The sequence below is a fragment of the Zootoca vivipara genome, chromosome 1 (genome assembly GCF_965207765.1).
Source record: "Zootoca vivipara chromosome 1, rZooViv2.hap1.1, whole genome shotgun sequence".
In the NCBI taxonomy this organism is placed as follows: Eukaryota; Metazoa; Chordata; class Lepidosauria; order Squamata; family Lacertidae; genus Zootoca; species Zootoca vivipara.
Genome location: NC_142582.1, coordinates 69,296,383 through 69,584,740, shown reverse-complemented (window position 1 = coordinate 69,584,740; position 288,358 = coordinate 69,296,383). Strand labels below are relative to the sequence as shown.

At 42.4% G+C, this 288,358-nt stretch overlaps 4 protein-coding genes across 32 annotated transcripts; 2 read left to right on the top strand and 2 right to left on the bottom strand.

The window, feature by feature from the left end:
• The first annotated feature begins 77,184 nt into the window (after positions 1 to 77,184).
• OLFML1 (olfactomedin like 1) lies at positions 77,185 to 89,519 on the top strand. Its single transcript, XM_035118409.3, has 3 exons — positions 77,185 to 77,557; positions 81,537 to 81,828; positions 86,940 to 89,519. The coding sequence occupies exons 1-3, from the start codon at positions 77,432 to 77,434 to the stop codon at positions 87,716 to 87,718; spliced, it is 1,197 nt and encodes a 398-aa protein (XP_034974300.1). The 5' UTR covers positions 77,185 to 77,431; the 3' UTR covers positions 87,719 to 89,519.
• An 11,809-nt stretch (positions 89,520 to 101,328) lies between these two features.
• Positions 101,329 to 223,698, top strand: PPFIBP2 (PPFIB scaffold protein 2). Of its 25 annotated transcripts, XM_088667814.1 has the most exons (30): positions 101,336 to 101,474; positions 124,972 to 125,069; positions 133,537 to 133,751; positions 156,837 to 156,929; positions 162,810 to 162,923; positions 169,365 to 169,496; positions 170,322 to 170,504; positions 173,671 to 173,763; positions 174,149 to 174,257; positions 183,312 to 183,344; positions 187,887 to 187,948; positions 191,359 to 191,434; positions 196,476 to 196,582; positions 196,676 to 196,743; positions 196,936 to 197,004; positions 197,751 to 197,811; positions 198,971 to 199,012; positions 199,878 to 200,028; positions 202,674 to 202,706; positions 203,879 to 204,017; positions 204,180 to 204,308; positions 205,659 to 205,809; positions 206,609 to 206,720; positions 207,173 to 207,261; positions 208,274 to 208,396; positions 209,667 to 209,792; positions 218,343 to 218,531; positions 220,247 to 220,426; positions 222,617 to 222,682; positions 223,490 to 223,698. In XM_088667814.1, the coding sequence occupies exons 2-30, from the start codon at positions 125,006 to 125,008 to the stop codon at positions 223,556 to 223,558; spliced, it is 3,078 nt and encodes a 1,025-aa protein (XP_088523940.1). In that variant the 5' UTR covers positions 101,336 to 101,474; positions 124,972 to 125,005; the 3' UTR covers positions 223,559 to 223,698. The 25 variants fall into 25 exon arrangements, with proteins under 25 accessions (XP_088523862.1, XP_088523940.1, XP_060131450.1 ...); XM_088667730.1 differs by lacking the exons at positions 170,322 to 170,504; positions 202,674 to 202,706; positions 222,617 to 222,682; positions 223,490 to 223,698 and adding an exon at positions 119,011 to 119,099 and having other exon boundaries at positions 101,363 to 101,474; positions 220,247 to 221,047; XM_060275459.2 differs by lacking the exons at positions 101,336 to 101,474; positions 170,322 to 170,504; positions 202,674 to 202,706; positions 222,617 to 222,682; positions 223,490 to 223,698 and adding exons at positions 118,328 to 118,446; positions 119,011 to 119,099 and having other exon boundaries at positions 220,247 to 221,047.
• Positions 223,699 to 226,490: 2,792 nt separating this feature from the next.
• Positions 226,491 to 239,151, bottom strand: CYB5R2 (cytochrome b5 reductase 2). Of its 2 annotated transcripts, XM_035118549.3 has the most exons (9): positions 238,838 to 239,151; positions 236,253 to 236,399; positions 233,392 to 233,464; positions 232,900 to 233,006; positions 230,834 to 230,963; positions 229,536 to 229,619; positions 228,378 to 228,463; positions 227,958 to 228,057; positions 226,491 to 227,127 (listed from the first exon to the last, which is right to left on the bottom strand). In XM_035118549.3, the coding sequence occupies exons 1-9, from the start codon at positions 238,850 to 238,852 to the stop codon at positions 226,955 to 226,957; spliced, it is 915 nt and encodes a 304-aa protein (XP_034974440.3). In that variant the 5' UTR covers positions 238,853 to 239,151; the 3' UTR covers positions 226,491 to 226,954. The 2 variants fall into 2 exon arrangements, with proteins under 2 accessions (XP_034974440.3, XP_034974451.3); XM_035118560.3 differs by lacking the exon at positions 236,253 to 236,399 and having other exon boundaries at positions 238,838 to 238,993.
• A 2,265-nt stretch (positions 239,152 to 241,416) lies between these two features.
• Positions 241,417 to 270,978, bottom strand: OVCH2 (ovochymase 2). Of its 4 annotated transcripts, none has more exons than XM_088667815.1 (22): positions 270,840 to 270,978; positions 267,911 to 268,018; positions 265,971 to 266,077; positions 263,890 to 263,981; positions 263,417 to 263,589; positions 260,160 to 260,255; positions 259,340 to 259,491; positions 258,229 to 258,424; positions 257,487 to 257,510; positions 256,711 to 256,801; positions 256,478 to 256,611; positions 255,059 to 255,199; positions 254,414 to 254,544; positions 252,475 to 252,568; positions 250,979 to 251,110; positions 250,806 to 250,886; positions 248,210 to 248,396; positions 246,387 to 246,459; positions 245,120 to 245,315; positions 244,718 to 244,869; positions 243,504 to 243,669; positions 241,417 to 241,639 (listed from the first exon to the last, which is right to left on the bottom strand). In XM_088667815.1, exons 2-22 carry the CDS (start codon positions 267,999 to 268,001, stop codon positions 241,620 to 241,622), a joined length of 2,529 nt encoding a protein of 842 aa, XP_088523941.1. In that variant the 5' UTR covers positions 268,002 to 268,018; positions 270,840 to 270,978; the 3' UTR covers positions 241,417 to 241,619. The 4 variants fall into 4 exon arrangements, with proteins under 4 accessions (XP_088523941.1, XP_088523944.1, XP_034974476.2 ...); XM_088667818.1 differs by lacking the exon at positions 270,840 to 270,978 and adding an exon at positions 268,936 to 269,071; XM_088667820.1 differs by having other exon boundaries at positions 241,477 to 241,639; positions 243,525 to 243,669.
• Between the last annotated feature and the right edge of the window lie 17,380 nt (positions 270,979 to 288,358).

Below are 288,358 nucleotides of genomic sequence, written 5' to 3'. Positions count from 1 at the left end.
TTTGAGGCGGCAGGAGAAGAGGGTGGGTGTTTTCCCCTCTGGATTCCTGTGTCGCAGTGATAGTAAGGCAGAGTGGGACACGGGTCGTCACATTTTTGGTGGCAGCGTCGTGATCGAAATTCAAAGCTCACGCGCCTAGTTTGGTTTGAGTCTGTCAGGATTTTCCTGTGAGGAAAATGACTCACGTAAGAAAACCCAGAGAGGCAAAAGGAGATGAAAGAACGGAAGGGGCTGAGGGAAGCCCAGGTTCTGAGGTAGAACTGATGAAACTACGAATTGAGATGGCCCGAATTGAAGCTGAAAGTGAGAGGGGAAAAGCTAGAATTGAAAGTGAGAGAGAAAAAGCTAGGATTGAAGCTGAAAGTGAGAGGGAAAAAGCTAGAATTGAAGCTGAGAGGGAAAAGATGGCATCTGAGGAGAGAATGCAGTCAGAGAGGATAAGGGCACAATTAGAACAGGACAGAATGAGGCTTGAAGAGATACGTTTGCGATCAGAATTAACTCAGAGTCCAGTTAATAATGATAGTATCGCAATTAATTTAAAAAGGTTCCCCAAATTTGGAAAAGACGATAATGTCGAATCGTTTCTATTTACCTTCGAACGCGTTTGTGTGGAATTTCAAATACCTGAGGAGAACTGGATGCTTTATTTAAGACCTCAAATTTGTGGGATACTAAGTGAAATTTATGCTGACCTGAGGGAAGAAGAGCTGTCAAGTTACCAAGTATTTAAGCAAAGGGTCAGGGTTCGATGTGGACTCACGGCTGAACAAAGCAGAAAGGCTTTTCGTGAGGCAAAAAAGGAACATAAAGAGACTTATGCCCAACTAGCTAGCCGCTTAGATAAATTACTTGACAGATGGATTCAAGGGAGTGGAGTGAAGGACTTTGATGAGTTAAAACAATTAATTTGTTTAGAACAATTTTTTAAGCAAATCCCTAGCAATTTACGTTGGTTCTTGAGGGATAAAAAACTGAAAACTGTGGCACAGGTTGCCGAGGTCTTAGACGAACTACAAGGTGATTTCAATGAAATAGCATTCCCAAAACACTCACAGAAGGGTAATCCATGGAGAAACAGAGAAATTAAAGACAGGCAAGAAAATTTTCCTGTCAGGGAATCAGTTTCTGACAAGACAGGGTCTAAGAAAATCACTTGTTTTTTCTGTAATCGTGAGGGCCATGTACGTGCCAGGTGCCCCCTGCTGGTTAAGTCGCAAACTACACCTACTGCAGCTAAACAAGTAAAACTGGTAATGCAGTCACAGGAAAATAGCTCGCCTCAGACAGAAGGCTCAGAGAAATCAGACAGTCCAGCTGAGACTACTTCTAAGGTCTTACAGGTCTGGAGGGCTGAGCAGGAGTGCAACCAAGATTACATGGAGCCAATTGAATTAAATGGTCAGTCTTGTTTAGGTTTGAGGGACACAGGAGCAGAAGTCTCACTTGTCAAATCACAATTTGTTCCAAAGGAGCAGTACCTCAAGGGTCAGTCCTATAGTTTAAAAGGCATATGGGGCCCACATTTTGAAGTACCATTAGCTGAAGTTGATATTACCTACAAAGGATTTTGTGGCAAATGGAGAGTAGGAATCCTAAATGAATTGGAGGTACCCTTTCTAATAGGGAATGACCTAGCTAGTCAGAAGCATCGTATTCAAGTGATAACTAGGTCACAGTCTCAAGTCACTGAGAGTAATCCTCCTGCAGTTATAGAGTCACCCATAGAGCCTGGTGAGGACGAAGGGCTGATTAGCGTGCCAGTGGTCCAGGAGCACGGTGCCCAATTCTTGAGTGATCAAAAAGAGGATGAAACTATAAAAGAGCTGTGGGGTAAAGCACAAAGTCCTACTGCAGAAGTAACTGTGGAAAACCCCTGCTTATTTACCACCATTGAGGGAAGACTGTATAGAATTTCTAGGAGGAGGAAAACTGCTGCTGTTTGGGAAAGGAAGAAACAGTTAGTGTTGCCAAGAGCTTACCGGTTGCAAGTGCTACAAATGGCGCACGACGCACCCTCAGCAGCGCATCTAGGCATTAGAAAGACTAGTGATAGAATCCAAGCAAGATTTTACTGGCCTGGGATGGGCAAAGACATCAAAGAGTATTGCAAGTCCTGTGTGATCTGCCAAAAAGCAGGCAAAAGAGCGGACAAAACGCGAGGCTTGTTACAGTCTATTCCCGTAATTACTGAGCCCTTTTCCAGAGTAGGAGTGGACATCCTCGGGCCTATCTCCAGAGTTACAAAAAGGGGGAATAAGTTTATTTTATGCCTCGTGGATTATGCTACGCGCTATCCAGAAGCAATACCTCTGAAGGACATTGACTCAAAGACTGTAGCAAAAGCCCTCATGTCGGTGTTCTTAAGGCTTGGATTCCCCAAAGAAATTATAACAGATTTAGGGACATCCTTCACGTCCAAGACCATGGAAGAGCTTTTAACTCTTTGTGGGATTAAGCATGTTAAAACTATGGCTTATCATCCACAGTCGAATGGCTTGACGGAGAAATTTAATTCGACCCTGAGCCGGATGCTAAAAACCTATTCCATCAATCATCCTAACGACTGGGATGAGAGGCTGCAACACTTCCTATTCGGTTATCGCGAAGTGCCGCAGGAGAGCACAGGGTTCAGTCCTTTTGAACTCCTATTTGGACGACAGCCACGAGGACCCCTAGACTTGATGAAAGCAGCGTGGTCAGGGGAGGAGCAGATCGACAGCCCTGATGTTGTGACGTATCTACAGGAGCTACAGAGCGACCTTCAAGAGCTACGGGAGCAAGCTGCTCACAACTTGCAGCAGGCACAGCGTCGACAGAAGCAGTGGTATGATGCACACGCAAGAGACAGATCTTTCCAGCCCGGTGACAGTGTGCTCGTGTTAAGAACAAGACGTCGAAAGAAGTTGGAGATGTCGTGGGACGGTCCCTTCAAAGTGGTCGAGAGGATATCAGCGGTGAACTATTTGGTAGAGTTAGATGGGGAAGGGAACCGATGTAAAAATTTTCATGTAAACTTACTTAAGCCTTATTTTGACAGAAATAAGTTGGTGTTGCAAGTAAAGGGGAAGGTGACACAAGGAATTCATTTAACTGGGTGGGGAGAGCTAAGTAAGGGCACAACTCTAGCAGAGGTGTCATTCGATGAAAGTCTGACCCCAGAGCAAAAGGAGCAGTTAAAATTAGTCCTTGCTCAGTTTGCTCAGATCTTCTCAAACATCCCAGGGAGGACCAGCCTAGCAACTCATAAAATAGATACGGGGGAAGCAAGACCCATAGCTACCCCTCCTTACAGAGTGACGGGGGAGCACGCCGACTTGGTCTCTTCAGAGATCAGGGAGATGCTTGCACTGGGATTGATTGAGCCCTCTTACAGCCCCTGGTCATCGCCCCTGCTCTTGGTCAGGAAGCCAGACAATACCTTTCGTCCCTGTGTAGACTTCAGAAAGTTGAACCAGGTGACCGTGCCGGACGTTTACCCCATGCCACGGGTGGACGACTTGGTTGAGACCATAGGAAAAGCGAATTATATATCTACACTGGACTTAACAAAAGGGTACTGGCAAGTGGAAATGGATCCCTTAGATAAGCCCAAAACCGCTTTCATCACTAGAGATGGGTTGTTTGAATTTAAAGTGTTGCCTTTTGGGTTAAAGAACGCGGCAGCCACGTTCCAGCGACTCATCGATAGGATGCTAAGGGGTCTGAAAACGTTCGCCCTTGCGTACATTGACGACATAGCGGTATTTAGCCCATCGTGGAGAGATCACTTACAACACCTAAGTGTGGTCTTCCAGAGGATAAAAGCGGCAGGTTTAACAGTAAAAGCGGCTAAGTGCCAGATGGGGAAAAGACAGGTTAAATACTTAGGCCATGTTCTCGGAGGGGGAGTGATCAGGCCAGATACTAACAAAGTGGAAGCCATCAGAAGCTGGCCGGCTCCCAAAACTAAGAAGCAGGTGCGTGCCTTTATAGGAGCTATAGGTTATTATAGGCGTTTTATCCCCCAGTTCAGCACTCACGCGGCTGTGTTGAGTGACTGCACGAAGAAAAGCCGCCCGGACAAGATTATCTGGACCACACAGTGTCAACAAGCTTTTGAACTTTTAAAGGCTGCTCTGATGACAGAGCCCATTTTAAAAGCACCTGATTTCTTTTGCCCTTTTAATTTAATGACGGACGCTTCAGGTGTTGGTTTAGGTGCAGTGCTGGCACAGGAGGGAGTAGGAGGTTTTTTACACCCAGTGTTATATATCAGCCGGAAGCTATTAGAGAGGGAAAAGCACCTCTCTACCATAGAACTCGAATGCCTAGCGATTTTGTGGTCCGTAGGTAAACTGAAGCCTTACCTGTGGGGCCGAAAGTTTACCCTATATACCGATCACTCACCGCTGAAATGGCTAAACCAAATGAAGGGTAACAACAGCAAGTTAATCAGGTGGAGCATGCAGTTACAGGATTACACATTTGATGTTAAGCACATAAGTGGGAAGGAAAACATCATAGCGGACGCCTTATCCAGGTATTTTTGAGAGGTATAGGATGGTGCAAATTATTATATGAAATGGTGGGAACCCTAGCAAAACATTTGTGCTAAGGCGTTATAATCTGACACATGCCAAACATGATTTATCTGTGTACAAGTTTATGAGATGTTAATTTAGTTCACTTTGTAATATGAATGTTATAAAATGCATTGAAGTATTTTTAACCCCAAGCCCATTGCTTTGGCATTGCTCTAGTTAATTAAGAGCAAGCCGACGCAATGTCTTTGTGGTGGGGGTAGATATGTGACAAATTGAAGCACTTTTAAAATGTTTATTTCTGCCCGGCTGGCAAAGAGTTAACCCACCTCCAGCCTGACTGACATAGAACTCTGATGGGGGCGGGACTGTGCCCGGTTTGAAAGGAGGGAGTGTCGGTTTTGGTCAGTTAGGAGGGAGAGGGAGGAAGGTGTGGGGTGGTGTTATGAGGTGGCTTGTATAAAGACAGTTAAGAGGCTATGAAAACTTAAAGTTAAATGTTTGACTGAGTTTATTTTGTACAACTGGAACAAAGCTAATTAATAAATGACACGTTAAAGAATCACTTATGTTTTTAACACAATAAAACTTCATCTCTGTTTTTGCCAACAAGAGGTCCGTTTGTATTTTTCCAGCGAGGTACCAGGACTCACAGCCGTGGTGACTCAAGAGAGGGCCAAACTCACCTCAGGCAGGGAGGTGGTGGTTTGTGTACTGAAGTTACACGGAGGAGGCTTAGAAGGGTAACCTGAGGTGCCAAGAAGTTGCCAGAGTGCCTAGGGCAAACTTCTACAGTGGGGGAATCCAACTGAGGGAGACCCTTTACAGGAGGCAAGAGGTTATTCCTGGGGGACAGCCTAGAGTTTCTTAAGGTACCAGGCCACGTAGGCTGGAAGGCTCTCCTTACTTAGAAACCCATTAGGAAAAGGGGTTTATTTTTGAGGCGGCAGGAGAAGAGGGTGGGTGTTTTCCCCTCTGGATTCCTGTGTCGCAGTGATAGTAAGGCAGAGTGGGACACGGGTCGTCACACCCCACTTCCTCTGCTGTTCCTCAGAAGAGCATAGCCTCCAACATTTCCCCATTGAAAAAAGGGGTGTCCTATTCCACAGTAATGATAATATTTTTATTCTTTATACCTCACCCACCTGACTGGGTTGCCCCAGCCACTCTCGGTGGCTTCCAACATATATAAAAGCATAGTTAAAACATTTAACAATGTCCCTATACAGGGCTGCCTTCAGACGTCTTCTAATGGTTACTTAGCTCCCTGGCTCGGGATTCTCATAATTCCATACCCTCCGATGAAAATAGGGAGGTCCTAAGGGATGCGTGTGGCGCTGTGGGTTAAATCACAGAGCCTAGGGCTTGCCGATCAGAAGGTCGGCGGTTCGAATCCCCGCGACGGGGTGAGGTCCTGTTGCTTGGTCCCTGCTCCTGCCAACCTAGCAGTTCAAAAGCACATCAAAGTGCAAGTACATAAATAGGTACCACTACAGCGGAAAGGTAAACAGCGTTTCCATGTGCTGCTTTGATGCGCCAGAAGCGGCTTTGTCATGCTGGCAACATGACCTGGAAGCTGTACGTCGGCTCCCTCGGCCAATAACACGAGATGAGTGCTGCAACCCCAGAGTTGGTCATGACTGGACCTACTGGTCAGGGGTCTCTTTACCTTTAAGGAAAAGTGGGACATTCTGGGATCAAATCAGAAACCAGGACGGCTTCTGTAAATATGGACACTTGAGTTGCCTGTGCTGTTTCTTCCACCAGAGGAGAGAAGTTTTTCTGATCCCACTTAATATCTTGACCAGAGGACCTCCGCTGCTTCTGACATCTGGACTTAAGGATTGAGCCATACTCTTCTGCAGATTCTCTTTGACTTGTTGACAAATTTCCATTCTAGAATTATCAAAAACCAGCTGTGCTACATTATCTCTTTCTCCAGAGTCTTTTTCTCTTCTGCCAGACCGAACATGTAATGCAGCACTGAGGCCACACTATCTCCTCCCTGATCAGAGTCAAGGGGAAGAAAACAATCAGAAAGAGAAAATGTTATGATAATTGGTCATTAATTTTTGCTGATGCTCACATTTTGCTGTGAATATCTTTGGCAATTTGGAGGATATGTTCAGTTATTGTGCTTTTGAATAGACGAGGTCAAGAAAGGATGAGGGAGTTCACCGCAGAGTGGTGCCCAGGAGTTGATTAGATATGAGCATTGGCAAACCACTGAGGAAGAATCGCCTCAGTACTATCAAGTTTGAAATCTGTGAGAGTGGGAATTCGGTAGAAAGTCCACCAGCCACATTTAATTTCAGGGGGGAAAGAACTTCTCAATAAGGAGACATTAAAAAGGAAACTGTAATTAGAAAGAAAGTTGAACATTGTATTGACTTTATTAGTCAAATTTCTCTAGGAGGAGGAGAAATTCTCCAACAGATCATGGAAATAAGACCAGCCATTAGCAGTGGCAGTGGCACCGTTTTTGGTCTTTAGCCACTGCTACTTGTGGCAGCTTGACCACAATGTTAAACCATCACTGTACCAAAGCCAGGGGTAAAGCATATTATTTTATTATTCATTATAAACCCACGATAGTTAAATTGCAACCTCATGTTCAGAGGCAAGAGACTTCTGAGTAACAACTGCTGGGAGATACAATGAGGGTGTCAGCCTGTTGCCTTCATGCCTTGCTTTCAGGTTCCCTAGCAGCATTTGCCTGGTCATTTTTTGAAACAGGAAAAATGCTGGATTAAATGGATCCTTTGGCCTGATCCAACAGGGTGTTCTTCTCTATTTCTTCCAGGACATTCTATACAAGATCTCAAAGTAGCTGTTTTATTACAGAAAAATTTCAGAAACAGACTGGAAAGAGAAGTTGCTGAATTGCGACTCATTACCAAGCTTAAGATCATGGAGAGACCTGGTCTGAATAAAGACATTGGATTCTTATCTCATTATACATGATAAAGCTTTCTTATGCCATTTCACCCCTTGCTTTTTCCTGCAAGACCAATTGCAGTCGTTAACAGTCATTAACAGTTGTCAACAGGCTTACCACTACTACCGGTATCAACCAATCACCCATTCCCACCACCCTTCTGAGTAATACCCCTCCCCACCCTCTGACTATACATAAGGGTCTGATTACTTCTGTTTCAGTGTATCTGAAGAAGTGTGCATGCACACGAAAGCTCATACCTATGACAAACTTAGTTGGTCTCTAAGGTGCTACTGGAAGGAATTTTTTTATTTTGTTTTTTCAGCTTTTTTGTGTGGTGTTCTGCATGTGTTTATATAAATAACATTAATATAAGACGCTTTGTTCTGGATCAGACCAATGCCAATCTGGTCCAGCGTTCCATTTCCAATAGTGTGGCCAGCCAGGTGTTTCTGAAATCTAATATGTCAGCCAGGGTGATGATGTTTAAAAGGTTTCCTTACCCTTTCGACCGACTCTTGTCAGTCATCCTTTCCACCAACTGTGTTTGGGGGGAGGGTATATGAGAAAGTAACTTGCTGTTCAAATTTGGCCTGCCTTAACTCACTAACTCTGCTCTCCTGCCTCTTTGCTCCCTTCCCCCAATCATAAATTTGGCAAATGTTGTCTTTCAGCAGTAAACTTAAGCACATTTAAACTTTACTCTGTGCTTTGTCAGGGACGCAGTGGGTTAAACCACAGAGCATAGGGCTTGCTGATCAGAAGGTTGGCGGTTCGAATCCCTGTGACAGGGTGAGCTCCCGTTGCACGGTCCCAGCTCCTGCCCACCTAGCAGTTCGAAAGCACATCAAAGTGCAAGTAGATAAATAGGTACCGCTACAGCGGGAAGGTAAACGGCGTTTCCGTGTGCTGCTCTGGTTCACCAGAAGCGGCTTTGTCATGCTGGCCACATGACCTGGAAGCTGTACGCTGGCTCCCTCGGCCAATAATACGAGATGAGTGCGCAACCCCAGTCGGTCACGACTGGACCTAATGGTCAGGGGTCCTTTACCTTTACCTGTGCTTTGTTTGTTCAAACACTTTCCAAAATATTTCCCCCTTTGGTTTTTCACTTGTTTTTAATTAGCTTTATTAGGGCCAAAACTATTTACTGTGGTGGGCCGCTGTGGAGGGACACAGACAACTCAAGGATTAATGAATTCAAGAAAACTCTTTGTATTAGTAACAGAGGCTTATAATAGAGATTAGTTGTTGTGTCACAGTTTTGACTGTACAAAATATTTCTGTTGAAAAATGTGATGTTTGGCTTTTTCACACTATTGCTATTCACAGCAAATCACCAGCTTTTCTGATCTGTTGAAGGCAATACAAGGGTGTCACTGACACCAGCCTCAAATTATTCTACTTCAGGCTTCTGACCTGATTTGCACAACTTATCTCCAGCATTGTCTTCTTGGACATATTTTATCTTACAGCGCTATCCTCTCCATGTCTTCTCAGACCTGTTTTGCTCAGTGGGCCTTACTCTCAGTTAAGTGGGTACAGCATCCTTAACCATGTTTTTCAAGCTTTCGGGAAATCTGCAATTCGGTAGGGCTACTTTTGCTGCAGTAGACCACCAGAGGCTTCCATCATATTGTCAAGAGTAGCCTTCCCTAATCTGGTGCTGCCCAGGTATTTTGGACTGCAACGCCCATCAACCAGCATAGCCAATGATCTGGGATGATGGGAGTTGTAGTTGGACATCCAGTTTCAAATTCATCTTCCAAGGTGGAGTGACTAGTGTTGCTCTGTTAAGCTGGTGAAGGTTTACTGTACCCTGGAAAGCATTTACTGTGCCGTGGGTTACTTGGCAGCTATAATGCCCTCCATCAGAAGTCGCCTTATTATTATTATTATTATTATTATTATTATTATTATTATTATTATTCCCCTCCCACCTGGCTGGGTTTCCCCAGCCACTCTGGGTGGCTCTCCACAGAATATTAAAAACACGATAGAACATCAAACGTTAAGAAGTTCCCTAAACAGGGTTGCCTTCAGATGTCTTCTAAAAGTCAGATACAGTCACACTGAAGGGAGAGGTTTGCCAATTGTGTTATTGAGCTAAATTTGATCCTATCATTTGCATTGCCTGCATTGTATAATTCTGAGTGTATGGCTTAGCCTCCCCCCCCCAATATTCTGTGGATGCTCTCCTTCTTAAAATGCTTTCCTCTTTGCCTCTCTGTGTGCCCAAGTGTAATGTAACAGTGAGACAGCTTGCTATCAAGGCTGAATAAGCTGGCCTTGTCTGGAACACAGAGAAAGGCTTATCAGCGGATGAGCTTGACGCTGGAAGTTGCTAGCTTGACGCATAAACTAGTCTTATTGAAGGCTTTGTTGAGTCAGCATGTGTTTACAAGAAGAACCGGACACAGGAAGATCCATATATGTACTTGTAACTTATGACCCCCCTTGCGTGCGCATTTATTTACAGAGGAGGGGAGCCCAAGAAGTGTACAAGAATCTTTGCAAATTTGTGTTTCTTTACTCTTGTCGTGGAGCTGATCACCAAGAGTCTCTTAAATTTAAGAATTAAATTCTTTCTCTGAATTCAACCCTCGGTGTCGTTGTTGACTTTCTCTGTCCCTGCCTGGGCGCAACTTAAGGACCCTTATCAGCTAATAAGGCTACAATACCTCATGTTGCATCCGCTGTGGGTTGCGCTTTTTCATGATACGAACACAGCGGACCCGGATGTGTTTACCTCCGGGTTTCGCCGTGTGCGCATGTGCAGAAGCATTCTGCACACTTCGAGCATGCACAGAAGCATTATATCGCGCTTTTGCGCATGTGCAAAAGCGCCACTCGGGTTGTGGACTTTTCAGGGTGCAAACAGCACCCCGGAACGGATCGGGTTTGCAACCCGAGGTACTACTGTAGTTGTTTATTTCCTTGACATCTGGTGGGAGGGTGTTCCACAGGGCGGGCGCCACTACTGAGAAGGCCCTCTGCCTGGTTCCCTGTAACCTCATTTCTCACAGGGAGGGAACCGTCAGAAGACACTCTGTGCTGGACCTCAGTGTCGGAGCTGAACGATGGGGGTGGAGACACTCCTTCAGGCTTAACTCTACACAAACGAAACAAAAATATGGGAGACAGAGGAAATAAAAAGAAGCAAAGACTTGGGAGGATATTGGAACACTTTGGCAGACCTAATATGCCCCCAGTGCTTTAAAAAAAAAAAAGGTGTCAGTACTCACCATGAAGTTGTTACAGTAAGTGCCACACTTTTCACATTGGGGGGGGGCAGGAGAGATGTTGGTATTGTGTGCCCTTGAGTACCCCCAGAAAAAAGCACTATTGGGAAACGAGTTTCTGGAAGGATCAAATCCAGACCCATTTTGACTACATAAACTTCTTGTCTCAGATATAAGGTGCTAATTATTACTACTATTTATTTTTTACATAACACCATTGAAGTCATAATATCCCTAAAATCAAAGAACAAGACACGGATAGTACAGGAACTGATTGACAACCACCATGCTTCCAAGCTTGTATTTCCTCACTCTTTAGATCATGTTTCCCTTATCCTTTTTCTGGTACCAGGCTCTGATCTGCAGTGTATAAAATAGCACCTGCATGAATGATATTTCAACAGTATAATTGCAGTATATGTCACCACTGGTTTCAGAGCAGCTCCCAAAGGATGTCTCGTAAGAGGATATTAAATACATGCCTGGATGCTGAGGAGGAGCTTTATACAGCCTGGACCTGGTAGAAGATTATTATTAATAGGAAATAACAAATTCTTATATCTCAGTAAATAAATATATTGTCTTAACTGCAGTTTCCTGGCCTAAAGAGAATATTACAATGGCCATTCTTTCAGATAGGGAAAATGACTATTAGCCTATTTAAACAAGACATTTGAGGTCCATATCTGTTTTACACGTCCGCTGAGTATCTCTGATTGTTTTAGAACTACGCTCTCTAATAGTAAACTCAGGTGGGGGCTGCCAACACAGGCATACCTGCCAAGTTCCGGCCTGAGAAATAAAGGACTGGACTGGAAGTAGCAGACCGGAAGTAGCGCTGCCGCCATTTTGGAACTGGGCGAGCATGCTCAGAAGCGACTTTTGATGCTGCTCTGCCCTGTTCTAAAATGACCACCGCACCAGAAGTCGCGCTGCAGCCATTTTGGAACTGGGCAAAGCAGCATCAAAAGTTGCTTCTGAGCATGCTCCGCCCAGTTCCAAAATGGCCGTCGCACCAGAATAAACTGGGGAAAAAGAAAAAAAATCCGTTTTTTCAGCTGTGGCCAGCTGGAAAAACGGGGTTTTTCCGGGGAATACAGGAGACTTGGCAGCTATGAACACAGGATTGGAGCCAAAATCGGGCCACTGAGGAACATGAAAGAGGTTTCAGCATGCTCTGGGAACACCCAAGTTTTGCCAAAGTACAAATATATAACCTAAGAGGACAATATAAAGAAACAAAACCTAGACCAGTGTGGACTGAGCATGCCCAGTAGTCATGGAATGAGAGTGTCAGTAAAACAAATAATAATTTTTTTAAAAAAACTAGGATTAGGATACCCTTCTTGAGCTTCTAACAGTTTATAGGATCCTGAAGCATGGCTGGCTGGAATCCTGAACAGGAGCATTCCAGGCTGTGAGTGTACACTGCAACATTTTGCAGGATCCATGTGTTAAACATTGTTCCCCTTATCCAATAAGGAAAACCCCCAAACTGATTCAGGGTCACATGAATGTAGCTGATGCAAATTTGCATATGGATAAGCCCAGATGCTCATTGTAGACCCAATGAAGAATTTGGGGTAGATCTTTCATGTGAATGGAGATGCACATCCTTCTCTGGAGTTCTTCGTTATTAATGTACACCCAATTACTAGCATTGAATATAATTGTAACTTGATTGGTATAAGAAAACTAACTCTGGCTCTTGCCCATATAGTTGTATCATTGGTAGATAAACAAGAGGGGGGGGGAATACTTGGAAAGAAGCAGTTGAATGCAGTTGCTATTTTTTTGCATTTCTAAATCTCATTTAATTAAGCATTTGTGTCGGAGATATTTAATGCTTTCCAAATACATAAATGAAATCATTAAAAGGTTGTAAATTTGATAATCAAGCAAAGTACATCAAGCAAACATTAATTTATTGTAAATGTAATAAGCCCTACTATATTAATAACTCTGGAGCTAATCAAGGCACAAGAGTATATGCTCAATTAGGTATCACCCTTATAAAAATGCTTTTAATTTAAGAAAGAAAGAAAGAAAGAAAGAAAGAAAGAAAGAAAGAAAGATTGAATGACAGAGTGAATGCTAAGAAGCAGTGCCATGTTTTATACTGGGGAACCTTTCACATATTAAAAATATGTTGCGCTTTTCACCAAAGTTCCTACATCTATTTAACCACGGTGATAAAAGTGGATGTCAACATTTATTAAGAGTGTTATTCTGAATAATCATCTTAGATGCAGTATGAAAATCACCACCTTGAAATGATAAATCAGAATGATGGGCACTTCACAATGGGATGCTAATTGGAGACAAGACAATCTCGTCCTGCATGAAATTGAATTAGAAACAGCTGAAGATGTGCCTGTTTTTATGAGAATTGTGAATTTGCAATCTGAATCAGTGAACATGCCACTAAATAAAACAAAGCTCCCACCCCTAAATCTAAACAATCTGCATGCATTTAATAATACAGACTGTAGGGATGCAAAACAGGATGGTTGGTTTTTTTCTTCCCCTTTCAGGCAAGTGACTTGTTTCCTATATGGCATTGTAATAAATGTTTTGGGCTTTTTAAAAAGCAAAATCTTGAAGCAGACCCATTAAGTAACTAGACACTGATATATATATGCTGAGCAAAGATTTTGCTGGCACTTGTTGCACTGCTAAGCTGCAGTCCTAGATATGCTTACTTGGGGGCAAGTTCCATTGCACTCTGAGTATTTACAAATTATATAACTCAACAGCACACTCATTAAGTTGAGTAGATCTCAAAAAGCTTAAAATAGTAGCACTCATGTGGAGTCTTTTTCCACTACAAACAGGCACCAACTTAGTCATGCAGCCATGATAAGATTATTTATTTATTTATTTATTATTGAATTTATATAGGGACGTGGGTGGCGCTGTGGGTTAAACCAGTGAGCCTAGGTTGGCGGTTTGAATCCCTGCGACGGGGTGAGCTCCCATTGCTCGGTCCCAGCTCCTGCCAACCTATCAGTTTGAAAGCACGTCAAAGTGTAAGTAGATAAATAGGTGCCGCTACAGCGGGAAGGTAAACGGCGTTTCCGTGTGCTGCTCTGGTTTGCCAGAAGCGGCTTTGTCATGCTGGCTACATGACCTGGAAGCTGTACGCCGGCTCCCTCGGCCAATAACGCGAGATGAGCGCCGGAAGCTCAGAGTCGGTCACAACTGGACCTAATGGTCAGGGGTCCCTTTACTCTTTATTGAATTTATATACCACCATATAACCAGAAGTCTCAGGGCAGTTCACAGATATTAGTGGCACAGAGTGTGGAACTCAGTTTGGCCTTTTGGCTATCACCATTATGCAATTATAGGAAACACACACATCTAGAACGCTTTCAGATTGCTGCTGTTTCTTCCTTCGGCCTCTGAGGTAACTTCCATCCCTCCCCACACTAACTTTCTAGTTAGTAGAACTTCACTATCAAGACAACTGCTGCAGGTCACAGTTCCTGGTCTACAGTGTAGTGTAGCTTTTTCTCCTCTTCCTCCAGTATTAGTTTGGGATAACAATCACCACCTGGGAACAGCTACATGGCTGGGCGTCTGAGAGAAGCAAGCAGCTGCTGTCTTCCAGATTTGAAAAGACCAGTGTCTTTACATACCCCAGTGCCAATGTAACAACATTTTTCAGCGGGGATCCAGAAACGTAAAGGCCAGTTAGCTGAAAGATGTGTTGAAAACTATGGCTTCTGCAAAGGCAACTTACATTTCATTTTTTTGAATTCAACAAACAGGTGGGGCGATCTCACAGAGTTCCTCACTGAAACCACCTCAGCAAACTTAACACATCTGGTAAAGATGACGGGTAACTGTCTAGAGAAGAGGAAGCTGAGGAAATAAATGGGCAGTTCTCATGATAGACCCCAAAAGGAGGCGTGCATTTTTTGTTCAAAAATTACCCAGAGTCAGTGAGAGATGTGGCCAATTTGCCATTGACGCCGTTTTATTCAGGGTGGTAAAAACAAAAATGGGATTTCATGCGACTCCAAAAAGTCTCTCCCCAAATTCGGTAAATGGGCATTAAAATGTGAAATTCAGATGAATGTAAGCAAGTAAAAAGTGATGCTCCCAACATCCTAACTCCACTTATAAACTACCACAAATATAAGCTACTAGTCATGAAATCAATATATTCAGGCTTAGTGGTAGTGGGCCTCTGAATGTTGCTAGAGAGCGCAACTGCAGAGGGATGCTTTCCTCGTGCCTTGCCTTTTGGGCTTCAAATAGGCAAGTGGTTGGCCAATGTGAGAAACAGGATCTTTTAAATTCATTATAATCATTATCTAGGGTAGTAGTTCAGTGGCAGAACATCCACACTGTGTGCAGAAGGTCCCATCTTCAGTTTCTGGCACATCCAGAAATCCCCTGTCCTCCCCTGAAGCCCTGGAGAAGTCACTGTCAGTTAGGGCAAGACAATACTGATTTAAATCGAACCCATGGTCAGACCCAATGTAATGCAACTACCTATGTTATTGATGGTCAAAATATCTAAACCAGATATGATCAAACCACCATGTGCAGTCAGATATTAGTAAATAAAACAACAAGCAGCCAGTTCCTTGGAAGCACCAATTGTGGGAAACAGCAGCCATTACTAAGACAGGTTTCAACATACAGCTTCATAGCCCCAAGGCAATCTTCAAGGTGTGCATTCCTGAGCCATGCACTCAAGATGGAAAAGATGGCAGGCCTCGGAAGCATTCCGTTCCTCTAAGTGTCTTCGGTCAGCAGTCTGGCAATCTCTCATCCCAGATGTGGGCACAATGTTCTTTCGATAGCTTCTCAAAATCCTATCACAGCCTTTTTTTCTTTACTTCCACTGATTTCTAGGGGGTTAAGAGCTACCGTTTAACAATGCAGTACAACGTTTAATCTCTTGGTGCTTCTCAAAGTGCTGTTTTTGCTCCTGCGTGCAACATATAATCGCTGTCAAGCATGTGCTGCGTTCCTGTGTGGCAGGATTTGAAAGATATAGTCCGCGGCTTCTCATATAGCATGAAAGATGAAAGCATCCATATAGTCCCACAGCGGCTCATTAAAACATTTTAGAAACGTGGCAGAGTGCACATCTCATGCAAATGACGCTTGCACTCCATTTCCCTCGGGATCTTTTCTAAAATAAACATACTAATGAAATAAATGTCTCAAAAATCCTTAAGAAGAAATTTAGACTTCAGCATGTGACTCTATGGAAATGCCCCATATATGGTATACACTTAACAGGGGGGGGGGGAGACACAGTACTAATTCCCTGGGAATTGTTTCTTTTTGAGGGTTTTAGAAATTCTCCGATAGATTATTTCATCCACCAAGAGCATGAAGGATAGCAACCCCAGTGGTGAAATTTATCACAGGGGCACAGTTAGGGCCAGAGGCGCCAGCTTGTGATTTGGGGGGGGGGGGAGATGATGTCACGTGTGTGATGTCCTGACGTCACATGCATGAGCATCATGCCTCCCTCCCTAAGCCAGGCAGAAGCTTCCCAGGCTTTAGGAAGGAGATACCAGGGGAACATTTAGGAGACTAGCCTAATCCCTCTAGTCTAATGACCACATGCTACTGAGCAACACTGTGACAAAAATAGGAAGAAAGCGCAAGTTAAAAGGGAGAGTTATGTATAAAGTCATGGTAGGTGGTGAGGGGCTAGAAAAAGAAATGTTTGGTTAGCCCTAGAGACAGGATTTCAGCATAGCAGCTTGTCTTGTTTTGTAGATCCTCAGGAAAGTCCCTTCTCTCTGTTCTACCAGCCACTGAAGTGCAGTTAGAGATGATTTGATAGAGGGTTTTCTCCGTTCTGGAACTTTTTAGAAGGGAGGCCTTGGTTCGCCCCCTTGATCTGCAGGCAATGGGATTTTTCTTTAGTCTTGCCACTGGCCTGCAAGCTATCTTGAAAACATATCATAAATTGCTTTGAAAGAGTGGTTTAAAATATAGAGTTTGGGATATACTCACTGTATAAGAAACACGACCCGGTGTATAAGACGACCCCCGTCTTTTAAGAAGATTTTCCTGGGTTAAAAAGTAGTCTTATATACTTCTCACTCTGTGGAATGTAAACACATATGCAGTCATGTGATAGACAACAATCCCATGAATGTGAACACAGGGAGTGAATCTCTTAACAAAGCACACACACACACACGTGTTAGGATCTCTTACTCGCAAGTATGACCCTGGCAGAGACACATGCCCAACTGGCATGTTCTCTCCCTCCTAGTCGATCGTTCGGGAGCTTCAACGATCTCTTTTGCCCAAACATAACAGCGACTGATGCCAACTGACATCAGCACACTTACAGATCCACAGAGTTTGCGTAATTGCATAACAGAACTCAGTAGCACAGTATTTGGCTAATCTACGTTTATTTACATATAAACACACACGGAGCACTGCAACATGACTCCCTCTCTCTCTCTCTAGCACCAGGCAGCAAAGAGAATGAACAAAGGACAATAGTCCCACTTCAGGAACACACAGTAACACAAACATCCTGCCTTCGTCACTTCACACTCTATGGAATGTAAACACATATACAGTCATGTGATAGACAACAATCCCATGAATGCGAACACAGGGAATGAATCTCTAACAAAACACACACACACACACACACACAATCATACCCTTAATTCTTTTGCACTTGATAGAATCCAATTTGTTGTCTTTTGAATCTATACAGTATATTTACAGATAAGATAAAAATGCATGAGCCTAAACAATCTGACTGTGCAGTGACAATAAAAACTGGTAATCATTTCTGTCAGATTTGTGGTGAACAAGCCAAGAGCATTTCCTACCGCCTCACATTTTTAATTGCTCAACATTTACATTACTCCATTACTGCCTCAGTCCATCAATATAGGAAATGACAGCAGTGAACAAAAAAACCAAATTGACTTCAATCCCCAGGGCTTATTCATGCACTTGCAAGCTTGATTTAGGAACTGAGAATACCTGGATTGCAATTACTGAATGATCGTCCTGCAATTATGCCTCTCATTTCTTTACAATGGAAGCGAATTATTGCCATATTCAGGATTGAGTGTGAATCTGGCTTTGTGGGCTGTTGCAAACTGGGTGACCCAAAGGAAATAATTCCTTGGATTTTAATAAGCCTCAATTCAGTCCTGTAATGGAAGAAATAATGGACGATTTCCATCTTAAAATGGGATCTGAGCCCAGTTAGCATTGGCCACTGCTAGAGTCTGATGAGGCCAAGTATAGAATTAAGCAACCAAGTGTAGGAAGGAGGGAGGGACAGTTTTCATGGATGATGCTGAAAATTCATTTCAGAAATTCAAGCTTTTACTATAAACTACATTTACTCTCCTTATATGCTACTTACAAATTCAGCTCCTGGGTGCTTGTTGAGAGGTTATATCCATATATATATATATAGTCTACTCCCTCAGGATTTCCCCATGTTTGGCAAGCACAAATGCCCAAATCCAAGTTGCAAACTGGAATGAATACACCACTGTTGTATTTCAGGGAGTATATGTTGTGAGTAACTGGGAATGTTGGAGTGTTCCCTTACTAATCTGTCTATTACTTTGATACGTCCTTTCCCCCAGGCAAAACAAATCTCTTTAGTTAGTTTAGCAGCTGTTGGCTGTCTCTTTGTAAGAACTGGAGGAAGACCTGCCTTGATTCTAATTATGATTTCATGGTTATTGGATGTCTATTACTGCGTGTAAGGAACACTGGGTGTTTTATGGAATTATTTCAAGCCCTAGCCTGAACTTTCTGGAATTAGTCACACACAAAACAGTATTGACCAGAACTGAACTGGATCCAATATGTCAGTGGTATTTCACATTCCACTTAGAGTCTCAGTAAAATGCCTGTGTAATACCCAGTCTGATTCCTAAGCTGTTTTACATATGATCACATTTTAATCCATGCTAATGTATTGGTCTTTGCCTGCATGAAACTTTGTTACATTTTCTGGCCTTCCAGCACTTTTCTTTCATCTGCTCTGGAACCAGTTGTGTTTATTCTGAATAGAAGCAGCCAATGAATCTTCTGACCAGTTATCTTACAGATCATCCTGAATAGTCCCACTCAGGGACTTAAGCTGCAGCTTCGTATAAATGTTCTCATTTGGACCTGGGACAGACATCTAGAGAAACCTTCACACCAAGCAATGACTCAGAAAGCAAAGCATGAAAATGGGAGAATGAGACAGAATTAGAATTCAGGGCACTGATGTTAGAAAGCTGCCTGACAACTCTAGAAGGCTGCAGAAAAGAGAGATCTATGGGCATCACAACAAGAAGGAAATAAGCAAAAGAGATATTTTGTACCATTTGTAGAGGAAAGGATTTAGCCAACTCATATAAGTTAGCTTTATCTATTCGGGGCTCCAGAATCAAACTGGATTTCACAAATCGATGATCCACGGTATGGTAGAAAGAATCAACCCACGTGTCAATATTAAATTGGTTTTAATGTTGACATATAGCTATAGGTGATGCGGGTGGTGCTGGGGTCTAAACCACAGAGTCTAGGGCTTGCTGATCGGAAGGTCAGTGGTTCGAATCCCCACAACGGGGTGAGCTCCCGTTCCTCGGTCCCAGCTCCTGCCAATCTAGCAGTTCAAAAGCACGTCAAAGTGCAAGTAGATAAATAGGTACCACTCCGGCGGGAAGGTAAACGGCATTTCCGTGTGCTGCTCTGGTTTCACCAGAAGCAGCTTAGTCATGCTGGCCACATGACCTGGGAAAACTGTTTGCGGACAAACGTCAGCTCCCTCGGCCAGTAAAGCGAGATGAGTGCCACAACCCCAGAGTCGTTCATGACTGGACTTAACTGCCAGGGGTCCTTTACCTTTTTATAGCTATAAAGCAGGGATGGGGGAAAAACTGGTGGTTGCCTGTACTAAAGGATGGGTGGACATTTTCTTGTGGACTCAGACCCAACTTAACTGGTGAAGTTTGGAATGGTGGTAACGGTGCCCCCAGTAATATATGGAATCCAGTGGATTCATGAAGTGGATTTTCTGGTTGCTGTGACGGTTGGTTCTTCAGAGGCCCTGGTCTCATCATGGAATGGTGAGATGGAAAGGGCCAATTGCTCTGAAGTGCCATCTCCAGTCCTGTGGAACCTGGGTTGCTTTTCAAGGGAGCATCAAGAAATGAAGCAGGGAGGACGTAAGCTTACTGTGTGACACTGATGGTAGCGAATAAAACTTCTCTCTCACCACTGTATCCTCAACTTGCCATACAGCAAAGCCATTCCTAAGGTTAACGGGCAGTTGAAATCCAGCCCAAATATACAGGTTTTGGAACACTCAGAAGTCTGTTGTGCTGAGCTTAAGTGTATTTTAAGGGTGAAGTTGCTCACATTTGCACTCAACACTGAGGAAGGGCCATAGCTCAGTGGTGGACCATCTGCTTTCCATGCCCAAGGTCCCAGGTTCAACCCCCAACATCTCCAGGTAGGACTGAGAAAGGCTTCCTGCCTGAAACCCTGGAGAGCTGCTGACAGTCAGTGTTGACAGTGCTGGGCTTGATAGACCAATGTTCTGACTTAGTAAAACCAAGCTTCCTATGTAGCACTATTAATATAATTCTGGAGGAGCTGTACAGAGAACTGTTGGGTCAGGTTTGGTAGGAACTCTTTCAGTTGTTTTGGCCCTGTAATGTGGACAAGATCCTTGAAAGTGTCTAGCCTACCATGCGTAGTACCGAGATTTGTCTACCGTGCCTTATGAGAGCAAACGGGGGGGATTGAGTGGGAGGCTCTATAAGGTGTTAAATGGTTTGTTCTTGGAGGGTGTTGTTGTTTAGTCGTTTAGTCGTGTCCGACTCTTCGTGACCCCATGGACCATAGCACGCCAGGAGGGTACAGAAGAAGAAAACAAGCAATTTGGTCTTTCTCATGTGATTGTTGTTAATGTGGAATAGATAGTGGGATAGAGGCATTTGTTTTTGCAAATACGTATTCTGGCTAACATACATTTTGTGTTTGTGTTACATTCATGTTTGGACAAAAAGTTATTTCAGGGCAAGCAATTAGGGATGCCCAGCCGCATGTAACCATGTAGTTCTTCTTTACAAGTTAAGGCTGCAAATCTATAATCTAATATAGAAAGTCTGCATGAGTGGGAGCTTCTTAACACTTCCAAGTCTTCCTGATAAAAATCTCACATCTACAAGTAGCTTTTCACCTTACAGGCAAAATGTTTCTTTTTTTCTTTCTTTCTTTTTTTAAAAAGAGTTTAAAATAACTTAAATAACATAGTGCTGTTTATTATTATTATTATTATTATTATTATTATTATTATTATTATTATTTGGAGGGTGTGGCACGTTCCATTTTGTTGTTTTGATCCTTTAAAGTTTTCTTTTGCTTGTTTATTAAGCCATCCAGAGAACTTTGTTATGGGGCAGAATGCAAATGCCATAAGCAGGGATGGAGAAGAAATTTTATTCAGTTCGCATTTCAATGCAAATTTACCTAATCTGCACTTTCCAAAATACCTTATGAAATACACGAATGGATGATATTTTAGAAAAGCTGTTCTGCAACAATGTGTACATTAGGCAATGTGTGCACTATATAATGATGGTGAATTTTCATGACCACTCATACTCCCCCCCTCTCCTCCCCCCCCCCAGCCAAAGCAAACCGATGTTGAAAATTGAGCCTGGGAAAAATGAGAAACTGAAACTGAACTAAAATGGACCTATTCCTCCATCCCTAGTCACAAGTAAGTAAAATAGCTAGGCAGAAGACTCCATTGCTGAATTTTGTGGCATATAATCTTACTGGAGACAAACTGCGTGTCATGTGTTGTTTGTGTCATAAAAAAACACCCTTCGTATGCATTATAGGAGGGATTCAAGCTGCTGTATTGGGGGCAACATGAAGTATTACAGAATAACACAATAGCGGAAGAGAGATCTCCATGAATGCCGGTGTGCGTCATTACCATAAATCCATCTTGTAAACACGCTGCACTTTTCTTTCAGCACAATGCATTAAGCCAGCATGATCACATAATCTTTTTTTAAAGGACACTCTGCTTTTTCCAGAAATTACTGCGTAAAAAGTTCATTTTAAAAAGAAAAGGGAGCTTCCACTTCTCACTGCAACCCCCACCCCACCCTCTACCCCCCATCCCAATACTGGAACTGCACCAAATGAAGGATTATTTGCTATTAGCTTTATTACGTTGCTTCTCCACATTAAGGCTATTTCCTGTGCTTAGCAAATGGCACATGATTCCCTGACTACAAGGATACAGAGATGAAGATCCGGTTGTTGCACCCAATTGAAGAACCAATGAGCACCGGGATGTAGTGTGGGGCAAGGATGGGGGTCTGTAGTCCTCCAGGTGTTGTGGGAAAATAAATCACCGTGTCAAACATACAACAAGAACCCAGGTTACGAATGGCAAATTCAGAAATACAACAGCGTAACCGGCCGATATTCTCAGTCACCAGTTTATAGACATATAACACCAAATGACAAAATCATACACACAAGAATATGTAACATTCAAACATCACAGGAAAAAACGTATGACAAGATTCAGTCCAAATATCAGTTCAAAAAGAATCAAGTCTTAAATACAGCTCATATAGGGCATCCATACGGCATGTGAAAAGGTTCCAAGATGTTTTCAAGTAGATGAATGAGGATCTAGGTGACAACGGAGCGTCCAAATGTGGTAACAAATAATGGTGGCAATGGAATATACAAATGAAAATGAGAAGCAACAATGGATGGTGACAAAAAAGATGAGACAAGGTTACCCAGGTTATATACCTTGTTTCGCTGGAACTGGCTTCTTCAGTGAGTAGAATGCTGTCTATTATAAGGGAATATGTAATCAGTTCTTATACCATTGTTGTCCTTTTTTAATGGTATAAGAACTGCAGTATAAGAACTGCAGACCAGTGATAGCTGGAAGGCCATAGGTTCTCCATAAAAAAAATCTGGCAACCTTAGGCTAGATGGGAAGATGGAGCTGCAGGTTTGCAACATCAGAAAGGGATTGGGCTGGTTGACTTGAGTTCCCATTGAACATTACATTTGGTAGGTGGACAAGTGAGATGTTTTAAGGGTACACCTCAACATACAAAATGTGGTGGCAACAAAAGGTGCTCACAAACTGTCATGTGCTCATATTCTACAGGTATGCTAATCTGAAAGCCATAATCATCAGTTCCCTGCTGGATGGACACTCGTGAGCAAACCTGGATTTGTCTCTGCATCATAGTGCCTTGATGTCAAAACCCACATCCTCGGCAATATCTAATGAATGGAGACACATGGTGTAACATTACCATACTTGGCATTTATCAGTTCTCTTAAGTGACAGCCATCAAAGTGCTGTGTGTTTGTATGGGAGAAACACTGAGCAGAGCGGTGTCAAGGCACCCATCTCCTTGCATCTTGATTGCAGCTGAAACTGCAAAATTACCATATGAAAATATGCTGCTCCTTCTTTGTTGCCATATAAATAAAGTGTGAAGCATAAAAAGAACAGTGGACCACCAAAGCCCTGAAAAATATGGAAAATGACAAAAGGTGGTAGGCTGCAAAAGCTGTACATCAAAGAAAAAACCCCACAAAGTGTCGAGTTTTAGTTGGGGGAACGTAATCGCCAGAATGAGATGCACAGACAATTAAAAAAGAAATAAATAAAAAGCAGTTGCCATGGAAACATCAGCAATATCCTTAGGTGTCAGGAAAGACAATTTGCAGGATGGCTTTCAAACACTTTTTTTATTTCCAGTTCTGTATTTCTGCAAGCTGCTGTCTTTGCATCAACTCAGCGAAGTGTTTTTGCTAAAATAATTAATTTAGCCATCTACCGTCTGCCAATCCTGTATTTTTCTTTATTTCATTTTTCAAAACGGGTGATTAGGAATGGGGAAATCTTTTTGAAATGTTGTCAACTAGCATTTTTGAACAAGTTGGCTGAAGCTTTATATATGGGAGACAAGAAATGAATAGGACTTTTCAGAATTATGACCCAGTTTCTTTCTTTGATCTGGACTTTGCCAATTCATACATTTCAGATTCCTCATCTATGTACTTTTTTATTTTCCTGCTTTACAATAATCTGCTTCCTAGGAGAGGGGGGGGGGGACATTCTAACCTTCGCCTAAGTAATTTGCACATCAATTTGTTCCCTCTTCAGTTTGCAAACGGCAGCGGAAACAGCAATAATACAAAGATGTGCTCGAAATTAGTTAAAAATATAAATTTGCTAAGCCAGTGTCCTCTTTATGTACGCTTGCATGCTCACTCTTACCCACCGTACACTGTAGGATGTACCCATAATATTTAATGGCTGACACATCTTTAATGGCAAAGGGGGGAGATTTTACCCTAAACTAGTATAGTTCCTATTCACACCCACACCATATATTTAAAGCCCTCTTATACCACTTGTACTGTCATGGCTTCCTCCCAAAGAATCATGCAGTTTGTTATGGGTGCTATGAACTGTAGCTCTCTGAGGTTCTGCTTTTGCTTTCCTCTGTAATGTATGGTAATGTAATGAGCAAGCAGCAACTGTTTCTCTGGCAGGCACTTTCTGCAATGCATCTCTTCTTCTGTTGAATCCTATAGAATTTTCTACCACAAAATGTGGTGGTGGTCACTAATTTAGATGGCTTTGAAAGGGCCTCAAGGAAATTTGTGGTTGTGAGTTTCCCACAGGTCTGTACGTACGATGGTCTTCTTATGATCATTGTCCCTGAAGTGGGTCTTCCTTCCGTTTCTTTGATTTTTGTGGCTACAGTTCAAAGGAGTAACTTAGAAGACCTTGACAGAATCATGTAGGCAGTCAACGTTCTCTACTACAGTATAGTTGTTGACATAGTGGCTTAAGAGGCAAGCCACTTTAACTGGAACCGTGGTTTGGCTCATCAGCTGTCAGAGCTGCTTGCCGAAAAGAAGAACAAAAAGAAGAACATGTACGTGTGTGTGTGTGCGCGCGCAATATAAACAGCTTCTTTAAATACTGCAACAATTTGGTGACTTACAAGCCTTATTATAACCGAGTTTACTTGAAAGCAAATAATAAATTTTGGAGAGACAGCTCCAAGAAAAGTGTTATAAAGTATGCTTGCAAAGCACATCTGTATTGTCCAAAATTCTGCATTACTCCTAATATATCCCTTGGCAATTCTAATTCAGTGAGGCTTTCTGTAAGCAGTTCCTGGATAAGCAATAATAATGACCTCTCTCTCGAAAGATAAATAGCTTTCCTGTGCAAAGTACACAGGTGGTCCCACAACACTGTGAGAAGCACTTGCACCAGAGATGACATAGCCAAAGGAAAGGAGATGCAATGTGTAATCTAACTTAGGAAAGAAAGCAAAATGTCAACAAAGAAAACTGCTTTACAGAAATGAGCCTGGTGGATTTGCCTGGTGTCTTTGTTCATATGGGAGTTTTGCAACTCTGGTTCAAAAGTGATTTCAGCACAGTGTGTGCACATATATTTTATCCTAAGGAAGATAATCCCACAAGGCCCTTTTCACCTGCAGTAGGATGACATCTTGCCCACACCAAATGAGAAGGAAATGATTCTGCTGGAGTGCATCTTTTTCAAAATAAATAAATAACTGGGTGGATAAAGAATATAAGTTTGTATAAAGATCAGACACTGAGTGGGCCTGCTGTTCTTTGAGACAGTTTTCGTTTGGCTATTTTTAGAAATATAGTTAGACAACAGCTATAACTCAATCTTGTTTTCAAGAATTCTTCACAAAGACTAGCAGAATCTCAATTTCGTTTAGGATACAGTTATGAAACTACTCTTCAAACTAAATCATCTTCAACAATTACAAATGGTAATTTAAATCATACACTGTCAGTCAATAATTTCACTTAACAGATTTCACCTCCTCACTTTCCTAAGCATAAAAATATATATAAACCCACACTGGCACAGAATAATTTTGACCACAGTTGTTAATGCTAAGTTGTACTCTGTTCTAAATAGCAGCTGCTTGATTTACAAAAGTACTTTCAAGTAACCCTTGATCTCTCTGGGGGCTGTGAGTAATGCTGAAAATCAACACTCTGGTTTGGACCTATCTGCAAAATAATAATTAGAGAGATTTAACAGAATACAACAATTTATAAAGAACATAAATTGTAGCCTACATGTGAAAATGCACAAAATTCAACCCACAAAATTCAATTTTTATAACAATAAAAAACACAACATAACACTCATTAAAAGTAAGATGGGCCTGGGTTAATGGTTTGTTCTTTTTTTAAAAAAAATGGATTCAAAAAGAACATCCATAAGTTCTTAGGATTTGGATTTTTTTTCTGAATGCTTGCATTGTTTATTGTTATGGCTACAATTTAGGTCTAATGTTTTCAACATCTCAAAAGATGGCAAATTGTGCCTGTTTTTGACATTTATGATGATAGACATAAGTCTGACTCTAGCTAGACATAATATGTGCATGGAAGTAAGCTACAGTACCATGTTAGTGTCTCTAGTAACATGGGGAAAATATAGATTAGGGGACACTTTTCAATGCTGTTGGACAATGCTGTCTTTCCACCCATGCTAAGCACAAAGCTAATTGCACCAAGCCTGGTTTTAAAGTAAGGGGATCTAGCACCTCCAGTGTCTAAACTTCTCAACAGGTCCCAGATCCTAAACTCCAATCAAATCCTTTTGGTTTTAATGAAACTTGCTTCAGAGAAAGTTTACATCAAATCAAGTAGCCCAACCAATGGAAATAAAACGTTTTTGAAATAATGTGAGCAGTGTTTGCCAGTACAACTATCTCAGAATTGCACCAGCATGGTAGCCAAGCCAATATATTAGCATGGTGCAGCTGAAATAGCCAGCTCTGGTACAAACATCATGGCCATTTCCTTCATGTGCCGTGGCCATGTGACCCTGCTGTGCTGTTACAGGATTGATGGGTGCAATAGCAGGGCTGATGCTGCTCTTGGCTTTCCTCCAGTGGCAACAAAGTCAAGGGCAGTTCAAACCTAAACATTCAACAAATCACAAGCCACAGGCAGCAGAGCTGGGCAGTCTTGGCCCATTTCCCTCTAGCTATATCAGCCCAAACTATTTTATGAGCTCCTCCAGACCTGTTTATTGAGCATTTGTTCTGATATGTCTGCACATAGTTTATGCGGAGGTTAGATCCTATCTGGCCTTTATTGAGCATTTTTTCTGATTTTTTTTTTTTTTACAGGAAGATTGTATGACAATGAATTTCATCTTGAATCAGTGGCATAGTGTGGGTTGCTGGCACCCGGGGGGAGGTCATGCGCAAAGCCTAGGTGGAGGGCGAACAGAGCTCGGGAGGCACATTTATGCCTTCCTCTTCTCCCCTCCTTGGTGGGTAGGGACAGTGGCACCCACCCCCTTCCTCTCAGCCAGACCAGGCAGTGAGAGGGTGGCAGTGGCAAGGCATGGGAGTGGCGGACACACTGATGTGGCCTTGTGCTGGGAGAACTCAGGCTTACACACCCTGCCATGGCCCCCTACCACTGTTGCTGTGGTGGCTGCCTACTATTGAGACTCCTCCCAATGCTGGGCACCTCGGCCTACTACACTATGCCATTGCCTTGAATTCATCCTGCTTTGTTTGCAAAGTGGATCTACATTTTCCCAGTAACTGCTAACTCATCTCACACTTTTCAGTGCATCACTTTCCTAACTTCCAAAAGTCTAGATTTAAAAGAAAAGAAAAGTGGATTTGTTATGCCCGGGCTAATGAGGCACTTCAGTCCTCTCTCACTGTGCAAATCTACCTTTGCAACGTGCTCTTGAATCCCTCCCATAAAATATAAGCCGATCTCCACCACTGTGTACCTGCCTGTAGGACCAGGCTGCACATAAGTAAGACATAAGTGCATGTTTCAATATCTATTATGTATTTATTGGACATGAGCCCAGAACAGATAATTAAATATCTACGCTGATCATTAACAGGTATTTTCACCTTTGCTCCTGATTGTTCGCTTACTTATTTTCAAAATGAGTATTTCCCAGGCTTAGATAATGAAAAGGCAGGTCCGTGGCAAAACAAGAACAAAAACAGGTATAAAAGGACCATATGGCAGCTCTAATTTATTCTGCTGTTTCTTGGATGCGTTACACGCTCAAATAAATCTGGCTTTTTATTTATTTTTTTACTGGCAAGCATCAGACGTGAAGCTTACAAGAATGGACATTGTTGTTCTTTTAGGGCTCTGGGAGCAGCCATATTCATACAGGGCCAATCAGAGATGCTGGGCGCAAAAGCACTCTTTGGTCTGGGGCCACAATCTCGAAGGGGGCATCACATTTAAATATTTGTGGGTTTGGGGGTGTTTCTTTTGCATTTGATAAGTTTCACAACTTGTTTATATGCACATTGGACCAAACTGTGACTCTGTCGGCTTAGAGTGGGAAATTTAAAAAAATTAGATATGGTTTGGTAAAAGACATGGTGCAAATTTTGTCATATGCTTAATATCAACTATGACGTTGCATGAAAGCATACTGTCAGGGGGACTCCCTACAGGGAGCCTCCCCCGTCATCCTGACCAGCACTTCGCCCAGTGACAGCACGAGCAGCGAGTCAGGAGGAGGGAATGAGGAAGAGAGCGGAATGGAGAGAGGGCTCAGTGAGGTGTCTGAGCCCTGGCAACGCTATGGGGAACAGGGCATGCAGGAGGGGCTCAGAGACGCGTCAGAGCCTTGGCACCGCTCTGGTCGAGGGTCAGCGGATGAGGGGCTCAGCGAGACGTCGGAGCCCAGGCACTGCCCCAGCCAGCAAGAGGGGAGACCTCTCCTTCCGGTGCCTGAATTGAGGTGCGTGCCCACACGTAGGGCAAAGGGGTGGCGTTTTGGGGTGCCCAGGCTTTTATGCTGGCTGAAAAGCAGACAGCAGCCATTGCCGGGTTCTGAATCGGACGAGGCAGTCATAGAATAGAATCATAGAATCGTAGAGTTGGAAGAGACCACAAGGGCCATCCAGTCCAACCCCCTGCCAAGCAGGAAACACCATCAAAGCATTCTTGACATATGGCTGTCAAGCCTCTGCTTAAAGACCTCCAAAGAAGGAGACTCCACCACACTCCTTGGTAGCAAATTCCACTGCCAAACAGCTCTTACTGTCAGGAAGTTCTTCCTAATGTTTAGGTGGAATCTTCTTTCTTGTAGTTTGAATCCATTGCTCCGTGTCCGCTTCTCTGGAGCAGCAGAAAACAATCTTTCTCCCTCCTCCATATGACATCCTTTCATATATTTGAACATGGCTATCATATCACCCCTTAACCTTCTCTTCTCCAGGCTAAACATACCCAGCTCCCTAAGCCGTTCCTCATAAGGCATCGTTTCAAGGCCTTTGACCATTTTGGTTGCCCTCTTCTGGACACATTCCAGCTTGTCAGTATCCTTCTTGAACTGTGGTGCCCAGAACTGGACACAGTACTCCAGGTGAGGTCTGACCAGAGCAGAATACAGTGGTACTATTACTTCCCTGTTTTCTGCTATCTCTGCACTGTAAATAGTATGCACAATAAAACTCTTAAAGACAGAGTGGACTGCAGTGTCTTTACTCGAGAGTAGCCGCAACAACCCCCTGACACATACCATCCAACTTTTTCTGATTGAAAACCAGGACGTGAGTTTTATAGTACAGTACTAAGTACTAAGTAACTTGTAAGCAAGCACAATCCACTAGGATCTCCTGTGCAAGTCTCCTTCAGATGAATAGGAGCTATGCAACAGCACACTGAGAAAGAATTGTGCCCTTCAGTTTTAGAAACCGACAATATTTAGCTCAGAATGTAGTATGTATGTAATTATGCCTTGCATGCTGTTCATGTTTCCAAAACACTGAGACTCTGTACCCAACTACATCTGTGTTATTTTCTGCACATTGCTTAATTATGTAATGAGCAGAAACACAAAAATGAGTCGTTTTCACCTGCTTCAAAATTACTGTAAGGAAACTGACAATCTGTTTTGTTAACTTGTTTTGTAGTGTGGGCAATGCTTTTGTCAGATATTATATTGTTGTGTGCCTTCTTAAGTTATCTCTAAAATAACTGACAGTTTAAAGGGACTGACTAAGCCCTTTTAATAAGCAGCAAGGAAAGCTTCAGTTCAGCTTGTGAATGGGACTGGGTGGGACAAGTGTTGGTATGACAGAAATCTTATACCAACTGGGAGATACAAGTTATGTTCTTTAAGCAGCTGCCATGCTAAAGAGGAATAAACTGACAACAGGATGAAATGAAACGAAACAGATTGAACTATATAACAACCGCACTGAATTTTAGTACCCTGTCACATATTCATGAACAGTGCAATCCTATCCCCGTCTACTGAGAAATAAGTCCCATGGCATGTCACTATCATCGGGCTTTGCAAATTATTGCCATAGTTCATATGTTTCTATAACTTGTACATTTTTTTCCTTACACATGTTGATGTGAACTCTTTTTGTCTGGTTATAATGACCATTTTATATATTGCATAAGAAAAGTTGTGCTGCATCAGATCGAAGAACATAAGATAAGCCTGCTGGATCAAGACCCATCATGTCCAGGATCCTGACCAATCAGATACTGCTGGGATGCCTGCAAGATGGACGTCAGCGCAACAGCACTCTGCCCACCTCCTGGCCTAGCTAGTCAAACATCTAGTTTTCTGCAATGGCCATCCAGCTGCTCTGAGAAGCCCCTGAGCTGGACATCCTAAGAAGAGCCTGCTGGATCCGCCCAAAGGCCCATCTAGTCCAGCATCCTGTTCCCACAGTGGCCAAAGAGATGCCCATGAGAAACTCTCAAGAAGGACCCAACACTCTCCCCTATTGTGGTTTCCAGCAACTGATATTCAGAAGCATCACTGAGGCAGAGCATAGTCACCATTGCTAGTAGCCTTGGAGAGTTCTCTCCTCCATGAATTTGTACAATCTTCTTTTAAAGCCACTTAGAATCGTAGAGTTGGAGGGGAGCCTTAGGATCAGTTAGTCCAACCCCATGCAATGCCGGACTATGCAGCTGTCCCTTTCAGGGATCCAACCTGTGAGCTAGGTGTTATCAACACCATGCTCTAACCAACTGAGCTAAGTTGGTGGCCATCACTACCTCCTGTGGGAGCAAGTTCCATAGTTTAACTAAGTGATGCATGTGGATGTGCTTTCTTTTTTCTGTCCTGAATCTTTCAACGTTCAGCTTCACTGGATGTCCAGTGAGTTCTAGCAGAGGCCGAATTAGGCCAGCGCGATCACACTGGGCGCTGAGTGTACGAGACGCTGCAGGGCATCACAACTAGGCTGTAATGAATTGAGCAGAACGGAAGGCAAGATGCAGAGGGTGGTGAATTTGGGCCTCTCACAGGGTGCCGCTGAAATATGAAAGACCAAAGTCTGCCTCTGGTTCTACTGTTATGAAAGAGGGAGAATAACATTTTTCTACCCACTTTCTCCATGCCATGCATAATCTTGTAAACAACCATCAGAGTAACAGCACTCTCTCTCTCCTGTTCCCCAGCAACTGGCATTCAGGAACATACTGCCTCTGACTCTAGAGGTCATAGAGCCAGGGCTTTTTTTCAGCCGGAACTCAGTTCCGCCACCTCTCAGGTGGGCGCCATTGCCATCCTAAGAGAACTCATGGTGAGTTCCAGCACCTTCTTTTTCTAGAAAAATAGCACTGCATATAGCCATTGTGACTAGTAGCCATTGATAGCCTTATCCCCCATGAATCTATCTCATCTCCTTTTAAAGCCCTCTCAGTTGGTGGACAGCATCACATTTTGAGGTAACATATCCATGTGAGGTAACATCTGTGAGGTAACATATCCATTAATAAGTACTTCCTTTTTCTGCCCCATACCTCTCAATATTCAGCTTCATTGACCAACTCCTGGTTCTAGTTTCATTAGAGAGGGAGAAGAAAGTCTCTCTATCCACTTTCTCCATACTGTGCAATAAATCAGGATTCATCACCATGGATATACTCAACAGGGAGTCACGGCCAATCTTAACTATCATTCCTGTATTTTTTCACACCCCTTGCCACATTCACATCCTGCTTTTATAGATGAATACTTTAGAAACCTTAAAAGCAAGTGACACATATTAAGGCAAAGAGCCACCTATCTATCTTGATCATGGCGTGAAGGTCATTCCAGTTCCGTCTGTGAAGTTGCTTGGATCCAAATGTAAATAACCGAGGCCTGGTTCAGACATAAATTGGGTTTCATAACTACTTCCCAGAAGGCAGATCACAGGGGTGCCACTCCATCTGGCTAGTTATTTCTGTGAATGGCCCCACATATTTTGATCTGGTATTAAGTCAGGGAAAATCCCAATACTGGGATGGTTTCTCTGGCACAATTAAAATCCATGTGAACCATGTGCTACACACACGGGGCTACAAATGTGGAATAGGGTCCATGCAGGGTTGATTTCTGGCAGTGGGGGCTGGCAGGCAGACAGCAGCAGTCTTCCCAACCGTGGTGGGTAGTTGAAGATCATCTCAGGTACTGAAACCTTCTGGCCTGTCTTATGTAGGATTGGGCATTGTCTGCTTATTCCCAGGCGCTTCTTCCAGCAACAATTATTGTTGTTGCTTTATTTGTAAGCCATCCTTCGGCAGAACCCCCCCCCCCAAGATGGTACACAACTGGTAAGAAAATTGCAGTAAGGCAGCCTTACCTAAGAACAGAGCTAAAATCACAGGAACAGCTATCATAAAAAGGATCACGCCCCTATTACAAATTTCACTGAAACACATTCAAGTGTTTAGGATCAGAGAGTAAATCAAAAGTTACGACACACCTTGACCTACATCTCTATGTAAATATCCATAGTAATGGAATGAAATGGAACTGAACATTGAAAGAGTCAGGTGCAACACTTAGTGTAGAATAAAGGAATGCTTTGCCATGTATAATACTTTCACACCTTTTTTATTAAAAGAACAGCACAATCCTACAGATATTTGCGTGGAAGCAAGTCCTACCATGTCCAATGGGATGACCTTCCAGGGAGGATATTTAGAACTGCACCATAATGTAAACTTTCTGGGAAGCAGAACATTTCAACGAAACAATACGTACTGTTTCCTATATTACTGGTTTGTGATGATAAGTTTGCTGAAACTTTTGGTATGAGCCCTGTGCTCGTTCCTCCACTCACAGATGCACAAAAAAATTCTAATAGCGTCTTAAGCTTCAGTTCTATGCTTGGATGCAGGTCTAATGACCTGATAATAGCAGTCTAAATGGAATCATAACACTCCCAAACAAGATTCAGACATGAATCAGGCAGACTAAAAGCTCTTATTAGCCTTTCTGCTTCCAAGAGCAAGAGCGAACTCTTTCTCACTGTTTGATCTGCTAAATGTCTTCCTATTTTCTAGAAGTTAAGTACCATTTTAAAATCCTTCCTTCAACCTATTACAAAGCATAGTGCAGCCCAATTCTCTGTCTGCTTACTCAGCCTTACAGAATTCCATGAGCCTTGTTCCCAAGTAACTTTATTTGTTTAGTTAGTTGTAATATAGTATTCAGAAAAGGAAAAGCAGAATGGTTTACAACAGTGTTATGCAAAGCCATACAATAAAAATCATATAAAAATGTTTAAATCATAAACCATCTATTATGGAAAGATGTAGAAATGCATATTCAATGGTATATCACTGTTATAAGAACTCTTGTTTATGTATATGTCGTGACATCTGCTTGTGCATGATGCTGAACAACAAATTGTGTGACAACATCATGGAGCCTTCTGGAGAAGAACCTAAATACTGTATGTAGTGTGTCAATTTCAGATTATTTCAAAAATGCAGAAATCTACAGAAAGCACATGAATACACAACTATACACATGTAGCTTTTGACATGAAATTGGGGTTTATCCTATTTTATCCTCAAAACAACCCTGTAAGGTAGATTTGGGTTGAGAGATAAACCTGTTTTAAATAAATGGTGATAGCACTTCACGGTGATGAACCTACAGCCCTCATTGTCTTTTGGGTTGTTCTCAGGGAAAACAAAGGCCAAAAGAGTTCATCTGGAAAAGAAGAAAAGGGGGGAAAGACAATCCCCAAACACAACACCCTGGATCCTATCAGGCAGCTTGAGTAGATAGTCTACCTTCCAGAAATCCTCTACAACTAAACCAGCCTCAGAAGTATTTTCTTTTCTTGTGAGGTCAAGGTGATAACTCAGTTGCAAGTATGGGACTCCATATCACTTCCAGACTTCCATTCAGATAACCTGGTTTTCACCCAAAGCAACAATGGAAATCTATTATTTCACAGAGGCAGATGGTTGCCAACCAAAATGTCATGAAAAAGTCATATGAGGGGAAATAAATGTCCAAATCTTGTAATGTGTGCATAGGTTGTGCTACTGAAACAGATATTTTGACAGCTTATCTAATGCCACTTGCTAATTGGAAGGCTTTAAATGTCATGTGAAAAGGAGGCCCATGTGGTATTTCTTCAATGATAACCTTTTGTTCAAATAGGCTATCTAGCTGGTGTTCCACATAGGGAACTCTTTATTTAAAGCAACTAAGTGAGCCATGAGGACTGAATAAACATCATCCTAACGGTTACTGAATGTGCTTAGAGAAAGAAACAGCTTTGAGCTTACTGGCCTTTTGTAAACATTCACAAATAAATAAACTATATGCACATAGGTTCTGATGAGTATGAATTTGATTAAAGTTCTCTGTGGCAAATCTTTGGCTCAAATTTTGGGGGCAGCAGGAAACAATAGGAGCCAAACTCCTTCCTAGCAGGAATTGGGGGGGGGGGCAGGAAGGCCAAAATTTGTTGGAGGAAAATAGGAATCCCTGTGACCCATGTGTGTAGGGTAAATAAAAAATAATTGGCTGAGTGCCTGAAATCAAAACGTGGGCGCTTTGGACACTCTCCACCAGGAGAGACAATAGCAGATTTTAAACACACGAAAGTCAAGCAGCACTATAACATGGGAATATGGGCTGCTAATCCCTCTTTATTTTATTTGCATACAGGTGTCCCTTTTTTCTATCCCTCTTGCAATGAACAGATCACACACTGTTAAGTTTAAAATGCTTTACTTACAAAACTTTCCAAAGGTCAGGTTTGTGCATTTATCCACACAGCAGCAAGAAGAACACAGGCAGAATACTCTTGGGTAGCAAGTGCAGAAATATAGCTTCAAACACGTCCTCTAAACTTGGAGCAAAGCTTAGACATGTCCTCCCTGGTGGATTACATGGCACAGAGAGAGTGAGGGAAGAACAGGAAGAGAAGCAGCCTCACTTCCTCTCTCACAGATGTGAAGGGATGTGGCCTAGCTGAGCCTAGGAACAGAACTCTCTAGTCTTAACCCATTCATACACTAACTAACACTCATGCATAGTTATGTTTGACTACAGTCTCCCACAATTTTTTGATGGGGATAAATTACTACTGCCACCTAGAGTTCTCCCAACACTTGCCACATAGCTGTTGCCATTCCCTAGCCGCTCCCTCCCTCCCTCCCTCCCCCCAGAATGAGTCAATGCGATGGCGTTGCATCACTACTGGGGTCTTCTAGATCTCTTAACTGTGAGAAGCGTGTTCTCTTTTTGCTTATAATGGACTCCAGGGTCTGGCACATTTATAAAAAAAGTTACAGGTTCTAGTTATTTTTATTATTCTTATTTATTAAATTGTTATTACCTCCCTTCATCCAAAGATCTCAGGGCAGTTCTACTTCCACACAATGGACTTCTGTGCAGCCTCTCAACCGATAGAACATTGACTCTAGGAATGAGTTCACTTTTTTTAAAAAAGGTTTCAATGTTGGCAGAAGTGTGCCTCCTTAAATCATAGGGAGTTGTACCAAAAGCAACAAAGTCATAGAGGGGAGATTGCTATCCAAATATATGTATTTAGCTGGAAATAAATGCCACTGAGTTCAGTGGAACAGCCATCCAACTAAGTGGCTTAGGTTTACAGCCATAGCCCTACTGACGTTAAAAGGAAACAGCTTGGCTTAAATCCTTTCCCAGTTTAAAATCACAGCAAATTGCATCCTTAAAGCACCTTACTATTTTGGTTCTACCCTCAGTGACAAGGATTCTTTCCTTACATATATTCACTTTGCTCCCAACCACTTTGTTTTTGTGTCAGATGCTTAAACTCGCAAAAAACAGACCTCTTGTTCTCAGGCCCATTAGAGGCCCTGGAAATGACAAGCCATGTATCTTATTCTCACATAGAAATAGCCCATGAATTATTAACCTGACCCAGAAAATATTATAATAATCCACTAGCAGGGACCCCTTGGGCATTGTTGGTGCATAATTCAAACCCTTCATCTTGAAAATCTTCCTGGAGGTGGAGCAAAACCAAGTGCTGAAATACATATAGCAAAAAAAAAAAAGGCTTATGTGTGTGCAGAATAAGACAGTGTACCTATTGGTAAAGTTACATGCCCATTTATTAAGAAATAAATCCCATGTATGCTTACCTGACATGCATTCAAAGATCAGCCAACAATGTACTTTTGGATCTACATTCCAGGTACCCAAATTTAGACAAGCGAGCGATTCATGAAAAAGCCGGAACATATTTTGAAGATAATATAAATGATATTTGGACTGCCTCTTTGAACAGTAGTCTGCTAACAAGTCCCATCACAAGGATTTCCACATTTGCAGTGGAACATTTCCACCTCCTCCTCCTGCATGTGCCCCACACCCTCCCCGGATCTGCTCCAGAGGGTCAGAGAAACCCCAGATTTAGAGGGTACGCAGGGGAAGGAGTCAGGGAGAACATTTCATTGTGCAAGCAGAAATTCTTGCACTGATGCAACAATTGTCTTAACTCTACATAGTGTTCCACCCAAGGATACAACAGTTAAGACAACAGAGGGCTGGGCATGCATCGTTTTTTCTTAGAATTTAATTTCTTAGAATTTAATTTTAAAAATGTAAAACATTGTGTCAATTTCAGGGCTGTTGGGTATAAAAATAATAACTAAACGTTATCCGTAAGTGTATAAGAATGACAGCAAATGAAAGTAAGGAAAAAACAAGAGTCTATAATATAGCATTTGTTTTGTAAGACAAGAAAGAGATTTGGATAGCAACTCTTTATGTTTTTAATACTGCTGCACTTCTGATAGAGCAAAATAATGCTAATGCCCTTTTTAAAAAAAACCTCTGGGGATGTGGAGGCTGTGCTCCATTCTAGTTTTTATCAGCAAATGTAAAAATGTGTTTTTCCCCAAAGCACAGCAAACCTCAGTATTTCTCCTATGGCCTGATCCAACAGTCAGCATTGCAGGTGCAAAGGAAGCAGATTATATGGAATTTTAGCTTCAAGTCTGCTGCTTTCATAAATGGGGAAAGGATTTGTGTAGCCTCTGTGAGGAACAGGATTAGACTTTGCATGCACACATACTTTTGAGAGGGATTAAAATACTGGTAGACTGTACACATACCTAGCATTATAGTTTCCAATATTAGCATTCAGAACTACCCTGTGGTGAATGGGAGGGTGTTTCATAACCATAGGTGCCATCACCTCTCAACCCATAAGGAGCTGCCACCATATACACACCTGGCGTTTTATCCAACAAGGTTGTCTTGTTCACCCAAGGACTTCCTCTTGTACAACCCAACTTTTCCTCCCTCTCCCGCCACTACATGCCCCCAACAAATATGATTTGGAGGGTTGAGGGAGAATAGCTACACATCCAGGTGCCCTTCTGCAGAGGGGGTGGACCTTATCCCACAACAGAAAAGTCCTCACCCACTCCTATTGGAAGGTTTACCTGTAGGCAGGTTAATTTCAGACCTGTTTCACACAAGTATGACAAGATACAAGATGCAGAAACAAGGCCATCATGAATCTGGTTACACTCCTGGTATTAGGAGCCAACTTCTAATAAAATATTTGAGGGGGCTGCCCGCCCCCATTGATGGGGATTGACATTCAAACAGAGTGCATGAACCACGTCATGTGATTGATTATGTGGGGTGGGGCTTCCCCCCCCCAAAAAAAAATATTTTATTCTAGTTGGCTCCTCTACCCCTGATCATCAAACAGTAAGTGCATTCTTGCATTATAAAATTATTTGTATCTCACATGCCTAGGGGGAAAGAGACTAAATTTATGCCCAAACATGGGAAGTAAAACAACCCAATTCAGGCATATCTGCATCATGACAGGCAGCAGCTGCTTCCATGACACTGTTACTCTGCTACAACAGGCAAAAACAAGATGTTGACATGAACCCCCTGCAGATTTTTCACATTCTCTCAAGAAGAGAGAATATTAAGATCATCATTACTTGTATGGGATCACCAGGAAATCGACTCAGTTACTGCCTATTAATTGGTTTTGACATCTTTCGTACAGATCCACATGAACAAACAGACCTTAAAGGTCTAGATTTGTAATAAAAAAATTATTACAGCTAGTAAATAAATAGGCTCCATGTTGAAGGTTGAATATGAATGACTGCTTTGCCAAATGGTAACTTCACCATGCACTAAGTTGGTTTTATCTATCATCTATCTATCTATCGTCTATTTATCCATTTCCTGTCTTTTCCCCTGATGGGATTCAAGGTGGCTTACAAATAAAAATAAGAACCACTAAAAACATAGAAAGAAAAAACCCACAAAAAATCAATGAAACATTGATAAAATTAGAACTCTATACATATATAAAATTTATTTAAAAACCATACCAATAATTACAATAAAAGCAGCATGGCACTCCAGCCCTTTCATTAAAAGCAGTCAATTCCCCAAAGTCTTTTGGAACAATAAAGTCTTTGCCAGCGGGATGAAGGACACAAGGAAGGAGCTGTTATATGTATAATAAGTGTGTGAGCTTTTCCTAAGTATTTTTTACTAATAACATGAATCTTATAATTTACCATAGAAATGCTACACAACTATACATATCACTTGGTTAGCTGGTCACCTGGATTGTCTTGCTAAGTCCCCTGCTTTCCTGTGTTGGTGGCAAGGAAAAATAGGTTAAAAAGGGGGAAATTCCCTGGATGCCAAGATCCATATTTGGGGCAAGTACTCTTTGGTGAGAGAGCCCAATCAGAGATTTAAAATCAGAAAATATGCAGCAAGTAAATAGTGGAAATACAGATTGTTAGATCTTTAAAATATGCCATACTGAGTTCCCAAACCTCCCTCTTCCCTTAACTGTCATAGGCCAGGAGTCAGCTTTGCCTGCTGAACAGCAGCCTGAAGGGAGAGAAGGCGGAGTGACCACCACAGCTGATCAACCTTCAGAGAGAAGACACTGATGAGAGCCAGATGGCTCCGGCCTTCTTAAACAGAGCTCTCAGCAGCAGTCAGATGCTGGAAACAATGCCTGCAGTTCCTAGCCCTAACTGCCTGCTTCCTGCAGGACCTTTGTGATTATCTGGATTCCCTGACCTCTGGACTTTGTATGTGGATTCTGCTCTTGGGCAAGTGTTCCTTTGAGACTCTTGGCCCCTGCTTACTCAGGCAGGACTACAGCATTAGCATAGAAAAAGACCACATGCTTGGTAATTTAAAAATGGTTTACTTGCAAACTCTCCAAAGGTCAGGTTTTTGTGCTTTTCCATACAGCATTCAGAAAAGGTTGCACAGGCAGTAAAACTTGGCCTAGTTACAGTGGTGAAAATTCCTAAATTATTGGTATAGGAACTCAAGAAAGGCTTGGGATAACCAGCTCACACCTCTTTACATGCTGAGCTGCTCAGGTAGACTGGGAGAACAAAGGCTTGATGAGTTTCTTCCCAAGATGCAAGGGAGTGACCTAGCTAAGCTTGGCAGGACAGCTTACTCTATGGCATTAACCCCATATTGGGTTTAAGAGACTGGTTATCCCATACCCTGGACTTCTAATCATGTACAGGAATGTAGTAAGATTTTCCTTACAGCATGATAGGGCAATACAGATGAGTAGTTACTGATTTGTTTTACTTTTCAAAATCTCACCTGTCCTCCATGGAGCTCAAGGTGCCATGGAACGGAAAGCAATAGACCTCATTCCTCCCCATGCTATCCTCCCAGTCAGAGAGTAAAAATGTCAACCCAGCAAGCTTCACAGGGATTTGATTCTAAATAATCACTCCAACTTTCTTCCAATGTATGCTGACAAATGATTAGCTATATTCACTATTACTCAAGGTACATTCAGCCCATCGAGTATTTGTGCAATCTGATCGAAGGATAAGGCGCTCAACTTCGAGCAAACTAAAGCTTGGCAATAGTTAGGACTGATTTTACTGCCCCTTACTTCTCTCTACAGCACATGCAGAAACTGCCTTCTTGACAGCTGGACCCACTATTGGTTTTACCCACTTAATCCATCAGAGCCTGTCTTCACATACAGAGGATGTCCCTAACTCACTGAGGGTTTGAGTCCCATTGACTAGCTTCACGTGGTTTAGCTGGCCAGTCAAAGCTGTTTCCTGGGCTGTGGCTGCTGTCACATGCTGATAGCTTCTAGGAGCCACAAGTGAGAGCTGAGTGCAGGGTGGGGCCCAATGGTGGAAAAACTACCCCAGAAGGAGCATGACGTGTCCCCCACCAGAGGTACTAAGGTAAAAGTAAAGGACCTCTGACAGTTAAGTCCAGTCGCAGATGACACTGGGGTTGCAGCACTCATCTCACTTTACAGGCCAAGGGAGCTGGCATTTGTCCGCAGACAGTTTTCCCGGGTCATGACTAAGCCGCTTCTGGTGCAACGGAACACCGAAACCAGAGCAGCGCATGGAAACGCCATCTACCTTCCTGCCAGAGTGGTACCTATTTATCTACTTGCACTTTTTGGCATGCTTTCGAACTGCTAGGTTGGCAGGAGCTGGGACCGAGCAACGGGAGCTCACCCGGTCATGGGGATTCGAACCGCCGACCTTCTGATTGGCAAGCCCAAGAGACTTAGTGGTTTAGACCACAGCACCACCTGTGTCCCCTAACACCCCATAAACCCTTCACTGCCCCAGTGGGACAAGATAAACATTATGAAATTGCATATTTTTAGAACGAGAGATTTCTGCATTTTTCCTCAGTTGTGCTTCTTTTCAAAGTGTGTGGCCCCCCCAAGGGTTGTGCTACCACAATTGCAGAGATTTAACTGTAAACAGTCTTTGCATGATTAGAACCAGTCTGAGACATTTCCATGATCTTCTTTCTGTTGCGTTTTCTGAAGCAACAGGATGAAGGTTTTATTTCTAAGGGAGAAATTTAGCTCCATTAAAGAAAGAGATCTTCTACAGAGACATTTCTGCAAAATTCAATTTTAATGAGATTTTCTTCTGTACACTTTAGAAGATTAAGTTCCATTGAAGAGAAGCCATTAACTAATGCAAATGAACTGTTTGGGGGGAATATTGCCACCACAGTTGTTACAATTGTAAGAACTTTCCGGCAACTTTTGCTGCTGCCACAGTTACACAAAAGATACAAAATTGTATCAAATTAGCCATTACTGTGGGCTGATTCACCCAAGCATCAAAGTCGGTGTAGTTCGCAAAGTTCCTGTGCCTGTTTTGTTTACATGCACTGTTGCTATTTTCAGGATTCACCCTTTTGGTTGTTTGTGGTGGGGTGTATGCAGACAATTTTGTATAACCCTCATTTTCTCTCTTTCTTCTACCCCTATGCAATCAAGTTAGCTGAATAAACCAGTTGCCAGATTAGTCAATTTGGGAGCAAGCCTCAGGTCAAACTGTGATGGGGAGCTCTGTTTCAAATGTGTATTTATCTAACTATTTGTCTATAAAGATCATTTCTACCCTGCCTTAATAGGGCTGTCAGCATCCAGAGGGGGTCGAGAGGCCACCTGGCTAGCCCCCAGCTGGATCATGCCCTTCCAGCCAACATGCTGGATGATTCCCCCGATCTCTAGTGCGACATAAACCAGCGGCCCAGACTTCAAAAGTCTGAGTACACTATATTAGCAGAGCTCGCTGCGCATACAGAAGCGGCATGAGGAGGCTTGTGAAAGTATAATAACAAGCAGATTTATTAAGCATAAATCAGGTCAAAGAAAGCATGTCGTCTCTCCTTTGTCTCCTCAGAGAGAGATCCACAAAAACAAAAGTTATACACCATGGAAGTTCCCAGCAATCTGTGCTGGTATGTAAACAGACATGTGACATGCAACAGTTCCATGTCTGCACTAAAGGTGGAATGGAATTTCCCAACAAGGGCAAAACTAAAACTGTGCACTGGTTCGTCTAATAATCTTGGTCACAGTGTTTCAGAAGCATTGCCAGGTGGTTAAACCTAGTAAATTGCGAGCACAATATTTTCCATCCCATGATTTTATGTGTGCACTGCCAGTTTCATAATGATCTTTTTTCTGATTCTGGTTTTGTAATGTGTTACTGCCTGTTTGGGTCTCTTGACCACTTCTTACTGATTAACACATCAAATATTCCTCGCCCTAGAATTGAACACACACACATGACATATGGCTCTAAACTTTGTATGATCAGATGTAGGCCTTGAGGATTTGAGAGATCAAGCAGCTCATCTGTAATTTTTATACAGCTGGTGCATTAATCCCTTGGCTTTCAACCTGTTTATTGGTCCTTTCATCTCTCCGCTCAGATATTTTTTCTGCCCAATGTAGTCATAATCCACGTATTGCAAGATCCTTTCAAGTTTATATAATAAGAGTAGCTTTTCACAGAAAATGTTGTACGATGTTATGTACATAACTTGTGCCCATTGTTCATGTATGAAATCTATATCCCAGAAAGCTAAAGGTGGAGTCCAGCATTTTATAATCATAAAGACCCCATGAGGCAGGTTGGCCTGAGAGATAATGCCTAGATCAGGGTTAGGAAACCTCTGGTCATGGTTTGGATTGTAAGGCTTGTTGAAAGATGTGAATTTTAGCTGCATTCAACACTACCACCGGCATCCTATTTAAAAGGCTCTTATTCCATTTACCAGCATATCCATTTACAGTGTTTACATACCAAAATCCAATGAACAACAATGCAGACTGAGCCGCTGAATGCGGGGGAGAATGTGATGCGGTCCTATGCATGGCGGTCCTATATGGGTGGTTTTTCATTCTGACTGCTGTTCTCCCGGCTGCTGGAGCATCCAATTGGGATCAGAACTGTTGCAAAAAGGTCATGCAAGCTTGCCACCATTCATGATTCTACACCAACAAGGGCCTGAGAAAGTCCTGTTCACAATCATGTTGTGAACAGATGTTACTAAGTGCTAAGTGAAAAGAGAATGGAATCTAATTATTCCAGTTTGGAAAACCTATAATGAGGCTTCATTAAGGAAAGAGAAATGGAAATTGGAGTGCATTTTTAAAGAGGAATCCACAGCAACAGGTTGCAGAAAATAAGGCCACAGAAGGTGGCAAGAAAATATTACTTTTCTTATATGAGAACTGAGTCATGGCCCTGCCTTCTTTTGTTATCTGGCATGTTGCAGAGGTGAACTGACATGTTCGGTGGTGGTGGTTGTTTCATTCATTTATTCATACATATATGTATGTATATATAATGGCCTTGATGCTAGATCAGTTGAAATGAAACACTTCATCCTCCTAGACCACCCTAATTGTAATAATATGCACTTTAAATATGCTCAAGAGGCACTTAGCCCCGAGTTGCTATGAATTTTAACCTCCATTTTCTGCTTCTTCCTTGCTACAAGATGTTCACAAGTATTACTTTTAACCTGGTTAGCATCTGGTACAAAAGAAATGATATACCAATACACAAATCACTTTGATTTCTTGATAAAGGTTTGACCTTATGCTTTACCATAGACTTTATGCATAGTTCTTTCCTTTTTAACTCCCTTAATTTTTCCACTCAACATTTTAGCAAATGACACTGCCCCTCTTTTGTGAAATTTAGAATAATGGCAGTTCTTAATACCGGTATGCACAGTTCCTATAACCATGTGAACTTATCAGCCGTTGGCATTCATCTAAGTTGATCTAAGTTGACCAGACGTCTTGCTTTTTGTACAATATACAGCAAGTTGCTCATATTAAGCTACCAGGTTATCAGCTTAAATGACATCTGAGCAATGGCCACAGGTAGTCATTTGACTTGCCCAAGTTCAGATCTCCTTCAAGCCACAAAGTTCATGTGCAACCTTAGGTCAGTCATTTCAGCCTATCCTGCTTCATAGCCTAGCTTGAGTGTGTGGGAGTGGGAGAAGACATGTCCTGTGCTCCTTGGAGAAAGATGGGAGGAAATATGCAAAAATATTTCTTGAAGTGAATGCAAACATGAATATTACTTACTTACACTCCACTGAGCACAAATAAAAAGTTACACAATGTAAAATAAGATGGTTGAAAGAGGCAGAACAATCATGAAGCAATTGTAGATTGCCTTAGGGAAATGGCAAATGTTTATAAATTTTTCCACTTGCTTAGTAATTTAAAAATCAGTCTCCAATAAAATGATCGACAGACACTCTGAAGATCATCCTGGGAAGGACTGTGTAATGCTGTATTCTTCAAAAAAAAACCTGAAAAAAACTACATTTTAAAAGTACAAGTGCCAATGACTCCACCTCTTAATTTTTACAAGGACAGTACCTGCTGAGCTGAGCCACACAGCCCTTGAGGGTTGATATCTATTAGTCTCTGTTTGACAATATGTTTGGCTTCCTTGCCAAACAAGTAGAAATAAAGATAACAAGTAAGAAAAATGAAAGACACGACTTTTTTCAGCATTTCCTTCATCCAGGCAGATTTAGAAGAGTCCTCTCCCAGTTGTGAATCATGCAGGTCACCATCAAGTTTCGATTCTCTATAGCTCTGCCCCACCTGTTTTGTATGGAGACAGTAATAATGGGTAATGATGGAGTTAAACATTGTCTCTAGTTAATAGTGGTTGGAACTAAGACTCCACCTTTTAGCTTGTTCTTGTGGTTACTTTCTTTCTCTGGTCCAATTTTGTGCTGTTGATCAGAAAACTTGTTCCGTCCCCACAAAGTGAGTAAGCATGTCTTATGTAAAATAATAACTTAACAGAGTCTCATCATAACATAGTGGCATACGTTAATAGTGATAAAGAGCACTTTCAGTGCAGGAATATTGCTTTTGTGTGTCCTGGCCTTACAAGGCTGGAGATCTCAGCAACATTTAGGGTTGCCAGACTCAATAGAGGACAGGACTTCTGTGCCTTTAATTGCCCTGCTCTCTTTTGAGTCTGGAAACCTTAAAGAGAAACCAGCAGACCCTTTGCTTGGAAATTAAACAAAGGGTCTGCTGGTTTCTCTTTAAGGTTTCCAGACTCAAAAGAGAGCAGGGCAATTAAAGGCACAGAAGTCCTGTCCTCTATTAAGTCTGGCAACCTTAGCAACATTCACATTCAAGAAGTCAATTTTCTTTAAAAAAAAGAAGAAGAAGAAGTCAAATTTCTTAAAATAGCTGCTCAGGAAAATATACACAAATGCTACCATACTTTTCTTTTCCTTCAAAAAAAGGTTTAATAAACCCATCTCTCTTTCAGCAGTAACCTTGGGATTTAATATTCTGGTTTATACTGGCAGTCCAGAGTACAGCTGAAAAGTATAACAGATTTGGGCGTCGTTAAAAATGCTGTGTATTTTGAAAGACAATATAAAAGGTTCTAACAAAGATTATGGACCTACATTTGCAGTTTTTCTTGTGTTGACTGAATTACACTGAAGAGATTTGAGGACTTGCCTTTGCAAATAAAGCTGTACTTAAACTGCGTTGGGAGAAAACATTTTTTAAAAAAACCCCTCACAAATACAACATTCTGTCTTTCCCAGGGATTGCTGTGATTTCTTGTGGACTGAAGAAACTCTATTACAATTAAAGACTTTAAAGAAGGAACTTCACCATTATTATCTGAGCTTACATAAAATAAGTAAGCTTTGGTTTTAATCTCTTCTTGTCTCTTTGAGAGAAGGCTCATCACCATTACTATCTGGGCCTAAATAAATAAGTTTTTGTTTTAATCTCCTTTCTCTGTTTTAGGTTTTGTGATTATTTTATTTTTATATTACGTTGTTAACCCTGGCCTTCCTCTAAATAACTCTGAGCAGTATGCAAGCCTCTTCCTTTCCCCATTTTATCTTCACAGAAGCCCTGGTAAGCATCCACTGTAACAGTGAGGTATGTTAAAGTTGACCTGTGGCCACCCAGATGTTGTTGAACTACAACTCCCATCACCCCTGACCCAGTAAATAAAATAAAGTAAAGTAAAGTAATGCCGTGGAAGGTTATTGTTTTTGTTTGTTATTATGCTATATATTTTTGTATTGCTAATGGCCCTTTGATCTTCAGATGAAGGGTGGCATAGAAATAATAGAATAATATTATACTGCATGCCTAACTTTGGAGCCGTAAGAAGGAACTCAATTGATACCTGTCAGAGGGTCATCATGGTTACTCTAGAGTAACTCCTCTTGAGTCCACTTTGTCTTTAAAGACTTTTATTGTGCAAAGCATATACAGTGTATAGATAGCTTAAAACATGACCTCTCAGTCCGAACCAGAATCTGGCAATGGAGTACATCTGTTCCTATGCCAGCAAAGTAGTCGGGGCACCCCAAAACGCCTCCCCCTTGACCTGCGTCACGGTGCTCTCCTTAACTCTTGCGCCGGAAGGAGCAATGCCCTCTCAACCTCCTCCTGGTCAAGGCAGTGGAATGGCTCCCCAGCATCCTTGAGGCCTTGCCTACATCTCTCCTCCCCTGAGCTTTCCCATCATTCCGCACGTTGGCTTCTCTCTCCCTCTGAGTCTCTCCCCTCCCCCCTGGCTGCTTCAGACCCACTGCTGCTCCCTGTGCTTGGCGAGGTGGATGTTAGGATGATGGGGGCTGGCTCCCTGTAGGGAGTCACCCTTACAATACCCTTTACTGCAGAGATGGGATGCTGTGGTCCTCCATAGGTGGTTGGATTCAGCTATCACCTAGAGCAGGCATCCCCAAACTTGGCCCTCCAGATTTTTTTGAGACTACAATTCCCATCATCCCTGACCACTGGTCCTGTTGGCTAGGGATGATGAGAATTGTAGTCCCAAAACATCTGGAGGGCCAAGTTTGGGGGTGCCTGACCTAGAGCATGAGTAGCTCCTACCCCTGCTTTAAGGGACTCTCCCTTTTAGGTTTGTGGAATACAAGCTCAAAGTTCAAGGAAGTTGAAGAGAGAGAAAAACCTGGTGTTACTAGTTTTGATTTTTTTAAAATTTTATTAAAAGATCTATGGATACATTTTTCCTGGAGTGTCCATTAAGCAAAAGGTCCAGGAAATATTGTGTGTGCATGAAAGGGCTAGATAATCTTCTTAAGGGGGACCCCCTCTATCACAAATATAAACAATGACTTATTATCTCCTGCCTTTTACAATGAGTGGGATTCAACTAATGAGACCTGCCAGTGGAAGCCCTGTACAAGGACTTCCATTTGTGCAATGGAGCTTCACCCTCATGCCCCCTGAAACTGGCTTTGGGAGACCATTCTATCTGGCAAACTGAAATGCTTGCCCTAATGGACTGATAACCTTAGTATGACATTGAATTTCTGCTCATGTCTCTAAGCTCTCCCTACCTCAACCCAAAACAACTCTAGCTATGGACATAGGACAATGATAGTAAGAAAGGCAGAGCTCCAATGGACCATTCACAGAAGTTGTGTTATCTTACATACCATAGTATGGCTTACAAAACAAGTGCTGGTGAACAGGTTACATGCAAAGAACCCCACTTCTCTCTTAGGATGTCCAAGTTAGGATGTCCTCTTAGGATGTCCAAGTTATGAGCACTACCATATGAATTTGCCAAGTGTGTCCGTACATTCTGGTTAGAAGATGATAAGATCTACTTACTTTACCAACGATTATGGAAGAACCCATTTCTAAACCCAATTCTAGGTTAAACTGCAGCTGGAATAAGAACTAGAAGATTTAGCAAAATAAAAAAATTCCTTCAGTAGCACCTTAAAGACCAACTAAGTTTATATTTTGGTATAAACTTAGTTGGTCTTTAAGGTGCTACTGAAGGAATTTTTTTATTTTGCTTCGACTCAGACCAACACGGCTACCTACCTGTAACTAGAAGATTTAGCTTAGCAAAGTTCTTAAAGTATGGTGTTGCAAAAGTGAAACGCTAAACAACAGCATAGACAGTATGCAGACATAGTGTTCTGGCACAACAGAATAGATATGTAAAGCAAAAAGATTTTTTAAAAAATAAAAAAATCCCTTGATAAAATTCTTGGAGGTAAGGGGGCACTAAACGAGTAGTTCTGAATGCCAAGAAATTCATGCTGCAAGGCTTCATGTGCTCTTGGTTCACAAACAGGTCAATAAAATCAGAGCAAAGCAACAACTAACTGTAAATTATCCCTGCAGCATTTTATGAGACCAATTCTTAATCTTTCTAAAGCTTGGCAACTTAACTCAACTTCCATGGGATCTTATAGAAGCTACAAAACTCCCATGGTCTTCTTGTTTAGTCATTTAGCTATGTCCGACTCTTCGTGACCCCATGGACCAGAGCACACCAGGCACTCCTGTTTTCCACTGCCTCCCGCAGTTTGGTCAAACTCATGTTCGTAGCTTCGAGAACACTGTCCAACCATCTCGTCCTCTGTTGTCCCCTTCTCCTAATGCCCTCAGTCTTTCCCAACATCAAGGTCTTTTCCAAGGATTCTTCTCTTCTCATGAGGTGGCCAAAGTATTGGAGCCTCAGCTTCACGATCTGTCCTTCCAGTGAGCACTCAAGGCTGATTTCCTTCAGAATGGATAGGTTTGATCTTCTTGCAGTCCATGGGGCTCTCCAGAGTCTCCTCCAGCACCATAATTCAAAAGCATCAATCACCAGGGTCTAGGACTGGATTAAAAACATTGCAGGCGACAACAAAACATCACGACGAACTCATTAGCACAAATGAGATTTCAAGAGCCTGGAAGCATGGAACTGTCATCTCAGTATTCAGATAAGGATAGAGGATTGACCTACAGAAACAGGAAGAGCTACTCATCTGCTACTTGCAAAGGTGAAAAAAGATGCAAACACTAATTACTGTAGAAGCGAGTTATGGAGTCCTTGCAAAGTAATAATCCAAGATGGAACCATTAGCGTTTGAGATGGAGCAAGACTATATCTATAATGGCAGTCAGTAAGGTTAGAGAGCTGATTACAGTAGACCATTCAAATTGTTCTGGTTTATGAAGAGACATTTGATGGACTATATCCTGCAGGAACTATAAGTCAGATGGAATGTAGGTCATACCTGGAAGAATGCATAAGGTGAGCAGTGATTTTATAATTTATGTATCTCTATGTGTTATTAGAAATGGCAGTGTCTAATAAACAGAAGTCTGAAAGCATGACTCCTAGCAAAATAACAACAGACCTATTAAAGACTGGTTTTGCCACCAGATTAAATATGGGCTGCATTTCAGTATAATCCTAGCTTGTCCACACCAGAGTTTACTGTGTGTTTACAGCTGTTTGCATTCCCATTTAATTTTTTCTTTTCATTGACATATTGGTTGTGGAATGCCCTCTCACCTGAGGTTCAGCTGGCACCTATTTCTGCCATGTTTTGACGCCAGCCGAGGACCTCTCTGCCCTTCCAGGCCTCCTGAAAATTTTATGCATGTGGCCACACAGTTATAGCATCATGATATATGACAGCTGGTTCTATTATACTGCTTGTTTAATTGTCTCTTATGCATTGTTGTATTTTTAAATTATTGTACCCTGCTCTGAGATTGCTTGTGATTGTGATACAAAGTCTATAAAATAAATAAATACACTGGCATTTTGCAGATTAGTCTTCTGGAAAATAGCAGGCTTTAAAAATTGCTGACAATCTTGACCCACCTAACAAAATCTTTCTCCCCGCCACCTACCAAAAGCTAAAACAACTACCCTTATTTGTTGGAATCACCAGCTGAGATAAAGTATGTTTCGTGTTTTATAACTCAGAGGTGGGTGCACATAATATGCACAAAGTCTGATAATATCCCAGATAATAACTCGCAAGAACTGCTTTTTCTGGTCTGCTTAATACAAAAGCATTAGCTCTGCTTTTTCTGCTTGACCTGTACCAGTTTCTTCCAGCAGAAACTGATCCGGCAGAAGATGTCACTGTGACCTATTTTATCTCTCATTCTGTAGTTCACAATAACTATCCTCTGAACAACAGCTTTTATCCACAACTCTCAAGTGAGACCTGTATCAGAATGTTCAGTGTTCCAGTTAGGCAGCTATGCATTCCACCACCACACACAATTGTTCACCCCACTCAAGTCTGTGGCTGCTGAGCATGCTCAGTTCTCATTCAACTATTTGGGGATTAGTTGGTTTTTTATTCCCTTAGAATATTTTTTCCTGATGATTTTTCTACTCCTTGGAGTTCTCCTAAGCATACCCTCTTGTTTATTAGTAGCCTTTTTTAATTTAGTAGCCATTGTAACTCGGAACATGAGTTACAATCTAGTATATACAGAACTGCAACATGGTGTGTGGGTGTGTGTGTGTGTGTGTGTGGGTGTGTGTGTGTGTGTTTTGGAGGAGATATCTTCAATGCTCGCTCTTCTCAGAGTGAGTAAATGGCTGGCAAGCAAGAAAGTGAGTGAGTGGGAGGGCACCTCTACAGTGGTACCTCAGGTTACAAATACCTCGAGTTGCAAACACTTCGGGTTACAGACTCCGCTAACCCAGAACTAGTACCTCGGGTTAAGAACTTTACCTCAGGATGAGAACAGAAATTGTGCAGCGGCGGCAGCGGGAGGCCCCATTAGCTAAAGTGGTACCTCAGGTTAAGAACGGTTTCAGGTTAAGAACGGACCTCCGGAACGAATTAAGTTCGTAACCAGAGGTACCACTGTATAGCCTTCTTCTGTTCTCCTTTTCCAGCCATGCCATCCCTTCCAGTTTTGTTTCTCCATACCCACGGAAAAAGCTTGGCAATCGGTGAGATCAGTAAAATCTTGGCTTTCCCCATTGATTCTTATGGATATGATCCTATGGAATTGATCCCTGGGAGGAACATTTAAAAACAGCATCCTAGCTTTGTTCAGCCACCATCAACCACAGCTAGGATGGCAGCGGTCATTGTTACTGAAACATTCATAGATGTTATTCCCACATACTGTTTTTTGGGAGTCAGGGAAAGCCTTTCTTTCTAAAATCTGTTGATTTTAGGACAAATAAATAGTGTTTTATGCTGATTATGCACCATTTTTCAAGAAATCTAATATAAGTTCATCTACTTACCTAATAATAATATTTATTTACTGGAGAGGATCAGTAGACTACAACATGAATTGGATTCAGGAGGGGATCTTTTGAATTAGTTAAGATAATTTTGAACTAGGAAACAAAACTGGGAAACTGCTGTGAAATGAAAGAATACAAAACAAAAGGGGGAGCATATTAATAGTACCTTTGCTAAAAACCACCTCAGAAATAAAAAACAAACTTTAAAAACTTGTTCAGGGGCAACAAAAAAGGGTCTAATTACAGCTACTATTAGACGAAGATTTCTCTTCCCCTTTTGTATGTTTGGACTAATGTGAGAAAAGATACATATATCCAGGTTCATATTTTATTAATGTAGGTTTGTAGTAACATTTTTAGAGTGTTTATCTTTTTTCCTTACGCAATATCATTCTACCACATGCTTTAAAATACTTTTTTTTTAAGGAACCAAATTGAGTCATTTGAAACTGGAGCACATCAAATTCATTTGGCTAATTTTCATTCATTTCTCGTTCAAATGAAAAGCAGCTCAGAAAGATCAACAGAAACGTATCTCTGTTGAGGAAAGCTTCGAGAGTGGAGAATGATGGTTGCTGAATAACAAGCAATTCATTTGTCTTCCATTGTGTCAATCTCCCTGCAGAAAAAAGTTTGAATGTTTATTCACCTCAACATTCTTTAAACGTTGAATCTCCAATGCTGAATGCTTACTGAAATAATTCAGTATCCAATCATTTTCTGTTCTTCATGCTTCTTAAAAAAATATTGTTCTACTCTTCTAAATACCACTGATCACCTGTTCAGGAGAAGGACCCATCTTTTTTCAGTCTGATGTAGGAGTTAAATATGGTTACTGTTGGTTCTGTGCTTCTATTTCCAGTTAGTGAACCCCTGAACATGTATGTCCATCCAGCACAACTATGCTAATTGCAGGGCTGTCCTCCACATGTCTACTCAGAAGCAAGCCCCACTGAATTCAATGGGTCTTACTCCCACAGAAGTCCTATAGGGCTGTAGCCTTAACTTAATCTGGGATGGGTCCTCTGTGGCCTTCAAGATGTTGTTGGGATCCAGGTCCCATCAGTCGTCACCAGCATAATGAACCGTCAGAGATTATGGTAGTTGCAATGGGTTTAAACCAAATGAACAGAGAACTGGAAAATAAGAGAACACAATGATGGTTGAAATGCTAAACATACATTATTGTAATACAGTGGTACCTCGGTTTTCGACTGTCTCTGTTGACAAATGTTTCAGTTTTCGAATGCTGTAAACCCAGAAGTAAATGCTTCAGTTTTCAAACATGCCTCAGAAGTCGAACATGCCACACAACTTCCATACTGAGTTTTCCGTATTGAGGCTTTCATATTGAGTTTTCAGTTTTTGAATGTTTTGGAACTCAAACAGTCTTCTGGAATGGATTACGTTCGAGAACCAAGGTACCACTGTACATGGATAAAGACAACACAGGTTCTGTATTTTGTTTAGTAATGAGACATCAATATAGCCTTATTAACCATTCACAACCATTTTTAAGTGCAGAAAATGCTATACAAAACTTCACATTTAGACCACTATAGCTGCTCAGCCTGAGTATATAACAAAATAATAGTGATTGTCTTGGATTGATAGGCATGATTTTATAAGCTTACAGCTTAATACAAGCTTGAGAGCTAAATTCCCCTTATAATTGTGATTTATTCGCTTTTGACAATCCCTTAAATGTTGACATGAATTCCTCAATGACATTGAGGTCTTTATCTCTTTGTGTGTGTGCCATGTTAGCAATTGTGCTCTATATGACAATCCCAACTTACAAAAATTCTAAGTGTACCAATTTGCTTGGACTAGTAGATGTACTTCTTATTATGATGTTACCTTGCAAACATTCTTCTTTTTTTGCAGTTCCATCTTGTACATCTTAGATAGCACATACAAATCTGTTCAGTTCTTTAGCAGCTGTTGTTGTAACCCAACCAACCTCCTTCTAAATTTAGCACTCTGTAGACCTCAAGGATAAGAGCCACTATTATTTAATCAGAACAATGAAGGCAAAGGGATCTTCTTTATGAGTTGTAAGCCTCTAAAGATTGTTGTTGGTTTTTAATTATGAAGGGAAATTGCCAGAGAGATGAAAGTGGGGTGACTTGAAGGTTTGACAAAATTAAAGTGAAGGACTTAAAGTGTGTTTTTCTTCTTTGTTGTTGGTTTTATTTACATTTAATCCTGCTATCCCCTCCCCTCGTAAAATACCATCCTGACTTGAATATTAGCTGCCTGCCAGTCACTTAAGGGCTATGTGAATCAGCCCTAGCCCTCCACAGAAGGCTGATTTCCACAGAGGGGATGTCAAACCCCACAGGGATTCATAGTTTGTGGTGAACAGATCAATGCTTTCATTAGTGAGCAGAGGAAGCTGCTTAATTACAAATGCAAGTTCATTTAAGGTCAGTTAACGCATGGGTTATAAACTTGGCTTGTGTAACTAACCCAGGTTTGTGTACATTGTCTGTACATAAAGCCAATCCAGGATTCATGGAAAGCAAAATTAACAGCACAGTCCTAACCATGTGTATTCAGAAGTAGTCCCATTGAATTCATCAGAGCGTACTTCCAGTAAGTCAGATTAGGATTCCATTCTAAATACTGCAGAAGTCCTTTTTTTCCCTGTAGGGAAGAACAAGAGGGGAGAGGGAGTGTAACAGCCAGAAGCTTCACTTGGGTTCATTCCAGTTCATGCATGTAGTGCTAAACCATGGTTTAGTGTTCCGAGCACACTGGCCCTATAAGAGTCAATCGCCACAGAGATTGCCAGTGTTGCACAGAGCATTTTTGTGCCTGTGCTGCACATTTCTGTCATATTATTCTGAAGATTCTCCATGCAAACGGAGACAGCCCACACAGAAAGCAGAAATGTAAGTTATTACCACATGAAAACACGAACACATGGAAGTGTCTTCAGGGGCTTCTGTGTGGAAGCTGGTATTCAGTGCTTTGTTTTCTCCCTGAGGTGGGTTAAGAAAGAAAGTATATTAGCAGATACTATCAATTATGTAATTGTGAATTGTGGTATGCATTGTGAGTATAGAACTTACAAACTAGCAATAGTACTACACTCAAAATACATGAGACAGGTTCTGCCAGGAGGGCCAGAATTGTTTCCCAAAATTATTATCAAACCACTCCCCATTTAAAGGACCAATTTTCATCAAAATACCATAGTTCTTCAGCAACACACACACACACACACACACACACACACACACACACACAACTGACTCCAGGACATCCAGAAGATGGCATATCCTTTTTTCCCCTGCCCACAACCTGTACTCTGTCTTTGAGAAATGGTATAACCATCTAATAGTTATACCATTTGTTTCTATGACAACATGCATACTACTACTTTTCCAGCTAATACTCATTGAGCCATAATCACATTCTTGTTATCAGAACATCTTTACCTTAATCTGTCATAAGGCATTTTACTCTCTCGTTTTTCTAGTCTTCAGGATACAGAGAGAGATGCAATTTGCCCATCACCCTTGATAACAATTGGTACAGGTTTGATTGCGCTGCTAGACTTTTGCTGGCGTAGACAGTAGCAGGTCATCAAACTCCTATTTTCCTAGTTACAACACGAGCTACATAATAGTACTTTTCCTCATCACTCCTCCAATCCTGTCCATCGGCATCGCCATCATCTCTAATGCTGTTGTCACACAGCTCTTCCGTCCCAATTCTTTTCATTTGGATTCTGAATTTCATTCTAACACAGTCGGATCCTATGTTTCTGCAAACTCAGTGGCAAAGAAATATGACCACGGGAACACAGTCAAATATTATTTATTTCCCATTCTTCCTCTTCTTCCACTAAATGTGCTCTTGCAATGATTTAGGGTAGGGCTTCAAGTTTTCTTGCAATGACATCTAGGCCTCTTTTATTTAGGTTCTCTTTTCCTTTATGCATTAATTGATGGTATGAAAATGTTTTGTTTTTCTACTTGTATTTTAATTGTATTTGTTTGTTATGGTATGTGAAGACTGCAACGGGTTAACACTATTTGTGATTTTTTTTTGTTTTTTTGTTTTTGTTTTACCTGACCTGTCAAGGGCATAGCTGCCAAGTTTTCCCTTTTCTCGCGAGGAAGCCTATTCAGCATAATGGAATTTCCCTTAAAAAAAAAGGGAGAACTTGGCAGCTATGGTCAAGGGTTAACCCACACTCCAGGCTGGCTGGCTGAACATTCTAATTAGGGGAGGAATGCTCGTGTTTAAAAGGGAGGAGCAGCCATTTGTTAGTGAGTAGAGGGTTTGGGGGAATGGGAGTGTGTGTGGCTAATAAAAAGAAGAAGAAGGTCTTATAGTTAGGATAGGTTTAGGTAAAGGTTGGAAAAGATATATATAGTGGTACCTCTACTTACGAATAACTCTACTTACGAATGTTTCTACTTATGAATGGAGCTCCGTCCGCCATCTTGGATGCGGTTTAGATAGGATTTTTTCGACTTACAAATTTTTAGATAGGGTTGCTTCGACTTACGATTTTTTTCTCCCAATGCATTCCTATGGGATTCGACTTACAATTTTTTTCGACTTACAAATGTGCATTCGGAACGCATTAAATTTGTAAGTAGAGGTTCCACTGTACATTGAATGTTTGACAAAGGTGAAATAACAAAAACCAAGCTTGTACACAGGAAACCATAAAGTATTCATTATGACTAGAAGCAAATAAATATTCATCGTTTAAGTGCCAAGTAAAGAGTTGTCTGTATTATTTTCCAGCAAGGTATCAACACTTGTTTAGGTGGAGACACCGCAAAGGACAAAACTTCCTACAAAGAGAAGAATGGATAGTTTGTGTCTTTGAGTCTCACTGAGGGAGCTGAATAGGAGGACAAACCTAAAGTGTCACAGTGTTGCCTCAGTGGAGAGATAATCTTTTGCAGTTGGGGAAGTTCAGGGAGAGTGAACCCCTTTACTGTGAGCAAAAAAGGGAAAGTCTCATAAATAGTCCAAAAGGTGCAAATGATACCTGGCCGCGTGTGCTGGAAGAAAAACCTCATTACTATCAAGCCCACGGGGTAGAAGGGTTTACAGCAAGGCGAAAGGGAGAGAGGGAGGTTAGTTTTACCTCAGGATTCCCTAGTACTCTTTAAGTAATATAGAGGTTGAAGTGGAAAAGACGAAAGAAAAGGATTTCGTCGCAAAGACAATGTCAGATTGCGGAAAAATAATTTTAAAATTAATCTCTTTACATTAATTTTTATTATTAATTAATGTTGTTTAGTCGTGTCCGACTCTTCGTGACCCCAAGGACCAGAGCATGCCAGGCACTCCTGTCTTGCACTGCCTCCCGCAGTTTGGTCAGACTCATGTTCGTAGCTTCGAGAACACTGTCCAACCATATCGTCCTCTGCCGTCCCCTTCTCCTTGTGCCCTCCATCTTTTCCAACATCAGGGTCTTTTCCAAGCATTCTTCTCTTCTCATGAGGTGGCCAAAGTATTAGAGTCTCAGCTTCAGGATCTGTCCTTCCAGTGAGCACTCAGGGCTTATTTCCTTCAGAATGGATAGGTTTGATCTTATTGCAGTCCATGGGACCAGCACCATAATTCATAATACCCTTTCATGGATCACTGTCTGGTCATGGCGAAGGGGCTTGAATAACTCAGAGAAGCTATGAGCTATGCCATGCAGGGCCACCCAAGATGGACAGGTCATAGTGGAGAGTTTTGACTAAACGTGATCCACCTGGAGCAGGAACTGGCAAGCCACTCCAGTATCCCTGTCAAGAAAACTCCATGGACAAAGACAGCACGGACAAAAATTAATTAACTTTAATTATTTACATAAAATTAATCTGTAGAAATGTGCATGCACACGAAAGCTCATACCAATGACAAACTTAGTTGGAATGATTTTTTTTATTTTGTTTCTCTTTACATTGTAAGACAAAAGCTTTCTGTTAATAAATCCAGTTTGATCTCTGACAAGAGCCCTCTTCAGTCATTCAAATTAATGCATGATGGCCTGAACTGTTCAAGAGGCATGTGCTCCCAATGTCCATGTACACCCCACTCCCTCCCTCCCTCTCCCCAAAATATTAAGCCTTCAGGCCTTGACACTAAACAACTGCAAGCATTGAACAAGCACAAACAGCAAGCCATATTCCTAGACAGGTCATAATCCACATTCCTGGGTAACCTGATTGACTACTTTCCACTTCCTTTTCTTTAACCAGTAAATTAATTATTCCTCAGTTTATTCCATGATCTGTACGTTTACTCAAAAATATTTGGTGAGGGACTTTGCCATATTACTACTACTACTATCCAAGTAAACAATGTTCACCTTCTGATATGGTATCTCTGCTCTTTTTTCAGCTTGTTCACTACTAAGCAATCCACCTTATTTCCATTCTTTAAAAGCAATATATCATTTTAGGTATCTAAATATGGAACTCTATATGTCAACTTTAAAATAAGGCCCATTGACTTCAATGGAATTTATTCCCAGGTAAGTTTCTATAGGCCAAACTGTGAGAGTGTATTACATCTGCTCATAAGTAAGCCCCACTTAGTTTAATGGGATTTGCTCATAGGTAAGTGGGTATTACAGAATTATTATTTTTTTCACTTTGCAACTTCCTTTGCTTTTTCTAAGTCTAATTGCTTCCCAGTCATCATAGGCTAGTTTTAAGTTAATTTAAAATAGCAAACACACCCTTTATCCCTTGTATGCATTTCAGATTAGCTGTCATACTAAATTAAACATATTCTTATCTTTCACCTATCTTCAGCTATTACAGTTTCATCCAGTAAAAATGCAATTTAATGCTACTGCCAACATGAATCCAGTTGATCAAAGGGCAACCCCACATTTAATAAGAATTTCAAAGCCAAATAGAGGCTGGGAATAAGATGACCAAACTGTTCCTGCCATTTACATTAAAAGTGCAAAAAAATGTCCAGTAGCACTTTAGAGACCAACTAAGTTTGTTCTTGGTATAAGCTTTCATGTGCATGCACACTTCTTCAGATACTGCATGCACACGAAAGCTTATACCAAGAACAAACTTAGTTGGTCTCTAAGGTGCTACTGGACAATTTTTTAATATATATATATATATATATATATATATATATTTCGACTGTGTCAGGCCAACATGGCTACCAACCTGAATCATTAAATGTGCAGTATCCTTGTTTTGAAGCTACGAACATGAGTCTGACCAAACCGCGGGAGGCAGTGGAAGACAGGAGTGCCTGGCGTGCTCTGGTCCATGAGGTCACGAAGAGTCGGACACGACTAAACGACTAAGCAGCAAAACAACAACAACCTTGTTTCAGTAGCACCCAAAACCACTCTTCTGCTCCTTCACCTTGCTTCTACTAATGTTGCCTCCAGATTGTCAGCATTTTGCTGCAAGTGCATACTGGAAATTTAGGTTTGTGCAATTAAAGTGGATTAAAGTGCTCTGTCACCCTGCCAGAACAAACCCACTTAAAAACACAACAAAACCAGCACACTCTTTGTAGCTAGGGAAGTGGCAGGGAAATGCACTGGAAAGTGTGGGGTGAACAAATAATTAGCCGGGAGATGTACAACCACCACATAAGCAAATCAGAATGAATGCTCAATAAAGACTCGACATAGTCTAACCTCTGTGTCCACTTTGTGCAAACAAGTAGGGGTGAGCGGAGGAGCCCTAAGTGGCTTGGCCTAGAGAGCTGAGTGGATGCTAAGCGGACAGGAATACCAACCGATTCAGGAAAAGAGGAATGAGCTGTCAAGTTTGCAAAGTGTCCCACTCATATTACTATCAGCACTCAAGATTAATAATGCAAATTTCATCCTCTCTGAATTTCATCACCCAAGCTCTTTTTTAATAGAACATGTAAAACTTTACACACACACACACACACACACACACACACACACACACACACAAACTACTGTCCCCGTTTCTTCAGATACAACTTTTCAGTTTTTGATCCTAGTGCCCTAATTCTTTAAAGGCCCTTTGCACTTCACAGTTTGTCTGCCACAGGGAATCTGAACACAAGAGTTGGAGAGAATGTGGTGAGCAGCCCCTTTGTTTTTTAACATTATCTGATAGTCTGGATTTCCTGGATATCAGACTTTATATCAGAAACTTCAATTAATTTAGTTCTCATTCTGTCTATTTTAGAAAGGGAAATGATCTTACGGAAAAGGAAAGTGGTTGTAAAGCTCATCACCGTTGGTTATATAGTTATCATTTGGTGACTTCATCATAGCTTCTTACTATGACAGTCTCCTGCTGTGCAGCTCTTCTCTGGAGGTCACTCGGATGCTGTCTGAACATTTTACATTGCCGTCTCTGTTTCTCTGACATATTCAGAACAGCAGTTCGCAAGGCGCAATATGTTCCACTTGAAAGTCAGAAAAATATATTGTTTCAGGAAGCAACTCCTTGATGAATTATTGCAGGGATACACTCAGAACTCTCTTAGGAGAGTAGTATTACATCTTAATTAATTGGTGAGTGCTTCTGTTGTCATCGGAAATTTAATTAATCAAATTCAGGCAGAACATCTGGTCATACAGTGAAGCTATCAAAATCACACCAACAGAGTCAAGCAGGAATTGAGACTTCTACTAGGATGGAACTCACACATGCAACAACCCTATGCTGGCCTGTTCTTGTTAAAAAGGGGGGGGCGTGCCTTGTTCACCTCATGGGCAATTTCCCAAGGCTGCAAGTCAGTGGTGAGCAGGATCAGAAACAAAAAGGTAGATGAAACAACAGATGCCTTCCCCCAAAGAATCCTGTATAGGTATAGCTTGTTAAGGGTGCTGAAAGTTATTCAGAGACCTTTATTCTCCCTAGGAAGAGGCATGGACTGTTGAACCACTCTCATAATTGTAGCTCTGTCAGGGCAATATGGGTCTCCTAGCACCTCTCAGCACCTTTTAGCAAACTATACTTCCCAAGAGTCTTTGGAGGAAGTCATTACAGTGGTACCTCTGGTTAAGAACTTAATTCGTTCTGGAGGTCCATTCTTAACCTGAAACGGTTCTTAACCTGGAGCACCACTTTAGCTAAAGGGGCCAGCCACTGCCAACGTGCCATCGCCGCGCAATTTCTGTTCTCACCCTGAAGCAAAGTTCTTAACCTGAGGTACTATTTCTGGGTTAGTGGAGTCTGTAACCTGAAGCGTCTGTAACCTGAAGCGTTGTGTAACCCAAGGTAGCACTGTACTGTTTTAATTAGTATGATACTGCTTTAAATGTATAGTGCAGATGAGTCCCCCAAATCTTTCTTCTACATTTTAATATTAAGTTATTACAAGAGCTATGACCTGGATTTTTTTTTTTTTGAAATGTTCCCATTTATTCCTTGTCGTCTCCTACATTTAAGAGTATTCAGTCCTATTAATATGGACCATCAATAAATTGATTCCAGAAATGCTTTCATGTTATCTCCTTGATGTTACCATTGCTTTGCCATCTTGCTTGTTAGATCTTTCATGCATATATATATATATTTCCTTTGACTCGGTGTGATTCCTTCTGTTTGGAGAACGGTGAGAAAATCATGTTACAAAACGGTTCTGTGATAATAACTGCATTCCTTTAACAGATGCTGCTTCCCCCAAAGGGGCTGCAGTTACATCCAGTTAGGCCGAAAGCTCTGGGAAAGTAGGGCAAATAATCAGCTTCAAACGGAAATGACTTATACCTACAGATTTCAAATAAATTTTTATTTTAAAGTAAGCGGGCTTAGGATAAGAGCACAAGATTCGCCCTGCTTGATCAGATCACAATCCATCTAGTCCTTGTGCAGCCTCCTGCTTCTGACCAAGGGCCAACTTGGTGTGCATGGGAAATTCCTAAGCCTTCTCTCTAGTTGTTTATCCCTCAGCAAGTGGGACACAGAGGTAAATTGCCTCAGAACAATGAAGGCTCCATTAATCTTTTGTGGTTAATATTCCTGTGAGCATAATTAGTTGTAAACCATTTTTAATACTGAATTTTTAAATTCACCCTGGGGCCTCAGGGTGAAGAAGGGCGGGCAAGAAATCAAATAAATAATGGGAGGAATTCAACGCAGGGCTGTGGAGATTTTCCTTCAGCACAGGCACTTCAGCTTGCCAAATGGCTCTCCTTTCCCTGTGTGTTGTCCTGGGTGCTCACCCAAGCCCCACAGAGGCAATTTGGGGGGATGCACGGGGCAGGATAGGGGGTGAAAGCACTGCTCTGCTAGCATAAGTCCTTCGGCTAGCAGGACTCATTAGTTGAGTATGACCCATTCATATTACCACTACCCTTTTCAAAAATTTACCTAGTCCCCTCAGGTAGGACCTGCTACAAAATGTTGTGGTGTGGAGTTCTTCTATTTAGGGCACCAAGCATGTCTGCCATTCGTTTCTGTGAACTGCCCTGAGAACTCTGGGTATAGGGCGGTATATAAATTCTAATAATAATAATAATAATAATAATAATAATAATAATAATAATTTGCTCCCTTGTTTTTCACACACATACTTCCCAAATATCAGCCAGCATGCAGCATGCTCAGTCCTTGTGCTATTTCTGTGCCCCAACACACACACACACACACACACACACACACACACACAGAGAGAGAGAGAGAGAGAGAGAGAGAGAGAGAGAGAGAGAGAGAGAGAGTTTTCCCCTAAAGAGGTTTGTGTGGTTTTTGATTTTGGGATTTTGCCACACCTGTTAATGCCTCATTCTTATTCTTACTATTGTTAGTGCTGTTATTTATCAGATTTTTATACTGCTCTTTATCATAAGATCTCAGGGTGGTTCACTGAATAAAATACGGGATATGAACAAGTAAATCAAAACAGCAAAAAAAAAAATCAAATCCCCCTTCCCACAAACACATTTAAAAGGCTGTAGAATATTAATCAGCCAGAGGCATGGAAGGTGTTATTTTGGTTACATTACGATCTACGCTCACCTCTGAACTTCAGAAATAGAAGGAAAAATAATAAGCTATTCCAAATACTTCCCAAAACTACTGTGCAGAGTTTACATTTTGTATCCTTATACCCCTCTTGCTTTATGCCACTATCAATACTAGGGATGAAAAATAAATCATACATAAATTTAATGGCGTGATTCACTCTCTTCTGAGTCTGCTTGCTTGCCTATAATTTTGGGTGTCAAAACATCATCTTGCAATATCGCTTTCACGACATCACCGAAGAGAGTAATGGAATATTCTTTTTTAGAAGCTAAAATTCTTGTTTACAGATTGCTGAACCGTAATTATTTTATCCATTTATTATGTATGGAGCAAATAAATAAATTTGGTACCATTAGATAGTCTATTAGTTAATTATCTGTACACTATTCAAAGCAGAAAACATCCCTGGGAAGATGCATTTCTAGCGAGACATCCTTTGAAATTTGGTGATGAAATGAATTCCATCATGCAGTTTTGCATACAAAAGGCCAACATCAAAATTGTATGACTGTTCTAATAAAATAAACATGCATTGTATCACACAGCCTCCTCCTCTGTGGGTCATATTACTTTTAATATTACTTTTAATACCAAATCCTTCCCATGAACCAGTTAGCTAAAGAAACATTAAAGTGGACTCAACTAAATCTAACCACTTTTTCACACACATTTTCCGTGTTGCCAAGCACTTTGACTTTTGGGTGTTCCCTAATGAAATGTTTGGTTATTTAATGGTCTTGCTTGCCCTCACTCTTAATTGCCCTGAGCAACATTTTTACTGATGTCCAATGATGTCATCACATTATATAAAGTACAGTATAGCCTTGAGGCATCAACTGATTCACTCTATCATGCCTCATTGGGGTGGATGATCCATGTGCTCAGAGGTGCCATCGGACGACTGGGTAGGGCAAGTTGGCCTGGGAATGTCCTGTCTTGAACCTGCCAGTCAGCTGAGCTAGATGGACCAATGGTATGACTCAGTATAAGGCAAGTTCCCATGTTTCTGTGTACTACAAATATGAGGGATAGCTCAGTCGGTAGAGCATGAGACTCTTAATCTCAGGGTTGTGGGTCCGAGCCCCACATTGGATTAAAGATTCCTGGGGTTGGACTACACGATCCTCATGGTCGCTGCCAACTCTACAATTCTACAATACATTTACATTTCAAATGGAGGAATCAAATCTGCCATTTGATGCCTAAGCACATTATCTTTCTCCATTTAAATGAATTTGGAAGCCAATTCTCTTCTTACAGTCTAGGACCAGCATGACCTCAGGGGTGCTGCAGGGAGCATCACAGTTATGGTGCAGAATGGAAGGCAAGAAGTGAGGGGGTGTCAAATTTTGGTGTTGCACAAGGCACCGCTGAAATTTGAGGTCCCAGGGTCTGCCACTGCTAGGACTGCTTGGAATTGGTTTGTTTTTAGTACCTGGAGATCCAATGAGAGAGGCTGCTAAGCACCAGTGGAGGAAAGAGAAAAACGCCCTGCAAGTGTAATTAAACAAAGAAGTTTGGCCTTTATGGAGAGTGTTGTAGTGGAACATTGTGACAGTGCGCGAAAAAGCAAATATCAATAGCCTGTGTTGAATCACAACAGTAGAACTACATAATGCACTTGTAAGAGAAATTCTCCCCTGTGAAAAGGTGCCCACTAAGCACACTCAAGAGATACAAGCTGTGAAATACAAATTACCTTGTCAATCATATGGCTCTTTGAGAATTCACAGCACATCTGTTTACCTATAATCTACAGAAAGCTTCTTCAGGCTATGGAAATAGTTGTGTCCTTGGAACCTGGTGAGGGGGGGAAGATTTTTGATCCTCCAAGTGTCCCTATTTTTCAGGGACAGTCCCGGCTTTACAGAAGCCATCCTGGTTTCAGATTTGATCCCAGAATGTCCCACTTTTCCTTCGGAACGTCCCTATTTTCATTGGAGAAATGTTGGAGGGTATGGAGTTATGTGGCCAAGGAGATAAGTAACTATACAACCATTAGAAAATATCTGAAGGCAGCCCTGCATAGGGGAGTTTTTTAATGTTTATTTTTTTATGTTTTTATGTTGGAAGCCACCCAGAGTGGCTGAGGCCACCTAGTCAGATTGGTGTATAAATAATAAAATTATTGTAGTTATTATGGAATGTTGTTGCTGTTGTTTAGTCGTGTAGTCATGTCCGACTCTTCATGACCCCATGGACCAAAACACGCCAGGGACTCCTGTCTTCCACCATAGCTGCCAAGTCCCGGTTAGAAAAATACGGGATCAGCAGCGCCCGCACCGGAAGTCGCTTCTACGCATGTCCAGACATGCGTAGAAGCAACTTCCGGTGCAGGCGCTACCCGATTTCCAGTGCCCAGACATGGGCAGAGTGGCACCGGAAAAAATCCGGGGGAATTACAGGATATTTCGCCATTCCGGATGACAGCGGGAAACTGTTTTAAAAATGGGCGTTTCCCGGGGAAAACAGGAGACTTGGCAGCTATGTTTCCACTGCCTCCCACAGTTTGGTCAAACTCATGTTGTTAGCTTCGAGAACACTATCCAACCATCTTGTCCTCTGTCGTCCCCTTCTTCTTGTGCCCTCAATCTTTCCCAGCATCAGGGTCTTTTCCAGGGAGTCTTCTCTTCTCATGAGGTGGCCAAACTATTGGAGCTTCAGCTTCAGAATCTGTCCTTCCAGTGAGCACTCAGGACAATGTTCTGAAAATAGGACATCCCTATTTTCTTTGGAGACATATCGGGTCCTCCATTAAAGAGGGCACGTGTTGCGGTGAGACTTGGCAATCAAACCCTTGTGTTGTGGATGGGTATGATTGGTCAGCCACAACACGCTATTGGTAGGTCCTTTGATGCTGGGTTCATTCTGACCAATTGTGATGCTAGCCAAAATGGATCAAGGGACCTATATATGCCAATGCATGTGACCCTGAGCTTTCTCTCTTGGTCAGTGCATCAGAACACCCGCCCACCTCTCCCTATATTTAGGGCTTTTGCGCTAGACATTGCTATGCCGTCGTGTGTCATATGTCGTTGGGACAGGGGCACAGCAGGAATTTCCCCCACTTGGCTGATTGGCCAGTGACATTTGGGTTTTGCCTGCCATGTAGCAAATCATCACAACTTGTAAGGTTGGCTCTGGTTCAGGTGATAGGGATGGGGGAATGCTCTCGCCATCTCTGAAAGGGTATTCCATTAAAGGAATCCAGGGACTCAATGGTTTGGTCAACCCTGTGAGGGGTTGTGCCTGTGCCTGAGTCCAGCATGTCCCCGGCATTCTGCCATTCCAGGTGTTCACCCTAGGCTGACCTATGATGGAGCACTGGGTCAGCGCTACCTGCCACGGTGCAGGGAGCTAGTCAAACCAGAGCCTATGCCAGGCATAGGCAACCTTGGCTCTCCAGATGTTTTGGAACTACAACTCCCATGATCCCTGACCACTGGCCCTGTTAGCTAGGGATCATGGGAGTTGTAGTTCCAAAACATCTGGAGAGCCAAGGTTGCCTATGCCTGGCCTATGCAGCCAGTCACTAGCTGTAATCAATAAGCTTGTGGCCTAAATTCTGCCAAAAACCAGAATTTGAGTCTTGTCTGAATTTATTTAAGGGGGAGGTTTAAAGGTCTTCACACGCAAATTAGAGGATATGAAATTTCCAGGCACCCAGCTCTTCACACTTAGCTCTATACCACTTTCTGTTTCTTAACAAGAACATCACAAAACAGTGGAGAAAAGATTTGCTGTTTATTCAAGAAGGCTGCTTGAAGACTGTGGCTTTTCTGTGGTGGACCAGGACAAGGTGGAAGTATTGAAAGCTGTCATAAAAACAAGAACCATTGCTTCTGGCCTCTGTGGCAACTGAATGCAAAAATTGGCAGGCCCTTCTGCATCATCACACAACATGATTCCTCTGTCAGTGGGACCATGAGCAGTGTCACACACACACACACACACACACACACACACACACACACACCACCAGGGCCAAAGCTCAGGGCCAAAGGTACCAAAAGAGGTGCTTCTTCAAGTGTTTGGACCCAAGTAACTTAAGACTTTTTATATAAACATCAAAACCTTGAACTGGGCCTGGTAGCACATTGGCAGTCATTGAGGCTCACGCAGAATTGGTTTATATAATTCCAGTTAGTGTCTCCAACATGTTTTCAGTCTATAGCATCAGCTTTTTTTCCCTTTGATTTTTGTCACAGTGTCTTCTACAGCAAAATATTTTTTTAAAAAAAACAACAACTCTTTGCTATGGCTCCTGATCAAGATATCTGATATTTTTTTCTCATTTAAGGGTGGACTTTCTTTTCCGAATATAATTCCAAAACCACCTAAGTACTTTAAATACATCCATCCACCTAAATACATCCACCTAAAAGAACTGTCATGATCTGTGCTGTTCCAAATATTGTTCTTCTCTGCTTCCTCACCATCAGAGCAAAGTACCCTGATTAGCACCAGCAGTGCCAATATGGTCCACAGATTAACCTCAAAATACAGAAATTAAGGCTTTACTAAGGCCTCTGTTATTAAGCTAGTCTCTGAGCTTCCAATCAGCTAATTTCTGGGATTCTCAGTTGCCTTCTGCTACAGGGTGTCTTAAGCAAGTGAAATTTTCTATAATAAGATTATACTATAATTCCTCTCCCTGCCATTATTTGGCAGCAACATACTATGCTAAGGGTGCATAGCTGCCAAGTACCCCGTTTCCCCCGGGAAACCCCCGTATTTTCTTACCGTTTCTCACAGGTGTCCCGAATGGCAAAGTACCCCGGATTCCCCCAGATTACGGAGCTCCTGCCGGTGGCCATGTTCTTCTGGTGCCACGCCAGCACCGGAAGTCGCTTCTACGCACTTCTGGACATGCGTAGAAGTGACTTCCGATGCCGCTGTGCCCATTTCCAAAATGTCCGCAGCGCCAGAAGTCGCTTCTACGCATGTCCGGAAGTGCGTAGAAGCGACTTCTGGCACTGCGGATATTTTGGAAATGGGCACAGCGGCATCGGAAGTCACTTCTACGCACGTCTGGAAGTGCGTAGAAGTGACTTCCGGTGCTGCGGCACTGCTGATCCCGGATTTTTCAATCCGGAACTTGGCACCTATGCAAGGGTGTATGGTATGTAGCTGTCTGGGCACAAAAACCAAGCAGATATATGTTCCAGTGGTAGCATCTAGTTCCTAAGACAAGAGACAAGCATTTGGGTTAACTGCTTCAGAGATGCCTTTGAGCTTGTTTTGTGGTGTGCAGATGGGTTGTTTAGCTTGCCAGATGCTCCTGGTTTGTTTTCTTTTGATTGGCCTTTAACATCACAACATTTGCTCATTAGTATAGTTTCCCTACAAGAAACAGGGCATATTCATTTATTTATTTTCTTGGCATCAAGTTAAAATTGTACCATGTATAGTTCACCTTCCCCACCTCCTAACCACGCGGAATTAAGCAAGCCTGGGTGGCACTGTCTATTTGGAAATTGTGTGTGATGTCTATTTGGAACAAATAAAACTGACTTTCACTATCTGCTTTGTACAGCACACTAAGCAAAACTTCGAACATTCCAAGCTGACTGATTTACATTTCTAAACTATGAAATGTGTACTTTGAGAAAAAGTTGCTCCGTCCCCACCCCCATCCACAAACAGATGCCAATATTGACCATCATTAAGGCAAAGTGTGCATGTTTGTTCCCATGTTAGCATTGATGTACTTGTTTTTAAAAATGTATGTACCTTGCATTTTGATCAAATGGGCTCCAAAGCAACTTACACAACGTATCAGAACAACACAAGAATGTAGGAAGTAATTAAGACAACTGAAATCAGCAACAGAACAGTATACACATTAATAAGCACCACAATTATAATCCATTAAAACTTGAGCAAACGAAACAGCCTTTACCCAAATATATTGGGGTGGGAGGAGGAAAGGGCAGAGAAGGCCGTAGTTGGTATGTCATGGCATAAGAGACCTTCATTCCTGACAGACAAACACCTAACTTCTGAAGAAGACGACCAGGGTCTCAAGCTGGTGGTTTTTGTACATGGGCAGGCAGATACCGAAAAGGATGGTTCTTTGGATTTTCTCACCCCAGGCTATTTATAGGCCAAAGTCTGTTCTACAAACTACACCTGGAAACAAAAATATGAACATGTTTTTTCTTAAAACATTGGTGAATGTGTTCAGGTTTACAAACACCACCTAGCAAGGAGTCTTCATACTTTGCTTTAATCAGTGAGGTGGAACTTGCCCAGGACTTCGGTAGACATTATCTTGAATCAACCCTAATTTAATGTCCATTTGAGTTCCTTCTTTTCCCAGCTGAGTGTTCCCTTTCTTGTGGCTAGTAGTCTAAATAAGCAGTTTTATTTTTAGTATCTCTTCACAGGGAAACTGAACCCAGACCCCCATTCCACCCAGAAATGTGGTAAACACAAAACAGTTTTCATCTGAAAAAGAGTCTGTCTGGAATATGCAGCATGAGGTTCCAATCTTCTCTATTACTTTGCTTCTGGGATAATGGACCAATAATACTTCTTTTCCCCCTCTGACTGAAAGGAGACATTGATGCCTGCCCAATTTAGTCACTCTGCAGTTTTCTGGCTGAAACTTCCCTCCTTCATTTATGCATGAAGTAATTTTTCTGTTTACTTCCATAAATAATGCAGGTTTAATAAATGTTTTGTCTTTATAGAAAATAAGAAAATGTCTTGATAGGCATCAAAAGCGGAGGAAAATTGAGACTATATATATATATATATATATATATATATATATATCCTGCTATTCGCTTTTTGAGCCCCAAGCATAAGGATGCATTTGAGACAGATTTTTAGGGCACCCATTTAAGAGGTTTCCCATTCTACTCCTTTGCAGATATTATTCACTAGGGTAGTAAGGAGCTCGCTGTGTGTGTGTGTGTGTGTGTGTGTGTGTGAAACCACAAATAGAATATAGTCGTCTGAAAGTACCAAATAAAGTCAATATTTTCAGACAGCTTCCTATACATAGCTTCCCATAGTTGGCATATACAGTTTATATATGTGAATGTAAATAAAATGTGTAGAAGGGATTAGTTCTTAACCTGTTTGCCTTCTTCCATGTAAACAATGACCCCATGGATGGTTGCCTCTCCATCACTGCTGCCTTTGTGAAGAAGGAAGAGCTACTCCTGCTTATTCCCTCAGAGCCATTGCCTCGTTTTATGCTTTGACGTCCCCTGGTGGCTGTTCTGCAGTTTAGCTATTGGGACTTTTCTTTTGAACTTCACCACGATGGCCAGTAGGTTTCGTTTGAGACCTCAGCCAGCAAGATGCAGAATGTCAGGCATTCATGTTAAAAGATGCACAAAACTGCAAGGCTGCTAAAATCATTTTAGATGAACTGCCCAGGCAGGGTCAGTCGGAAGAACTGAGCAACTTTTAAAATAATATTTGCAAAAATCCACCAGCATTCAGAAAAAAACAACAACATGGCAGTAAAAGAGCATAAAATTAACAACAAAATTATATTCATAACACAAGTCAAAAATACCTTATAAATCAGCTCAAGTGGCAAAATGGGATATGCCACCCCCTTCTCAAAGCCACTCCCTACTAGATGTGTGGGTGCTTCATTCTGGCAATATGAAACCATGTGGATATCTAGCAGAGCATTCACAGAGGATGACAATTTCAAAGCCTGAATAGGTGAATTCTCCATCAATGACCAACAAATTCCCTTGGGGAAGGCTGAGGCTGCTCACTCAGACAAAAGCTTTGAGGTCTTATTTTAATCAAATAACGGATATCATTAACACACCAATTAATTATGATTTTCTCACTGATCAGGAAACATATTCCATAGATGCTGGAAAAGGTTCACATTTCTTTCATAGCAAGTAGATGACAATTGAGTCTGAATTTAAACATGTGAACTCAAGTGCTTGAGGTCCCAGTATTATCAAGGATTGTTATCAAAAAGTATACCGCTTTCTTTCCTTCCGTGGGGAAGAAAACACGGTAGGCATAGAAGCTTTCTCACCTCTCTCATCATCAGAGCTTGTGAAGAGGGTGGATGTGGGTATCTTTTATGCATTATACATAATGCACTTAGTGTGCTTCTGGTCACCATGTTGAAGCAACAAAATAATGAGGAATAAGTCAGAAAAGCGGTGGATGGTTAAAGCAGGGCCGGTCCTACCATCAGGCAGAGTGGGAGATGGACAATGGTGATGGGAAGAGGGGAGCAGCAGCAAGGTGTTGCATCTGTATGTGTTATGCAGCCTGTCCTGCATCCCTAAAGTGAGCCTGTTGCTCTCAGGTATGGTGAAGGATGCAGTCCTCTTGCTAGCATTGAAGTAAGATTCAAGTGCCGGTCTAGTCAGCCTCTCTCTGTGGAATGGAGGGAGCACCACCTGAGAGTCTTTCACCTCAGGCAGCAAAATGTCATGGGCCAGCCAGGCTAAAGGGGGAACAACAGTGATGGGAGGAGGACAAGTTATCTTTTCTCAAAATTCAGTACCAAACTCATCGTCACAGCTTTAGAAGCTGGAAGTGGTAGAGTGTTTTGCTTTGCATACGAAGGGCCTCAGGTTCAATTCAGCAACATTGGGAAGGTGCCAGGTTGGCTATTCCTGTGCTGAGGAGTAAGCTGCACTTTGCAGTGAGACACTCGCTGCAGGAGTGTACAAGGGTGGTGATGGGGGCGGGCTGCCCCAGGTTCCAGCCTGGGGGGGTGACAGTTGGCATGCCCCTCCCCGCCACTCCCCTCTGCCTGCGCACGCCGTATGGACATACGCGGTCCGGCGTGTGGCAGCCTTGCAGCCAGGCTGCCGCTCTCACACGGCACCCCTTTATGGGCCGCTGTGCGCCAGCGGCACCTTGCACGGACTGTGCACACGCAGCATCCTGCGCATGCACACTACATACTTATGGACTGCGCATGTGCCCTGTGCAGAGTGCGCACACATGGGATGCTGCATGTGACTGCACAGTCTTATGGGGTAGCGCACAGATTCCACCCCTAGTACCAGCTAAGTTAGGAACTCCCCTGACTCACTGTCACTGAGGGTCTGACCATTGGACTGCCTCTGATATAAATTTCTGTGAGAGGATAATTATTCCTTCTCTCAATGACTCTGGTGAATACGAGGGAGCTGATCACTTGGTAGGCCCTCTGTTTTTGTGCATCTGTTACTGTAGTTAATAGCCCTCACAGGTGTACAAGGCATGGGCCTATGTAAAGAGCATTCAAGTTTCACTCTTTACAGAAAGGAGGACACAGGAGTATTTCCCCGCATTGCTCACCATATGTTTTGTCTGACTCAAGGTATTTTAAAATTTAACACACTGCCATATATAGCCTCACAGTAGCAAGGCCATGGGAGCCTCCCAGTGGCTCCTTATAAATCAGAGTGCTCCACGTTGCTGTGCTTTGGTGACATGTCGATTCTGTCCCTTGAGAATATCATCCTAGTGTAACATATTGTTCAGATTACAGGTAGGTAGCCGTGTTAGTCTGAGTCGAAACAAAATAAAAAAATTCCTTCAGTAGCACCTTAAAGACCAACTAAGTTTTTATTTTGGTATACCAAAATAAGGTGCTACTGAAGGAATTTTTTTATATTGTTCAGATGTCGAAGTGACACAAGCCAGTCTCCTTATGCCTACCCAAACAAGGCAAACAGCATTATTCATTCTGACCACTGAGGCTGGATCTAGCAACATTCTGATTTCTCTGAATGGGGGACAAGAATGAGTTTTGCACAGGATGGATAGCTATTTGTATATGCTACAACTGCTCTGAGCAGTACCTTTAGGGAATGTGGAGCACAATAGGGTATTCATAAAATGTGCTGTGTATAAAATGTGGAGGATAACATTAACTGTGGCATTCCTGCTGGTGGTTCAATGCTGGGACAAATATAAGCTTTTAATCTGGTGCATGTTTATGTTCAGTCACAATCAACTGAATAAAGTGTTAATTTAGCTTGCTGCTGCTACCCAAGGGCAGTGAATGTATATTAATGAAATTGTCAAATGTGAGGTGTTTTTTTTCCTTTGTCAGGATGTCAATTTCTAGTGCTAGTGAGCTCTTCTAGATTTAATTTAGAAAAGTGGAGCTATTCTCCTACCCCCACTCCCTAAGTGAAAAATACCTCAGATTATTCCAAGCTAACCTGAACTGATTTGGAATATATCATGCCCTGGTTGAGGGTGCAGTGGGGTCCAATGTCTACCTGGCCCCCGCAAGTATCAAGTAGCCTCTCCCTTCCATCTCCAAAAGCCTTCATTACCCCATCCATCCACCCCTTTTCTTACCCGACTGCTGGTGGCAGCAGTATATCTCCCCCTTCCCACTTGACCAATGTACTTCAATAAACCACCACTAACGCATCACTGGCCAGAAAGAAGTAGAATTGAGAATGGTTGGGGAGAGGCGGGGGTTGGAAGCAGGGGAGGATTTGAATTCTTCTCTGTCTAAGATTTTTAACAGAGCTGGAGAAGAATTCAGGGGTTCTAAATGTTGCTTTGTATTTGAGGTAGGCATTACAAGCCTCCAAAGTTCATATTTCTGAGCCAGGAAATTTAAATCTTGATGACATCTTCACCAATCTCCTTTCCATCTTACCAATTGCAATACACATTTACTGTGACTTACTCAATGCAATAGTAACACCAGGGCCTTGCCTGTAGACATCAAGGACTGAACCTGGTACTTTCTGCATGCAAGTCCCAAGTTCTACCACTGAGAAGGAGTTCTTGGTAGAGCTGTTTAAGAGACATGATCGAACTGGTAGTGCAACAGAGCCCTACAAATTCCTGAAGGAAAACAATAGTGCTGTCAGGAGTCAAGCATCCCAACAAGGTGGCTGTCCTCACTTGAGATCATTGTCTTGTATGTAGCTACACTCTTCACAATTTCTTGCTGTTACTTAGATATACAGCAAAATAGATGGTCCACATGTACTTGTAGGAACAATATTAGCAAATGGATGGGTAGAAAGTGAATGCTGCATACATTATTGATGGAGAATCCCATTACAGCTCATCAGAGCTGATGGTTGTATTATTGTATTAGATTACTCTGAGTACATAAAGCCAGATCTCGTAGAAGCCATCTAAATTGCAATTATAAAAAGAAACAGTGCTTCTGCCAATGTGGCTCACTTTACATATGATGGTCTGGTTTATGGCTTCTGTGCTGAAAAATGGTCTCAGAACGGTAGACAAACAGAACCTAAATGTCATCAACAGTGCTGCAATGTTGTTGGTGCTGTGATTGACAGGGGCTCCATTTGACTATATTACATGCCTGGTGCTTTAAAACACTCAAAATGAATGCCCCCCCCCCCAAAAAAATCTATTCACATGAGTCCCTGGGGTTTTTAAGCAATCTTCAGATAAAACAACCGCACAGTTCTTACACACAATCACATTTACAAAAATCCTACGAGAAAGGCAGCAGGCTGAGCCTTATTGAAAAGGGCAAAATGAAAACAGCATTCTTTATTCACCCTATTAACTCAAATCACTTTCAAGAAGGGAAACTAATGGAGCGTGTCAAGACCACTTAATACTGGTCACTTGCCCCTTAACTTTCCTAAATCTCGCTGTCACATAGTGTGGGTAAAGTTAAATGAATATGGTGTTTTAGCTTTCCGATTCATGCTTAAGTGTGACGGAGAGTTTAATCTGGATTAGGACTGGAACAGAACCAGGTGTGCTACTTATTCTGCATTATTTAACACAGAGGACAAGCCTGTTAATCCTGAGCGTTTGTTGTTAACCTTAAGCCATTTAAAGTGAAATTTAAAGCAGTTGCTTCTTTCCAGATGCCCCTGCACAGGCTAGGACCATTGCACTCATCGAGATGGCGATCCCGCAGGGGCGTTCCTATTTGATGTATATCATAGGCCTCACCCGCTTCCCTAAAATGCATTACTTCTGGCAGGCGGGGCCCAGAAGTCAATGGTTATTCCCAATGCCTATGTCTGTGATGGCCTGGGAATCGGACTCGGATGCTGAACCTGAGGGATCCCAGCCTGCACAGGATTCCCCGCCTCCAGATCCAGCTGAGCTGGGGCTAGGGCAGGAGCCTGAAGGGTCCTCACCTGTGCTGGATCCTCAAGTGCAGGCATCAGCTGAGTCTGCTCTGGTCCCAGATGTGATGGAGGACCCATTGCCTACAGGTGTCCCACTCTCAGCCCCGTCAGAGGAAACTGAGTCCGGTAACCCACCAGCCTCTCCTGAGCTGCAGAAGCTCAGGGCAGAGAGGCGAAGGGAACTAAGTTCCTGCAGGAGGAGTGCTCGCCTCCAGGCCAGAAGGAGAGGCGAGTCACCGGAGGATCGGGGCTGCCCTATGCCTTGGGGCAGATAAAGGCCAGCCAGCCCCAGCCCCAAGTTGTGTGAGCAACGCAGTTGCTAGCATGTGCCTACCTGTGACCGGGACCTTGCCCTGCTTCCTGCTGGACTGATCCCCTGTAGGACTCCTGGACCTTGGACTGGACTTTGACCCTGCCTCATGGATTACCCCCAGCGTGTTCCTGACCTTTGGCTACCTGGCTAGACCCACAGACTGTTTACTGACCCTGTTGCCGCCTCGCCACTGGGTGCTGTTCATTGCTGGTCCTGTAGTCAGGGACTGCCATCCGCTGCCCCGGTTGTTCTTGGGTTAGTACCTGGACTCTCCACCCGGTGGACTCTGGGCTGGGCACCCCTGGGGCCAGGACAATGTCAAACCTCTTACATCTGTAATCAGTAAGAGTTGTGGCCTGATTTGACCCTCAAAAGTAATGTGTCTTGACTTTACAAGACGGGGCAGCACTTGGGCATGCAATTAGCCTAATCCCATCAAGGCCAGGTGCTGTACATCAGCTACCACTTGTTCATGCCCTTGCACACTGGATATGTCTGGATCAGACCGCCACATTGTTTCCCTGTGCATCTTATCTTTCCCATACATGTGCAATTGCTCCTGTCTGGATTGAGGGCTGCCCTGCAAGTCATTAAAATAAAACAAAATAAAATTGTGCTGAAAATGATACAGGACATGTCTGTGCCCAACCAAGCTGTAAAAATTTAGATATTATGGTGCAGAATATAGTTTGAAAGAACAATATTTCTCAAAGAAGGATGGAATATGGCCAAAGTAATATTCCATTATTTGGGGCTGCTTAAGAAGAAGAATCAGGCAGTATTTGAATGAGGAATCTTCTGAGGGATAGTTGTGAGTCCTTGCAAGTTGAAAATATTAGTGACAGCAGGGGAGGGCTGGAAGACAAAGGAGAGAGAGGGTGGGGAGAAACTCACACTTTTTCTTATGTTCCCAGCTATTACTATTACCATTTCTCTCTGACTCCACATTCTGCAACTTTTTATAGTTTGTTTGTTTTTTTAACAGGAAGGAAGGAAGGAAGGAAGGAAGGAAGGAAGGAAGGAAGGAAGGAAGGAAGGAAGGAAGGAAGGAAGGAAGGAAAAAGAAGGGTGGGTTTTTGCCAGTGGGTTTGTACAAATATTTACATTAAAATACACTGTCATAGCTTGCTAGCATCAGAATGTGGGCTCAAAGGCTAAATTCTGAACACTGTAACACATTTTTAAATGCATTTAATCAATAATACTCACATGCGAATACTTATGCTTCAGCGACCACAAAGAAATCACTTGTGTGGGTGTGGGTATAATCTCTTTGCTGCTATCATCTCACACTTTCCAGTGTGATGTTATGAGTTTGATGGAGCAGACCCCCTATAACCTCTATGTTCAGTGAAGGGTTAAAATTTGAGCAAACGGCTACGTTCATGAATTAAGCAAGGGCTGGAAATAATACCAGTTAGCTTCCTCAAGGGGGACGCGGGTGGCGCTGTGGTCTAAACCACTGAGCCTAGGGCTTGCCGATCGGAAGGTCGGCAGTTCGAATCCCCATGACAGGATGAGCTCCTGTTGCTCGGTCCCAGCTCCTGCCCACCTAGCAGTTCAAAAGCACGTCAAAGTGCAAGTAGATAAATAGGTACCACTCTGGTGGGAAGGTAAACGGCGTTTCCGTGCGCTGCTCTGGTTTTGCCAGAAGCGGATTAGTCATGCTGGCCACATGACCCGGAAAAACCGTCTGTGGACGAACATCGGCTCCCTCGGCCAGTAAAGCGAGATGAGCGCCGCAACCCCAGAGTCGTTCGCAACTGGACTTAACTGTCAGGGGTCCTTTACCTTTACCTAGCTTCCTCATGAGGCTAGCCTCAGAAAGGCTCACTGGAGGTGGTCATTGAAGAAACAGAAGGCTGGTAATGGCCTGGTTTGTTTGATAATGGTAAGCCACCAGCAGAACATCAGACTCTCTGCCCAGTAGCTTTTAGGGTAGGAGTGGTCTGGTGTAAGCAACAGGAAAATTTCCTTTTACAATGGACTTGAGGAACAGGTTGTCAGGGTGATGTGGGGGGGGGGTGCTGGAAGCGGAAGGGGCAGAGTTGTATTCTGTAAGTCCTGCTGGGAAGAAGGTGGAGGAAGAGGACAGAACTTCATGAGCCCTGGCTGGGGAAAGCTGCTCCAGGAGACTGGGGAGCATGGCTGGTTTCTGGACAACCTATGAAGCTATGAGGGGTGTGACCAGGGCTTTTTCAGGGGGAACTCAAAGGAACTCGGTTCTGGCACCTCTCAGGTGGGTGCTATTGTCATTCTAAGAGAAAGAGGGAGGTGTTCATAGTGAGTTCCAGCACCTCTTTTTCTAGTGCTGGGTGTGACAAGAGACACGCTTGGGGGATAATGCTCTGCGCCCCTTCTGTTGAAGGCATTAGGTTGTAAATATGAGTAAATAAGGCATGTTTGGTAAAGACACTAGCCTCAATTGTGCCTCATTTTTCCTGGTTAAGTGCCAAGAACCTAGAATCTCTCACTACCTCCAGGCAGAGATTGGGGTGGCAAAATTAGGGCAAGCATATGTCCAGAATTTCCCAGACATACGGACATAGCTGGAATACGGCAGTCGGAAAGAGTGTCTGGATGTAGCTCAAAAACTTTGCCAAAAAAACCCACCCATTGTGTCCACATTTTCACTCTTTGAAATATGGCAATCCTAGGTAACAGTATTTGTCTGACACTTTTCTTACCTCAAAAATTGCATGGTATTTTGTGGGGGGTGAGAGGGGAAGTGGCCTTGTTGCACAAGAGCATGAAATCCACTTGAATCATACCTATCAAAACAGTGACAGTCTGGAAGCAGCTGAAGAATAATAGCTTTGGCTCGATACTGCTAGCCTACATGCGCTGTACAGCTCAGTTTTGAACATCTGGACCCAATCAAAAGATCACGAGCTGAAAAGCACTCCTAGAAACAAACTTATGCAGCCTAGAGCTTTGCAAAACTTTATTGTGTTAATGAGAGACTGTGGGAGCCTAAACAGCCATTTTAAATCACACAGTAGTTAAGTTTTGTTTTTGCCTGCACACAGCACAGTGCTGGGCAGATATTAAACGGAAGCCTCTAGTGTCAGTTTTTAGGGTGTTTGAAGGTTTAATGCAACAATGGCAGCCATACAGCTCAGATTCTTATTAGTTTCATTCTTTACAAGTATCGCGGGAGAAGCACAATATGTAATGCAAGATGCTGGATTGGTGCATTACATCGACCGCCGAATTCTCTCAATAGAGGTATGTGGGTATATCAGTGATATCTGAAAAATGATTTGATTTTTCTGTGTGAAGTGGATGTGTGCTAGGGAAATAAATTGCTTTCCTTTTGAAATGAGCTCATTTTTATAACTGTAGCTTTAATTATGACAGTAAAGGTATAAGGAACAGCCCAAATGCAAGGTTGTTTATGAAAGTTGTTCCTATTGATTTTATTAGCAAGTAAACATGCATGCTTGGAATGGGTGCAATCCAGCTAGAGTTAAAACACTTAAGTTACCGGTAGTTGATTTTTCAGTGGAAAGCAAGCAAAGGTTTACATTGTGCTGAACAAGGGCTGGATTGGGCAGGATGGGATCTGGGATATTTTCACTCTTTGGGAGAAAATCCATTTGACATTCTGTGTGAAATTTGAATGCCACAAGTACCTCATCTACTCCTCAAACAGGACTTCCAGTTTCTGACCTTTACTACATAGGTGTTCTGGTTAAGCCAGGGGTCCCCAGACTTACCCGGCTTTGGGCCGGTGCCTGCCGCGCCGATTGTGCGGCGGGCCGGAGGGCAGGGGAGTGCGGGCCAGAGGGTGGGGGAGTGCGCGCAAACATACTTACTGGCGCGGTGGCACACTTCCAGGTTGGAAAAATCGCCGAAAATCGTTTGTGCGCATGTGTATGGGCCTCCCCCGACCCGGAAGTGCACCGGAAATGACCTCTTCTGGGTCAGGAGAGGCCTATACGCATGCGCACAAATGATTTTCGGCGCTTTTTCCGATCTGGAAGTGCGCCGCCGCGCAGCGCGCCGTAAGAGCAGGCGGCAGCAGCGGGCGGCGGGGGTCGTCGCGGGCCATTTGGGAGGCCAATTGGGCCGCATCTGGCCCGCGGACCGTAGTTTGGGGACACCCGGGTTAAGCTAATGAGATTCATTGCAGCCATTTTCACAATGCTAAGAGGGCAAATGAAAACTCCTGGATCTTGAAAACACACTTTCTTACTATAGCAGTGGGGTCCCCAACATGATCACCATGGCACCACGGTACCCTCCTACACCTCCTTGTTGACAAAGGTTGGGAACCCCTCCTGTAGCATTGGGAATCATATGCATTCAGTCAATGTAACAAGCAGGGCTATTTTTCTAGAAAAAGAGGTGCCAGAATTCACCACGAACACCTCCCTTGTTCTCTTAGAAAGGCAATGGCGGCCACCTAAGAGGTGCTGGAACTGAGTTTCAGCGAGTTCTTGCTGAAAGAAAGCTCTGGTAACAAGCTTTAAGAAGTTATAATTGTTTCAACACTGCATGTGGGTTAGTAGAACAGGAATTTGCTGTTAACTATGTATTGTACTGATTAGCAATGCAATTCTATATGTGGGTAATAATAATAATAATAATAATAATAATAATAATAATAATAATATCATCCACTGGGGCTTACTCCCATGTAGGTGTGCCTAGGATTGCAATTCTATGTATACTTGCCTGGGAGTAAGCCACCCAAAAAAAACTCTGTAACTTGCAGTACTTCTGAGTAAACTTCCCTAACATTGCCCTGCAATTCATGTGGGTTTCTGTGAGAGCTTTTACAAATCAATGCCTGCTGTTCTCTTTCCCATTATGAGTGAGAATGTTTGAAAATTTGGGGTGATGTTGACATTTCTTGAGAAAAGGTGAAGGCTTGGTGTTGTGCACAGGAAGAAGGACCCATATTTTACTTAGCAGGAGTCCATTAACTTCCACAAATCCTCGACATGAAGCATTGTTTCATCTTCAGGCCAGGTCAATAGCAGCACAGGAATGCTTCAACAACAACAAAGGTGGCAGTTCTGCGCCACCTCTTCTCAAAGGGCTTACAATCTGAGGTAGGTGGGCAATGGGCATAGCAAAGGGAGTGAAGTCAGGAAATGGCAGTGATTAATGGAGATAAGTTAGAGGACCGACAAGTAAGAGGCAGTGAAGAAGCAAGCAGGGTGAAGCCACGATTATGCAGGATTACTACAGCTGTCACTTGATACGGCTGAATAACTGCTATAATCAATCATTGTGTGATCAATTGTCATGGCTTGCTGCCTGTTATCTCCTCAGACAGTCACGCCAAGATTGGAACTAGGCTGGAGGGTGATAGCTATAGAGATGTCAATGAGACTGCTTTGTCCTGACTCAGAGCCAGGGGTTTATAATACTCACCTCAAATAGGAAGTGAGAATTACAACCCCTTAATTCTTCCCTGGCTCAGATTTCAGTCCAATCTGATGAATTCCACTGCTCCCTGCCCCCAGCTCTGCCCATCACTCAGCCAGTCCTCAAACCTGCACCCTCCCACCCCATTTCACTACTAACCACTTACTAGGCCATAGCTGCCAAGTTTTCCCTTTTCTCGCTAGGAAGCCTATTCAGCATAAGGGAAAATCCCTTTAAAAAGGGATAACTTGGCAGCTATGTACTAGGCTGCGGATATTACTCCAGCACCAGCAAAAAGAAAGGAGGTCTTTCCCACCCACAGTTCCTCATATACTGCTGTTTAGTGTCCCAGGCATGAGAAATATGTTTTCCCAAGAGTAGTTCTAGATGGGGAGGACACCTAGAATTTGACCCCCCCCCCATCTGAGGTTCCCCGTCCCTGATTTATAGGTAGGAGTGGTGGGCGGCAGAGTGTGTTTCTGATTTTGCTTCTTCCGTAAATTTGCAGTTACTCCAATCATTTGTGATGTTACACATTTGAGTCAAATATGCAAGCCATCTTCATACTTCTATTTTTCATGACAGGCAGGTAGGAAAAAAGGGTCTTTGCCTTCCATTCTCTCACACAATAGCTCCAGTCAAGGAAAGAAGGGGAAGCTGCCTTTGGAGGGGCTGCAAAGCTGGAGCTCTGAGTAACTGTACTCAGTGGACTCTTTTCTTTGGCTCCATCCCCTCCAGCTGTGCAACATCTGGAGCAGCAGGGGCCTCACTGGTGTCTTCCGCCAGCACAGCTACTATTTTTGAAGCCTCCTGTAGATTGTGGAGAAATTTTGCATTCAGCTGTTCTCCAACTTTTTGTAAATTCCCCCCGCCCCCATTTTTAAGTGTACATATGACAAACACATGTTTGCAAATATATATATATATATATATATATATATATATATATATATATATCATAATATAGTACACCATACAGGTATACTAATCCTGGAGCCAGGACTTGGTTTTTACTGCCTGTCAAGTTTATACTTGGTAGCAATCACGCATTTGCTCTATTAGTATGTGAAAAAGTTATGTGTTTGAGGCAAATCCAATGTTTGGGATTGATGGAACCCTGGAGGCAGGAAGAATATATTTGTGCTGAAGTATATTTGACTAGGGAAAATCCATAAAGAACAGGGAAAGTGCATTTATATACCCAAAAGTCTGCCTTAGTTAACAGCAGTGATACTGCTGTTTTCTGAATAAAATAGAGGCCGAACTTTTTAGAATATTATTTTATGAGGGGGGGGAAAGAATTACGATTCCACCCAAGAATTAGGTGGGTTGTGTTTTTTTCATTGGGCATACATGTTGCTTATACAGTGGTACCTCGGGTTACAGACGCTTCAGCTTACAGACGCTTCAGGTTACAGACTCTGCTAAGTAAATCTGTATTACTCAGAATTTGGCTTATTTTTGGAAAAAAAATGCTTTTGTTCTTTGTTCTGGTGGTTGTTGTTGTCTTTGCTTTGCTTTTGTAAGGTTTAGAATTTGCATTTTTTTTAAAAAAAGAAATTTGAAAACAGATTGCAACATTACAAAGAAAGCTTTTCAGATAGAATAAATGAATAAGGAACTTGGCACCATGCATAAGGATTCATTCTCAGAGTGTGGTCCCAATAATTTCTTGCAACAGACATTCAGTAACATGTCGCTGAAACAGGAGACATAGTTAATTCGTCTGAAATGGAGAAAAGTAATATTTTAAATGTAGTGCCTATTTGGGAAAACCATTAAACTAGTTCTCTGTATATAAATGCACCTGTCTGTGTTCTAACTAAAGAACAGGTTAAACAAATGCAATCAAGATATTGCAGATTACGTACAGGAATTCCGAGAGTTTTCCAAGAGGATGATGTCACGCCTGGAAGGACTCAACGTTTTGAAGACGGATCTTAAAAATGATGTTGACCATTTGCTAACGAGAGTGGAAAGAGCGCAAAGGGAAATTGACTATTTTGAATCGGCAAAGGAATCCCCCGACACCTGCGTGGAAGTCGACGAGGACCTCGTGGAGCAACAATTAATGGAACAAGAGGAGTCGAAACAGAAAGTCAAGCTCATGCTCAATGCAAGTAAGAATAGTTTAGCTACAACGTTTTAAAATTATCCTTTTAGGTCAGGGATAGTGAAACTGTAGCTCTCCAGATGTTGTTGGACTCCAATTCCCATAAACCCTGGGCAGGTTGGGCAATGGTCAAGGAGGATGGGATTTGTAGCCCAACAACCTCTGGGAGGGCTGTAGGTACCACACGCCCGCTTTAGTCAATGCATCAGTATTTCAGCTCAGTTCTCATGGTGTGAATCTTTCAGTGTATACATACAGTATCCTGTTGAATTGATAGCGGATCAGCCTGATGAAAAAATTATGGTAACATACCAATTCCCATCCCTGTTTACAGCATTAAACCATGAAATACAAGAGTAAGAATTTGTGTTTCATGGTTTTATGTTGCAAAGCAGAGATGGGGAACTTGTGGACCTCCAGATGTTGCTGGACTCCAGTTCCCATCATCATTGACCATTGGCCGTGCTGCCTGGGACTGATGGAAGTAAGAGTCGAAGAACATCTGGAGGACAACAGGTTCCCCTGTTCTGCTAAGATAATTGGCAGAGGACAGTATGCATCTAAATAACTGTGCAGGTGGACTTTCCCCCTTTCCTCTCCCCCTTTCCTCTCCCCTTCACCCCCAGATCTACTGTGGAGGGTGAATACAACCCGCATATATAAACAGGGAAGGATTGTAAAGAGATGGAGATGGCTTCCATCTGCAAAATGATCTGTTTTCCCCACGTGTATCATTATTTCCTGCTGTTCAGTGTCAAGATTACGCAACAACGTGAGTAACATACAGCACCATCCTATACCAGGCTACCCAGAAGGGTTGTCCCAATGGGTTCCATAGGACTTATTTCCATGTATTTGTTTATAGGTTTGCACCGTTAGCTGCAAACCAAAATTAAATAAATACAGAAGTTAAGAGGAGCACATCAAGATTTAGTGAAAGTCTTTATTCCTTCTCAAATCACCCCAGAGGAATGTTTCTGAGTTCTGAAATACTATCTATACATCTTGGACTTCTTCACAATTTTCAATTTGGGGTGATCAGTCATTGCACTGGTTATTAGATTCAAGCATGGCATGCACACAAATTAAAAATAATTTGTAATTTGAGTTTCAAAAGCAATGGGTACTTAGTCCTAGGAGGACAATATTATTGCTCTTTTCTTTCTCTCTTCATTGCATGATTGCACACAAACACACACAAGAATATTCTTGTATCTCCTGTTCATATACTTGTTACATTACTTTTGTAGTACAGGAAAACATACAAAAACAGTGGCATTATAAGAAGTTTGCCCTTGGGAAATTACTTATCACTAAGCTAGGGAAGAAAAATGACTTGTTCTTCCACAGTGTGCTTTCGGATATTCAAATAAGCATTACAAACTATGCAAGCCCTTTGCTGCTCCATGAATATCCCTTTCTAGACAGTTAATGCACGAAACATTCAAAAACTATTTTCTATATTATCCATATATCTAACCCAAGGTCATAATGGAGGTCTTCCACCTTTGGCTGATCCGCCAAAAAATCTGTTGCGATTTTCTCGTAGCAGACGTTGCTAAAATGTGGGCAATCTGTCTTGATCTAATTTAATTTTTGCTGCAATAACTATTCTTTGTTCAGCCTATGCCTAATTGTCACCATTTTGACACGGTCTATAAATTTATATTTTCAAATCAGGAAACTCTTGGTTTCTTACCTTTCCTTTTTTCAGTTATTGGATTGGATTCAGACTAAAGATAGCTCCCCTTTAAATCAATGGGACAAATCAGTAATTACTAGATTTCCATTTGATTTTAGTGGGAACCACACCTGTCCCCAACTCTTAATCATGCGGGACAGATGTGGGAGGTACTTTGCAAGCACAAAGGAATCATTTCCTTGCCATTGGTTTTAATGGAGACTGGCTGTGATATGGAGCACTAGCTATTGTGAATGCTTCCAGTGCAAGACTGACCAAACTGTAGTTGTGGGAGAAATGTCCTGGGCCACTTGGACATCACTGATCTTCAGTTCAGTGGCTAGAAGTACTGTTTGTCCTTCTTTCAAACGAAGCACAAAAGTCTCATTTTAGTCTGAGATGATTCAGGGCTCACCACTACTGAAAGGGTTTCAGGGCCGTTAGTTATCCCCCAACTGTATACATATCCAATAGCTATGGGCATCCAAGACTACAAACTCCCCCAAAGGGAATGGAAATATATCAACTTGTTTCAATTAATTTGAAGTAGGCTCCCGAAGAGGAAAGTGATAGTACTACAGGGATAGTTTCATAAGCCTGTTCTGTAATGTTTTATGCTGCAGCTTCCTACCTAAAGGGCTTGTTTACTCTGTTTGGCTGCAAATACTGTGTCTTATTAAAATACATTCTTTAGAGTCCAAACAGTGTGTCTTTTCACTCTGTATTGCCTTGGGCAGGCAGAAGAATAATGCTTGGGTCCTGGATTGTGCCCCAGCAAGAAGCAGCCCCCTGCTGCAGATTTACAGTGGTACCTTGGTTCTCAAACTTACTCTGTTCCGGAAGTCCGTTCCAAAACCAAAGCGTCCCAAAACCAAGGCACACTTCCCACAGAAAGTAATGCAAAATGGATTAACCCGTTCCAGACTTTTAAAAACAACCCCTAAAACAGCAATTTAACATGAATTTTACTATCTAACAAGACCATTGATCCATAAAATAAGACAGCATTGTAGATGATAAAAATTACAATTATTATTATTTTCTTACCTGAACTGATGATAGTCATTGTTTGGATTGGGGGTTGGTGGCTTTTATCCATTTCCGCATTCACACAATCAGTAGCCGAACTGGGTTCCACAGTCACAAAAACAAATTAACTGAATAAGTCTCAAAAACAAAAATGCAAAATAAATAGCCAAAACAAAGCGCCAAACTTATTCCGTTCCGTTGGACTTCCGAAATGTTTGAAAACCAAGGCACAGCTTCTGATTGGTCAGGCGCCCTAGAAACAATAGCAGACAGCTGCATTGGACGTTCGGCTTCCGAAAAATATTAGAAAACTGGAACACTTCCGGGTTTTTTGGCGTTTGAGAACCAAGGCGTTTGAGAACCAAGTTACCACTGTAGTTGGGGAGGGTTGCCCTCATGATGAAGTATATGGAACTTCTTCAGCAATGTTCTAATATCAGGACAGAACTGAGGGCTGGTTCAAATCAGTTTTTCTTAGCCCTCATCAGAGGCCGCTGTTTGGGCAGAGAAAATATGCAGGGGACATACTAACCCCCAGCATTTCAAAACCAAGGTTTTTCATCATGTGGGGAGCCTCCTTCCGAATAGGAGGCTCCCTGTTTCAGACTTCTGTCCTCCTTTAATTTGGAAGGTGATCAGAACAGCAATGGAGGGGGGGTGAAGTTAGTGCCTTTGCCCCTGCCCAACCCCATGTTTACTTTCCTTTACCTGCAATGCCTGAAGATGTCTCATGCGGTGTTTTGGTAATTATACTGTGGTAAATGTATGAGTGTTGCTGTTTTTTGCATGTACAAGATCCCAGACTCAGCTTATAGTGTCTCCAGTTTTGTTTTCATTTCTTTTAAAAAGGAAATCAGGTAGCAGAACTCCTGCCAGGAGAATAACTCCCAGTCTAAGTAGATAATGGCCTGCCTGCCTCATGTGGCTTTCCTCTCTGCTAGCCTAAATGCAAACAAACCAATGTACCAAAAGAGTATTGTGGCTCATGGGGATTCTATTAACAAAAACAGGTGGAACGCCAGCGTGAGGAGAGACCGAAAGTTACTTCAGAATAACCCAAAAGTTAATTTCTCTTTCATCTAAAACTAGAGCAAAGTCTGGTGCAGGTGGACGATCCATGGCAAACCATATCTGTCTTTTGGACTTAAAATGGTTCTTTTTCAATTACTCTAAACACGGGGGAAGCAGCTGCCTGATTTCAGAGGACAGGTATAATTTCAAGGAAAAGAGATGCAGATGTTAAGAACACAAACGTAATAGCCTGGTCAGCAAGTAGTTGAATGGGAAAACCATGCTGAAGAATGGGGAAGAGGGAAGAGTTCCACCCTAGTCCCTGGAGTGACTGTTACATTCTCTTCCACAAACTTTGTTTGCTGCTTAATTGATTTGACAACTAGGAAGTCCAGGTGGTACTCGGTGAAATTGGCTTTGGTTTGGGGGCATCCAGTTGCTGATCTCTGATGGGTCCAATACCAGCCACTCCTGTCCCTAAGATTCAGCAAGGGCAAGGAGTTTTGCTCATGGTTCCTGCTAGGATTCACCCTGTGGAGATTACAGGGCCTTCTTACTACAGTAGTGGCACCCCAACTTTAGAACATTCTCCCCTGGAGACATGTTTGGTCTCCTTGCCTGCTTATATTTAGATGTCATCCAGCGGTTCCAACTTGAATGAAACATTGTGGGGGCCCAGGTAAGCCCCACCCCACGTAATCACATGACACGGGGCACACACACACACACACACAATTTGAATGGCAATGCCCATCAACTTTGCAGGAGGTCGACCCCCTCAAATATTTTATTGTGGAGGCTGAAGCGCACAAGACCCCGTGGAGTTGGCTCCTACCGGTATGATGTCAGTTAAAGACATACATGAGTACCCAGGCTTCTATAAATCGAGGCTACTTGTTTTGATGGCCAACAGCTGGAAATGGTTATTGCATTTTAATGGCTATGATATTTGACATAAATTTATGGCTGTTTGTATGAGTTTTATTTATTGGATGTATTTTGTTGCTCTGCTTTATCACCCTGGGATCTTTTGGGAGGGAGGGCAATTCAGAAATCAAATAAACAAGCAAGCAAATGGCTGTGAAGAAATTCAGGAGACAAAAACAGCACAATATACCATAGAATACATCATATCTGCAGATGCTAAGGCAATTCTGGCTTGGGGTGTATCAGATGGGAGAGAGCTAGATCAATTTAGATAATCTATTCACTGTTCCATTTCGTTATTTTCTTTGACAGAAGGTAGACCAATTGTGACGTGTGATGGTACAGAAAACAATTTACACTTTCTTGAAATATGCTGGATGGGGAGAATATTCAAATGCTAAAGCAGAGAACTTACGACATATGTGTTGATGCTTCTTTTGTATTTACCTCCCTCCCCCCCCCCCTTAAAGGTTGTAACCACATGATTGCAGGCTTCAAATCCCTGAAGATAGTAAAGAAGTCTGGAGACACACAGGGTTCGTGGCTGAAGGACCCCATCAAGAATCCCCAAAAGATCTATTTCTTAACTGGGGTAAAGAACAAAATTGTAATGGAGTTTGCAAATATCCGCGCTTTTACTGAAAGTGGTGAGAAACAGTCAGCTCGGAGAGTTAACCTGCCTTTTCCCTGGCAAGGGACAGGCCATGTTATATATGACGGTTTTCTGTTTTATCACAAATTTGGCTCATTAAATGAGATAATTAAGTTTGACATTCAGAAAAGAAATGTAACTGGCCGCCTGCTGCTGTCAGGTGCCGGAGAGACCTTCGCCTACGATCTTCTTCCTTCCACTAAGATAGACCTAGCTGTGGATGAACTGGGATTGTGGGCAATCCACACAGAGCCAGATACTGGCAGAAAGCTGGTCATTTCTAAAATCAACCATGAAACCATGGCCGTGGAATATACCTGGGACACATCCTGCAAAAGCCAGAATGCCGAAGCGGCTTTTATGATGTGCGGCGCCCTGTACGTAGTGTACAGTTCACCAGGGGGAGGTACATCTCGCATCGAGTGCATTTATGACACCTTAGATGCCATCAATCCTTATGAAATCCCGCCACTTCCTTTCCCCAAACGCCAGACAAGTCACTCCATGGTGCATTATTACCCCAGAGAAAAGCAACTCTTTGCCTGGGATAATGGGTCCCAGGTCGTTTATAAGCTCCTGACAAAGCTAAAAAAATAATAAAAGCAACAACATAAAAATCTCCTCCATACTAAAAAAACTTGCCAGTGTAGATATGGTGATGAATTTACAAGAACTAGTGACTGAGGGGTTATTTTACACTTATTTTTACACTTTATTTTTCCCTTTAAATAGATATTTTTACCCCTTTTTCCAAAGATTGGTGCCATGCTCAAGAAAGGCCTTTCCCTTCCTTGCAAACAGAGCCAACTTTCTGAGGCAGCAACCTGAATTTGGTGGCAGATTGGGAGGGAGGGTGGCAAATCAGCAGGTTAGGGTGGCTGAGGAAGTGAGAGAAAGAGAAGGTGATACTGGTTGGTATCCCCCTCTCACCTTATAAGAACTTGCATGAAAGTGGCCCCCCAACTTTTCTCACAGGCTCATATAAGATCAGTATAAACAGGCCTGGTGAGCATTTAAGGTCCCCATCCCTAATTTGCGGGTTGCCATCTGATTAGATTTCACTTTGATTCTGATTTGATTTTAGGATGTATTTTAATTGATCACTTGATTTTATGGCAATATGTTATATATTTGATGTTAGCCGCTCTGAGTCCGGTTTTGGCCGGGGAGGGCAGGGTATAAATAAAAATTATTATTATTATTATTATTGAAAGGGACGAGCATGTAATTCTTGGCCTGGGCACAAGGGAGAATAGTACATAGTTACTGTTGTTTTGCTGCAGCTACACAACATTGTACACACAGGTTGCTTTCGCTCCCCCTTCTCTCCCAGCTATCTTTCTCTTTGCTTTCCTGCTCATTTTCCTCCCATCTCTGTTCCCACCCAGAACCTCTCTTTCCCTGGAGTAAACAGGGAGTCCCATTAAGTGTAGGATAATGGCTTACACCTGTAGGTCTGATTAGCACCTGGGAGACCAGGGTTCAAATCCCCACTCAGCCATGTAGCTCACTGGACCAGGTGATCTTGGACCAGGCACTCACTCCCAGCCTAACCTGCCTCACAGGGTTGTTGTGTGAGGATAAAGCGGGGAGGAGGAGAGCTATGTCCTCCACTCTGGAACTCTTTGGAGAAAAGGTAAGGGGCATATATATATATATATATATATATATATATGCAATAAAACAAAATAAATAAAGCCACGCCATAGATATAGCACACTTTTAAAGCACAAGACTGCCCCAGAATAATCCTGAGTACTGTAGTTTGTTATGGGTGCTGGGAATTGGCTCTGTGAATGGTAAACTATGGTTCCCAGGGTTCTTTGGATTGGGGTGGGGTGGAAAGGGGACTCCATAACTGAAGCACCAGGTACTTCAGATCAGGTTTCCCACTGTAAACATGCAATAGGTTACAGGCAGTTCCCCCTTGACAGCAGTCCCTTGCACAGGTGGTCCCCTCCTGCAGCCTATTTTCATGTGTGAGCTGCCCTCTCACTAGACTGGGACCTGGGTATAAAATTAGGGTTGCCAGACTCAATAGAGGACAGGACTTCTGTGCCTTTAATTGCCCTGCTCTCTTTTGAGTTTAATTGTTTAATTTCCAAGCAAAGGGTCTGCTGGTTTCTCTTTAAAGTTTCCAGACTCAAAAGAGAGCAGGGCAATTAAAGGCACAGAAGTCCTGTCCTCTATTGAGTCTGGCAACCCTATATAAAATTCTGACTGCTCTTGTAGCGCCTTTTTATTCTGATATATTTTAATGGAGCACAGCAAATGTAACTCTACATTCCACCACGTAGATGCATGCTATCTATATAATGTCATAGCAAATGGTGAACTTGTTTGTACTGTAGAGGATATATTTTTAAAAAATGTAAAATAAAAGATCTATATATTGGCACCCTTGGCTCTTGATATTTAAGATGATCAGAATTCCAGGGTATTAGCCAAAGCAAATAATGGAGGGGGGGAGGCACAAAAATGAGCTGCTATGACGGAGCCAGTCTCAACGGAAGCTCATCACCTGGAAAGCAAGCTATATTTCAATACAGAGCAGGGATATTTAGAAAACTGGTAGAATGATTAGGGAAGTGGTGTTTTAGTACAAGACTCAATCCAATTGGTCGGTGTTAAAAGATCTGCTCCTGTGAAATGTTTGCAATGTGAATCAAAATACTGTAGGACACGTGAAAAGTGAATCGGAAATAGTAGGGCTCTTGGGAATTCATAATAAACAAGAGGGGCTTGTGAAGTGTTTAGAGACACATTTACCAAAAAGATGTCTAATCTGAGTAAACCAGTAGTCAATTAACTTGAACAATAGAGCCAGGAAACACCAGTCTAAACAAGGCCCAATAAAATAAATCTTTTGTCATGGGGAAGTGATTTATATAAACATTTTATGCCTGATTAGCCTGGATGTTTGAACTCATATCTTGAAAGTATTTCTTCAACCCATGTGGAATTACTAACAACAACAACAACAACAACAACAACAACAACAACAGGCAATCAGTCCTTTCGAATTTGCTTCTTAATACTTCAAGCAAAAATGGTTAAGCTAAACATTTCCTCCTTGCCTTTGGTTTCTTCTAAATAGCCCAACAAATAGCTATGGTTGCTTGTTCCTGGGTGATGCTAAAAAAAAGCTACAGTCAGGCTTCTTCACAAGTAAATGTGTTTTGGAGGACATCATTTAATAGGGCTTTACATGTTTGCATAATTGGTATCTGTCTAGGGCTCTTATGATGGGCATGTGTGAGAGCAAATTTAGATAAATAAAACAAGGGAAGGCTATTTCCAGCTCAGTTCTAAATAAAGCACCATGAATAATGTATGCTCATCTTGGAAGGCAGGCTTTTGATTTTAAACATATGTGCGTTAGATATTTATTCTCGTTCTTCTGCAGTGTTTCTGTGTAAAGTGAAGTTAATAGGGCTACTACACAGAAGGCAACATGTGAATTAAGGTCTGCCTGCATGCAATCTGTGGTCCAGAACAGAGATGATCATAGCAGTTATGGTAGCACCTAGTACAAGGAGAGAGTTTTCCAGCTGTGCAACTGAATGTAAGAAGAATCCTGCCAGGTCCATACAAAGCTTCATCTCTTTCAGCATACTGATTCCCATGATCCCTGAGTCCATGGTCAATAGGCCTCTCCGACTGTTGTCCCCAATAACTGCCATTCGCTAGCATATTATTCCTAAACATGGAGTCTTGCTACCCAGTCATCATGGCTAAGAACTGCTAACATACTTACCCAGCATAAATTTGTCAAATCTTTTTAAAGCTGTCTAAGTTAGTGGCCATTACCACATCATAGCTGCCAAGTTCTCCCCTTTTTTAAGGGAAATTCCATTATGCTGAATAGGCTTCCTCGCGAGAAAAGGGAAAACTTGGCAGCTATGTACCACATGCTGTGACAGGGAATTACGTAACTGAAGTGTGCACTGTGAAGTATCCTTCCTTTTGTCTCTCTTAAGCCTGCGGTTGATCAATTTATTTTGGCGACCCCAACTTATTTTGAAAGATGAAGAAAGCTTGTTTCATCTATCCACTTCCTTCACACCTGCATAATTTTCATATAGCCCTATTCACACACTTGGCCAAACATGTGTGGACTTAAAGTGGGGAGAGGAGGGCTGTGTGCACATGTACATAAAATAAAATATTTAAAGCATGTTGCATTGTTAGATTTTTTTTTTTTTACTCCTCTGCAATTGGCGCAGTGGGCATTAGATGGCAGCAAATCATTGCCTTTGCTCGTCTTCCTCCAGAAGCTGTTTCAAACCAGTCATAGAGCATGTTCAGACTGTTAAAAACCTTTCGGTGCTGTCATTTTTAGTGAAGTATTATTTCAGAAGATCCTGGCGTCTTCCCTCAGAAATGTACTTCTGCTCAAGAGAGGTTGTTCGCATGGGTATAGCCAGGGTTTTTGTTTAGGGGGGTAGGCTTTTGGGGGGGCAGAACCTCAGATTATTGATTTTGATTGATTTATGCCTGCCCCCCTTGGCTACATAAGTTGTACTAGGTACAACTTGTTCCCCAGTAAAACTGCAGTATTTATTACTGGGGAAATGCAGTGCCCCTGTGCCTGGCTCTGTAGGACGGCAGTTACTCAAGTGTAACAGGCACCTTTTGGATGGTGCCTGTGACTTGACTAATAATAAAAAAATTCCTTCAGTAGCACCTTAAAGACCAACTAAGTTTATATTTTGGTATGAGCTTTCGTGTGCATGCACACTTCTTCAGATACACTAGAAACAGAAGTGTCAGACCCTATATATATACAGAGGGTGGTGGGGGTGGGTGGGAATGGGAGATGGGCTGATGGGAGTGGTAAACCTGTAGATGGGTGTTAATGGCTGCTGATGGCTGCAATTAGTCCTGGGCTGAGGTGCTAAAGAAAGCTTGATCATGCATAATGAGATAAGAATCCGATATCTCTATTCATCCCAGGTGCTTCCATGGTTTTAAGCTTGGTAATGATTTCCAATTCAGCAACTTCCCTTTCCAGTCTGTTCCTGAAATTTCTCTGTAATAAAACAGCTGCTTTGAGATCTTGTATAGAATGTCCTGGGAGAGTGAAGTGTTCTCCTACTGGTTTTTCAGTCTTATGGTTCCTGATGTCAGATTTATGTCCATTTATCCTTTGGCGTAGGGTTTGGCCTGTTTGTCCAATATAGAGAGCTGAAGGGCACCGTTGGCATTTGATGGCATACACAATGTTAGAAGATGAGCAATTAAATAGTCCTGAGATGGTATGTTGGATGTTGTTGGGGCCAGTAATGATGTTGTCCGGGTGTATGTGGCAACAAAGTTGGCATCTGGGTTTATTGCAGGCTCTGGTACCAGTGTCCATGTTAAGTCTGGTGGTTGTATTATTGTGGGTGAGGAGTTGTTTAAGATTGGGTGGCTGTCTGTAGGCAATGAAAGGTCTTCCTCCCAGAGCTTGAGAAAGGGAGCTGTCATTGTCCAGGAGAGGCTGTAGATCTCTGATGATGCGTTGTACTGTTTTAACTTGGGAGCTGTATGTGATGACTAGTGGTGTTCTGTTATTTTCTTTTTTGGGTCTGTCTTGCAGCAGGTTCTCCCTAGGTATCAGTCTGGCTCTGTTGATCTGTTGTTTAACTTCAGCAGCCATTAACACCCATCTACAGGTTTACCACTCCCATCAGCCCATCTCCCATTCCCACCCACCCCCACCACCCTCTGTATATATATAGGGTCTGACACTTCTGTTTCTAGTGTATCTGAAGAAGTGTGCATGCACACGAAAGCTCATACCAAAATATAAACTTAGTTGGTCTTTAAGGTGCTACTGAAGGAATTTTTTTATTTTGCTTCGACTCAGACCAACACGGCTACCTACCTGTAACTTGACTAATAATGTCTGACACAAATTATTCCCACATGTGTGAGGAGGAATTGTGTTGTAGCAGTAGAAATCCTCCATCACCTCATGCACTTTGTGAACATCTGAAAAGAGGTCCTGTGCAGATAGCTGGTCTCTCCCCCCCCCCCCAAAATAGAAGGCTTTAGCGCTGTTTTAGCATGAATTACATACAAAGCCATTATCATTTACTATCTTTTTGTCAACATACCTTAAGAAAATGGCAGAATGAGTTGGAAATGGCAATTAACTAGCAGCAAAATCTAGCTGCTGAAAGACTTAATAAATTAATTCCAGAAACTAAAACCCAGGAAAGAATAATTTTTTAAAAAGGTAGAAGGGTAAATACTTTGGTGGAGTGATTCAAGAGGAGAGATACTGTTTCTCTGTTCCTGTCTGTCTGTTCCCCATCTATCTCACCCTTCCCCACAACTCTTCTTGGAAAACTGAACTTCCTATTCTTTTTAAAAATGCACCCCATTGTTATTGGGGGGGACAGACATCTAATACGGACAGAAGTTTCTTTGTGACATTAGCATGTCTCCACTGTGGCCGAAGTGAAACAAATAATTCTTTGTGACTGTGAAAAGGATTCTCAGCACGATCAATTAGCCAAGAGACCAGGACAGCTGAGAGAGCACAAGGTCCAAGAACAGCTGAGCCTTTAATCTGCAGTGACCAAAAGTGCCATGCTTGGGTATGTGTTAAATAGCACGCTTATTTCGCCACTGTGCTTGGACTTGTAGATGTCAGCTGTGCATGGTGGGCTGAGAAACAGAATACACTGTTAATGTACCATTGAGGTCATGTGGGTCTCTGACAATGTATTAAGAGTTACAGGAGAAACTTCCACTCACATTCTAAATTTCTGCAGAGCTCCAATATTCACATTTGACTGGGGCAGGAGTCTTTGAGGAAAGACAAGCGCCAAGTTGGGGGAATGCCGTTTCACTCATGTCTTGCTTGTGGAACTTGGCTCCTTCAATAAAGAACTCATCATCACGGACTTATTTCCTCTGCTTCTGGGTATTTCACGGAGCCAGTGATGAATTGTAGATAATATATGGGAAGAAGAGAGTCTGTTGTCTGACCAAAGCTGCATTTGAAGAGGTGACCAACATTGCTGATAATGCATTGTCGGAGATCTGGGCGACCAACTTCCTGTTAACTCAAAAGAGTTCTTCAGAATGCAAGCTTTGGCTGTTTGCTGAGAAGATACTCTAGGGCACGCATTCCCAAACTGCGGCCTTCCAGATGTTTTGGCCTACAACTCCCATGATCCCTAGCTAACAGGACCAGTGGTCAGGGAAGATGGGAATTGTAGTCCAAAACATCTGGAGGGCCAAAGTTTGGGGATGCCTGCTCTTGGGCAACCAGAAACAATTACCATTGGCTCACAATAATGAGTGTGCACTCCAACAGGTGAGAGGTTTCAGAGGGGCAGCATTCCCTTCAGAAGGCAATCACTGGAGATTTATTGGTATTTTGTTACATTTTGCACTTATTCTGCAAAGATACAGGTTGACCATAGGTGAAGGTACAGGATTAAACACCCCAACATTCTCCCCCCCCCCCACACACATCAAGTCTTCTAGGGAGGGCTATCAATCATAGCTGTCAAGTTTTCCCTTTTCTCACGAGGAAGCCTATTCAGCATAAGGGAATTTCCCTTTTAAAAGGGGAGAACTCAACAGCTATGCTACCAATACTTTCAGAGCCCCGTGGCCCAGCCCTTTTTTTAAGCTCCAGAGCTCCCAATCTTTCCTTCTTAATTTCCACCTTAAAGAGAAACCTGGATTGCCCCATCTTTAGAGAGAAGAAAAGCTGCCCCCCCCTTCCAGAGCAGTCTGTTTGCTCACTATCTAGTCATTGTGAGACATCTTCCTTGCAAAGCTTTGCAAAGTTACCCAGACCAATCGCCCAAATTATAACAATATGAATATTCAGAATTCAATGCTCTTCCTGACAGGGGTGGAAAATGGCAGAACCAAACACAAATTCATTAGACACACTCTCTCTTGTCCAGTGCTGGATTTATGTATAAGCTAAACAGGCTCTCTTGGGCCCCCCAAAAAATGTAAAGAAAAAAAAACTGGATGTACATTTCCGAAAGATAAAAAACAAATAAAACCTACATACAGCAACAGTGTTTTGTGTTGTATAGGCTCCTATTGGCAAAACCTTGCCAACAAAGGTCCGTATAGTTAAAGCTGTGATTTACCCAGTAGTGATGTATGGAAGTGAGAGCTGGACCATAAAGAAGGCTGATTGCAGAAGAATTGATGCTTTTGAATTATGGTGCTGGAGGAGACTCTTGAGCAGGCATCCCCAAACTTCGGCCCTCCAGATGTTTTGGACTACAGTTCCCATCTTCCCCGGTTAGCTAGGGATCATGGGAGTTGTAGGCCAAAACATCTGGAGAGCCGCAGTTTGGGGATGCCTGCTCTTGAGAGTCCCATGGACTGCAAGAAGATCAAACACCCATTCTGAAGGAAATCAGCCCTGAGTGCTCACTAGAAGGACAGATCCTGAAGCCGAGGCTCCAATACTTTGGCCACCTCATGAGAAGAGAAGACTCCCTGGAAAAGACCCTGATGTTGGGAAAGATTGAGGGCACAAGGAGAAGGGGACGACAGAGGACAAGATGGTTGGACAGTGTTCTCGAAGCTATGAACATGAGTCTGACCAAACTGCGGGAGGCAGTGGAAGACAGGAGTGCCTGGCGTGCTATGGTCCAAAGAGTTGGACACGACTAAATGACAATAGGCTCCTATTGGTTATGTGCAAATTGCTTTAGATACCTACTAGGTCCATAAATTACCATATAGCATACATTTAACACAAAAAACAGTGACAATTTATTGTTGACAAAGGACAGCAGGACATATAAAGGGCCCCATTACCTTCAGTAGCTTAGGGCCTCATCTGGGAGAAAGGTGGGATACAATTTTAAAACACCCACATACGGGCTGCAATTGTAATCTCATTCAACCAGAAGAAAGCCTCCATTGAATGCAATATGACTTACTTCTGAGTAGACAAGGTTGGATTGCATGAGATAGACTACAAACATTCTTTAATCATCCAACTGGGACTGGAGATGATCTTAAAAGCAAGCTATAGACCCTATGAAGGGAATCTTTGACCTGCAAGATGTTGCTGAGCTACAACTACCATCAGCACCAGATGATGGCTAGGAGCATACTATAATGCTACTATGTTTCTGTGTCACCTGCATACTGATGGCATCCAACACCTATTTCGCTGATGACCACACCCATGGGCTTCATACATTGGGGTCAGAATACAGCCCTGTGGGAGCACACAAAGCAACTGCCATGGGGTTGAACATGAGTTGCCCAATGCCATCCTCCAGAACCAGCTCTCTAGCCAGGATCAGAACCAACTTCACATCAGGCCTCCCCCTCCCAACCTAAAGAGCCAGTCCAGTAAAATGTCATGGTCAACGATATCAAAAACCATTGAGGTCCAGGAGAAACAACTGGGTCCCACTCTCCTTGTCTAGCTCCCAGAGAAGGTTGTCCATCAGGACAACCAAAACAGTTTGGGCCCCATAGTAAAACCAGACTGAAATGGGTCTAGATAACCAGTGTTCTCCAAGCACATATGCAGCTGACTTGCCACAACACCATTCTCTCAAGCCCCTTGCCCCCAAAGGGGGAGATTTACAACCAGATGATAGTTGTCAAGTATCGCTGGATTCAAGCAGAGGTTTTGAGCAGCTGCCGCACCACTGCCTCTATCAGAGTGTCAAGGACTGCCCCCCGCATTGATGCAACAAAATGTTAATCACCTAACATTTGGGTGGTAAAGGTAAAGGTAAAGGGACCCCTGACCGTTAGGTCCAGTCACGAACGACTCTGGGGTTGCAGCGCTCATCTCACTTTACTGGCCGAGGGAGCTGTCGTTTGTCCGCATACAGCTTCCAGGTCATGTGGCCGGCATGACTAAGCCGCTTCTGGCGAACCAGAGCAGCGCTTGGAAATGCCGTTTACCTTCCCGCCAGAGCGGTACCTATTTATCTACTTGCGCTTTGACATGCTTTCGAACTGCTAGGTGGGCAGGAGCAGGGACCGAGCAACGGGAGCTCACCCGTCGTGGGGATTCGAACTGCTGACCTTCTGATCGGCAAGCCCTAGGCTCTGTGGTTTAGACCACAGCGCCACCGTGTCCCACATTTGGGTGGTACCAAAATGCAATGCTCTGTGCTAATATAGAAAAGGTTAATTGTAGGATTGCAATAAATATAAATTCAGTTCATTAAAAAGCAACAACCTTTCTTGCCACCTTTTAATTACGCTGCACAAGTACGTTGTAATTAATTGCGCTTATTATGACTACATGAACATGGCAACACTCTGCTTGCTATAAATCCCAAACGAACACAGTCACATTCAAGAACACCAAGAACGCTCAGGAAGCAGATGCTGGTTGTTGTTTTGGTCCCAGTGTTGAAGATGTGCAGATATCACACACACTCAGTGACCTGTATAGGTGATGAAACACAAGATAACAGAAACTGTTGTCAGGCTCCAGATCAGCAACCTGCACTCAAGACCTGCTCAGCAAACCCTTTGAGCTGGTTATGCCTCACTACGTGACATGCTATCCTAAAAACCAGATAAGCGGGAGTGAAAGACTTGAAAACTTGGTCTACTTAAAAAAAATTCTCCAGGACACAGCTTTAGAATGGAGACCCATGTAATTTCATGGAATTGCTTTATTTTTTAAAACACCAGTGTACACCCGTCACTCATTTATACAGACTCATTCCTTTGTAGGTAGATTGGCTAGAGGAGAAGCCCAGAGAAAGCTTTGTTTTCCCCCAGGAGGCAGTTCTCTACGTCTACCTTCCCCTTCAGGGGCCATTTCCTATCTCAGTCTCTGATTCTGTGCTTATTTCCTTAGACAGGCATTGGTTGCATTTGGACAGAACTCATTTGAGCTGGGATAAACTAGTTAGCTGGCCTGAACAGGTCACCTGTAATATTTTATGATCCTGACTTGCTCTGGTAAAAGTTTAGCTGCATTTCCTATTAACAGAAAGCAACAGTTGTTGAAAACGGAAGTCGAGGCTTCTGATCTTGCAGCCATGCTGGAGGGGGAACAGGCTTGTGCATGTCACACTAGACGAGCACTAACTCCAGATCATGCCACTGTCTGCATCCCATGGGGTGAGGTTTGCTGGGAGCACTGAGCATCATGCCTTGAACCTCAGATAGCACACATTTCGCTCGTCTGCATGATCCTGGTATGCTAATCACACACCTGTTTTTGTATCTTCCTCAGCCCAGGTGGAATGCAGCAGGGAGGTTTCACCCAAGCAAGCTGAGGGGTGGGTTGCCAAAAAGTGTGGCCTCAAAACACTAACATGCTGTGGATTAGTGGTGAATGGCATGGTGGACAGTAGTGCATACCTGACCTCCCAGCAGGTACGGTAAATCACAGCTGCTTACTGGGAGAGGAAAGGTGGCAGAAAGTGTGGTGCAACGCAAAGGCACCAGGAGATGCACCAGATTTTGGGTTTGCTGGTGCATCTGCAATGCGCTTTACCCCCTCCTAGTCCACAACAGTGACTTACCTGCCAGGAGGCCAGATATGCACCTCCTCTCGACCATGCCATCTGCTTCTGCTATGGCTAAGTGCAGTAGAGCAGGCATCCCCAAACTTCGGCCCTCCAGATGTTTTGGACTACAATTCCCATCATCCCTGACCACTGGTCCTGTTAGCTAGGGATCATGGGAGTTGTAGGCCAAAACACCTGGAGGGCCGCAGTTTGGGGATGCCTGCAGTAGAGGGTAAAGAGAAACAGGATCTCCTTTTCTTTGCAATGGCTCCTTATCCACCACAAATGAGCATGGATATTAATTACGTACTGTTTTCCTTCCTCATAATACCAGAACCCAGGCTCATCTAATGAAGCTGTAAATGGCGAGAGATTTAAGATAGACAAAAGGAAGTACTCCTTCACAAAGCACATTTATTTAGTTAACAGAATTGTAACCTGCTTTTCAAGCCACATTCTTCCCAAAGTGGCGTTATAATACACACACCAAAACATAAATCAAATATGATTTGAAAGCATTTGAAAGATCTACTTCATAATACCATTAAAACCAGCACAAAAGTAAGAGATTGTGCAACGTAGCAAAATCAGACGGTAGCACCATTTCTAGCTCTAGTACATTTCTCAGTCACAAGGGGTGCTGATGGCCACCAACTCAGATGGCAACTTTGAAAATGAGGCTATGAAAGACTACTGGAGAGATGGTGGCTACATGCCACCTCCATTTGTACAGAGGACTTTTGCTTATAGATGGCCATTGCAGGAAGGAGGATGCTGGGCGACATAAGCGTTTGGTCTGATCCAAAAGGACCCTTCTTATGTTCTGAAAACAGTGGGACTTACTCATAAGAAGCTGTGCATAAGATTGCAGCCTTAGTTTGCTCACCATCACCCAGTTTTTGGTATCTCTTCCTTTAAGGAAGCAAACTGGCTTTGTTTTTAACCACAAAAACGTAGGCAGTAATTCTTTTTGAAAAAAATCCTAAAAGTGGAGGTTCTTATGAATTCAGCAGTTAGGATTTTAAAAACAACATATAATGGAAAAAACCCACAATACAATTAAGGGAATTGGCAACATCCTGTACATTTAACTAGTCAATGGAACTGTGCAATTGTATGTTAAATGGAAATACATATATTGTGACTTCCGTGGAATCCCATTAATTTCACAGGCACACTGTTGGGTAGATTAGCAAGTCTAGACTCCTTGGGGATTTATGTACTTTAATGTTCTCTCTCTAATCCAATTTAGAAGTAATGATCATTGAAATCAGTGGCATTTATTTCTGAATAATCATGGCTCGCATTAGGCCACAGTTCTATACACAATTACTTAGAAGAAAGTTTCACTGAGTTCCTTACTTCCATGTAAACATACATAACAAGGAAAAGTATGTTTATTTGGAAAGTACGTTCAACTGAAATTAATGTGACTCCCATGTAAGTATGGAAGGAATAGGATGAAAAGAATAGCACAGAAGGGAAAATATCCCCAGCTTCAGCTTTTCCTATTGCAGGGCTATAGTGTAGGGATGGGGAACCAGTCAGTGTAGACCAGGGATGAGCCAGGGATGTTGTTGGACTCCAACTCCCATCATTTCCAGGCAGCATGGTCAATATTCAAGGATGATGGGAGTTGGAGTCCAATGACGTCTGAATGGAAACAAGTCCCACCATCCCTGGTGCTGACAATACTGTTGATGGAAAAATAAATAAAGGAGAATTCCTGGGTGCCAAAAATCCAAGTCCGGGGCAAGTACTCATTGGTGAGAGAACTCCAGTCTACATGAGAAACTTGAGTGTGTAGAGAGGTTTGGGCTGGTGACTTCAGTTCGACTACACAGCTCTCAACGCCACTCATACCATTTATTGAGTTCCTATACATACCAATAAATTTAGGAACTTTCACTTTGTAACTCAGCTAAGGTTTACTGCCTGTGCAGTCATTCTGAAACACGTGAATCTGGCCTTTGGGGGAATTTGTAAGTACAATCACTTTTAACCTTACCATATGTGTGCTCTTTTCCTATGCTGGGGGGAAGAAGGAAACTTGGAAAAGAAACTGGGTTTTTTTTTGGGGGGGGGCTTTTGGAAATCACATAGAGGGGCATATTCTAAAGGTCAAGGCCTCTATTTCCATGCTTTACTTTGCTGCCTATGTTGTGACTTTACATATCTGCTGGGGATTCCACCAAAGAGTACTTGCCCCAACCTTGGCCTCCAGGAATTCTCCCTTCTATATTTTTTCCCTTCAACCAACAAATACTAACTGAGCTGCAAGTCAGCTCCCTAGTTCTGATGAGTTTTAACTCCAGCAACCTCAAGGTGGCCACAGGTCCCTCCCCCTCCTGTAGTGAGAGGCGAAGCTGCACCTGCTGGCATTCTCCCTTCCCCTTGCAAGGCCCCTTTACTCAGAACTAAGCCCCATTAAAACCAACGGGACTGACTCCCGAGTAAGCGTACAGTCAGAACACGCCCTAACCAGCAGGGCTAAGCTTGCTGCTGCAAGCAGGAGCCCAGAAGCAGCAGCCTGAGAGGCTCGAGCCAGTGCAGAGAGTCGCCTCATAATTGCGGTCCGCGAGTTTCCCTCCGCCCCAGAGCAACGCCAGGACTCCCCCTCGCCCAGGACCCGCGTCCAGGCGCCACACTCCTCTCCGACTGGGGAATCACGTGGGGACCCTCGCGGCCGTCTGGCCCAGTCTCGGGAGCCAATTGGTGCACGTGCCGCGAGGGGGCTTGGAGGCGCCTAGGAGCCCGAGCGCGCGCAGCAGGGACGCGGATGCTTAAAAGGGCTGCGCGGAGAGAAAGGCAGCTGCGCGTTCTTCCGCGGTAGCGGGAACGCCGAGCGCAGCTGCCGCCGGACCTCGCCGGGCAAGGTTAGTCGCGTCGCGCTCGCCTTCCAGGGCGCAAAGCCGGGCTGGCTGGGCAGAAACCGCCGTCGAACTCTCTGCCTGCCGCGGGCGAGCGGGTGGGGTAGGGGCTTTGCAACCCCCAGCGAGTCCCTTGGGGCAGGGGACGGGGACTGGGGAGGGGGAGTCCTCTGCCGCTGCTTCCTCAGGTGTGTTGCTTAGCCTTGTTTCACTGGCCGCCTAACTTTCTTTTGCAAACTTAGAGCGCAGCTTCTCTTCTCCTTTTTTGCGGGGGAGGTGAGGTAGTTATTAAAACTATGGAACTCGCTGCCACAGGATGTCGCCACAGCCACTAACCTGGGTGGCTTTTAAAAGAGGAGGATGAGACAAATTGGTGGAGGTTGAAGCTATTAGCCGTGATGGCTCTGCCCTGCCTTCATGGGCAGAGGCAATAACGCTTCTTGAATGCCAGTTGCTGGAAACCACAGGAGGCAGCAGGGGGAGTGTTCTAGAGTGCTCAGGTTTCCCACCTGGTTGGCCACTGTGAGAACAGGATGCTGGACTGGATGAGCCACTGACCTGATCCAGCAGGCTCTTCTCATGTTCTTGTGTCTGTGATGGGGGGAGGGGGGAACCTCTTTGCTGCTTCCTAATGGATTGTGCTGCTCAGCACATTTTTAAAAGAAGTAAATTTCCATTGAAAACAGAGTATCTTATTTCTGAATGTCTTGGGTTTTTTTAAAACAACTTGCAGTGAGATACTAATTGTGCTTTTATTTGGAGCAAATCCCATTATTTCCAGTTAGACTCAATAGTGCAATCCCATATTCCAAAGTTAGCCCTGCTGAGTTCAATTCCCAAGTACCTGAGGATCCAATCCTGCATGTACTGACTTGGAAGTTCCATTTTCTGAGGGAAAAATGCCTGTGATCAGACTGCAGTTTTGGAGTTACAGTAGTGTTTTAAGATTGCAGCCTCACTGGAATGTAAGGTCTTGAGATAAGCAGCACTACATTTATTAAAGGAAGATGTCGTGGGAGGTGCTTTCACTATGTGCCCAGCACTGTCTCTGGCTGGCAACAGTTCTCCAAAATCTCCAAGCAGAAAACCTTCACATCACCTGTGATCTTTTCTTTTCTCTGTGAATAGAGCCTACCTTGCATACAAGTTGCTTTCTATAGACCCTCTCAGTGAGATTGGGAACCCTACAGGAGATGGGGTTTCTGGTCATTTATCCAGAGCAGGAATAGCCAATATGGTGTGTTCCAGATGTTGCATACTACAACTCCCATGATCTGTGACCACTGCCCATTGTAACTAGGGCTGATGGGAGTTGTAGTGCTAAAAAATGGAGGACATCATGTTGACTACCTCTGATCCAGAGCTGGCTTTGTTCTGACCTTTAGTAGACTATGTGCATGTAGGAAATGTGGACAGCAGGGACAGTTTTTGCATGCTCTCTCTCTCTCTCTCTCTCTCTCTCTCTCACACACACACACACACACACATGGTATATGAACAGGACTAGGCCATATTATCATGCCTACTCCAAGCAACTGGCTCTTGGACTTGAGGTGTGATGCTATTCAGAAGTAAATCCTGCTGTTTTCCATGAGGCTTGTAAGCATGCAGCCTTTTGTAAACCTCTTTGAGGTGTATAAATGAATTAAAGGTTCTAATCTTGAATTCCATTCATCCCCAGCTCATTGAAACTTTCGCTGCAATGAAAATAAACATCTGGGGCTGACTGAGGCATAAATCTTAATGCCAAAAGATGCAATCTATAATATAATCTGAGCAGTATGTTCCTTATGGCTGCAATCCTATACTTGCTTACCTGGGAGGAAACTTTACTGAATTCAGTTGAACTTAACTTCTGGGTAGGCATGTAAATCAGCCAGGCTGCCAGGTAAATGCCTCGGGGTTTTTCAAAAAAATATTGTGTGGTTTTTTTTGTATTAAACAGTCAGTCTTTTGCATAGGTAAGAATGCACTCTTACCATCTGTGTTAGTCTACTCTATACTTCAAAGCATATCAAACTAGGAGCTGTGGGCTTGCCGCATCCTGGGACATGTGTGTGTTGAGCTGAACACTATCATCATCATCATCATTATTATACCATCCTATACCTGGAGGTATATACAGTGGTACCTCAACTTATGAAGACGATCCATTCCGCGGCCGTCTTCATAAGTCGAAGTCTTCGGTTCTCGAAGCGCCCGTTCTGCGCATGCGCAAAGCACGATTTTGCGCTTCTGCACAGGAGCAGAATGCGCACACAGTGAAAAGACTTCTGGGGTTGTCGACTTCGGAAGTCAAAACCTTCGGAAGTCGAGTCATTCAGTTGTCGAGGTACCACTGTAAAACCACAAAATACATAATCAAAATGCACTAGCTGCCTGAGCACATCAATCTTTGACATGTATCCTATGCAGACACAACTTAAGGCTTGAACTTGACAGAACCTGATGAGTATTTGAAACTAATCACTTTGAGCCTTTGTCCTTTTTTTGGTCATCTATTGCAAATGGGTTCTGAGTTGTCAAGAAGTCAAAGCATTGCAACAAAATCAGCTGCACAAGCTGGAAGTATGTTTAACATTTAATTGCACTGGAGCTTTCTTCCCAGTACATGTACTTGGGCTCTAGGTCTTCATGTGCATTTAGCCCAATCCTCTCTATGTTCACCTTGAAGTAAATCCCGCTGTGTCTAGCATGGCTTATGCTGGAATAAGAGTAACCAGGAGTTGTGTCCAGGTAGCTATTGGGTTTCACTCTTGGGGGAATATAGCAGGGTTCCTGGATTCACAGAGCTTTTCTTTATATTGTTGGCTAACGTAGTTCAAAAATATTTGGATGTCCTATAATGGTTAACAGGCAACTTCAAGTCCTACAAATGGCTTTTGATTTCTAGGGTAAAAAGTGTTGTCTCTTCTGTTGAGACACAAGGCAATAGATGCCTATGGTATGAATTAAACAGTAACATGGAAGTCTGGCTGAAGCATGGATGACTTGAAATGGGAACCATGTATTCTGCGAGGCACACTTGGGGTCTTGTAAAGTTGATGTCTTTTAAACATTTGTCATCTTTTGGGGGTTATTTCCCTTAACCAGAGCATATTACTTTGATCTCACAAGTCTTGTTTACTGCTTTGCTGTAAGATAGTAGTGTTATAGCAGCTGAGAATTGCAGATTTAAGTGTCACTGATAGTTTATTTGCAATTATGAGAGTGGCCATCTCCTATACTTGAGAGACACTCTGCGCAAATGGAATACGTTGCTATGAGACAGCAGCATTGTTACTCCAAAAAATATTCTCTGGAGTCTGTGGTTCCATAAAGGACCATTGAGAGCCACTGAAATCAGGGGGACTTCCTAATAAGTAAATAAGACTGCAAAACTATCCCTACCTCCTGGGAGTGAGCCTCACTGCATTCAATATGACTTACTTCTGAGTAGACGAGGTTAAGATTGCTGGGTAAGTCAGTGCATTTTGTGGTGTAGATGGGTACGCATTTCTGTTGAAACTTTAATATGCAATGAAGTGGTTAAAGGCTGTAGAAAATGGAGTGAATCCTCAATTCAGTTCTTCCTTACTTCAGTGCTTACTTCATAGCAAGGGTGACTAATCTGTAGACCTCCACATGATGTTGGACTCCAGCTCCCATAAGCCACAGCAAGCAAGGCCAGTGGTCAGGTATGATGGAAATTGGAGCCAAACAACACCTAGAGGGCCAGAGGTTAGCCACCACTGCACTATATTGATACGTGATAAAATCAGAAGTTGTTGTTACTAAATTGTCACTTCTGACATTTTTGAGGCTGGAAAATATACTTGGAGCTAGGCTGAACAGGCACCTTAAAATTTTCTCCTAACACTTAAGATTTCAGGGGGTGGTGTGTATGTGTGTGTTGGCCCCAAACAATTGGTACTATGTTGTTATCACTTAGGAATTTGATATATTTTTCCATCTCTTCTAACAAAATGGGGAAGCCACACTTGCCCTATTTTTGGGAGGGGGCGTTGACTCACCTTCAGAATGAAGCAGGAAGCTACTGATTTGCCACCCATTCCCCTTTTATTTTTATTTTTTTTAAGAAGCATACTTCTCAGATGAAATAGAGGGTTTTTTTGAAACATCAGTCTGCTCTGCTGTTTTCCAAAGAAACTCCTAATTGCACTTCTAATTGATGTTGTGGATTACAGTTTGGTTGTGATATATCAAAAGAGACTAGGTTTTTGTGTTGTGGTCAAGAGAATCATATTCCACATTTTTGAAAGATGACTTCTGCATCCCTTGAGGTAAAGTCTGCTGGAAAAATTATAACTGTTGGTTTTTGCTATATTGATAGTACATAAAGCTGAGGAGGCGAACACTGGCATTCTAGATTGCACGAGGTGAAGTCTATTTACAGGGAAAGTGCTTTTTACCATGGTTTGATTCTGGAAATGGAAGTTGTAGGGCAATGCAAGTTCTAGGCTTAAGACCAAACTCATTATAGATATTGCACAAGATTAGTATTAGAGGCTGTTTTGATCACAGTAGCCTTACTGAGGTCAACAAAACTGTGCATAGAATTGCTTTGAAGTGGACTATTGCGTTTTCAGATGTTGATAATACTCTGTAATTCTGGATTCATGTAACAGGATTTGTGGATCAATGACCCTTGAAGTGGTGTTTTTTTTTTATAAAAAAAGTGCTTAATTGAAACCACGTCATGAAGTGTTTGTGCTTTCTACCTAATCTGTAGCTACCGTAACTAGTTATTACAATTTGCCTTAAAATCCCTGGCCCAACCGTGCTGTTGGGAAGGTTACAGTGCTGGTGCTTTTGTTTTTCTCATTAGCCAGACTTTGGCTCCTGGATTATATTGTGGTCACTGGACAGTGTGAATGGAAATAGGATTAAAAGTAGTCCCTAAACTGCCAATGCATGGCGCACCAACTCACTTTGGGCCTTTCCCGTAGATCGGTTTCTATCACAACAAATGTATGTATGTTCCTGAGTTGCACAGAATCCAGATTTTTTTTCTTCTTCCCCTATAAGAAAGCACTTCTGTTTAGGCGACATCTCCTATTCCTAGCATTCAGACAGCCATCTATTGTCGCTGGGAAAAATGCATTCCTTTCTTCAGCTGGGGGACCATTCTCATTGGGAGTGCTGTCTGAAATGTGAGCCTGAAATGACTGTATTGGAAGATGTTTGTAATTGGGGACATAAGAACCATCACAACTTTTCCTCCACTAATGCTGCCCTCATCCTATACCATGTTGGTGTTCCCGAATGTTTGGTCTGCATTGGAATTGAAGTGGAGACTGAGAAGTCCTGTAGAAAATGTCAGCATAATTTCAGCTCCAGTGTGAGTTCACTCCATACAGAATGAGGACTCAATACACTGGAATGTGTCTGATCCAGTCTTTCTTTAAAACATTTCGAATGAAAATTCCTGGAGCAATTAAAAACACAGCTCACGAAGCACAACTAATTAGTAAAACAGTTTGCAACCGATAAAGACAGTGCTAAAACAAAAATACACCAGATGTTAAAAGGCTGGGAAAATATTTGCTGAGTGCTGAAAAGTTGTTGGCATAGGTACCAGGCGAGTTTTCCAAGGGAGGGATTTCACAAGCAGGCAACACAACCAGAAAGGCCCTCTCTTCTCTTGCCATCCACTACATTTCACATGAGTGGTTTAAGGCACCCATTGCTGACCTGGTGCTGATGATTTGGCTGCAACTCCCGTCAGCCTCAGCCATCACAGTTAGTTTAAGAAAAAGGAGTAGCAGTACCTTCTTCCTATTCAGTGAAGCTTCAAGTATCTTGCCAGCTTCTCTACCTCTGTTCCTCATCCCCACCCACCCCATTCCACCTTTACATGTTATCCTGCTCATGTATTCTGCCTTACAGCTGAAAAAAAACCCACAGTTTTCTTGGGCATAGCAAATGGGTGGAATGTGTCAGAGGTGCCAGGCATTCTCCCAGTGTGGTCCGGGATATTCATGGAGGTTGCCCCAGTCATGTCTGCCATGGTCCAGAGGTGATGAATATACCACTTGTTTCGCCATGCAGGAGAATTGGGGAAGCAGCCCCATTTGCATTCTCTGAATCAGGTATGTATGCACAAAGAAGCCTGATGGACATGGCTTTGTTTGTGCATCACTGGAGTTCATCGCGGATTCCACTTTGCCCAAGTCTAGAGTGGACTGTAGAAGCCAAAGTGGTATGGAACCATTCTGCTCTCCACCCAAACTTTGCATATCTTGCACCAAAACTAGGAGTGCTGGATTTAGGCTACAGGATGTTAAGCCGTGTGTGTGTGTGTGCAAAATAATAAGACGATCAATAATAATAATAATAATAATAATAATACCAATGCCATATTACCAAAGTCCACCCCTGAAACTAGGAGCCCAGCAAGTTTGGCAAGATCTTAAATTCAGATTGCATCATTGCATACCATACTCGTTGGCTTTGGCAGTAACTAGTTCTTGCCTACACATGGAATTATTTTAATGTTGTAGACATAGATCTTCAATATTAATAGGGAATGATTCATCTACACTAATTGTGTCTTTATTCAACCCACTGGAGTGTGTGTGTTTGTGTGGCTAAGTTTTTCTTGGATTTTTTTAAAGCTAAAAACTGATTAATCTTGAGGCTTTAGTCATTTTGATTACCATTTGTCAGCTGAGCTCTGAATGCAGAATGAATCTGCCTGTAGATTCTGAGGGGTTTCTGTGATGGCATTTGCTCAATTTACTCTCCTAATTGCATTATTTAGGAACCTTCAAGGAAGTGGTGCATTTCTTTAGCTTGCTGAGGGGGTGGCGTTGGTGTGTGGGTGTGTGTAACTGACACTCCTTGGTTGCAAAGTTGCTAGATCTCAGATGGGTGTCTGTATCTCTAAGAGTTCATAAGATGACGGCTTTGCAGGGTGGATAAAAATCAATGATTTTTTAAAAAAAATCAAAAAATTTGGATTTTTTTGATTTAAATCGGATTTTTTTGATTTAAATCGATTTTTTTGATTTAAATTGGATTTTTTTAAATAAAATGCTTTTTGAGGAAAATATATTGCCACCCAAAGGTTATTCCATCATGAAATAAAGATTAGTTTTTTAATTATGTAGAATAAGGTTGTATATGTTTAATTTTTGGGGTAAATAATTTCCATTAATCCATTCACAATGTCATGCTCTTCCAGAGGTTTTTGTAAGATTATTGGGCAGTTTCTCTGCCTACAAGATATTATCACAGGTGCTTGGTTTACTTTTGCAGTTCTCAAAACTGAATTTGACTCAACAGAGATCACATGCCTCTTCTTCCCAGCAAAAATGTTATAACATGAACAGAGTTGAGAAAAAGACCTTAATCCTATTGTTCTACAAACCTATGAATACAGAAACAACCCCTTCAGTACTAAGTTTCAAGAAGTTCAGTGAATAGAATAGAAACAATATTTTTCTGATTGTTTGGAGTGGACAGTATTTAAGTTTTTCATGTGTAGGCTGGGCTGACAGTCTAAGTTTCTTAAAATATATATATATTGTTTTTGTTTAGCCAAATTAGTTAACAAACATGGATGTTTGTTTAAGCAAATAACATATGCTGTAATGTTATTGTTTCAGTTGAATAAATCTATTTAAATTGTTATTATTAAGGTAATGATTATTTTTCTCCTTCCTAAGTACAACAGTAAAGTTGTCCAAATATGAATGATTAACCTATTAAACTGGGGATAAAAAACTAATATGAAAAGTTGTTATTCAAAAAATCTTCATCTACTTGCATATTAAAGTTATACCAGCAAGTATTAGTCTTTATGTAGAAAACTATGATTTAAATCAAGCCTTACTGACTAGTGATTTAAATCGTGATTTAAATCGTGATTTAAATCAGTTTGATTTAAATCAAATCCACCCTGCGGCTTTGATTTCGAATATGCAAAGCATATGTTTGAACCCAAAGCTGTGTTAGTGCAATAACCACCCTAAATGATAACATATGCTTAGGAATCTGTAATCAGCATACTCTCAGCTGACTCATTGCACTAAGACTTTTTGATGAATTATACTAATGGTAAATTGTCAACTAAAGCTTTCTAATGGTACCTCTTCCCAGAAATTATATGAAGCAAATCAGGTTTGTTGAAGAGATAAGAGACTGGCATTAAGGGAAGATATTGGAAACATTAACTTGTGCCTTTTGAAGCATTGTACATTAGCAAATGAGATGCACATTGAGAACTAAATAGTTTCCCTCATTATCCAATGTAGATTTGCAGTTTGGTTGCTTTGACTTCATTGAAATCTGGATTTGATGTTAATTGGTCTGATTAATTATCTTTCAATGTAATCAGTGCAAGTCCAAGGCTGATTTGCATAGCCATTAATCCTGTTTAGAAAGAGAAAGTGCAGGGCTCACTTAATGTAAATGGCAAGTATGCACAACATAATGTGTGTATCCATTATACCTGAAATGTGCTGTTTACCCACCTCATGTCTTCACAGAAATGAAAGCTACAAATAGTACATTCAAATACTTCACATCTTCAGATATTTGTTGCTAAAGCTTATATTTCTACTGTCAAGATTTCAAAGACACCGAGTGCTTAAAATGGCCAGGTTATCATTCTTATTATTGGGGGGGGCACTCCTTTTTAGAAGACTAAATGTTGAAAGAATGATTTATACAAATCAGTAAGAATGCTGAAATCTAGAATGAATATAAATTAGATCAAGGAAAGTTCATTCAATTCAATATTTTCTCTTAATATAGTTATGGTTGGTATCTGACTAAGCTACACTTAGAGTAGACTAGTTGAAATAGAGTCACAGAATCAGAGTTGGACGGCACCATGAGGGTTGGACGGCACCATGAGGGTTATCAAGGCCAACCTGCAATGCAGGAATTTTTTTGCCCAACATGGAGCTCGAACCCATAACCCTGAAATTTATTGTCTCATGTTCTACCGACTGAGCTATCTCTCTGAGTGCACGCTCCTTAAGTTAGGGGGCACTGACCTTTTTGGGCCTGTGGTTGTATTTGCAAACCAGGGAAAACTGCAGCGGGCATGACATGCCCGCTGCAACTTTCCTCTCCCTAGCTGTAATCCCCGTTGAAAGTGCCTCTGTGCAAAATTAGTGGAGGAGGGGTGTTCTTTTAGTTAAGGATGCATAATTACTTGGGGAACAAGACCTTGGGAGAACCAAGAAGGCTTTTGCAAGCAGCTACGTACCTGTGAATGCTGTTAGCAAGCCATATAAATTGTTTCAGTATGGTATACATAAAGGGATTCCACAGTAACAGTGCTCTATAAAGTACAATTGTAGTAACTTTGTCCATAAGCATCATGCCACATCCTTGGATTGTGAGTAATCTTGCCAGCCTGTGGTATAATTTTATACAACAAATAATTGGGATACTACTACAGTATTACTATTACTATTACTATTGCTGCTGCTGCTGCTACTACTACTACCACTACTACTACAATCTGCACCATTTTTCTTTCAATTCAGTGATGTAACCATACATCTAAGGGGCATATCGCTTACCTCAGAAAGCATGTGATCTCAGTGTGCCATTTCCTGAGATAACAGTGAGGGTGTGGCAGATGAGAGAGAGCTATGCTTGACCTCTTCCATGTCCACCATGAGGCCCTTGGCCTCCCTTCTGGTACTGGAGTTCAGCTTGCAGGGGCACCTGTAAAATGACAGGTACATTCTCAGGAAAATATCAGAGGGTGGGTAAAGTTAATGGTATTCACTGACTCACTCTGGAAAATACCCTCATGGTCACATTAGCTTTAGGAGGGAAATAATGGAATTGGAATCCTATGTTTTCTTTGTGAGGTTGGCCCCAACCATCTTGTTCAATTTAAGTTTAGAAGCTATTCATGTAAATTGGTGGAAGAGATGTCATTGGCTGACACTGGTATAAACAGAAATGCATGCCACATCACCTCTTTTTAAAGAAGCAATGAATTGAAAGAATTAATACTAATTGGAATGCGTGCCAAGACTGACAACTATATCCACTCTGTTCCTAGCCTTCAAAGTGACATTACAAAGTACTCCACAAATAAATAATAACTATATTTTCGTCCATTTCATTCACATATTTGGGACATTTGCCAGCCTTTGAGACTTGCAGGCGTCATTATTCATGAATTACTGTGTTGTGGGAAGAAGCTTGCCATGGCGGGTGTGTTGTATGGGTATTTAGGGCCATTTATAGCTCAACACTGGTTCACTTTCATGAAATCAGATGTACAGAACATCTTCTTTTGTTTGCCTTAAACCATGAGGAATCTCCAAACTTTCTCTTGGCCTCTGTCTGTCCTGCCATATAATATGTGAGTTAAAGTCTGCCCTATTTCATGGAAACCGTTGTAACAGTTAATGAAGTGTGACACATTTATGCCCTGCTTTTCACTAAGTGTTACAATTTGTTGTTGCTTCAAGAAAATAAGAACATAATACTAAACTGTTAAGCTGGTCAAAATGTGCCTTAAGAAGCAGATGCAGCACCTCCCAGCTAATTCAATTAAGTAGAGAGAGGGGCCATTGTATACATTGTGGCAACTTGTTGTATTCACCCCCCCCCATTTGCCCATGCTAGGACCAAAGGAACTTGTGAGGTAAAGGCTTGTTTGGCATAAGAAGAGTTTCTAGGGGACATAAACCAAGGGAAGAAAAGATAATCGGTCAAGTAAGCATTGGCCGTGAACAACTGTAGGGAATAAACTCAAGCAGTAGCCTCGTCCTTAATGAAAGGTGCAGAATGTGCAGCTAGTTCCTGGGTCTCCCAGAAGACTTCCTTGGACTGGTTAATAAACAGAAAATTTGGTAGAGAAAAGAGCAGGGGAAAGGTGTTGCTGATGAAGGAAGCTGTCTTCAGTTTATTGAATTCATTCATATATATCAGGCACCCCCAAACTCAGCTCTCCAAATGTTTTGGGACTACAGTTCCCATCATCCCTGATCACTGGTCCTGTTAGCTAGGGACAATGAGAGTTGTAGTCCTAAAACAGCTGGAGGGCCGAGTTTGGGGGTGGCTGATATATATAACTTTTAAAGAGAGAGATGTTTACAAACTTAAGAGACACAAGGAAAGGGGAGTAGAGGGGAAAGGTAAGGGGTGGAGGTTCATTTGACCAATGCCAAAGCAGAGTTGGTTGAGTTGTAAACAGGAATTTATATTCAGTTAGGGCCACAGGTGCACCAACATGCTCTGCAAGCCTTGTTTTCTGTCTGGCAACAGAGGCCAGGCTGTACTTCCTTCAGCTTCAGGCCAAGAACAACGGTTGGTTCTTTCTGGCAGGGAGGGGAGAAACTAGCTGCCTGCCGCTGCTCCTTCCTTCCCTGGATGGTTGGGTATGGCCTGGCCTTCCCCTTGCCATGATGGCCTTCCAGGAGGCAGGAGGTGCAGCCTCCAAGAGTGACCCTTGTCACTTTGAAATGGTCTTACGGGTGATGCGCTGTCCTTGTGGATTAAAGACGCCAAAACGTTGCTATACTTTTAGAAAGTGATGTTTCTGAGCAGCTAGAGCAGGCATCCCCAAACTCGGCCCTCCAGAGGTTTTGGGACTACAATTCCCATCATCTCTGACCACTGGTCCTGTTAGCTAGGGATGATGGGAGTTTGGGGGTGCCTGAGCTAGAGACTCCCCCCCCCCCATGAAGGCCACATGTCTTCTATATAAGAAGTAGACGAGTCTCCATAATAAAGGATTGAGTTGCAGAACAGGTCATTGGACTGGCATATTTTTGCAGCTGGATAATATTTTGTATAAGAATTTTCCCTATACTGTACAATTGAGGACCTAAGTAAGCAGCTTGCATTTTGAATGATGGGACTGGCTTTTTGTTTATGTTCTTCCTTTTTCTCTCTCTCTCTGTGTCACGGGTGAGTATCTATGGTGATGATTTTTAAATGTTTGCTTTCCAAATCTGTATTTTGGAGCACAGCTTCAGTCTTTAATAATTTTGACCGTTTCAAGGGAGTGTTGAAGGTTCTGCCTTTATCTCATGTTAATGTACCTTTCTTCATTTTTGCTGAAGTAATTATTCTTAAAGATCCACCCCTGGATCATTATTCTCCATTTCCTTCTCAAATGATAGATGAAAGATCAGATAGGTAGTGTTTTTTTTTAAGGAAATGATTCAAACTGGTGTTTTGCCTGAAATCAAGAATAGATAATCAAATGCTTCCTGACAGTAGTTTGGGCAATGGCAGGAAGTGATTCTCAGATTTATCTTGGATGGTGCTTCCTCTCTGTTGCAGTATTGTGATGGGCGTAACACATTTTCTAGGTTGTCGTCGTGCTGCTTTTATAGAATCATAGAATCTTTATGTTGCAGTCTGTAGTATAATATGGATTATACTTGTACCAAATGTAGATCTGGATCCCAAAGGGGCTTTGCAGCCCCTTCTCTAGTCTAGCGCCATTTTTTAAAAAAAAGGTAAAGGGACCCCTGACCATTAGGTCCAGTCGCGGACGACTCTGGGGTTGCAACGCTCATCTCGTTTTACTGGCCAAGGGAGCCGGCGTATAGCTTCCGGGTCATGTGGCCAGCATGGCTAAGCCGCTTCTGGCGAACCAGAGAAGCATACGGAAATGCCGTTTACCGTCCCGCCAGAGGGGTACCTATTTATCTACTTGCACTTTGACGTGCTTTTGAACTGCTAGGTGGGCAGTTGCGGGGATTCGAACCGCTGACCTTCTGATTGGCAAGCCCTAAGCTCAGTGGTTTAACCCACAGCGCCACCCGAGTCCCAGCGCCATTGTTTTATTTTTGCTTAATTAAAACACAATTGTTAAAATGCCTAAGTTATACGCAAGTTAACATTTTTCGATTTTGTTCCTTTAGAACATGCTTGGGCAGTGGGAAGAGGCATAGCTTAGTGTTAAGAGCAAAATATCCCAGGTTCAAGCCTGCCTTCTGCAGGCAGTGCTGGGAAAGACTCCTGTCACGGGGAAATACTCCAGAGATTCACTGGCAGTTGGTGAAAACTCACCTTCTCCACCCTCTGATCCCAGATGCTGTTGGACTACAGCTCTCATCGTCTCCTGAGCACTTGGGATGATGGGCATCGTATTCCAACCACACCTGAGGTCTCAAGGTTAGGGAAGCTTGGTGTAGACTGAGATAGATGGAGCAATGTTCTGCTACCGTTCTCTGATATGGATGCATGTCTTTTGTTCACACAATGTCTTAAGTCACCTTCCTGACTTGGGACGAGGATACCTGAAGGACTGCTCATCTTTACATGTGCTTGCAGATACACCAAGATCTTCCTTATTCCTTACATTGCTCTTTTATGTTGTAGTGGCTTAATGTTCTCATTTTGACCATCTTGATTTATGGTAACTTTAACTTTTTGTAGGCCTCTTTGGGGGGTGTTTGCAGGATGGAGCCCTGCAGCAGCAGCTGCTACTTAAATCTCTTTTTATTTACATAAGGGAGAGGAGCGGTGTTGAAAGCATAGGTGGAATTTAGCATAGTGCTAAGTGGAGTAAAGAGTATTAAAAGAACTGGCAGAGGTGATTTCAGAACCACTGGCAATAATCTTTGAAAATTCCTGGAGAACAGGCGAAGTTCCAGCAGACTGGAGGAGGGCAAATGTTGTCCCTATTTTCAAAAAGGGGAAAAGAGAGGACCCAAACAATTACCGCCCAGTCAGCCTGACATCAATACCAGGAAAGATTCTAGAGCAGATCATTAAGCAAACAGTCTGTGAGCACCTAGAAAGAAACTCTGTGATCACTAAAAGTCAGCATGGGTTCCTGAAAAATAAGTCATGTCAGACTAATCTGATCTCATTTTTTGACAGAATTACAAGCCTGGTAGATGAAGGGAACGCTGTGGATGTAGCCTATCTTGATTTCAGCAAGGCCTTTGACAAGGTGCCCCATGATATTCTTGTAAAGAAGCTGGTAAAATGTGGGCTAGACAATGCTACCATTCAGTGGATTTGTAGCTGGATTACTGACCGAACCCAAAGGGTGCTCATCAATGGCTCCTCCTCATCCTGGAGAGTAGTGACTAGTGGGGTGCCACAGGGTTCTGTCTTGGGCCCAGTCTTGTTCAACATCTTTATCAATGACTTGGATGATGGGCTTGAGGGAATCCTGAGCAAGTTTGCAGATGACACCAAGTTGGGAGGGGTGGCTAACACCCCAGAGGACAGGATCACACTTCAGAATGACCTTAACAGATTAGACAACTGGGCCAAAGCAAACAAGATGAATTTTAACAAGGAGAAATGTAAAGTACTACATTTGGGCAAAAAAAATGAAAGGCACAAATACAGGATGGGAGACACCTGGCTTGAGAGCAGTACATGTGAAAAGGATCTAGGAGTTTTGGTTGACCACAAACTTGACATGAGTCAGCAGTGTGATGCAGCAGCTAAAAAAGCCAATGCAATTCTGGGCTGCATCAATAGGAGTATAGCATCTAGATCAAGGGAAGTAATAGTACCACTGTATTCTGCTCTGGTCAGACCTCACCTGGAGTATTGTGTCCAGTTCTGGGCACCACAGTTCAAGAAGGATACTGATAAGCTGGAACGTGTCCAGAAGAGGGCAACCAAAATGGTCAAAGGCCTGGAAACGATGCCTTATGAGGAACGGCTTAGGGAGCTGGGTATGTTTAGCCTGGAGAAGAGAAGGTTAAGGGGTGATATGATAACCATGTTCAAATATATAAAAGGATGTCATATAAAGGAGGGAGAAAGGTTGTTTTCTGCTGCTCCAGAGAAGCGGACACGGAGCAACGGATTCAAACTACAAGAAAGAAGATTCCACCTAAACATTAGGAAGAACTTCCTGACAGTAAGAGCTGTTCGGCAGTGGAATTTGCTGCCAAGGAGTGTGGTGGAGTCTCCTTCTTTGGAGGTCTTTAAGCAGAAGCTTGACAGCCATCTGTCAGGAATGCTTTGATGGTGTTTCCTGCTTGGCAGGGGGTTGGACTGGATGGCCCTTGTGGTCTCTTCCAACTCTATGATTCTATGATTCTATGATTCTATGATTCTATGAGTATGTGGACTGGGAACAAAGTCTGTTTACATGACAGGTTCTCCCCTTTCTCCCCCCCCCCATCCCACTCCCCCGCCTGACACAGCACCTAAACCTGTTCTGTGGGTTTCCCCAACCTTCCAGAGCAGATTTGCATGGGACAGGTTGTGGGGCAGGTGGGGAGGCAGGTTGTGCGAGCACAACCTAGTTGAATCCTGCCCCAAATGTTTAACCCCCATTGTGTTTAGTTTGGGCCTTCTTAAAGGTCCTGACTAGAGCAAACAAACAAAGAAATCATGTAACTAAAATTTGTTTACTTCATCTACAGTGTGGTTGGTGCTGTTGATCCTAATATACATATATATATATGTTGCTTTTATTGGTGTGTGTTGTGTACATTAAAGTGTATCAGTATCTCCTGTGTACATAACACAGTGGAAGATCTCCGGTGGCTAAGAACTGCAGGCATGTCAGGCATGCTGCTGATAAACTGCTCTATATATAAACAAAAGCATTCCAGTGTTTCGCATGTCATGACATCTGATATGACAGACTATTTGCATCGCCCTCAACACTTCATGATTTTTTCAGGCACTTCCCTTCATGCACCCTTCCTGGCTTTCCTGTGGATCTGATCCTGCACCATGGGAGAAACCAAGACTCTCTCCCGCCCCACTGAATGGGACAAAGTGGCCCTTTAGCAGACTTAAACTTTGTGCAGGATTTAGACAAATGTATCTGTAACTCTTCCATGCATGTTGAGTTACTATTATTGAAGACATGCCATTTGAATCTTCTCTCTTTGGGAATTGTAGTGTCTAAAGCGCAAACAGGCGACTGCTTGGTGATATCGGCTTGAGAAATAATTTCTATTTGCTTTCTTTGTGAAACAATAGCTTCTTGGCACCTAAAGTTTAACCCTGAAATATTACTGATGGAGCTGCTGGCAAGAGTCGTCTTTAGGCTGCCTTTTGTCTAATACTTTCCGTAATAAGATTCTTGCTACATTTTTTTTTCTAAAGCACTTATATTTCTCTCTCCATGAGGACAGATCTTTTGCTATTCTGCTGGGATTCTTCCTGGAAGGGGGAAGCAGAGAGGAAAGTGGCACCTGGTCTGTTTTCTTCCACTTGAGATGCCGAGACAACAAGGGTGCTAGTTTCCCCCCCTCTAACTGGAAAGCTCTCTCATATTAAAAGGTGACAGCCAGGTGGCTGCTGAACTCCCAGGTCTGATGGTATCGCTGCAAACATACAATACACGGATGCATAATTAATACATGGGCAGTGTGCATGTTTGCTAGGACCGTCGAAAGGTTTACAGGCTTCCCCTTTCTCAACGATGTGCAAGCTTTCTCATGTCAGTAATAATTGTACCAGGTCTGTGACTGTATAATGCTCTTTGCATCATGTAAGATGCAATCTATCACTTGTTCGCTGATAAAGCATGAGGAAGCCAAATGCCTTCAGAACCAGTTTTTTTTAAACAAACAAACAAACAAACACGTTTGGGTTGGAGGGAAGCAGTGCCCAAACAGTTGTATAATTTTACAAAGGTAGGATTCTGTTGGAGGGTGAACGCATTTGGCATTTCAAGGAACCTATCAGTGACATCTCCCCACCTCCTTTCTTCTACTGCGTCCTCTTCCCATACTGTATTGTTGCATGTAGCTGGCCAAATGGTACTCTGTGGAACTGGCAGCTGATCATTCTGACAGGTCTCCTTAGTCAGAAAGCTGTTGAGTGATTATGATAAAATGGATCACAGCGTTTTGTTTGTGGGCTGGGCTTTGAATTATTGTAAGCATTTCACATGTGGGTTGGGCTTTTATTGCAAGCATGTGGCTTAGGGGTGGTGGTTGTGAATGAAAGCTGTCGTCGTTTGCTTTGCACCGAAGCTGTGTTTAGTAGCAATGAGATTTCTCTTGGGCAGCAGCCCAAGTGAGCTTTCCTCCATTGGTGACTGGTAAAGGTAAGTTTTTTGTGACAGGTTTCATAAACTTTTATGGGCTTAATCAGCTTGTATCATAATAAATGTGTTAAGTCTTTAATGTGCCACTTTCGTTACAAAAGTCCAGTTTGGTTACTACAGTACTCTGGAAATTGAATAGGAAAAGTTTCCTTTCCCTCTCCTCCTAGAATTGGGTTAAGATTACCCTCAAACTGTGTTTCATCTTCTGAAGATTTCTTCCCTTTTCTTTAACAATTGACATGTTGACTCTGTCCTTTGATTTTGTGTGTGTGTTGCCAGATGGGAGTAGAAACTGTATTTAAATTATTTTTGGTGGTGACGAGAGTGAACGCTCAGGGATGTCCAATCAAACCTCTGCTTTTCTATGAGCTCATGAGGTAGCTTTAGGCAAGCTACTGCTCCATGAGCATCAGCCCCCCATTTGCAAGATGGGGATAATAATTATATGTCTCCTATAGAGCTGTTGTAAGCATGAATTGTCATAATGCATGCAAAGTGTTCTAAAAGTGCTCAGTGGTCTAGTTTTCATTACTATCTTGATGGTTTACGTTTTGTGTCACACAGATCGTTTCTTAGATCCCAGACCATGTTGGAAAGCAGGCAAGGTCTCAGTTCAGTTATGTGGACTTTCAAGCTCCTCTGACAAAAAGCAGGTATTCTTTTCTTAGACAGGTACAGATAGATGCATTTGTGTGTGTTTGTTGCTGAGAGATTAGTGATTCCCGCCCCCCACGATAGATCATATTCTGACGCCAGTGGATTGATAGCATGTTTTCGTGAAGAACACACAGGAGAGGCATGCGTTGAGTTAAAAACTTGAAGTAGGCAAATGGAAGGGAGTGTCTGGGAAAAACTGACTCGCCTAAAGCTGTGGTAACAGGTATGACTAGAAAAAGATGCCGAGCCAGTAATATTACCTTATTAATCTGGAGCCGAATGCACAGTACTGTTGGTTGCATTTTAAAAGAGTTATATCTGCTTCTATGTTTTCAGTTAAATTCAAAAGGTTGAGGTGATTCTCCCCTCTCCACCTTATTGGGGGAAGAAAAATTGGCTTCAAAACTCATCTGCTTGCACTGTTTTAAGTGAGGTTCTGAAAAGCAGAGGGTGCAGCAGGTAAACTGGCTGCATGGGGTTTTTCTTCTCCTTAGATCGAAGGGCTGCAGCTGCTGACACTGTGGCTGGGAGGCTTGTGTGCCCCATCCCAAGCCTCTCCAAAACAGGTTTTAAGGCATCGAAAGAAAGCCTGCCTCCTCTGCCCTGCCAAACAACATGATAATTTGCATGTCCTTACACAACCGCAGTGGCAACCACTTTTTGTATATTGGCTTTTATTTATGTGGTCTTCATAAATAGCACTGTTGCGGATCACTAAATCACATCACTTCATTAGAGTGTGGTGCTGATAACACCAGGGTTGCATCTATGGGACAGCTGTAGATTTCTGCATTGCAGGGGGTTGGACTAGATGATCCTAAGGGTCTCTTCCAACTCTACAATTCTATGATTCCATGATTCATGCAACTGTGGTGAGCTTGTTCTTGTTGAGCTATTGGGGGGGGGGAGCTTCTGCTTGGGTCTTTTGTACCCCTTCCTCCCACCCATGTGGCAAGTAGCTGCAGCCCCCTAGTTCATGTAGCAAACAGCTTCCTTCCAACACCACCTGCTTTTCGGAATGTATGCTGTACCCTTGCGTCCTACGAGCTCATGGGAAACACTGCTGATAAATGATCTCTAGGTATAGCACAAAGATTCCCAAATGTAAGTTGCATATGACCAGTGCAAAGAGAATGTTTGCGTTGAGGCTTCCACAGAGGTTTGTGTACTTAATAATAATAATATATTTATATGCCATCTATCTGACTGGGTTGTCCCAACCACTCTGGGCAGCTTCCAGCAAATTAAAGCACCAAACACAGGAAAACATTTAACAACTTCCCTACACAGGACTGCCTTCAGATGTGTTCTTTCCTCTCCCTCACTGATTGTGAATTCCTTCCCTTTCATTTAACAAGCACAACAATGGCTAGCATGATGTCAGCATCATTTTTAAGCATTTCATATGTGCTAGGTGTTGTACAGAAGGGATTTTTTAATTAAAACAAAAACTAGATTCACAGTCTAAAAACACCTGAATTGTGCTCAGCTTCAACCAATGTCCTGGCAATATTAAATTAAATATTAAAGAAAATAAAGCAGGGGAAACTATTTGTTTCTCATCACTTTGCAATTAAATAACCTGATCTTAAATGCTTACTCGGTGCTTCAGAAGTGTGTGGCAAAAAGTTCTGAGACAACACAAAAAAATATTCAGTTTTGTTTTCTTGCTCTTCTAAAGTTTAGGAATCCTGAAACTGCATAAGGTTGGAAAAGTTCCAAAGTGTTTTGCACTTAGCAGAGACAGGTGACAGTCTTCCCAATCCATTCATTTAATCTCTGCCCCACATGTTGGGATTTTGAAACACTGTCTCCTTCTAGTCATTAACCGCTGGGTTTTCTAGCATTCGGGTTCTTTCTCTAGGCAATATGAAGTTGCTACATATCCCATGGAAAGTAATTGTTAACAAGCTGCAGCAGGAACACCCTTTGCATAACTAACTTTCCTACAGGGGAAATTTATCTGCATTAATTTAAAAGGTGGATCCTTGCAGGCACTATGCAGTTCTGACCAAATAAACCGGTTCCATTCAGATTAATATTCTCTGAGGAATGTAAAACTGAGACGTGTTTTGTCATAGCAAGCTTGAAAAGTGATGATTTCTGGCCTCTAGTGTGTTTCTGAGCACAGTTCAAACCCTAAGCACTGCTTGTTACCAATTAGACCCTATATGATTTGGATCCAGGATACCTGAACTCCCATGACTCTGCCAACCAGTTAGGATCTTCTGGAGGGTCTCTCATTTGGGTCCTGCCACCATTTAATTATTTATGAACCAGTTCAAATACTGATCCTTGGAGTCCACTGTCTACATCCCTCTGTTAAGAGAAACCTCCATTTATTCCAACTCTACTTCCTGTTTCAATTACTGATCCGTAAGTGTTTGTGTGGTTTAGGTGGCTGAGGAATCTTCTATTCCTGTTGATGACTAGGTCATTTTTATTTGTAGACCAGGGCACTCTCCCAATCCTCCTTTCCCCCTTCTCTTTTCCACGATTGTTCAAAACAAGATGTTGCATATCGGATAATAATTAGCCTAATTTTCTTTGAGGTGGTAAACCTGTGGCTCACCTGTATCATTTCAGGCAGCAGATGATGGCTCTCATGATTGAATGCTCCCTCCACATGGAAAACTCGCATGTGTGGAAGCAAACCTAGGCTAGAACCCTTCAGCTGCGCTTCTAGATTTTTATATGAAAGGATTCCTTCCCTACTTAATCACAAGAGCCTCTCCCCGTCTGAAGTGCTGTAGCCCAAATCAGATACTTCCTCGATGAGAGCTAGGCAACTGTTACTATTTTTAAAAGATTATGATGCTGCCATTCCCAAATGAGCTTGGGGTGCAGAGTCAATTTTATGGGGACTGGGAATAGGCTGCGGTGCTACTACCATCTAGTTAACTCTTAATTTTGGAGATTCCGAACATGGCTTCAGTGTTTAAATGAAGTTGTTCCTGTCAGGCCGCCACACAAGTAAGGGCAGTCTTGTTGCGTCAAACCCAAATTTGACTCAGCATTTTAGCAGTCTGAATCGGCATAGGGTGCTGGGGTGATTGGTTTCAGGAAATAATGGATAATTGGGGAGGGATGGTCTACTTTTTCTAAAACTGTTTTGGCATTTCTGGCTATCAGCTACTTTGCCTAACAAGGGAGTCAGCTACAATGGTAAAGAAAAAGCGATTTATGTGTGTTGTATATGCGATATAACATTGTGCCACCATATGGCAATGCGGACCCCTGTTTTTCCTGTTTATATTTACAATGCTTTAAACTGAAGTGCTTCTTTGATCCAGATCCAGCCAAAAAATGTGGGGAGCTCCTCTTTGGATAAATCCCTGGAGAGAATGCAACATAAATGCTTAGATTCTAGATGAGGAGAACTAAACCAACAAACCAGTGATCAGAATCAATATAGGATAGCTTCCTGTCTTCCCATGTTAGAGTAGACATAGGAGTTTTCTGACGGATGTCAGGAGTGTTCAGGAGCATTTAGGAAAAGCCTTATATAAGCATCATTTCTTAAATAGGTGTAGATTCCTTCTTGATGAAGAGGAAGGGAAGAAAGTGTAGCAGAACAACATCAGTTGTTAGAATGCACATCTACAGGAGATGCAAGACCCTTTAAAATATTATTTCAGCCCCAATTCTTTCAGAGAAGGCTACAAACTTAGTTTCAGTCTTGGTTCCTAAAATGAACCTCAAATCTGCTTGTGGGCAGCAGTCTTAAAAACATGAGGTTGAATTTAGGAATGTCAGACTTCTGGCCAGAATCATTTTGCTGGCTCCACCACCTGAAGAGCTCTGAGAATCTGGATTGAGCAAGTCTGGGAGAGCCGAAAAACAGCAAAGAACTCCAGTTAGCTATTGGCAGGTGCTGTGAACTGAAATATGTGAGGTTATTAAAACAAGGTTTTGGAGATCATGCAGATAACTATACAACAAAATCTGCATGCATGCATATATATATATATATATATATATATATATATATATATATATGAATGAAAATAAATCAATTTTTATACTTAATAGTGGTCAGATTGCAGATTGTTCAATTCAGCACATTCTCTTTTTAAACATCACTTTTCATCCTTTTGGAAACTAAAAGAGAAACTAAAAGAAAAAGGCGGGAACATGCTGAAGTTCTAGTGCAACTGGCAGAAGTGTAAGTAAGGTAAGGGCAAGGGCAGAAAGCTCACTGCTGCTGCTCCCAGTAGCCGCTAGTAAGTACCTGTTCTATCGTTGCACAACACCCCAATCTCCGAGTGGTGCAAGATTCCAGGGGTTCTAGGTGCTTACCCAGGGTTCAGTTTCCTCAGAATGAAGGACAGTGAAGACTGTGGTGACTGTATGATATATGGCTTATTTACACATATACACAAACTGAGCCTATGATGGAGGGGCTCACAGCGTTAACAGCCCAAGAGGGTATTTCTTCTCCCATAGCCACAGCCGGGTAGTCGAGCAGAGATCAGGCATGGTTCCATCTCCCAGCTGCCCAGCCTCTAGCTCAGTGATGGCGAACCTATGACATGCGTTGAAATAAAAAAAAATTCCTTCCAGTAGCACCTTAGAGACCAACTAAGTTTGTCATTGGTATGAGCTTTCGTGTGCATGCACACTTCTTCAGATACACTGAAACAGAAGACACCAGACCCTTATGTATAGTCAGAGGGTGGGGAGGGGTATTACTCAGAAGGGTGGTGGGAATGGGTGATTGGCTGATAGGAGTGGTAAACCTGTTGACGACTGTTAATGACTGCAATTGGTCTTGCGGGGAAAAAGCAAGGGGGTGAGATGGCTAAAGATAGCTTTATCGTGTATAATGAGATAAGAATCCAATGTCTTTATTCAGACCAGGTCTCTCCATGATTTTAAGCTTGGTAATGAGTTGCAATTCAGCAACTTCTCTTTCCAGTCTGTTTCTGAATTTTTTCTGTAATAAGACAGCTACTTTGAGATCTTGTATAGAATGTCCTGGGAGATTGAAGTGTTCTCCTACTGGTTTCTCTGTCTTGTGATTCCTGAGGTCAGATTTATGTCCATTTATCCTTTGGCGTAGGGTTTGGCCTGTTTGGCCAATATAGAGAGCTGAAGGGCACTGTTGGCATTTGATGGCATACACAATGTTAGAAGATGAGCAATTAAATAATCCTGAGATGGTATGTTTGATGTTGTTGGGGCCAGTAATGGTGTTGTCCGGGTGTATGTGGCAGCAAAGTTGGCATCTAGGTTTATTGCAGGCTCTGGTACCAGTGTCCACCACCACCACCATCCTGGGAAGAGAGAAGAGACACCCAAGTAAGGTGAAACCTCTTCCCTGGTGGCCCGCCACCACTACATTCTGAGAGCAGGAGGTTCTGCAGCTCTGTGATTGGCCCATGTAGATATGGCTCTGTAGCTCCTCCAGGTGATGATGTGTGAATGTGTGTTGAAAAAATGGTGTCAGTTTCACTTACACCACTTTCCTTCACTTGTCCCCCTTCTGTGTTTTCATACCTGTGTTTTCTTACCTGTGTGAATGTGTGTTGAGAAAATGGTGTCAGTTTCACTGACACCACTTTCCTTCATATATATACAGTATATATATGAAAAGTCACATGATACAGTTCTGTTAGTTTGCTTTTTATGTTTAATGCTGTGTAAAAAATTCACAGAGTTCTATGGAAGGTTAAAGGATAACTCAGAGACATAATTCCAGAGGTGTAGCCAGTTGGAACAGAAATCAACAGTCGGTGACACAAATAAAATTGCTCCTAAAAATGTGCTGCTCTTTGTCGGTAGTTGGTTAAGCTAGTATGTTAGAATTGATGGCAGAGTGATGTTGATGTGATCTGATAAGGTGAACTTTCTCTCCCTCCTTTTTAGACCAAGAAAACAAGGCCTGAAGAAGCTAGAAAACATGGCTTCTGATGCTAGCCATATGCTTGAAGCTGCTCTAGAGCAAATGGATGATATCATTGCAGGTATTGTAATTGATTATTTAGTCTGCCCAACAGCAGACATGCCCACAAATCCATTTAATACACGTGGTAATAATGAAGAGTTCACTGTTCAGGAGAAATTCTGTGTTTCTGTTTGTGTGGGTCTTTCTAAGTCATCTTTTGGAAGTCTGCAATGGGCAATACTCAAGCTTGCAAGTGCAGATTTCTGCTTGCTTGACAGGATATCCTCTTCCTCACCTCTCCCTATAGCCTCCTCCCAAGTGTCCCAGTCGCCCTTGCAAACTGGCGCCTCTGGCCCTAACTGTTCCCCTATGAAGAAATTCACCGCACACCACTGGTTGCTAGGCATGCAAACAGGACTGGGTTGAGATTGTAGACTGAAGTTACAGAGGCACTCGTGTCTTATCGCCTCAGAGGTAAACATTCTATTCCCATGTGCAGTGCTGAGAAGGGGGTCATTGTTCAGCATCTTTCTCCCATGTAAAAGTTTTCAGCACTTTAATTTTTGTTCCCACCCCCAATTCCAGTTTTCCACTGTTAGTTGTCCTGCCTGTTCTGGCAAAACTGTTCAGGAGATAGCAAATAGAATGAATGAAAATCAGAGGTGTGAGGCATTAGTCTGGAAAATTAAGAAACTGGCTGTAATGTTGAATAGGTTTTACCCTGCCTTTTTGAGAGAGCATCTGAACCACCTGATGACCCATAACCCTGCAGTGTGTTACTATGCTAACCAGTTGAATAGGAAAGTAAATGAAAGTAGTCTTGAGTTTAACAGGGCAATCTTGTGCAAGTCTGCTCTAAGACAAGTCATATTAAGTTCAATGGGACTTACTCCCCGGTAAGTGTGTGCACAGGGTGTAGCCAAAACCTCATGACCACACCTCAATAATGTTGGCTTATGGTTAACAATGTTGGCAAGAGTAACAGTGAGGCTTATGGTACCATTCCATGATATTGATCCCTTATTTTGGAGTGCTGCAGCTTCTCAGAACTTGACATCAAATCCCAAATATAACTTATGTTTGAAATGTTGACCCTAACACAAACCGTGTAAAATCAGCCCACCAGCCAGTGGGAGTTTCCAGACAGGTTTGCACAGCACCAGGTTTCTGTGAAGAGAAGATCCCCGTATCGCAATGTTTTGCAGTATTCTGCTTGTGTGCAGATGACTTTCTGAAGGTCTTATGAGAATGCAGGAGGACCAGTCCTGAAACAAGAACATGGTTACCCTTCTAGCAAGGTTTCCCTTTCAGAAATGTGAGCTCGGTTTATTATTTTTCTTCTTGGATCAAATTCCGAACATTCTTTCGGGTCCCACATGGGCAGGTCAGGTGTTAATTACATTTGAAATGCTTGCATTATAGCACATAGTCCATTCCCTCCCCCTTTTTAATAAGGCCAAACCAAGCCTAGGGAAAGAGCCACTTGCCTTGAAAGAGCGTCAAAATGTCCCTGTGATGGGGGTGAACATCACCGCACCATCCATAGATATGGATGCCTCAAGGGGAAAAGAGGTGACCTGGTAATTTTAATGGATAATATATAACATTGCATTTGAGTTCTCTATGTGTTGGACTTGTTCAAGGGCACAACGTAGGTAACTGAAATTGGGCATATTATAGACTGTTTTTCTACTTAAAAGAAGACGACGGCGACTTGGAATGAATCCAGAGCAAGTCAAAATAAAAGCTTTCTTGCTTGCAATTGTGCTCAGTGGAAACATGATATTACATCTGGAGCGTATGAGGGTAAGACTGTCAGACCAGATCACCAAGTAGAATTGCATTTGACGTGATAAAATTTGACAGATAAGTCAGTGTCTCTAGGCTCTTCTGCTGTGGTACATCTATAATGATAACTGCTCTGAGAATTAAGGATGCTGGATGGTCAGCCTTAGTTAGCTGTCTGTGCCTTGCAAATGCAGAAGAAATTATAATGAGCATGTCCAATCCCTTAACTAACATGTTATGCAAGTGCATTAGCACTGTGAGACCCTGTGCTTGAAACAACCCCATCAAATTTGAGTGTGGTAAAATCTCTCTGCGCAAATAAAAACAAACAGAAAACCCCAGAGACTGTCTTTTGTCTTTCTTACATGGATCACCTCACATTGGGAAACACCACAGAATTATAGCTAATTTAAATATTTAGAGAACTATGTGGGTAATCTGTATCCCCACCCCACCCTCACATACACAACATAGATGGCTGCTATAACAGTAAGGGCTTATCCATAATTACCTTTTGCTTTGCCCTTTCCAGGCACAGGTCTGAGCTTTAAAGCTCCATGCCCGAGAGCTCTTTCTTTCGCCCCAGAGCTGAAACAGAGCAAACGACAATTTGCGGAAAACCCGAATTTCTGTTTGTTGCACTTCAGCTTTAAAGAGCAGGTTTTTTATGGGGAAAGCTCCAGAGCACTTGGACATGGAACTTTAAAGCATGGACAGTGCCTGGGAAGTGTGGAGGAAAGATAGGTGCAGATAAGTCCTAAGGTAGCTAGGGACAAAGCCATTAAACCAGGGATGGAGAACCTCTGGTCCCTAGACACTGTTGGACGACAGCTCCTATAATCCTTGGCCATTGGCCACAGTGGCTGGGACTGATGAGAGTTGTGGTCCAACAAAATCCGGGGGACCACAAGTTTCCCAATCCTACATTAAGGACTTTAAACCACATTTCCCAGATGCTTCTTCCAAGTGTGGCTTAATGTAACAGAAAGAACCGATTTGCCTTGGTAGTTCCATCAGTGTTAATGAAATGGAAAAGTTAACTCCATAAATTTGCTCCCAGTAGTACAAAGACAAAGCTTATCCAACTTAACATTTTGATTATAATGGAATCTCTGAATCGTATAGCTCTAGTTAATTTCAGAGTTGATAAGGCGGTGATACTGCTAGGATCTTCGCTTTGCAATATTTTCTTATGCTTTTGAATACAGTGGTACCTCGGTTTATGAACACAATTGGTTCTGTTCATAAACTGAAGCGTTCATAAACTGAAGCGAACTTTCCCATTGAAAGTAATGGAAAGTGGATTAATCCGTTCCAGACGGGTCCACGGAGTACTCAACCTGAAGCGTACTTAACCCGAAGCATGGGTGTAATTGGTTCTGGAAGTCTGTTCATAAACTGAAGCGTTCATAAACTGAAGTGAACTTTCCCATTGAAAGTAATGGAAAGTGAATTAATCCGTTCCAGATGGGTCCGCGGCGTTCGTAAACCGAAAATTCGTAAACCGAGGTGTTCATAAACAGAGGTTCCACTGTATGTGATTCCACCACCACCCCCAAACCTCACAGCAATAATTTGCAGTGCTTGTGAAGAACTGTAGGATGTAGGCAGGAAGGTGGGAACAAATAATTGAGAACTGAGTTTTGGCTGAGGCTTATGGGAGTTGTAGTCTAGCAACACCTGCATGGAGCAGGCTTGCAAAGCTGCCTTATAGCATTGATTGCTGAGTTCCAAGGTGAGATGAGCTGGAAATTGGTGTCCTAGCCCTAAATCCATTTGGCAGAGTGTGGGGCTGGGGCTGGGGCTGGGGACTGGGGCTGATATCTGCCTCAGTTATGCCCTGCCCCCTTCACAGCTGAAAGGGTGGTTACTATATCCATACAGGACTCATTTGGCGATCAGTGCCTTTAGAAAGATTGAGTACATACATGCTCTAGCTCTAATTCCTCTTTTAAGATACTACAGGCTGTTAGGAGTTCAAAGAGCCAATTTCAATTTTCCTCAACCATCCTTCAGACTCTTAATTGCCCTGAGCATTTCATAACTACTGGAGTCCAATGATTATGCTCAGTTCTCTAGGGGCTATTTTGTGGCTTGTTAAAGGCAAAGCAGAATCTTTACAAGGTGGCATGAGTCAAAACAGGAGTCCCTCAAGTGCATATTACCTAGAATTATAACTGTAAGAGAAGTAAAACCTTTAAAAATGGAACAAGACTTGCTGGAGGGGTGGGAATTTAACAGTAACCTAGGCACAGGGGAACAATTGAAAACAGTATTTACAAAGCTCTCTTCTGCTTAAGTCTTCTGACCTGTTCTTCAGTCAAGGCTGGTCTACAGAGTATACTGTCCACAGTGGTTAGAGACTGGGCTGTGTTTGGGCAGACTTGGGTTCGCATCCCCACTCCACCATGAAGCTCATTAGGTGATCCTGAGGTGGTCATTGCCTCTCAGTCAACCCTATTTCTCAGGGTTTTTGTGAGGATCGATGGGCAGGAAAAATCATACATGCTACCTAAACCTTCTGGATTAAGGGTCCCTAATACATGGTACTGCTTGCCATTAGGGGCGGCTTTGAAATGGCTTCCCTTAAATGGTTTCCCTGGCGTGGAGACTTCCCATGCCAGGGAAGCCATTTACAGGTCTGGACCACCATGCCAGCATTGGGACTGACATAGTCAGGAAGAGCCACATGATAAACCATGAGGATGCGATTTGAAGCTTGTTGCATGCAGTGAGCGAAAACTGTAGAATGACCATTAGTGTGAGACATTTGTTCATCAGTTTAAGCGTCTTCCTGTTTATACCAACTTCCATAGCACTTGGAAGCATTTTGTCATTCATTAACCTTTTCAGTCAGTGTAAAACATTGAACTTTTCCCCTCCTGTGCAGTCAATTTGTTTTTTATTTCAGAAGAGTGCTTGGTTGCAATGAAATTTCAACGCAGTTGTAATAAAGTTTAAAAAAAAAACCAAACAATAAAGCGTTGGTAAAAGAGAGAGAGAGAAAACAGAACTATTTAAAACATTCAACAGATAATGAAAATTACTGAGAAAATATTATATGGTTACTACTTCGTTAATCCATTATATTAAGCTGTTACATTTCACCCTTCTAACATGCATAGCTTGCTTGCTTTGGATATTGTGAGGGACAGGGGCTATCGCGAAGTCCCTCCCCTCCTGAGTTCCAGCCCAGCCCAGAGCACGGCTGAAAGCAGGGAAAGCTCCAGCTCAAGTGGGGAAACAGGAAGTGGTGTCCAAGGCTCTAGCAGGGTAGAGGAGCCATCGTCCCAGGTGGGACAGGAAGGAGGAAGAAAGGGGGGCAGACCCATCCCCCCAACTCCGGAATTGCGCAAAAAGCGTAGGGGAAAGAGGATGGGTCTCCCCAAGTTGTTATGCTGGCGAAAGACGCGCCAAACGCCATTCGGAGGTACTGATTCAAGCTGAGAAGATGTGTCTCTGTAAATAGCTCTACCTTTAGCACTGTAAATACGCAGCACCAATAAAAAGATAAAATGCAGAGCGGTGTAGAGTCGTTACTCTGAAGTAGCCCCATCCGGCCACTGTGACAGATATCTTTCTGGATGAATAAATTCAAGTGTGAAGGTGAGTTAGGAGCCAAATCAGAGGCGGCAGCTCTGTAACCTATGTCAGTGTTTCCCAACCAGTGTGCCTCCAGATGTTTTGGGACTACAACTCCCATCATTCCTGACCACTGGTCTTGCTAGCTAGGGATGATGGGAGTTGTAGTCCCAAAACATCTGGAGGCACACTGGTTGGGAAACACTGACCTATGTTGCCATGTTTATGCTCAGTTGACTAAATGGGAAATGGTATGGTTTAAGTCCTTGCTTGCATTTCTACTTCTGTGTGCTTCATAGTGAATTCATCTGCAGGCAATGTCATTTCTCCCCTTCTCCCCCTTCCAGCCAGAAAGTGAAAGGGCTAATATGGCAACCACAGAAAGTTGGGTTAAAAATAACAGCACAAAAGAATGGCATGTGGCTGGAAGATAGGGTGTCATGGAGATTGTATTTCCGCCGTCATATGCTGGTGCCTATTCTGCCCACACCCCATAAAAGCAACTCTGGAATATCTCTATCCTGTGATACTTGGATATACTTGAATATTCTCTAATATTCTTCTGCTTTTTATCCAACTTTTGCTTAAGTCATAGCTACTATCTGAACAAGTAGCATATTAATTTACAAGCAGTTGTGAACAGATCCTGGGCTTCCTTTGAGGTATTCCTATGTAGCAGCTCCCCATTCTGAACTGACAAACCACTTTGAAAACCATCTTTGTTGTGCCACAGCCTAGTGAACATTAGAGGAAGGGCCTTTTCTGCGGTGCCGCCCGTACTATAGAATCACCTTCCTTCTGCCCCTTAGGCAAACAAATTCATGGTGTTTAGGTGTCTTTTAGAAATGCACTCGCTCTTCCAGACCTTCACTGGTGCTTGACGTTGGGATGTTATAGTTTTAACTCTGCCCTATTTGAATGTTTTGGTGTGTCTTTGACATGGGATGACCTATGAGTGGAACTCTGCTCACAAGAAACTTTCCCTGGGGAAAGCGGGGAGATTATTTCCATCAATTTCCCCCTCCTACCTGCAGCTTCTTATACCCCATGAAAATCTGTTTTGGATGGTTGAGGGGACCCTCTGGAAATCCGCATTGAAAATGGGTCCATTCCATATACATACCAACTTATTTGTAAGTTGCAACTAAGTAATCAACATGGGTTTCCTGAAATTAAAGAAGCACTCAGTTTTGTGTTTGATACAAAAAAGAAATATTAACACCATAAGCCACATTTTAGAGCATTCATTGAAAGGTGGCCTAGAAATATAAAATACTGATACCCCTGCTCACTCCCCTGACCTTCTCTCCTCTCCTCTCCTCTCATCCACCCCTTTGCCTATCCCCTCACAGCTTGCCCAAACCTCATCTCCTCTCACAGCTCACCCCAAGGTGCTCCACTGCCCCCACACCTCCCCCTTCCCTTCGCAGCTTGCCCCAAATCTCTTCCATTTAAGGGAGGGCTTGGCACTTCATAGAGCAGTTTGCCACAGACCATGCTCATTGTGGGGCTTCCCCTCATTGAACAGTTCACCTAGGCCGCCTGCCACCCGCACTGCTCTCCTGTCTGCCAGCATGCTAAAGTTGGCCTGGCCCATGTGAAGTGCAGCAAGAAGACAGCGTTACATTTTTAATGTATGTAGGAAGAAATGCATTTTAATGCAGATATAAAAATGGTTTTTGGTGCACACTATACAAAGTTAATGATGGGCTATAGCAAACTTGAATTGGCTCATTGTTTTTGTATAGCACAGGCTGCTTTAAACCACATATCCACTTGCCCATCTTTTGGTGAGAAGACTGAGCAGCAGTACACAGCCCGAGCTGTACTGAGCTTTGAATATAGTACACAACAGTGGTAGTGTCCCCGTCTTCTACTTATTCCATCACACATTAGGCAAATGCCTGCCCATGTCCTCGGCACGTGCCAGAGAAATTGGTGGGGATGGGTTTGATGGTGAGTACAAATGGAGACGACGATTGGGAAAGCTGTATGTGTGGGGTTCTGGGTTTAAAAGGAGTTGGTCAGATTCTTGGAGGCCAAGGCTTTCAGCGGCTACTAGTCATGATGGCTATATGCCACCTTTGGGATCTAAGGCTGCAATGCCTCTGAATGCCGGTTGCTTGGGAGCAACAACAGGAGATGGCCCCTGTTTCTAAGGGGAATCTGGTTTCCCACATTGCATGGAAAGCATTGCTGGACTAGATAGGCCTTTTGCCTGATCAATGCAGGCCTGCTCTTGTGTTCTTAAACAGTGATGCCTTGTTCCTTAACATAGCTTTTGACCACTTCTATTTATTTCCAAAGAGCTTTTGCGGAGTGTCTCACAAGAACCATCCAATTGAACGGAAGCTTTAGAGAAGCAGTGCAATACTACAAACACAAAAAAGGGTCTCAATTGGACCTGACAAAGCAATTATTCAAATGATTACATGTGTGAAAGTGCTGGAGGAATTGCATTGCTAAATGTGGGCTAAAGCAAACTTGTTTGACGTTTATGATGCCAGTAAAAATACCCTTGCATTTCCCTGCGAAATCGTTAAATAAATAAATGTGGATGTTTTTTAGTAGCGTGTCCCTGAAAAGATGGTGACACCTAATGGTTTGTAGGGGCAATTGCAGGTTTGGAGTTTCTGTCTTCAATTTTTTCCATAAGACTGAAATTATCTTTGGCATATCCACCCTGAGATTACTATAATTATTGGGTGATTGTAATAGGTAAACAAAAATAAATTAAAGAATAATGCTGAGTTGCAGCAGGGGTGGGGTGGGGGGCAGGGGGCAGATCCAAAAATGGGGGCGCAGAATTACAGAAGTTAAATAAAAAGTTCCTTCAGCAAGTTGCTCGTGTTTTCGACAACATTTCTGGAAAACTTTTTGAAACTTAGTAGCTTTGTTTTGGAGTTTGCTCAGTTTGTTCCATTTTCAGGTCATCTGGTTTTGTATGTTTTCAGTGTGCTGTTTTAACAGGTCATAACTGCACTAGGCAGTGTCAATTACGTCTGTCGGTGAGTGGAATGGATTATAACACTCTAATTATTGGTCAGATAGGATAATTTTGGATTTATTTCCCACCCCCTGTGAATGTTACCACTATTGTATCTTGCATGTAAAGAACTTATAAATAACTGGTTCTTCCTAAATTGCTTCTTCGGGTTTTTCTTGTTTTCTTTTAGGTACCAAAGCAGCTGCGGAATATACAAATGGCGTCTACGACATGGTGTCACCTGCTCAGTCAGTGTATTTCGGCACACTACAGATTCTTCATCTTCTGGAAGACTTGAAGCTGGCATTAGAAATGGTCAAGGATCCACAAGAGAGAGAAGCTTTGCGGAATCAGATACCAGGGACTACAGCAGCATGCATACATGCCTGGCTGGAAGAAAATCTGGTAAGGAGAAACTCAGTGTGTTTCCATATTATATTGAGATACTAAAGACTCATGCATTGAAATAAGCAGCCAGCTAACCAGCAGGTAGGAGTTCCTTTGTACAGGTGCGACTGGCCTTTAGGAGAGATCATAGTATTGGTTTTCCTAGGTTCAAACCATGATAGCTCTAGTTGAAGGATTTCTGTTTGCAGGGCTTATTTTTTTTAAAAAAGATTCTGCCACTTAATATAATAGGGAACTTTTGGGAGTTTAAATAATAATAATAATAATAATAATAACAACAACAACAACAACAACAACAACAACAACAACAACAGTCAATAAGATTTCCCAAAAAGGAAAACACAATTTTATGTTGCACATAGAAGTGATTAGTGTACAAAACAGAGGATTAAACATTAAGAGTCCATGGGTGGAATTCAACAGTGAGCTAATGCAAATGTTCTGTCAGCACACTTCTGCTTGCCAAATAGAACAAGCTCGTATCCCCCCTGTGCACATATGTAAAGTTGAATGTTGCACTAAGCATCCTAGCAGCAACATTTTACAACAGCTGTGCTGCCAAACCAAGTGCAAGAGAAGCCCCACCTATATCCCCATACAGTGGTACCTCGGTTTGTGAACGCAATCCATTCCATGGAGGTGTTTGCTCGCCAAGGCATTTGCTCGCCAAAGGTACGCTTCTGCGCGTGCGCGAAACACCGATAGAGCGCTTCTGTGCATGCATGCACAGCGCAGTTCGCGTCTGCACATCCGACGCCACGGAACCCAGATGTAAACACTTCCAGGTCCGCAGCGTTCGTAAACGGAGGCGTTCGTGAACGGAGGTAGGCGTAAACCAAGGTTCCACTGTATAGTAGTCTTAATTGTGAGGTTGCCTATGTAATTGTGAGGTTACTGTGGCAAGGCTATCCCTGTCCTGTCAAGGTGTGGGCGTAGGTGTGCACCAGCTAAAGTTGGCCATGGGCACTGTGAACCACTGAAATCACCTGAGCCTTTAGTGTCGGCAATGAATCTAGGAGCACCCCCAAAACTATGCATGTGCTCTTTCAGATAGATTGCAGCCCTGTCCAGAGCTGGTATATAAACCAAAGTCCTAGATCAACCATCCGTAGGGTCAGAATTCCATTGCGGTTATTAGCCCCCATCCAGCCCATGACTTCATCCAGGTACCAGTTTAAGACATACATTGCCTCTGCTTATTTAGATGTTACAGAGAGATCATCAGCATCCTGGTAGCACCTTTCTCTGAACCTCCTGATCAGCATCCCCAGTGGACTTTGCATAGCATTGAGGACAAAATCATGCCTGCAGACAAACTGCCAGGGACCTGACCTATAATAGTCTCTGGATCAGTAGGAGTGAAACAGTAGGAGTGGTCCATGGAGATAGTCCAGGAGGAAGTCAAAACTTCCTGGCAGGAGACCAAAGTAGACATGATACCAGCAGATGGCGAGTTATGCACAGTCTCAAAGAACACTCTGCTCACCCACTTTGTGACTTCAGAAGTAGAAGAAGCACCTGATTTCAGGATGATATAAAGAGTGTGACACTTCCACTTGCCCACCGCTTATTTCCCAACAGCTCCTTTTCCTCCCAGCCAGGCTTTCTTCCGGTGTCCGAAGACAGATGAAGGGAGAAGAGTGTTCAAAGGAAGGCTAAGGGGAAATAAGTCGTGGGTATGGTGAGATTTCTGCATTTGCCACCTGTCCCTTTTACTGACAGCCCCCCCTCCACTTTCTGTGTGATTGTGGTAGAGGTGGGTCTAACTTTAACAGACAGATCTGCTTCTATCACAGCTAGCGTAGCATAGCTCAAAGACTTTTGGAAATTGTTACCACTCAGAATAGGCAACATAGGATTAGATGGACTGATAAAACATAAGGTAGCACTGCAACATTGACCAATGGCAGGTTTGCAAAATAAGGGTATGGAGTCAGCCAATTCTGAACAGCACCAACAACAAACTGTGCAAAAGCAGTTTTCTGAATTTGGCCTCCGACCTAGTTTGGGAAAGAGTTCCTAGAATGCCAGGGAGACTTTGTCTTGCAGGTTAATGTGTCCTGTCACTTTGGAACAAGTTAATGTGTACTAGGACTATGGAACCCTTTCAGGTTGTTTGTTAGCAAAGTGACCTGGCTTCAGATTGCATGCCTCCAAGGTATTGTTTTACAATTAGCAACATAGCACTGGAAACTGGAGACTGGTGCAGATTTCTAAACATTTCACTTTGAATGGGCTGTCTGTCCCATCAAGTTGGCTCTTAACGTTCAGGGTTTTGCCGTCTAAAATAGGACAGTTTGTCTAAAGAAGCTGGATGCTATGCATGGAAGGTCCACCCCATAGTGGAGATCTGAAAATTGGCCATATGGTGCAAGTCTAGCAGTGCGTGCACTATGTTTTTAAAAATAGTTGTTTATATTATATAGCCTTGAAGCATAAATCTTAAGTGTCTTGGTATCTTAATTTTTCCTCCAGTGTTTCCTCTGTAGTAGTCTTATTATTAATTACAGACATGAAGGTAGGAAACGGGTATTTTATCTGACAGCAGATTTGTTTTGTAATAATCTTGCAAGTAAATGAATGCATACACTGCTAGGAGCTTCCTGTACAGGAAATTGCCCAATATTGAGAAACCACAACACTTTTTTTCTCTCTCTCTCCTTAATTAATATATGTCAACTCATGCTAGTTTTGGCTCTCGGATGTCAAGCATGATTGACTTCTTGCACAATTGGCTTCACTATTTTTCATTCTGTGCTAATATTCATTCTACGCTAACTTCTGGTTAACTCCTTGTGAAGTGTGCTCTGGTTGACAAATACAGTCGTACCTCGGGTTACGACCACCTCGGTTTGCGAACAGTTCGGGTTACGAACTGCGCAAACCCGGAAGTGTTTTCGCCCCCCGCGCGCGCGCATAAGCTACGCGTGTGCGATCGCGCGATTTGCGCATGCGCAAAGCGCGAAAATCGCAAAAATCGCGCTTTGCGCATGCGCAAAATGGCGGCGCCCATCGCGTTCGGTTTGCGAACTATTCGGGTTACGAACTGCGATCCGGAACGGATCGCGTTCGTAACCCGAGGTATTACTGTACCGGGGTTAATATTATTTGATAAAATTTGCTCCCAAATGGAAAATTAATCAGCAGAACACTAAAACTCTAAATATTTCTACATAAACCTTTATCCTCATATATACGCAATATGACAGAGTTATCTTTTGGATGTTAATAAAACGGATTTAAGGTATCTCCAAATACGTTCCCCAGATGTTTCCTATCAATCAAGGTTCTGGTTGGTTTCCTGCATCCACTTCTACAGCTTGAAAAACAAACAAACTTGGAATTCAGTATTAGTGGTTAAGAAGTTTTCCCTCCCAGCCCTTTTTATACATTCATCCAACCGCTACATGTTTAGGGGGAGAATGGAAAAAGCACCTTTCCATCTGTACCTTTCATCTGTAGGTCATTAGTTCAAATGTGGTGACAAGCTAGCAGTCTGAAAGCCACTGCAATCTGTTTAGTTAGCTAGCGATGTGGAGGTCAAGGTTTCCAGTTGCATTCTTAGTGTTACATTACAGTTCTTTAAAGCTCAAACAGCCTAACTGGCATCCATTGTTCATCTGAATTAGAAATATTACGTACTTAAGTTCGTATCTTTAGCAAATATATAGTTCTACCCCATTAATGATTGTGTCTGTGGTGAAAGGTGGGCAATACAACAACTTCCTGCCCTACAGACTGTGGCTCTGCTATTGATTACTCATTCAATGCCCTCAGTTTCTCCTTTTGAGTTCAGTAATCGTAAACTGATACTTCATGATTAGGCCATGTAGTCTTTCTACAGTCAATGTGTGCTACTCATCTGACACAAATCCCTTCAAAGCCAATGTGAAGGTGTGCTTTGATGACAGCAGCGATTCAAGAGAGACTCCACTTCAAGGTTTAGTCCACTTTAAGGTTTTGCACTACGTGTGTTGTCATCCTTTGTTGTTGTTTTAAGTCGAGTTATTGTTGTCAGAACATCTGCTTTGCAAGTAAAATTTCCCTTGTGCGGCTCCGTTTTTGTCAGGCTTAAAAACAAACATTCAAGTACAGTACCCATTTCATTCAGTCTTTTTTCTTCTCACAGAACACAACCCCTCTCCCTTTTTTCTCCATTGGAAAGCAGTTGTGTAAGTTTTGGGGGTGGTGCAAATCCTGATGTTCTCAGAGTCTCGGTGATCTGTTGAAAAAATTGTAATACACATATGAAGTGCCCTTAGGAAAGAAACATGACTCCTTGGTTCTTAACATACAATAAAGTCTAATTCATTGGCTTTGGAGAAAGCAATTTTTGTCCTACTTGATACATCCCTTTCAGTAAAAGAATGTCAGTAATGAAAATATGAGTGTTCAGTCCCTTCTTTTTGCAAGTGCTGGAATCGAGGTATTGAATCTAGAGTTCATACGCTGTGCAAATAAGCCTTATTTGGGAGGAAAGTACAACTTGCTTCTAACCACATCGCCCTGCCCACCACAGATTGGCACTTCTACCAAAAGCGAAAAATGGCTTGCCTGCTTAAATTATAGGCCAGTCCATATTGTCAAATGCAGTTTTGGCCTTGAGCCCTTTCTTTTTAAGGCGGGGTCGATGTAGGGTTGTCTCCTGACTAGCCTTTTCATGGAGAGAAGCCTCCTTCTGTTTGTGGACAGTACTGCTATCCAGCAGAGGCTTCCCCTGGAGAAAGGATCCAGTGGAATCCCACCCCCACCCATGGGCGTACCCAGGATCAAAACTAGGGGGGGCCAAGGCACGGAAGGGGAGGGGCCACAAAGTGGGCGGGAACAGCGAACTCGCGCTCCGCCGGGCTGTGCCCCTCCCTAGAAGCAGGGCTGGTGGGCGGAGGCGGAGCCCAGCCCAGCGGAGCGCGAGTTCAGCGTTCCCGCCCGCCGCGCCGCGCTCTCTGGTTCCCCGCCGCGCTTGGCCTTGCCAGAGGGCGCGACGGGGAGCTGGAGGGAGGGCGCAGCGCGGCGGGCGGGAACGGCGAACTCGCGCTCCGCTGGGCTGTGCCCCTCCCTAGAAGCAGGGCTGGTGGGTGGAGGCGGAGCCCAGCCCAGCGGAGCGCGAGTTCAGCGTTCCCGCCCGCCGCGCCGCGCTCTCTGGTTCCCCGCCGCGCTTGGCCTTGCCAGAGGGCGCGACGGGGAGCTGGAGGGAGGGCGCAGCGCGGCGGGCGGGAACAGCGAACTCGCGCTCCGCCGGGCTGTGCCCCTCCCTAGCAGCAGGGCTGGTGGGCGGAGGCGGAGCCCAGCCCAGCGGAGCGCGAGTTCGGCGTTCCCGCCCACCGCGCCGCGCTCCCTGGTTCCCCGCCGCGCTTGGCCTTGCCTGAGGGCGCGCCGGGGAGCTGGAGGGAGGGTGCGGCGCGGTGCGGCGGGAATGGTGAACTCGCGCTCCACCGGGCTGTGCTCCGCCTCTGCCCACCAGCCCTGCTTCTAGAGTAGGGCAGCTGCCCTAACTTGCCGCATGGTGGGTACGCCCTTGCCCCCACCCCTTTTTCTCCGGCAGCCTCCAGTACAAGGCCGCAACCCTCCAAAGCAGATTTTCAGGAGCCACAGGAAGTTGCAGGGAGAAGGAAGAATGGACAAAAGTCCCCTCTTTTCCCTGACAATGACAGTATCCCAAGAACAAAGGTACACACAGGGGATTTTGGATTAAAGCTCTACATTTCAGGAGTCTGGCCTAAAGCTTTGCCAAATCGATTTGTCCAGTTACCAGTCTTTTGAGTTTAAGTACGTTAGGCATTTAGGGGTCTCTTGAACATCTACAACTCTCATCACCCATGCCTGTTGGTCATGCATACCTCGGGCTGACAACCACCTTTAACGGGTCACAAGTTCCCCTATCCCTATTTTTAATGATGTTCGTATTCATTAACTTATTGTAAGCTGCTTTGTGAAGGCTTGTATTAAGATGGTATGCGTAAGTAAACAAACATGTAAGTAAATACATGTCAGTAAATAATGCAGAGAGGTGCTGGATCTTCCAAAAAAATAAAATAAAATAGATCTAGAATTAAAAACATGCTGTGGACGTAATCTTGTTGGTGTGGTTTCTGTTTGATGGAATGAGGGGGGAAATGAAGTGTTTCTTTTACAAAATATGGAGGACTGGGTTATTATTTATTTATTTATTTATTTATACCCCGCCCATCTGGCTGGGTTTTCCCCGCCACTCTGGGCAGCTTCCAACAAATAACAAAATACATTAAAATATCACAGATTAAAAACTTCCCTAAACAGGGCTGCCTTTAGGTGTTTTCTAAATGTCAGGTAGTTCTTTATCTCCTTGACCTCCGATGGGAGGGCGTTCCACAGGGCGGGTGCCACTACCGAGAAGGCCCTCTGCCTGGTTCCCTGTAGCTTTGCTTCTCGCAGTGAGGGAACCGCCAGAAGGCCCTCGGCGCTGGATCTCAGTGTCCGGGCTGAACAATGGGGGGGGGGGGAGACGCTCCTTCAGGTATATAGGACCGAGGCCGTTTAGGGCTTTAAAGGTCAGCACCAACACAGCATTTATTTCAAACAGCAATCTGGGTAACTGTGCCAAATAGTTTTCCTTCTGAACAAGAGCAGAAAGTTGACGGTATCTGTTTATGCAACACTTTGAGCTATATTATAATGTTGTATGGCATTGAAGTATTAAGTCATTGTATCCATATGTATCCATATGTGAAAACACTGTCTGTTTCTCTGTGCTCACTAAATAACACTTATCTCTGGGAATAATCTAGGCTTCTAAACAACAGAACACAAACTTGAGATAATTATTGGTTACTTGCTGATATTGGATACAATGACATAATTATTTGCTAAATGTTTTAGGAATGAGGGATCACAAAGTGGGTAGGTAGTAATCTCAACATTAAAAATTATACACTAAACTATTCTTGGCATGGAAGCTTTTGGGGAAAGTTGTATTTCTAAGGTTTGATGGCTCATAACAGCAGTCTTTTTTAGAATAACACCACCAAATAATACCATAAAATTATATACCATTAGAAAGATAATTTAATGCAGAATATGATGCAACGAACTCTGCTGAAGTATCTTTATTCTATCATATGTTATAGCCTAATAACTCAAAAAAGAAAGCACAGCTGCCTTATGTAAGAAGAAGTGGATTTCCATGACTGAAAAATGACCTAGAACAAACAAAGTGAAAAGCGTTGGCTGGTCATCTAGAAAGTGATGTAACAGCTAACCTGAATCCAGAAAAATTTGTGAATCTGATTTAAAAAGCAACCAAGGAATGAAGCACAATTGACAGATGCAAAATCCTTGGTTCACTCCTTGGGACACCATTGTAGGGCTGTAATTGCGGCAAAAGGTTTCCATACAAAGTACTAACATAAATTATGAGAAGTTATGGAATTCTCTTTATAATGGTTTTCTGTGTATAACTTGTTTATTTGGCTATAACTTTTGATACAATAAAGATAATTAAAAACAGTTGGTTGCATTATATCCTGTATTAAATTATAGTTCTAATGATACTTAATTTCATAGTATTATTCTAAATAAGACTGATGTTATGAGCCATCAAACCACAAAAATACAACTTTTCCTAAAGGTTTCCATTTGCGTTCAAACTTAGTTACCATTCTTCCACCTGACTTTACATTTCACAATGTTGACTTTTCGGTCCTAATGAAGGATTTACGGCTACCACTGCTACTCTGAAAATGTATTTAAATGTGCACTATGAATAGTTCTGCAACTTTGAGGGGAGAGGAAGATTTGGTATTGGTGTCTATTTTGTAAGTTTTTTTAAAAAAAATGATGAGGATACAGTGCTCTAGTTCTAACGGCACTGAAGAATGGAAAAAGTCCTTCTTAAATATCTCCTATCTTACTACTAAATAAATGGCAATAGTTTTTGGGCTTCCTTGCAAATCACTTAATCACCTTGAAGCATCAATTGCCTGATCTTGGTATTGACATAATATGATACATGGCTTTAATTTTGCAAATGTTGATGCTGCATTCTTAAAGGCAGCATCAATAAAATACCTTAAAACTCCTCTGGAAAGTATAGCTAAGAAGAAAGATTTGGATCAGAATTATGTTTGCATAAGAAGATGTAATAGAATATCCTCTCACCCCCAATTCCAGAGTGACCTTTAGTTTGGATACTTTATTTTTTTTTAAGAAAAAAGACACAAAAAGCCATTCCTGGAAGCATTTTGAATGTTGAAGTGAGCTATGTAATTATATACTAATCTAACTGTCAATGCCAAAAATATAATGCATGGTTAAACTGGCCAATATACCAACCTATAATTTGGGCAGGAATCTTGCATTTCTAGTGCTTCTGAACAAAAATGCATAAAAGTACAGATTATTATTTAGGGCCCAATTATTAAGAAAGTGGTGTCTCTCTACTTCTTTCCCTGTGTGTCGTTGCTTCTCTTTCTTCTGCAATTACTTGTAAGTAGAAAGGGAAGGGTGTTATGGGAAATGGTCTGAGCTGCAGAAACTTTTGGAGACGGTGGTGATTGGTGCGCATAGGCAGTTCCCCAAGCCCTCAGATTGACTTGGGAAAATTATTTTGAGTTCCTCCATTTTGGGGGGGGGGTGTCCAAGTTAATCTGTGGAGAGTTTGCCTTTTCTACTCTGCATTGGCTTCCAATGTGCTCAGTGATATCAACATACATCCCAATCAGATTTAGTGATATAACAATGAGCAGGTTTGCACTTAAGGCTACTCAAACCATGGGTAAGGGTGAGTTTATGGGCTTCCCAAAGAGGAGATTGTTGTCATTGTACACCTGCTGCTTGGCTTAGTGTGTTGTCCAAACCTGGACTCGTGGTTTGTCTGCCTCCAGATGAACCATGGGCTATATTCAAGTGTTGTTCGTTGTTTCATAGCTCATGGTTTGTCTAGACAAAGCACAAGCCCTGGTTTGGATAACATGCTAAGTCAAACCATGGCTTAGCTTGCAGCGGTGCAACAGCAGGACCAGGGAGGAGGACAGCAGCTGCAAGGAGACCCACATGTTAAGCCATGATTTGACTGGGCACTACATGCAAACCAGTTCATTGTCTTGAATTCAAATATTTCTAGTATGAAAATTACCAAGGAAAAAAGTAGTGCTGAAGTTGCACTCTTGTTGTACAGCAGTGCACTGGCACAAAAATATAATCTTTGGGGCATTCTTTTTCAAAAAAAATGTATATAAACACGCATCCTGAAATAATTTTTTTCATGCTGGAAATATTTTTAGCCCTATAATCATAACCAATGGACACATTTTTAACTTCAGGTGAAATTTGTAACTGAAAAGTAGCACATTTCTTTTAGTGATGTGGATTTCGTTTATCTATATATATAAAAATGTAGGCATTGCGCGTGCAGAGGTCACAGCCTTTCTCCTTAATCGCTGAACAAAATTGCATCAAATTCTGACAAAGCGTACCTTGCCCATCTAGCATAATTCCCCCCCCAAAAAAAGCACAGCTTTCATACCTTAAATAGAGATTAAATGCAAAAAGTGGCGCACAAATTAGACATCATCAGCAAAAACACACACACAAAACCCCAAAGCACACAACACCCAAATCATACAATACCCACCAAAATAAATGACAACCCCAAAAATAAAATTAAACAATAGTAGCTTCTGCTTCTCATGTTCTTATTTCAAATTTTTTAATCTAAATATATAAAAATGTTCACGATGCGTGCACAGGGGCCAATGATTGGAGATACAGGGGGGAGGTGACAACACTCCCCGGGGAAAACAGAGGGAAGGGTATCCTACTGAAACACAGGGATGAGCCAGGGGGTTGGAGGGAGGAGGGGTGGGATACGTCATGGATTGGGACAGGGTGGGGGGGGAATCAAAAGGATGACAGATGACCCATAGCAACGCGTGGCCGGGCCAGCTAGTTCTATATATATATAAAGTTATATCTTGGTATTTCTAGTTACTGCAGTCCTGACTTTCTGACCTAAATAAATAGTAGAGATCCTCAAATTGTGGCCTGAACACCACTGACTTTATCCTTACTTATAGCCAGAGGCAGGTACCATTTACTGCTACAGTTTCTGAGAAGACACATTAGATATCCCAAAATCTACTGCATCTGCCAGAGGAACTCTGTTTTTCATTCAGGATATGCAACCTGAGCCTGGTTTAATCATGCAGGCTTTTGAAAGGGAAGAAAGGAAGACAGGACAAAATAAGCTGTAATAGGGCTTGCAATTAAAACATCACATGAGTTTAAATATGTTCTAATTTACTAGTAGTGAAACATGAGGCACTGTATTTCTAGTTTTGTAGTATTTTATGCAGATCTCTGATGGTGGTTTTTCATTGTTCTGCACCCAGAGCTGCTTAAAGAAAGGGTGTGGGGGTGTGTGTGATAAAAATGTAAGAAAATGCTTACCGGTAGCTGTACATTACATTTTTTTAAAAAAATGTTTACTAGTGTTCTTGCTTATTTCGCACTCATGCTGTAATTAGAAAATCCCTGTAATAAGTGTGGAGACTAGGCGACTTAGATCATGTATTAAAAAATTGTGAGTCTGTGATATCCCATCTTTCTCATGGGTCTTGAAGAAGCATACATAAAGTTTGCCATGGGAAACATACCTGTTCAACTTTCAAGGTGGATTCACGGGTTACAGTTTCTAGGCTCACCTTGTCACATTACTGTACAGTGGTAGCTCGGGTTATGAACTTAATTCATTCCAGAAGTCCGTTCTTAACCCGGAGCGCATTCCCTACATAGGCGGCCCTCCCTGGAAGCAGATTGCGTTTGTATCCCGGGGCAAAGTTCGCAACCCGGAACACCTACTTCTGGGTTTGTGGAGTTCATAACCCGAAGCATTCGTAAGCAGGACTGTTCATAACCCGAGGTACCACTGTAAACTTGAATGCTTGGCATGGAATCTGGATCCAGAGTATATGGGGGAATGCCTCATTCCCCGTAAGTTCCCACCCCCCTGATTTTTCATTTAATCCACTAAAGTTCTCCTTACAGACAATGGAAGCTATAGCAGAATGTTGCTTTCTGTGGGAGTGCACATTCTGTAGAACTTGTTTTTTCTACAGAGAGATTTATCAGATTAACTTTCTTCAGGTTTTTAAAGGAACGCGGGTGGCACTGTGGGTTAAACCACTGAGCCTAGGGCTTGCTGATCAGAAGGTCGGCGGTTCAAATCCCCACGATGGGGTGAGCTCCCGTTGCCCGGTCCCAGCTCCTGCCCACCTAGCAGTTCGAAAGCAAGTCAAAGTGCAAGTAGATATATAGGTACCGCTACAGCGGGAAGGTAAACGGCGTTTCCGTGTGCTGCTCTGGTTCGCCAGAAGTGGCTTTGTCATACTGGCCACATGACGCCGGCTCCCTTGGCCAATATCGCGAGATGAGCGCTGCAACCCCAGAGTCGGTCACGACTGGACCTAATGGTCAGGGGTCCCTTTACCTTACAAACTTCTTTATTCCACAAAGAATTTGCATATGTTTAATGTGCTGGATTTTATTTACTGTATTTGGCTTTCTTCTGATGGTACCTTGTTTGCAAAAATGTCAATGAAATATTAGCACTGGAGCAAAGTTGGTAGGTGGCTTTAATGCAGTGGCTGCTAATATATTTACAGTTATTTTAGGATAGAGTGGTAGTATATAAATTTTAAAAGTCCTAGCAACAAACGAAGAACAAAAAGGAAGTGATAAAAATGTCTAAAATGCTTTGAAGGAGCTCATCAGTGTGTGTACTTAGGAAAAAGAAGCAGATCTTGTTCCACTGGTTTTGTAAACTCAAGGGTTAACTCTTCAGAGTATGTTCCAGGAAGTAATAGTTTGTCTGTACAGTGACGCTTTGCTTTTATTTTCTGACATGGAGAGATGGCAAACCGTACACTTCTTAAACAAAAAGTGGACTAGTAAATCAACATAGCAAGTGGTCTACTTTCAGCAGAGTTCTGCATTTGTAAGTATATAATGCCAAGTAGTGAATGCACTGTGTTTCATAATTAAGAATACATACTCTTTATATCCTGGACAAAATAAAATGAATGGGCCGGAAGGTGGATGGCTCTCAATCACTCCTATAGATCTTATTTAGACAACATTCACACCATCCAGTTTGTTAAATAGAGAGATGGGTGTTTTAAAGTTTGTTTAAACTTATTTTTTCTTGCATTTACATGGGGCCAAAGCTCAAACATGACATAAAACTAAGACTCAGGTAGCATGTGACTCAACGGAATGCACTTTATCAACATTCCTAACCGATAGGGTACTTACAGGAGTGCCAGATAAAAGCCTCTGAATTTTCTAATTTCCTTTTTGGCTCAGAAGAAGGTGCAGGGGAAAAATCAAGGTGCAGTTACGTGAAATCTGGAAGGAGTTGCTGAACCAGAAATAGGTACGTTAGATATTTTAAAACATTGTTTTTGACGAGGGCTGCTAGTGTTCACGTGTTTAGGCTAGCAAACAGGATGGTGTAGCTCTCCCTTATTACTTATTGCCTGTTTTCAGGGAGGGGACCTGCTTCTGGGCAGGGACAGCTGGGCTTGAGTGGCGTGCTACAGTGTGGTAGGGTAATGGGGGAAGTGCTAAGCCAATCAAACAAAGCTCTTCTGGGAGAAACAAACATTATTATTGTTCTGTGTTTATTAGATCATGGGATCTCCTTGGCTCTCTCAGGTATATATCCCACAAGTGAAGAAGTGGGAGAGGTATAGAAGTGTTTGTAGAACTGAAGCCTGTTCTTAGTTTGCCCATTGATGGTGGTGGTGGTGGGTATATTGCCTATGGAGAGCCCTAGTTTTTAAGTTGAGATGCATGCTGACTAGGGCACTCAGGTGTCTTTACAGTAGGCATTCCTCTCACCATAAATGGTGGTATGATGTGTGGGTGGTAAGAGAACTCTGTCTTGGCAATCTGCCAGAACTTGCTGTCCTCAAGGCTTGAAACTCATTGAAATGTCTGTGGGATGTCTAATTTATTGAAAGAGAAACCAGTATGGGTGGTCTTGGGGAGATTGCTTTAAGTGACCTACGTAGGTTTTCATTGGGGCGTATGTTTGTATATGCTGCCATAGTACGTTACTGCACACCAGCATGCCTGAAATATACCCACACTTAGGTTTTTCACCCCCATTTTTGATATATTATGTAGATTTAGAAGTAACTAAGACAGCAGCTCTGTCTTTCTGTGTCAGAGAGGTTTTAAAAATTCCCCCAGCCATGATTCTGGTTAGGCTCCGCTGTTGCTGCTTCTATTATGCAAAGTAGAAAAAAATGACCCTGCATTAAACTATGTATTGAACATAATACTTGGTTTGGCCCATAGTGAGATTTGGATGAGGAAGTTACAGTAGTTGGAATCCGCTTGGGGAGATAGAATTCCATGCCAGATCAAGTAACCCACGGCTTGGACAAACTGGAAGCTGTCTTTAACATCTTGTTCTTCCTGTGGGGTACTATTTTGGGGTAGCTATTTCTGAGCCATTCTTAATAACTTCAGTAGTACAATCCTGATATTGTTGTGAAGATGCTCGACTGTTCCCAGTGCCTAGCATTGCTGTAATTCCAAGAGTACCTTTTTGTCATGGTTAAGTGATCAGACGGAAAAGCTCGTGCCATTCTGTTGCTGTTGCCTACCCTCGGGGGTTTGCTTCCTGTTTGGTACTTCTTATTCAAGGTGTGCATTTTCCCCATTCATGGATGCTGCACAGAAGAAGACACTGAAATGGAGATTGCTTCTAGCTCCTGCCCCATTTTGTCAAGTGGCCTTTGGCCATTGTGAAAGATGGTAACACAAACTGGTAACAGTGGCTCTTGGAAATTCGTTGTTTGCTTAAGAAAAGGCATGTGCACACAGGTATATAAATAAACTGTGCACATGCCCAGAACAGAAAAAAGGGGAGGAGTGGAGGGTGGGGGAAGAGTGACTGAGGATAGAGGCAGAAAATCACCACAGAGATACTTTCTGTCAACCCCCCCACCCACTGGTGTGCTCTGAATATTCATGGCTAAAAACAGGAATGTGTGGGACCTGATCTGCCCCTCCCTCCAAAACCCCCAGATCTTTGTGACTTCCTGTCTTGAAGCACCCCTAGACATCTGCCTAAGAAAAAGGGGGCCTAGCAGCTGGCACTTTTTGCTGTGGCAGATGGCAGTTTCTTTCCATGATCAACAGTTAGCTACCCATAGTAAGCATGTCTAGTCTAGGTGAGTTACTACATGTAGATGTTTCTTTGGGGCATTCTGTTAAGAAAGGCCGATAGCTCAGTGGGACAGTTCATGCTTTGGGTGTGACAAGTGATAAAATCCCCACCATCTCCAGGTATGACTGGAAAAGATTCCTCTCTAAAGCCGTGGAGAGGTGCTGCCAGTCAGTGTGGGGCAGTACTGAGCTGGATGGGCCAGTAGTCTGACATGGCGTGATATACTTTCCAAAAGAATAAACACAGCCTGCCTGCTTTAAAGATACTTGGGTATGTTCTTGAGCAGGGGTAGGCAACCTAAGACCCGTGGGCCGGATGCAGCCCAATTGCCTTCTCAATCCAGCCCATGGACAGTCCGGGAGTCAGCGTATTTTTACATGAGTAGACTGTGTCCTTTTATTTAAAATGCATCTCTGGGTTATTTGTGGGGTATAGGAATTCATTCATTTCCCCCCCAAAAATATAGTCCGGCCCACCACTGAAAAAGGTTGCTCACCTTGAGCTTTATTGGAAAATAGCACAATGGGCACACATTTTGGGGGTGGGTAGGTGGTGCAGCTAAGCGCTTGTTAGGCATGTAATATGTTCACTTGCCATTTCCCCCTCTCAAATATTACATGCAATGTATCTGAACTAGTCAAGAGCCAAAGCTGTTGACAGAGCTCGTCTTCTCTGTTGCAGAGAAGAAGAAAGGGGCACAACCAAAATGACAAACGGAAACCCACCTTGTTATGGGGATTTAATGAGGAGGGTTGAACCATGTGAGCTCCTTGGAGAAAAAGGTGGGGTGTGAATGCAACAAACACACCTTAAGCATTGCTTTGATATGTACCCTCATGTGACTACAACAATTCCTGGGTGCTTCCATCTTCAGCCAGGGAATGTAAAGATGTTGAATGTATTTTTGCAATCTGTTGATGCATTGCCCCCTCTTGGAAATCTGTACAAGGAAAGCTTGGCTTTGTGCAGAAGGGGGCTGTCCTAAAATATTTGTGCCTTTGTGAGAATGGAGTAACCAGCAATTCTCAAACGGCAGGACTTATTTTTAGCTAAGTCTCAGCCTGAAATAAATTGGGACGCTGAGGAGCGTTCTGATAAACACGAGTAAAACAGAGACAGGAAATAGAGGGTCTTTGGGTAATGAGTTCCAGCCACTCTTGAAACAGAAAGCTAGTGAAGGCATTACTTGAAAATAGTTTCTCTATGACAGCCTAGCAATTTTTAGCTTGTTATTTTACCATTAAAAGGGAACACTCTCACTGCAGTTTTCAACTGCACTACTGAAGCTTCCCTTTCCCCCTCCCTCCCTCTCACTTTTTTCCCCTCAGACCATCTGGCATTATGCATCTTTTGAAGCCTTTAGAATGATATTACTGCCTGTTGATGACTGATCTCTGCTTAAAAAAAAACCAGATGCTCTCTGGGTTGGGGAGGTGGGGAGACGCTGCCTGAAGTTTGTACAGTAGTGTGTACATTCAGCAGAAGAGTTTAGAAGGAGCCCGGGGGACAATTTTAAGTCAAATATGTACAGACATCCAGCTTGCAAGAGGTAGAGAAACTCAGTGTGAGTTGGGGAGAGCACTAGATAGAAAGATTGTGGTCTCTCTCCAGAACAAAGCTCTGAACCCAGGGAATATAATTGCTGAGATGGGCCCGAAGCATGGAGAGTGAGATTGATATTTACAAACACTTCACGTGGCTAAAGAGGGTAAGTGACTCTTCTGCAGTTCTGTTACTTAACAGCTTTGTGGGTAGAGGAAATGGAATACATTAACTTTTCCCACCTTTGTGGGAAATTATGGCTTGTCCCACAGTCTGAAAATGGGGCAGGGGTTGAGGAGAGAACCAATATTCCTTTGTCTTTACAAAGAACAGTGGGAGTGTTCTGAGTACTGTTTTAATGTGGTATTAAATGAGAAGGGTCCAAATAGGGTTTCAGATCTGATCCTAGTTCACAGCTAATGGTAAAAATGTCTGTGTGCATTTCATGTTACCAGCTTTTCAAGTAACCCTGTCTTTCTTTGTCTAACGTTTGCACATATACTATAGTTGTGTGCTTTAAAACATGCAAGCTAACCTGTGGGTTTTAAATAATTCGATCCCATTGTCTGCAACAGGTTTGAAATCAGTTTCTCCCAATTCATCTTGCATTTAGATCACAATGATCATCTTAATTTTGTAGTGACTAATTTAAATCCAGTATTGAGAAGCATCTTAACTATATTTTATCTATAGGGGATGTGGGGTAGCAAAGAAAGCATAAGGCAGAATTTCTTCATCTTCTTGAATAATTTTTGTTTCTCTCTCTATATAAATGTACTTAAGTTTGCAGGGAAATACACTTCACAAGGAGTATTCATATCACTACTGAATTGGAATAGTGCTAAGTAGTACTGCAGCATTCCTCTGCCAAGTGCCTTTGTGTACTAAGGAAAATAATATACAGCCTTGGCAAAGTGCAGTATTTATCATTGGCTCTATTAATGACTAAAGTGAATTTTAAATGAACTGGGATTACATAGTTGTGTTTTTGCATTGAGGAAGTTTGTTTCACTATGCAATATTATGAATGTCCACTTATAAGCAAAGCTCATTGCGCTTAATGGTCCTTACTCCCAGCTAAGTGGATATAGGATAGCAGCCTGAAGTCTGAGACTCAAAAGGACAAGAAATGGCAGTTAATATTTTAAAGGATATGCATCTGAGTGATAAAATAATGCAATTTTTGTGTGTGTAGGAAGTCTGATTTTGCTTTGAAAGTAAATGGTCAGATTACGTATTTAGGCATCATGTATTTTCAAAGCTAAGTGGTGAAGGTCCATAGTAAGTAGGACATTGTACAGCATTTGCACTAAAATGATCTTAATATTGGTTCTCTTTAGCTAAACAAATGTGCTCCAGAAGCAATTTTCAGAAAGCTGGACTATGGATGCAAACTAAGCTTTGGTTTCCTGTGGCAGAAAGGACATTGACACTGTGTAACATTCTTGTGGGAGAACTCATTCTCAAGATTGTGGGCGTAATTGGGATTATATCCAAACACAGTTTGCTAAATATGTGCATGGTGCTCTGTTAAAACAGCCTGTGGAACGTCTGCTCTTAATCTGAGGAAATGGAAGTGTGATGGAATGTCAGTAGCTGTGAGTAGCTTCATTATATGTAGAGGGTTTTAAAAGTGTGGTACACTGATTGCAACATGCCTGCGAATAGTGGTTCTTAAAGAATGGTTTTTGGGACAGCGGAGGGATGCAGTAAAGACTGAACTTGTGTCGTAGTCCAGTGGGGGATAAAATGAGGAAATGCAGTAAAAGGCCTGCAGGCACTTCTGCATTTCTCCCAGGGAAAACTTGATTCCCATTGTGCTCACACAAGCTCCTTTGATAAGTAATTAAAACATTTGCAGAAAGCTGTGCAGGGAATTCATTCTGATGCCACATGATCCCATTGCTGTTGCATGCTTGGGCACCAACTGCGGTGGTAACCTGATGCTCTTTTGGCTGGTAATAAAAGCACTGCTTCCTCCCAATAGATGCTTTGGGAGGGGGAGCAAGGGGGAGGAACTGAACTGGGCTCCCGTCATTTCAGTTGCATGTGCCAGACCTGGCTCTGGTTTCACAGGATAGGGGAATGAAACGGGCATAACATCAGTTTTGTTATTGCAAGAGTGCAGAGGCGGGTTTGCTGAATGATTTAGTGGTGAGTTGTAAGGCAGGAGTAAAAGTATGAAGTTGCTTAAATACTCAGTTGATTTGTACTCCTATCAAATGGTCCATGACAAAATACCCCTTCCTTGCAAGCAATTCCAGCCAAAAAGAGGCTAGTTCAAAGGCCAGTGTCAAGAGAGATCTTGTGCACTGGTCATGTGGCAGCACGCGAAAGGGACAAGTAACTGGAGCCCAAACAAACAGCACCCTCTCTTCTTTGATCATAAAGCAAGCAGAGGAGGAGTTGTTGTTGTTTTTCTCTTATCAAGGAGGCCTTGGTGACAGGTAGAGGAGGGATTTGTTATGTGTGTACTCTCATTTAAGGGGGTGATGTAAATTGGCCACAAAGGACACTTCATTACTTTGTTTTAAATTATATATGCATTTCTCCATTTCCATGGATCTCCTTTCCATTAGATAAAGAAATTGTGGCTTCTAGTAAGCAGGATAAGACCGCAGATTTGAATAATCGTAATACCGTATATTCTGGCGTATAAGACGACTGGGTGTATAAGACGACCCCCAACTGTTCCAGTTAAAATATAGAGTTTGGGATATACTCGCTGTATAAGAAATACGACCCAGCGTATAAGACGACCCCTGACTTTTGAGAAGATTTTCCTGGGTTAAAAAGTAGTCTTATACGCAGGAATATACTGTACTTTGACTATTAATGTAAAGCCATGGTTTGTTCAGCTAAGTTACAGTTTGTTTTAATATCTGAACCAGATAAAGAAGGAAGAATAAGCCAGAATCCTTTGAAACCAGCATAGTTTAAAGCTGATTTTCAAACTCTCTGATTTGCTGTTCTCTGAATTGATAGACCAGGCATCCCCAAACTGCGGCCCTCCAGATGTTTTGGCCTACAACTCCAATGATCCCTAGCTATCAGAAACAGTGGTCGGGGAAGATGGGAATTGTAGTCCAAAACATCTGGAGGGCCGAAGTTTGGGGATGCCTGTGATAGACTATTGGCAAGCCATGGTTAGGGTTCTGATTCCACCTGAAGAGTGTGTCACACCTTTGGAGACAGAAGTAAACTAATGAGGGTAGATGAGCTCTAAACAATGGTTGGCCTGTGATACGTCCGGAAACCTGGTCTGTGATACATCAGAGTGCTGCTCCATTCACTTTGTGTAAATGACTCTTAACTCCACCCCCCACCCATCATAGAGCTCTTGCATCTACCAGGACATATTGTAAGCCCATTACTGGAAGCATCAGTATTACAAACAGGTTGGTGTATACCTAGAAATTTCTTTAAAATCCAGTACTTGCTGTAACATGAAGAAATTGGTGATGTAGTAGGCACATTCAAATGAGTGGTCCGCAACAATGGACATTAGTTTTTCTCTTCTTGATATTTTTCCAGACGTGAGTGAGATTAACTAAATCCAAAGTCTTCGAAATGGTCTGTAGGGCTGAGCTACTGAACAAATAGTTGGATGACTACATTTTGTTGGCTCTGCTCTGTTTCCATCTGCCAGTTTGCATTTAAAAGAAAGTCAGAATACATTGAACATGTCTCAACAGCTATACTTTTCTGCACAAGCAGCTGCTTTTATCATCACATGGGTATTATTCTGTATTCCAAATGGAATATAATGGCTTCACATAAACAAACAAAGCAACCAATCCTTGCAATGACAGTGAATAGCCTGGGAGAAATAGGCAACTAATCTGGGCAAATTCACCAAAGAACTTCTGCATGTGTGCTGTGTGGAAGACCAACCTTGTTTTGTGCTTACAGTAGTTGAATTAAGGAATGAAAGTTTTTGAGTTCTTCTTCATGACAGTTGTTCATACAAGGATATTCTAGGCTACCAGTAGTGTTGTTGAAACTTGGCATGTCTCCTACCTGCTTCCTTCTACATTTAGCCTTGTTGAAATAGAAAAATATATTTTCTTATTTAAAAAAAAGCACTGAACAATGCAGAAACCTTATATACCTTTCTCCCTCAGTCCACCCAACACACAAATTTGCCCCACAAAACTTTACCGTGGCCCTCTTAAGTTATGTTTTCCCTTTGAATTGTTTTACAGGCTTTTGGAAAGAATTTCTTGCGCATTAAATTAGAGATGATTTATTGGTTCTTTGTGTTAGGTACCCGGGTCCTACTTTTAGGCGCAGAGTAAAGCAGCCACCTCAGGTAGCTGATTTTGGATGTATTGAAAACGCAGCGGATTGTAGGTATTTAATATATTGTTGTTATATTTCCACTCACGTGAGTCACGTTTGTGCTGCCAAAATAACTCGACAAGCATTGGGCACTATGCATCTTGGGTGCTTTGTTCAGCCTTCAGGCAGTCCTGCCAGTACTGGACCAGTCCTGCAGATGCCCAGTACTGCCTGGGCTTAGAGAGCAATGTCTCTCTCACCTGCCTATGTAAACACACTTCTGAATAACCTTGCAATCCTCCAGGGCATGTCTTGCCTTTATGCAACCTGTCCCACTCCAGATTGTCTCTGGAGCCTCTTGATAGCAGTCTCCCCTTGTTCCAGTTCTGAGCTCTAGGTCAGGCATCCCCAAACTTTGGCCCTCCAGATGTTTTGGACTACAATTCCCATCATCCCTGACCACTGGTCCTGTTAGCTAGGGATCATGGGAGTTGTAGGTCAAAACATCTGGAGGGCCGCAGTTTGGGGATGTCTGCTCTAGGTCCTGGGATGGTTGTTCCAGTTGTCCACTGCTCACCCACCCACCCCCGCAATCTCCGCAATTCCAAAGCCATATGTGAAAGCTTTCACGTTAATTTGGGAAAGTGTGGATAACGGTGTAGCTCATACTGCTCAAGGAAAATGTCTACACTTCAAATATGACATTCTTTAAACACAGCCAGTGAACGACTGCCAAAACTTTAAAAAGTTCAAAAACCAGATGTTTCTGGGGTTTGTGATCCTTTACCAGGTGAATGACCATAGGAGGTTCTTCTTGGGGAGCCATGACAGCACTTGCTTCCATCATAATCTACAAGCCTGTGCCCTTGGGCCATATTGCTATATTTTTTTATCTTCTCATTATGTTTGCCATAAAGAGAACCAGTATCTTAAGAGATGCCGTCTGAGACAGAGCAGCTGTTTGCTTAGTAGGTGAGCCTGTCTGGACTGCATTTGTCTGTTCTTATTAAACCTCGAAGCAGCTGATGTTTTGGCAGAGCTGATATTTTCTCCTTGGATTACTCTGTCTGATGTGGATGTTGGCTGAAGTAGTTCCATCCCAAGATACTTTGGAAGCGTTAATCAGAGCAGGAAGCATTGTAATACATTATCTATTTATGGCTTAATGCAGGATGAATCGTTATCCAGAATTTAATGAATTGTCCTGAGAGAGGGAAAAATTATTTCAACGTACAAAATGTACCTGCTCTTCTAGCTTAAGATACCTTTCTGTTGCACCAAGGGACTTTTATCCTATAGGTTCATCCTATTATGGACTTTCTGGGTCAAATGTGTCAGCCCAATATAAGGTCTGGCTATTAGGTCTGGCTACCTAATGAATGGGACGCGGGTGGCGCTGTGGGTTAAACCACTGAGCCTAGGGCTTGCCGAGCAGAAGGTCAGGGGTTCGAATCCCCACAATGGGGTGAGCTCCTGTTGCTCAGTCCCTGCTCCTGCCAACCTAGCAGTTCGAAAGCACGCCCAAAAGTGCAAGTAGATAAAAAGCTACCGCTACAGCGGGAAGGTAAACAGTGTTTCCGTGCGCTGCTCTGGTTCGCCAGAAGCGGCTTAGTCATGCTGGCCACATGACCTGGAAGCTGTACGCCGGCTCCCTCAGCCAATAAAGTGAAATGAGCTCCGCAACCCCAGAGTCGGTCACGACTGGACCTAATGGTCAGGGGTCCCTTTACCTTTACCTAATGAATGGAGGTCAGGAATATGCTAAGCAAAGTTGTATCCCGATCATAAAGAACATTGTGAAAGAAAATAAAACACTCTATTTCCAGGTAAGAGTATGTAGATACTGCCCTCTTGTCACTACGTGTTGCTGCTTTTCGATCCTGCACAAAATTGACTTGAGGACAGGCTCAAATGAGGAGCCATGAAACTTGCTGGGTGGCCTGTGTCTCAGCTTAACCTCCTCTGCAGGGTAAAATGGAGCAGGGAGGAAAACCATGTATGACAACTTGAGTTCCCTGGAGTAAGGTGGCATCTACACTGACATACACCTTTTACATACTGCAATGCAAGGAATGTTCTTTATAAAGAATTCAGCAATTTCATGAAACTGTGTCGCTCTTATTGCTTGATTTTCATTTGTTGTGATAAGGGTGAACTGTTGACTTTTCTTATACTGTACAGTACTTTTTCCAGTGCATGGGAAGAAGTAATGGGTGTATTAATTGTTCGTCAGCAGTGAATCTGAAGAACACGGTAGGATTGCCATCTTCCAGGCCTGGATGCATACCTTTAAAAAAAAATCCCCCGTACAATGAGAGAGCGTAGCTGTGCCTTCTCTCTTCTGTTCTCTTCCCTGGTTCTGTCACTGATGTCTCTGCCTGTTGTGTTTCTCAGCCACCACAGCAGCCGATGGCAGGACCTGGATAAGAATAGGTGGGACATGCAGGGGTTTAAAGGCAACTGTGTTGCAGCCCTCCTAAACTAGAAAATATGTCTGTTTTACATATTTTAAAAATGTGCATTTCCTGTTTTGAAGGTAGTAAGTAGCAGACAGCTCACTGAGTTTTGGATCTGATTTGTCTTTTGTGGAATTCCAGAAATATGCTGGAGTTGGATGGGTGGCAGTGGACTGACCGTACAGCTGGGATCAGTTATCTGTCCTGGATAATTTCCCTCTTCTCCACCCCCTTCTCTCTCTCTCTCTCTCTCTCTCTCTCATATATGGGTGTAGAGAGGGGGACTGGGAAGATGTTTTCCCTTTTGCCATGATTATATCCTAGAAAATTGCAGGAGTTCCAACTTACATTTCATTTTAAAATCCCAAAATGTTTGTGGCTTAGCAAACTTTGTCTGCAGTCCTAACTCCATTTACCTGGGAGTAGACATGGTTAGGACTGCACTGTCAGCTGAGAAAATTGTAAGCTATGTGATACATTCATGGCATGTTCTTATAGCTATGATTACACAGTGCTTTGAAGTTCTAGGCAAGATCTAACAATACAATCACTTTTGAATTACTCGTAATCTTAACCTGTTGTTCTCTTTAGTCCCAGGTGAATCACCATACTTCTGCCAGCAATGAAACCTATCAAGAACGCCTGACAAGACTAGAGGGTGACAAAGAGTCTCTCATACTGCAGGTATGCAATTTATAGCATCACCATTTGCATTTGGAATTTATTGGTGTGTTTGTTGCTCATTGTGAAAAGCAGGAGAATAGAATATCATTATATCATGTATTTTATATTCTGCTTTTCAGGGCAAGTACTATTTAAAAAAATCCCTGTACCTACTTCATGTGAAAGAATTGTGGTCTTGGCCTGTGTGGTGATGAATTCACTTTATTTTTTAAACACTGTTATTTAAAGTATAATAAAAATCTTATGATATGTTTCTTGGGGGTTAATTGCAGCAACTGTTAGTTATTGTAGTTGCTGGTGTCAACTTTTAAATTCAATTTCCTGTCTGAAGATTCTACATATTTTAAATATACATATATATTAAAATATTTAAGTACTGAGAGAGCGGAAAACCTTAGATCTCTATACTCTAAATCTCTGGGTCAAATAGATTGTGGATTCAGCTAGACATCAGCAACAGTAACAAAAAAGCACATCCCTAATGGACTATTGACTTTTAAGGGGGACCTGGTTTGACCCCATAGCCTTTAATGGTGTCTTGAAACTGCTTGGCTGCTGCCTCTCTCTTTATCTCTGCCAGGAACATGTGTTCAAAGCTGGGACAAATCTCACTTCAGTGCTTAGCAGTAGGAAAATAGTATCAGTTCATTTTGTGTAGCCTAAAAAACTGAAATCTGAGTGAGAAACTCCAGGCTGTAAAGTTTGGTGGTAGCACCTCTTTCCCCCCTGCTTACTTTTGACTGAAATGAAATGTACAATTGTTCTCAAAGTTGGGAGTTCAGTTTTGGTTGCTGGTGGTCATTTTATCCAAGAAGAAAAGGCTTCTTGGTCCAAAGTCTTAAAACAGAGAGAAGGAAAGGAAAGATTTGTGTGATGGGCTTTTTGAGTACAGTCGTACCTTGGTTCTCGAATGCCTTGTGACTTGAATGTTTTGGCTCCTGAACACCCCAAACCCAGAAGTGAGTGTTTGCGAACGTTCTTTGGAACCTGAACATCTGACGCGGCTTCCAATTGAGTGCAGGAAGCTACTGCAGCCAATCAGAAGCCACGCCTTGGTTTTCGAACTTTTCGGAAGTCAAACAGATTTTCAGAATGGATTCTGTTTGGGAACCAAGGTACCACTGTACTGTACTGTATACAGGCAACACTTTTTATCGGGGCTTTTTTCAGCTGGAGCCCACCAGAGCTCAGCTCTGGCACTTCTCAGTGCCATTCTAAGAGAAAAAGGTAGGTGTTCAGCACCTCTTTTTCTAGAAAAATAGAACAGCCTCTTATGCTGGTTGCAATGTCCAGTCTACACTCTTACCTTCCAACACAAAAATTACATTATGGGAATATAACTCACAGGCTGTGTACTGTGATGCACTGGTGTTCTACAAGACGGGCTGAAATGCGTGTTGAAATTAAGTCACCATGTTGGGTGTTCTTTGTATTGTTATGCAGAAATTATTTTCTCCCTCTCCAACACCCAAAAATAAGCAGTGAAGGAGAGTGAAAGAATTCACCAGGATACTCTCATGCAGTCTGCACTGTGACTGAGAAGTATGGGGCAGTCCCAGAAGCATCATCATTGCTCAGAAAGCAATGGCTCATAGCTGAGTTATGAATAAATGGGCAAGGAAAGCAGGACATGCCAAAATAATATCACACAGATGCACATAGCTTTAGGATCAAGAAGAACATAAAATGTACGTGTGGTGTGCAAGCTTGAAGTGTTCATCTGTTTTAAGTCAAATAAACCCAGTAAGATAAGGTATATTATTTTCATGAATATTTCCACCTTCCTATGCCTTGGCTTGCACATTCAGGGCAATTAGCTGAAGAGATGATCTGATCTGATCATAGTTGTGAGTTCCATGAGTATTATCAGTTCCTGTGCATCTGTTTACCCATTCAAAAGTACAGAAAACAATGCGTGTGTCCTTGATGTTCATGTTACGAGCAGTTGGCTTAATTGTGCATTTTGTTCATTAATCCAACATACAGAAATCAGTGGGTAATTGGTGTGCATTGCTTGGATAATTAGCTTAATTGCTGCAAAGCAACTTTCACGGTTAAGCTGATGCATCAGGTTTTCTCAAGAATTTGATTATAATACATGCCATCAGTTAGTGCCATTGTCCAAAGCCGTGAAATGAGGGGTATTTTACGAGAGGAATATTACAGTGCTTGCAGCATCCCTATGTGATTCAAGTATTGCAAATGGTTCATTAAGAAACTATTGCAGTAATGTTTATAGCTTGTTTAATTGCTGTCATTCCTTTAGTATAAGATGTAATGACTACTAGAACACAGACCTTCTGACCAGCTTTTGTCTTAATAGGTGTTTATATTTACTACTCAAGAGGCATGAAGGGAATAAAAATATCTGAAGCAAGAATACATACTCTGATCACTTGATATAGATTATGACTTAATTATAACTGTTAACCGATATTGAGTTAAGAGCTCATTTTTTAAAGAAAAAATAAACAATATACCAGTAGACCCAGGGAATTCCCAATGTATTAAAATAGTAGATAGACCATGCAAGACTGAAATTGGCCCAACAATAAAATAGATTGCTAACTAGAATAGAATGCCCCTTTTCAGGTTGCACAAGTAGGGCTGTGCAAAATGTTAATATGTGAACATTTTTACAGTCGTTTGTGGAGCTGACATGCTACCCAAAGATTATGAGGAGGCAGATGCTCATTGTTAGTAGATTTATTGGGGGGGGGGAGATTTGTAACTGGTTAATGAGGTGGTCCAGGGACTAGTGTTTTATTTTCTGTCTCTTGTTTTAAGACGAAGGGGCAGCTCGACAACACACACTTGGGAAATGGGCCCACTAAAAAAAGAATAAGGGAATCGGCCCAATCTGTATCAAAGTTAGTAAAAAATACATTCACCACCACCCTCACATTTCAGAGAACTTGGGGCCCTTCCCCTGGATACCACAAAATGTGTGTCCCCCCCTTGTTTCTATTCAAAGTTCTGCTGAAGGTGGGAGAGAGGGTTTTATGCTGTCCCAAGCACAGGATCACCCCCAAATATATTCCTACTTACCAAGAGACAAAACTGCCCTTGGCTGCTTTTCCAGACTAAAGCTGCTTATATATAATTACTCTTAACTTTGGATAATTGGCTTCCTAAATAAGTAATGCCATTGTGATTTGGTTGGCATTGTTTCTAATGGACACAGGAGATTTGGGTTTAAATCTCCGCTCAGCCCTGAAATTATCAGAGTCTACCTTGGGAAGCTCATTCTAGTGCATTAGCTTTCCCCCATGTTTCTTTGTAGTCGGCTACACATTGCAGGTGAACATTGTGTGCATATAGACGTTTGCAAAGTGCCGGGGAGAGAATCTTACACATCTGCCTAGACCGATTGAATGGAACACCTTTTGAAATAGCCCCAGAAAGAAGGGCTACTCTGCAAAACCAAGCGTCTCTCTCTCTTCAACATTCCCCTATAGTAGCAGCCAACCAAAACTGCTGTGGAAACTGCTGTGGAATCTGAGCTCCATGAAAGAATTTCTTAATGCAGCAGGCATCATTTTGGGGTTCAGAAATGGGAACTATGGCAAGAATCTAAAATTCCTAAATAAATGCAGGTTCCTTCTGGATTCTATCCAGAAGAGCCAATCCCAACATTGTCTGCTCTTCATGGACAAAGCAGATTTCAATTCTGAGACGTAATAACGATCTATGGGGTTCCATTGTTGGTCATTACCCCATTCCATATAACACAAAGCAGGAAAACATTCAGTTGGCAGAGATGCAATTCATTAGATGTAATGTAGCTGGGCACAGGCATCTCTTTGCCTTAATGTTGGCCACCCCAATTCTGCAGTCCTATGAAAGAATTAGTAGCCTGTCAAATGTCAGTTGGTTTATTATATGGTCAATGCAGCTTAGAACGCTTTATGCTAAATGCTGGAGATTACAAACCATACCAAAGATAAAGAATGGGTTGGGGAAAACCTGGGGTGCCAGTTTAACATATTTTCTATGAAGTTGAGAAAGAAGAGAAAAGACTGGGAGAATAGCAGAAATCTATTGATTTTAGTAAGGGATTTCAAACCAACCAAGCGCTATGGATTTAAAATGTAGTAGTATTTGTGAATCACTGTTTTGAAAAATAGATATGCTTTATTTATTATGGGATAGATTAATGAATTTATGGAAATGGTGCTTTATGTTTGAACATGGGATTATAGCAGGTAGGAAGATTAATCTTCTGAATAAGCTTTCGGTTAGTAACATTATTGTTAAGTGATTATTAAGGGATAATGGCTTTGCTTACATAGGATTAATAATCTTACTCATTTTGTGTTATAATTATTTATGCTGTTGTGAAAACAATAAGATTTTTTTAAATAACTTGTAGCCTGTCTACCTACAAATCCTGGCTCTTGGCATGTGAATGACCTCAAAATGTGGAGGTATCTCTATTTCAGCTTGCAAAATCTTTATAAATCACTAAAGGTGATTCTTCCTTTACAAAGTAGAAGGCTGGTTTTAGATATGACTAGGCTTGCTTTGCTACACAGTCAACTGCTTTCTCCCTAAATCTGGATTACTGGGGAAAGCCTACAATTATGTACTTTTACTGAAGTACAAAAGGTGTGTCTCTGACGCATACCGCTGCAATATTTCTTTCCCAATTTTTATGTTAGCAAACTTCTCAAACAAAGAAAGAGGCAGAAAGGAAAATCAAGTCCTTGAAGCTCTTCAGTCAAGATTATTCCAGCATTCAGGTTTAATTGGTTAAAAGAAATCTGGAGGTGTTAGTTATGAGAGGTAGGAAGCCCAGTGAACCCTCTGGCAATCCAGATTTGCAGAAGGCACACAGAGTCTGCTTGCTTGCTTGCTTGTTTGTTTCAGTTCCATTAGCTACCATTGGGTTCCGCTGCTATTTATTTCTTCGCACAGAATGAAGAGTTCATGTTGTTTCCTGTAGCTGTGGGGTGACACCATTCTTGGATCTCCCTGAGAATTGTTACTAATTCATTCCCAACAATTCAGTGCCTAAACTCTGGCATTCATGTTTAAGCTTGTAATACTTTGAACCTGTGAAAAGCAGAGCACTGCCAGTGTTAAAACATGTATTTTGCATATTACGTTTTTTAAACAGTCACAGAAGGCTTTGTTGATAGGTAAGCTGTTCTCGTGCTCTTGTAAGGAGAAAGGTAATTGGTTGGCTTCCTACAGGACTCTCCCTTACGTTTCCCCCTTTCTAAGGAGAGAAGTGTTGGCAGAAGCTGAAAGGGTTGTGCGTGCTCAAAGCCCACTTAAAATATTAACAGGATTCTTCAGGGGCTTTTTCCCTTTGAAGGATTATTTACTGTAAATGCTAGCACATGATCTTCAGTGTTCGGTTTTCACATCAGCATTTGTTTGTTTTTCTATCCTTCCAAATGCCTCTTTTTTAATTTTTTAAAAATGTTGCTGGTATTTTCCTCCTTCTCCAAAGTGTGATGTGGTGACTTCTTAAGGTAAGAACAAACTGTCATTTTGAAAATAGAGTAAGACATTTTAAAGTCATTTAGTAACTAATTGAATGATTGGAGGGGGATTAAAAAGAAAAGAAAAAGTCTGTGTAATGAGGTGTATGTTGGGCTGAAGCCTGGGAAGGCATGGGTTCAAATCCCTATTTGGAGATGAACCTTATCAAGATGACCTCGGTTCTGCTGGTTGCTGCCTTTAAACCAAATCTATTTTATCTGGCTGTTAGAGAACACGAAGAGAACATGCCACCACCTATAAGGAAGAGTGGCCAACACATGTGGGTGGATGCATATAGCTACAATTCATTGCTAACAGGAATGACATTTATCCCTGAATATATGAAAGATTTCCTCTTTATGACTGTTCCCTTTTTGTCCTCAATTGTAGGTGAGCGTCCTTACAGACCAGGTGGAGGCCCAAGGAGAAAAGATCAGAGATCTAGAAGTTTGCCTCGAGGGGCACCAGCTGAAACTTAATGCTACCGAAGAGATGCTTCAACAGGTAGGAGGAGTGTGGGATTTGTAAGGAAGCTTTTTGTGAATAAGCAGACTCCATGTACATATCTGGCTCTATAGTCACTCAAGACAAATAGGCTGGAATTAGATATGTCTCTAGCCTCCTTACACAAATCTATTTTTATGAGATGCTTTTGCTTTCTTGACTGGTGTGTGGTATTCTATATTTTAGGCATATAATGCTGTGACTAGTAGGCATGTAAATTGATACCATTGTGTGTATTATTATTCATTAGTGTGACAAAGAAAAGTCAACAAGAGGGCTGAAAAACCTGTTAAACTGGTTAGATGTTCTTTTTTTATATAGCTGTAGAGGTTAGCCTAATGAAATGGGTGGCTTAGAAGCTGTTTTCACACAGTTTGGTTTGAGGTTTAAATAATGAGTGATTTTTATGGAATTTGGGAAGCTTTAAGAGTTTTAATTGATATTCTTTATTTTTAACTGAGCATCTGTGTCCGAAGGTCTCCTTATATGCAGCCATTTGCTTGCAAAAGCAGTTGGATGGTAGACCCAGCTCAGCCCACTTTCTACAGCAGCAGACAAAGAGGGGTCAGTCTTTGCAGCTTGAAGTGACTTGCTGAGTAGAACAAAAGCAACTGTTAATACATAAAACAAACTCTGAAGGATTTGTTCCTTGCAGTCTCCAGGCCTGCCTATAATCTTGGGATTCTAGAAGTACATCACACTCTGGGATCCTGGCACAAGGAGATCCCAACTGCTTTTTTCCAACACTGGGAGCTGGCCCCTGTGCTGAAGCCCCCGAGCATGTGTTTCCTATATGCCTGCATTCACATAAATTAGAGGATAGCTCAGTCAGTAGAGCATGAGACTTTTAATATCAGGGTCATGGGTTCAAGCCCCACGTTGGGCAAAAAATTCCTCCAATGCAGGGGGTTGGACTACATGACCCTGGTTCTCCCTTCCAACTCTGCAGTTCTATGATTCATATACCGGGAAAAATATGTGGTAAGCATGCTTCAAAAATACATTTTTCTGGAACATGTGGAGCATCCCATAAAAGCACACAAGTGGAAAATGTGTTTGGTAATATCATCATTTGCTATGGAAATTTAATTTAAATTGGTGAGTTGCATTGAAAAAACAACCAGGAATAAGCCCTCCATGACCTTCTCTTATGAAGTATCTAAATTGCATGTTGCTTTTAGTGCCCTGAAGTCGCTTGATAGCCCTAAGCAAGCCATGGTCTCTCTGTAATATGAGGATAGCAATACTGACACACTCAGCATGGTATTTTGCATGTAAAACTTGCAAGATAAGGTAGGTGGGGCGGCTTGGATATTTGTACACTCTAAAGGTTAGGTGTCATTATTCCTACATGCAATTTGATACATGGTAGAATTTATCTTCTTCCATACAGCAACAGTAGATCTCCACAGGCGCTCTAGTTGGGATATTCTTCAAGTTAGGACTGACGCACATAACCAAATACAACTGCCAGCAATATGTTTATAAATATATACTGTGTGTTTATATATATATAGTCTCCAGGCTTGGCTACATGGATTCAAATATGCTAGTGGCAAAGTATTTCCTGGAGTGCAGTGTTGCAAGTACAAACTGTGGTTCAGCATGCCAACTCTCATTGCACATCAGGTTGGTTTTGGAGTTTAGTTTAATTGTGGCATTTGCCGTGAGCGTTCTTGAATCCGGGCTGTTGTCCTCTAAAGAAAAAGGCACAAACTGCACAGTCCTCAAAATGTTAGTCGTCGTCTTCTTCTTTGGCGATCACTCATAGCCGAGTAAGATTGTCTTCCATAAACACAGTTTTAACAATGAGTCCGTAAGTGACTGTGGAGGCCAATTCTGGATCCACATGTCCTTCCACAGTGGGGACATTGGTTTCCGGGCAGGAGTTGATCACGGTGTGGATTTGCCAAGTGTGCCTTCCTCTTAGCATGTTTCTCCCTTGCGTCCTGAGTTTGAGTGTCTTCAAAGCCCATGACACCTTTGGTAAAGGCTGTTCTCCAATTGAAGCGGTTGCAGGCCCGTGTTTCCCAATTGTTGGTGTTTATACTACATTTTTAAAGATTTGCCTTGAGACAGTCTTTAAACCTCTTTTGTTGACCACCAGCATTACGCTTTCCATTTTCAACTTCGGAATAGAGTAGTTGTTTTGGAAGACGATAATCGGGCATCCACACAACACGACCAGTCCAACAAAGTTGATGTCGAAATGTTAGAATCCAAATGGTGACACTTTCCATCACTTCTATGTTGCAGACAACATGCATTCATCAGCATAAGCAACTGGTTATCTGTAAACGTTGGGGCTCTGACTTCTTTCCCTGCCATGTGGCAGGAGCAGTGGAGGAGAGTGAGAGCTTCTCAGTAGTGTGCACTAACCGTGGTTTCAATGTGACATGTGGGCCAAGCCTTACCCTATCTGTGATCATCACAACCATTGGCTAATTTACTTGGCATCCAGCTCTGTTTCCATTTGGTCTTGCTCATGATCCAAAAGCATGGGGGCAGCAGCATCAGCTGAAACTAAGCAGGTCTGGGTCAATTCAGTGTCTTGATGGAAGGCTGCCTGGGAACCCGATGTGCACTGCCTTGAAAAGGAAAGGCAGGAAACAAAGAATGTTAAATAAGCACCGTCTTGGATGTTTGCTGTATTTAAATTCCAAATATTGCTTTCTGATATGAAAGTGCTGTCCCTTGGTCCTTGGTGTCTTAGGCCAGTTAGGATTTCTGGGTGGTAAGAGGAAGGTGTTCAGTGATGCGTTTTTCCTTTTTTTTTGCTATGCTTGAGGTCTCACTTTCAGCACTGAAGAAAGTTCTGGGTCTAAGCACTGGTGAGATATGCCTGAAATTAGTCTTTGGCTCTTTTTGCAGAGGACTAAGTGTTCGAACAGTTGCCCTCCTGGCAAGTTGCATGCTTCTCCTTTCTTTCTAACTTCTCTTTTTGGACTCGCAGTGTGTAAACAGAGAAGTGGAAGGCTGCAATCCGCTGCCTCTTACTGTGTCATCTTGAAATGGTGCAAGAAGCCACATTCTCAGCTGTGTTTTAACTTAAGCAAATATTCCATTTCTACCACAGCTGACACATAGCTCTTGTAAAAAGTGCCGCCCTCATCCAAGCGTGATTCTTGCTGAATTTTGGGAATCGGGTAGGACTCTATAGCCTGTTTGTTTCCATAGTGCTTTAACGAAGGAATGGATTGTACCAGCTTCAACTTTCAGCAGTGTATTTCCCACAAAGTACGTATTAAATGTCATGGAGTTTAAATGGAATATTCTTTGGGGATATTCTGTTATACAGCATGAGTTTCTGCTTGCTTTTCTATTTTGAATATCTTGGAACAGGATGGTGGGGATTTGTGACGGATTGTAAATTCTACTTACCAGGTGAATACTCTCTTTGGGTGAATACCTTGGTCTTACACCAACTATGCAATTCAAGCTAGCTAATATTCCTCAACCCTGCCACCATTTCCAAGTTTCCAGAAAGCATAAATAAGCCTGTGCTGCTGCTTTTTGTTACAAATTCATTTCATGCTTAGATTTTGGGAAGATTAAACAGTGTAAAAACTGAACACAATGTGTTAACTTCATGCAATATGGTTGTTGTGTTGCTGTTTAGAAATTATTATGAATTTAAAGACAAAGCAAACTTAATATATGACATTTTTAACACCTTCTGCATGGTTTTGGATCCTTGAACTTGGATTTTTGTTTTGTTTTTTAGAAAGAAAAAGATTTGGAGGGGGTGTTTCTTGCAAATTACTTTGATTAGTACTAAATGACAGATTTATAGCAGTCAGAATAAAACAAAGACCCTGCATCGTGTACTGCCAAATTTTGTTATACTTATTTATAAATGTACTAAACAATATAGATTATACTCTGTCTGGCTGTCTCTGCTACTGTCTTTTTACAGATCCTCCTGAAACTCTTGTAGCCAAAATTAGCTGTGCACATGACATGTATTATCTTTTCAGTTCAAAACCAATAACGCAATCTGTACTTTTACTTCTTACAACTTTGTATTTATTCAAGTTGCCTTCTAATTGCATCATACCGCTGGAATACTCTGTAATTTACCCATAACAAGGTGGGTCATATTCCACTAATGAACTGCTCAACATAAGCATCTGCTTGAAGATAGAAATAATGACTTCCACATGTTAGCATCTGCACTGTGGCATTTTTTCAAGCTGTGCTTCAGATAATTTTTAGTTCAGTAGACTTTCTGGACCACAAGTCTCATCTGGCTAAAATTAAAGCAGCACCACTGAAGTATAACATCGGCGTTCGCTTTTCTAAAAACTAAAAGTTAGGGAAGTTGCAGGGCTGTCATGCATTGTCACTTTAAGTAAGGGTTGTATGTAAGTCCCAATCACACCTTTCTGTGTTACATTCCACAGAATGTGTTCCCAAATATTTTGCATCTCTTACTTTTGTGCTGGTTCAACATGTGTCTTTCTTCCAACTCTATGATTCTATTATACTATTGCTCTGGATTGTGATCTCTGCTTGCTTGCTTTTATAACTTTTAGCCAAATCCAAAGTTTGTCTTTACTGTTTGTGGCATAACACCGAAATCCATCTGTGTTGAATTCAAGATTAGAGCTCTTGCTTTCTAGCTGCCCTATCTGCATTTTAATGCAGGCTTCAGAAATACTTTAATTGGGACAAGACTCTCAACAGTTAGCTCCAGATCCTGTTTTCAATGCCAAGACTTAGTCCTGGATAATGTGAAATAGCAGTTAGGGGAGAATAGCTTTCAGCTTGTGCAATGTATCACCTCTACACCACATAAGCAGTATTTATAAATTGGGGATTAAGAGGGGAGGTATTTTGGGGGGTGAGAGTTTAAAACAGGATGGGACAAATTCATGGACTACATGCCTCTTTAGCTATCAGCTGCCATGGCTATATGGAATCTTCTCCTTCACTAATATAGCACTGCTCTATACATATCCACAAACTACTTTTCTGTGTTCAGGAACTGTGTGCTTCTGGAATACTAATGACTGGGAGAATTTTGTTCAAGAGTGCTGGGGAAATTGTTTCTCCCTGCAAACCTGGAGACTTCCTGTCCAATTGTGCTGCTTCAGAAACCCCAGAACACCAATGTTGGAGATCGCAACGGGGTTGCACTTTTTTTTTCCTTGGCACATAGTTAAATTATGGAAGTCGTTCCCAGAGGAGACAGTGATGGCCACCAACTTGGATGGCTTTAGGGGAGGATTGAATGAACGAATTCATGAAAGATGAGGCTATCCATTACAACTTGCTGTGATGGCTATGATCTGCCTCCACAGTCAGAGGACATCCTGCCCCACTGAAGGGGGTTTGGTATGCTAGGGACCTGATGCACATAAAGCATCAGAGATGACAAAGTTCTGTTTCAATTTTAGAGGGAGCACTCCCAAGCTGTTGAGGGCAGCCTCATGCATGCCCCACATCACTCCAAAATCTGCTCTGGAGTGTTGGGGGGAAACCCAGAACAGATTTAGGGGGTGTGCTGGGGGAGAAGTAATTCTGCCCACACAAAGCACTACAGCCTATTATCTGTAGCAATCACGTTGTGATATGTCATTTGAATCCATCCCACAGCAGGGTGTTTCAAAAACAAAATTAAAAGATTGGTCTGATATGTAGGATCCCATACATATCCTGTCTCTGAAATATGGCGGATATGACCATAAGCAGATCTGTAGGAAGGTGAGACTGCTTAACCCTTCAGACTTTTCCATTTTGCCACTTAAAAATCTTCCCTCCAAAATCTCTTTTTACAACCACAAGTAGGAAACAATATGAATAGAAGTGGGTCTTCTCCTGTGCGTGGAAAAGTGGGGACAGGGGCTGAGGCTTAAGCAGAGGGAAAGGGTTAAGCACCTCTCCTTCTCCATATTTCAGCCTCCCATGACAACTTAGGCTTTTTAAAAATAAAGCAGGGAATACATATACACAATTGTGTGTAACATGTATATGAAACAGTACACTCTAAAGTTTAAGAAGCAGAGCGCAAAATTCATTGTTAAGCTTTCAAAACACACTCGGTACTAACAATTGCTGTGTAATGAATTTGTTCCACTGCCTCAACAAAAGACCTCTGTTCTGTATTCTCAAGTAAACTTGAAAATCCCTTACCTTGTGGTGTCTTTATTTTGTCCCAGGTCTAAAAACAATTATGAAGGGTTGCTTTACTTAATAGTAGTGAACACTTGGGTTAAATGTTTCCATTAAAAAAACATTTTTAAATGGCTATGTGGCTCTTAATGTAATATTTATATTCAGTTAAGTGTTGCCTGTGAATTGTTAAATTTGGAGAAGGAAGTACTTTTTCTGTCAGCCATGGAATTGAGTGAATAAAAACATGCCAGCCGGGCATGTGTCTCTGACAGGGTCCTACTCGTAAGTAGGCCTTTTACTGACAGTACACTCCTATTTTTGCAGGAGCTGCTAAGTCGAACATCGCTGGAAACTCAGAAATTGGACCTAATGGCAGAAGTTTCGGATCTGAAGATTAAGCTGGTTGGGATGGAGAAGGAACAAAGCGAATATGAAGAGAAGCAGAACAAAGCTGAGGTGAGCCTTGCTTGGTTGCCATTTGAATTCATGACACTGAGAACAGACCTACATGCTCCATCTCCTAAGTAGGTGTTTAAAATCTGGCCACGAGGGTTCAATTTCAGCCATGCCATGGTGCATGGGAGGGTAATGCTGTACTCTTCCTTCACCCTTTGCTAGTCTCTACCAACTATTTCCAAGTTGCCTTTCATGCAGCGGAGATTCCAAGCTCATCTCTGCAAGCTTTTACTGCTCTGGTAATTTTGCTTTCTCATCAGTCTTTGCCAGGGCTGGCGAGGTGAACTGCCATCTCTCTGTGTTGAACGATCCGGTTATTCTGGATGCAGAAAATTATCCACCCTCCACGGAGGCTGTTGTCTCTGCATGAGTCACTGCTCTGGGTAACCGTGTTCCAGTAAGGAGATATGCATATATGCACCTTACAGATAAACACGAAGTGGTGTCCAGTGAGAGAGTTCATTCCCCTCTAGACATCTTTGGATACAAGAGTGGACTGGGCTCCCTAATTTTAACTCTGAAAAAAAGTGTGCCACAGGTGCTAGAAGTTTGGTGCATACTTTGGCTAAGCAGTTTTTCCAAATATGACTGGTAGCAAACTGTGTGTGTGTGTGTGTGTGCGCGCGCGCGTGCGTGTGCGCGTGCACACACACACACACACACACACACACACACACACTACCATGTACCTCATCTACCATATTGTTGTTGCCACTCAAACTCACTCTTCTTATCACACAGGTGCTCAGTCATATATTTGTTTGTTTATTTTGGCTTCATTCCATGTTTCCTCTGGTCTTAATTTTCTCTCTTCCTCTTGTGTAGTCAGTAGTGAACCTGATCAGTGAACTACAAGAACAAATGTGTAGACTGCAGCTGGAGATTAATAGTAAAATCCAGGAAAGAAAATCCCACAGTAGGAAGCCAAATATGGCAGCAGTCGGTCCTCAAGATAGCATTGACTCGGTGACAGAGGTCCCTGTTTGGAAGAATTGCACTCAGTGTGATGTATGAGAAGTAAATTTTGGCCTGAGTTTGTGCATTGCCCCCTTTCAGAGACCAAACTAAACTACTAACTGGAGCTTGCTGTGATCAAGTGGCATTAATTTGTGTAGCTTTCACTAGACAGAGTGCTGTGTTTAAGAAACCAACAGGAAATTTTTGCTTGTCTTGGCCCAGCATGCTTTCATCCAGACCAAGTAAACATGTGCTTTATCTCCCAGTTGTAAATCAGTTTTGTCTCCTGTTTGGAAGGATTTCCTCAGAAGTTGCTCCATGTAAAATTAGGAGGGCTGCTTAAATTGTGCTGCAGCTAAGTTGGCCTAACATACAAGATACTTATCATGGTGTTCAACAGTCTTTTATATCTATTATGGGATGCTTTGGTGATAGTCTAGTTGGATAAATGCAGATAGGCATCTTGATTATGGGTTACATGGTTATTATTTGTTGTTCTTCATCTCTCACATATGATACATGGAAGGTTTGTTAATGCCCAGAAAAAAAGGATACTCTTTCAGTAGAGCAGGTTATACAAAACCACGGAAGTGGCGGTGGAAGTCAAATTAAGTATGTACTGATTTACATGTGTTTATTGCTAAACTAAAAACTGAAAAATTATATATACACACACAAACACACACACACAGTGGAACCTCTGTTTACAACTACCTCTGTTTATGAACGGCATCGTTTACGCATGCCGCGGACCCGGAAGTGTTTACATCCGGGTTCCGTGGCATCGGATGCACAGATCGCTTCTGCGCAGCTCACTTCTGCGCAGAAGCACTCTATCGGCACTTTGTGCACGTGCCTTCGGGGAGCGAATGCCTCCGTTTATGAACGCCTCCGTGGAACGGATTGCGTTCGTAAACCGAGTTTCCACTGTGTATGTATGTATATGTATGTATATGTGTGTGTGTGTGTGTATGTGTGTGTGTGTGTGTGTGTGTGTGTGTATATATATATCAGGACCATGAAAAGACATATAAGGATAGACCCAGGGACCTTTCAGGGATAGAGGGGTAGTGTCTAGGTCTCTTCATATCAATAAGTTGGCACTCTTGCCTCATGAAATCATCATCATCATCATAAATTTATATGCAGCCATTCTGGGCGGCTATAAGGGGAAATAATTCAGAAAGTGTTCCACATAACTGCTCAATATAGTAAACCTGATTTTCTACAGCACCCAAGGGCAATAAAGGATTGTTACGTTTAGCAATTAATGGTGTTTTTTTAATTGGAATAAGTTATTTAATATATTTAATAGACAACTTGCATTTAGAACTTTCCTGTTTTATATTAACACCCTATTAAAAACAAACAAACCACCCCCTTCCCTTGGGGCCATGTATATTTTTGGCTGCAGGCTTTCATTTAAGAAAATGAGCTTTGGAATGTCTTGAAATCATAGGCATATGATTTTTGCTCATTGTGTGCATTCTAAGAGGATCAAATGAAGGGGGAGAGGCATGGTGAATACTCTGTCGTGTTTTTCTTTGTTTAAACCCCATAAATTTTGATTGCTTATCCTGCGTAACAAGCACTTCAGTGAAGGCTTTCTGGAATTTATAGAACAAACCTTTGCTGTGTTTGATCAGAAACCACTTCACATGTCAGGCTGAAAGCTACTTTGGTTAAGCTGATGAAGTTGAACAGAAGAGGAATGACAGTGGTATGCCTAACATAAGCTTGTTTAAAGACTTACTAGCAGCTTGGTTTGTTCATGTTGCCGTGTTGTCTTCTGAATTTTGTAGAATCACATTTTGGAGATACAGTAATACGTTTTTAATCAGTTCATGTTTCATTTTTTAAAAATTGTGGTGGCTTTCTCTTCTGTGCCATTACCTTCCTTTAAGTGTGTTACATATATTGGTTGCCCAACAGTGACAGAAGAACACATCCCATGTTGTGAACCACCCTGTAATCTTTGAATGAAGGGTGGTATACAAATTTAATAAATAATAATAACCAGTCTGGAAGAGAGAGACCCAAAAGATTTCATCTGCACATATAAACACAAAAGAACATGATGTGATTGTGGTTCATGAGGAAAGTGCTGTTAAGAAAATAGTTCTGAACAGTTCAAGCAGTTGTAAATCTAGTTTCTGAACTGCGTTGAACTCCTACTCATAAAGGGAAGGATATAAAAATTACTTGTGTGGTTCATCCATTTAACTAGCAGAGTCAGCTGCTCTGGAGAATTTTGTGTGTGTACCACTCACTGATTTGAATTTGTATGCCAGATTTAAAGCAGTTCCTCAGATGACATAAAAATTGTCAGTGGTCGTCTCAGAGACAGAGCATTGAAATGAGACAGTTTAAAAAATGAGGCAGTTTTTAAAAAGCAGCAGCAAAGCATGAAGCTTTTGATTCTATTCAAAGGCAGCAACTTGCACCAAAGATGAAGGGGGCCTGGCGTTGCATGCATGTAACATCATGTTCATGATGTCACATTGTCGGGAGGAGGCTGAGTGCGCAGCACGGCTTCAATGGCTGGTGGCACCTCTCTCGTGCTCAGCCTCCTTCCATGGCAGGAGGAGATGCTGGGCAATGAACCTGCAACATGCATAGCCTCCTCCGCCCCCTCAGCATTGGGGAGGAGACTCCCAAAGGATATAGGGAGCCCAAAACTGCTCAACCCCCATAAGCTAGCGTCCCTGACTCTCTTTATCACATAGGCAAATCTGATTGCCTATGTCAGGCATCCCCAAACTCGGCCCTCCAGATGTTTTGGGACTACAACTCCCATCATCCATAGCTAACAGGACCAGTGGGCAGGGATGATGGGAGTTGTAGTCCCAAAACATCTGGAGGGCCGAGTTTGGGGATGCCTGGCCTATGTGGTTCTTTGGCATCATGCTGGCTACATGTTCTGTAATTGATGCTGATGAAACATGCCTTCAGACCATGGTTTGCAAAGGCAGTTAAAACCATGGCTTCAAATCACTGTGATTAGACCTTCAAGATTGTTCTTTCCTTGGCAGCTGTCTGGGGTTATTAGTAAAAGAGAGTTCATTTTAACAGGCTACCCAGTCAAGATTGCTCTCTATCAGCAATCAGGCCTGGGGTAATTTTATTTTATTGAGATGGGTGCATTCACTTGACAATTTCACCCACGTGTCCAGTTTCATGAGGAAATGTGTTTTCTCTCTCCCCTCCCCCTTTGCAGAACTTATTACAGGAACTAAAACACCTAAAAATTAAGGTTGAAGAGCTGGAAAATGAAAGGACCCAGTATGAATGGAAACTGAAAGCAACCAAAGTAAGCCACACAGCTATTTCTCATTTTATGCAGAGACAACCCAAGTTTGTCATGCAATGTAAACTCAAAAGAGGCCTGCAATTCCTTTTAAATGTCATGTGGTCCTAGACAAGTTTTCTCACCTCCCCAAAGGGAATATACTTGCATCCTACTTTTTGCTATGTTTCTGCATTGGCTGGCAATAAAAGTTGTGGGTGTCAGGGAGCAAAGGGCAAGAGAAGATTTGGGTGCAGTGTGCAAAAAATAACAGCATAAAAATGCATTGTCTGAAATTTTTGTGTTTCTAACATGCATTAGAGAAAATAATCTATAGTGGTTCTTTGTAATTTAATTTCTTGGATGAGCTAGAGATGAAAAGAAACCTAATGTTAATCTGTTCTTTCAGGCTGAAATCGCACAGCTTCAGGAACAGTTAGCTCTAAAAGACTCGGAGATTGAACGATTACAGAGTCAAATCTCGAGGACATCAGGAAATAATGAAATTGCAGAAAGAGGTAATGATGGGGGGATAGCAAAGTTGTTATCAAAATGTTTTGTCTTTTGTTCTGTTGCTGTTATCCATTCTCAAATGGAGAATGGGGTATGGCTTCTGACATTTAGGGGAAATATTTTCCAGGAAGTGTAGGTGCCAAAGAGTTTGTTTTGTAATCCTCCATTTGTGGACTCCCCTCCCCCCCCCAGTTATCCAAAATGTGATTGCTCTTTTTATGAAAGTTTCTTTAATTTAAAGCATTCCTAAATCGACACAGCAGTTTTGTCCCTGTATCCTGATCTTATTATTATCTGTTATATAGTACATTTAAGCATACAGTGCTGTATACAATAAGTTCTTTAATCCACATAACCCATTTTACTGAGGAGCGATGAGCTTTTAGCCTAGGTCACCCAGGTTGAAGTCCAAGAGTGGCTCTAATGTCAACCATATGCAGTAGTTTTTTTTTAATAATAATAAAGAGAAAAAGGAGAAAGTGAGCTCTTGCTTTTCTCTCTATCTTTTTACTTTTCCTCTTTCCCTTGCTATTCTCTCAATGTCAGGACTTCATAGGGCAATTCTATGCAGTGCTATGGATTTCAGCTCTCATTAAATGGTTAATATGAGTAGCAGGGTATACTGGTCAAATATGAACAGCTATTTGCAATGTGCAGCATTTATTAAGGCTATCTCTTACCAAAATGATGACTGTGCTTTGATAATCCAGTTGTGTGGCAATACCCGAGTCCTCCCCGAAGGAATAAAGACACAAGACACATGATATAGGGTTAATGGGCATAGAAAGGCCACAACTTTATTGATTACGGATGAAGAGAGGTATTGGCATAGGCATTGGATCTAACCGACTATATCTGACTCCAGCCCGCTCTGCTGGCAGTCTGTGAAGGGTTAACCACCAATGGATGAGTCCTGCGATGCACATCAACTAGGACCCATCCTGGGGCCACCATTAAGTGCGTGCCCACTGGCCCTCACCTTCCACGGTTTCGGACTTGGCAACGCCCCGGACTCCTTAAGGGAGTACCCTTCCGCATTTGGGGGAGGTGATGGCAGCAACCTCCCCCCCCGCACCTGTACCTTCCAGAGAATCCAATGCCTACCGCCAAAACCCCAAGTTGTGACGATTTGCATACGCGGCAGGCAAAAAAACCCCAAGGCCAGAGCCAATTTGCCAAGTGGGAAAAATCCTACCAGGCCACCGCTGGTGACCAATAAATGTGCGCAGCAACGTCAAAAACAAACCTGCCTGAAAAGAGGGTGGGTGGGTGGGAAAAGCAGGAGCCGGGTCGACGAAAGAGAGGCTGTCTCCACGCCGCGGGCCTGCTTAAATGCACAGGCCGCGCCCCCGCAAGGATCCGGATTGGCTGGCTCTAGGCGCGTCACGGCGGGGAGGCAGCCAATGGGCTAGGGGGAATGCTAGCCATTCCCCCTCCGCGGAGAGTCCTCGCGTGCCCACAACATCTCCTCCCCCCGAGCGGGAAGAGATTTTGTGTGGCAATACCCGAGTCCTCCCCGAAGGAATAAAGACACAAGACACATGATATAGGGTTAATGGGCATAGAAAGGCCACAACTTTATTGATTACGGATGAAGAGAGGTATTGGCATAGGCATTGGATCTAACCGACTATATCTGACTCCAGCCCGCTCTGCTGGCAGTCTGTGAAGGGTTAACCACCAATGGATGAGTCCTGCGATGCACATCAACTAGGACCCATCCTGGGGCCACCATTAAGTGCGTGCCCACTGGCCCTCACCTTCCACGGTTTCGGACTTGGCAACGCCCCGGACTCCTTAAGGGAGTACCCTTCCGCATTTGGGGGAGGTGATGGCAGCAACCTCCCCCCCCGCACCTGTACCTTCCAGAGAATCCAATGCCTACCGCCAATCGAGCCCCGCGGAGGGGCTCGCCGCCAATACCCTCACAGCCGTAACCAATGCCTAAGAGCGCCTAGGATGTCAGAAAGCCATACGTCATTTCCAGCATTCGAAAGATGCACGCCATCAGCACGGAATAAGGTTGTCTCGGTAAACTTAATGGCAGGGTGCGGTATAACATGTCCATTCAATGCCAGGACCTTCTTGGCCACTGAAATATCCAGAAACTTCCTTGCTCTGTTCACAGCGGCAGGCGAGAAGCAGTCGCGCCACACGCGTCTTTCCAGTAGTGAGGACCAAAAAATGGTCAATCTGGGAAAGTCGGCTAATAGCTCATCAAAGTCCTTGTATATAGTCCATTTCAGGTCCTGGCCATTTCGATAAGCCAAATCATTCTCGCCAAGCTGCACCACCAAAACATCTGGAGGGCCTTGCAAGGCTGCCCTGGCCTTCACCGCTGTCGGGAATTCACTCCAACGCATTCCCCTCCTTGTAATCCAAGACACTCTGACCCAGCTTGGCAACCCCAAATGGTGGCCCAACTTCCGTTCATAGGCGCGCGCCCTGGCCCAGTGCACGATGCTGTGTCCAACCAACCAGATGTTAACAGTTTTCCCTGGAAGCAAAGCAGAAGGACACGTAAGATGACGTTGACCAGGGGTGGGGGGGGGACTATTTCGAGGAGCGGAGGTATCCCCTGTAAGCTTTGGACTTCCAACGACCTAAGTTTTTTATTCTCTCTGCAGACAAACCCAAGTGTGCTGCGGTAGTGGCGGCCCCAATGCGAAAGGAATGAGCTGCGAATTCTGAAGGAGGGAGGCCACATGCGTCGAGCGCTTTACGCATGACGCGTGTGAATTGATGTCGGGCTAAGCAAGATCCGTCTTGGTGAATAAGGAGTGGGCCTGGTGAGGGAGGTCTCAATTGCAAGAAGCGCCTAGTGTCTTTCACAGGACATGGGCCGTGCCGGCAAGTGGCGGGCAGATGCATTAAAGCGCCCTTGCCTTGCTGATCTGTTTTCGATTGGCGAATGTGCAACACCAGTTCTTTATCGGATAAAGATAAGTCCGACAACATTAAACCCCTGGTAGCCTGTGCAGGGGAGGTCTCGCAAACCACTTCCCCAACCCTGAGGGCGCCAAAAAAGGCTATAGAGTACGCCGCCGAGAACAACCTAGCCTCGTATGTGGACCAACAAAGTTTTCTGAGTTGCCTATGGATCTGATATAATATGTCAAAAGTTATGGGTTTGCGCTTATCCTTACGAGGTGGCTCTAACCTGCGCCAGCCTTCGAGCGCTTTACGCACCAGGAAATCTGAACAAGGATCGGTTGCATGGGTGGCTTTACAGAAAAAGGAAATAGCGGATGTCTGTATATGTAGAGTTCTGGGTGCCCTACCCAACCTCCTAAGGCTAGCAAGGTACATCAGAACCTCTTGCGTACAGGGTGGGGATTTTATTCCAGAACCCGAGTTTTTAGTCCTAAAGATCGTAAAGTCAGACCAAGCCTTTTTGTAGGTGTTAAGAGTGGAGGGGGCAACCGACGCCAATACTCCCTCTAAGACGTCTCGTTCCCAAGACTCCACAGGTGTTCCGGGAACGCCTCCGGCAATTGCTGAGCCTCTGGTGCAAGAGAGCGGAAGCGGTCCATCTGGAAACGAGATAAGGCGTCCGCAATATCGTTATTAACACCGGGTACAAATTTTGCAGAGAAATAAATGTTTAACTGCAAGCACAGCAGTACAAAGGTACGCAGCAAGGCAGACACTCTGGGTGATCGCGATGATTGCCTGGAAAGAACGCCAACCACGGCCTGGTTATCGGTCCAAAAGCAAACCCGCCGGTCCTTGAATTCGTCCGCCCACAGGTGCACTGCTACAACTATGGGAAAGAATTCCAAAAATGTTAGATCGCGAATGAGGGGCTTCTTTCTCCACCGGGAGGGCCACTGCTGGGCACACCATCTACCCTTAAAATACACGCCGAAGCCGAGGGAACCTGCTGCATCCGATTGCACTTGAAAATCCGCTCTAAGCCTCAAGTTATCCTGCCACAGGGAAACTCCGTTAAATTTATCCAGGAATTCCAACCAGACCTCCAAGTCGGATTTAACCCCTTTGTTGAGGCGCACGCGATGGTGGGGTGCACGCAAACCCGCCGACAGCCTAGCTAACCTTGCACAAAAGGGGCGCCCAGGGGATATCACTCTGCAAGCAAAATTAAGATGACCTAACAGGGATTGAATTTGTTTCAAAGTCACCTTTCTTAAAGGAAGAAGTTCAAGTATAATCTGTTTTAGGGCAGACAACTTGTCCTGGGGCAACCGAGACGACTGGGCAACTGTGTCCAATTCAATACCTAGAAAAGTGATAATTGAGACTGGGCCCTCCGTCTTATCTGCTGCTAAAGGAACTCCCAGCTCAGCGGCCAGGGCTCCAAACGCATCCAAAAGGTGGGCACAATCAGAATTAAGGGCAGTCCCACAGAAAAGGAAATCATCTAAGTAATGGGTCACGCCCTCAAGGCCTGTTCTAAAACGCAAGGCCCAATCCAAGAAAGTGCTGAAGGCCTCAAAGGCGGAGCACGCAACGGAGCAACCCATGGGCATGGCCTTGTCCACGAAGTAAGCACCTTCAAATTTGAAACCCAACCACCGGTAATCGTGTGGGTGGACCGGCAAAAGGCGGAAGGCTGATTCAATATCGCACTTCGCTAATAAGGCGCCTTTGCCAAATTTCCTGATAAGTTTGACCGCTTGGTCGAAAGAAGCATACCTAACAGTACAAAGTTCTTGTGGTATGCCATCATTCACCGAGGAGCCTCTAGGATGCGATAAGTTGTGGATTAACCTAAATTCGCCGGGGCTCTTTTTGGGCACTATTCCTAACGGTGAAACGTGAAGATTCTTCATTGGGGGCTCTAAGAAGGGGCCTGCAATTCTATTTAAGCCTATTTCTTTATTAATCTTCTTTCTAGCAATCTCGGGCATTTCCCTCACGGACTTTTGATTAGGCGGTTCACCTGAAATTGGGGGTATGCTAACAGGAATTCTAAAGCCCGTGGAGAAGCCTTCCCATAGATATCTTGCTGCCTGCCTATCAGGATAGAATTGAAGTAGTGACTTTAAAGTGTGAAGTTTTATGGGAGAAGAAGCCAGGGACAGGGACCAGTTAATATCGGTTGGCCGCGGGGGCCTGTCTGCCTGCTGCTCCATTACGGGGCCCCTGTTGGAAGTTGCCCCTACCACCACGAAAGGGCTGCCTACCTTTAAAGCATGCGGTCGCGGGGTGGGCACCCTGACACTTCTCGCATTCATGGTTATATTTGCAGTAGGGCCTAGCGCAAGTGCCTTTATTGAATTCCCAGCAAACTAAGCGGTGGTTTGGCTTTTTGTATTCAAATTTTCCCGAGCGAGAGCCCTCCATATTCTTCCTCTCAATGTAAGGGTTCACATGCTCTCCCCAGAAATTCTGGTCGCGCAAGTCCCACCGTGTGGAGGAAAGCAGGGATGCATTTCTACGAAATTCCTCATCGTACAAAAGGGCCGGGCCTTCCCCTGCCAATGCATAGGCCTTCCGGACATGAGCCATGTAAGCCAGAAGGTGCATTGCCCTCTTAGGATAGCACGCCACTATAGTACCCATGTATACCTGAAAGCCGTCAAGCCAGTTTTCAAAAGTGCGCTCGGCCCTGGGCTCCTTGTATTTGCGCTTTCCATAAGTACGCTTCTTTTCACCCTTCCCGGTTAACTTTGAGGGTGGCAGGAGGGTAAAAATATCCACATAATCACCGTTAAGAATTTTAGATCTTTTCTTACTAGACAAGTGATTTCCAAGTATGAAATCTGAAGACTCAAACGTGGATGTTTTTACGTCCTCCACCAGAGCACCATTTCTCCACTCCAACGTCCCATTAAAGGTCTTGCGGTGCGAATTTGCCCGCCTCTCGTGTGCCCAAACTGGTAAACCAACAAGCTCCTCCCCCTCTCCCCAGTACCCGTCCAGAGTTGTCTCCTCATCGGAGCTAGAAGATGAAGTACCTGACTCATCATCTGGATCAACGTGCTTGGTCTTCTTCTTCTTCTTTTGGCCCGCCTTCTTCGACTTTTGCTTGTCCTGCTGGTTAGAGCCCTGCCGTGTTGGTGTAGCCCCCACCGGGTCCTGATTATCGCTATCAGATGTAACCGACAGCCGTCCAGACCTAGTATCAGAAGGCTGGCTTCTCAAGCAATTAGGGGTACCTGGGGACAACTGGGAAACAGGAGCATTAAGCTCCGAGGAAGAAGCTCCTAGCTCGGCCAAGCCAGCAGATGTGGTAGCTGCGAGGCTTGATTGAGACCTGGTCGCCATGCGGTCTGCCTGCCCTGTTGTGAAGGAGGATGAGGTCCCGGGGCGCTCACCCTGAGACGGGGGTGTTTCAGCAATAAAACTTTGAGACCCTTGAGAAGGTATGTCCTGCAATGGGACTCCTGATCTTGAAATCTGCTGAAAGAAAGTTTGGAACCCAGAGAAAAGGTTAGCTACCACCTCAGGAGGGACAGAAATAGGGGAAACCATAGGGATGCTAGGATTGATGTTGGTTGCAGACTTCTTCTTTGGAGGAGCAGCCGAAGAGGCGCTCTGCTTCCGCTTAGAAGGCATTTTTTTTTGAGAAGAGGATGCCGTTCTAGAGTTACCTCCAAAGGAACTTAAAATAGTCTAACTGCCCTACTAAAGCGTAGAAATGGCTTGAGCTAGCTGAATTAAGTGTGACTAAAAACCTTATCCGCCACGCGATAATAGACAAACCAAAGATGGCTTTAGAAGAACAGTAAAAGAGGACCAATGCTTATGGCTCCGAGTAAATACCTAAGTGAGACACCAAGCGCTGGCGTAAACAAAAGCCAGGCTGAAGCTCCCTGGAAGAGGGGTTTAATACCAGGCCGGATGCGCGCCCCAAAAAGAAGTCAACCTGACTTCGAACAGATACGCAATCGCACGTGGCCACGCAGCAGAATTCTCAGCAAAGCTTAGCCGGGTAATTAGAAGGCAATGCACGCTGCTGGGCTGAAGGAGCCTGCTGGATCAGCAGCAGTGAAACAAAGGCAAAGGCCAGTCAAAAAGGACTGGGGAACCTATGAAAAGGAACTCGGCCGGCAATACAAACAAGCCCCCAGCTGGGAGCCCAAGCAAAGGAGATCCCACAATATTAATGGCAAAATAACTCCTTTTAAAATTACAAATTATCAACCTACCCTTTATCAAATAAACCCCTTGAATTCAGCACTTGGGACAGAAAAGAAAATGGGCAACCGTTACAGAAGGGCAGCCAACGCGAATGTAGAATGATTATACAAAACTTGCCACTGTGGGGGGAAAGATCAGAAGCCTAAGGGCAAATCCTCCAATCCTGTGTCAGGTAAAAGGTCCACTTCCGGTAGAATAAGGGGAAGCAATCAAAGTAAGGCAAGCTAGCGACCCCCGCTGGGAGGGGAAAATTAAGACCAGAAGGAGCGTTGGCCCGTAGTAAAACCGCTGAGCGTTGCCACAGCAACGCTTCAAACAAAATGGCGACTGGTTAGCAAAACACTGAGCGTTGCCACAGCAACGCTTCAAACAAAATGGCGACTGGCAAAGACACACCCCCAAGCAACCCAAAGCACGGACCCCCAGATGGAAAAGATGGGGGGGTAATGAAAGGGAGGGGAGACAACCCAAGGTGGTCCTCTGCCCCCACAAAGCCTAACCCCAGTACCGTTCCGGCGTCCCAGGAGATGAGCGACGTGCAGGAATTCCCAGCGGCCTGGACTCGAGCTGGTCCGCTTTGAATAGCTGGGCCCGGATCGCAAGGCGGTCGGATGGCGTCGCGGCCACGTGGTCTTGCTCCTCGCACCGGAAAGGGAGCCCCCTCGATGTACGCGGCTCTCTCAGAGGCGCGGGTGTTGGTGCCTAGCCACCGCCGGCTTCACGAAGCCGCCCGGGGCCCGAAGGGTATATCGCTACGCGCCGCTCCGCGCTGAAACGGCCGCTCTGGTCCTGAGCCAACGAAGAATCGCCCCCGCTTAAGCCGCAGGTGGGGAAGGAAGGGAGGGAAAAGGAGGGAAGGGGAAAGATGAAGCGCCGAAGCGAGCGGGGGGGAAGGGAGGGAAGGTGGGAAGGAAGCGGCAGGGAACGGCTGTAGCTGCGGCTGCGAGCGGGGTGGACGACGATGGCGCGGCGGCGGGAGGTATCGGCGGAGGCGTGCGGGAAACCAAAACCAAACCTAAGTGGAAAAAAGGTGGCGTTGAAAAACGCCTTTGTTTGTGATTCAGCTTTCCGAGAGGGAATCCTTCGGCGAGCAAAAGCAGGAGCCGGGTCGACGAAAGAGAGGCTGTCTCCACGCCGCGGGCCTGCTTAAATGCACAGGCCGCGCCCCCGCAAGGATCCGGATTGGCTGGCTCTAGGCGCGTCACGGCGGGGAGGCAGCCAATGGGCTAGGGGGAATGCTAGCCATTCCCCCTCCGCGGAGAGTCCTCGCGTGCCCACAACATCTCCTCCCCCCGAGCGGGAAGAGATTTATGATAATCCTTCATCCTACCATTTCATGTATGAATGGCTTGTTCTCTCTAGTAGAAATCTTTAGTAGAAATCAAACCATTTGTTACTTTGAAGAAGGTAAATAATTCTTTTTAGGTGAGATCTGTTCAAAGATGTCTTGACACACATTAGATATTATGTTGTTTGTTTATATAGCCTTGAGCTTTGGTATTGGTTCCATTGTTTGTAGTGTCTATGCATGTTTGGTATAAAAAGGTTTGCATGTGTTACTATTCCTCTAACAGTAACCGGGGAATGTTAGCAAGCTTGTTTCCTGCTGAAGTCCATTGATTCCAAAAGGAGGAAGCTTCAAATGTTTGAAATGCCGTGGGTTGCCACTCTAAATACTCAATAGTATTTATAAGCCCCATTAAACCTGATAGTGTTGAGTGAACGTACATTCGAAGATGTTTACTCTTAATGAGACAAAAATGGAGTTTGTTGCATTTCTTAACAACAAAGCTTGGTCACCCTCCTTGTCAACTGTTGAACACTGGTAGAGATCAGCGGTAATCTCAAATTGTATCTTTTATTTCTGAATGCCTATTCTGATGAAATTGCATACAGTCTCTAATCTGTGTTCTTTCTGCATACCTTATTTGACTCTTCATTTCCCACCGTAGAGGAAGTGTATAGGCGAAGGCTAAAAGAAAAACGTAAGCCCTAAGATTTCGCTTTATTACTTTTCCCACACAAATTATACCTAAAGTGCACTTCTGCAGCAATAATCATTCAATGTTGGCTCTGTAGTTGACTGCTGAATCGTAACATGCGGGATAAATATCTCATTGCTTACAGCAGACAGAATGGCTTTAATACAGTCAGATTTATTATCGCACACAAAATCTCCAATGTTGCGTAAGTGAACAGAAAATGGTCATTAAAGAGGTTCTGTCAAAGTTGGTGGACTCCAGAATAGACATTTGTATATTTAAAATCACAAAAGATGCATTGCTCTTGCACAGCTTTTACCCCACCCCAACCTTTTGATTTTGAAAAGGGGGGTTTTCTTCCAAACCGTCAAGACCTAGCATTTTAAATATTTCCATATTAATTGTGGATATACCTTCTTTTTGAAGAAGTCTCCATAAAAGTGAGAAAACCTTGACATTGTTCTTCTAAAAGTCTTAACAGAGGATCATGAAAATGAAATTAAATGTGTTTTTCCTCCTTTAAATCTGACTGGGTGCTTGTGCCTTGCTTGAGTGTGGCTTTAAAAAAAAAGCAAAAAACTGTCTGCCCATGCCACATCTATGTGGAAATGCCATTGCCTGCTAAAATATCATTAAAACACATAACCCACTAATTGGATTGCTCCCATCACTAGATTTGCAGTACAGCTTTGATAATCTAAACTTTATTTTTTAAAAAACTACTGAATACTAATTCTCACCCTCCCTGTACTAATATTTTTGCAACACTATTCTTTTCCTTGTGTGTCACATTGTCATCTTTACACATTATTGTTTTGAAATGTCACTATTTTAAAAATGCCTAAGATTTGGGGTAGTTTTATTTAGAACACCTAGGAATGTGTGTTGCTAGGACAACTGCTGTAGTCAAATCAGTCCCTGCGTTCTTAGTCAGCTGTATCTTCTTCCCAAGCCAAAGACTATTAGTTCTAAAGTTACAAACAATAAACTATCTAATGAATGCGTACAAAACTTCAACTTCTTCCCAGACTTTTTTCTCTTTGAAGGGTACAACCTATTCACAAGGTATATATTCTTAATGGAGAAATGCAGACAGTGACTCCCATATGAAGGCTTGAGAGCTGCTAACTTAAATTTTGCCTGTTGATGATAGTAGGGTATAAGGCAGTTAGAAAGTGAGGCCCTAATTAAAAAGCATCTGCTACTGTTTGGTAAATTGCTTTAGCACAGACTAGGATTTCCTTTGCACTTCCTGGGACAGGGGTGTGGAGCCTGAGGCCCGGGGGCCAGATGTGGCCTTCCAGGTTCCTGTAACTGGCCCTTGAGACACTCACTAAGCCTGCCCTCTCCCCAGGCTACTGCTCCATACCACCTACCTCCAGTGCTTTTGTGTGGCTGGAATGTATGCTTGAACTGTGATAATGCCTCTCGCTTGCCTAATTGGAGAAGTGTGTGAATGAGTGTGTGTGTAAGCCTCTGGCTTTTGCGTGACTGGAATGCAGCCTGTTGTACAAAGGTGAGAGTCTCTTTTGCTGCCTTTTGCCCACCCTTTGCACGTCCTTGGTCCAAAAGAGTTCCCCCACCGCTGATTTCCTTTACCATACAATGGAGATAGATGAATGCAAGTAGCATTGATTCTACCAATCAATAGTTTTCAAACCTCTGCAGCCGATGCCTTATGCAATTTACTATTTTTGAAAGGTCCACGGTTTTATTTTAAATAATGAGATGTGTGCAGAACGCTTTGTTTTATGTCAGAGGGTAATTGCTTTGGCTTTGAAACCAGCCATCCAGCTACCGTAGTTATAGAAAGCTAAAGGGACACTTGACCGTTAGGTCCAGTCGCGAACGACTCGGGTTGTGGCGCTCATCATGCTTTAATGGCCGAGGGAGCTGGCGTACAGCTTCCAGGTAATGTGGCCAGTATGACTAAGCCGCTTCTGGCGAACCAGAGCAGTGCACAGAAATGCCGTTTACCTCCCCGCTGGAGCAGTACCTATTTATCTACTTGCACTTTGATGTGCTTTTGAACTGCTAGGTTGGCAGGAGCAGGGACCGAGCAATGGGAACTCACCCCATTGCAGGGATTCGAACCGCCGACCTTCTGATTGGCAAGCCCTAGGCTCTGTAGTTTAGACCACAGTGCCACCCACTTGTTGTAGTGCATCTTATTTTGCTAGAAGTATTTATAAAACAACAGTTTTTGCACTCCATAGATTTATTTTGTGCCTGAATATCAGCTACTATTACTATCAAAAAAACTTTATTAGGCATTTTACAAATAGAATTGCAAGAAAAAGAATCACATACAAAAGTATTTAAAATGCATACAAAGAGGCAACAGTAAACAGCATATACTAATTGTATGTATGTGTGTGTGCGCATATATATATATATATATATATATATATATATATATATATAATCTGAGATTTCTTCCTATTAAACTACTCCGTGAGACACTGCTGCCAAAAACTCAGCTACTCCCGCAGTCACCTTATGATCAATGTCAGACAGGCAGAATCCAACATTTCTACCATGCTGCGGTGTCAGAGCACCCAGAAGCGGGGACAACACACGTTCACGCAGCATGCTGTGGAGCGGACAATGAAAGAGAATATGCTCCACACTATCCGGCACATTCAGAGAACATCTACAGTATCTCTTGTCTCTGGGAGTGTTCCGATATCTACCCCTGACAAATGCCGAGGGAAATACATTCAGTCGGGCTAGCATAAATGCCCTACGTTGGGCTGGGATTATTAGCTTTGTAATATAAAAGGTAAAGGGACCCCTGACCATTAGGTCCAGTCGTGACCGACTCTGGGGTTGCGCGCTCATCTCGCATTATTGGCCGAGGGAGCCGGTGTATAGCTTCCAGGTCATGTGGCCAGCATGACAAAGCCGCTTCTGGCAAACCAGAGCAGCACATGGAAACGCCGTTTACCTTCCCGCTGTAGCGGTTCCTATTTATCTACTTGCATTTTGACATGCTTTCGAACGTTGACCCTATTATCTAAGATATTTAAATCATAGAACATGGGGGAGCAAACTCTATTTGCAGCTGCCACAATGTTTTGTCTTTCAACATCCTTTAGTCTGATTTGGACATTGTGGAAGATATATTGCTCACTTGAATTATACAAGGGCTCCAGCTCAATGCCTATGGATCTAATTTTGTTTTCTAGGAGTTGGTACCATCTAGATTTATAAGAGTCCTTGAGCAGGTCAGAGAGCAGACTTGATGGTGGGCAACGGAAATGGCATCGTAACCAGTATTTTATGGCAATAGTCCAAGCCCAATATTCCATTGTGTGTATGCCTAATTCTGCACACATTGTTTCATATTTAATGGTAGTTGGGAGTCCAAGGATACGTCTCAGGAAACTTTAGTGAATCTTTTCTAAATCTCTATTAAATGCTTGTACCCATATTGGGACCCCATAAAGCATCTGGGATAACACCTTTGCTTGGAAAATTTGGTTGGCCGCAGGGATAAATTGGTTTCCTTTCTGATAATAAAAACGGGCAACTGCTGATGAGGTGCACTTTGCCTGTTTTATGGCATTTGTGCGATGATTTGCCCACCCTAAATTGCTCTGAAGTGCTTGAAGATTCTGGGCATTAAAGCATTAAATGTTTCAATCAAAAAAAAATGGCAATTCCATTTAGTGGCTGTATTTGGATAGCACATTAAGCCATAACCCGTTGTGTGGCCCAAGCGAACAGTGAGTCATTTCCACTGTGCCCCTTCCCTAGCACTTAAAATCATGGTTTGTTGGAAGAGAAACAAACCATGAGCACTGGTTAGAACACGACAGTAACCCAAAGGAATGGAAGGAATACGTCAAGAGCAATTTCAGCAGCATTCACTAGAGCACTCCTTGTTCATGATAACCCATGGTTTAGTTGGAGGCCAAGAATAATTCATATTTTTAGCAGTCAGGAAATGTATGTAACTTCCTTAGTGTCGTGTGTCATGTCTGTTTTCCTTGAACATGCCATACCTGAGCATCAAGTAGGCGACCTCAGGAAAGATCTAGTTTGTGATGCAGTGGGAGGGTGGAACTGGCAAAAGAAACTGGCAGCTTGCACAAATTTCAGCTCTTGCATCTCTGCATCCAGCCCATTGTCGATCTGCGAATGTTACTGTTGTTTTTATTTTTAGGCACCCTAGAAGTGAGAGGAACTGAAGGGTGGCACATTACATTCTAAATGCATTTATTCAGGGAGGTTGTTTTTATCTCATTCCAAGAGACTTCTGCAATGATGTAGAAAGATCTCACCTGATAAAAACGTGTCACGTAGAACCCGCAGAACGTGCTTGCCCTGTAGTGACGAGAGCTACCACATCATATAATTTAAAGAGAGGCACAGAGATGTAAGGCACTGGCACAGTTTCTTGTTTTACTTTGAGAAGACTGCCAAAAGTATTGTTACAATTGCACATCTGATATAACATCACCATTTTGTATACTATAATGGCAGGTGCCAATGTATGTGTATTTCCACCTCCTTTATTTCCTTCTGAAACATTTTTTTTAGATCAAGAGGTCCAATGTTTGAAAGTAGGAATGGAATCATTATTGGCTGCGAATGAAGAAAAGGTAAGAAAAGTGCAACTGTTAAGTGTTGTTGTTGTTGATGTTTGTTGTTGTATATGCCTCCTTTTTTCCAGGTTAGGACTCAAAGCGGCTTACAGATAAAAATAAGGGGGAGGACAGAAAAAACCAAAAACTGAGAAGATCATCATTTATAAATATATATATATATATACGAGCAACTCCCCATTTACATGAGAGTTACATTCCAAGGCACCGTGCATTAAGTGAAATTGCACACATTTGAAACACCATTGGAAATGCCTGCAAACACCCTCTAAACCCCTGGAAACCCTTGAGAACCCCTTTAAAAAACCAACAGCACTTACCAAACTCCACCACAATTGCTCCCTCCGAACCTCCTTGATCAAACTCTCCACAGGCCTCAACAATTGGTGCAGGGTCTCCTGGGATTGCACTTGTAAATGCTTGTGGGATTGCTAGGCACTGTTTGTGTGCCTATTTGCCCTTTCTGGGCTCTTTTAGGGACGCTTTTACCGTTTTTAAAGTCCCTTTCAGGTTCGGCTCCATGCGCATGCACACAGTCACGTGTCAATTGGATGCACATAAATTATTGGTTGTTCCCTGTACGTAAAGTAATCTATAATAACAACATCACAGCACGAACCTTTTGCTTTGATGGTCATGGGAACAGATCATACACTAGTGGCCAAAATTGTGGAAACCTTTTGGAGAAAGTGTATTTCTGAGGTTTGATGGCTCGTAACACAAAGTGGACACCTGATTGGCTCTCTAAACATTCATGCTCATTGGCTACATTCAAATGAAGGAAAGCTACTGCATATCAACCTAAGCAAATTGTGGTTCCTTTTTCTGATTATTTGGCTATAACTTTTGATAGAATACAGATAACTGAACACACTTTGTTGCATTACATTCTTCATTAAATTATATTTCCATTGAAAGGTATTCCTCCCAAAAAGTGGTCTTATGAGCCATAAAACCTCGGAAATACACTTTTCCCGAAAGGTATCCAGGATTCCTGGAGCATTTCCCCATTTCCATGGTCTTATCCTGACTCAACTTCCAAATGCATTTGCCCATCATCCTTTTCCAAGGAGCATAGAAAGCTGTCTTATTCTGAGCCAGGCCACAGACTCCGTCTAGCTCAGTATGGTCTACACCAGGGATGGGGAAGCTGTGGCCCTCCAAAGGCTGTTGGACTGTAGCCCCCATCAGCCCTACTCAGCATAGCCAAATGTCAGGGATAAAAGAGTTGTAACCCAACAACATCTGGAGGGCACAGACTCCACCCCATCTCCACTGATGAGCAGTGACTCTTCAGGATGTCTTACCTGAAGGTGCCAAGGGACCTTCTGCAGGCAAAGCACTTTCTCTGCTCCTGAGCTGTGGTCCCTGCACTGTGCAACAGCCCTTGCATTGTAGAGCTTGGCCAAAGTGCCCTCTCCCAACCCTGCTACCCTGTTTGCAAAGAGCTCAACATCAGTGTTTTTAAGGGGACTTCAAATAGGGACGCCTTACTCAACTGGCAGCACCAGGGCTCCCCATTGTTGCTTGCATGCCATTCCTTTTCCCCAAAGATAGTAGTAGTTTTGATTTTAAAATCTAAAATTATATTGATACATTAAAAAATAAACAACGGAAACAGCAATGTTACAAGTATTCTTTTTGTTCCCTTCCACGGAATATATCTGATTATTCCTGGTGCTTTTGCTGGGGAAAGGTATTGGATTGTAAGAGGTGTTTTCTTCAATGCCCAGCTGTGGGTAAATTGCCGTTCACATTGTGTCTGACCATTACAGAAAGCTGTAACTAGTTTAAACTATAGGCCTTGGTGCCCTGAACTTTCCTATGACTCACATTTTCTTGTCACACCTATTTTCATGAAGGAAGTGCCATGGGGAGAATTTAATCATAAGATAGCCTTGACCCCTCTCAACTTTCCATCACTGGAAACGACCTCAAGCAGGTGGTGTCTCGTGGCTGGGGAGAAAAATGATTGCTGGACTCCATTAACAGGGTGCCAGTATATAGGCAGGCTGTCCCTGCTGATAGTATTTCCTAAAGCGCAGAGTGGAGGTGTGGGGGGCCATGTGCCCCCCGATATGATTGACATCAGCATGATTTCGACAAAATGAGGCAAGGGTATGCCTGCAACATGTAACAAGCGCTCTTTATTGTTCATTTCCATGCCACTGTATCTTCGTGCAGCAATGACATGGGATTTTGAAAACTGATGAAGAGGAATGGTTGTTTGTGGCATTTTTAAAAAGCATCTCTCTCTTCTTCGTCCATTGCCTGGGCCTTTGTGTTTAGCTTTGTCTGCACAATAGATGTCTAGAAGTTACTTGTTTTGTTACAAAGGATCCATAATGCTTTCTCTTGGCGTTTAGTTACAAGGGGAAACCCACCCCTTCCTTCAGGGAGCACATGCATTAATATTTCAGCTGCTGTTATAATAGTATTACAGGTGCCCATGGACATAATGGGTGAGATTGCTTTATTGCTGTTCATACCCTTTTTGATGCAGTAACAGCATATATGGTGAAAAATTAACATCAGTTTAAGGTGAAAAATGGTTCTGTAGCATGCTTTTTTCAAGTAGCAAAATAAATTTATGGGCATGTCGCCATGTAAATCTCTAATCTAAATATGATAAAAGCATTTATTTATTTGCACTATTTATAGCCCACTGTACATTGAATATTTTCATTCCAAGAGCAGGGACAAAGAAATAAAAGAAAACAGAGAAAAACAGCAATATATTTTAAAAATCACAAAATCATATAAAGGGGTCCAGTAAACAACAAATTAACTGTTTCGTCATAATGTGAAAGCAAGACTACAATAACAACAAATAATATTTTCCCCACCCCTCAAAGAAACCCATAAGAGAAACAGATTAAGCAACCAGTGAGTGGTCTTGGCAACAGTTCCAATCCCATTTTTTTCACTAATAGCATTCTACACTTTCCCTCTCTGTCTCACACTAGCCCCTGTGTGCGTCAATAGACTCTCACTCTGTGACAACAGTCCTGAGCATTGTTCCCAATCCTGAGGAAACACACTGGCTTCAAGGTCTTTAAGACTGCCAGGTACAGATGTGGAGGAGGATTTGATGACCTCCTTCACCTCTTTTCTTCTTACCTGCCAGCACCATTCGGGGACCTCATGGTCCACACTTATGTGTAACTACAGTAGAGGTATGTGATAAGAGGGACAGGTAACAGGTGCCCCATGGACAGATTCCAGGTTCAGCTTTCTTTCTCCTTTCTTGTGAGCGAATCATCATACAGCAACAAGTCTCAGGGCTGCAGAGACTAGGATAGGTCTCATGGGCCTCACCTTATTCCCAATATATGTAGATTCCTGTATACTGAAATCCTGACACCATTCGAATCTGTCTGTTTTACTTCTCTTCGCTTCCTTTTCAGGACCGCCGAATAGAAGAGTTAACTGTATTGCTAAGTCAGTACCGAAGAGTAAAAGAGATCATGATAGCAGTACAAGGTATGATTGGTGGATATACATCAGGTGGAAGAGCTTCCAAAACTTTATGAGGCAATTCTAACAAAGAGTTTTAATTTTTATATTCAGATAAGGTTCGTGAGGGGAAACTGAGAGAGCAGCCCTTGAAAGGCAGATACCTAGTTTGTGTGACACAGTAATCCAAACTATGCCCTGGTGAACCTCTGAATATGTGGGCTCCAGTAGAAGAATTTCCAGCTGCTTTGCTCCTTTCTGGTCCTTTTTGCTGACATGCCATTAAGTAAAGGTTTGACTTAGCATGTTGTCCAAACTGCGACTCACGATTAAGCTCACTAACCAGTAGCTGGAAGTGTCCAAGATACATTCCTGCATAGCTGCCAAGTTTTCGCTTTTCTCGCGACGAAGCCTATTCAGCATGAGGGAAAATCCCTTTAAAAAAGGGATAACTTGGCAGCTATGCATTCCTGTCGTTGAGAACCATAACATACACAGTTTCTTCATTGCCATTCTTATGTTCCCCAACAAGTTTCTTTCCTCTCTCCATTTCTCCTCCAAGCTGCTAAGCCGGTTAGTTAATGGTGATGCTTTGCTACTGTAGCTTTTAATATGTGGCAATTCCTAAGCATAAAATAACTTCATAATTATGCCTTTGGGAGTAGTTACTACATTGAAAGATTCCACATTAAGTATTTCTTAGCATATTGAACAGGCATCCCCAAACTGCGTCCCTCCAGATGTTTTGGCCTACAACTCCCATGATCCCTAGCTAACAGGACCAGTTGTTGGGGAAGATGGGAATTGTAGTCCAAAACATCTGGAGGGCTGAAGTTTTGGGGTGCCTGATATTGAACAAATAGATCTTGGGTATTTAACCACTAATGTTCGACTTCATTCCAGTCACTTCTTTTGGATAACCAAATATCCCAGTGTTTCATTCCATAGAATCTTGAATGGGATTGACCTGCCACAATAGCACACGTAAACTTGAGAAGTGGGGCTTCATGGAATGTTTTATCCAAGGGATGATGAACTCGTGTGGGGCTGTCCCTCCCCTTTGTCCGTGACTAATACAGCTTGGCTCTGCCTTTTGATACATACAATTATGGCTATCAGCATGTGTAGCTTACCTGCTTTTAAATGTGGCAAACACAGAACAGCTGGCTACTGGTAACGGATCTGTATTTTTCGGAAGTCAGTTTGAGTAATCCTAGCTTCTAGTTCTTATTGGCAGTGTTAAGAAAGCTCTTGAGCATTCAGCCCATACCACATGTAACTTCCATGTATGGTCCTGAATACATTGTGTTTCTTTCTGGGAAACACACAGCAACAGCCTGTCCATCTTGACGAAAGTCAACAATACTGAGCAAGATGGAGGGGATGATCTAACTTTTTACAGTGCAGCTGCCTGTCTTCCTAGGCTGGTGATGTCACGCAGGTTCTCAGATCTTCATATTATTCAGCAAAGCAGATAGTGAACGTTAATTTATTGTCTGCATTGTGAGCTGTTTATCCTTAATTAGTCGTGCAAGTATTTTGTCATGTCTAAGAAGGAGTAATTCATTTTTCTTGTTTCGAAACTTATTTCGAAAAGTTGCCTATGAAAGCATCTTTCCTTGCCTGACTAGACAGCCACATGAAATGTTATCCTTCCTGTCTGCGTTTAGAATAACCCAGCCAAGAAGATAAGTGAATGAAATATATATAAAGCACAGTGGGGGCCCAGCATCCACTGAACATGCTTTTACATCCCCTACCCTACAAGGATCCTTTAATCTCACAGAGTGACTGGCCCTTTGCAGCCTAAAGGAAATGTGTGGGAATGGAAATGGAGAGATGAAGGGCTTTCTGAGACCAATCTCCACTCTTTCATCTATGATTATTTCTCATCTGTCCTCAATTGTTATGACTGAATAAGTTTCAGTGTTATCATTACAGATTTTACTAAACATGAGGTGGTTGTTGAGATGATAAGGCTGAGATGCTATTTTTAAATCATTGACTTTAAAATGTTATTTGGGGGGGCAGTGCTTGGCCATTGCTTTTCTTAAACATTCTAGTAGGAAACCCATCTGAAATTTCTGGTCTTTTCTATACAAAAGACATATGAAAAGCTGGAAGTAATTTTCCTGTTTTGTAACCTATCTTGCACTTCTCTAATATGTGAAATAGATGGGATTAGGCAATATTTTATTCCACACAGTTATATTTTCCAGTGACATAATGTAACTTTAAAGAGCATGCGACCCAGTTTGCTTTAATTAACTACAGAACATTTGGCTAATGTATGCACAACTGTTTTAGATTGTGAAAAATAAGTTGATAGTATCGCTTTCCTTCCACATCAGCTAGAATTGGAAAGCTGACCAGAGCCCTTAACTAAAAAACAAAATAAAAAACTTTAATTAAATGGTGTAGAAATTAAAACCTAAGAATTATAAACTAAACATAACATTGAAATAAATGACATGTACCAGAATGTTGAATACAAATAAAGAATAGGAGCTAGACACCTGCTTCATTTTATTACACTTCCTGCTCATTTTAACTAATTAAGTAGTCCTAAATCTAAATACCCTTTTCTTTTCGACATTGGTAATGAGAGATCTTTAAGTGTTGCCTGAATTAATTTAATCAGGTTGTTATTCAACTAAAGTTTTAATTGCAGTTACAATTATCCCCCCCTTTTTTTACTGTTTATACAGTCTATTCCAAATATTATCTCCTAATTGGTAGATCTGAAATGAAAAAACACAGTGCTATGCAGACACAGACATTCCAGTCCCTTCTTCCCTGCCAATGTTATATATATAAACTTAATAGCATTTCTTTCTAGTTGTATAAAGCTAGCATTTTGGAGTGAAACAGTTGAGATGTTCCTTCCCAACATCAGGGTCTTTTCCAGGGAATCTTCTCATGAGGTGGCCAAAGTATTGGAGCCTCAGCTTCAGGATCTGTCCTTCCAGTGAGCACTCAGGGCTGATTTCCTTCAGAATTGATAGGTTTGATCTTCTTGCAGTCCATGGGACTCTCAAGAGTCTCCTCCAGCACCAGAATTCAAAAGCATCAATTCTTCGGCGATCAGCCTTCTTTATGGTCCAGCTCTCACTTCCATACATCACTACTAGGAAAACCATAGCTTTAACTATACGGACCTTTGTGGCAAGGCGATGTCTCTGCATTTTAAGATGCTGTCTAGGTTTGTCATTGCTTTTCTCCCAAGAAGCAGGCCTCTTTTAATTTCATGGCTGCTGTCACCATCTGCAGTGATCATGGAACCCAAGAAAGTAAAATCTCTCACTGCCTCCATTTCTTCCCCTTCTATTTGCCAGGAGGTGATGGGACCAGTGGCCATGATCTTAGTTTTTTTATGCTGAGCTTCAGGCCATATTTTGCACTCTCCTCTTTCACCCTCATTAAAAGGTTCTTTAATTCCTCCTCACTTTCTGCCATCAAGGTTGTGTCATCAGCATATCTGAGGTTGTTGATATTTCCTTTGGCAATCTTAATTCCGGCTTGGGATTCATCCAGTCCAGCCTTTCGCATGATGAATTCTGCATATAAGTTAAATAAGCAAGGAGACAATATATAGCCTTGTCGTACTCCTTTTCCAATTTTGAAGCAATCAGTTGTTCCATATCCAGTTCTAACTGTAGCTTCTTGTCCCACATAGAGATTTCTCAGGAGACAGATGAGGTGATCAGGCACTCCCATTTCTTTAAGAACTTGCCATAGTTTGCTGTGGTCGACACAGTCATAGCATAGTCAATGAAGCAGAAGTAGATGTTTTTCTGGAACTCTCTAGCTTTCTCCATAATCCATAATCTCCTTCCTTACTGTACTAATTTAAAGCAACATTGAACTAGTTACTAAGTTTAAACAACATTTTTAGCTGCCGCAGCAAAACAACACTACAGGCATTTTTCTGGCCACCTCAGTCAGAATACCTTATCCTTAGAAAGGGCCTGCCTTGGCCCTTCCTCTGAGGTGAGGCCGGGGCAGCAGAAAGCCTTGCTGAGTGAGTGGGTTGGATACTAGCAGCAGCTGGGACGATTGAGGACAGTATGGCGAGTGAACAGGGGCTTGAGGGCACCAGTTCACTGCTCCCTGCAAACACCACCTGAAGTGATTCTCTTGCTTATTATCATTGTATGACCCACCTTGTAAATTCTAAAAGCCATGTTTTGAAGTGACACCATTTTTTAAAGAAGCTGGAAGCCACAATCTTGTACCTGAAATGACATTTGGGGATTCTGTGAGATTTGCAAAATTATACTTAGTTGGATATATGTGTCTGCTTCATGTTGTTGGCTGTGAATTACCAGCACATCATGGTAAGATTACGATCCTATGTTTGGACAACATGTTAAGCCATGCACAGATCTAGGCGGACCAGGAGCAAATCAGCCATGGTCTCCTCCCCGGGAGTCAGTATGTTCATTTGAAGCTATGGCTGCATTACATGCAAACATAACCATTGTTTCATTGACTAAAATATCTCAAAGCCTGAAGGCTCCATACCACCACCTGTTACAAGGGGCTGTGAATGAGGATGTATGAATTAGATCTAAATATGTTAAGAGTCATTGTGAATTTTTGTTTTCGTTTTCTAAAAATATCCTTTAACCATGCTCTGCTCTAAATTTCAAATTTTCATCATGTTTAGAGAGACGCATCTAAAAGAAAATATTATATGCATCTAAATATTGAACTAATTAGTTAGCAAGATGTGTTGGAAATTTACTTGCTAAATAAAACTGCACTTTGTTGGTTCTGTCTGTTGGAATCCTTCTGCTGTTATACTATGAATAGTTGTCTGCTCGGTTGAATAATTGATAATTTTAGCCTCTCGGTGATGTTTAGGGAAGCTTTTAATATTTAATGCTGTATTGTTTTAATATTCAATTGGGAGCCGCCCAGAGTGGCTGGGGAGACTCAGCCAGATGGGTGGGGTATAAATAATAAATTATTATTATTATTATTATTATTATTATTATTATTATTATTATTTGTCTATGTATGGAATCCTCTAACCATGCACAATTTTAAATTCCAATCCTTTTAGGAACTTCAGAAAGAGTTTTGTGTGGAAGCAGTGAAGATGATCTTGAAGTAACTTTAAGAAAATGGAATCCCATGAATAAGCCCCAAATAGAACTATATAAGCCAGAGGCTAGTTGGTTATTTTTTCCATTATTCCACATACATATTTTTCTTCCCATACCCATACTAAAAAGTACTCAAGCTAAAATTCTTTTTACACAGGTACCTCCAGGGGAAATGACCCTACCTATGTTGCCTCCTCCTCCACAAAAAAAAATGCTGGAAATGAGGCAAGAACCATTTTTCTTTGTTAAATCTGTGTTTTCTCAGAACACTCTTTTTTCATATTGTAAAACATTCTTTGAAATATTTGCTTTTGTGTCTAGAGCATGTGTCAATTGGCGCAAAACGGTTAAATTTAGAATGCATCAAAAAACCCGTTCTTTAAAATGTGTGCTTCTGTTTACCATTATGATTAACAGCGGAAGCTCTCCAGTTCCTTCAAATAACCTGTTTTCTGCAAACGGACAAAGCCTGGAAGTCCAACATAGGTAAGAAGAATAATGCTGTCAACATTCACTAATCAAGTTATCCTACACATTTTGAATGGGGATCCATTCCCCCAAATGAGCAACCCCGGCTCCAGTTCAAAGGACCCTGAGAAATCCAGTGCAATCGGAGATTCCCTACATTCAGGCATGGCCATTTATTTTAACTGAATGATACTTTCCCTCCTGGAATACAAAATATAAAACCAAATCCCATATTGAATAGTTGACCTGACACACAGTTGTTACTGGTTTGACGTTTCTGTTCTATTTCTGAATGATAAAACAAGAGCATTTGGGTGACAAGAAGATCCACTCATGCTGTCCAAAAGCATCATACATCTGGTCCTCAGGCCCAATTTATATGTGGTGCAGGCTGCAGGTAGCAGCTTAATGTGTAGATGTGGAGCACTCCACGTGCATTCCATCACATTTAAAAGCCCTTAATTACATTTGCTGGCCCATTTGCATGTAGCGGTAGCTCCACTGTGCTGATCTCACCCTGGCTGCTGACCACCTTGACGTATAACAAACTGAGTTAGCAAATCACACATGCACATTATGTTTTAAAACTTAATGGGGAGAGTGTGGAATGCTTGCACAAGTAAGAACTTACCTGGGACCCTCATGTATAAACTAGACCTTAAGATTGCAGGTTATTTGATGGTGAAATCAGATTGCCCAGTTACTCCTGCTGAGTGTGTCTGTGTGTGCGCGCACGCATTAATTGTTGCCTTTTTCACTTTAAGGATGCCTCAGAAAAAAATATCAAGTAGTCTTGAAGACTTGCAAAGTGAATCCCTGGAAAAGGTTGGCTCTAAAATCTTCGCTTTGCCTAATAATTGTGGATTGCATGTAGAAAATTCTTAACAGCTGAGTCATTCCACTCTGTTCTTTTCTGAATTTTGAGATCAAAGGAATGTGATTGGTCTGTGCAACACCAAATCCAATCAGTATTCTACCACAGCAGTGATTACTGCTAGTGTATTCTGACCAATATATCTGTGCAATACAAGTCAGAGTCTGCCCAAATTAAATTCTACATAACCCTCAAATTGCACTCACTAATTCAGTTTGAAGGTGGCCTTCTTCTTTTTAAAAAACCTATCACCTTCAAATTGATGCATCAGTGTAATAGTATTCAGAAGGAATGTGGCTAACCCAGAACTACTTCCGGTATTCAGCATGTTTAATGTGAGTTTTTCATTTTATGTTTGTAGTCTGTTTTGTAATGTTGTATATGGCAAATGAATGAAGGTCTAGCTTCTCTAGTTATTCCAGAATTCAGAGGTCTATTTTCTCCTCCTTCATCATATTCTGGGTATTTATTGGGTATATAATTTGGATGTGCAAACACCAGAATTTACAGAGATATATCAATCTATACATCACAAATTTTTACCTAAGAGTGCCAAGGCTACCACTTGGCTCAAGAGTACAAACCATTATGCACTTGAGCAAAGAATTTCAGCTTCTGCCTAGAAACCGCGCATCCTTCGAACCTGTCAACAACTCACTTCTGTGCACTTTGTGTTAATTGTTGCAAGTATTTAAACAGTTTTCGCATATGAAACAAACAAATGTTTTATATGCTGACATTTGGAAGCACTTCCTTAGACACAGTGGGACATATCCCTCTGAGTCCTACACGAGGTCATTAATTTCCATAGGTTTACTCTGAAGAGGACTAACATTGGAGGCAAGCCTGTACACACTGCCAGTAGAAAACAATGAAACAAATTCTATTAGCCTCAGTAGAAGCTGTATTTGAGCTGTATTTATAAATTTAGAAGGGATGATGACACGCAGCAATGTCAGGTCGACATGGCGCTCTATACTAAGGAGAAAATAAATCTACTATTGTCCTCACTGAGGATCACTAGAAATTAGACTAAAAATGTCACGTTCCATTTGACACTAACATTTTGTTTGTTACTTTCTCTCCCTCCCATTTCCTGCAACTTCATAGCATGTAGATGCGAAACCAGTAGAACATGATGTAACACAAGAGGTATATTAACTCCATTTTAACATTTACTTAACATAATCATCATTTTATGTTGTGGTTCTTCTCTTCTTTGTTTTCCCCTTGAATGCCTCTCTGTGAGAGTTAATATGCTGATAAGTTTGAGCAAACTAGTTAAGCTTCAACTTTTTGATCTTCAGTTATGAGCAAGTTTTCCTTGGGGGCGGCTGGATGAAGGCACATGCCAGTGCGATTGAGCTAAATATGATGATGCCATTCCTTGCTTTCCCACAAAGGCAGAGCCATGAATTCCCCATGGCTTCAAAGAAAACAAGTGTTCTTCATGTGCTGCAAAGAGTGTGGGGGAGAAAGTTCTGTGTGCTGGAGATGATGGAGGCAGTTATGAGCCTAGGGATGTGCTTAACTCCAGGCCCAATAGGTGGCAGTATTTATTTCATGCCAGAATATCAAAAGTGGTTTACAAAATAGCAGCACACAAGAATAAAACAGTATAGAAATGAGAGCATGCATTCTGTTGGTGACCCACAAAACAGTTAAACAAGTTGATGTACTTCCTAATGTCTTCATCTTTCTGGATTCTGCAATTGTCAAATGTTTCCTACTCAGTAGCATCATTCAGAACAGGGCCACACCTTGCCTCCTTTCCTACTTCTGATGTCCCCAATTGTTACCTCAAATGACCACAACAAGAGTGATCTGATGTGAAAAGCTCCTCATTTCCCTGGGAATCTGTGTGCATAAATTGGGGAACATTCCACTGAAACCTGGTGCCACCATGGAAAACTATGTATTGTCCCAGCACTATGTATTGAAATTAATATTGTGAACTTTAGAGGAAAAAAATACTGAGTTGTTGTTTTTTTAAAAAATGTTTTTTACAAAAACACAGAATAAGTCATTCGTGAAAAGCAGCAAATACCAAACCTTGCCAGGGAAGCTTCCTCGACCTGCGCACAACGGCGATACTGGGGTATACAGTACTCCTTCTCCAAGTACGTGCCGTGTGAATGGCAACGGAGACAACAGCATACAGAGCCTGAGTATGTACTTCAGGGAGGAGAACAATAAAAGCATGCCTTCGTGTGATATGCAGCTTGGGTTTTAGCTACTTAATAGCAGTCTGTCAGTCAATTTTATTGTATATAGTCAAAGGCTTTTACAATGGAGGACAGAGAATTTAAGAAAAACTTTCATCTAAAATCATACAAAATAACCTGCAGCAGTTTACAACATAAAACGAAATTCACAACATTAAAATTTACATAGCATTCACATAGCTAGAATGGAACTTCTTGGCTGATGGCGCAAATTTGGCTCCCTGGATGTTTATCTGCTAGGAATTCAACTGTCACTTCCTGTGCAGATTGACCTGGAAGCCAATTCAGAATTGGCAATATAAATTTACTCTGGGCGTTGTATACAGGGGGCAAATCAGCAGGGACTGTGTAATGTCCTCTGCCTGAATGCATCCATATACTGTATACATTTGCGATCCATATGGGGAATTTCCCAGTCTCTCCCCTCTAAATATGCTGAGGGCATCTGTTGGAATTTTAATTCTACAAAGGCCCTCCATAGTTGTGGGAAGGGCTGTGTCTCAAGGTGATAGGCCTTAAATTTGAGGGTACCAAGTAGAGTAGCGGGCGGCAATGATGGATATTCTGTCTTGGTTGGCATCCTGATCAAAAATCCAATTTCTAAGGTCTTGTGGGCTAAAGGCTAAGTAGTTCTCCATTTGAAGACTATAAGCCCTAAGCTTATCTTGGCGCTTTTGTGCCCAGCCCCCTGTCCTTAGTTGCTCTAACCAGCAGAGCATAGTAAGAGTGTGTTCCTCAAAGGTATTTAGCCTGTGGCACTATCAGATAGGCTAGATCAGGGGTCCCCAAACTTACCTGGCTTTGGGCTGGGTGCCCGCCGTGCCGATTGCGTGGTGGGCTGGAGGGTGGGGGAGCGTGCGCGGCTGTGCGCGCCCATGCACAAACGCTATTTCTTGCACACTCCCGACCTGGAAAGCGCCAGAAATAGCTTGTGTGCATGTGCAGAAGCCTCCTCCGACCCAGAAGTACACCAGAAATGACGCTTGCGCGTGCGCACAAGCTATTTCCATCGCTTTTCCGGGTCAGAAGTCGGCAGCCAAACCGCGCCGGTAAGAGCGGGCGGCGGGGGTCCCCGGGGGCTGCATAAAAGAGCCTCGGGGGCCTATGTGGCCCCCGGTCCATAGTCTGGGGACCCCTGGGCTAGATCAATTCTGGCTGCTAGCAAGGGGGTGCCCAACTCAGCTCTGATGTGGGCTGCCGATGTCCTGCAGGAAAGCCCCAAATCTGCCTGTAGGACCTCTATTTCAGCTTTAACACCAATTCCCCATATTTCAGCCCCGTAGAGCATTTGGACGATGATTTTAGAGACAAGGATCTTAAAAGCTGGATTAACTGCCCACCCTTTGAATGAAAGAACCTATATAACTGCCCAGTAGAATGGCCAGATATTAGCTTAATTGCTTCCAGATGGGGTTTCCATGATGACTTACCATCGATAAGTAATCCTAGATATTTAAATCTGGGTACATGCTTTAGGGTGTGACCCTCTAGAGTCCACCTGGACTTGGTAGTCCTTTTGCCAAATAAAGTGACCTTGGTTTTATAGTAGTTAATTTTTAGACGTTCTTTTTTACACAGCTGTCCAAATTTAACCAGCATCCTCCTAAGCATATAGTATGATGCTTCCAGGACTTTGCTGAATTAAAGGAGGAAATCTGTTTCCACCTACTAGAAGGTGGAAAGTTGGATTTCAAAGTAACTTAGATCCCAGGACTTTGCTTGGTCGTGTTTAAGGTGAGCCATTACAACAACTGGGATGTACAGAATATGGAATTTTGTTTACCCCTGCAAAGATGACTGTTAGACAATTTGCAGGGGAGGCTGAAATTCCATATGCCGAATGCTCTGTGGGCATGGCTTCATCTAACCCAGCATCTACCATGCTTGGCAAGGCTGTGTAAAGGGAAAACCTGTCCCTAAGCATGTCTGCTTGGGACTAAGCTCCATTAAATACAGTGGAACATCAGATAATGGACCTTGCACATCTGTCTGCAACTATTATCTTTTGATAGTGGAGCCCCTGAAAGAAGTAGACTACATGCATATGTCTGCTGCTTTAATTACAGAGTGTTAAGACGGCCCTTTTAAATATCCTAGACAATTTAAAATATTAAGTAATAGTTTCAAACCCTAGACTTCCCTGGGGAAAGCAAAGTTCTCCGGTTGCTCTCTATAAATCAAGCTGGTAAGTGAGCCTAAAGCGGAGTTTTGTTTTTTGTAAAAAGAAACATCAACAACATATTACTGGGATTTATTTTGCGTTTAAGTGGGAACAGCCTGCATTTTATTCTTATTTTCTTTTTCACTTAGGAGTGTTCCATGTGGAAAGCAATTTTTTTAAAATTGCATAATATTCCTATTTTAAAAACAAAACAAAACACTGGTCTCACTGTAGAATATTTTGAACTATAGACAGCAGGCCCCCAAATGTTTGACTTTATCTGCTTTCTTACTTTTGCTTCCTGTCAATTTTTTATTTCCTGCTTTTGGCTTTTGGCTTTCTTTGCTTTTCTGTAACTTTCCTTTGCTTGAATTTCCCATCGTCTTTGCTTCTTCATGTGGCTTTCTGGTTCTTGGAATGATTGAAGATCGCATCAGGAGTGTCAGTGCACCAATATTAGGTATTGTATACCTAGTCAATGTGCAGCTTTTAAGCTAGCAATGAATTTTTTGGGTGGGGGGGGTCCCCCATTACTTCTTGATGCAAATATGAATTGCACATAGTGGACTGTCTGGAATCTTGTTTTTTTTTAAAAAAAATTTACACTGAAATTTAGCTCCTAGTAACTGAAATGTGTAGGGACCCAGGTTGCGCTGTGGGTTAAACCACAGAGTCTAGGGCTTGCTGATCAGAAGGTCAGCGGTTCGAATCCCTGCAATGGGGTGAGCTCCCGTTGCTCGGTCCCAGCTCCTGCCCACCTACGGTAGCAGTTCGAAAGCACATCAAAGTGCAAGTAGATAAATAGGGACCGCTCCAGCGGGAAGGTAAACAGCATTTCCATGCGCTGCTCTGGTTTGCCAGAAGCGGCTTTGTCATGCTGGCCACATGACCCGGAAGCTGTCTGCGGACAAACGCCGGCTCCCTTGGCCTATAGAGCGAGATGAGCGCCGCAACCCCAGAGTCGGACACGACTGGACCTGATGGTCAGGGGCCCCTTTACCTTTACCTTTAAATGAAATGTAGGCAGACAGTGCTAGACTTCAATCTCTGAACTAAAACAGAGATTCAATCTAGTGGTTGATTCTAATTGATGCTAGACATCTATTACTTTGGAAGCAAAATTCATATATTAGAAAGGGGGAAGTTTAATATGGCTCCTTATTTAACCATTTTTTAAAATACAAAAACCTTCCTAAATGAATTTATTTTGGCAACAATGTTTTAACACTGGCACCCACAATAATCTTAGAAATTCAGCTGCCATAGTTTTTTTCAGAAGGATGTAATTTTCGGTCCCTGTATCCATATTACAAATAAGATGAATGTTAATAATTGGTAGTTTTCTGGTAAACCTGACAATTTTATGATGTGATTGCAGAAATCTTTAGCTCCAGTCTTTATATGTTTTGTTATATTACGGGGAAGAAGTCCTCTAACTAGTAATAAAAAATGCAGTGTCCAAATCTAAGAAGAATCACGGACCATTATTTCAGGAATGTTGCCAAGTAAAATCGGAGGTACTTAGCCCTATATGATTTAAGATGTTTTGGGGATTATGAATTTTTGTGAAGTTTTTCCTTTTGCATTTTATACCATGGCTTCATAAATCTCAATGGCATTTGTCAATCACAGGAGACTCTGACAATATGGATGGTACAATGAATTCAGGTGACCTTTCACCTTTATCATCGGGAACAGAATCTGGTGCACAGTCTCCACTATCTCCAGAAAATAAAAGAAGTCCAAGAGGAATAAAGAAAATATGGGGAAAGTAAGTTTTTTTTCAATCTTCTGTATCTTTTTTTTTAATGCCACTACAGAGACCTAACTAGAAGCATTCCTGTTTTCTTGAAAGTTCTTGTGTTTTTATGTTAAAGCTGCACCTTGCATTTTGATGTCCAGCAACTTCCTATTTTGAATCTTTCCCAAACAGAATACGCAGGACCCAGTCTGGAAATTTCCCTGGAGATGATCTGGGCTTGGTTGAATTTCGAAGAGGTGGCCTCCGTGCAACAGCTGGACCTAGATTGTCTCGGTCAAAGGACACCAAAGGACAGAAGAGGTAAAGGCTTTTTGTTTTGCCCTCGTGGATTATTGCATAATGTAAACCGTTTTGAGGTTTTATTAAAATCAAGTAGTGTATAAGTTTTGTGAAGTCCTACAAAGAATGTTGTGAATTTTGTAGAGTTCTGTAGACTGTTTTCAGCAAAACTGCACCGCCGAGCTAATTCCCCCCCCCCATTCATAGAGCAGTGGGGAAAGCGTACCTCCAATTCCAGGAGAAAGTCTGAGCTATTTGCTTCAAAACATTTGACTTCATACTAGTAAATGGCCCATTGTCGGACAAGATCCCATCTATTGCAGGAGTGCTTGATAGCAGTGTCGGGGGTGGGGCCAGGTTTTTCTGCCTTTCCATTCCACACTGTATCTTACTACCTTGTCCCTATGGCATTCAGTTGGAATCGCTACAAATGGAGCTTTTGTATATTTGCTTTTGTTGCTTCCAAGTCACTGGTGAGTGCTTCCTTCGGCATTTGCAGCAAGACTACATTGTGTGGCACAGTGTAGCCTAACTGCTGTTTTGCCATAAGCATCAATACACTTGCCAACTTTCATGTCAACCATATTTCCTCATTTAGCCTTGGCACAGTGACAAGAAAAGAAGAGGGATTTTCTAATCAGAATGGAGCAGAGTGCACCATCCATTAAGTGATCCAGTGTTACTACTGATCAAATGCAAATGATACCTAGTGACATTTGATGATTCAGTATAACAGTAAACAAAAGTCAGCTTCAAGAAGGCATGAGCCTCTCTCTCAATCTCCCTCCCCCATCAATAACCATAGATGATGATTATTAATTTGTAGCCTGTCCATCTGACTGGGTTGCCACAGCCACTCTGGGGGGCTTCCAGCATATATAAAAACATAATAAAGTGTCAAACATTAAAAGCTTCCCTATAAAGGGCTACCTTCATATGTCTTCTAAAGGTTGTATACCAGGCATGGGCCGGATCACTCCTGCGGAGATCCTCCGTGGGCCGGACCGGCGCAGCGTGGTGCCGGAAATCGCTTCTGTGCATGCCCAGACGTTGGAAATTGCGCCTGCGCAGAAGCGATTTCCGGAGCCACAGAAGAGAGTCCCCGCACTGTGCTGCACTGGTTTAGCGCAGCGCGTGGGGACTCGCTGAATGAGCGGCTTGGTTCGGGGGTGGCTCGTGGGCCAGTTAAACGGCCTCCATGGGCCACTTCCATTCCATGGGCCTTAGGTTGCCTACCCCTGTTGTATAGTTACTTAATTATTGTGAAAGTGAGCTTGACGATTTGAGTGCAAAGTGGTTTGCCAAGTGTTGCAAGAAGCAGTCATACTGTTACACTAACATGAACCTCCATTCTTTATCTGTGCTTCCTAGTGATCATAACGCCCCATTTGCCCAATGGGGCACTGAACGCGTTTGTAACTGGCTTGAAGACTTCGGTCTTGGGCAGTATGTCATTTTTGCACGACAATGGGTGACATCTGGCCACACCCTGTTAACAGCAACACCACAGGATATGGAAAAGGTAAGGAATCTAGAATCTAGAACAGGGGTCCCCAAACTAAGGCCCAGGGGCCAGATGTGGCCCAATCGCCTTCTAAATCCGGCCCGCGGACAGTCCGGGAATCAGCATGTTTTTACATGAGTAGAATGTGTCCTTTTATTTACAATGCATCTCTGGGTTATTTGTGGGTCCTGCCTGGTGTTTTTAGATGAGTGGGATGTGTCCTTTTATTTAAAATGCATCTCTGGGTTATTTGTGGGGCATAGGAATTTGTTCATATTTATTTTCAAAATATAGTCCGGCCCCCCACAAGGTCTGAGGGACAATGGACCGGCTCCCGGCTGCAAAAGTTTGCTGACCCCTGATCTAGAATGACAATGGTACCATTCTGAGGGAAGTCAGAGCAGCCAAGTTTTTTCCCCTCATTAAAGTTAGACCACTGATCCATCCTCATTCACATACAGAGAGTGGAATATGGGGGCGTTGGATCCCACCCTTAAGTGTCAGAGAATTTAAGCTGACATCCTCACATTGAAAGCGGTGGTTGTGATCCAGAGGTGCACATACTGCAGATTCTAATATGCATCATGTTTCCTTGAATAATTGCTCTTTCATTAGCCCCCCTTGGTGAACCAGCAAGCAACAATTTTCTGGCTCCCATGAGGTTTAAATTTTCACAAAATAATCTCTAGAAAGTCTCAGAAATACAGCAGGTAGTTGCAGGAGCACACTCTTCTTTTGGGACAAAATATGTGTTCCATCTGTCCAAGTGCCAAGTTGGCAGAACTGTTTTAATTTTCATTATTACTATACTTTGCAGGAACTAGGAATAAAGCAACCTCTGCACAGGAAGAAATTGGTTTTGGCTGTTAAAGCTATCAATACAAAACAAGATGATAAGTCCGCTCAGCTAGATCATATCTGGGTGACTCGTAAGTATTTTAAGTGGTAAAAATGAAATGAAAGAGCTGCTGGTGAGCTTTTTCACCCACTTTGCATTTTGTAAAATCTGTTTTGGTTTAGCTTCAGGGTGAAGGGAGGCAGGGATGAAAAACTCACATTTCATCTTCTAAAACTTTCGGTATACTATTATCAGGATACAAGGACTCAGAATTGGAGTTTTGTTTTTTCATTTCATCAGTAAACTCCAGGAATAGTCACATTAGGGTTATATGGCTTTGTAACACCTGTTAACAGTATTAATGCCAGTCTTCCTATTTAAGTGGCTGTTTTAATTGCAAAACTCAAAAAGGTGAGCACATATGGTGAGAAATAGAACTCAGAGGTTATAGAAGGGGCAGGAAAGGTACCATTTATTCTCTAAATAAAAAAGGACTTCGGAAAAGATTTTTATATTATACCGTGGACTCTTTGTGTTCTGTAGGGTGGCTTGATGATATTGGCTTACCTCAATATAAAGATCAGTTTCACGAATCGAGAGTTGATGGCAGGATGCTGCAATATTTAACTGTGGTAAGAAGCCTTGACCTTTTATAATTTGTGCATAGAAAGAGCCCTTTCTTCTGCTCAAATAAAAGTTGGGGAGGGGGAGAATCCTCACATTGGAATTACAGTTTTACATTTGGATTTTAACAAATTGTGTTCCTAATTTGTTTTTAAATGTTATAAAGTCTAATTTCAAAATCATAAAGCATAACACTTCTGTTTCTGGACCAGTAAGAATTTGTAGCCCATGATTTGCCCTCAAGGAGCTTTGTTAAGAAGTTGTCTTTTCAGACCCTTTCCAGACAAATAGCATCTGGAATAGAGAAGACTGAAAAGGTTGAGAAATGGGCAAGTTTCTGCCAACTTGGCTAGGACTGGGATGCAGCAGGTCCAGGTCCTCAACATCTTAAAATGTACTAGTCACTTGCATACTGAGACACCGTACCAAATCAAAAAGAACCCCCCTAGATAATCTTGGAGGGAAACAGTCTGTGGGCAAAATCAGGGAACCTCTAAGTGAGTGGTGTGCCCCTTTCCCTGAGTTACTGGAAGGGGCTCTGTAGGTTTTGGCAACCATAAAAGTCAAGGCAGCGATCTGGTTCATATTGTGCCCCCCAACCAAAACACAGGTTTCAGTTGAGCCATATTCAGGATCTTTGAAGGTGGTGGTGAAGGGTGAGCATGCTTATTCCACCCCCATTCCTACTCATGAGTTGGAGGGTGACTGTTAGAAGCAAGGAAGCCTCTTGTACTTGTGGAAACTTCTGTGTAATGGATACCAAGAAAAATCTGAGTCACCTGGAGAATCTGCACAAGCAGAAGTGGGCTCCTTGCTTCAGACAGTGGCCCTCCAACTTGAAGAAAGTATGAGACGGAGAAAGACTATTCAATCCCCCCAGCTCGACCCTTGTTCCTGAATGCCTTAAGAAGACAACTAGAACAGACCACGTGGCTTGGATCTCAAGTTCTGATCTGCTCAGCTCATTGCAGAATAAACTGTTGTTTGTTGACATGGCTTGCCACTTGCGTTCTTTTGCAGAATGACCTCCTCTTCCTCAAAGTCACAAGCCAGTTGCATCATCTCAGCATTAAGTGTGCCATTCACGTGCTCCATGTGAACAATTTCAACCCTCACTGCCTACGGAGGAGGCCGGCAGACGAGGTGAGAAAGAAATCGACCCCATTACCATGGACTTCCTTCCTAGAATAAACCTTGTTTATCGACCCTCTCTCTCTCCCTCCACCTCCAAAAAAAAGAAGAGCGGGTCCTCTTCTGGGATGAAATACATGTCGAACTTTGCAGATCCCTACCAAGCCAGAAATAATTTAGTGAGAGTGTTGTATGGGAGGAAAGACAAAGTGCTGCATTTATTGAATGCACTTCAGAAGATCTTTAGTGCATGTTCACATGCAAACACACCTTGGCAGTTGTACATTAACACATACTTTGCAGAGGTATATTACTAGGGACAGTTGCCTGACTGCTAGATGGCCAGTTCAACATGAGGAGGAAGGAGTGTCATGCTACCCAGATAGATGCAGAGTTCCTGCCCCAACAGATGCTGCCTCCTGCCCCAGAATTTGCACTCTTTCCCCCAACTATCAGAAGATAAATTTATCTTCACACTTTTTGTTATCTGGACCACAGGCTATCATCAAGGAGTCACAGAGACATTTGCCTTCTAACACCAGTGTCTGAGCATGTGTGCTGATTCAGAGGGACAGAGGATAAAGGGCCTGAGGGCTAGTTCTTGATAGTTCTCAGGAGATTAGGCATCTCAGGCTTGGTTGTGTGTGTTCAGCCACTTTTGTTTTGCAGCATTGGCATGCCAAGCTTGTGACTAAGCTGGCAGTGCCTGTTGCTTCTTTCCTGGCAGCAGAGAGTCCTCTTCTAAGCTAAGCATTCATTACTCACTCCCATCATTTGCAATTCATTCCTATGACATAGTGGGCCCAGTGGTTTTTGTTTGACGATTGTAGAAACATACGGGCAGTTTGTAAAGAAAATGCATCTAATGGGATTTTATCCTTGGGTGCCCCTGCCCACCCACATTGGTTCGGGGGTGTCAGGCGAACTCCCAAGAACAGCATGCAGGGGGATGAGAGTGAAGAATGTTGCCCTGATGGAATGGTCACCTTATTGCAGTGTTGAATTCCTCCAGTATAGTTTATACTTAGAAACTTGGCTGGAGGCATTGAAGGCCCTTCTAAAGAAAGGCTATAATGAGTACATACCTCATTTAACTTACTGAAATGCATTACCTTCTGAGCAAAACTCAGCAATGCTGCAGGTTTGGGGGGAAATTATTGGCTGCAAAGGAGGAATTGTTTTAACAGCTGTTTTCAAGCAAACAGATAGCAATAGTAAATGGACTTTCCGTTTCTGTATCTTAACCTTTTGAATGTATGTATCTTATCTTTTCTTAACACAGAATAACATTTCGCCTTCCGAAGTAGTTCAGTGGTCCAATCACAGAGTAATGGAATGGCTCAGATCAGTAGATCTGGCAGAATATGCGCCGAACCTTCGAGGAAGTGGAGTTCACGGTGGCCTTATTGTAAGAAACCAGATTTTGCCTTTTGCTTCCTATATATGTTTTAAAATCGGTTTTCCTAAGCATTTTTTGTACTATATGCTGTGAGCTGAACAAAATGAGAGTGTTGTTTGTTGTGGCAGGAAATGCATTCATTGATTAGTTTCAAGCCATTTGACAACATATAAATTACATTTTATAAACTTGTGGTAGCTAAAAAGTTAGCCCCCCACTCTTTTGTCATTTAATATGTGGATCTGTGAAGCAGAAATTAGAGAGCGGAAATTACTTTCAAATCAGCAATTGGTAAAGTGTCAGCTGAACCTCTCAATGGATGGGTGCTGTAACAGGTGCATGCTGGGCAGGACAAATTGTCTTTCAATACAGAACATTGCAAGAATCAGATGGCTTAGATTGAAGACCAGCAATTGGGGGGAGGGGATTAAAAGTAATGATGCTCTTGACAGCAGGTCATATGGGGAATATTTTTGGATTCTTAGCTGTCTAAGGCAAAATAAGCACTACTATAAAAAAAAAGAAAAAGAAGAGAAAAAAAAATAATTAAAAATTAAAAAAAGCTTCCGATTGTTGATATACCGTTTCTCACCATTTTCAATTTTCCCTGTCTTCCTCTTCTTTATTTTCCCACCCTTTGTGGGTAACTATTCTCCCATTACTTCCCCTATTTTCTCTTTGAGCAATCCTTAAATTAAATTAGACAAACTACCAATTCACAATTCAAACCCTCTTTCTTTAGGTGATCTTCCACTGGTTTCCATTCCTTTTGTACTCTCTGCTTTGCTACATTCCTTACGGCCGCTGTCATTTTATCCAAATTCATGTATTCTATCACTTTAATTAACCAATCCTGAATTGAAGGTACCTCTTCCCCTTTCCATTTTTGTGCTATTGTTATCCTTGCTGCAGCTCCTGCATACAATATTACATTCCTCTTCTCTTTAGGGATGTTCTCTGGTAACATGCTCAACAAAAATAATTCCGGTTTCTTTTCAAATGTTATTTTTAAAATACTTTTTAATTTCTCATAGATCCCATTCCAAAATTCTTGTATTTTTTTGCAGTGCCACCAGCAATGCATGAATGTACCTATCTTTTCTTGGCATTTCCAACATTTGTTGGATCCTGTCTTATATATTTTATGTAGTTTTTCTGGGGTTAAATGCCATCTGTAAGTCATTTTTTGCATATTTTCCTTTATTGCCGTACAGGCTGTAAATCTCATGCTTTCATTCCAGAGTCCCTCCCATTGTGTACAATATATAGTTTTGCCAATGTCTTGCGCCCATTTCACCATTACGTTCTTAACTACCTCATCCTTTAGATTCCATTCTAACAAAAATTTGTATAATTTAGTAATTTGTTTATCCCCATTTTCAATCACTAATTCCTGTAGTTTTGATTTCCCCTCTTGGAATCTCGCTTTCTTATGACATTGGAAGAGACTCTGGACCTGGTTGTAATGAAGCCAGCTTGTACATTCCTTTTTAATCTCTTCGTGTGATTCCAATACATAATTTCCCTCTTCTTTTCTAACTATCTCTTGGTATGTTTTCCACTTCCCTTCTTTTCTCCCTCTATTAATGGCTGTCATCTCAAATGGAGAGGCCCACCAGGGTGTTTTTGGTTCTAAGATTTTTCTATTATCCTCCCAAACTCTCAGTAATGACCTTTTTATAATGTGATCTGTAAACTCTTTATAGTTTCTCTCTCTCTCCTTCACCAGGTAGGTGTGCCAGCTCAACACATTCCTAAAACCTTCTAACTCCAATAAATCTTTATCTTCCTGTATAATCCATTCCTTTATCCAACATAGGCTTGTTGCTGCATAATAGGTTTTAAGATCTGGCACTCCCCAGCCTCCTCTTTCTTTGGCATCGGTTAGGAGCCGGTATTGGATCCTCGGTTTTTTGTTTCCCCAGATAAATTTGCTTAATTCCTTCCTCCATTGTTCAAAAATTTCAATTTTCCCAATTATAGGCAGCATTTGGAAGAGGAAAAGTAATTTCAGTAAGATTACCATTTTTATGGAGGCTATTCTTCCTGACATTGATAAATTTAGATTTCCCCATTTTTCTAAATCTTTTTTAACTTGCTTCCAAACCTTCCCATAATTTTCTTCATATAAGTTTACATTATTAGATGTTAAATTTATACCCAAATATTTTACTTTTTCAACTATTCCCCATTTTAATATCTTTTTCATATCCTCTAATTCTTCTCCTTTTATATTTTTGGTAATTATTTTTGTCTTTTCTTTGTTAATTTTTAATCCTGCAATTTCTCCATATTTTTCCAATTTTTCCTCTAAAAGCGGGATTGAATTTGCCGGATCTTCCAGTATGATCACAATGTCATCAGCGAACGCTCTGATTTTAAATATGCTATTTTTAACTGTTAACCCTTTTATATTATTATCTTCTTTTATGTCTTTGATAAGACACTCTATCGCCAATACAAAAAGTAAGGGCGATAGTGGGCATCCTTGTCGGGTCCCTTTACTAATTTTTAGATCTTCCAATATCTCCCCGTTAATTATTAATTTCGCTGACTGTTCATTGTAGATTGCTCTAATTCCGTTTAGAAAATTCCCCTCGATGCCAATTTTCTTCAATACCCTTTCCATAAACACCCAAGTTAAGTTGTCAAAAGCCTTTTCGGCGTCCAAAAAGATGAACGCCGCTTTTTGGCTTGGGTGCCAATCTAGGTATTCAATCGCATTTAATATAATCCTCATATTACTTGCCATTCTTCTCTTAGGCAGAAACCCCTGTTGTTCTTTATCGATCAATCTGCTTAATATTTTTTTAAGACGTTCTGCCAAGATAGATGCAAATATTTTATAATCTAAATTTAATAATGAAATCGGCCTAAAATTTCCTACACTTTCATCTTTCTCTTCTCCCTTTGGAATTAATGTAATAAACGCCTGCTGCCAGGATTTGGGAAAGATCCCTTTTTCCAAAATTTCATTCACAAGTTTTTTATATATTTCTTTTAGTTCATTTTTGAATATCTTATAGTGCTGTGTCGACAGCCCATCTGTCCCTGGGGATTTTCCTTGTTTTAATTTCCCAATTGCTTCCATTATCTCCTGATCAGTTATTGGTTTATTTAACATTATTCTTTCTTCTTCTTTTATTTGCTCCATATTCCTCTTTTCAAAATATTGCTCTAATTTCTTTTTATTTATTTCTTCTTTCTTATATAATTTTCTATAATAATTGTTGAAGCAATTGTGTATATCCTCTCTCTTTGTCCAATACTTTCCCCCTTCCTTCACCGCCGTAATTATCCTCTTGCTTTGTTCCTTTCTTAATTTCCATGCTAATAATTTTCCTACTTTCCCTCCCATTTCGAATGTCTTTTGTTTTGCCCACTTTATTTTCCTCTCTATTTCATTCCCCACCATCATCGACAATTCACTCTGTAATATCTTGATTTGCAATGCTATTTTATTATCTTTAGGATTTTTAGCCAATTCCTTTTCCTTTCCTTTTATTGCCTCTTCTATTTTACCTACTTTTTCTCTTCTTTCTTTGTTGATTTTACTTTTCTGTTGGATGTAGATGCCTCTAATAAAAGCTTTACTGGCCTCCCAAATTGTTGTGATTTCCATTTCTCCTGTATTATTTATTTTAAAGAATTCTTCCAGCAATTTCTTAACTTTTTCTATAAAGATCTCATCATTTAATATATTCTCATCTAATCTCCACCTCCCTGGTTTCCTCTCTTTATCTCTTAATCTAATCATCATTGGATTGTGATCCGTTATAGATTTCGTTAATATTTCACATTTTGACACTTTTGCTAATAATTTCGCTGAGAGCCAGATCATATCTATCCTTCCCGCGGATTTATTTGAGCCTGAATAATATGTAAATTTCTTCTCTTTATCATTATATACCCTCCAACTATCTTTTAATTCAAAATTTTCGACCAGATATTTAAATGTTTTTGGTAATTCTCCTTTATTTCTTCTTCCCTTATCTGTTCTATCTTTATTTGCATCTACCACCCCGTTAAAATCTCCTACTAAAATTATTTCTTCTCTTTCAATATTTTTTCCCATTTGGTCTTTTGAAAGAAGTTCATCTTACATCCGTTCGGTGCGTAGATATTTACTATGATCACATTACCTCCTGGTATTTCCAGCCTTACACCCACTACCCGACCTTCTCCATCTTGAAATAACTTTTCAGCCTTAATACTTTTTTTTACGTACGTTACTACGCCTCTTTTCTTTCTTTTATCTAATGAGACGTAATCTTCTCCTAATCTTTTATTTCTCAAAATTCTTTCATGTTTTTTTGAAACATGAGCTTCCTGGAGACAGATTATGTCCCACGCTCCCTTCTTTAATATGTGTTCTATCTTATTTCTTTTCACCTTGTTATTCAAGCCATTCACATTCCATGAAACGATATTTAAATTCATCCTTTAATAGCTTAATACCAAATCAATAAAAATACACTTAATTCTTAGAAATAGCTAGGAAACAAGAGGGTTAAACTTGCAGCTTTTGTGATATTTATTTATCTCACACCCCTTTTCCCAGAGGTGATGGTTTCTATAATAGAAAATTTTTCGAGCAAAACAGAGAGAAGATCCCACCACCTAGATATAAAGAGAGGGTAATGAGGGGGGAGGGGAAAAAGAAAAAAGAAAAAAAAGAAAATTTAGAGCAGTTAGTTTTTATCATATACGTAACCTTTTCAGTCTCTCTTCCTCCCTGCTTTCCCGTTTACTTCTCTTCTTGGTTGTTATCCTCCTCCTCCTCCCCTGTTATCTCCTTCCTAAGCCTCCTTCCAAACCTTTCACCCTCCTCAACTGATTTAATTATTTTTCTTCTTTCTTTGTAAAAGAAGGACAGGCCCCGTGGGTACTCCCAAGTATACCAAATACCTTTCTTTCTCAGGACATCAGTCAGTTCTTTATAATTCTGCCTTTTCATTCTAAATCTTTTGGGAATTTCCTTGTAAATTGCCACTGTTCTTCCCTCTATCACCAATTCCTCTTTCTTCTTTTTCTGCAGAATTCTATCCTTTAACAAATGTGAATTAAGGAAGAGCATGCAATCTCCCAACATGTTCTTTTTCTTATCTATTTTAACTCTATACACCTTGTCTACATCCATCCACAGTTCTTCCTCTTTCACCTTTAACCAACCCGCCAGCTCCCTCACCACCTTCTCTTCGATCTGTTCATTTTGTGACTCCGGAACGCCTCTTAGGCGGAGAGTCAGGGCATTCTGCTTCATTTCTAGTAAGGCTAGCTGATCTTCCAGTTCCTCACACTTTTTCTTCCATTCCTCTTTGCTGTCTTCTCTTGTATTCTGTATTCTCCTCAGCTCTTTATTTTCCATAACTACTTTCTTGATCGCTTCCTCCTGTTTGTTAACTTTTGTATTGATTTCTTTTATTGCCTGATCCAATTCCTTATTTTTTATGCTCAAGTCTTTTATCTGCCCTGATATCTCCGTAATGACTTTGGAGTTCTGTTCTATTTTTGTTTCTACTGAGTCCAACTTGTCGCTTAAAGATTTATTCGTTTTCTCAACTGAGTCTAGTTTTTCACCTAGAGTCTTATTCATTTCGAAAATCAGTTCCTTAATATCCATTAATGGGTCGTTCTCTTGGGATGATGATTCTCTTCTCTTGTTGTTTGATGCCATCGCTTGATTCTGTCCTTTTTTCATTTTACCCTCTTTTCACTCTTCTCTTCTTTTCTCTCCTCTTTCTAGCGATGTCCTTCTATTCTTTCACACTTGGGAGTTCCCTTGTGGCCTTTCACGATCTTATCAGTCCCATCACTCTGATCTGCTCTTTAAAACCAGTGAAGAGTTACTTGTTATTTCCCTTCTGGCCTCTAGATGTCACTCGCGGTCTCTTCTTCTTTCCTCTTGCGTTCCCTCCTCTCTCCCCTTTCGTCGTTCTCACTTCCTTAGAGAAGGGGGAAGTCTGTCCGTTTGTAAGATTCCACTTAGAACAATTCCGCCATTTTCAGCCTTTTCTTATTAACGTTTTTTATTCTTACCCCCTTCTCCAATTTCCTTTAAAAGTGGTTTCACCCCTTAGCGCCAAGTTGTTATTTTCCTTCCCTTCCCCTCTTCATTAATCTCCCCTCTGCTTTTCGCCCGCGTCCTCCACTTTCCGTGCCGGATCGGGTTACTTCTAAGTGTTACTTAGTATCTTTCTCTTTGGCGCTTTTAAGGAGCTTGTCCTCCTCCCCTTTCTTCTCCCCTGATCGCTCAAAGTAGCTTTGTAACAGGTTTTCTTACGGTATATTCTTACAATCCTCCAGCGCTCCTTTTCAACTCTGCTCTGCTTGTTTGTTTCACCTCTTAGTCCGTTTGCTCTTTGTTCGCTGTTTCCAGCTTTCTCTGCTTTTTATCTCCGCCGGAGAGTCTTTGGTGCTGTCTGGCTGAGATTCGGCGTCTGCCCGGTAAGTAACTAGCCCAGTTCTGCGCCTGGCTCCTCTCCGTCCCTCTCACTTTGTGTTCGGTGCCGGAACGGAGTTCCGCCTTTTGGCGCCGCTTTTTTTTCTTCTGGCGGTATCTCCGTGTTACCGCTGTTTCTAGTGGGGTTTTAAGACGCTTGCCCCCCTAGTTTTATTTACTTTCGGGCTTCTGAGTCTCCGTTGTAGCGGAGCTCTTCAGAGTAGCGTCTCGAGCTCAGCGCACCAAGACCGGAAGTTTTTCTTTTTATTCTTATATGTATATATACATATATCCATCTTTCTTCCCCCCCCCTTTTTTTTTCCTTTCTTTCTTTTTTGCTTCCTTTCCTCTTTTTCTCTTTTCTTCTTCTTTTTCTCTTCTTTTTTTGTTGTGGTCCTGTTCTTCAGAGTTTTGGTGTATAATTTGGTGTATATATTATTTGCAGTTATATTTGTGTTTACTTTTTTGTGTTGATTTGGTTGATTATATGGTTTGTATGTATGTAACTTTTTTTAAAAAAAATAAGAAATAAAGCTTTTTAAAATTAAAAAAAAAAGCACTACTATATTCTTTGCTAGTGTGCTGATTTCTAAAAGACAGCTCATGAAACCATCACAGTACTCAAGGTATACTCAGCTAGATTGAGTTTATTTGCTATGGCTGATGAGAAAAACAGCCCATTGGGCACGTTTGCCTTGAGCTGGAGATCCATATATGTTCAAATGCGTGCTCTGGCTTGCACAATTATTTCATCATTTCAATGAGGTGGTAAATCTCCATGTGCAATGGGAAGAGCACAACATTCTTCTGCCTCTGTTGGAATAAATTAGAAGGGATAATTACAGACAGCAAGCTCTGTAATTTCCCAGAATACACTGCTCTTTCCTCATCATGCAGATCCCTTTCTAAACTCCCGCCTTGTCATCATTATTATAATAATGTTATTATTTGTATCCTGCCCATCTGACTGGGTTTCCCCAGCCACTCGGGGCAGCTTGCAACAAAAAATAAAACCTCGAACATTAAAAGCTCCCCTATATAGACTGCCTTCAGATGTCTTCTAAAAGTTGTGTCATTCTTTATCTCCTTGACATCTGATGGGAGGACGTTCCACAGGGAGGGCACCACTACCAAGAAGGCCCTTTGCCTGGTTCCCTGTAACTTCACTTCTCGCCTCGATGCCTGTAGAGCAGAGCTAGCCAACACGATGCTCTTCTGATGTTGCATTGGCCATGCTGACTGGGGCTGATCAGAGTTGGAGTCTAGCAACATTAGGAGGCCACAGGTTGCCCACTCCTGATCCAGAGCATTGCAGTCCAACAACATATGGAAAGATTAGAATGGAGAAGCTAAGCCATTCTTGCTTAAGTGTGTGTGTGCACGTATTCATCTCTTGTTCCTCTGCCTTTCCCTTCATTTTCTTCTGCATTGTTTTGCTACATTTAGATTATAAGATCCATGAGGTCCAATGCCCTTGCTTTTTCTTTGATCTTTCCCAAAGAATATCTTTATCTGGATGGTAGGTTCCCACGAGCAGAACTCTGCTTGTGAGATGCTCCTTCTGGTGGATGTGGATAATATGATTTCCCATGTCCAATGCAGCCCCCTCTGTGCACCCTCCACCCCCAAAGTGCTCTGGAGGTTTGGAGGCCTTCCAGAACTGTGAGAATGGGGCAAAGAACTGCAAACTTCATTTCCCACCACCTCCTTCCATGATTATGATCAAGTTTCCTTCCATTCACAGAAAGGCAACTCAGGATCCAGGCAAATATTATGAACATACAGTGGTCACGTGGAAATGTATTGTGCACACTAACCTGTAGATCAGGAACTGCAGCTTCTGTGCATGGTTATGCCTATAATCACCCTATGCAGATTTTTGTTGAGAGTCTTAAACTGGCGCTACTGAAAATCGCAAATGAATGTTCTGTTAATTTTATACAGCTGATGGTTGCAAACAAATGAAGTGCTGCTGCTTTCTCTCTGCAATGCCAGGAAGCATTCTAAATGCTGCAGAGAAGGGTTGAAGCGCTCAGATAATTCGAAGCAGCCGTCTGAATGCTCAATTGCTTAGGGGGCATGTATAAATGCAGCATGTGTGTTATTTTCCCTGACAGATCCTTGAACCTCGTTTTAATGGTGATGCTCTGGCAATGCTTCTCAACATTCCACCTCAAAAAACGCTGCTAAGACGCCACTTAACCACTAATTTCAACGTGCTAATTGGACCAGAGGCACAGCAAGAAAAGAGAGAAATATTGGAATCTACAGCTTATGCGCCTCTGACTACCACTGCTAAAGTCCGGGTAGGCCACATAGGAAAACAATAACAACCACAACTACAGGGTTGTATTAAATGGAGTGTTAAACAGAATACTTTGTCTCAGTGCAAGGATATTTCTGTGTGCAATGAAATATTATTTGCCCCCTAAATCTGTTCTGGGTAAAGTTTTAGCAGAAGACACAGTTGCTTTCATTTTATTAGGTTGTTCATGGTTTGCTTGTTGCAGTGTATACATGTTTTTAATCATTATAACATAAAAATGATATATATATCTGTTCTGGGTTTCCCTCTAACCTTCCAGAGCAGATTTGGCGATGACACCGATTGTGTATGGAAGTGGGGAAGAATCCCCTTGTGCTAGCACTAATCCTTGGTGCAGCACAAAAACTTGCCCACAATTTCCTACTTTGCAAATTTGCAAGCCAGTCTTTGGAAGAGTTGAGTTGTTGTGAGTGTTCTTAATTTATCAGCAGCAGATTATATATCTGTACACCACAGCCTATTTCAGCAACTGTTATGGCTTACCCCAAAGAATCCTGTTATGTCTGACTTGGTGAGGATGCTGGCAATTCTTTTAAGTCTGCAGTACGTATACAACCATGAGGCTGAAGCACATAGCTCCTGGCTTCCACACATTGATGCATGTGTTAAGACCTGTCGGTTGTTGGATACAAGATCAGTACCTGTTGTGTATTTTTTTATAAGAAAAATACTTAGTTTATCTGCTGAAACTTTTAATTAAGATTGCAAATGTATAGTAATAATACTATTACATATTTAGTGGGATCTGTTCTTGCAAACATTTTGCTGAAAGCAGGACACTCCCTTATTATGCCTGCTTTTTTTAGAAATCATGGGGAAGCAGTTGTTCAGGGAAGGAGCCCCTTAGCATGCATTGATCCAAGCATGCATTGCCCACCCATGAGGCAATGTGAGTTGACTGCCTCAGGCAGCAGGATTCACTGGGGCAGCAGATCCCAATGTCCTTCTTTCTCTCCCCTCCTTTTCCCAGGCTTCCCTGGTGCGGAGGGTGGCATCACTTTGGGGTCTGCCTCGGGTGACAAAATGTCTTGGACTTGGCCCTGCATTCTATGTTTCTCTGTAATGATGAGTATATGCAGGGATGGGGAATCTGTGGCCCTCCAGGTGATGATGGACTCCCAGTTCTTATCAGCCCAGCAGTCAGGGTGTTGGGAGCTGGAGCTCAAAGAGTTCTGGAGGTCTACAGGTTCCCCATCCCTAGTTTAATGGCAGCAAATCTGGGCCAGCAAGCACACAGATGGAGCATCCTTCACAGCTCTGTATTAAGTATTGCCTTGAGCTGAAACAGCTTCAATTAATGGAAGCAACAGTTCCTAATACAGTCGTACCTCGGAAGTCGAATGGAATCCATTCCGGAAGTCCATTTGACTTCCAAAACGTTTGGAAAGCAAGGCACAGCTTCCAATTGGCTGCAGGAAGCTCCTGCAGCCAATCAGAACCCGCGTCAGACATTCAGGTTCCAAAGAACATTTGCAAACCGGAACACTCACTGTTCGCAGCGTTCGGGAGCCAAAATGTTCAAGTCACAAAGCGCTCAACTTCCGAGGTATGACTACTATACTAATAATATACTGTCCTGTGATCTTTGGATGAAGGATGATTGTGATGATGATGATGATGATTACTAGTCCTACATTTTTCTGATGATGTACTTTTCATCCCCCTTCACCCCACCCTGCTTCTCATTCTCATTAGCCAAAGAAACTTGGATTTTCACATTTTGGAAACTTGAGAAAAAAGAAATTTGATGAATCTACGGATTACATTTGCCCTATGGATACCAGTCCAAGTACCACCAACGGTGCTCAGAGAAGCTACGGCGCCTACAAAGTGCATAATGCCCTCCCTGACAAAGAATTAGACAAACTGGATCAGGTGGGCCAGGCGGACTGATGTCACTCACCTTCCATCCTCTTCATGCATTCCAAAGCTTACAAATAACCTTTTGTTTCAATTTAACCTAAAACGCATAATGCATCTGCATGGATTTAATGAATGTATTGGGATGGGGCTTGAAGAATCTGATACTTAAAATGCCATCTGAATTATTTTCCATTTGCAACCACTGTGTCATCCTACTCACCTTCTCGAGCCCTTTTTCAGGAATGCAAAAAGCTTTACACAACAGTCGTAGTTGAAGTCCAGGCAGCCAAAAGCCCCAATCCAGCAAGGGTGCTGTGCATGCACTATCGCTGCAAGGCCATATGTTTATACATATATATATTCCGTAGGCGCTACCCAGAGATATTTTTAACTTTTTATATTAGCTTTATATTGTAAGCAGTTGTAAAGATGTGTCTATTTTATTCTGAATAGTACAACTGGATTGTATATTTTTAATAAGACATGCTTATTTCATCTGTGCAGTGTCTGCACCACACTGAATGTATATGATATGTTATTAAAGGAGCTAACGATATATCTATAAAAAAAGAAGAATGAACAAACAACTTTATCAAACAAAACAATAAAAGTAATACATTTGGGGGAAACGTCCCAACTTCTCACGTTGTGATTATTGTGACAGAATCATGCTTAAAACTTAAAAGAGTTTTTGAAGAGGTTATCCACGTTGCCGCCCTATTGGTAATACTGAGAAGTGTGTGTAAAGTAATTTTTAAAAACCTGAAAAATGGAGTAGCTGGAGCTTGTGAGCTTTCTGCAAGGTACAACAGTCTGATGTAACTTCTGTGGATTCTGATTTCCAAGTCAGAAACAGAATCAAAAAAATGGTAGTAGTTTGAAAAGACTAATTGTCAAAAGTTGATTTTTTTATTATTTTTATTTTTTTATATGCATGATTCATTACATCTAACACATTTCATTATTTCATCATTGAAAATGTAATTTATTATTTTGTTTTATCTAATGCAAGCAATTTTATCATTGTCATTTTTGTGTTCAGCACCTTGAAACTGGGCATTTCCCTTTGAGAGGTACTTTGTGCATTGTACAGTGTTGTTGGTAGGCATTTGCTCTGCAGATGTATTGCTGAGCAACATACGTGTAATGTACCTTAATATTTTCTTTCTTTTTAAAATATTGTTGGTTTTCAAAGTGTTAGTGGTTCCTTGCATACACAAGAGATCTGTTGCAAACAAAGGCTCCCCTGCATTTGGGTGGAAGCACTGCATATGCAAAGGCAGGTGTGAAGAGAGCAGCCCAAATCTTTGTGGCATAAAACACATGGAATTGTTAAAGAAAAAAACACATGGAATTGTTGTTTAAAGAAAAAAAATGTATTCCACCAGTCGTCATCCCCCCTATACACACACACACATAATATGCAGGTATTGCAAATCACATTTTTAGGTTTGGGCTCTTTGTTATAATAATCAGGCAAGCTTGAATTTGCAGGTGAAGAGACTGTCTGCTGTAAACTGAGAGCAACTGTGAATTAGAGGGCTGTACGTGTGTAAGGCAAGGAAAAGTTGCAAAGCCTAATACAGACTTGCTGGTAATTTAAGTTTCTAATGATGGATCTCGGTATGAAGTATATAGACAGGTTTGTGAAATGAACGACTGACATCACTGAATATGCTCAAAGCATGAGCAACCTTTTTTCAATTATGGCGGCAGCATGCTGAATAGTTGAACCTGCATGTATGCATCTTGAAATGCTCTTGACTGCTGGAAAACAGCTTTTGTTCTGAAAATGTAGAATGGCACCCAAATTATGAATAAGGAAAACCCCTTGAATTTATTTATTTTTTACTTAAGTTATTGCAAAATGATTGCCTCAAATTTAATAGTTTTGGCCCTGCTATCCTATTAACAGACTATATTCAATGGAAATGTGTCAATTACTCTGAGTATGGCTAATGCGCAGTTTAAAAATAGTTCAAATACTCAAAATTTAATGTTGCTTTTCAAAAAAATGGAATTTAAAGTTGAACGAGAATGACATTCAGAAAAATGACTCTGAAGATAGTATGTAATATAATTAAACCTATTTTTTTCTGAAGATAAAAGTACCTCTTGTATATGCACAATGGTTCAGAATATATAAAGCATGTAGTGTTTGAATTAGCTGTTTTAATTTCATCAAGCTGAATGATTTTACAGATGGAACATTCAGAAGGAACAGTAATGCAAATAGGGGAACTTTCTCAAGGAATAAACAACCTCACAGTAAGTACTAATTTATCATTCATAGCCCCATTGTATGCGCTAATTCCAAACTGAGATGAGGTGTATTGATATGTTAATTACTCATGTTCATTTATATTCATTTATAGTTAAAACTCCTATAAGTAAAACTATATTATGGAGTTAAATTAAAAGCATAAATTTGACCTAAGTAAATTTACATTTTAAGGACTGTAATGAAATGTTTATATCTTTGTAGATTGCATGTGAAATTAATTTATCTTTTGTAATGACAAGCAAATTTTCAGTCATATTATGAGATGAGAACTTTAGGTTATTACATGCATTTTGCAAAACCAGTCAAAACCAGGCTATCTGCATAGGGAAGAGTGTTTAATGCATGCCACAAATGCCTTTTGATCCCAGTCTGCATTGCAACATTTGCTGAACTAGCTTCCCAAGGCTATTAGTTATGTACAAATGCCAGTAAAGCATATGAGCCACTGCTTTATTTGTTGAACAGTTACATCTATTTCTCCATACACCTGACGTTCTCAAAAGTCAAAGTCTTGTTGCTTATACTACTATGCATGACCTTAATTCCACACACTATAAATACTATAAATTTCAGGGATTAAATTTGCCTGAAAGGAAATGAAATAGCTAAGCAAATTACTTGTGTGCAACTAGCTTCTACTGTTTCTAATTAGGTTAGTAAACTGGATGTTGTATATAATGATTATCTTGAATAAGCTGTTCATAATTTATGCCCATGTAAATTCCCACTAAATCTGTAGAGGATCTAATCACTTCTCTGATTTATGAAGTCTACTATGGGTTTTTTTCCAGACTATGTTAAGCCAAGACCAGTTGCTGAATGATGATAGATTTTTAACACCAACGTTTGAGGACTGGTGATGAAGATTCCATGTGACCAACACCGCTCTTAATACCTCAGTTGTATTAGGGGATAGGACTGGTCCAGGCTGCGTTCTCTGTTTAAAAATATGCCACTGAAATGTGTGAAACCTTTTTAAGTGCTGTTTTTCACATCTCCCACCCCAACAGCAATGAAAACCCTACGGTCTAGGTACTTAATACATGCAGTCAACGAACCTATGCAACATTTTTAGAAGTAGTAAAATTAAGAGTATGTAAATATATTTTAAAGCACAGTGAGCCGTTTACTAGTCAGTGATCCATTTTCTATATTTTGTACTCGCTCGTGGTGCATATTATTGGAATCACGTTAGTTTTCTAAGGTATCACCCCTTAGGAATGGATAGTACAACCAACACAATGTTTTTCTTCCAGTCTGGTATAACGATCCCCTGGTATGATAAACATGCTAATTATTTACTTGACCACTTACACTAAAGCTGTAGCTGATGTGTCTCCTGTTGGACACTAACACTCCCACCCTATTCCAGTCCAGTTTTCCTCTCTCCCTCCCAACTTGTGTTCTGCATTGTACATGAGGTCTGTAATAAGAAAATGTAACATATTTTACTACATAAGGCCAAGTAGTGAAGTGGTCCCCCACTGGCATGATTATTTCTGTGACATTCTCCCTTACCAGCATCTCTCATATTGGATGAGCTAGAAAAAAACAACATCTCTGCTCAAGATGCAATGAAAATATTTGTTTACCTTAATACTGCATTTCTTAAATACTACAGTTTCACTATTGCAGTATGCTTTCAGTGGATTCATTTCTAAGGATTTGTGCCAGATGAGCTTCTTACCATAATAGCTAAGAACAAAACACTTCTCAGAAAATGATGTTTAGAGAGTATGAACGGACCAAATGGACTACCAGAGCTGGACTTACTTCTTCCTCTCTTCTCTTCTGGCCGTTACTGCCCTGTACAGCACAGAAACTATGCAATGATTGCTGCAAGTGCCAGGGTTTAATTACGTAGCCAGTTTTGTGAGTGTGAGTGATGGAATTCCAAGAAAGTTTTGGTATGGCAAGAAAGCAGTAAAACCGCCAGCTGCTTGAAACTTAGATAATATTGTAAGGACTGCCTTCCTTAATAATGCCTGCTATAAATTTAAGGAATTAATTGGAAGAAGGGCATTACTTTAAGTTTTCAACCTAAATTGTGAAGCAAGCAGTGGCCCTTTCATACAGGCTTTTTTCTCTCCAAGTCTCAGTAGTTCTGCAGATGGAATGTTGTGAGCCTGCCGCAGATCAGGAGATGAAAATAAGTTTTCCCAATCCATAAATATTCTGGAGGCAGAAGTTTCCACACTAGGGGGGGGATTGTCCTTAATTTAAAGCATTTGTATTACCTACTTTCTTCATAGTAGCATTCATGTTTGTACTGCACACAGCTGCTTCTAGTTTCCTTTATGAAAATCAGAACACTGTCTGTCCTGTTCAAAAACTGGCTTTATAGCAAATAGCAGTTCCATGAACATTTTGTATCTGCTTGTTTTGTTCCTCAATCTTTGCTCATGCAGATCTGCTCTAAAGACCTTCACGCCTGCTCTACTGTAGCATTTTGGACATCTACACATCATTAGGCAAGGGTACCACCTGCTGGTGACAAAGTTTTGGTCGCAAAAAACACACATTCCAAATGTACCAACTTCTGTTGCCATTCTGTTAATAATAGCACCACTCTGAATGTCTTCGTTTTGCAAGAGAGGAGTCAACATGCAGCCAGCAGACATCCATTGAAACAAAATGTGAAAGCTGGGATGGGTGGCAGTTTGGACTTTACTATTAAGTAATGGGTCCTTGAATGCTTGTACAAGATGAATACTTGGAAGCATAAACTACTTAATGGCTTTTCAGCCCTGGAGAGCTTTTGAACATATTTATATCTCTGTCATTTCTTACAGTTCTCAAGCTAGTGCACGCTCTAACTTCAAAAGCATGAAAAAGTATGTTGTCTGTCATTTTTACAAAGGTGACTGTTGAAGCATATGCATGCATACAGCCTGTACTAGGGTTTGTGGTCTGGAGGTGCGTAAGGATACCACCTCACTGAAGCAAAGCAGGGCTGAGTCTGGTCAGTGTTTTGGGTGGGTGACTCTCAACGACATGTATGTCACCTTGAATTCCGTAAAGGAAAAATGGGTGGCAATAAGTGTAAGAAAATAAAATTGGTTAACAAATGTTCCCAGAAAGGTTTTCCTATCTGGCACACAGGTATGAATGTTGGCTCAGGGAGTTCCAATGTTGCAGAGAGAAAGTTTCATGCACAGCAATCTATGAATACACTTCAAGCCTATTGTGTAATATGAATATTTTGAATATGAATAAGCTACGCCAAGACTTGCATGAGCAATATGGCTCAAATGTTTATGTATACATTTCCTAGCTTGTCGTGGCAATGTCATAAGGGCTGGGTGGTTAAGACACTCCCTGCAGTGTCTTCCAATGCAGTTTATGCAGGAAACAGCCCATATTTGTGTCTTAGCCCAAGTACTAGGCATGGTACTTTGGCTATACAGCTCAAGGGAAGCTGTAAGAGGAGGTTTACTGCCCAAATGCTGCATACATGGTTCTGAAATTGAAGACTGAATCCTGCTAAGAACGATTGCTTGCCCCCACCCCCACTTTTACATCTACCACCCTCTCTCCTTTGGAAGAGCACCTGCCCAACAGTGAAGCTCTTCATGCTGTGCAACCTTTGGCTTTGGCTTTCATGCTCCAATAGCAGCATGGCCCCAGCCGATAGGATGATCTCAACAGTAGATTTCACTTTCTGCCTACTCTTGCATGGTTCTTACAGGAAGCACTGATGTTCCCCCTGGTTTTCTGAGATGGGGTTCACTAAAGCTGATGGCATGTGAAAAATCTGGGGGGGGGAGGAAGACGACAGAATAACGAACATACTTCAGTGGTCACCAGAAACAAATTTAACAAAACAATTTGATGTTTATGTAAATAAGGACTCCTATATACCAAAAGCCTGCAATTAAATGGAAAACTGTTAGCTTCCCCTGATAGCCCTCTTAAATGCAGCATTCTTCTACTGGTTATAGAACTACTTTTGGACAAAAGAAGCTGTTGTAATTACATAGTTGCAACAGTATAAGCAGCATCTCAACGCAGAGGAAGGCATAACCTAGCACCGTTACTATGAGTAGCATGCAAACTCTGAGTGCAATGTTGGTATAAACATCGGTTGCCATACATCCAGATTATCCCAGGGATTTCCAACAGCCGAATCCCAGCTATGTCCGGGAAATACCACTCCCATCAGTCATCGATTTTACTACCTGCCTCCCATCGCTGCTTTAACACAAAATTTATATGTACCAACAACATACTATAAAAGGGGTGGTACAACATCCGGTTTAATAAGCAAAAGTGTTTTCTTTAGCATACCCTAGCTTTTCAAGATTAGGCAGACAAGCAAACTGAATCATAGGTGGGGGTCCACACATCAGAATCAGAGTCTCACTGACAGGGGGAGGCATATGTTCTTTTATCATGCTATCCGTAATAAAACCAGCACTATACTTCCAGCCTGAAATGGAAAAAATGGTGGACATAGTTAGAAAGCTTCAGGGCTAGTCTTTCATATTAATTACTTGTCTATTATATCACCTTAGGAATACACCAGATATGTCTACTACGTGATATCCAGAGAGGATTCTATCATGATCCAAACTCATCTAGAAGGGCTTCCAGATTCAGTTCCATAAAGTGGCAGCCCCTGAATTGAATGAGTGAGACCATCGTGCATGGCAGGAAACCAGTAGTCCACCAGGTAGACTTCCCCACCACGCTGGGTGGAGGCTGATGGAGAAACTGGAGCCCAGCAACATATTAACCACTCCTGATGGGTAGCCATCAGATCTCCAGCTGATAGTTTGATGCACATTCCAAGGACATAACTAGAACCTAGTAAAGCCCTTACTGAATCTTACAAACAGCATGGACAGCATTTATAAAATCTATATGGGGCAGGCTCCTAGTTTTAAACCAAGAAAAAAAAGTTGGTGGTTGTTCCATAGAGCTGCTGTTCCTTCTTCCCCTCTCGCCTCCCTCTAAAGAAAATCCTAACCATCATGATTCCTGTGGTTACCCCCAAAGTAAAGTCCTAACACCTTATGTTTTTGTCTTACTAGTGAAACAGCATTTTGCTTTGCAAGGGTTCTTGGGGTGCATCATCAACAACAACCAGGAAAAATGATCAGTGACAGAAAAATCCTGGTTCACAAACTTTAAAAGCTCACTAGAATTTATCTAACATCATAGCAAGGCAAACTTATCCCTACACTAGAAGTGTGCCATATTCAAATTATTTGCATACAAGTAGAAGCTTCATTAGTCTGTAAAGCTGGAGTCGCTTACCCTGAGGTGGTCTGTCCAAAGTGTACCACAGTTTAAACTGATCCGAGTGATTTGCTGCTGCATCTTCAAGCTCTGGTCTCAATAATATATCTTCTTCTGTCTATCGGTAGAAACTCAGTTAAACATCCACAAAGTACAATAATTGGGAGATTCACGCACACACGCACCTCTTAATAACTTTTATGCACCATTGTTTCTAACTACACTGCCCCCTCTTATTTTTTTTTACCTTATTAGGTAAGTGTGATTAACATTAACTTTCTGGTTTATCCTGGATGGGAAAATGCATACAAGCTGCCTTCTCTGGCTACCTCCTAACACTCAAACCGTTGCTTGTCAAATCCCTGTTTCAGTTCCACTGGTTGAAATCCTTTGGGAGAACCACAGAGAAAAATGAATAAACTGGAGAAGTCTATTCACCTGGTTAGCAAAAAGAAGGTAACACTTGGTGTTATCTTTGGGGTCCTTTGTAATGTGACGAATTAGTTGAAGCATTGGAGTAATTCCTATAAAAATCAAAGCCAAAAGCAACAATTAGATGCTTATTTTCCCATTCCCACAAGCAGAGACACTTAATGCTGCCTTATGATAATTGGATTTTTGTAAGATTTTAGATTAGTTCGTCCCAGATTTTGTTTGACTAGCTGTAAAATAGGACAAGGGGAAATGGACTACTTAGCAGTAGTGCTTGATGATTAGCCTGCATTTAGTATATTCAGTGTAGCTGAATTCACACTTCAGACAAAATCTCTTAGATTGGTAAGTATATTCCTAAGGACGACGACAATGATGATGATGATTAATTTTTATACCTACCCCGCCCATCTGGCTGGGTTTACCCAGCCACCCAGTAGGATCAATACTACCTGCTCCAAGATGGTTACTATTTCAGAATTACTGCATGACCCCAAGCTCTTGTGCTCGGGCCATGTTTTCACTGAACCAGACAGTTATAGATCACTCAGTTCTCAAATAGATGTTGGCCAGAGTGTTACCAGGGTGCAACACAGAAAGCACTCCTGCCTCTTAGCGGCCCCACAATTGCCCCACAACAATGCAGCCACAGCTTCTCCCACCCAGCTCTTACTGCAATGCTACCTTCCACCCTTCTGTCGTGGGGCAAAAGGAGACTTCTCCAGCAGGTGAAAAGAAACAGTGGCAGATGCAACTGAATATTGAGCTAAATAAAGGGCAGACCACTGCCATATCACCCATTGCTGAAAGAGGAAGCAGGAATCTTAAATCGTGCCCAAGTAAATGTATTTTGTATAAATGCAACATTTCTATGCTGTTGATAAGTTATAACGGGCCCAAGGGTGACAGAGGCTTTAGTTATCACAAAATACCATCTACTGAGTTAAAACCAGGGGTCAACAAATACTAGAATGGCTTGCCAAGCAGCCTCCACACACGGAGTCCTCTGGCATGAAGGACTTCAGAAGTGCCCACAATGAATATGGGAAAGCCTCAAACTAACCCCACCTAAAGTTTTATGATCACATAAAACATATGCAGTAACTTTAGTTCTTGCCATGTGCTCAACCCTATCTGTCCGCTCACAAAGGCATAATATCATACCTGTTCCTCCAGCTATCATTCCAACATGTTTTGCAAACTTTATCCTTGCTTCAGACTTCTTATCTGGCTTGATAGAAAATTTACCTGTGTGAAATGTGAAAATGAGATTACAACTGTCAAGGCAAACCAAAGAGTGACCTATGATCATTTCAGCAGCATTTAATCATTGTGCCATGCAACACTGCTCTTTAAATCTGCAATCCTATGTAAACCTACTGAAACAGTAGGCTTTACCTCCAAGTAAACACAGGATTGCGCTACACAGCCGGTCACTCATCATATTAACAGTGAGGCAATATAGTCTAGCCAGTAGAAGCCAAGATTTATAGGTTGGAGTACGTTGCTTCATTTACAGCAGCTACCTTGGAATAGAAAACTATGTAATTAAAACTGTAATTCTGTACATAGTTACTTGAGAGTACGTCCCACTGCACACAGTGGGACTTACTTTCAAGTAAACATGCATAGGACTTTCAAGTAAACATGCACATGTATTTTAAAAAGGACTGGAGTTAGCAATTATCTTAGCAAAAATTATTATTATTATTATTATTATTATTATTATTATTATTTAAAGCATTTTTATCCTACTCTTCAGTTTAAAGAAAAAAGAAAAAGAGGTGCCCAGAGCAGCTTACAAATGTAAGTGATATGTTTGGAAGTTGCTCTGGGCAGTCTGATCCTTTTTAAATTTTGAGTTTGCCTCTTTCTTTCTTTCTCCCTACCAATCTTTTTTTCCTTTTCTTTTGTGTCATGTCTTTTACTTTATAAGCCTGAGGTGAGTGACACAAGAGAGAGAGAGAAAGATTGGTAGGAAGAAAGAAAAAGGCAAACTCGGGGCACTGTTTTTCAGTTGTAGAGTTCTTGTAATGACAGGCTAGAATTGAAAGATTTCCATAAGTGGAGGGTCCAAATATTTGTGATATCTCAGCAGAACTGATGAAGAGGCCCTGCAGTCCACTCTCTCTCCCTTCCATAGTGCCTAATGAAATGACTGCTCCAATTCTACTGCAGCACATGACAGCTTAAATGATTTAGAGATACACATCATCTTGAAGCCACGCTGCTTCAGCTGAGATGCTGTCACTCTTATCTCTCAGTGAGATCTGCCCATCTCTGTCTCTCAAGAGCATCACCACTGTTCAGTTGTCACAAATTCCTGTTGATTACCCTCTTACTAACACATCATACTAAAGTTACAGTGTTCAGACAACAGGTGAAATACTGCCCCAAATATCTTCTTCATCACATCATCTAGCAGCTATTTTAAGCATCTGGATTCTGTGACCTTATTGTACCTGACCCCTTGTATACCAGAAGTCCATTAGGTCCTCTGAAGTCAATGGTATCACCAATCTTCATGTTGTCTAAATGCTGGGACATCTTCCCACCTTCTGGAAACTTGGGGTGAATGTTTTTGTAGTAAACCTGTTTGAAGAGGAAGTAGGGGAACACACAACAGTGGTAGAAAGAATTTAGCCATTTTACTTTAAGGCAACAGTGAGATGCAATGGAAAGGAGTAAATAACAACATTTTTCACACTGCCCTTTTGGGCTAAAACCAAGTGTCACAATTGTCTGGTATCACACAAAACATGAAATAGAACCCAGAAAATCCCAGGTTTCCCAGAGTTTGTAACAAAAAAACAACCCACTGCAATTCTATTTACTCTACCAGATAAACTTTAAGAATTCAAGAGTCTAAATTATTAATTCTTGTTTGGTCTCTGGATAAGCTTTTGGTAAGGAGTCATCCTAGAAGTAGGCAAAGGGAAGGGGACCTGCAGTTGTTCAGATGTTGCTGGACTCCAACTTCCATCATGGCCAATGGTCAGGAATGATGAAAGTTGTAGTCCAACATCTGGACAACCACAGGTTCCCCACCCTTTCTATGACATCCTTCCCCCAGAACAGCAAAAGATTCACTTTTCTCATTACAAAGTGTTACAGAGCATTACACAATATGCTCACAAGTCACTAATCTTTACATCAAAGCAGAAACATCCTATCTTTAGTATGGCTAGTGCAATACTGGCCCTGCCCTACTGTTTTATACAAAAGCCTGAAATGGACATATTTATCAGATTTAAGTTTTTTCAACCTCTTTATTCCATGCCTGGACAACTTTTACCTGCCACCTTCAGGCAGAAGAGCAAGTGGACAAATGATGGAGGTGCCTATATTAATACTTCCCTGTGCACAATGATTCTTTTCAAGCCTCGCAAGAATCTTGGGTTAGATTAAATGTTGCTACAAGAGAAGACAAAACCCCACAACAGAGTGACATACAAGGATGGCTTGAGAAGAAGTCATTAATTTAGCCAACTCAAGTTTTTCCATACTACTGCAGTTACTGAAGCAATGAATGATCCAGCCACAGGGGTGGAAAGTCACTTGCACACACACTGGTTCTTTAATATTTCCAGTGCTCAAGAAAATGTTAATAATAAAGTTGCTTCAGTTACATTTATTCCAATGTATCACTGAAGAAAGAACCAGCTGTTTCTGTACTTCATCTTCAAGATGCAACCAGGATTTTGAAAGCTTCTTCCCTCCCCAAGTTAAAACATTCATTAAGCTTATTGTGCATAAATGTGCATGTTATGTACTGAGCTGAATCATAGAACAATAGGATCCAGAATCAGCAGTCTGATTGGTCCGCAGGAGCCACCCAATCCAACTCCAGGTGGAAGTGAATCCACAATCTGATGGGCCTGCAGGAGCAGCCAATCAGGCTGCTGGCAGAAGTGAATCCGCAACCCAATTGGCCTGCCGAAACAGCCAATCAGGCTGCTGATTCTGGATCCTATTGTTCTATGATTCAGCTCAGTACATAACAGTGCATAAAGCAGCACATTTAACATGCAACTATACATTTGATATTGGGGGGGGGGCAGATCAGTACAAAGTTCTGTGGCTGGCATTCAAGATATACATCATTACATCCCCCCACCCCTATAACCCACTAAATCCAGCAGAACCTGCAGACATATTCAGTGCCCACAGTAGAACCAATCTTCAAAACACCCATGAGAGCACTTTAAGGTCATTGTACACACACACACAAATGTGAGCTGTGTTTTATTTTCAGTGCCCAGACAGACAAGTCTCTGTTAACATGTATAATAAAGGAAGCTGATGCAAAGCGTATTTCCCATCATTTCCACACCATTCTCTGATTCCAGAATGAGCCCATACACTTTAAAAATATGTTAGTAATAACCTAGCGTGCTTCTTCAGACGTAAAATTAAAAAATGATCCAATTTCTGATTGCAAATTGTGATTTAGACCCATGTTAATATGAGAAATAGAACCAAAATCCAAGCGGATTAAGCTACCAGCATTAAATAACTTTAAATATACCTTTATGATTAAATCAACATAGCCTCTCACTTCATCACTAGAAACTGGAGTGTAGGCCCGGATCACAAGGTTACCGTCCACTTTGGCAGAGAGATATACGTGTTGGCCTAGGTGGGAGAAACTGTTAACTTTTCATTCCAAAGTTCACAAAGTTCATTCACAAACTAGCTAATCTGGTTGGGCTGCTTAAATTTTACATTTTTTAAGAGAGAGAGAGAGAGATCTTCAAAATTGTGAACATAAGTTTGAAAACACATGGAAATCAATTTCAGGAAAATGAAGAATTGGAAACCAACACAATCTCACATTATGCTTGCAAACATCATTGTTTTTAAGCTGTTACTCCAAGAAAAGTCTGTGCAATCTTAATTTGCCTCCACTGACATTGGAGTTGAGTCAGTTCTGAAGAGTCTCCAGAGTGATTTTCCAGAGGTGAGGTGCTGTCACCCAAAAGGCTCTGTGTTAGAAATCATAATATGCAGCCATGCTTACCTACAGGCAAGCCCAATATATGTTTTGATGATGGGAGTTCAAACCGAAATCTCCTGGTATCATGACTGATCTCCTGTAAAAACACAAAAGGTGGGTACTGTAGGGTTATGCTATGTAACAAAACATTCCAAAACTTCAAATTTTTAAAGTCGCATAATACTCTTCATGGGTTGGCTTTGATTAGCAGAACAGGCGCTACTACAGGTGCCACATAATGCCCATTCCACATTTGTAAGAACTTGGTTCTTTATTGCTGCATTGCAGGGGGTTGGACTAGATGATCCTTGGTGTACCTTCCAATTCTACAATTCTATGGTCATTTAGTGTGGAAGCACCTACATTTTGCATGTAATCAGAACTGTTTCGTGTGCTTTCATCTCTTCACTTGTTTTCTCAATCTTGCTTCCCAGCCAAGCCCCTTAAAAAGCTTACAGGTAAAATTATACACTTGGCAAACAACACCTTCCACTTCTCCTTAGTTTCTGCCCTGTTTTACTTCAGCTGATCATCTGGCACTGACTTAAGATTGGCTTAAGAACAAAAGAGGGGCCGTGCTAGATCAATCTGATGTGTTTTGCTTCCTACAGGGCTCAATCAGTTATTTCTGGGACACTTATGTGCAGGACATAAATGCATTTAGGCAAATCTATCTGACCCTGTTGTCCCAACCACAGTGATTGCTTCCCCACTCTGTCCATGCAAATGGCTGTTTAGGGATGTGGCATTCTTCTTTAACTTGAAGAAAGTCACTTGGTACATTACATTGCACAACAAATTCTGACATAAGTCATGTCTCTGAAATAAAAGTAGCCATTTCTTATAGATCTTGAGGTGCTGAACACGAATGCAACAATGAAAGCACAAAATGACTGTTTCATAGAGATGTGCAAAGGTTTACTACATAACTGAAGAATATACACATGCAACATGCATCGGTAAAGCTGGCTTCTACATCCAATGCCGCTTTGCCTGTCACTTGCATAGCTGTTCAGGATCATCTCTGACAGAAGTCAGCAAACATGGCAGCAGACCACTGGAAACGTTTCTCCGTCATTGCAATTTCCCGATGAAGACTCATCACTAGCCACACCACAGTTGTCAGGAAAGAAATTCAAGTGGGAATGGAGAAAGGGGATCTTTAAGGACAGTGACAACATGTCCTCGACCAGTTCCTTGTAGTTTTCTGCTTTGACATTCCCGTGTAAGCTAGCTGACACCAGACAAAACACATCCCAAGCTTTTTTTTCTCATCACCCTGAATGATTCCAAGGACATTCATCAGGCCATTTACATCATAGCAGAACATAAGGTCATCTTCATGACTAGCGTGAATCGAAGTCACTCAGACAATTTCCTTCAGAAGATTCCATTGCTGAAGTCTTGATCCCAGTAACTCCGCTTTGGCCTTCACAGCGCTACAGCTCACAAAACAAGATTGTTCAGTTCTTCTTGTGTAAGAATTGTGGAGTTTGAAATACAGCGTTGCCAAATGAAATTGTGTACTCAATGTGGACTGGGTCATTTACACATGATCATCTTTGTATCTCCTAAACAGGAGCCAATCAACTAATTTTAATGTCATTTTTGTGCTCAGCACCTTGAAATTAGTAAAGATTGGCTATTTTCATTTTATTTCAGAGGCATTTTGTGCATTGTGCAGTGATTTGGCACAGAGATACGGCCATAACACAGGGAAAATATGTCAAAGTTCGTTTCTTGCTATGAAATGCAAACACAGCTTAGGTCCAAGCTGTGTGAAAGACCTTACTCCCTCATCCAAGCCTGCCTGGGTTTTGAGATATTCAGCGGAGGCTTTTCTCTCAGTCCCACCACTCTCACAGGCAAGCTTGGTGGGAACATGGCAGAGGGCCTTCTCGGTAGCTGCCCCCAGACTCTGGAACTCCCACCCTAGAGAAGCTGGAGTAGCACCTTACTTGCTGTCCTTCTGGCGGCTGAATACTTTCCTGCTCCAACAGGCTTTTAGGAATTGACTTCTTTTAATTAAAGGGCTGGTGCCATGTTGCTTTTAGGGTAATTATATTTTTAAAACAGATTTTATATATGTATGTAGTTTTGATTCTATCAATACTTAATTTTATTTTAATTATTGGTTTTTCTATGTTTTTAGTTATTCTTGTTTTTTATCTGCAAGCTGCATTGATTTCTGTCAGGGAAATGCAAGGTATAAATATAATAGCAAAAGATTCTTAATCTCAGAGTCAAGGGTTCGAGCCCCACACTGGGCAAAAGATTCCTGCATTGCATCCCAATGACCTTTGTTGTCCCTTAAAGGTAAAGGTACCTCTGACCATTAGGTCCAGTTGCAGGCGACTCTGGGGATGCAGCGCTCATCTCGCCCTATAGGCCGAGGGAACTGGCGTTTGTCCGCAGATAACTTCTGGGTCATGTGGCCAGCATGACTAAGCTGTTTCTGGTGAACCAGAGCAGCGCACGGAAACACCGTTTACCTTCCCCGCCAGAGCGGTACATATTTATCTACTTGCACTTGACATATTTTCAAACTGCTAGATCTGGGACCAAACAACGGGAGCTCACCCCATCGCGGGGATTTGAACCGCTGACCCTCTGATCGGCAAGCCCTACTCTCTGCGGTTTAGACCACAGCGCCACCTGTGTCCCATCTTGTTGACCCTTACAACTCTACAATTCTATGATTCTAATAATAAACAGCACAACTTTTGCATGTATGAAGTCCTTCGTTTAGTCCCTGGCATCTCCAATTAAAAGGAACTCCTCCTGGAGAGCTACTGTCAGCCACAGTAGAAATTACTGTTGTGGATGGCTTAATTCAATATAAGACCACGTAGTGCATTCAAACCATATAAGAACAGATAATTTACCTCTCTCTCTCTTAAACACAATGCATACTTGATATTTGGATCTTGTAAAGTAATTGGACTTTTCTTCTTCCGAGAGGCCATTGGTTTAAAAACCAACAATGCAACAGATATTGCAACCACCATCCCAACAATCAGTAAAGAGAGATCCTGGAAAAGAAAAACAAACACACACACACACTAAGTATTGTTGCATGCCACCCCAATCTCTGATTGGTGCAAGATGCCAGGGGTTCCAGGCACTTACCCAGGGCTCGGTTTCCTCAGAATGAGGGACAGCAGAGACTGTGGTGTCTTTAGGATATACCGTATGGTTTATTTACACAAAATACAACCTGTGCCTAAGATGGAAGGGCTCACAGCATTATCACCCCATAAAGTCTTGCTTCTCCCATAGTCACTGTCTTGGAATCAAACAGAAATCAAGCATGGCTCTCATTCTCTGGCTTCTGCCTGCCAGTTCATACACACATTGGCCATAGTCCTCCCAATAACCAGCCAGGTGAGGGAAGGGGGCCCATCTGACCTCTGGCACAAAGCAATCTCCTTTGTTATACCAATGACCCTACTTAGGGCCATTAACTCACCAAGAAGCTTACTTCAGCACTTGAATCCTCCATTAGATTTTAACCCTTGCTGGATCCAGGACCCCAGGAATAAGAAAAGGGACTCAGGCATCCTGCAGGCTAACTGCCCCACACACTCTCAAGAAGTATCGACCAAACACTGAATGTGCTGCAGGTGTAAAGCTTTGCTACACAGTTGTGCCAGTTTAGCATCACATTTCCATAGCAGTTTTCAGCCCCGAACAATGTGCTTCACCGTAATGACGTCACAGCCCCTTCCAATTCCATGCAGTAGATATCCCTGAGAAACAGAAACTTGCTCAAAGCAATACTGTGAGCCAAATGGTAAAGCAAGAATTTGAGCCTTGAATTTCTCAAGGACAACTGCAGGCAGGAAAGATCGGTTTAATTGCATGTTGTGTGCAAGGCTCAGGATAAAGTACCAAAGTGCACAGAACCAGTCCTACAAGAACCAGTCTAATCAAAAAACAACCTCTCTCATTTCAAGTCAAGACACCTGTTGTGCACTTAAGTAATCATCATCAGAGATGGATTTAGGGTTCAGCTGCACTGGACGCAGAGCCTCAGGCAGGGGGAGCACAGCAGCTATGATGTAGAATGGAGCAAGATAGTGCTGGATTTTGGCATTGCACGGGGCACTGCTAAAATTTGGGACCCCAAGATCTGTCACTGTCATCAACTCTCACTTTTATACACACAGTCACTTACATCAGTGGTTCCCAGTGGTCCACAAACCCCAAGGAGCCTGTGCAGCCCACCCAGAGTAGGGTTACTAAAGTTTGGCATCCGTTTATCGAATATGCTCAAGCAAAGAAAGAGGATTGGCAGCCGCCCTCTTCCCATGGATTCCTTTGGAAAAACATTACTGTCTGGAACCATGATGCTGTTTATGGAATTCTCGCTCCTCACATTGTTCCTTCCTTTGCTCTTTTCTGTTGTCATTATGGTTTCTTTGTTTATTGGAAAATGAAAATTAATAACAATCACCCCCCCCCCACAAAAAACCCCACATGGTACATTCTAGTAACTTTACCCAGGTCCCTCCAATGAAAAACATTGCAGCTTGGGATAACTAGCATAGTAAAACCTAATACGCATATACACTGCACAAAGCTTAATATAAAATTTCATGATGTAAAGATTTAGGCTTTAAAAAATGCACTGCAGAATGGTTTAACAATAAGGTTACCAGATGTCACACTTTCCTGGGGACAGTCCCCAGAATTACAAATCAGCCCCCTGACAAAATCCTTCCATTCCAGCTAAAGTTGAAAAGTCTCCCCGGATTCATTGAAAAAAATCTGGTAACCTTAACCCAGAGATTCCAGGGCACATGACAAAACCTACCTTAGAGGTATCAAAATTCTCAAAAGTGAGAAAGTCCAAAACTTGTGGTTTTGTTTTTTTCCTGTTTGTTTGTTTGTTTGTTTGTTGAGAAACAAGGGGTACTTAGCTAATTGGGAACCACCAACTTGCATGGATGAGGTTTCCGTCTTTTCAGTCAGCCCCTCTATACAGTGCCTTCACACAGGCATGGGACTGCTGCCCTTAATGCTTCTCTGCAGGCTTGCAAAAAGGCTTCAGCTGCGCATTTCTGCACACCAACAGGCAGCTAAAAGGCACAAGAGCAGGTCTGGCCATCCCCTGCCCCCTGTAAGTTGGCAACCCTAATTAGACTCTCAAAGAAATAAGGAAATGATGAGAACTGGGGGGGGGGAGCTGTCGAGGAAGCAACACATCTGAAATAGTTTATTTTCAGTTATTCCCCTTCACTCATTACCGCGCAGCCGCAGCCCTAAACTCGGCAAGAATCCATATCCCGAATGCCAGTAGCAAAACTTCATTGGGGAGGAAGGTAAACAAAGGCAGCTGAGGCGAATGGCCTTTTCAGGCACCTGGGCGTACAAAGGGCACTTGCGTCCCCGGGCAGCCTTCGCTGAGTTGGGAGGGAGAGGCTCCCCTTGGCGCCCCACTCCACCCGCCCGACGTTGCTTTCCTCACCACACTGGACTCCATGATCCACGACGGCAGGTCTCCCCCGGAGCGCGCGACTGGCTTGGCGGCAGGAGCTGACGCCTCTCTTCCCTTAGGCGTTTATTGTCCTCTCTCCTCCTCCTCCTCCTCCTCTCTGGCGCGCTAACGCCTCCGGGAGCTTTTCCCGCCCAGCTTAAAGTTAAAGTGCAAAGTCCCTCCTTAAAGTTAAAGAGCAACCGGTTCCCTCGCTTCTGCGACTGCTGCACGGCTTGTTCCAGAGCGCGCTTCTGAAGCGCCTTCGAGACCTCGACGCGCCTAGCGTCTCTGAACGGTTTCTGTTCAGGGCGTAGCCAGGCTTCATGATGGGGAATCAAAACCTCAGTAAGTTAAGTACTGTACCGGACCGGTATTGGTTTTTCTTGTTGGGAAGGGAGCAGCTTCCCTCCCCCCCAATGCCTTCCCTTGGTTACGCCCATGGTCCAGGGGTTGGCAGAACCGTGAGGAGGCATTGGAGGGACCTGGAGAAAGTTACTAGAATGTACCACGTGGCTTTTGGGGGCGCGGGGGAGGTGATTGTTCTTAATTTTAATTTTCCAATACACACAAAAAAAACCATAATGACAACAGAAAAGAGCAAAGGAAGGAATGATGTGAGGAGCGAGAATTCCATAAACAGCATCATGGTTCCAGACAATCACCCTTCCTGAACATATTATCCAATAATGTTTTCCCAAAGGAATCCATGGAAAGAGGGCGGCTGCCAATCATATTCCTTTGCTTGAGCATATTCGATAAATGGATACCAAACTTTAGAAAACTTGTCCTTCCTTTTTGGGTGTATGTTTTGCTAACTTTCCCATTAATGCAATGGTCCAGATCTGGAAGTCACAATAGTTTTGCAAATCTCATGCGGCCGACTTCTAATGTTTGGCCACTGTGAGCCTGGCGGTTGTGAGCAGGAATCAAAGTCACTCTTTATTAGAAACCTCAGTTTCCGAACCATCACATAAAGATTAAATGTCCATCATCGGGTCCATAGGAGAATGCCCCATGTGATTTGATAAACTATATTTATTTGTATTTTTTTTAAAAAAAAAACCAGTAAAGATTCAGGAAAATTACAGAAGTATGGAAGGATCCTGGAGGTGTATTAGGATCCTGGGATAGGAGGAATCCATGGTGTAGTAGTAAATTATGAACAGCTGAAACTCTTCATGACATTCCCCTCCTCCAAGACACATGCACACCCCCATCAGGTCCCTTCCAAAACTCTACAAGTAAAGTGAACAATTGGCCAATGCTGGCACTCTGACTTCAATACCAAGCCAGGTTGTCTTGCCCTCTTGCTTTGCTTAACATCCAGCCATATTAAGAGTTCAATGGCACCACCCACCCCACCCAATGACATCTATTTTCCTTGCCCTCGCTTCAAACTACAGGCAATTTAGAGTGTGCTTTTAAAAAAGACCATACACCAATTAAAAAAACAAAGTTATCTTTACTGTAAGGCTGTAGTGACTATTCCAGGTTACAATAAATCTATGAATTATCCTTAATCTTCATCAAGTGCTTCTACCTAAGTACAGTAATCATTAAATGCACACAGAAACTTAAATATGCACACACCAATCAAACCTTTATTAATAAATGAATATTCCAATGTGAGGACAGAACAAATGTCTCCATATTTGGGGGGGGGGAGGTTGCAGACCTCCTTTTTTTTTTTTTACTAAGACTAGAGCATGAAGAAAAGAAATAGAAAGTACATGTGCTTCTTCTAGATGTCTGAAAGTGATCTTACTGTCATATGGCATGATAAATTAAAAAATGCATATTAATATATTTTCAAAAAATAATTTATGTACCCTTACGTTATAAAAAATATTCACGTGAAACATTTCATTGGGGAAAACTCAAATGCTCCCAGTAAGTTCAGTGGGACTTACTCCTAGGGAACTGTGCATGGAATTGCAGCAACATTATTTCTAAATGGAAGTGTCCAAAGCTGCACTGATATATTTTAGCCATGTGAAGGCTACACCACCACCTTCTTCTTCTTCTTCTTCTTCTTCTTCTTCTTCTTCCATGGGCGTACCCAGGATCAAAACTAGGGGGGGCAAGGGGAGGGGCCAAGGCACGGAAGGGGAGGGGCCACAAAGTGGGCGGGAACAGCGAACTCGCGCTCCGCCGGGCTGTGCCCCTCCCTAGAAGCAGGGCTGGTGGGCGGAGGCGGAGCCCAGCCCAGCGGAGCGCGAGTTCAGCGTTCCCGCCCGCCGCGCCGCGCTCTCTGGTTCCCCGCCGCGCTTGGCCTTGCCAGAGGGCGCGACGGGGAGCTGGAGGGAGGGCGCAGCGCGGCGGGCGGGAACGGCGAACTCGCGCTCCGCCGGGCTGTGCCCCTCCCTAGCAGCAGGGCTGGTGGGCGGAGGCGGAGCCCAGCCCAGCGGAGCGCGAGTTCAGCGTTCCTGCCCGCCGCGCCGCGCTCTCTGGTTCCCCGCCGCGCTTGGCCTTGCCAGAGGGCGCGATGGGGAGCTGGAGGGAGGGTGCAGCGCCGTGCGGCGGGAATGGCGAACTCGCGCTCTGCCGGGCTGTGCTCCGCCTCTGCCCACCAGCTCTGCTTCTAGAGTAGGGCAGCTGCCCTAACTTGCCGCATGGTGGGTACGCCCTTGTCTTCTTTTAATTATGAAACATGCAGTCCATGAACTCTAGATACAGAGTTGCTACACATGAGCCAGGTAATGCACTTCGGAACAAAGCTGTCAAGTCACATGGTTTAGCTGTTGGTTTAAATGTTCACATTCATAGAAGATCTTCATTCCTGGCTTGTGGAGTCTGCAAAAGAGGCAAGACAGTCAGGGCCAACTATAAAACAGCAAAGAGATCATAGCCATCTAATTATAACAATGCTGTGGCAAACTTGTTATGGGCAAGGGCATACCTAGGGTTGTTAAGGTCGGCCCCCGCCAAGGGCACAAGACCAGGGGACAGGTGCAAAAATTGTGCCTCTCCACTCTGGCTCAGAGTGGCTGGGAGCCCTCCTGCCTGCTGTCTGAGCTGCTCCTCCACTGCTCTGGGTGGCTGGGTGAGGGATGCAAGCTTCTCTGGGCACCTTGACGGAGCAGTGCTATTAGAAGTGTGAGAGGAGGGAAGAAAGAATGGTGGGGAGCCAGGAAGAGTTGCAGGAAGAGGAAAAAGACAGAAGTGAAAGCAGTGAGTGGAAGGAGGCAGGGAAGCAGATGGACCAATGGCAGAGGAGGAGAGGAGGTGGAGCTGACCCTGATGGCCATGAAGGAAGTCACTGGCAGAGCGTGAAAGGTGAGAAAAAGCAAAGCTTTTGAGTTTCTGGTTCATGGTCTTTCCTAGCTTTGGAGGTGCAGATATCTCCTTGTGAAAGGTGAAAGGTGCACAGATGTGTGGGTGCCAGGGAGCCTAGGTCCACCTATGCTTATGGGGAAAACAACCCTCTCTAACAATGGCTTTTAATTAAGTGCCACTACCACTTGTGATGAATTCGAAAAGACCCCAGAGGTTGCATTCCTAGAGGTTCAAAGCACTTCACACTTGTGTTCCAGTTTCAATAGGTGAACACAATTTTGTGAGTCTTGGAACCCCAGCCTAGGGTCAGTGTTGGTGCAGCCACAGTTGATTGGAAGAGATGAAGGAATCATTTTAATATACAGAACTGAGAGAGAAATGGGGAGAGGGGAGGCAAACAGGAAAAGGCCATAGGGAGGTTGAAGGAGAAATGGGGTTTTAGACAGGTGCCTCACATGGGTTAAGAACCTCTAATTAAAGTGTTTGACAAGGTGGATCATTCGTGGATGAAGCCTGCATGGTATCACTGCAATAAAATACATTGGCATGGGAAATAATGTAGTCATTGCTTAACCTGATTGTCCGCTGTACATTTTCAGGTGACCAATAACTGCAAAGCAGCAGCTGTTGTGGTTCACTTGAGCAAAACCAAGCAAGAGTATTGTGGAAGCCTGAAGGCCAATTTATTGTGGAACAAGCCTTTGTGATAGAGCTAGGGTCTTCACCAACGTAAGTAGGGGAAGTCATGGCCTTACGGTAGTATGTGTGGTAGGCAGAGCGAGAGAAGGTGGGAGGAACAGAACTAGCTCCTGCACTAGGAGACCAGACATTTTTCAGGGCTGGACTTTGGTAAAACCCTGAGCGAGGACAAAATTTGGCATCCCCTCCCTAAATATTCCTTATTTTGACTCCCTCCTTCTGTTTAATGATGGCCTTCTGTTCTGCACATCTATATAAATATAGGTATGATGATGATGATGATGATGATGCACTCCCTCTGCTCGGCATCCTGTGGAGAGGAACCCCCTCACCCCCTAAATCCAGCACTACGTCTTCATGCTGTCTCCCCACTTTCTGTTTCTCTCATTCAACAAGACCCTGGGTATCCTGGTGATTCTCCAGAGGAGGTGAACACACGTGTGATGTGTTTATGTTGCCTTCTTGTGCCCAAAGACAAGAAGCACAGGACTTTGTCCCAGAGCAGGTGCATGTGTGCAATTACATTAGCACTGCTTCCATCTTCTCTAACACGTGCAGGGGGTGCCAGAAGGTCTGTGACACTTCTATATTCCATACATGTCTGTGGGAGCATACTGGACACCCCTCCCTAGAAAGTGTCCCTCCAGATTGGATGCTGCTGTTAAAATAAACAGATGCCTACTGGTTCCATATATGTGCTGACCGATCCAATTGGTGAAAGACGCAACATTCGTATAAACTCCTGGGTAGCCAGTTCTTCCACAACCATGACCCCAGCTTATTATTCCATTAAGGGTGTAGTAGCTTGACTCTTCTGATGGACAAACCAGTGGACCTCCTGAATCACCCTAATAAAAATGAATAGAGCTTAAAATTAATATATATACTTATTTGTAAGGAAATGTACTTTCAAGAGCCACCAGTGTGACCTCAGTTTACACATTCTGATTTGCCACAGGTATTGTGCTACTTGCATTTTCTAAATATTAAGGGGTATTGCTATTCGCGTCCTTACCTTCAGACTGTAGGCTGAAGCTAGCAACAAAGAAATGAATGCAGAGCCTGTCTCCTGCGGCCACCACTGTTGCCAGCTTTAAGCTGCTCATTCTTCTTTTACCATTTGCCAGCAAACAGGTTTGACAGCAAGTAGGTGGTCAACAGAGTGAAAGATAGCAAGCTATAGAGCTCTGTTTCTGGAGTGATATGGTAAGAGACACTATTGCAGAGTAAGTAATAAGGAATAGTGACCAAAAATAATATTTCAGATGAGGTTTCCTGCCAACAAAACAGTTGCACTAACATTCATATGAGACCTTCAAGCAGTTATAGACTAGATTCTGCAGCAAAGTGATGCTTTCCTGACTGCCTCACCCCCTCACCACGCTTCACTCTGAAGAAGGGCCCTCTTCCTCAGAATGAGGCAGAGCACTAAGATAACGGCAAAACATTGTTTAAAAAACAGTGGGGAGGTGAAGTAACCACAGGAGGTGGAAATGGAGAGGCCACTAGCCGGAGAAATCATGAGATATTGATTAATATCCATTGTCCTTGTTCAACAGCTTTCTCATTCATGGCTTTGCACATGGCAAAAATCAAACATGCTTACGAGATCTTAGAAAAACATATATCTCATCTCAGCTTCTACCATGACATACATGAATGAATGAATGAATGAATGAATGAATGAATGAATGAATGAATTAGAAGACCTCTCATGGGGTAAATTTGCCAATCCCTAGTTTCATTTTCCACTAGTTATGGCTAGACAAGAACCAAGAAGCTTTGCCTTGGCTCTAATAAAGTTATCGGTCCCTGTTTTGCTGGGTGCTTGCAGAATTATTGCACAGACCTTGTTAATTCCTGGTTGAATAGAATGCATTTACTCTGACTGCTTACTGTACACGCATCCTTTCCTCCTTCAGTAGGAAATCCGGCACAGAACATCCGCTTGTTCAGACCACCCGGATGGTTCATATAGTATTTCTGACATTCTTCAGAAACCAAAATAGGAACTTCAAGTTGATGGAGTTTCCTAGAATGTTCTCCATCTTGAGGGGTTAAAAAGAGGATACAGCAAAAACTTAGATTCAGATATAAGCTCCTCAAATGTGAAGAGAACATTATTTTTTCTCCTTCACATGCCAAGCTTAACTTGCATGAACTTAATTGTTTTGTAGTCCACATTTTCAGCTCATGAACCCCTCTTCTCCACCAGTCCCTAATGAAAAAGGAATGGCTAGCAATCATTCTGGTTAATAGATGAACACAAAATTCTTACTGAAAGGAATATGCACTCACCTTCATAATGGATGCCCCAACCTGTAATGACACACACCTTGGAAGCCTCAACCTTTTCGTCTTTTTCAGGCAGACACACAGAACGAACATAATGATTGAATTCTAAAGGCTCAGTGAGTTCCACCAGTGCTATGTCTGAATCTGTAGTCGTGATGTTAAAATCTGGATGCAGAATGTACTGTTTCACCAATCTTTTCTAGAAATAGGAAATCACAGCAGGGTGTCAGCAGCTCAAAGACTGCTCTACCCTTCTCCCCACTTCCCTCCAACTTTATACTCTATACAACATTAAAGTCTCACATCGAACAAAACCAATTTTAGAAGGGACTTCATGATATGAAAGTAGAGACAATGCTTGTAGTATTGTAACCCAAGGAAATCATTAATAAAAACAATTTTTAAAAACACATTTCAGGTACTAGTTACAGGTGGGTAGCCGTGTTGGTCTGAGTCGAAGCAAAATAAAAAAATTCCTTCAGTAGCACCTTAAAGACCAACTAAGTTTATATTTTGGTATGAGCTTTCGTGTGCATGCACACTTCTCATGCACAACTACATTTCATGCACAACTACATTTCAGGTAGTTTATCAGAATGAATGAGTATAGCTCAATCACTGTTTTAGAAAGAGTTTTCGTTTTGTGATTGGCAGTTATAGAACAACATGTATACTGGTAGTCACCTAAAAAAAAAGGTAAAGGACCCCTGACAGTTAAATTCAGTCACAGACGGCTCTGGGGTTGTGGCGTTCATCTCGCTCTATAGGCCAAGGGAGCCGACGTTTGTCTGCAGACAGCTTCCGGGTCATGTGGCCAGCTTGACTAAGCCGCTTCTGAGGAACCAGAGCAGCACACGGAAATGCTGTTTACCTTCCTGCCGGAGCAGTACCTATTCATCTACTTGCACTTTGACATGCTTTCGAACTGCTAGGTTGGCAGGAGCTGGGACCGAACAATGGGAGCTCACCCCGTTGAGGGGATTTGAACCGCCAACCTTCTGATCAGCAAGCCCAAGAGGCTCAGTCTTCACTATGAAGTCCATCATGACAGATAGATAGATGATGATATATAGACAGACAGACAGACAGACAGACAGACAGACAGACAGACAGACAGACAGACAGATGATAGATGTATTTGAAAATACACTTCATGCAAAACTCTTTTTCATTTTGCTCCCATAGCCATGGGGGGAGGGATAGAATTCTTTGTGCATGTTGCGGGATAAGGACATGTTCCTTCCATAAATACAGAATAACTTGTACTAACCTGACTATTATGTTCTTGTTCTCTGATGTCGTGAGCTCCAGCAACCACACTCCAAAAATCTCTGTATTTTTCCCTTTACAGAGAATGCAATTGGTTAAAACAAACCCGGAAGTTTCTTCCAACAATCTGTACCACACATTTTCATTCAAGCATGCTAATGTGTTACTCCCATCCACACAGGGATTCCGAATACACACGGAATAGGAACAAATTTGATTTGCGCTGAAGTCTAAACAAAGCGGGACTTACTTCTGAGTAGATATCGGGATTTGCTGGAAGAGATCGATACTACTCATAAAAACAACTGATTTCCGCACAAGTGCCACGAAACACCTCTTCAAATGCATAGGAAACCCACAAGGTGAGGAAGGAGGCAGTAGGAATGCTCAGGCTGGCTCTGCCCAGCTTGTTAACACTGTTGCACTTTTTGAGTTGGAGGTGCAGAGTGAAGCACAGAGCCTCCTGCACTCTTAAGAGGCTCACTGTGTGTTTTAGAACCTATGTGTTCATGATACATACCGGTAGATACAGTGACTGGAGAGACCTTAAGTGTTGCAATTTGGCCCAGGGCCAGATTTAGGTTTGATGAGGCCCTAAGCTACAGAAGTTAACGGTGCCCTTTGTTTGTCCAGCTGTCCTTTGTCAACAACAAATTGTCACTGTTTTTTGTGTTGAATATATGCTATATGGTAATTTAGGGACCTAATAGGTATCTAAAGCCATTTGCACATAACAAAATATGTATTTTATCAAAGTAATTGTTGAACTGAAATACAATTAAGACGAAGAATATTGATAGTGAAATAATGATTAAGCTCTAACTATATGTAGGCTTTATTTTAATTGTTTTTTATCTTATATTTTGGAAATGTACATCGGTTTTTTCTTTAAATTTTTTGGGGGCCCCCAAGAAAGTGGGGCCCTAAGCTATAGCTTGTTTAGCTTATACGTCAATGTGGCACTGATTTGGCCATGGGGAAGGGAGAAGCATAGTTTAGGTCAAGAAATGGTTGCTCTGGTTTTATATTAAATGAAGAACCTCAATCTTCCTGATGGCGTGGGAGCAGGAAGTCATATAAAATTGGCAACATTTTTTGTGGGTACCAGAGGAATATAAATCCTCCAGTCTCTTGCAATTTGGTATGTAGTCTGCCAAGAGTTCGCCAAACCTACACACACTTTCATTTATCTGCTGTTTTGCTATCCCTAGTTACTCTGGGTGTGATGACGGGTCTTCAGAACTTTCTGGGGTGGTAAATGACCCACCAAGAGATATGTTACCTTCTTTGAATTCTTCTAGTATGGTGAGAAATGGGAGTGGGAAGTTCATGTTATGGGAGATAAAAAAGTAAAGGACCCCTGACAGTTAAGTCCAGTCACGAACGACTCTGGGGTTGCGGCGTTCATCTCGCTCTATAGGCCAAGGGAGCCGACGTTTGTCTGCAGACAACTTCCAGGTCATGTGGCCAGCATGACTAAGCCACTTCTGAGGAACCAGAGCAGCACACGGAAATGCTGTTTACCTTCCTGCCGGAGCAGTACCTATTCATCTACTTGCACTTTGACATGCTTTCAAACTGCTAGGTTGGCAGGAGCTGGGACCGAGCAACGGGAGCTCACCCCATTGCGGGGATTCGAACTGCAGCCAGCACAGTAGTCTAAATCTTCAGCAGGCTGGTGAAGGATGGTATACACACTTATCAATACGTAGTCATAAGTAGACATTCATAGGATGAGACTCTAAATAATGCATTTGTTAATGTGCTTTCCAAACTGTTCAGGCGCTGTGAACTATTGTTCCTAAGGCATAACATAGAACTTACTTCCCTGTAAAACAGTGAGCAGCAGTCACCACCCATGTGCTTGTAAGAACTGCGCCTCCGCAGATGTTTTCTCCCAAAATCTGTATGCTTGCCTGCCAAGGCCAAGAATAGGGTACAGCTTCTTCGCCTCCAACTATCCGGCTGAAAAGAAACCTGGGCTGGTTGGATGCTACTCCACAAATGTCACCTGGCAATATAGAAAAGAGGAAAAGCTATTGCACATTGCAGAAACAACAACAACTTGTGCCTATTACAGAATAAAGCTGCCCATGTATAAATCTCACCACTCCTCCTCTCTCCCTTCTTTTCTTCCCCAACTTTATACTCTATACAACACTTAAATGTACAAGATCTGTAGAAAAGACTTTACAAGCTGAAAAAGACACAATGCATGTACATTTGTAAACCAAGAAAATCTTTAATAAAAATTGTGTTTTTTAAAAAAGGGGGGGAGAAAGCTGCCCACATTTGGCTGATTCTACAGAGGCAGCTTCTATTTAATATTAAAGTCCCACTGGATTTAGTAGGACTTGCAGGCAAATGATAGGATGGTGTTTCAGTGGTGGCTAATGAAACAGTTCATTGGCCAGAACAACCACCAGTCACAGCATGGTGATGATGGAGAAGGGAGCCTTTTCCTCTCTCTCTCTCTCTCTCTCTCTGTGCCAAAAGCCACTACTGGTGGGAAGGAGCAGCTATCCCAGGCAAGTTCTCATTTGCTGACCTTAGCAGCCTGCTTAGTCTTACACTAACATAGTAACAGCAACAACTGTTGAATTTACAGACTGCTTTGCAAAATAAACCCATCAATGCAGTGTACACGGTAAAAACAGAATTCAACACACCATCACACATCCCAAGAACAATAAAATGAGTTAAACCAACTCTAAAACAGTCAGGCTATCCATAAAAATTGGAAAAACAGAACAAGTTCATCAGATATAAAACTGATCGTCCATAAAATGATTGGGATGCAGCACGGGGAAAGCCTTCCTCAACCAAAATGTCTTCCACAGGCACCTAAACATCATCAGACGAGGTGGCTGTCTGATTTCAGCTGGTAATTGATTCCAGAATGCTGGAGCTGCAACACCAAAAGTCCAATTTCTAGTTCAGGGTAAGTGCATCTCTGGGACATGTGGTATTCTCAGCAGTGCTCCATCTGAAGAGTGTGGTTGCCAGGTAGGGATACAGCGGACAAGACTTTATGGTGGTGCCAATTTTTTTAGGGCTTTAGATGATCAAAGCAAAATGTGAATGGTTCCTGGTAGCAAATTGGCAACCAGTGCATCTCCTTTAGCAGAAGCGTTACATAGTGTCAATGGGGTACCCCAATCAGCAATTTAGCAACTGCATTCTGAGCCAGCAGCAGCTTCTAGGTTAAGTCAAAGAGAATCCCAGAACAGAGCACCCTGCAGTAATCCAAGATCACAGTGGCCAAACCATCTTAGTCCAGGAACAGCTGTAGCTGCCTAACCAACCAAAGCTGGCAAAAGGTACCCTTAGCCACCAAGGCCACCTGTTTTGCCAGGAGTTAAGCTCAGTTCACTGGCCCTCATCCAGCCCGCAGCTGTGGTCAGATACTGGTCCAGAGCCTGCATGACCACTCCAAGTTCAGACATTATGAAAAGACAGAGTCATGCATCATCAGCATACTAATAATACTTTGCTCCATATCCCCCCAATGATCCTTCCAGGTGTCTTCATATAGATGTTAACTAACACTGCAATAAGATAGGGTCCTGCAGCATCCCATAGCATAAATGCCCCAGTGTGACTCTATGGAACCAACCCTGCAGGTAGAACCAGAACTACCATAAACTACCCTGACACCAGTTTCACGGAGCTGGTCTGGGAGGACACCACGGCCGATGGTATCACAAGCCGCACTGAGATGAAGCAAAATAATTAGATTCCCTTTGTTTTTCTCCCAGTGGAGGTCATTTATCCGGACAAGCTAGGCTGATTTGGCCTCTAAACCAGGCCAACCAGACTGAAATTGGTCGGGCTAACCAGTTTCAGCCAAGAATGCCTGCAGCTGTTCTGCCACAACCTTCTCAGTCACCATCCCAAGAATCGGTGTGTTAGAAATTGGCCAATGACTATTTCAAGCGCTACCCCTTTCATCACACCCTGAGACTGCCCAAGCATGCCCTGCTGGCCAGGCTTTTGTTTACCATGATCCAGATTGACCATGATCAAGATTCATGCTTGTTCTGCATGAACTATGGGATCAATATCACTACAGTCATACAACTTTACCCTCAAAATGTCTTATAAACAGTGAGCCACAGAGGGCTCCAAGGAAACTCCCTCAGGTGCCAAGAACATCTGAACTGTTTGGAGGAGCTTCACTGGATGGCTAGTAAAAGATGCAATAGAGGCAGTGAAGTCTGCAATATATTTTGGATTTGCCTTATTAGGAAAACACATTTTCCAGCCAAACGTGGTGTGTATGTAGAATTCATAGAATATCTAGAATACCTATAGAATACCTATATAGAATATCTACAAACTAAACCCTGGACTCCTCTCTACATTCATTTTGCCCTTTCCCTGCTCCTACCAAAGGATACCTTCACAGAAGATGATTTACCAGGAATGTCAGTTTCATTTGAGGCATCACTTATTTCTTCCGGAAGGATTACTTCACTGCTCGAATTTGATATGTCTAGATCTAGTTTTAAAAAGAAAGAGGGGAGAGTCATTGTCAGAATTCCTCAAATCAACTTTCTTCTAGGGCTAGAATAATCCTCCATTTTCCGTTACCTGCAACAGAGATGAACGAAAATCTGGCTTTGAATCCACCAAACGTCTCTGTCTCATCTGAATGAAACTTGACCAGCATGGTACTAGAGGAACTCACAACTGGTGCTGGGACAGCAAATCCACAGGATCGAGCTAAAGAAGGTAAGCAGCAAGGTTCACAGCAGAACAGAAACAACTTCCCTGCATCTCAGCATACAAAACGTTAAATCCATCGGGTGTCGTTAAAAAAAAAATGGCATCCTTTGTGGTAACAAACTCTTTATATGAATATTGGGTCAGATCCCATTAAACTGATGCACCATTGAAAGTCAGTGCAATGAGTTCCACTAGTGAAACAGGACTTCTCCCCTGCACCCTCCACAAATCTGCTCAGGGGGGTTGGGAGAACCCCCATAACAGGAGGAGAGGCAGGGGAGAAGGGGGGAAAGTGCTATACTAAAATGCTTGCTCCAGAATGCGGCAGCTAGACTGCTGACTGGGAGCGGCCGCCGAGATCACATAACACCTGTCTTGAAAGATCTACATTGGCTCCCAGTACGTTTCCGAGCACAATTCAAAGTGTTGGTGTTGACCTTAAAAGCCCTAAATGGCTTTAAAGGTCAAGTATACCTTCGGTCAAGTATACCTGAAGGAGCGTCTCCACCTCCATCACTCTGCCCAGACACTGAGGTCCAGCACCGAAGGCCTTCTGGCAGTTCCCTCGTTGCGAGAAGCCAAGTTGCAGGGAACCAGGCAGAGGGCCTTCTCGGTGGTGGCACCTGCCCTGTGGAACGCCCTCCCAACAGATGTCAAAGAGGAAAACAACTACCAGACTTTTAGAAGACATCAGAAGGCAGCCCTGTTCAGGGAGGCTTTTAATGTTTAATAGATTACTGTGTTTTATTTTCTGTTGGAAGCCGCCCAGAGTGGCTGGGGAAACCCAGCCAGATGGGCGGGGTATAAATAATAAATTATTATTATTATTATTATTATTATTATTATTATTATTATTATTATTATTACACTCTGTGTGTTAAGTCACTGCTACTATTTCCTTGATATAAATTAAAGGAATTTGTAGAGTGAAAAAGTATAATGCAGTTTCAGATACTGACTAGAGGTTTCCCTGTGAGTTGTAATTATGCTATCTCGTGTGTGTATGTGTGTGTGTGTGTGTGTGTGTGTGTGTGTAATGCAAGATTAGCCGAATAGTAAAAAACAGTGTGACTACATGTGATGGCAACTGATCCCCTTGTTTAAAAATGCAGCCTACCTCAATCACTTGAAGAAGACTCGCTCACTTGAAGTAGGGATGGAGGCCAGTTCTAAGAACCAGGTGTCTACATGGTGTGTCGTGAAATGAATCCATTTCTTGCAGTGCTGCCACCCCACCCACTACGTTCCCCCCAACTGGACTTATTTTGGGTACTGAAACCCAACTGGGAAGAAAGGAATCCTGGCAATGGACTCAAATCTCATTTAGTGCACAGTGTTAGAAACAAGTATAAAAAACAAACCTATTGCATTATCCTTTGCAACATTTTCATACACTGTCACTGAGTCATAACTGCAGCCTTCATTTTCCTCCAGTTCAAAATTTTCATATGTGAGCTTCAAACAAACAAACAAAAAACCCTGGTGTTCATCAAACACAAAGAGGTTTAGTTTCAAATATTTTTCTTAATGGCCATAGATCATTCAGCAGTGTTACCAAGGAAACTAAATTGCTGCCCTGCCTATGGCAAGTAAGAAAATACTATTTAAACAAGGCATAGATTAATGCTGCAATAAAGGCTGGAATAAATGTGCACATGGAGCACACTGAGGCTTACATCAGAATAAACATGCATAGGATTGCTCTGCACACCCCCAAATGCAAACATTCTAATTTATTATAATTTACAAATCAAAGCAGATCCACACTTTATGCTTGATTGCAGTCTACAATGCTTGCATGTATCAAAATGTGGGTGGCAACCTCTGGGGCCCCAAGGTCTTAAAACATTTTTAAAATTAAAATGTTGTCAAGTTTATAAAGAAGTTTAGAATCATTGACAAGTGATGTGCAGCCCTACCCTAAGCCTTTTACTCAGAAGTAAGTCCAACATGCATAATATTGCAGCCTTAAATACAAATTCATAATTTCTATCAAGGAAAAATAATATTAAATACACTTTTATCAGGAACGCAGTATGTTGTAACACATATTACAAATATAAAAGGAATAGCTATTATCTTTATTAATAGATCACACAACACAAACCACACTCAGAAATCAGTTCCAGTCAATTAATTGGGACTCACTCCTAGGGAAAGGACTGTCATTGCAGTCACTGGAGGCCTCCGATAAGACGCTGTACAGAAATAACATGAATACTGGGGAGTATTAACAGATAAGACATTAATACTTGGGAGCAGAGTACACTCCAACATTTTAGAAATGCAAATCATATTGGGGCACTGGTCTAGGACGACATTTGTAAAAGAATGTGATGAAAGATGGCTGGAGATGGTTGCTGCCAGAAAGAAAAAGAGTATACTTCATTTTCTAGTGTCTGAAATTCATATTTGAGAATGAATTATTGATTTACCACAAGAAGGTAAGCAGAGGAGACAGCATCACATACAACCTACACCCCTATATTATATGAACATAGCAAAGGTGTCACAGTCACATAAAGCTACCCCCCAAAATGTATGAATGAGTTTGAAGACAGACAGGTTCAAAATATGATAGCCATGTTTAAATATATAAAAGGATGTCATATAGAGGAGGGAGAAAGGTTGTTTTCTACTGCTCCAGAGAAGCGGACACGGAGCAATGGATTCAAACTACAAGAAAGAAGATTCCACCTAAACATTAGGAAGAACTTCCTGACAGTAAGAGCTGTTCGGCAGTGGAATTTGCTACCAAGGAGTGTGGTGGAGTCTCCTTCTTTGGAGGTCTTTAAGCAGAGGCTTGACAGGCATATGACAAGAATGCTTTGATGGTGTTTCTACTTGGCAGGGGGTTGGACTGGATGGCCCTTGTGGTCTCTTCCAACTCTATGATTCTATGATAGGACACTGAAACTTACAAAGAAAGAAAGAAAGAAAGAAAGAAAGAAAGAAAGAAAGAAAGAAAGAAAGAAAGAAAGAAAGAAAGAAAGAAAGAATCCACACACAGTGGTATTCAACTAAGATTTACTTAGAGGAGGTCTATTGGAATTAATGGATCTGCCTTAGTCATCTTCATGAAGTTTTACCCTGAGTAAAACCTAGTTGAATACTACCCACCGTATTTAAATAATATCCCAACACTGCAAGATACTATATGTTAACTAATAATAAAACAGCACCAAAATAAGGCAGCCTCATGAGCGAAATGTTACGTTGCTTGTGAAGGTTGGAATCAAACTTATGGCGTTCAGAGGAAACCCTTTATGCTGATGTCAGTAAATCAGCCCTGCCTTGTACCTTGACCACGTGGTTTTCTGGAGCTTGAACAATCCATTGACAATCTGCCAGATTATTGTAAGCCTCGGGATAGTGCATGCTTTGCACTGTTCCTTCCTCAAAGAGTATGGCAATAGATCCACAGCCAGAGTCTAGAAAGACAGTGAAGCAAAAGTGAGACAATTTAAATAGCCCCTTGGCAAACTATAAACCAGAGGAAGCTTTTGTGGGCTCATTATGCTTATAGTAAAAGGTGGTGGTTGTTTTATTTATTAAAGGATTGCTTCAATGGACTTCCAAGAGTCAATTTGGTAATAAGAGAACTTTCTAAATATGGGTATTTGAAGAATAGGTAGTCATTTTTTCCTCCAGACCTTCAGACCTAAGTCTGTAAAAGACTCATGTGGTCCACTTATATTAATAATTGTGCAACTGCTCAGTTCTTCACCATCAACACCAAACCCTTTTGAATGGTAAGTCTGTGTTCTAATTGCATCTTGACCAATGACTGCTGAAGCTACAAATCATAGCACTCCCATGTAAGGACTGATAAGGTACACAAAAAGCATTGCAATTTATAAAGTAATAGATCTAGTGCCTGTAATCCATATATATTGTGAAGCCTCCTTGGCCTCTCATATATTATTAGAAAGTATTGATACTTACCTTGAAGAGAAGCTGGCTCAATCGTTTGGTATATCATAGAGAACCCAGATCCATGTTCTTTGTTATCAGATACAAATTTTAGCCTTAGGCTATTGGAACCAACCAAAATCGGTAACGGGGGCTCCTTGCCACAGAATTTCCCTGAAAGACGTTAATTTTATCAATGTAATTTTGCTAATATTTACTGAGTGGTTCTGCTAATCTGAGAAGAAGCTGCTTCTGAGTAGGTATGATTAGGACCATAATATTCAAGCCAGTGGTGTGTGATCAGTGGACTAGGGAGACTAGGGGCCTCCATCCTAAAATCCAGGAAGCTTCTGTCTGGCTTAGAGAGAGAGGTACAATGCTCTGACGAGTCCAAAAGTCCGCCTCTGCCATCTTCCCAAAGCCCACCCAGCTTGGGGAAGGAGGCAGGAGAGCGCCAGCATACTGTCAGAGCACTGGCACCTCCTTCCCCAAGCCTGGGATGCTTCTGCCCAGGTTAGGAAGGGAATCACCAGGCTTGCACAACGTCAGGATGTTGGGGCATCCCACACCCAATATCCCCCCCCCCACCGCCCCCTGTCACCCTTGCAAGCTGGCACCTCTGGCCCTAACTGTTCCCCTTCAAAAAAAAGTCACCGCACACCACTGATTCAGTCTAATTTACAACAACAATGTGTAACCTGGTGGCTATATAAGATTCAGAAGGAGAAGAGTCAACCCAAAATTGCTTTAATATATGTCAGGCTCAACTTAGCATTTGTATCCAGACTTCAGCTGTGTTCATTGCGGGTATCTTAGCAGCAAAGCTTGTTTTGGGTTTCTGCGCCCCAAAACACCTCTGAATACTCAGCTCTGTCTAAGTGTCTGGAGCATCATTCCACATGAAATTCCAAAAACCCTTCAGAAAGGAAAAGCGAGGTCAGGATCGGGCCATCTCAAGCAGGAATGTGGGCAAGGCAGATGAGAGAGGAGGATAACTCTTTCCTGTCTTCTTATTCTCTGCTCAGCTGGCCACGCACCATTTTCAACTGTAACTTTCGTCAACGTGAAAATGATTCAGTCAATGTGGGTGAGGGCCCTCCAATATCAAGGAGGGAAAGCAAAGCTCCTCCACATTCACACCCTCCCCTAGGCTGTTGGGCATGGATGGCCTCACTCAGTGTCAGGCATACTAGGAAGCAAAGCACTACTATGGTAGCCAAGACTTCAGAGGAAAACAGGGGTGATTTTTGTGTCCATGCCACATAGTTCCCATAGGTGAAATTCCTGTTTGGAGAGGTCACCAAGGCACACCATGTGTTCACTTCAGTACGGCATGTGCTGGCACCAAATTTTGATATCCTATCCAACTTGTCAACTATACAAGAACCGCCTGCTTTTCATTTGGGAAAATGTGCAGCCTGGTGCCATATATATTTTGAAGAAGACACTCACCAAGGAGCCTATTGTCCTTAGAAATCACTGACAAGGCATCATAGTCACAGTATATATCGGATTCCACATCAAAGTGGGTAAAATTCAGCAGTATGTGCATTCCTTCTGGGACGAGCAGAGTCCAAACGCACAACCTGGATTGATGTACAAGGACTGAATTCTAGTTGGCAATCAATAAAGCACAGGTGCATGATACTAGGTACAGTTTCTGAAAAGGGACTTCAGCTACTCACTGGTTGTCCTGATAAAATTGCTTAGGATGCTCAGGGAAAACAAGCTGTCCTTCATTGCCAGGGAGTTTGCCATCTTGCACACTGCATGATGCTGTGATGTGGAAATGAAGATATGAAGATTTATTGGTCTAACAGATACGAGGTAACCAAGAATTATGAGGTGGTATAATTTTCCAAAACATTTTTGTTTTGAGGCTAACTTAATGTTGTGCTTCTTTTTCTCTCTTTCTCACACCCCCCCCCCCAAACAGCAAGAAATAGTATTATATGATCGAGTCCATTCTACATTTAAAAGCACAACTTTCCACATTTTTAGAGCAAATGTTATTGGAGGGAGTAACAAACATGTTGCAAACCAAGTATTCTGCAGTACTCAAGATAAGCTAACAGCTTTATAATCATGACTTCTATTAGGAACATGGGAGCTGCCTCATTCAGGGAAAGACCATTGGACTAAAAGGGTTTCAAAATGGGAGTGTTTTCCACCCTTACACGGAGATGTCAGTGATGGGTCCTTTTGTTTTGTTATGAGCCGGGATAGGATTTAAAATATTTCAAGACTGAAAACACGCACATAAAAATTAAGGTACTCTGATCCATTTACATTCAAAATTTTAAAACCCTAATCCTGCCGACTGCACTGCAAACACAGACAAAACTAAGCATTACGAAAATAATTGTCTCTAATCCATACTTTTTAATCATACACAAGAAATCTTGGACTCTGCCAGTACATACTTAGTTCAGGAAGGTTTTTTCAGGCACATTATACTCACCCGTAGAGCTTTTCATTCTGATATCTAATTAAAAAGGAAAAGATAAATATGCTAGTGAAGAACTATTAGTGTTACGGCAAATCAGAAATGTAATAATGAATTTGCAACAACAGAACATCCATTGCTCCCTTTGGGCTTGACTCCACATAACAAGGGTGTCCTAAGGCGATATATTCATCAACAGCTGTATTGGAACAGTTCTAAGTGGAGCTCACTGTAGCTATCGTGACTGTAAAGCTGCCGAAATCAAACTGATAATAATAATTTGTAATAATTTTATTATTTGTACCCTGCCCATCTGATAGGGTTGCCCCAGTCACTCTGGGCAGCTTCCAGGATATATAAAAACATAAGGGCATCTGTGACTGTACTACCTGCCATACAACCCAAAATCAAAGCTGCAATTATTAGCTTTACAGAAGAGGCAACTTCCCCACACAGGTTGTGTTTTTCTGTCGGATTGGCAGCTTTAAAGAAAAGATTTAGGGTTGTTGACGACAAATTAATCCTGTTCACGCAAGGACTTCCATTTGTGCAATGGAACTTTCCATCCCCTCTCCTCCCCGCTCCCCCAAATGGTCCTGGGGCTTTCTCTAACCTTCTGCAGTAGATGCAGGAGCATGCAGGAAGAGGAGAAGGGGGCTTCCACTGCAGAAGTGATAGTCCTTGTGCAAATGGGAAAACTTTGCTGGATACACTCCTTAATATGTGAATTAGGCAGAAGGTGATTAATATTGACTACCGGTGTCGATATGTTGCTGAATCCAAGGGAGCACCTTGGAAAGGTCTGTAAAAACTCCTGGTGTTCCTCTTCTTTTATACTTTTTCTTAAGGTTTTGCATCCAGCCGCGAGCACACCCATAGCCCCATGAGGTCACCCCAACCAGGGTCCAAGAACCATGCTCACGCATGCACACCAGAGATCCCCCCGAGTCACCCTGCAGGGAAAAGAAAGAGATCCAAATGAGACATATATAAAGCGCTACATGCAAGTATTTTAGTGGTCCTTCAAAAGTAGACCCTGCAGTTGACCAGTGGACAGGACTGCCCCTGCCATGTGGCAGTTTGAAGTGATCTGTTTAAGGCAAAGCTATGAGGATGGGGAACAGGAACAGAGGAAGGCAAGAATTTATGTCTGAATGCTACAGATGTTTTCATAGCGTTGGCTGTACCAGTGGGATGGGACGCCATTCGAGTTTCGCTTCAGGCAGTAAAATGTTTTGGGTGGGCCTGAAGTGCTTGTGATGGACTGTTGCTTCATGAAAAGGAGTCTAACAGCAAGTGTCAAGAGCATAGGTGCCAACTCCCAGATTGATAAATCCGGAATCGGCAGCGGCACGGCACCGGAGGTTGTGCTGCGACCATTTTGGAACTGGGCAGAGCGGCACCGGAAGTCGCTTCTACACATGCTCTGCCCATTTCCAAAATGGCCGCAGCGCCGGAAGTCACGCTGTGGCCATTTTGGAATTGGGCAGCGCAGCACCGGAAGTCACTTCTACGCATGCTCTGCCTATTTCCAAAATGGCCGTAGCGCCAGAAATCGCTTCTGTGCATGTCCAGAGACTCCAGACATGCACAGGAGCCGCCTCCCCGGGCCGGTAAGAATCCGGGGGATTTACGGGTTTTTTAAAAATCCGGGCTGCCAGCGGGAAACGATTGGAAAAACAGGGGTTTCCCGGGGAATACGGGAGACTTGGCAGCTATGGTCAAGAGTGGAACCTGGGATCTTCTGCACGAGAAGTATGAGCTCCATCTCTTTGTTTGTTCTTCCTCCTGAAAAGTTCCCCCGTCTCATCCCAGAGATGGAAAGGCAGGCAGGTAGGTGGGAAGAAAAGGCTCTCCATTTTACCAACCTGGCAGGCATCTTTTCCACCATCTGGAAACCCAGCACACATTACAGTGTCACCCTGAATAGGTTTCTTTAAGGTTGACAATGCTCTAGAACATTCACTGTGGTCTAGGATGGGCAACTCCACTTCATGAAGGACTTCAGGGAGGATACCATCTAGAAAACAAGCACACCACAGGAAAACTGTTTTATAGCAAGTTACACTATTGGTCCATTTATTCTAACAGCAGTTTATTGGAGCGAGGGAGACAATCATTTTTTCAGCCATTCTTTCAATGTGGCTGCCTCAGAAAAATATGGCAAGTGACACTACAGGAAGTAGAGCCCAGATGAATTTTGGAATATTCAGTGTGAGGTCATTGAACATTGCAGGGGGGGGGATATAGTTCTGTCCTTCCTTTCTTAAGACATTTTCAACAAAACAAAAATAAGCACAGGCTTCTGAATATCTCTTTACAGCAGTATCCAGTATTTGCTCACTAAGAAGCTTTAGTAACGACATCAATTTGGAGTTGAAAGTTGTACACTGGAAGAAGAAATGTTTCCCCAAAGCTCATTAATTGTGAGAAGGGTCACCTTTCTGGAGCCTCTTCAGTCTGTTGTTGCTTCTCTCGCCTCTGCTGCAACGGCTTCAAAACCACTTCCCCCCCCCTTCTAATTTATTATTGTATCTTTGTTTCAGCATGTGGGAAGTCTCAACCAGTTGGGGATTGTGTTGCAAAGGGATGATGACACAGAATCACAAAACATCAACTCACAACACAAAATTTCACACAGCTGCTTTGATATGGCTGTGCTTTCAAAAAATAATAGCGTAGGCTTACTTTCTCTCAGGCGACCCCAGCCACAAGTGACACATATATATCCTGGATCGAACGTTTCATTGGGTTCAGGAAGACATACCGGCCCCACTGTTGAACCTGCCACGAACACAGTGGCATATTGGAATATTAATGTGTGACATATTAGAATAATGTTAATTTAAGTCCCAACCCTTTTGAGCTCCAAATGAAAAGCAACATCACACAAACTGTTAAACTTTTTGGTTTTGTGTGCTTCTCAAATGTGTGTAACTCAGAAAAACCTGAATCCAAGCCCTTTCTTTCTCTTATCCATAAACAAGCCACATAAAAAATACGGTTCTATAGGACCATAAAGATTACGGCAAGATCCCCACATCTCTCAAGTCCCAGTCCCATACAGCAGTGTGTGAGCCATTTCCCCATGATGTGATCCCACTTTTCTGGGCAAATTGCCTTATATCACATTATACCACTAGTTTATCTAGCTTCTGGCTGTGTATGACTTTAAAGCACATTCATAGTGCATTTCCTGCCCCCCACCCAAGAATTCTGGGCACCGTCATTAGTCAAGTGCTGTTGGGAATTGTAACTCTGTGAATGTCCAGAATTATTTGAAGGAAAGAATGTGTTTCAAATGCACTTTAAAGGTATTGCATGTAACACAATTTTAATATTGTCTATAGCAGTGTTTCCCAACCGTGTGCCTCCAGCTATTTGGGGACTACAATTCCCATCATTCCTGACCACTGGTCTTGCTAGCTAGAGATGATGGGAGTTGTAGTCCCAAAACATCTGGAGGCACAAGGTTGGGAAACACTGGTCTATAGTGACTGGTAGAAGCTCTCTCCAGGGATTCAGGACACAAGCAGTAGTTACTGGACCTTTGCAGCCCTTGCAGTCTGCACAGTGGGAGCTATGCTCTGAATCCACAGGATAAATGGGTGAAAAAAACACAATTATCAAGAACATAGAAGATCAAGTCTTGCTGAAGAAGGATCAGCATGGCTTCTGCAAAGCTAAGTCCTGCCTCGCTAATCTTTCAGAGCAAGGATAAGGAAACTTTGTACAATAGGCTACATTCTAATCACCTAAATGCCAGAGATTACTACTGTATACACACTCACATCCAGGCCAAGCAAGGAACATTATCTACACAGCTATCAAAGGAGCAGGTGTCTTGTTTATCCCAGTGAGAGAGATAGAGAGGGGGAGATGGGATATGCAGAGCAATCCTATTTAGAACTAAAAAGGTAAAGGTAAAGGACCCCAGACAACTCTGGGGTTGTGGCGCTCATCTCGCTTTACTGGCCGAGGGAACCGACGTTTGTCCATAGACAGTTTTTCCGGGTCATGTGGCCATCATGACTAAGCCGCTTCTGGCGAAACCAGAGCAGCACACGGAAACACTGTTTACCTTCCTGCCAGAGAAGTACCTATTTATCTACTTGCACTTTTTGGTGTGCTTTCGAACTGCTAGGTTGGCAGGAGCTGGGACCGAGCAACGGGAGCTCACCCCATTGCAGGGATTTAAACCACCGACCTTCTGATCGGCAAGCCCAAGAGGCTCAGTGGTTTAGACCACAGCGCCGCCCGCATCCTATTTAGAACTACGGTACTCAGAAGTATATCTCACATTCAACAGGATATACTTCAGTGAAAACATGCAGAGGATTGCAGCCTTGCATTCAGTTTCTTGGGCAAGCTATTTCAAAAAGTGAAAATCCAGACACAAAAGTTGTTCAGCTTTCTTGGGCAATGTTGTTTTGCTTTTTTTTGTCCTTTGCAAAATAAAAAAAATGAAGTTTTTGAGCTATTTTTAAGGAAATTCACCAAAATCTGCACTTCCGACAGCGATTGCCATTTGTCCAGATTTCCCCCGACATTTAACCGCCTGGGCGCTGTTTCAGACGGTTGAATCTTGGCTATGTCCGTGAAATTCTGGATGTATGGCAACTCTAATTTAACTATAGTATGTGGGACCCGATATGTAGCTACCTAGGATCTCCCCCAAAAGACAATCTCAGTTGGCTAACCACATTCCACACGTCAGTGGTGTGGAATGTGGTGGTATCCTTTACAATTTCTCAAATTCCCAAATGTACCCAGGGGTGCAAAAAGATTAGTCAGATTGAGAAACCAGGCTATTTGAAAAACTGCCTGCTGAGGCATTAAGACCATTGCAGACTACCATGTTTCTCCGAAAATAAGACACCGTTTTATATTTATTTTTCCTCAAAAACACACACTATGGCTTATTTTCAGGGGATGTCTTATTTTTTTCCTCCTCCTGCCGCGGCCGGCATTGCTGCTACGCCTATCACTATGTCTTATTTTCAAGGTATGGCTTATATTCCTTGAATGCTTAAAAATCCTGCTATGGCTTATTTTATTACTACATCTTAAAATAGGGAAAACAGGGTAGCAGGTACCAGAAATAGGATTTTCTCAGTGGGGGCCCTACATCTGTGAAACTCCCTCCTTGAGAAGATAGCTGTACCAGCTGCTGTCATCGTTTTTTAAAACACCTCAATATTTTTTTTATTACCATTTGTGTTTGTTTGTTTGTCTGTTTGTTTGTTTGTTTGTTTGTTTGTTTGAATTGTATTGTATTGTATTGTATTGTATTGTATGGGGATGGAGTGGGCAAACAGCCTCCTGCTAGTCCTTTTAAGTGCATGGTTTTACATGTTGACATTATGATTATTGTCTTCCAGCTCTGCTTGTGGGCTTCCCGGGGGTATTTGCTTGGCCACCGTGAGAAACAGGATGTCAGATTCAGTGGTTTGATCCAACAAGATTCTTTTTTGGGGGGGGGAGGCACCTGCCTTTGCAAGATCTCTCTCCTCTTTGCTGCCTGTACTCTCAGTTCAGCACACTAGAGAGAGATTGTGAGAAATTACTTGGTGGGCATGCCAGTACTTTCTTTATTTGCCACATTTTTCTTGGCAGCCGATTTGGCAATGGCCACAGCTTCATTCATCACCAAGTCACATGACCCAACTGGCATGCTGAGAGTGGTTGAGCTGTAAAGCTGGTCATATGGCAAATCAATCACACTACTCTCGCCCTGAGAAACAAATTAATCTACAGAGTCCACAATATCCCCATCAATTTGGTCCTAGGAGTTCTCCTGAATAAAGCAATGAAAAAGGCACCAATTGTTCTGGCAATGAAATTTGTATCTGTGTGGTTCACCTATGCTATCTGATAATAAATTATTTTCCCTTGAGTATTACAATCAATGTGTATAACAGGCAGGTAACTGTAGACAAGATTACCATATTTAAAGTGACCGTTCATTCTCAGAAGGGCAATGTCATAATCCATTGGTTTCTTCATATTAAATTTGGGGTGTCTGGTGATAGATTGTACATATAGGGTTTGCTCTTCCTGCTCCTTCTGGCGCAAATTATGCTCTCCAGCAGTTACCGTCAGCGAACGAAGCAGGTTTCTGCATAGTGGTAGAAAACCATTATAAAAGGGGGAGGAACAGATTTTCATCTTTTGAAACAAAGCCAAACAAAATACAGAAATATCACCACATAGCACCAAACCCTAAATATTTCATTTATGCATTTATATTTATTTTATGACTTTATATGCTGCCCTCCAGTAGCTGCTTTCAGGCACAGTGCACATTTTTTAAAAGCTATGAAAAATATGTAACAAAACAACAGCCTGGAATCATGGCCTTCAAGTGAAATTCCCCATCAGTACCTGCTTACAAAAGAGTGGAATTCTCTATCTGTACCTGCTTACAACGCAGTGAGCAGCTGTGATTATCCACTGAGAGGAAACAAGGGTTCCTCCGCAGAAATGACGGTTATTTCTTTTCAAGGAAACCTGTGCCATAAAGAGAACATGTCGCATTAGAAAATGCAAACCTTTTCTTGTCGCATCTGCAAAAGCAAGACAGGAAACATAAGGGGTGCCATGCACGTCCCAACATGGTGATTGTTGGCATTCACATTTGAATGTTTACAATCCTAAATGAACTTTGCTAATGTCTGAAAATAGAGGGGTGGAGGGTGTATGCATGCATACACACACCCACCCACCCCAAATTACTAGGGATATGCAGCAGAAGTGAATGCTAACTATCACATTCTCCTATAGAACTCTTAGTTTTCAGAGCTTTTCAATATCTTTCTTGTAATGCAAACATTCACATGCAAAGAAGTGATAAGTAGACAGTACTAAAATCATTGTGCCTCCTTAGTATTTTTCTCGCTCCCTATGTTACAGTGAATGTCTACATTTACATGTTAACCTTGATGCTCATCATATCTTAGTCATTCCCTGTAGCAGAAAGAAGGAAGGGAAGGGGAAAGGAGACAAAATAAGTGTTACTGGTATGCAGAATATTGGAACCAGAAGTACATACTAATGGAGATTCCCATAGAAGCCTGTGTCAAAGTTGCCAGGCATTTGGGGTTTGTTTGTTTTTTTAAAAAAAATTATTTTAAGAAACTTCAGATAAATGGTCCAAGAAGGTTTGGTGAAGGGAGAAGATGACTCATTCTCAGTCCCCTCTCTAGCTAGAAGGAGGCAGCAAGCTAGTTGAGAACAGAAAACAAAAGAAGCATTCTGGGGCAATTAGATTACGAGACACATAGATAGAAGCTGGAAAAGATCAGAGTCTTTTGGGCTTTTGCTTCTTTCTGGAGATCTGGTGTGAGGAGGTAGTCTTGACTATCATCTGTTTAAATACTTAAGCTGTGTCTCCCCCTATGTTCTACTTGTATATCTGCAAAATTCAAATACTACAGGGCACTCATTAAAAAGAAACACTTTTACTCATTAAAAAGAAACATTTTTTTATCTGAAAGATCTGTTTAAATAGTAGACCATGTACTCTTACAGACTCCCTTTCCCCCAAAATTAAGGCTACAATCCTAGACCTTGTTTACTTGGGTGCGAGCAACATTAAGCTCAATGGGTCTTACTTCTGAGTAGATAAGCTTAGGGTTGTATTCTCAGCATATCTTCCGATGGGGCTTCATAGTATTCATTTTTTTTTACTAAATTTATATCTTGCCCTTCTTCCCAAAGGGAGCTCAAGGTAGCAAACAAGAAGTGACTGAACAACAAAAACATATTGAAAACTAAGCAAACTTCAGATTGCAACCTTTAATTCAGTTTCCACGCTGCAGGTAAAAAATTACAGCTAGGCAATATGAAAGATCCCGCCTAGGACCATGCAGACCTGCTGCCAACATAGATAACACTGGGCCAATGGACCAATCATCTGGCTCAGTTTAAGGCAGCTTCCTATGTCCCTAGAAGCATGAAAAGGTCAAAATATGTTTTGGGCAAGGGCAACCTTTGTCCCACCTGTTGGATTTCTGAAAGAGAAATAAAAGTCTATTTCTCACCAGGGAACCCATCAGGTCCAGCAAACGGTGTTTTGAGGGCATGAATTACTTTTCCTGAGATAGGCCATTGCTTATGGGTTTGAAGCTATTGTTTGAATTTTCCCAAATGGTAGGCCTCTTGCAGTTTCTTAAAATCGCTCCTGCTTTGTAGGCAATATATGAATCACAACCATTTCCCAACAACCAAGAGAGAATGGAGGTCATTCTTGCCACCTTCAAGCAATACCCTGGTTTGTTTGTTTGTTTGTTTGTTCCCTCACATCCATGATAAGCTAGGCCAGCCTTCCGCAAAAGTCTACTGACTTCCAGATGTTTTGGGCTACAGCTCCCATGAGCACTAGTCAGCACGGCCAATGGGCAGGGATGATGGGAGTTGTAGTCTGAGACATCCAGAGGGCACCAGGTGGAGGAAAGCTGAGCTAGATCTTGGGAGGATATTTGGGAGGGATATGCTCACCTGCCAGGGGTGAGAACCTTGTTGCACTTGGGTCCCGCCAACAATTCGAGAGAGATAGCTATAGAAATGCCATGAATTTGCTTCCACTTTCTGCCCACACTTGGAATCTGAAAGGCATAATGAACAGAGATAAGGATGCAGAAAACGGAGGGGGAGGGCAAGACAGCTGGATGTCATTCTCCAGTTTTTTCTATAAGATGCAAAATAACTTTCCCCTTCCAGATAGATATTAATGGGAAAACTTCAATTAGTAGCAATAATCTATATTATTTCTAATCTTAGGCTGTTATCCTTCACCTATGTATATCAAAGTAATCCCACTGAACTCAGTATAACTTACTTCTGAGTAGAGAAGGCTTGCACTGCAAGTCACTATGAATGCAGTGAGTAAAACTCAAGTAAATAGCAAAAACAAACAATAATCAAGGTTCTAAATTTGAGAAGTGCACTCACACTTTTTGTTTTCATTCTGCTGGTTGACCTTCGCAAAGAAAAATAGCTCAAGATATATATGTATGTTTAACAAACATAGCAACCTCTATGCACATTCAGGCTCCTATAGAAATGGTCTTAAAGTATTGGGATTTCAGATGGACTACCTTTATCCAGCAGAAGAATAAAAAAGAGAACCCAGGCTTTGGGGTGTGTTTGTCACAGCTTATTTTGGAAATATACACAGTGGTTAACAAGTTACATTCTCATGCCAAACGGAAGTGAACTACTGTACTGTATCTTCACAGAAGTGAAATGAGAGAGAAATATCACTCTCTGGAAAAGTTTGCTATAGCTAGAAACCACTGTGAAATTATTTCAGATTTGGCTTTATCAAATGTCCAGCAGCACTTTTGTTTGCCTCTATGGCTTCTATCTATCACATAAACATCAAAACTGATATAGGAATAAGGAAAGTTCAGAAAAATATATTCATTGCCGTCATACAAAGTTTCACGAATAGACTATGTCCAGGATCATAAATGGAGTACACACTACAATGCATTTGTTATTCTTTAAGAATAGTTATTTCATTGTTTTGATGCATGAATTCCACATGGCAACTCTTTTGAAAAATAGGTAGGATGATTCATATACATGCAATGGCCTGCTTTTCTTGCATTACACCGGGGTCGGCAAGGCTTACCGGGCATGGGCCGGATCACTCCTGCGGGGATCCTCCGTGGGCCAGGATGGCGCAGCGTGATGCCAGAAATCACGTCTGCGCATGTCCGCAGCGCTGGAAATCATTTCTGCACCTGTGCAGAAGCAATTTTCGGCGTCTGGGCATGCGCAGAAGCAATTTCCAGAGCTGCAGAAGAGAGTCCCCGCATCACGCTGCGCTGGTTTAGCGCAGCGTGCAGGGACTCGCCGAGTGGGTTGCCAATCCCTGCATTACACTATGCATGTAGCTGCTGTCACAGGGCATCTGAATCAGCATCTGAATCAACTCTCAATTTTGTCACTCAAGAAATAGCCATTTGCTCCTTAGACAAGGCAATTGGGACTAGGGGAGGGAAATCACTCCACCCCATGCAGAAGAGCTGCAGCTGGGATGAAATTGAGAACTAACAAAAATAAATCTTCTAGATTGCTGCTATTTTTGAGTGGGATTCAATCACACGGGCAAATTCAGGTTTCACACTTATAATGGATTATAATGGATTGGAAAGTCTTGCGCAACAAACCCACTTCCTCAAAAGACTGAACTTTCTGCAGTAAGGAAAGCGAGGGGGAGGAAAATATGAAATGACATTGTGTTGATGCAAGTGTTATCAAACCTCTGCACAAACAGATCAAAATGAATGCTCATTAAACAGCCAACGTCTAATCTCCCTCAAAACAAATCAGGCTGGAGGCACTCCGAGTGATGATAACATCTATTAATCATGCGGTTATATGGAACTATGCCGTTAGAAAATATTTAAAGCACGAAATCATAGCCATACCTTGCTGTTTAGACATTGGTGCAGAACTTCCTTCTCTAAGATACACTGTCCCAAGCATAAGTAACAGCAGATCGCCCAAGGCCACTGGCATTTTCAGGCTGTAAGTGACTAAATTAAAGAGAGTGGAGAACTTTATAGTAGTTAAGAAAAAGCTATAACACAGTGGGAGAGCAGTAGCAGCATAATTAAAGTGTAGGTTACTCATTAATCCAGCTGTAAAGCTTTTAACCAAGCATTACTGTACTAAATTTTCCCACATTTAACCAAGCATGATTCCTTTTCAGTTCTCAAGGGACTGTGGGTTTAAAACAAAAGCCTGCTAAATACTGAGTTTGACTGTCTCAAGAGATCAGCCTATACAGAACATTAAAAAGAACAATAAATGCAGACACACACACCCCGGCTGGTCATCACACAAAGTCATTTACCAATTTAGCTGATTATTTAGAACCCCAGTTTAATTATAGCTGTTTCCAAGGCTATCTGTATCTGATTTCTTTCCTTTCCTTTAATAGATCTGAGAGCAAAATAACACTCTATGTTGACACCACAGCCCAAATTAATTTACTAGGGAACCTAATGTGATTTAATCCACCTGAACTTATTACTAGCTTGTTTGGTTAAATATCTTAGGAGCCCATTTTCAATAAAACACAGTTGCTAGTTCTGCTATATTTATGCATGGATGGCATGAATGTTGTGCAAAATTACAAGAGTAAGTATTCCGTTGCACAGAAATTCTAGCCTAAATAAAGGAATATAGAACAGCTGGAGAACCAGTGTAGTAAAGTGGTTAGCATAATGGATGATGACTTGGGAAACCAGGGTTAAAATCCACACTCAGCAATGGAATTGACCTGGCAAGTTAGGGCCAGTCACTATCCCTCAGCCTAATCTAGCAGCAGCAGCAGCAGTAGTATACTGCCCTTCACCCATAGATCTCAGGGCAGTTCACAGCATAAAAGCACAAAATACATAATGAAAACAATAACAAAAGAAACCAATAACCCCCTCCTCCAACTCACCAAGTTGCTGTAAGGATAAAATGGGGAGAGAAAGAATCACATAACACCAGTCTTGAAAGATCTACATTGGCTCCCAGTACGTTTCCGAGCACAGTTCAAAGTGTTGGTGCTGACCTTTAAAGCCCTAAATGGCCTCGGTCCAGTATACCTGAAGGAGCGTCTCCACCCCCATCATTCTGCCCGGACACTGAGGTCCAGTACCAAGGGCCTTCTGGCAGTTCCCTCATTGTGAGAAGCCAAGTTGCAAGGAACCAGGCAGAGGGCCTTCTCGGTGGTGGCGCCCGCCCTATGGAACGCCCTCCCATCAGATGTCAAAGAAAAAAACAGCTACCAGATTTTTAGAAGACATCTGAAGGCAGCCCTGTTTAGGGAGGCCTTTAATGTTTAATAGATTATTTTATTTCATTTTTCTGTTGTAAGCTGCCCAGAGTGGCTGGGGAAACCCAGCCAGATGGGCGGGGTATAAATAATAAATTATTATTATTATTATTATTATTATTATTATTATTATTATTATTACATATACCACCTCCTCAGAGGAAAGGTGAGATATAAATGTAATAAAGTAATATAATTAGCAAATTTAAAAATACAAATGAAACAATCCAATTACAAAAAAATTAAATACAACAGTGGTTTAGAACCCAATTCACAGAACTTTTAATAAAGTGCAGTTTGAAACAAATATGTTTTTAACGTCTAGTGAAAACTTCTTTATGAGAGAGTTCCAAAGTACAGGGCCTCTGAAAAGGTAGCATCTTTAATGCCCACCAATCTGTTTGACCTTGACAGTGCAACTTAAGGACCAGCTGGATTTGATTGGAAGAAAGCAGTCCTTCAAATCACCTTTAAACCAGCCTAAACAATTTTTTTATTATTATCATTGTTATAAAAATATTCCTAGTTACCAATACAACCAGTGCCTCCACAGATAGCATCAAGTCCTTGAGAACCCTCGAGCTGCAAACTTAGTGGAACCAAATCCCAGTCAGGTTGCAAGTCTCAGATCAGAACTCTTCCCAGCCCAAAATATTTAACTGGATTAAGCTTCAGTTTATCTCCCAGAAATGAGAAAGCAGTTTCTAACTTTTCCTAGGATTATAAAACAAGGTGCTTCAAGGTGGTTCATTGATGAGACATTATAAAAAAGGACCTTAAATCCCATGAAAACCACTGCAATTGTTTCTCTTCAAAAGGCAATGCGCAAAATTTCAGAAATGCTGACCTTTTAAAACTCCCAGGCATTCTTGCAATATAAACTATTTATAGAACAAGACGTCACAAGGCATGTACCTCCGAGGATTCCTTGGCACCATGCGTTTTAAAACTTTCCAGAAAGATAAAAAGTGGCTGGGGAAACCCAGCCAGATGGGCGGGGTATAAATAAATTATTATTATTATTATTATTATTATTATTATTATTATTATTATTATTATTAACTGAAGCTCTCCTGGACCGTTTCAATTATTTGATTATTTTTTTTAAAATAGTATTTAAAATGCTTCGTTTCTCAGTCTGTCTTAAGAGGTTGTGTCAGGTGAAGTCCGCGGCCAGTAACTGCTACTCTCTGTGCCTGGTGCTTGTTTCCTGCTAAGGTAGGATGGGGAACTTCAGGCCTGGGAGGCCAAATGCAGCCAGGCTTCTTCTCCATAAGCCATGCTTCTTCTCCTGTGCTGGGAAACTAACTGGGACTGACAGGAGTCTTTTGTGGGGGGTGGAAGGTTCCCCACCACTGGTATAAGGTATCTCTGATAAGGAGCAAGAGATGGTGGCAGCCGAAAGTGGGCTTACCACTGATAGGGAAGCAGCTTATTTGCATTGCTTCTGAGACAAGCAGGCACTGTCCAATCTTCATTCAGGTAGTAGGCAGCTAAAAGCTCAATGACCTTTACCATCAACCCACCTGATCACCTTTTTGCTTCTTGTCCACAGAAGGGAACAGGCACCTGAGCGAATCAGAAGCACATATCAGGCTCAGCTTGCTTCTTCCAACTGCTCTTTCCCTGGCCGCCACTTCTCCTTGGGTCGTGGGAAGCCGTTCTCCAGTGGAGGAGTGGCAGGTGAGCTGAGGAAGCAGGAGCTGGTGGGAGTGGAACTGGAAGAGGCAGAAAAAGAGCCAGGTGAAAGGAGAAAGAACTAAGTGTCCCTCTCCTGCCAGCTAGCTTGCTGGAAAGCCCTCTTGGTCTCCCACACAGACACACTTGCTTTGCCAAGCAAAAGCTGTGACTGAACTCTGAAGACATGTGGTCAAGGTGGAATGTGTCGTTCTGAACTCGGCAAAGCGGTAGTCCTGAAATCCTGCACATTCCTAACTCTCTGTTCTCCCCAGAATTCAATTCCCTGCCCAGGATTCTCTCATGCATGTGCTCCTCGGGGCATTTAAAATGAATTCCACCCCATGCTGGAAACAGTAATTCCAGCTAAGGAGACAGCAACCCTGGGGAGCATGTAAAAAGGAGAGTTGGCAGGCATGGAAGCGATTAAACATCCTTCTGCTGATTCTCTCCTGTATATTCCCCCCACCCCCAATCCATTTCACATTCCTTGTATCTAAAGCAGCCTTCATTTAACCCTCCAGATGTTGTAGCTGTGCTGACAGGAGTTGTTGTCCAAAACATCTGGAAGGTGCCAGGTTGATTAAGGCTCATATGCTCCCCACTCCAGGACTGTTCTGGGAATATGTGTTTGCCAAGAAACAATCTCGGGTCAGCCCCTACTAGCTATTAAAGATATTTCTAATAGAAGCTATGTAGCTATCTCAACTTTTTAATATATATAACAAGCAGTATGTCCAACAAAAAATGAAAGAAATATAGTTTCATAGCAATAAGCTATCCTTGCTAATGTATTTGGGGGTTTTTGATACTTGCCTAAGACCAATTTTGGTGGCTCATTGCGGGGGCGTTATTGATGAAAATGAGGTCTGCAGGTGAAAAATTGCATTGAAATATGTCATGCAGTCTCCTAGCATGTAGACCAATGTTCTAATAAATGACAGGATTGTCAAGATGGGATAATACATTGGTCCATGTAACTGAGTTGGCAAAAATACCGAGAACAAAGATTTCCTGGGATACAGACTTGGAATGTTACTTGGTATGTTATAAAAAGCTGCCGTCTGTCAGCCTGCTGACCAGACTGCCTCTTACAAAAAAGCTGTAAACCCCAAAGCCATGTTGACCTTTGGTCAAAATATAAACTTTTGAGTCAAAGTAGTATTGTGAACAAACTCATTTGCTTTCTCTTCTCCCATTACAGAGCAACTGAAGGAAAGGTAACACAATGTTCTGGGATTTAGAGGAACAGTAAGCCTAAAGGTGACATATATCCACTCAGTGTTTCCCCTAGAACTGAAATGAGGGAGGGTTGGATTTCTTGATTTAATTTTGTACAACTCAGGTAATTCGTTTCTGAAACACAATGAGTTAATTATTCCCTTGCGTCTTGTGTGTCTGCTGCTTCGATCCTTCCGTTGATATCCTTATGAGTTCATTCACATGATGATCAGCTTGAAGGTGACTTTTTTTAAAAAAGAACATCAAATTCTATTCAGTGATGAGAAAGAACACACTGAACTGCAGTTGTTGTGTTTGGCAATAACCAGAGAGGAACTCCTACTAAGTCCATTCCAGAAAACATAGCAGTTCGTTTGGGCTAAAACAGCAACATTTCAACTAGAAAAAACGACAACACTGATTTTGGTTCAGAGAATTGTTTGTGTGCATGATTGGTGTGTGTGTGTGTGTGTGTGTGTGTGTGTGAGAGAGAGAGAGAGAGAGAGAGAGAGAGAGAGAGAGAGAGAGAGAGAGAGAGGAGGAGGAGGAGGAGGAGGAGGAGGAGGAGGAGGAGGAGGAGGAGGAGGAGGAGGAGGAGGATAGAGACTATAAGAAATCCTTTGTATTCATTTCATGTCTTCAATCATTTAATAGTAGGTACCGGTATGTTTCTCCTTTGATTTTTGGTATAGGGAACATTATTTACTTCATTTTGTCATGAAGAGGTGATCTCAAGTTCTAAAGATTTAGTTCTTTGGTTCTCTGGGGTATGGAAGTGACCTGTCATCAGTTCTTCAGCTGAACTACTTGCTGAAAATAACTCTATTGAAGACAACAGAGACTTCTATAACTTTCAATAGTCCCATTTATCTTTAACTTTTAATTTTCTTCCCTGTTTGTTCAGAGTTTTTGTTTGAATTCCGAATTGGCACACAAACTGCCTATTGGTGAGGTGGAGGGGAACACAATATAAGTCAGGAGTAAAAAATATGAGTGTTGCCTTGCCTTTTCAGTGCGCATCTCTTTTGAGAATGCAAAAAACATTTATATATATGTAAAGGTAAAGGTAAAGGGACCCCTGACCATTAGGTCCAGTCGTGACCGACTCTGGGGTTGCGCGCTCATCTCGCATTATTGGCCAAGGGAGCCGGCGTATAGCTTCCAGGTCATGTGGCCAGCGCAACAAAGCCGCTTTTGGCAAACCAGAGCAGCACATGGAAACGCCGTTTACCTTCCCGCTGTAGCGGTTCCTATTTATCTACTTGCATTTTGACGTGCTTTCGAACTGCTAGGTTGGCAGGAGCAGGGACAAAGCAACGGGAGCTCACCCCGTCACAGGGATTCGAACCGCCGACCTTCTGATCAGCAAGCCCTAGGCTCAGTGGTTTAACCACAGCGCCACCTGGGTCCCATTTATATACCGTATATACTGGCGTATTAGACGGCTTTTGAACCCAGGATTTTTTTTTTAAAAGTTGGGGGCCCGTCTTATACGCCGGGTCCAAGAATCTGCAGTCACCGCATACGGTGGGGGGAGCTCAAAAACGGCCGCATCCCCACTGTATGCAGTGACCATATGAACGCAAAGAAGCGCGCTCGGGAGGGGGCTGCTCCCCGCCAGGGAGAATGGCTCCCTCATGGCTTTGTGACCTGGATCAGCGCAGAGATACAGTTTTGTGTATTTCATTGGTGTCAAGCTGCTGCCTCTTCTCTTTTTGTCAGCGCAAAGCAAAGGGATCTCTCCGTCTCTCGCTCTCTCCGCTCTCTCTTTCACTGCTGCTCAGCGTCTTTCGCTGGCTGTGTGAGCCTCCGATGTCTCTGCCCCTCTATCGCTATCCTCTCTATGGTTTCTTCCCCCCCTTTTGCTCGATGTCTCTGCCTCCCTCTCCCTCTCCCTGGCTTCTATTCCCCTTTTGCTCACTGAGCCAGCCTCGTTGTCTCTCTCTCCGCTCTCTCTTTCACTGCTGCTCAGCGTCTTTCGCTGGCTGTGTGAGCCTCCGATGTCTCTGCCCCTCTATCGCTATCCTCTCTATGGTTTCTTTTGCTCGATGTCTCTGCCTCCCTCTCCCTCTCCCTCTACCTCCTTTTGATCGATGTCTCTGCTTCTCTATCTCTCCTTTCGCTGGCTTCTTTCCCCCTCTCAATAACTAAGCAAGCAAGCAAGCAAACAAACAAACCACCATTTCCCCGGCTGCAGACTTGAGTGCTGGAGAAGACAGCCTCCCCTCCCCTCCCCGCCAAAAAAGGGCTGGAGTACATCCCAAATTCTATATTTTAACTTGAAAAGTAAGGGGTCGTCTTATACGCCCAGTCGCCTTATACGCCAGCATATACGGTATACACACACACACAATATCAGAATTTTTAAATATTTCATATTACAAAGTCATGACTGTTTGTGGCAGTAGCCTTGTTTAGTGTAATGTTTAATTTCCCCTTTAACTCAAGTGAAACTAGATAAAAATTTAAGAGCCAGGTTTCTGCGAAATGAATTGTTCTGAAAAGCAATGAAACTCGGGTCCAATCCTCACTGTAGCAGTAACTCATTGTTATTGAAATCTCATTAAATCACATATTACAAAGACATGGAAGAAGCACAGATGGCTGTTTCTCACATTGCACCAGAAGTGTGAAACCATTCTGACTTCCCTTCTCCCTCTCAGCCCATAAGGCCACTATATAAACAAGATATGTCATCTCAGTCTGTTCAAGGCTGCGATTTCTGAGAATCGTCCATTGATTTCTAACATGGCGCATGCCAAGGCCAGAATGGTGCTTGGAGTCCTGCCAGGCTCAGTGGTCATACGTCAGTGGAATGGTGGAGGCGGATGATGCTCTCGGTGCACACCAAGGGCTTGGCTTCAAAGCGATGGCATTGTTTGATGGGTTTGCACAACCTCTTTCACAAAGCACGTCCCTTTGGGGAGATTCATAAAAAGAAGACATGTAGCCGGGATGGTGTCCAAAAGGTCCAGAACAAAGCGGCCGGCTGTGCCAAATGTTTTCAGTGTTTCCAAAGAGGAAGAGGCATTCAAGCCAGTTCATTGAGGCATTTTCTTGGGGGCAGTCGACAATGGCGAACTTTAGCTGACACACGTAACAGGAACATGTCCAGGAACTTGTAAGATCTTGCCAAGCTGTTGCCTCTCTGAATAAATGCAGAGGCAGCCCATCCAAATAGTCAACTGAGCGACTGTTGAGATTCCTGCACTGCGGGGGCTTCGACTAGATGAATGACCCCCAGGGCTCCTTCCAACTCTACAGTTCTATAACACTATGTCTTGGGTGCCCACTCTATTATCCCCCCCCCCGGTCACTGTAGCTCAGCTGCCTTCTCTTTCCATGCAATGGATTTTAATGAAGCCCAAAAGTTATCAGTCACTAAAATGCTCAGAGCATTGGTGCGTTTTCTCATCCAGCTTTCCCCAAACTGATTAACATCCAGATGTTTTGGACTACAACTCTAGGCGCCAGGCAGAAACATTCCTTTTTAACCAGGCCTTTGGTTGATCTGATTTACCTATGCCCTTTTAAAATGTGTGTGGGGGTTTGGGGGGGTGTTATTGAGTTGTTTTTATTTTTATTATGTATTATGTGGCTTTATATATTGATTTTATTCTGTGAACTGCCCTGAGACCCCCGGGTATAGGGCGGTATATAAATTAAACAAACAAACAAACAAATATCTATGATAATGCCTCACAATCTGAGAGGCCCCACTTGAAAGGGGAGGGATAGCCTGCATTCTACACTGGCCTGGCATCTTCCTTTCAATACTCCAAATATTATGAAGATTCTGCCATTTATTAATTCCTAACATTCACTAATTCTAGCAGCTATGAGTGCCCTTGCACCCACAAACTCTGTTACCCCAGATCTGTAACACTATGTGCTTAATCCTGCCACAAGGTGGCAATAGCACACAGCCGCTTGCATTTAATCATACTGGCAGGCTGCCTTAAAAAAAATCCATTCCAATAAATATTTATTGCTTGTAGCCTAGGGCTATTGCAAATACAGCAAAATGCCTATTAGCACAGACATAAAATGGGAATGAATATGCTCTCCTGTTTAAAATGCAACCGAAATTAAAAGAAACCTTTAAATTCCTCTGAGGTTGCTCTTCTTCAGATTAACAAGTCTCAGTTAAAAACCATTAGCATATGGTTCAAGATTCTCTTTTAAAAATACACACTGTCTTTTATTATCATAAATAAATCAGAAGCACAAGGACAATACAGTAAGTATATATATACTGTCGTAAAATGAGTGTGAAAACTCTAGGAATCATTACAGGTTGGGACATGCACTCACTGAGTGACTCATGACCAAGCAAGAAGCAAAAGTACTGCCAAAAATAACAACCTCCACCCTGTATTGTGGGTGAGAAGCAGGGGGAGGACTGAGATAGTTAAGTCATTCTGAGAAATTAGTTTTGCCAAGAATTAAAAAGATGGTATCTCAAATTACCAAACCTGGATGCTATCGGAGCGTGTGGGAGGCCATTGAGGATAATATGTGGAAATAAATATATATACGTGGGTGACATAGGATATTGTAGATTGCCGTCTGCGTGAATAGAGAAGGAAGTCCATCCTCAGAGAATCATAGGATTGTAGAGTTGGAAGGGACTCTGAGGGTCATCTTGTACAGGGAAATCACACCTTGGAAACTCCTTCTGAGGAGCAGAGGCCTCTTCACCCAACTTGCCCTTAGGCCTTTTGTCAGTACTTGCACTGACTAAATGAAAGGACCCAGTACTGTTATTGCATGTCTCACAGAACACCATAATAAACAAGTCCATACCCATTTGTTAATGTGTTGCAGAGGGCCTTTAAAAAACACATCGTAGTTTACAGTTTATTCATTGCTGTTTTTTCTATGCTATTTTTTGTCGCAATGACCCCAAACATACTGACCCCAAATGCTTCCATAAAACAAACATCACGTATAACAAAATCAATAGCATGTGATAAAGTATAATTAAAGCATTATCATTATCATATAAATTCTCAGCAATGCAAGGAGAGACCCAAGCAGAGACCATTCAGATGCAGCCTCCAGAGCAGTGAATTCCCATAAAATTCCCCTTGGAAGAGTAGCACGCAGCTTTTGCTCTGCTAGTGCCCTGTGAGCCATCTATTCTTGCCCTTACCATGTGAGCATCAGACATTCCAATTTTCCTTCCAGCCTGAGAGAGTTCTGCAGTCTTCCAAGCCTGTTCTGATCACAGCTCCCAGCATTTTGCATAATGCAGCAATTAGTGGGTTGCCTTCACTGTTCTGCTTTTGCTATGCATGTATCACTAATGTATGCGGACTCCAACTTTCACCTCATTCTTGTCCTTATTTTTTATGAATAGAAGTACTTAATATTGCCAGCATAAAAGGGAGCATGCAGAAGCTCAAACTAGCAACATCTTTGCTTTTCAAACACTGCTTTTTTTTCTTTCCTTTTTAAAATTGCACAATAGATTTATTTCCAATCTACTGTTACAAGTGTATTGGACAAGTATTTGCTCTAGTTTCTTAACTCAATTCTTCAAACCACTGCTAGCATGTTTTTTAAATTAAAATAATGCACGGTATGTGCCCCATAACAGTCTTTATTTAATAACAAGTTTACATCACAATGTCAACCAACAATGCAGTTTATCGCAACTGAATATGCATAAGTTTATTAACAGTGAGAAATCGTGTCCTCCCTCAGAGGGCACTTGTTGCTGTGCGACCTGGCAACCGAACCCTGTGTTGTGGGTGGGTACGATTGGATAGCCACAACACCCTATTGGTAGGTCCCTTGATGCTGGGTTGAATCAGGCCAATGGGACTCTAGCCAAACTGATCAAAGGACCTATATGTGCCCATGCACGTGACTCAAAGCTTCCTCTTTTGGTGCGTGCATCGGAACACCCACCCACCTCTTCCTACTTTTAGGGCTTGCACACTTGACCTTGCAATGCCGTCGTGTGTCGCCTGTCATTGGGACAGGGGCACGGCAGGAATTTTCCCCACTTGGCTGATTGGCTGTTGCCACTTGGGTTTCACCTGCCCCGTAGCAAATAGTCAAAACTTGTAAGGCTGCAGATAGGCACTGGTTCAGGTGATAGGGATGGGAGAACGCTTTCGTCATCCCTATGTGAAGGGTATTCTGTTAAAGGAATACAGGGACTCAATGGTCAACCTATTGAGGGGGTTGTGCCCATACTTCAGTCCAGGGGGACATCTGGGTGGTGGGCATAGCATGTCCCCGGCTTTCTGCCATTCCAGGAGAGCCAGTGTGGTGTAGTGGTTAAGAGCGGTAGACTCCTAATCTGGGCAACCGGGTTCGCGTCTCCGCTCCTCCACATGCAGCTGCTGGGTGACCTTGGGCTAGTCACACTTCTCTGAAGTCTCTCAGCCCCACCTACCTCACAGGGTGTCTGTTGTGGGGGAGGAAGGGAAAGGAGAATGTTAGCCGCTTTGAGACTCCTTCGGGTAGTGATAAAGCGGGATATCAAATCCAAACTCTTCTTATTCTTCTTCACCCTAGGCTGACCTATGATGGAACTCTAGGTCAGCACTACCTGCCACGGTGGAGGGAGCTAGTCGAACCAGAGCCTATGCAACCACTCACTTGCTGTAATCAATAAAGTTGTGGCCTAAATTCTGCCAAAAACCAAACCAAAATTTGAGTCTTACCTGAATTTATTTAAGGGGGAGGTTTAAAGGTCTAAACACGCAAATATCTGTACTTTGAAATACATTCAGTCAAGCCTGATTTCTGTTTACTGTAGCATCCTGTAGCTAGAAAAATTGTAACCTTAGTATAAAGGTTAACATAGCAAGAATTCAAGAAAAGAAAATGTGGTATATCAGATTGACATTGACTTTGTATGTATTTCCTTTAATGTATTCCTTAGATTTTAAGATCATAGAGTAGTTAGGGAAGAAATTAAAGGTTATCTGGGGAAAGTGGTCTCAATTTGAATTAGCTTGCATACTGTATATCTTATCTCAGAGCCAGGGCCGGCTCTAGGTAGACCCCGGGTGGCGCGGTGCGCCAGGGCGCTGGGCCGGTAGGCAGGGCACCGCATGGCAAAGCCGCATGGAAACCATGCTGCGCCCTGCGAGGGCGGTGGCGCCGGAGCGATCTCCGCCCCTCAGCACCAGGACGCGCGACCTGCTCAAGACTGCCCTGCTCAGAGCTTTCCAAACTGTGTTGTGACATGTTAGTGTGTCGGCTGCAGAGTGTAGGTGTGTCAGGCAAATGCTCCTTGCTCTCCTCCCGGGGCTGGAAAGGGGTTAGTTTAACCTCCGGTTTGCTAGTAAAACTGAATTACTGTGTCGTGAAATGATGCATGTCTAAAAAGTGTGTCACCAACATGAAAAGCTCTGCCTTAACTTTTGTTTTTATAAAAATGGCCCACAAGGCAAATCCCAAACTGAGTGTAAGGCAGGGCAGGTTTTAGGCTGGAAGCCAGGGCTTGAGGAACACAGGAATTTGAAGTTGCTTCCCCAGTGAATCAGTTCAAACTGAGCTCTGGTGTTGCAATAGCAGCAGCAAGATTTTCAGCCTAATTACTGGCAGCACCTATGCTACAAGATGTTGCTTTGCTTAAAGGGGCCCAGCCTTCTCCAGGAGTTTTCTACTTCAATGGAGTGGGGGAGCCTCAAGTCTTCTCTGTGAAGTCCTTTGACTCAGAGGAAAGCAGTGCTAGAGTAGAGGGTGGCTTGGCCCCAATCCCACAAGTTCACTCATCTGGTACCAGTGGTTCTTTCTGGTTTTTTATAATAATTTCTAATTAATTTTCAATTACAATAGCCTCATTATAACAATACCAATTTATAATACAATTATTAATACCAATCGTTCAAATAACGAACTGTGTTGACACATTAAATGATTTATAAAGCTACAAGTGAGGAACTCAAACTATATCCTTGTTCTTCTTGTGTGTGGCAATTATTATGTCTGTGGTGTTTCTACCTGTCCTTGTAAGAGTTATGTCTTTCTTTCCCCCGGTTGTTGCTGTTATCCGTCATGTGTTAGGCGGAGCTGATCCAGAAATTGTTGTTGTTCCAGAAATTTCTCCATTGGTGAAATACCACTTTTACCAGTAAAACCTGAGCTGAAATAGTACAGAGAGCAATACAGCGGCTGTGTTTAACCGCAAGTCAACCTTGAGACTCCTGTAGTCACATAGCAGGAAATTCTTTCGGAGATTCCCCTCTGTGAAACTGGTTTAACAAGTATTGATAACTATCCAAACAGACTTGTGAAAAGAGCAGATCTAGGCATGAATGAAACAGGTCCCTGATAATGGATTCTGGAGTCAAGATATTCACCATTTTGAAAAGATATCTCATACTGGCCAGGAAAAGGCAATTAGAAGCTATCGTCAGGCATCTTGACTGACAGACTTGTAAATATGTTGGTGAAACATGAACTCTGAGCATGATCTGTAGGGTTGCCAGACTCAATAGAGGACAGGACTTCTGTGCCTTTAATTGCCCTGCTCTCTTTTGAGTATGGAAACCTTAAAGATAAACCAGCAGACCCTTTGTTTAATTTCCAAGCAACGGGTCTGCTAGTTTCTCTTTACGGTTTCCAGACTCAAAAGAGAGCAGGGCAATTAAAGGCACAGAAGTCCTGTCCTCTATTGAGTCTGGCAACCCTGATGATCTGATTTACCTGTAAACCCCACTTTGTGATGTATCTGTGACTTTTTTGGCTGATCTTTCTGTGACAGGGTGGGTACTATATGAGGGTTTAAAAATTGCAACACTCTTTTGTTCCTGGCTTTTCACCTCCTTGGGGAGAACTCTGCTTGCAAACAGATCGATAGAGTTCTGGTTACAGGTCGATAAAGGTTGAAGAAAATATTGGTTTACAGAAAGTGGAATTGTTGGGTGTTACCTTGGAGTGGGAATCCTTGGAAAAGACCTTGATGTTGGGAAAGATGGAGGGCACTAGGAGAAGGGGACGACAGAGGATGAGATGGTTGGACAGTGTTCTCGAAGCTACAAACATGAGTTTGACCAAACTGCGGGAGGCAGTGGAAGACAGGAGTGCCTGGCGTGCTATGGTCCATGGGGCCACGAAGAGTCGGACACGACTAAACAACAACAACCTTGGAGTGGATACTTTGAGAAAAAAAATTCTATGTATAGCAGACAGATGAAGAATTGGAAGTTCTTTTTCTTTTCTTGCTTACTTTTTTTCTTTTTGTTTTGTGTTTTTATTTAGATTAGTTTCTAATCTTTGACAATTTGAGCTGAAGGAGCATTTGGAGTGACAAGAGAACTGCCTTCTTTGAGATGTCTTCTGAAAACTGTGTCATTCAGAGAGGCCTTTGAAAAGTGAATTTCTTTTCACCCGTCTATATCTATTGATTGCTTTTATTGTAGTGTTGCTTCTTATGCTGTATACTGCCTTGCTGTATTTTTTTATAAAAGTGCAGTTCATAAGTAGACAGGCAAACATAGACCTGGGCCAGAAGTGAGATGTGCAAAGTTCCTGCATGTCCCTGAACTGTGGAACTGTGAGAGCCAGCATAGTTTTTGTAGAATTGCTCCTTCCTCCTTCAATCTATTCAGAGTGATGGAAATACCCTTACTCCAGATTGGCTTCATGTAACCAAAACTAGCTGGCTGTGTGGGGACAGCAAACATTGCCTGAATAAGCCAGTTTGGTGCAGCAGCTAGGGTGAGACATTAGGATGGGGGAAAGCCAGGGTTTTGTTTTGTTTTAATCCCTTCATAGCCATGAAGCTCAGTAAGTAACCTTATACCAGTGACCACCACTTAACCAGTGGTGTCCAAACTTTTTTCAAAGAGGGCCAGATTTGATGAAGTGAAGGGCTGTGAGGGCCGACCAAAGTTGTTAACCTTTTTAAGGATTGAGGTTCTTGAGCTTTTTTTAGGGTTGAACTTGTTGAGCTTTTTTTTTAGGATTGAGGGTTTTTTTAGGATTTTACCCCAGGAAATAAACTGCCACAGGGGCTGGATTAGGCCCCTGGAACGGACTTTGGACCTGTCTCACAGGGTTGCTGTGGGTCACGGGGAGTGTGGTTGTATATATCAGTGTGTCATGTATTCCACACTGAGCTTCTTGGGGGAAAGTTGTCATATAAATGGTACTTAATAAGGATGATAATAGGCTATTGAAGGCTTTATATATGCACAGCCCCATACTATTTTGTTATTGATAGACTCACACATTTCAATGACACAGGCATCTGACACAGTTAGTTATTTTCTCTTGGTTGGAGAAGAGCTCCCTTTTTGTTTGTCTTTTCAACTAATTGCATACCAGCTGGGAGAGGCAGCCAGTCTGCATTCCAAGGGCACTGTGGAATTGACATGTCAAAGTCTTAAAACTCCCACTTATAAAATAATAATTTATTGGTTTTCATTCATAGGTCTGCTCCTGAAGCCTGCTTCTTTTACAAGCATGGAGTTGTGTGAGTGACTGCACGTGAGTCACATGAAAATATGTCAGGGTTCCAGGAAAAGATCTGCTTGACTGGTGGGTGGTAATAAACATGCATCTCTCCCCAATTACAATTTTAGCCATTTGAGTCATCCGTGGGAAGACTTGTGAATGAAAATCGTAATATGGGACAGGGTCCCCATTTTCAGTACCTGTTAGAACACTTGAACTAGAGGGGGGAAATCAGATTACAACAACAGCAACAATAACAATAACTTGAGAATAGTTGATTATTAAGAGAGCCAATATTGTAGCAGGTAAAGAAGCTACTGCCATGGTCTCCACCCCCCATTCCACCAAGAGGATATGACCCTTTTCTGTCATGTGGCATATTGTGCTCCAATATTGCAACAGAAATCCATACACAGAAAAAGACTTATCCATTATGGCTTGGATCCTAGGCAACTGAGTTCTAGATGCTTTACCTGAACCATTGCAGGCTGTGCTCATGTAATATAACCATGTTAAAACTGCCAAGTATCCTTTGGTTCAGATGGTCTTCTAAGTGTTTCTGTCCTCCAATTAAAATATATTGTTTTAAACCCACGTGGACGTAAAACAGATAAAGCATCTATGCTCCTTGCCTGTATGTAGCAATGAACACTAACTGAAGAGCCAAATGACTTTAAAGCTATTCAGATAAATGAAATAAATAAAACTAGACTAGACTGTGGAGCTCAAGGACAAGAAGTCTTACTTGTTGCCATCTTCACCCAGAAGTCTCCTGAAGGGCAGTACAGTGGTACCTCGAGTTACAAACGCCTCAGGTTACAAGCGCTTCAGGTTACAAACTCCGCTAACCTGGAAGAGTTACCTCGAGTTGAGAACTTTGCCCCAGGATGAGAATGGAAATTGTGTGCCGGCGGCGCAGTGGCAGCAAGAGGCCCCATTAGCAAAACACACCTCTAGTTAAGAACAGTTTCAGGTTAAGAATGAACCTCCAGAATGAATTAAGTTCGTAACTAGAGGTACCACTGTATACAAAGCTTGAAAACATACAGATGCTGCCCATCTGGTGAGCCAACTCTAGGAGCCGACATGTTTCCAGCCCCCTCAATATTTGTTGGAAAGGGGCCAAGGCACCTCAGTGTTGAGGGGGCCTGGCACGCATCACAGCTTCAGCAGCTGGCTCCTCCGGAGCACTTGGCCTCCTCCAGACGACGTGACATCACACGTGTGACATCACACACGTGCAATGTGCATCAGGCCCCCTCAGTCTTGGGGGCAACCTAGCACCTCTGCTGCCCATGTATATCAAAGTCTGGTGATTTTATGATGGGAATACAGAAGGGATACAAGAGAATGTAGACAGAGTACCATATTTTTCATGTATAAGACAGCCCCTGTTTTTTTTTAACCCCAAATTAAGATTTTGTGTGGAGGTCACCCAAAGTTGTTGGGGAGGTCACCCTTCACTTGTTGAGCTTTTTAGGGGGAACTTAGCTAAAGTTATTGAGCTTTTTTTTCTTGGAGGTGGTTGCCCTTGAGTTGCTTAGCTTGGGAGGAGGTCACTGCCACCAATTGCTCACCTGTCCGCTCACCGCAGCCGACAATCCTCTGCTTGCCATAGCCAACAATGCTTCACATGCCCACTTGCCGCCGCCACCAACAATCATCCACCTCTGCATTCACTATTTGTATACAAGACAACCCCCAATTTTTGCCTGAACTTTTCAAGCAAAAAACCATCATCTTATACATGGAAAAAAGGTATATATTAAAATATCCAAGGCAGTAGCATGTGGATCAGACATGCAATGCAACGCCACTGCTGAGAAATGGAGTACTTTAGAGATAAGAGCATTTGCTGAACAAAAGATTAGCACATCGCCACTGCTTATTGTTGTGCATGAATAGAGGTGTGAGTCACTATAATCTTACTAAGCCAGCAAAGTGCACAAGAGAAGCTGATATTGCAACAGAAGTCATTTCAAAGAACAATATATAATGTTCTTACGAAGAGATGAATGCTCAAATAACCCCACGCTTCCTGAACCTCTATCTCAAGTACTCAAGTGTATTTTTTATCAACCACTTTGATTTCTTCCACCCACTTCAGGTTCCTTTCCCCTTGCACCTCAAATTAATTGAAGCAGTTGCTATAACAGTGGCAGCAATATTGCCACAACTTCTCATTCATTTGTTTATTGCAAAACCGAAGACATATGCATGCAAACCAGCCTGTCTCTTCTCATCCACTGGAAAGAAAACTGCTTGCGAGAGACTGGGGTTGTTCTTTGCTTGCTAAAAGTCCAGAGGAAAGGATCAAGAAGCACTCTCTCTCATAGGATTTCCAAATTCCAACCCTTTAAACTGCATCATGGGTGTATTCAGGAGAAAATGACGCCTGACTTGAGCACAATGGGTAGTTTAAAATGACTTTAAAATGATATTGTATTGTTGCAACTTAGAATCAGAGAATGTAGAGTTGGAAGGGACCCTAAGGGCCATCTTATCCTACCTCCTGCAATGCAGGAATCTCAACTGAAATATCTATGACAGATGGCCATCCAATCTCTGCATAACAACCTTCAAGGAAGGAGAACCCACCACTTCCCAAGGGAGTCCATTCCACTGTCGAACAGCTCGTACTGTCAGAAAGTTCTTTTACAAAATAATTTGACCGAACCATCACAACAGGATTTTTTTTTAATACTTACCTTCCATCTTTTGCTGAATGCATTTTTATCCTATGATTACACAAATTGTTTTTCTTGGTAATGCTTAATTGATGACCTAGAAAGCAAGGATAGGATGGTTGCTAAGCAGGGAGTTTTTTATTTGTCCGCCTGCCTCATAATTTGGGGGGCAATAATTATGTATATTTCCTTAATAGTTGGGCAGTATCTTCATTCCCACCCCCATCACACTAAGTGCCTGTCACTTCAGAGATGTGAGCAAAAATAGAAGGTTCCAGTTGTTTGAACATTTGATCACCAGTACACAGAAGGCCAGGGCTAAAATTATTTGCAAAAGCGCCAGATCATTCTACTGACCTAGCTTCCATTAGCCAACAGCAGTTTCAAGGAAACTGTTGCCTGAGGCAGGGCAGACCTGTTCTCCCTGTAAAACGTTGAGCAGTTGAAGCTGAGTGTGGAGAAGATGCAACATGCGCCCACTATCTCCTTGCTCTCCATTCTTACTCAGCAGAGAAGTTGTGTTTCTACTTGAATACACAAAGCAAAGAATAGGCTCTGTCTGGCAGGGAGCTGAAAAAAATCTGGTGGTAGTTAACACAGCAGTTGAACACAGCAGTTTAATCAAGATCTTTAAAAGAGGACTGTTGCCAAAGAGTCCTTGTCCTATCAGAGTCTCTCAACTTGACCACCTATGCTGTTGTATTATATGTGAGGAGAAGCCTGTTTGTAAGTAGCTAAAATAAGATGGGCTCACTGGAAGGACAGATCGTGAAGCTGAGGCTCCAATACTTTGGCCACCTCATGAGAAGAGAAGACTCCCTGGAAAAGACCTTGATGTTGGGAAAGATGGAGGGCACAAGGAGAAGGGGACGACAGAGGACGAGATGGTTGGACAGTGTTCTTGAAGCTAGGAACATGAGTTTGACCAAACTGTGGGAGGCAGTGGAAGACAGGAGTGCCTGGCGTGCTATGGTCCATGGGGTCACGAAGAGTCGGACACAACTAAACGACTAAACAACAACAAAAATAAGATGGATAGATCTGAACCAAAAGGGTGTGTGTGTGTGTGTGTGTGTGTGTGTGTGTGTGTTTATGTATTCTTGAAATAACATTCTACCTCTTCTGCCAGTCTTCCTTTTTTTTTATTCTTAATAAAACTAAACTAATTCACATTGGTGTAAGGGTCTTGGGTGCATTTTTGCCAAATTAAAAGGAATTCTTCCTCCCCCCTCCAAGGGCCTAGATCAGGGGCCAGCAAACTTTTTCAGTCCACTGTCCCTCAGACCTTGTGGGGGGGGGCAGACTATATTTTGAAGAAGAAAAATAATGAACGAATTCCTATGCGCCACAAATAACCCAGAGATGCATTTTAAATAAAAGGACACATTCTACTCATGTAGAAACACACGGATTCCTGGACCGTCCACGGGACGGATTTAGGTGGTGATTGGGCCAGATCCGGCCCCTGGGCCTTAGTTTGCCTACCCATGGCCTAGATTGACCTGGTTCGTGCTACATGGATAGAAGTGAAGTTTGACTGAGAAAAGCAAACTATGCTGTCCTCTGTGGGAGAGACAGGTAAGCTGGGTGCCCTCTATGCTTCCCTGAGCATTTGCTTTGGATCCCTGGAAAGTGCTCCTGCCTGGCGTTAAGAGTTAAGAGCCTGTGGCATGTCTGCCAGTTATGGGAGGGAGTAAAAGGCCCCACCTACTGCTGTTACCGGCGAAGCCTTCTGTTAGGGTGACGGGTGCCATCAGTTGGTACTTTGAGAGGACATTAAGAGGGAAGATTGTTTGCCTGACCAAGATCAGTTTGATCAGAGTTTTGGACTGCCAAAGAGATTCTAAGTTGTCTCTCTGCAGTATATGTGTTTGTCAAGGAACGTTTCCTATGCCATTTGCTTCCATGGCTGGTCCAAGACCCTCTCACTATATATAAGCATCTGGTGACTTCTGTTTCAGTGTATCTGAAGAAGTGTGCATGCACACGAAAGCTCATACCAATGACAAACTTAGTTGGTCTCTAAGGTGCTGCTGGAAGGAATTTATTTTATTTTGTTTTTCTTGTTGAAGTTAGAAGAGGAGTTTAAATGGATTTAATTTGAATGAAATTACAAGTACTGTACAAGAGAATCAGAAGTTATGCCCCAGATTTTAAAACAAAATGTTTAACATTCAGCTTTGATTATACTTCCTGAGCCTTTTAACAAATAGATGTTAGATCAGTTCTACCACAGCTGCAGTCATTTTGGACAGAGGAAGTGGTTAATGGAGGTGAACACAATAGCCGGTCATTTGTGCATTGAGAAGTAGATGCAAGAATTTGCAAGGAACACAGAAAAAGTAAGCTTTCCTCAATAATTAATAATTTTCTTCAGTTGTTGTTTTTCTTTTGAGCTTCCTAGCGCTCTGTCTCCAGCACCAATAGGACAGTGTCCACCCTCCTTTCTCTCTCATTCACTTTCAGGCACAGCTCCCTGCCAGATTATTTGCAGACTGTGCACAAAACCCAGAAGGGTTCTTGGCAGTATTTCTAACAGAAAGAATGCCAAGTATAAGGTCAGGCCACAGGTCGGAAGAGTAAATAGACAAAACCCGTATGTGTTGAGAGGCATTTAAAGAGACCAAACATGGCCAGACATGAAGGTCTTTCCAATAATTACACTTACTGCATTTTAGAACCTAAAATTGTTCTAAAATGCAACAATAATTTGTTGCATTTTAGAACCTGGTACCAGAGCCCAGTTGTGATCCACCCAGTCACTTTTTAATCCCCTTGAAGCAAAGCATTTAACTGTGGCTGCTCCGTCAAGCATATAATCCATTTATTATTTTATGTGTCCCCAGAGTGTTAGTCTTACAGCAGAAACAAAAATAAGGAGTCTTGTGGCAGCTTAAATATACAGTACTTTAGAGGTCTTCAGACTAGAATCATAGAGTTGGAAGAGACCACAAGGGCCATCCAGTCCAACCCCCTGCCAAGCAGGAAACACCATCAAAGCATTCCTGACAGATGGCTGTCAAGCCTCTGCTTAA

What these genes read in the sequence shown, in the direction of transcription:
- CYB5R2 (XM_035118549.3), bottom strand. An exon ending in ATGTTGATTTAATCATAAAG is followed by an intron (nt 230,964 to 232,899) that starts GTATATTTAAAG and finishes CTCTTCAAACAG; the next exon opens with GTTTACTACAAAAACATTCA. An exon ending in AATGATAGCTGGAGGAACAG is followed by an intron (nt 228,464 to 229,535) that starts GTATGATATTAT and finishes TGATTTTTATAG; the next exon opens with GAATTACTCCAATGCTTCAA.
- PPFIBP2 (XM_088667814.1), top strand. Translation starts at nt 125,006, where the DNA reads ATGGCTTCTGATGCTAGCCATATGCTTGAAGCTGCTCTAGAGCAAATG. An exon ending in TGGCTGCGAATGAAGAAAAG is followed by an intron (nt 187,949 to 191,358) that starts GTAAGAAAAGTG and finishes CTTCCTTTTCAG; the next exon opens with GACCGCCGAATAGAAGAGTT. An exon ending in GACACCAAAGGACAGAAGAG is followed by an intron (nt 204,309 to 205,658) that starts GTAAAGGCTTTT and finishes TGTGCTTCCTAG; the next exon opens with TGATCATAACGCCCCATTTG.
- OLFML1 (XM_035118409.3), top strand. Translation starts at nt 77,432, where the DNA reads ATGGCAGCCATACAGCTCAGATTCTTATTAGTTTCATTCTTTACAAGT. An exon ending in GCCGAATTCTCTCAATAGAG is followed by an intron (nt 77,558 to 81,536) that starts GTATGTGGGTAT and finishes TTCTAACTAAAG; the next exon opens with AACAGGTTAAACAAATGCAA. An exon ending in CAAGCTCATGCTCAATGCAA is followed by an intron (nt 81,829 to 86,939) that starts GTAAGAATAGTT and finishes CCCCCCTTAAAG; the next exon opens with GTTGTAACCACATGATTGCA.
- OVCH2 (XM_035118585.3), bottom strand. Translation starts at nt 268,115, where the DNA reads ATGAGTAACCTACACTTTAATTATGCTGCTACTGCTCTCCCACTGTGT. An exon ending in ACCAATGTCTAAACAGCAAG is followed by an intron (nt 266,078 to 267,910) that starts GTATGGCTATGA and finishes TATGCCTTTCAG; the next exon opens with ATTCCAAGTGTGGGCAGAAA. An exon ending in TGCAAAGGATAATGCAATAG is followed by an intron (nt 251,111 to 252,474) that starts GTTTGTTTTTTA and finishes TACCTTCTTTAG; the next exon opens with CTCGATCCTGTGGATTTGCT.